Source organism: Podarcis tiliguerta, assembly GCF_965153285.1.
Source record: "Podarcis tiliguerta genome assembly, chromosome: 3".
Taxonomy (NCBI): Eukaryota; Metazoa; Chordata; class Lepidosauria; order Squamata; family Lacertidae; genus Podarcis; species Podarcis tiliguerta.
The window spans coordinates 47,705,779-47,986,147 of NC_139536.1; the positions used below are offsets into that span (position 1 = coordinate 47,705,779).

A 280,369-nucleotide genomic window follows, 5' to 3' on the forward strand; every position below is an offset into this window, starting at 1 on the left:
AAGCTTCTTTGGTCCAGCAGAGGCTTCCATCAGTGAACTGGGAGGAAGGTGGTTTGCTGATGCCCCTTCCTCATGAAGCCCTGTTGCCAAAGGACACTCCCAAAGGGTCCCCTAACCATCTGGAGCAATTTTGGGGGCTTCACAGAGGACTGGGGGGGGGAAGGATCAGTAAAAATACCTTCCAATTTCATTTATTTGGTGCATTAATCACCCACCCATCACCAGCAGGTCCCAGAGCAGGTTACCCAATAATAAAATAATAAAATATAATACCTAAATAACTGAAATAGCCCAAATCACTCCATTGTATGAAGGGCTTTCATTGACTGAAGCCTCTGCTGGACTGCAGAGCCTTCGATCTGTGCAAGGGACACCTCTTCTCAACAGCAATTTCCATGCCGCTTCTCTACATTATTGGCTGTCACTGGTGAGAGCGGGAAAGTGAAGTGTCATGACTCCAGAACACTAAGAAAGTTCACGATGCATTTGGGGTTGGTGGAGCAAATTTGACACAGGGTTGCAATCTTGCTGAAAGCCCCATGCTGATTGCAGTATTGCATTCTGCTCTTTTTGGGATGACAAACTATTTTCTTTAGCTTCCAGCTCTCGAAATGCCCATTGCCAGAAAGCTGTTTTCAATAAAATGGTTGACTCCCAGTGACTAGCATATTAGCATTAATAAGCTGGTATTTATTTCTTTGGCATGCAAATATTTGCTTATTAAAACAAGACTAAGCTCTGTTGGAATATTAGTTCTTCATTGCAAACATGTTTCTTTCAGGTTAGCTTTCCATGAACTAATTGTGACTTGACAGAAGCCAGTGAGATGAAGACTCTATGTGAGAAGAAAAGTCAAAGAATCTGGCCTCAGTGGAGCTGGGATGGCAAAGCTTTGAATTTATGACTTTGTTGCTAACACTCATTGCATGTGTTCTCAATAACCAAGTGGTATTAATTTAACACACAATGGCTTCTTAACACACAATGGCTTCTCAATCAAGTCTTCAAACATTAGAGGTATATTCAGGAATCTTGATTTAAAGCATTTGCAGCTCAGTGTAGATTTAATGTACTATACACATCAAGGCAATAGGAATTTTGTGCAAAAGTTGATGAAATCGGTTCTTGTTGGCATTTTCAAAAAGCATGTTCCTGTCCCTCATGGAAAATCTGAAGACATGATGGCACTGTATGCTGAAGAAAATCAAAGGGACCTGGCTTCAGGTCTGAGGGGGCCCTTGCCAAAAATACCTTAATATTGACCCCCTTTTATATTATTATTTATATTTTTTTATTATTATTTGAATTTATATACTGCCCTATACCCAGAGGTCTCAGGGAGGTTCACAGAACAAAATCAAAATTATAAAACCACAATATCTGTGGGTGGTGTGGGTAAGCCCTGGTAGGTTCACCTGGTGGTCTCCATGACAACAACAGCAGACCACACCAGTGCCTGGGATCCACCATTCCAAAGATCCTATTAGCTTCCTTAGGGATGTCGAGACAATTACCCACAATGCCTTGGAGTGCTGCTATTTTATTTAAATAGCTCATACTTTACAGACATCAGGCTGGAGAGGTCCCTCCCCTAGGGATCTACAATACAAAGCAGACACAGGGAAACGAGAGAAAAACGAGAGGTATGGAGGCAGAGGTAAACAGGGATAGAATGTGCGATAATTTCAATTACAGGTGAGAAAAAGCAGCAAGCTAGAAAGAAGTCAGAGCATGATGTTTGATTTCTGTTTTTAAATCTAAGGCTATGGCCAGAGGCGCCAACTATAGGGGGCTATGGGTGCCTGAGCACCCACAAAAAATTGTTGTGGGTGCTAGCACCCACACTGCAGGGCCCCCAATGCAACTTCCAGTGCCTCGGGAAGCACTGGAAGTCACGTCCGAGGCCTCGCGAGACCATGGAGAGGCTTTCCGAAGTCTTGCAATGTCTCAGAACCTGACTAGAAGTCAGTTTGCAGATAGATAGATAGATAGATATAGATGGATAGATAGATATAAAATGTTTATTAAATTTTCTGATTTAAAATACTCATTTTACATCCTTAAGATATCATGGACTTCCCTTCCCATCTGTCCATGGTTCATTTTAAATATCATAAATCCCTGCACATTTTACAAAAAACTGTACCAATCAGTACTCCATTATTGCATCTATCAAAACTTATTTACACTGTTGAATTTATCCTAATGCTGACAGCATTTTCAGCTGTACACAATTATTTCCCATGGATTCAATAAACGTTTCCCAATCCTCTTTAAACCTATGCTCTTCTTGTTCTCTTATTCTATATGTTAAGTCTGCAGGTTGCCGGAAGTCAGTTTCTGGGACCGGGGGTGCGCGTGTAACGTCATGATGTCACGTCGCAACATGATGTCATTATGTCACATGCATGGGCACCCATAAACTGGGACCCAAGTCGGCTCCCCTGGCTATGGCTATGGGAGAAGCAAGACCCTCTTGGGGTGTTAATGCTGTGAACCCCTCCATTGTAGTCTCAGGTTGTAGATATGTGTAAAAAAAAATCCATATTATCATAAAGACACCACAGTCTCTGCTGTCCCTCATTCCAAAAGAAACACAAGCCCTGGGTTAGTGGCTGTCACCTCTGGAATATCACATCGCTCAGAGATTGGCATGATGTGCAAGAGTATTTATTCCATTGTGTGACAAAAGGAATGGAAAAACCCATACAATAAAGTGGTAAAAAAAATACTTCACAAGAATTTCGGTTTAAAGTAGGAGTCTCTTCTTAACGAGACAGTTGTTTGCTGTTGTGAATTAGGAGATGATCGACACAAGGCAGCTTTTCTTTATAAATGCCTCTCTCGCCATGCCAGGATCTCCTGGGAATAACATGGGCGACAAGAATGTCAGGCAAGAACTATGTAAAAGCAGAATAAAAGGCTGGGCTTTCTTATAAAGTAGAGGCTTTTGTGCAATAGGATTGTAAATAAGCCAGATGCAGAGTAGGTAAAGGTGGTATCAAAAGAAATCTGTTTCTGCCTCATTGTCTCGATTCACAGGCATTTGTAGCTTCAGCCCACCCATCTGAACATGTCAAGGCTGCTGTCCATGGTGACTACTTTATATTCACAACAGCCCATCCGGAAGAACAATGCGAATTTGCAACTAAGGGAATATTTCAATGGCACAATGACCCAGACTAATTGTTCTCTCTCACTCTTTCTTTTTAAATAGGTCATCTTTTAATCAAATCTGTTAGTGGCAAAGAGAAAGCAGGTGTGCAGCTGTTATCATCCTGGATTTCTTTTTTATACCAGCCCCAGAAGACTCAAAAGATTTACATACTTTTACTATCAAAGTACAGGCCTGACCTCGCAAAATACAGAGGGAAAAGAGAAGTGCCAAATGAAATTTCTCTCTTGGGATGACTCACAAAGATGAGGGCATACAGTACTGTGAATGCAGGATACGGCCAACTTTTAAAGAGAAATGGGTCTTTGCTCCTAAAGTGACCCAGGCAACTGTGTGAAACTAAATCCCTATTTGTGTGTGAAGGGGGCTTGCCTCCAATTTTGCTCTATCCCGCCAACCTGAAAAGAGGTACCTGAAAGCATTTTTGCATGCATGCCATGGTGCCCCATACAATTTTTTTTTTTTTAAATAAATTACGATTTTCAGGTTTATACATTTCAATGATTTTATGGTCATTTTAACATTTCAAAACTTGACTTCCTTCCCCCTCCTTCTGGGGTTCCTTAAATTTATTTTTAATATTTTCTGCATATCCAATTTAACTTCATTTGTTCATTTATTCATCTACTTTTAATGTATACTCTTATGAAACTGCAGATTATTACAGTAATCCTGCCAATGTTCTTATCTGTTTACAATTTGTCTGTAAATATTCAATGAACAATTTCCATTCTTTTATAAAAAGTTTGCTATCTTGATTTCTTTCTTTCTTTCTTTCTTTCTTTTTTTTGGTACAATAAGTTTCGCCATTTCTGCATATTCCATAAGTTTTTGTATCCATTCTTCTTTTACTGGGACTTCTACTTCTTTCCATTTGGGGGCAAGTAACATTCTTGCCGCTGTAGTAGCGTACATGAATAAGCTTCTGTACAGTTTGGGTAGTTCTGTTCCTGTAATTTCCAAAAGGAAAGCTTCTGGGTTGTTGTTTTCTACAAATGTTATTTTAAACATATTTTTCAATTCATTGTATATCATTTTCCAATAAGCTTTAACCTTACTACAAAACCTACAAAACCCATACAATTGTGATACCCAATTGCACAGTGGCCACAGCCATATGCCCAGGACCATAGCATAGGGAAAAGAGGGGTTAGTCATCTCAGACCCTATGATCAAGTGAGGCCTTGTTGGTGGTACTACCATTGGGGACTGCCTGGTTGATGCTGAACTGTGACAGGGCCTTTTCAGTGGTGGTTCTAAGGTTGTGGGATGACCTCCCTAGTGAGGAAGAATCTGAAAACATTCCTTTTTGCACAGGCATCTGGTGGCTGAAGAATACAGTTCCTGGTGACCCCATGATCGTTGAATGGAATAACGTTTTTAACGGTAATTGCTCTTATGATGTTTGTAACTGAAACTGCTTTTAGATGTTTTTGATTGCAATTGATTTTAGAAAGTTTTAACTGTTTTGGAATGTTTTCTGCTTTTGTTTTTAAACTGGTTACCTGTTTGCCAGCTGGGTTCCTTGGGGAGAAGAAGGGCAGGGTATAAATTCAAAAAATGGTAATATAGTGGTACCTCGGGTTAAGTCCTTAATTCGTTCCGGAGGTCCGTTCTTAACCTGAAACTGTTCTTAACCTGAAGTGCCACTTTAGCTAATGGGGCCTCCCGCTGTGCCACCAGAGCACAATTTCTGTTCTCATTCTGAAGCAAAGTTCTTAACCCGAGGTACTATTTCTGGGTTAGCAGAGTCTGTAACCTGAAGCATCTGTAACCCGAAGTGTATGTAACCCGAGGTACCACTGTAATAAACTCTTCACTCCAGTTGCAGCCCCCAGTTGGAATCACTCCCTGCCTGCTGTTCACAATGGGAGGTCACATCCAAAGTACGTGACACCAAATTATGTGCCAAAAGTTCGGTCCTGAGTCTACGAGGACATTTTGTGGAACTGGACACATACACACCCCAAAATCCTAATACATCGTATTGTGCCCTTGTTTTCTCCTTGATCCTCACAAATGGATTTAAATGCAATTGATTTGTTACATTGTTGGTTAAAACACAGGTGTGTAATCAATTAAAACGTCTCACTTGGTTGGCAGCCCGTGGCAAACCACCTGAGAATCTTCTGTAGGTGTTCTCCTGCCTTACAGAAATGGGACAAACACGTAGGCTGTTTCAGGGTCAGGACTTACTTTCACAACTCCCTTCTAATGAGTGTACAAAACAACCCTTTACTTATTCTTTCTACAAGGTTCAGGAACTAGAGGGGGTGTGGTTAGTAATCAGGGTCAAACATGGATTTCCTCAGCGATAACATTATGGCATCCTCCTGCGTAAGAACCGCTGTGCCCAGACTCTTGCCAACTCCACCCTTGGCCCACACCCTTGATTAATGAGTCACTCTTCAAAAAGGTATTTGCATTAGCTAACCTGTGCTTCTGATAAACCATAAAGTCACCCCTCTCAGTACTTGCTGCAAAAAGGGCAAATGCAAGGAAATTCTTAGCAGCGTTATTAATATTCTAATGGGCAATGACAAAAAAGTTGGAACTCAGACAAACCCCGGTTGGTGCCAGCTGTACTGTGTAATGGCGAAGAGACACACTGACCTGACCTGCTATTCCTGCAAATTGAATAAGGATGTGTGTTTGGGGAGGGGGCTCTGTGTTGCCAGAATCATTACTATCAGGTTCACTCCTGTTCTGGCAGCTTATAAAAGGGCCACAGGAAGCCTGCAATGCACACCAGCGCTATGCTAAACACTGAAGCAGAGAAGACTGAAAGATTGGGGGGGGGGATCTCCACCTTTTAGAGCCTGATGTAATATTTCCGAATCGGTGGAAAAAATGATGCAAGCAGAGATCGCCAATTGGCAGCACATAGGCTGGACGCAGTCCCATGTCCACCCTCCACTACCGCAGCAACTTTATCTGGTCCTGGTAGTCCTGCCAAATTTTAATCAAGGTGTGGTTTAAAAATACAGCTTCGCTTATAAGGAAAAGGAGCAACGAGTCCTCCTGGGTATTTCATTTGCATTTTATTGTATGGCTATTTCGTCGACATTCTGGAAAGGCAACAGACCGCTGCTGGCCATCTGCCTCCGGAAAGCATCATTCAGGAAGCAGGGTTGCATCTTGCAAATGCACACGCCCCAGATCAATCATCATTACATCTGGGGGCCATTTTTAGGGAGGGCAGACTTTAGCTGGTGGGGGCTGTGGGTAAGTTGTGTTACTAGGGAGCAGCACAGTTACTTTTGGATCTTAATTTCCACATCATGTGGTAGGAGTCCTATGCATTTTTATTCACAAGTGGGTGAATCACAAGGGGGGTGATATGATAGCCATGTTCAAATATATAAAAGGATGTCACATAGAGGAGGGAGAAAGGTTGTTTTCTGCTGCTCCAGAGAAGCGGACATGGAGCAATGGATCCAAACTACAAGAAAGAAGATTCCACCTAAACATTAGGAAGAACTTCCTGACAGTAAGAGCTGTTCGACAGTGGAATTTGCTGCCAAGGAGTATGGTGGAGTCTCCTCCTTTGGAGGTCTTTAAGCAGAGGCTTGACAACCATATGTCAGGAGTGGTCTGATGGTGTTTCCTGCTTGGCAGGGGGTTGGACTCGATGGCCCTTGTGGTCTCTTCCAACTCTATGATTCTATGATTCACAAGGAAATCCGACTGTGCTCAGTGCAGGCGGCGATGATTTGCTCACCACTTTATACACAGCCTCTCAAAGCAACTTACAAAATGATTAGAATATGGGGAAACTTAGCAAACATTTGAAACCCGAGGCACAGAACAAAACATGAGAGTAATAAAAGTGTTCATCCATCAACAAAAATTAAAAGGTTGAATCCTATCCCACTGAAAGGGGAACACCAAAACAGACCAGAATCATACAATTTATCCATAGTACCCGAATGTGTGTGTGAGAGAAAGAGAGGGAGACTTGGGTTGTTTTCTGCCCCTAGACTGCTACCTGCTGAATACAGTGGTCCCAAGCAGTGGAGGTTCAATCATCATCATCATCATCTTGGGACGCGGGTGGCGCTGTGGGTTAAACCACAGAGCCTAGGACTTGCCGATCAGAAGGTCGGTGGTTCGAATCCCCACGACGGGGTGAGCTCCCGTTCCTCGGTCCCTGCTCCTGCCAACTTAGCAGTTCAAAAGCACATCAAAGTGCAAGTAGATAAATAGGTACCGCTCCAGTGGGAAGGTAAACGGCGTTTCCATGTGCTGCTCTGGTTCGCCAGAAGCGGCTTTAGTCATGCTGGCCACATGACCCAGAAGCTGTACGCCGACTCCCTCAGCCAATAAAGCGAGATGAGCGCCGCAACCCCAGAGTCGGTCCTGACTGGACCTAATGGTCAGGGGGCCCTTTACCTTTATAATAATAATAATAATAATAATAATAATAATAATAATAATAATAATTGTACCCTGCCCACCTGACAGGGTTGCCCCAGCCACTGTTCCAGCACATACAAAAACATAATAAAACATTAAACATTAAAAACTTATGGCAACTGACCCACTGCCCCACCAACCTGCCCATAGCCAGGTCCCCATTTGTATGCCTTCTTACTTCAATCATCCAATGGGGCAGCTATGCTTGTATTTGGTTCTGGGTCCACCTATTGTTTGTCTCTCTGCGTTCTGCTCTGCTAGTCCTAAAGGGCACACACCACCACTGCCTCCAAAAATGCATACCCCTGAGGTAAAGTATTGAAACTGCATCCCTTTTCAGCAGCAGTTCCAAGTCTGAGCCCCTCTTAAGTGGAAGCCACCTCCTACACTGATGCTTCCCTAGTAGGCTTACCAAGTTGTTGTGAGCCATCTGCCTTTTCAGTTGCCCACAAGGCTCCCAATGGAGTGTTGCTCTGGGATAATTGTGGGTAATTAAAACAGTGAGCAGCTCACAGACCCAACCAGCCAATGGCGTGCGTGTGCAAGGCCAGCATCAGCAGTGGGCCCTGCCAGGGTGGTGTGACCCCAGCTTCCTGCAGATGCCTGAGGATGCCAGGTGCTGATGTTGGTTTCATCTTCCATCACCAGGAAACCTCAGCGTTCCATGTGCTATTTCTCCCTCGTTTTGTAGGAGCAAATGGCTCCCTGGCAATGGCTAAAGGAGACCACCCGAGCAGAACTGTTTTAATATGGAAGACGGTTTGGAAACTTCAGCTAGTGCAGAATTCAGCGGCCAGGTTGCTCACCGGAGCAAGATGGTTTGAGCATATTACACTGATCCTGGTCCGACTGCACTGGCTTCCAATTAGTTTCCGGGCCCAATTCAAAGTGCTGGGTTTGACCTACAAAGCCTTAAATAGCCCAGGACCACAATACCTCAAGGACCACCTCTTCCCATATGAACCTACCCAGACCCTGAGATCATCTTCTGAGGCCCTCCTTTGTGTGCCTCCTCCTCAAGAGGTCTGGAGGGTGGCAACATGAGAATGGGCCTTCTCTGCAGTGGCTCCCCTTCTGTGGAATGCTCTTCCCAGGGAAGTTTGCCTGGTACCTTCATTATACACCATGGGTAGGCAAACTAAGGCCCGGGGGCTGGATCCGGCCCAATCGCCTTTTAAATCCGGCCTGTGGATGGTCCAGGAATCAGCGTGTTTTTACATGAGTAGAATGTGCCCTTTTATTTAAAATGCATCTCTGGGTTATTTGTGGGGCCTGCCTGGTGTTTTTAGATGAGTAGAATGTGTGCTTTTATTTAAAATGCATCTCTGGGTTATTTGTGGGGCCTGCCTGGTGTTTTTAGATGAGTAGAATGTGTGCTTTTATTTAAAATGCATCTCTGGGTTATTTGTGGGGCATAGGAATTCGTTCTCCCCCCCCCCTTTTCCAAATATAGTCCAACCCCCCACAAGGTCTGAGGGACAGTGGACCGACCCCCTGCTGAAAAAGCTTGCTGACCCCTGTTATACACCTTTAGGTGCCAGGCAAAAATGTTGCTTTTTAACCAGGCCTTTGGTTGATCTGTTGGACAGCCAATACCCTTTTAAAATGCGGCTCTTTTCGGGTGGGGGGGTGTGTGTTATTGGGTTGTTGTTTTTATTCTGATTATATATGTTGCGATTTTTTCTGTGAACTGCCCTAAGACCTCTGGGTATAGGGCGGTACATAAATTCAATAACTAATAATAATAAATAATATGGAAGGCATTTTACACAGTGCCTTGGGTGTTACTAGGGAGAGTGTCATTGCATGTGGCTGCTGGGTTCACCTTCCCTGCAGTATATAGCAGTTCCCATACTGGAATTGGATAATGGTCAACTTGTCCAAATGTTCTGTCTTTTTCAGTGGCTTGGACAGGATGCTCGGAGGAAAGGAAACACCCTCCCCCGCCCCTCTGGTGATGCACATGGCCAGCTGTACAATATTCAGCAATGCTGACTCGGGGATTTCTGCAAAAAAACTTATCTGATGAGCTGTTTATAACATGCAGGACATCCCTGCCCTGGCTGAAATAAGTGAAGATGCTTCTTCTTATTCACACATCTACATATCTGTACTGTTAGGCAGGTAGCATCCAAGAACTGGCTTGGATAGAGGGAACTAACACTACTCAAGTTGCATAGACTGAGGTAGGCCTCTCTAAGGAGGAGGTGAAGAAGAAGAAGAAGAAGAAGAAGAAGAAGAAGAAGAAGAAGAGGAGGAGGAGGAGGAGGAGGAGGAGGAGGAGGAGGAGGAGGAGGAGTTTGGATTTGATATCCTGGTTTATCACTACCCGAAGGAGTCTCAAAGCGGCTAACATTCTCCTTTCCCTTCCTCCCCCACAACAAACACTCTGTGAGGTGAGTGGGGCTGAGTGACTGGCCCAAGGTCACCCAGCAGCTGCACGTGGAGGAGCGGAGAAGCGAACCCGGTTCACCAGATTACGAGTCTGCCGCTCTTAACCACTACCCCACACTGGCTGCAGGAAATTGCTAACAGAACCATGAATTTCACCCATTCCAGGTCTTTTAATGAGAATATTACCTTGACCGGTCAAGGAAGCTGTGCACGTCCTAACAGTGAGGTGTGAATCAACAGCAACTGCTTCTGATAATTGGGAGTGCTGTTAACAAACAGGATTATCTTTCATAAATTTATTGCCATCCCCCCCCCCTTGGGATCTCATTTCCAAGTACCTCTTTGGCCCGGTTCAAACCTTTTGCTTTGTTCTCTACCTTAGCTACAGTTGGGAGTGCCAGTTTTCCACTTGACTTCTAGAGGTATTGCCCACCTCCTGCAGCAGTTTTATCAACTACACTGACTGCCTGTTGACTCCTGAGTCAAATAACCATAGAATTGTAGAGTTGGAAGGGACCACAAGGGTCATCTAGTCCAACCCTCTGCAATGCAGGAATCTTTTGCCCAACATGGGGCTTGAACTCACAACTCTGATATTAAGAGCCTCATGCTGCACTGACTGAGCTTAGTTCAAGGCATCAATTTTTACCTGTATAAGATCCTTTATAGCCTTGACTGAGCCAAGGGATTTCTAAAGTAAGGAGAACCATACAAATGCCTCATTTTACAACAAAGGGTAGTATTGTGGTAAAGCTGGAATAGAAAATAATTGTGTGATGGATCTGGAGCATTGCTCACCCCAGATTGTGTAAAAGAGTTTGGCTGTGGGTTGGTTTTTTATTTTATTTTAAGGCAAGCCTCCATTGAATGTAAAACAAAAAATAAAAATGTGGTTCTTTCCCAACTATAACACCTGCCTTAAGACATCACTGAAGCAGGAAGCAGAAGATGGTTCTCGAAACAAGCAGCTTTTTAACCAAAAAGTTGACAAAACTGTATCTATTTCCAGGCAATCTTCCCGAAGGAGAGGCTGTTGACAGACCAAACTGAAGTGGAAATGACAGCAGTTCATCAACTCAAAGCAGACATATGAAAGCAGGGGGGGGGGGTGATTTTACAACTTTTTTTGAATAACATTATTGTTTTGTACATGGGCTTTGTTTTGTTTCTGAAAAAAACACCACAAAGTATCATGTGACTTATAATTTAGTAGCAGGGCAAACTATACAAGCCTAGACAAAGGCAAATTGATATTTGCTACATTCGTAGCACATATCTGAAAGCTTGACATGAATTTTTGGATATTTTGGCCTCCCAAGGTTAACCTAAAGACTGAGAGTTCTAATCCAAATATTATTGTTTTATTAATATTTATTAGCTATTGATGACGCACAATGAACATTACAATGTGATGTCTTTTGACACAAGATGACATGAAAATCCTGTCTGTGGTATTTAACTGTGGTGGCTCATTTACGGGTTCATGTCACCACATGATGCTGTGCCCATGAAATCACAAGCTTGCAGGTATGCAACCATCCACAGAATAGGTGACATGATGTATTTATATTAGTGGGTTGAATGTCTACAAGGTTTCAAAGACATTCTACCTAAAAACCAGGGTTTTATCTGCTATAAAATCCATGGGCAGCATCCAACTAAACAGATCCACCAATGCAAGGAGTTTTAGCTGCACCACGGAAATTTCCTACCCTGTCCTCTTCCCACACACCACCTTGTTCTTTGTAAACCTGTCCTGAAGAGTTGGGGGAACCCCCATAACAAAGATAGGGGCCATGCCAGGGGCGTGGTGGTGAGAGGAGAGGGTGAGGAAGTTCCATTGTGCAGCTGTAACTCCTTGTGCTAGCTGAATTGTTCGGCTGGATCTTGCCCATGTCTATTCTAGACCAGGCCTGCACAGTTGCTGGAGCTCAAATCCAGAGCCTATGACTAAAGTCAACCTTAGCCACTTTTGTTTTCGTGCACATGTCTCCAATCTCAGAACATTACAAAAGTGACTTGGGTATCTTTCACATGTAGCAGAAGAGACTCCCTTTGGAAACAGTATCCCTAAAGAGGGGGAAAGGGTGACCACCCAACCCTGAAGAAATTGACCAATCAAGGAAGCTCAGTTTAACGGCACTTCCAAGCCATCACACAAATTCAGGTTATGCAATGAAAGTCGATTTGCTGCTTTTGCACAACGAACCCATTCTCCTGGAAATTCAGGGTTTTTTTGTGATAAGGAAAGTTATGAGAAAGTGCCCTGGAAAGTGAGGGGTGGCAATTGCTTGCTGCAGAATCATATAGCTTCCCCCACAAATCAATGAGAATGAATGCTCAATGACTAGCCAATACCATCTAATCTCCCTGAAAACTTTGTGCAAAAATCAGGATGAAGGCAACCAAAGCTGAGTTCCTTCTTTTCTGTGCTAATTCAAATTACATGTATTTTGAGTGTCAAATCATGTGTGAGCCCAGAAAGGATTAAAAGTAATCTTTATCTGTCTGGGGGAATCTCACAGTGTTAAGAATATCTAAATATGACTGAGCAGCAATTAGTAATTTGTTGTAAATACGATGGAACAGGGGAGCTAGGTTATGTTTGCTAAGAAACAAGTTTCAAATATGCCTTAGAAATAGGACTCCTGAAAATAGAATACGGTGCCTTTAAATGGTAGTCCGTCAAGTCTTGTGGGTCTAATATTACTAATCAGGAACATCACACCCTTGTAGGTCTATCTGAGCTTAGCTGAGTCCTTGTAAGGCAGCTACAACAGTTAATTATTTTGATTTTATTAGTAAGCAGGCAATTAATTTGAGAAGACCCTTTAAAGAAACTGATCTTGCACAAAGCAGTTGTTTGCTTTGGACTCCTAGACCAATTTTGCAGATTCCAAAAGATCTGAGACACTTAGTCTTGCGGCTAAATTATCTAAGCTGAATTTCAGAGGTACATCCATCACTGGTTTGTTTGTTCTTTCTCTAATGACAAAAACAAGGCAAAACACTGAAACACATCTGCTGTGGATATGATCTTAGAAAAGAAGACATTCCCAGGCTCTGATCCTGAGCCACTTACTTAAAAATAATTAGGTCTATTGAAGTAAAGTATGCAATTCCTTCCAATTGTTAGGATCAGAACCCCTCGGTGCCAAGCTGCCCTGGCTATACCCTCCGCCCTTTTAACCGGATGAGGCAGCCATAAATGAAACTCCATTGCACTCTGTAGGTCTTCCATGAATACACTGTGCTACAAGGAGAACCCCACTGATTCAGAGCAGGGCAAATGATCAGAAATACCAACGATCAGAAACACAGAGCTGCTTCCAAAAATGGCATCAGCAGGTTTCATGCATAGCTGTCAACTTTTCCCTTTTCTTGCGAGGAATCTTGCAGCCGCCGAGACCATATAACACCGGTTTTGAAAGACCTACATTGGCTCCCAGTACGTTTCCGAGCACAATTCAAAGTGTTGGTGCTGACCTTTAAAGCCCTAAACGGCCTCGGTCCAGTATATCTGAAGGAGCGTCTCCACCTCCATCGTTCTGCCCGGACACTGAGGTCCAGCTCCGAGGGCCTTCTGGCGGTTCCCTCACTGCGAGAGGCCAAGTTACAGGGAACCAGGCAGAGGGCCTTCTCGGTAGTGGCGCCCGCCCTGTGGAACGCCCTCCCATCAGATGTCAAAGCGATAAACAACTACCTGACATTCAGAAGACATCTGTTGTTGTTTTTTCATTTAATATTTATTAAATTTTCATAATATGGTGTAGACAAAACAGAAAAAAGCACAATAGAAAAAAAGAAGAAGATACAATAAAAAAACCAGTAGCATATAAAAAAAAAACAATCACACAAAATAACAATATTTAAAAACAACTTCATCTTTCAAAACAAATCTTACTTTCCGCTTGTTTCCTGGACTTCCCCACACCTCCCTCCTTTGTATTCCATTTCCATTGTTCGTTCAGCAAATCCTTTCCCTCATTTGCTTTCATCTCAATTTTTATCTTAATATTTTAGCTTTAGCTTTCCCTCTATTTAAGACAATTTTTCCATTAACTTCTTAGCTTTGTTACTCTAAGCCACTTAACTTTAATCCAGCATCGTTCTAACATTCATTGATTTTACAATGTTTCTGTAAATAGTCTTTAAATTTCTTCCAATCTTCTTCCACCTGATCTTCTCCCTGGTCTCGGATTCTGCCGGTCATTTCTGCTAGTTCCATATAGTCTATCACCTTCATCTGCCATTCTTCCACGGTGGGTAATTCTTGTGTCTTCCAATACTGCGCAATAAGTATTCTTGCTGCTGTTGTGGCATACATAAAGAAGTTTCTATCCTTTCTTGGCACCAATTGGCCAACCATGTCTAGGAGAAAGGCTTCTGGTTTCTTGAGAAAAGTATATTTAAATACCTTTTTCATTTCATTGTAGATCATTTCCCAGAAGGTCTTAATCCTTGGGCACGTCCACCAAAGGTGAAAGAATGTGCCTTCAGTTTCTTTACATTTCCAACATTTATTATCAGGCAAATTATAAATTTTTGCTAGCTTGACTGGCTGCATGTACCACCTGTATATCATTTTCATAATATTCTCTCTTAAGGCACTACATGCCGTAAATTTCAAACCGGTGGTCCATAACTGTTCCCAGTCAGCCATCATTATATTATGTCCAACATCCTGTGCCCATTTAATCATAGCAGATTTTACTGTTTCATCCTGCGTATTCCATTTCAACAGCAAGTTATACATTCTTGACAAAGTCTTAGTTTTGGGCTCTAACAATTCTGTTTCCAATTTTGATTTTTCCACCTGGAAGCCAACTTTCTTGTCTAGTTTATGTGCCTCCATTATCTGATGATAGTGAAGCCAATCACGCACTTTATTTTTTAGCTTCTCAAAGCTCTGCAATTTCAATCTGTCTCCTTCCTGTTCTAAGATTTCCCAATATTTCGGCCATTTGGCCTCCATATTGAGCTTTTTCAAAGCCTTCACTTCCATTGGTGACAACCACCTTGGGGTTTTACTCTCAAGTAGATCTTTATACCTTATCCAGACATTGAACAAAGCTTTCCTTACAATGTGGATCTTAAACATTCTATGCACTTTGACCTTCTCATACCATAAATATGCATGCCAGCCAAAAACATTATTGAATCCTTCTAAATCCAAGATGTCTGTATTTTCAAGAAGTAGCCATTCTTTCAACCAGCAGAAAGCTGCTGATTCATAATAAATTTTCAGATCTGGCAGGGCAAAGCCTCCTCTTTCCTTTGCATCAGTTAATATTTTAAATTTTATTCTTGGCTTTTTGCCCTGCCAGACAAATCTAGAGATATCTTTCTGCCACTTCTTGAAGCAGTCCATTTTGTCAATAATTTGCAATGTTTGAAACAAAAATAACATTATTGGCAATACATTCATCTTTATCACAGCAATACGACCTAACAATGAAAGCTTCAAGTTAGACCAGATTTCGAGATCTCTTTTCACCTCCGTCCAACATTTTTCATAACTGTCTTTAAACAGGTTTCCATTCTTAGATGTCATATGAATCCCCAAATACTTCACTTTCTTAACCACTGTCAAACCTGTCCCATTCAGAAGACATCTGAAGGCAGCCCTGTTCAGGGAAGTTTTTAATATGTGACATTTTAGTGTATTTTTCATCTTTGTTGGAAGCCGCCCAGAGTGGCTGGGGAAACCCAGCCAGATGGGCAGGGTACAAATAAATTATTATTATTATTATTATTATTATTATTATTATTATTATTATTCGGAATAAGGGAATTTCCCTTAAAAAAAGGGAGCCGTTGACAGCTATGGTTTTATGTCACATGGGAGAAAGGGCAAAACCATGGCTCTCAGCTCCCATGTTTCCCAACAGTTTGCGTTAAGCATAGCACATTTCCTAGTTCTGACCCTAGCAGAAGTTTTTGCAAGTCTTTGCTTGGTTCATTGGGATTCAGCAGGCAGAAGAAAGAAAAACAAATTGTTTTCTTTTCTCTCTTCCCACCCCCTCGTGCTAAGCTCCTGTACTTTTCTTTTCTTTTTTAATGCCTGTGGAGGAACTGATCTCTCTACCAGTACAGCTCCCCTAGCAAGCGAAAGCCATTTCAAAGAAAGCATCGCAACACCCCCATTGATATCTCAGAGGCAATAAATCACACACCCTGCTCTTGTTTCATTGGAAAGCGAAAGGTGCTGGGTTTTATTAGGCCTTTGCTTGTCATCCCGGCTTGTGATTTGCAGTCCACCGGCCAGACTTATTTTCCTCCCTACTCTCCCCCCTGCCCCAAGATCACATTACATTAGACAGCAAGGTCTGCAGGGTCGCAACCCTGGCCACTGTTGCCTATTTCCCATTTCCTGTGGTCTCCGTACATGGGGATGTTTCCTCTCTTCCCCTCCCCTCTTTCATTTTCTACCTTCTGAAAGGTGGTCGGGGGCTTTGCCTAGTCCAAGGAAACCTCGCAAGGATGCTTAATGCATGTGGGCATACAAGGTTATCAGTCAGGAAGGAGAAATCGCCTGCAAAATGCATTTTGGCAATGAGCACCACTTCCAGTGGTCTTTCCGGTGGATGATGGGCCTTATAGCAAGGCTGCTACACATCCAGCTAAGTTCGACCAATGTGGAAGTTTTGTCAACTGGAAACAGCTACGTCATAAACTATAGAAAAGGGCAAGAAAACCAAACTAAACAGAGAAGCAAGGTGGTAACAGAAGGCCTCTGTTGTACTTGATGGGACAAATATAATTGATGGTAACTTTAAATGGCCTGCATACAGGACCTGTTCCCACCACACACACCTGGGTGACTTTGTCAAAGTCAGGTGGGGAATGTCTGTAGCCAGAAACAGAATCTGATTCTGGTGCTTTAAAGCAGATTCTCTTACCACCACACACACCCCGACCCATTTTGGGTGAACAGCTTTAAAAGGGGCAGTGAAGTGAATTTTGTTCCCTCCTGTTTTAACCATAGCCCCTGGGTCTGTATGGAGAGTCGGAGACCTGACATCTATCTCCCTACAGTGTAATTTGCATAAGCAAAAAGTATGTAGAAGGAACTACATTCTTTTGTTGGGGGGGGGGGGGGGAACCACCCAACCAGGAGGGAATGCACAGGAAGCTATTCCAGTCTTTAATCTTAACTGTGAGCAGGGGGTTGAGTGAGCATCAATAAGTCATTAAATCTTCAATTTTCTGCCCTTCCTTGAGGCTTCCCCTCATTTCCCCTGGGATTTCCTTTCAAATGCTCAAATCACTGTAGAGAAAAGAGCAGTGTGGTGGGCCTGATCTTGTCCTTGCACACAAAGCCAGTTCAGCTAGCACAGGCTCTGCAAAACTCAGCTGTTCATTTTTTTCTCACATGGGGTGAAGAATTTAGCAAAGTGTTCCATCTTATAAATAATACCTCTTGACAGTGTTTCTTGCCCACACCATTTTCTGCCTTCTCCCTAACAGCCTACTCTATGAACAAAGGCTACGAAGGCCACAATTCAACCGAGTGTTGTGTGTTCCTAAACTCATAGAAGGCAACAGCCAATAGGTCCACATTTCTCTCATCTGAAGTAAACAGAAGGTCATATTCAGAATCACTGGCAGAGGGAAGATATGGAAGATACCCCATAAGTGTTTTTATTGGGAGTGGGGCTCAAGGCAGTAGAATATTAAAATACAACTTAAATTCACAAGGGATGCCAACTGTACTGGGAACTGTACTGTTCATGCATATTATACAACAGAAGATGTGCTAGAAGCTCACCGTCGGTTGCTGGCTTCTAGAAAACTGGCTGCACCTCTCCCTCTTCTGTATCAGTTACCCTTGACTACAAGAGCAGACATTTATTTTATTTTGCCTCATCTTCCAGGGCAGGGTCAGTTCCCTCCTTTCCCAATCTGAGGTGGGATTCCAGCCTCCTCTGCCCTTGAGGAGCCTCAGCTGTTCAGATGGGCTGTCAGGTGGTCAGGGATTGCACCTCCAGAGCACAGTGGTGCAGTTAGGTAACACAGGATGCCCACAACTTATGTGAATTTAACTTGTGTGTATTCAGCTTGGCAAAGAAAAAAATCTTAATTAAAAAGGAGGTGGGCATTCAGGGGGGGGAAAAGACTTTGGCAGTTCCACCTGCTATTGCAACCAATGTGTTTTGACTATATGAGATTTTGGTTTTAGGCATGATCCCTAGAATGCAACCCCCATGTAAGTTGAAGGCTTACTGTATTCAATTCTGGATCTACTGGACTTAAGCCCCACCCCTTTCTTTAGATGGCTTCTCCACTCCCAGACCACGCCTGAAAAATGACCGGAAGGCAGTGCACCTTCCATACTTTTCTTGCTTTCAATACTGCCTTTGCTAGCCTTGTTGTTGTTGTTTAGTCATTTTGTCATGTCCGACTCTTCGTGACCCCACGGACCAGAGCACGCCAGGCACTCCTGTCTTCCACTGCCTCCCAGAGTTTCATCAAACTCATATCGGTCACTACTATAACACTGTCCAACCATCTCATCCTTTGTCATCCCCTTCTCCTTGTGCCCTCCATCTTTCCCAGCATCAGGGTCTTTTCCAGAGAGTCTTCTCTTCTCATGAGGTGGCCAAAGTATTGGAGCCTCAGCTTCACGATATGTCCTTCCAGTGTTCTCCAGATGTTTTGGGCTACAACTCCCATTAGCCCCTGTCAGCATTTACTACTTTCTAGAATTTTTATAGGGCTTTCTCCAAATGTTCAGAGTGCTTCACGTATATTACCTGAATGATGCTTACAACAGCCCTGTATGGTAGTCCCATATCACCATCATATTGCATATGGGTGGGCTGAGACTGACAGGCAATGGCTTGGCTAAGACCAGCAGGTGGGTTCATAGCTGGGGTAAGATTTGAACTAGGGCCTTCTTGGTTCACCACTCACAGTCAGTTACTTTCATTGTAGGCTTACAATCATGAATGCTGCTTTAAATTGCATCTCCATCCCTAACCACGCCTGCAACTGATCGACCTGCATCCTTTTAAGGAAGCTGACTTTGCAAACAACAGTGTGTTAATGGATTACTGCCTGGGCAAGTGTGAACTCATGCATATTCTTCTGCAGTTAGCCAAGCTGTTAATACTCACACTATTTAAGAAAACATTCATTCAGGCATTTCAAGTAGTTAGGAGAAAGCCAGAAAGTCAGTCGACAATTCTCTCCACCGGTGCTACAATAATCCACCGTGCAAGGCAGGGTTAAGTTTTCTCTTTCATCACATGCCAGTCACTCCAAGTGTTGCTAATGTCTGAAATCAAATCTGAGTGTCTTCTCCCAGCTAACATGATGCTGCCCCCCCTTGTTGGCATCGGTAGCCCATCCCCACAAGAAGCTGTCATCACATTAAGTATGTGTTATTGACCTCAGCCCATAGAAGAACCAGAGGCATGTGTGTTCTGCATTAGTGTGTGTGTGTTCCCAGGTGGATTTTCACTCTGCATGGTTCTCTCTTGTCCTGTGTGACCCACTGTCTGAAAGGCACATAAGCATCTGACTATATTCTTATCACACTCTCTCTGTTTTGTCAATTTCTCCTCTTCATTTTCCTACACAGGAGAGGATTACTTTTAGACCCAATGGAGTTAAATGATTGACTCTAACACAGCACAAAGTGTGAGATGTATGTTTGTGCGCATATGCGCAAAAACATATATATGGAAGAATATGGTGTGTAGTGGCCATTTCTCAGACATGGTTGCCAGAAATTATTGGCATACTGAGTTCCTCTGAAATGGAAAAAAATAAATATAAGTTATACATTTTTAAAAGATTTAAAAACCTAAAGTGTTCTATGTTGATTTTTAACAATTTTTAGAATTTATTCTAATCAAAGGCAAAGCTGGAACTGAAACAGAAAATTAGGTTGTTTCATCTGGAACATGGTTCACACATGGTTTACTAGATCAAGAGCAAAAAGTGTGTCTGAACTCAATCTCCTTTCTTCTCTTGCATGCCTTAATGCAGGATTTCAAGTTTTCTGCATTGGGTAGCTGTGGTTCAGTCCGACATCACAAATCAGGAATGCAAACCATGGGCTGATCCTTGTTTGCAAGCAAGGATTGCATGTAGTGGGAGTTGAAAGTAAAATTTCCCGATGTAGACATACCAGCAAACTGTGCTTTAACAAACTGCATTAAGGTGTGAGACAGTGGGGAGAAATGAGAGAGTATGTGGGCACAACTCTCATTCACAATTTGTTAAACATGTTTAAGGTTCCTGCATTTCAGTGGGTCTACTCTGCATAACACTGAGTAACACCCACAGCCACAGAATATTCATCCATGTCAGATTGGCAGGTGGTGGCTAGCTTATTTTTGCATTGTATTTCTCCTCAACTCTCCACCCTCCTCCTGTTATGGGTAGTTTGGCCCACTTGCTAAGTCTTTTCTAAACATTTTTAATGAAATCTGAGGAGCAACATGTCAAAACCAAGGAAATTTTGAAATCATTTGGGGAATGTACAAATGCCTCAGACCACTATTGTCAAATGGCAAGAGCTGGATAAAGGATAGAATTTCACTCTCTTCTGCTCATTTAGACTAATATCCTTGGTTGAGTGAAGCATTACCATCCTGTGAACTGATCCGTGTGTGGTTCCTTCACTTTTCCCTTGGATATTCAAGTTTACACTTCCTCTTTAATGATTCCCTAAAAAAGCTATTCCCTTCTCACCTCTGAAGGGGAACAGAACCCACTGTGGCAGGAATAAGAGCATCCATTTGACAAATGACCTTAGGTCAATTGAATAAACAAATGGTAAAAATTAGCTGTATTGCAGATTTTCTCACCATCTTCCTTGTACAGTTAATTCGATCTGGAGGTCCATTCTTAACCTGAAAGAAGTTCTTAACCTGAGGTACCACTTTAGCTAATGGGGCCTCCTGCTGCCGCAGCGCCGCCATTGCACGATTTCTGTTCTCATCCTGAAGCAAAATTCTTAACCTGAGGTACTATTTCTGGGTTAGTGGTGTCTGTCACCTGAAGCGTCTGTAACCCGAAGCATCTGTAACCCGAGGTACCACTGTACTCTCCAGGCAGCCCTTTCCTTCCAAGAACTGCCCTTTACTCTGAAAGAATATATTATAGGGCTGGGGTGGAAAACGTCAAGCCCAGGGGCCAGCTGTGGCTTCCCTGTGTGGCCCCTGCGACTCTATCCAGGACACTCTCTCTCCCCTCCAAGATCACATCTCTCACAGGCTTGGCTCACATCCTCCACCAGTGATTTTACCTGGCTGGAATGTGTCCTTGAACTGTGATAATCAAAGGCATACGTAAAGACTGGCGAAAATGGCTCCTGCCAAGGGCACAGCCCCCCCATTCACCTATAAAGCATTAGAGTCCTCCCGCAACACCTGAAGCACTCCACCACCACCTGGGTCAGCACTTCAGCACCTGCTTTGCCTGCAGAAGGAATCCGCCAGGATCCCCTAGCATGAAAAGCTGCTCCTGCTGCCGGAGGGAATAGAAAGGGGTCCTTGGAGCAGCTTCTAGGCAGGCAGTGGCATGGGCATTCCATCCAGCCCCAAGGAGGTATGTTCCTCCTGTCTAGGCCACCTCACCTGTTTCTCAGATTATTATTATTTTTTGGGAGGGGGGCACCAATACAGCTCCTTGCCAAAGGTGCAAGGGACCCTAGGTATGCCTCTGGAGATGATGCCCCTTGTTACTCACCCACCCCTGTTCTAGAGAGTCTAGAACATTTAACATCTAAAGTAAATAGAGGGAGAGAGAGAGAGAGAGAATGGTTATACAGTAAGCCCACAAATTATACTCATTTACCTTGTCTGCATTCAGCTTTATTTTGACCGAATGTGGCAAAAATGGGGGTAAATGCCTGGTGAATATCTCCTTTGCTCTTTCTTCAACTAAAAGTGTTGGGCTTTTTTATTTTTAAAGAAATAAAATTCTCTACATGAAATAAATTCTCTACATGAAATAAATTCTTTACATGGCATTTCAACACAGGTTGCTTCATCAATATGGCTAACCATTCTGTTGTCTTTTGTTTTGTTTTTGCAAGCCTAGCCAGTTCTTCTTCTTCTTCTTCTTTTTTTAAGGTTATTTTCATCAAAGAAATGTAAGCACCTGACCAGGGTAATTTCACTACCCAGATAAACATTGACACACCAGCTGAACTCTGAGCGTGCCTCCAGTTTTAGCAATGTTATAACAGCAATCTAAGTGCATTCAGTATTTGGTAAAGTTATAAGTACCGTCCAAGTTGATTATTAAATGAGGAAATGTTTAACAGGACTATTACAATTTCTATTAAGTGTTAAAGCCTAACACTGTGAGTTCTGATCCTTGAAATTGGATGGCCTTAAAAAGATAGATTTGCTGACACTCCTTTTATTCATGAGCAAGAATTTTAAGTGCGAAATTTTATAGAGAGCTGTATTCATGGTCTAGGGATTGCTCTGCTTATATGCCCATGCCAGGGCCCTGTCTGGCTTATGCTCATTATAACTGTCATTTCCACCAACCATCACATCCTAAGAAAGCCAAGGATAGTTCACATTATAGCCAATGGGCCATGTTAACTTCCTGTTATGAGTAACTACCGATGTAGCTGCACTATACAAACAAAAGTCTACTAGTACTTCTCTCTTGCACATCAAGCTATGGAAGCTGGAAAAGGACTACTGCCACTGCAATAATGAAGGGAAAGTCAATCACATATTGTACATTGCCTAAGTATGTAGACAAAGCAGATGTGTCATTTCTGATGCAACCATCCGTTAAGAATGAATTAAGATCACAATGAAACAAATGCCATTTGTCCTTCCAAACATGCGGCAGCGAACTATCATGTAAGCCACCAGTTCCTGGACTCTTTCCAATATTCTGAAGTCTTGTTATGATTTACTGGACACAACAATGTCAGGCAAATCTATTATCTCTCCAGTGACTGTTTATCTCAAGCATAGTCTCCAGACCTCAGCCTTTTTTCTTTTTTTCAAGCCGTGAAGCTTTATCTTGAATTCACAGTGACTGACCTGTGTGACTCCTGAGAGAATACACTATGGTTACTTTCCAAACTATTTGCAAATAAATATATACATATATGAAAGAATAAAGAAAACACCCTGCAGCAGGGTCTTTAAATACACACATCATTAGTAAATTCTACCCAGCAAAATAAAATCATCATGTAAGAATGTTTTCCAATTATAAAAAATGTGAGGCTTGCTTTTTCTCTTCAGTTGCAATCCTATGGCTACACAAATCCCATTGATTCAGAGGCAATTAGATATACCTAACGAAGGGCTTATCCACACTTACCTTTTGCCCTGTTCCAGGCATAGGTCCGGGACGCAGGTGGCACTGTGGGTTAAACCACTGAGCCTAGGGCTTGCCGATCAGAGGGTCGGCAGTTCAAATCCCTGCGACGGGGTGAGCTCCCGTTGCTCAGTCCCTGCTCCTGCCAACCTAGCAGTTCGAAAGCACGTCAAAATGCAAGTAGATAAATAGGTACCGCTTCGGTGGGAAGGTAAACGGCATTTCTGTGCACTGCTCTGGTTCACCAGAAGCAGCTTAGTCATGCTGGCCACCTGACCCGGAAGCTGTACGCCAGCTCGCTTGGCCAATAAAGCGAGATGAGCACCGCAACCCCAGAGACGGTCATGACTGGACCTAATGGTCAGGGATCCCTTTACCTTTAGGCATAGCTCTACACTTTTAACACCCCAAGGTTTTCTTGTGAAAACCAGCTCTTTAAAGCTCAATCAGAGCAAACATCAGTTTGGGTATTCCGCAGATTGACATTTGCTCTGATTGAGCGTTAAAGAGCAGGGGGTTTTTGAGGGAAGGACTCCAGAGCAAAAAAGAAGGGCACTCGGACATGGACTTTTAAATAATGGTCCATGCCCAGAAAGAGCAGAGAGAAGGTAAGTGTGGATATGACCTAAATGTTGGATCGCATTTAAATGTATCATTATTTAGGCGACAATCCAGCATAATTCAGCATACTTGGGCCTACTAAGTATGGAGCCAGGATAAGTCAGTTGCAATAGTATCCCACTGAAACCAGTGTGAACAGTGTGGTGTGGTGGGTGGCTTATAAAGGAAAACCAATCACTTCAGATACAGCTTAGAGTAGGGACTCAAAGAGGCAAATAGTCCCTCAGTCAGCAGGGTACCAGCTTTTAACTTGAACAGCTAAAATGTACAGGTTAGATGTGTTGCTGCGCAAACCACTACAGTGCATTAGTTCTGAACTTGGACCAGGGCTGGGATGGGTGAATCTGTCGCTTTTGGTTTCTCATTTTTTCCAGTCTTAGTTCTCAAGGAGCCCTTCCTCCAAACCAGGCATGGGGAGGGTACTCCAGAGAGTCTCGCCTTCTACGGGTCTTTTTAGAGCTGCAAAAATAGCAGTGGTGAGCAAGAGGCCGCAGCAGTGGGCCACTGGACTACATTGCCATGTTGGTGGGCATGCTTCCTCATCTGCCTCCTGAACTACAAGACTCAGTGTGACCCATAGTAGGGCCCGCCCTGCGCATATACAATAAAGCGTTTCATTTCTCCGTTGTTTCCTGTAACTTATGCTCACTTCTACCTCAGGGGAGAAAATAGAGAAAGAAATAAGTTTATTCACACAGAAATCCTAGGTGTGTGTCCTACTGCTCTGAGCTCCTTGGAGGAATGACAGGATGTAAATATAAATAATTCCCAAAATGGGTTCTCTCCCTCTCTGTGCGTTAACAGAAAATAACAATTCCTTGTATAAGGGTTCACAAACATACGTCTGTGCAAACCTTTATCAGTACTTCTTGCCTACCCTGCAACTGCTCCTTCCCACATCCCTCCAAAGAGATGTCAGAATGTGTGTGTGTGTGTGTGTGTGTGTGTGTGAACACTGTGTAGCTCAAGAGCCTTTCTTTTCTGAGGCATCCTGTTATGCAAGGACCCAAGACCTTTGGCTGCAATCCAAACCATATTGGGGCCCTCATAAGCATCTCTTTTACAGCTCAGGCTTTACCAACAGACACCGGGCCTCTGTTTCCTAACAACAGCTTTCTATAAATAAACTTTCTTGTGCAGTGATGACTATGGGTAAGTCTGTGGTGTGAGGGGGCTATAATAAATCATTGTCCCACTCAGCCTGTGGGTAGAGAGCTATAAGGGCATTATTCTCTCTCTCCTAGCATGTGGGAGGTATAATATAGGGAATATTCACTTCTTGGTGGTGTTTCATTGCATTTCTCATGTTAAAATGTTCTTAATTGCTTTGTAGACTTTGTAACAGGTACCGCAAGCAACCATATAAAAAGTAGGGCTGGCTAGACTCCGTTGCCCTCAAACACAGATAAGTAGGCTGGGCTCTGTTGTGTGTTTCAGGTTCAGTAAGGCAAAGACTTGCTTAACAAGTTCTTAAGTGAGCAGAAGCAGGTGGAATGGAGGAAGGTACCGTATATGGCAAGTAGAGCAGACCCTCCAAGTGTCTCTGTTTCCCAGGGACAGTCCTGGATTTACAGAAGCCATTCCAGTTTCTCATCTGATCCCAGCATGTCCCACTTTTCTTTAGGATGTCCCTATTTTCATAGGAGAAATCTTGGAGGGCATGGAGTTATGCGACCCCTGAGCCAAGAAGATAAGTAACTGTACAACCTTTAGAAGACATCTCAAAGAATAGGGAATAGAATAGTATAGGGAGATTTAATGTTTTAAAATTATTTTTATATGTTGGAAACCACCCAGAGTGGCTGGGGCAACCCAGTCAGATTGGCAGGGTATAAATAATAAAATTATTATTATAGAATAGGACGTCCCTATTTTCATAAGAGAAATGTTGGAGGGTATGACAGGGTCTGTTGAGAACTGAAGAGCAGCCAAGGCCACATTCACACCATACATTTAAAATACTGTGATATTTTATGTCATGTCTTAACCCAAAGAATTCTAGGAATTGTAGTTTGTTAAGGGTTCAGAGAGTTGTTAGGAAACCCTTACTCCCCTCACAGAGTTACAGTTCCCAGAGTTCCATACGAAGAGCCTTAAACCACGCTGGGAACTGCAGCTTTCTGAGGAAAATCACGGGAACTGTAGTTTGTTGAGGGTGAGAGTCCTGCTGAGAGTTCTAACAACTCTCAGCACCCTTAACAAACTACAGTACCCACGATTCTTTGGGGGAAGTGATGACTCTTTAAAGTGGTATCATAGTGCTTTAAATGTGTGGTGCAAATGTGGCCCAAATGTCATTTCTAGGTGAATTGTTGCATTAGTTGGGCTGGGCTCATAATCTGTCTAGAAAGCAGAGGTAGGGGAGAATTTTGGTTCAGTTTGTGAACCTACTAATTTGCTCTTCCCAAAACAGTATATTTGGGGTGGGTAATCTTAGGGCTGGGAGCCAAATGCAGCCACCGATGCCCCTCTGTCTGGCCCTTGGTCACGCCACTCACTGGTTTTTGCCTGGCTAGAATGTGTCTTTGAACTCTAATCATGCCATTTACTTGTCTGGATGGAAGATAAAGGTTGTGAATGTTTGCAGAAACTAGGATACTGTACAAAAGTTAAGTGCTAAGGGATCTGCACTGCCTGCCTGTTAGCCTCCAAGTCAGTTTTAAAGTACTGCCGCTTACATACAAAACCCTAAACAACTCTTGACCAGGTTACCTGGGGCAGGGGGGGGGGGGGAGAGAATCTTAGCCTCCAGTGCCCAGTAACAGTATTAAAATCAGCAAATAAAAAGTGATTAGTTTAGCCATGGCCTGCTGACTGCCAGCTTGTGATAACACGGAGGTGGGTTTTTTCCACTGGTGGCACCAGCATTGTGAAATACCCTCCCTGATGAAATGTAAGACGCTCCATCTGTATTGGCATTCCGCCGGCTCTTGGAGGCACAATTGTTGGCAAGCTTTCCTTTGAGCTTGAGCTTCTTGATCCAAGTGTGCGGATTGCTCTTTTAACTCTTTTAATAGTTAACACTTTTGAATGGGCTTGTTTTATTGTGTATTTTCACTATGTGTTGATTTTATAACTGGTTTTATGCTGGTATACCACTTAGAAGCCATTAAGTGGTAAGTAAGTAAGTTCCCGTTGTTCGGTCCCAGCTCCTGCCAACCTAGCAGTTCGAAAGCACGTCAAAGTGCAAGTAGATAAATAGGTACTGCTCCGGCAGGAAGGTAAATGGCATTTCCGTGCGCTGCTCTGGTTCACCAGAAGCAGCTTGGTCATGCTGGCCACATGACCCGGAAGCTGTATGCCGGCTCCCTCGGCCAATAAAGCGAGATGAGCGCCATAACCCCAGAGTTGTCCACAACTGGACCTAATGGTCAGAGGTCCCATTACCTTTAAGTAAGTATGGAAAGTAAGTAAGTAACAAAAATTCCCATTGTTGCTCCTGCTGCTTTTGGCTCTGGGTCCACCCACCACTAGGATGTGGCCCCGAAACATTGACCAGAAGGGAATGTGTCCCTCAGCTTACTCACCGCTGTTCTATAGTATTAGGAAGTTGGTGAAGAAAAGAGACTAGAAACATAACTGTCTCTGCATATTTCCATGTGTACATTGAAGGCCAGGTGAGGCTGGGGTGAAGGGGTCTGAATGTTAGTTTTGTGAGCCAGCTGTGGAAGGTATTTATGTAAGGCACAACTGGCAAAATGGACCTGCCTTGGGCTTCAGTATCTCAGAATCTATTGGGAACCTTAGAGTGCACCAAGTCTCCCCTGGAATATTTTCAAGGTCTTCTGTCCTCTTCTGAAACCTTCTTGCAAATGGTCTTAGTCACAATTGCATTACATCAAAGAATGTTTGCTATGGTTAGAAGCCTGTTTGGGTTATAACCAAGAAAAATGTAAAATTGGCATATTATGCTAATAAAAGCTCTCTCCCACTTTAGCACACCACATTATGGGTAGGAATATAAAGTGTACTTATAGTTCAGCTTTCTACCAACCTATTCTGTCCTTAGTCAGCAGTTTGTAAAGAAAGGGGGGAAATGAACAGGATCTTCCATAAGTTTCCTTTTCTACATTACAATAAAATCTCTAAAATTTCCATTAAACAATCCTTTCTCCCATCCGTTTATTTATTTAATGAATTTGTAAGCCGCCTTTCAATAAGTCTTTCTAGGGCAGATCACAATGAAAAGATATAAAGTAATAAATACTGTGTACATCATTAAACAACCGTCTTAAAAAAACAAAACAAAAACAGAATCAATTCCTCAGCAGCATAATGTATATTAAAGGTAAAGGTAAAGGTACCCCTGCCCGTACGGGCCAGTCTTGACAGACTCTGGGGTTGTGCGCCCATCTCACTCAAGAGGCCGGGGGCCAGCGCTGTCCGGAGACACTTCCGGGTCACGTGGCCAGCGTGACATCGCTGCTCTGGCGAGCCAGAGCCGCACACGGAAACGCCGTTTACCTTCCCGCTAGTAAGCGGTCCCTATTTATCTACTTGCACCCGGGAGTGCTTTCGAACTGCTAGGTTGGCAGGCGCTGGGACCGAACAACGGGAGCGCACCCCGCCACGGGGATTCAAACCACCAACCTTTCGATCGGCAAGCCCTAGGCGCTGAGGCTTTTACCCACAGTGCCACCCGCGTCTCTATAATGTATATTACCATGTTTAAAAGCCTGGCGGGATCAAAAGGTATTTAAATGTGTGTGGGGGGGAATTATGCGGGCACCAGACAACAAGCCTGCATGGAAAGAAAATCCTCTAAGCGGGTGTGGCGATCACACAGGGTCCCTGGACGTTTCACCTTCTATTGATCCCTTGTCCACCACTTTATTTCTCGCTGCCACCACCCAGGCCCTACCTGGTACAATACTGAGTCCAGTCAGGGTTAAATTGGAACATAAACTTTTGTTTATTTATTGCAGTTTAACAAGCGTGTGGTTTCATAAACGGTATCAGTCAATTACAATCATGGGGTGCCTATCCAGACCTACAACTTCCGCTACCCTCTCTCACTCACTAAACCACCTCTCAGATATTTACTTGTCTTCCTAGCCCCTAACTATTCCTGACTCAGCTTATTTCGCTACACTAACTCAAGCTAGCCACAGACTCTATCACAATTCACTCCCACTCCAACCAGCCACCCAACTCCCAACCAACGCCTCCCTTTGCCCCTCCCAGAGCTGGTTTTATAGTCCCTCTGACTCCACCCCCTGGGTCCTGATTGGGTAACCTGTTTAACTATTTCACCTCCAGCACTCCCATGTTAACATCACAGCAGGGTCCCTGTCTCAGGACCCCACTAGACTTTCTTTCTAGTGCACATTAATGATGATTTGTCCTCATGCTGCTATCAGAGCAGTCACACATAATTCTGCTTTCAATACTGTTGAGCAGTATTTTTTTCCTGGGGCGACGCAGGTGTATGCCTACTCCTAAACAGTTTGTGAATTTAAGTTTGGCCTCAGTGAGGAGCAGTATTTCAATATGAGTAGGAAAATGAGACTACCCCTAAACATTTATTTATTTATTAAAAAAAGAACAGTTGTTAAGCAACCTGCTTCATGTCCAATCAGCACAGATCCTGTAAGTTGCTGCTGAAATTCTGAAAGTTTTTTTTTTTTTTTTTGCCACAAATGATAGAGTGGGGGAGAGATTCAGAAGAGAAAAACAGGGCGAAAGAACACATATACATATACTTTTTTAAAAAACAAAAAATTTTCCCCATTCTTTCAGATTTGGGTTGAAAGTAGACCCTGAGCCTGAAATAGCTGAAGATTAGTGATCTACGTGGCGTTAAACAACAACAGCAGTTCTAAGTATCCTACAAGTATTCTCAAAATGCTCAGAAACACAAGTGCAATTCTGACACGACAAGCATCTATGTAAGAACTAGCAGACTTAAAAGTTTTGTGCCTATTTCCCTTGTAGGTCAGTAGGCTTCTTTTCTTTTCTTTTTTGGCACCCATCTGGACCTTCTTCAGCGTGAACTCTCCCTCCTCCGTCATCCCCCGTCCCTTACACAACCATGTTTCACTGCACAATTTGTCACGGTGTGTCTGCCAGGCAGGCTAGAGGGGCACAAGAGTTGCCACGTGTGACCCTACAGTGTGACAACCTGACTGGTGGGGAGGGGAGGCGGGGAGGGCTCCAAGCGGAGTTGCTCCTGAAGTCAGTTCGAATCAATGTAATTGTTAAAGTTGAGAGGAGAGAGAGGAAGCAGGTCTCCGGCTAACACCGTGTGGCTAATGGAACCAGAAGTGATAAAGTACAACCTTGCAGCCTGCTGTGTAGCAAGTCCGGGGGAGATTAGAAAGTTATTGAGTGAGAGGACAATTAAACTGATTTGTAATTAACTCTGCAGAGAGTGAAACAGCAGAGTTAATGGAAGCCTAAAATGCCACTTGCTGTGTTTGTCCCGCTGAAATTGTTTCTGTTCCTTACCCTTCTTCCCTCCCTGCCTCATAATAACCCTGAAGGGTTGGCAAGACAGGATTTTGGGGGGTAGCTGGCTTCATTCTGGGTGGCTGCATAATTAACACCTTCTTTGCTGGTGATGTTGCTTATTAAATAGATTGAAATGTGTGCTTACTAGACAACTCCTATGCACCAAATGCTTACATGAAAACAAACAGATATTACTTCTGTCGCTTCCCGTGTACGTGTAAATGACCACAAACATTGCATTCCTGCTAATTGTTGACAAGTGACAACTGCATTTTCTTTAATCTGATAGTTTTTGCATCGAGTAGTTTATGTTCAAATTGGTATTGTGCTGTCTATGCATAACAATTTGCAAAGGCATTCAAGGTCAGAACTATTTTAGCTGCCTGTATCATTTGTCCGAGGACGCGGATGGCGCTGTGGTTTAAACCACAGAGCCTAGGACTTGCCGATCAGAAGGTCGGCGGTTCGAATCCCTGCGACGGGGTGAGCTCCCGTTGCTCGGTCCCTGCTCCTGTGAACTAGCAGTTCGAAAGCACGTCGAAGTGCAAGTAGATAAATAGGTACCGCTCCGACGGGAAGGTAAACAGCGTTTCCATGTATTGCTTTGGTTCACCAGAAGCAGCTTAGTCATGCTGGCCACATGACCCGGAAGCTGTACGACGGCTCCCTCAGCCAATAAAGCGAGATGAGTGCCATAACCCCAGAGTTGTCCGCAACTGGACCTAATGGTCAGGGGTCCCTTTACCTTTATCATTTGTCCAGCATTGTCTGCTCTGACTGGCAGTGGCCTCCAGGATCTCAGGCAGAAGCTCCTTCACGGCCCTTGACTCTTGATCCTTTTAACTACAGTTGGCAAGGACAGAACCTAGAGCTTTCTGCATGTGCAAGGATACTTCTAATTGAGTCTTCACGATCTATTCCTGAGCTCCTAAGAAGGCTGCTGGAGTAGTGGGGGTGCTGATTACAGTCTGAGGTTGGTGGGACAGTGCCCCATTCATGCTAATGGACCAGCCTCCATCAAATAATGATCTGTTTCCTAATACTAAGATGTGTTGTGATAAAAGTGGGAGGATTCCTTCGCATTTATGACGCTGCAACTAGGCATTCATCAGTAAACACCCAGTTTCCAGTTGCATACTTGCCTCCAGCAGACAAAGCATTTGCACAGGGGATGTGGCAGTGAGAGGGGATGCTTAACCCTTCCTGTTCTTCCTTTCCCAGTCCTTTTCTTCACTTGATCAGGAAACACAGTCTGAGAACCAGGATAGTGGGAACGTGGCCAGGAAAGGGGAAAGTTGCATGAAAAGAACGAGGGGTTGGGACAATACGCAGCATCTCCATGTAGGGCTGGGAATGTCCCCTGCCTGAAACCTTGGACAGTCACTGTCAGTCAGTGTAGATGAGCCAGTGGTCGGACTTGGGGCGCATCCACACCTCTGCTTGTCTCATGCCTAGAAAGCATGGGTTGGAGCGGTTTTCCACTTGCCCCATGTTTTCTAGGCATGGGTCTGAGTGGTTTTGCATTTGCCCCGCTACTCTCCCCTGGAAAACATGCTCTTGATCAACGAATTGAACAGATGGGAATCTGCAGAATATCCCATTGACGTTTAGTCCAATTCAGCACTAAACCACAGGTTTTCTGGGGTAAAGCAGAAAGGCAAACAGAGGTGTGGGGGCAAGCCCTTGGTATAAGGCGGCTTACTCAGTTCCTAAGCTCTCCCGTTCAACCCCTGCAAATGCTCTCCCACCCCAAGAATAGTAGAGTCAGCCTTTAAATCCTTGCAGAATTTCATATTTGTGTGTTCAGGGCTAGAGAGGAGAAAGAAGCTTGTGAATAATATAATATAATATAATATAATATAATATAATATATTATAATAATATAAAATAATATAAAATAATATAAAATAAAATAATCACCTAGTGCTATTATTATTATAAATAAGCTTCCAGGTTTTTCTTCTTTTCATCTGCTCCTGATTCACTTTGTTAGAAACGTGACAAGTTTGAGTTTCACAAATGAATGTATGGTTCTCTTTAAAGTGCGATTCTATCACTGGAACAAAAAATTAGTGTGTGACTGTGATCCCTTAGATGGAAGTCAAGTGCTGCTCTTTCTGCGAGGATCTCTCCGTCCTTCCCTCCTCCCTTCCACCATTCAGCATACTCTCCACCCACCCCGTTAGCTAAAAACAAGAACTTCTCTACCTCCTTTTTTTTTTTTTACAAAGATTGCAAAGGAGTTCATATAGTGCCACTGGGGTAAGTGGCTTCAATAATGTGGACACCTGTTCCCTGAAAAGGGAATCAAGTCCAATTTGGCACGGTTCGCAAATAAGCTTCAGCAACAGCTACAAATTGCTTTTCCAAAAGCCCAAGCAGCTTTGTTTTTCAACTGCTATACACAGTCTGAAGGTTTCATGATGAGAGTACACAAGTAACATCATTATACTAGGATAAGGGAGCTTGCTACATATACCTGCCAGGCTGTTGTTAAGGTTGCTGTTGTGTAACTGAATGATAAAGCTACAAACAAATATGATCATAGGGCACATATTTACATTTTCTTCAGAGGACATTCCATCAGAAGCTAGAGGTTTGCTGCATGTTGACAAGATGGTGTCAATATATTAAACCCAGCTCTCTCCTGCTATCTTTTGACAGTTGTTGAGATGGACAAGACACTGGGCTGTGGCCATGGGAAGCTGCACACCATGGATAACTTTCCTTTCTATGCAGTGGTACCTCCAAGGTCTAAATATGGCAGTCCTGTGCCTCTTTGGTTTCCATGAGCCTCCAAAATTCCCTTACCTTCACTTTCTTGGTGCCAATTACAAGTTGACAGTGCAATCCTAGCAAGTTCTATTGAATTCACTGAGGCTTACTCCCAGGTAATTGGGATGAGGATTGCAGCCCTAGCCACTCTGCCCATACTGCCTGCCTGCAACTGTATTCAGCCCTGGGAGCATTCCTGCTTGCCAGCTGAAGTCTTCTTGCAAACTAGTCCCATTTATCTCATGTTTGTTTTCCTCCTTCGGCATCAGGTACTTGAGTTAATTTAGAGACTGGCAACAAACAACTTAGAAGCCCATCAGGTAACATGCCTTGCACATCAGCTGAGATCCACTGGCCTTCCTCTCAATTAAGTGTGACTAGGATTGCTGCTTTATGCATTAACTAACTCCTGCTCATGTTTCCTTGGAGGTGGGATTATACCAACTCAGTGATTTCGACAGCTCAGCGTATGAAAAATAAATGCAGTAAAGTCAAAGAAAACAAAAACAAACCCTTCACAAACACAATACTGTTGAATGACAGAAAATCGTGGACCACGTTTTCAGGCTGCATGGCACCCCATTGAGGGTAATCTCAGATCGCGGAAAACAATTTACTTCCCGGTTCTGGTGGAGGCTCATGAGCTTGCTGGAGGTCGAGGTGAGCTTCTCGACGGCACGGCACCCAGAAACCAACGGGCAGGCCGAAAGAGCGAACGGTATACACCAGCAGTACCTACGCTGCTATGTCAGCGAGAGGCAGAACGATTGGGTAGAGAAATTGGCATTGGCTGAATTTGCGTACAACAATGCTGAACACGTGTCCACGGGAATGAGCCCTTTCATGGCCAATTACGGGTGTCACCCCAGGGCTTTCCCAGGGAGGGGGGAGGAAGGATGGAGTGTACCTGCGGCAGAGCAATTTGCTGAAGAAATGGGGGCCTTACACCAGCAACTCAGGCTGAACTTGGAGAGGGCCAAGGAAGTTTACAAGAGGCAGGCAGACAGGCACCGTCGGGAGGGGGAGGCCGTACGGGTGGGAGACCGGGTGTGGTTGTCGTCCCAAGGGTTGCCCCTAAAGGGAGGGTGCAAGAAGTTGCAGCCTAGGCGACTGGGGCCTTTTGAGGTAATACAGCAGGTCAACCCAGTGGCATTCAAACTCAAGTTGCCTGACAGCATGAAGATACATCTGGTGTTCCATAGGTCCCTACTTTCACAGTACAGGGAGGGACGGGAATTCCCAGGAAGGGAGGGAGGGGTTACCATCCATCCACGGGTAGAGGAGAGAGAACTCTGTAACGAAGCCATGGAAATACTCGATTCGAGGTGGCGGGGTCACCAGGTAGAGTACTTGGTAGCCTGGGAGGGAGAACCCAGGTCGGAAAACACTTGGGTCCCTGCTGAATCAATCACGGACGGGTATCTGGTGGAAGAGTTTCATAGTTTGTTCCCGGATAGAACTAAACCATTAGCTAGATTCTGGGAGGAAGAATTCAGAACCACAGACGACGAAGGGGACTTTGTGGGGTTTCCTGCTTCCGAGGAGGAGGAAGGGGAGGTGTCCAAGGGAGAAGAATCAAACTGGGAGGTTCAACCAGCTGGAAGAGATACGAGGGGATGGGAGGCCGGTTTTGAATCCTCAGAAGATGATGACAGTTCTTTCAGGGGGTTCCCCGCATCGTCGGTCAATGGGAGAGAGGAGGAGGTATCGGAAGATCGTGCCGGGGGTGAGGGGGGTCCTGAGGAGGGGGTGGATGTCAGGGAACTGCCATCAGTACTGGAGGGGGAGCGCGAAAGCCAGAGGGATTCCAGAGAGCGTCCAGGGATCGGGAGGAGCAGCCCATCTTCTGGGGAAGAGAATCAGCGTAGCACCAGTGGAGAAGGGGGGCAGCTGGGGGAAGTGGCGAGGCGGTCCCATGACTCCTTGCCTGGGACCAGCAGGGAGACTAGGGGTCCTCCGTTGCCCACGCCCTCCCTGCGCAGAACCGGACAGAAAAGGTTCACTTTGGCAACCCAGCCAGGTGTTTGCACCCAGCCGGGGAGACAGGCACCTGCTTACGCACGAGCAACCCCTAGAACCATCACAGGTTATATCAAATGAAGTCGTCCAGTTAGTGCAAGGACTTCTGCCTGCACAATAGGACCTTCCTCTCCCTGTTGTCTTCCCTCACTTCCTCCGTCTACTTCAGAGAATTGTGGGGAATGCTCAGAACATATATGAAGGTGCAGGGAAAGGAGACAAGAAGAGAGGAAGTCCTGTTGCGCAAGCAGAAGTCTTTGTGCTAATGGGATGAATTTGTTGGATACAACCACAAACCTTCTAAATGAGAAGGGAGGTATGAAGGGAGCATGGATAACTGTATCGGAACTGGCTGGCCAGAGGATTCCCCTCTCCTCATCCTTTCTAGTTCCTAAGTGGAAGTGACTGGCAGGCCCAGCTGATGTTGCTGCTGCTTGTCAGGCCTCATCCGATGCTCCTGGCAGATGTTTTAATCTACTGTTTGAAGAATGACTTCTGCACAGCTCTGCTGTTCGAACATCTGTTTCTGTTTAGATAGACAGAGGCATTTCAAACTGCACCGGCTATGCCACACACTGGGAATTGTTTAAACGGCAGCCTAAGGTTGCTTACATTACTCCATTACGGCAAGAAATGGATTTACTGCAGCAAAGCTTGACATATCTTTAAGCCCTGTAAGAAAGATAATTCATGAAAAAAGACAGTTTAACTTCCTAAATGCATCCTTTTTTTTGGGGGGGGGGGCTGTTTAGAACTCTAACCTATAAAGACATCTTTAAGAGAGAGGGGTCTCAAATCTACATGTGATCAGATCACATCTAGCAGAACATTAGTTTCATTCCTAACCTTGCCTTTTCTAAATTACTAGGGCTAAAAAGAAAACCCATTTGATTATTAGCAGTGGCTTGGGGTTGACATTTTTTTCTATCTTAATAGGAATTAGCAGTGTAACACCATATGCTGTAGGTCAGGGATACTTGTTTTCTTCACCAGCTTCCTTACTAAAATTTGATATGATTCAGAACGTTGAATTAATCAGTATGTGGTGTCTCCAGACTTTTCTTGTGAGACTCAATATGAGAGCATGTATTTTGCAGAATATTCAACACTAAGCAAAATAAACAAATGGATGAATAATGAGGGTTTTTGGTTTAACTGAAAGATCATTTGGCAGGATCATCTGAACAAAACCTGTTCGGCATTCTTGAATTAATCCAAATTACATTGATGAACACTGAAAACATTTCCACATGGAATGCTCAGAAGTGTATTTGAGCCTCTAGGACACAGGGGAATGATTTGCGGCCCTCAGGTCATTGGTGGTCTCTAACTCCTATCAGTCCCACAGGTGGTCAGGGATGATGGGAGTTGTAGTCCAACAACATGTGAAGCACCACAGATTAGCCACTCCTGCTCTAGGAGGGTCCCTCGAGCTATGTTAATGTGAGAAAGATTGTAGAGGAGAAATCAAGGGAGAAGAGCAGTCATATAGTTCTTCTGTTCCTAGGTCATCACAGCACTCACAGCAATCCAGAAAGGCTCTCAAAGTGACAAATAAAGTCACATGGCCAGTGAAATGTACTATTCCCAAATTATGATCTCCAATTATATAAATTGGGGTTTGGAAATGATAACCAGAAAATAAACCAAATGGAGAGATCTTATATTAAACGGTCATCAGAATAAGAAAATATGTTGGATTTAACACATTTGCTTCTTTTCTTTTTTTCTGTCATAGCAGCAAATCAAGATGTTCTATAGGCACAGTGTAATGGGTTCTATCCAAAACTATGGCACACTCAAAGGAGACCTATTTAAATCAATGGACTTAAGTCAATGACTAACTTAAGTCCATTGATTTTGATGGGTCAGATCTGGGACAGAAAACATGTCTTCCCCAAATCGATCTCATGACAGGTGTGAAAATAAAAGCTGGACAAGACTCTATCTGAGAGCAAAATGTAATAAACAAGTTCCTTGGAGCTTCTCTACTGATGTACAGAAATCGGCCACCAATATAAGTTTTACATTCAGATTATAGTGGACGAAAGGAGAAACCCATTGAAGCATCCTACTTAAAAATGTCCCAAGGTCTTTTGTTAAAGGCTGAGAAACTTTAAAGCTGCTCTTGTCTAAAATGCCTGCAAAAATAACCAGCATTCCCCCATAGAAAAGTTAAGATCTTTAAAAAAGAACTGGACCATATTTTGTTTTTGCATGTCAGCTTCTGCAAAAGCCATTTTGCTTATTGGACTTGTCAACCGCATTGTTTAAGGCAGCTTTCCCCAACTTAAAGGTAAAGGTAAAGGTACCCCTGCCCGTACGGGCCAGTCGTGTCCGACTCTGGGGTTGTGCGCCCATCTCACTTAAGAGGCCGTGAGCCAGCACTGTCCGAAGACACTTCCGGGTCACGTGGCCAGCGTGACAAGCTGCATCTGGCGAGCCAGCGCAGCACACGGAAACGCCGTTTACCTTCCCGCTAGTAAGCGGTCCCTATTTATCTACTTGCACCCGGGGGTGCTTTTGAACTGCTAGGTTGGCAGGCGCTGGGACCGAGCAACGGTCCCCAACTTAATGCTCCCCAAAAATGTTGTTTAGCCCCAACTCCGAAGAGATCCAGTGACTAGCATGGCCACTGGTTAAGGAGTTGGGGTCCAAAATATCTGGAGGACAGCAGATTGGAAAAAGCTGGTTTGGAGAGAGAGAAAATCAAAATCAGCAGCGCCTACTTTTCACATAGCTGCTGCAATCACCATGCATGGAGGTTTTAAGCAATTGCCATAGTTTATAGTCATCCCAGGCAACCCCTCTGAACGCCCAGCAACAGACTGGCTAACTTCCTCCATATCTTCCCAAGCAAATGCAGTTTCATGGATCTAATAATAAATGGTATAGCGCAATATGGTGTTTATTAGATGGCTACATTTGTTGGGGAAACACTTGGCACTGTTTGTCTGGGATATAAATATTTTACATCACTTTTGCTAACCAAGGCTGGTGTGTGTACATTAGACTGTGTACTCAGCTATCCAGCTTAAGAACAGCAGCGGATGCAAATTGTCCAAACAATCCTCCGCTGATTTGATTGTCATCATTCATATCCTGCTTGCCCCTGTGATCTCTTTTTTGTATAAATGGAGCTGGCTGGAGCACACCATGGTTCTAGATGAAGGTGTTAGTGGAGAGTTGTCCATGCTACAGAACAGATCCAGTTTGGGACTGTGCTTCAGAAAATGAAACAAACTTGCACACAACTATAGAAAACTGAGTCAGATCACTGCCCCATCCTGCTCTGTATTTTCTATACCAACCAGGAGCTGCTCACCACGATTTTAGATAGGGGTGTCACTTAAGGTCCGTTCTACAGATATAGCAAAAAGCTAGGTAAATAGTGCTATACTACATCGAATTACAGGTGTGGAATCACATTTCTAAATTGTGCCCTATGCATAAAACAAATAAACCAAAAGAGTGGCTGGGGAAACCCAGCCAGATGGGCGGGGTATAAATAAGAAATTATTATTATTATTATTAGGCAAATAGTAAACTAGCACAGAATGGATGAGTAGGAGTAGAATCTTTTTCTTCATATGCTAGATTTTGTCTGCAACAATGTTCCACACCCCCCCTTTTTACATAGGTTTTTTTAAAAATAAAATAATTGGAACTGCCAGCTGAAAGCTGAAATAGTACAACCTAAGGAGATTGCATCTTTCCCACTCAATTCTGCTGCAAGTATGGAACATGCCTTATGTCTTCAGGGAGAAACCACATCAAGATGGAAGTGTCACACGAGAAAAGGATCTAGTTGTCTTAGCAGACCATAAGCTCTACATGCGTCAACAGTGTGGTGCAGCAGCGAAGAAAAGCTAATGTTATTCTAGGCTGCATCATCAGAAATATAGAGCCTTGGTCATACTCCACCTAGAGTACCAATACACTAAAAGAATTGAATCAGTGCAAATACACTAAAAGAATCTTCCATTCCTTGGCTGTGACGAGAAAATGGAACTCAAATTTGCCTGGCCCCATGGATGGCCTTGGGGACATTGGAAATGGCATGTTGGATGCATGAAGCATATTCACCCCAATACATGGCTCCACCGTCAACCATGATACTACAAGCCCTGAATGTTTGCCACATGGATATTCAGCCATGCATTTCTATTTAAAAGGTTCATGTATGCATATGTGTGTATTTTATATAAAAAGAGAGGTGTGAATAAGGCCATCTATGATAGAAAGTCACTATGTGGTAACTTTCTCCTACCATTCTCTTATTGATAAGGTTTCCCAATTCCTCTCTGCCTCAGTTCCATTGCCTTCATAGTGTGCCAAATTTGCTCTTGCACTAATATTATCCTAGGCCAGCAGCAGGGAACCTCTGGTCTTCCAGATGTTGTTGGGCTCCAACTTACATCAGCCCCAGCCAGCCTGGTCAGTGGTCAAGGATGATGGAGCTAGATTTCAGCACTTCTGTTCCCCTGCTTTGTGCTAGAGATTCCAGAGCTGGCCTATTAGCGAAAATTTACACATGGTGTGTGTGTGTGTGTGTGTGTGTGTGTGTGTGTAAGAGAAATGACCATTACAGCCATGCACCCCAAACATAGCTTTCCTATTGCCCACACCTCAATACTTTTCAATAAAGTTCATAAACTTTATGTCTGAATGACAAAACACCAATTCATGTTGTAACATCAAAGGACGCTTAAGCACATGTAAAGAAGAAGAAGGAAGAGGAGGAGGTGGTGGTGGTGGTGGTGGAGGAGGAAAGTATAGTCCGAACTTATGGGGTTCGGAGCTGACTTGAGGCCTCCATGATCCCCACAATGATTAACCTCTGAACTGACAAAATCTGAGAATGACTGGAGCTGGTACACAACTACACTTAACTATTTAAAGAAGGGCAAATTTCCTCATTTCGGTTTACAGGAACGAATGTAGCCCAAAGCCCAGAAACAAACACAGCGGGGCTCACCTGTGGGCAGAGCTTGCCATTTTCTCTTCTACAAGCCGACCGTCAGGTCCAGGGTCAGCATTTGGCATCATCAGGCAGCTGCTGGAGGGCCAGTGCCCTAACAAGTTCCACATCTGATGGCTGCCTGGCTGACCCCCTTTGGGTATCCTTTAAGCACCCCCCACCCTGTCTATGAACGTCTTTGTTTTCTGGTATTCCAATGTGATGCATACTAGGCAGGGCCATCTTAAGCATATCTGGAGCAGTGGTGCAAAGATCCCTCTGGTGCCCCCCCACTCCAAAAGAAGGGAGGGGGCGGTGGAAAATGTCCTCTGCCTCCCCCACCACCCCGATCCCCAGCGTGGTGGCAGCGATCAAGCAGGAAAACGTGCTGGCGGACATGCTTTCCGTTGTCAGGGTGCCCGAGAAGGCAGCCTGGGAATGCTGCACGCCGCCTTTTGCCAGGAAGCAGGAGGAGGACAACGACAGGGAGCAGTGTCGTCTTTAGCAGATGCAGAGGTTTTGGAGAGAAGCTGCACGCCCGCCAGCCGTATACAGTGGTATCTCTGGTTACGTACTTAATTCGTTCCGGAGGTCCATTCTTAACCTGAAACTGTTCTTAACCTGAAGCACCACTTCAGCTAATGGGGCCTCCCGCTGCCACCACGCGATTTCTGTTCTCATCCTGAAGCAAAGTTCTTAACCTGAGGTACTATTTCTGGGTTAGTGGAGTCTGTAACCTGAAGCGTATGTAACCTGAGGTACCACTGTAGTTGGTGGGGCGCAGCTGGTGGGTGTGCAGGGAAAAGGGAGGCTGCCAGCAAAGCCGCGCAGCTCTCCCACTCGCTAGGGCATCCCTGAGAGGCCGGCGCCCTGGCGCAACGAACCACTAAGACCAATGGGAAAGACGGATCTGATACTAGGTTGGGTCTAGCTGAGGCACCATTTTAATTCCCATATGATGCTACACATTGTAGCTTCCCCAGATTAGCTGGTGCTCATTGCAGCATGGTAATCTGCCATTGATCCACCTTGATCAGTATTGCCTGCACAGATTGGCAGCGGCTCTCCAGAACTGCTGACAGGGTTCTGTCCTGGAGATGCCGGTGAATGAACCTGGGGACTTCTGCGTACAAAGCAGATACCCTGGCACTCAGCTATGGCCCTTCCCTGTTTGAGTGCTTCTGCCACTAGCTACACTGGTGGGCCCACCAAGAGGTACTTTGCCTAGGGCCCTCTCAGCCCTGGAGCAGACCCTGCCTATCGTCATCTTTGGGTGAATGGGCTTTGTCAGCTGCTCTGCTTTCATACATACTGTTCCAAACGATCTCTCTGCAGGCATTCGTCTTAACACCTGTCAGTTCAAAATTTCAGCTGTAAGGAACAGTATAACATCACACAGTGTCTGGGCTGCTGGTGCTGGCAAATTATATTCTGTGATCTGAAATAGGGGGCATTCCTTTTGAAACAGGCAATAATGTGGCAGCTGTCTTTGTTTTCATTTGCACCACGGGAGTTTATTGAACAATTTTTTAAAAAGTATAACCCATATGTAGAATGGGGAAAAAATCAACAAGGCTATTGTGAATGAAGATCTCTTTAAGGCTAGAACAAAATAATCAATAGCATTTATAGTCTCTGACTAAAAGCAGTTTGGGGGACTGATCTTATATTCAGGGCAGTAGGGGGGAAAATTCAGATTTTTCTTTTCAAGATTTAAACTTTTACACACTCACATAATTTCCCACTAACAGCTGAATCCTAACTCTATGCATGTACACTTATCAGGGAGTAAGGCATAGGCTTGAGATGTCAATTGTTTATCCCAGATTAGTTAAAACAGACTAGCAAATTTATTCAGGTTCACATGGAAGCAATTCTCCAGTGCTACTATTAACATTCTGTGTCCTTGCCCAATCATCTCTTATTCCTTAACAGTTTTTATCATTGTGGCCGTGGATGCAAATTGTGTTTGATATTTTATACAAGCCTTTACTTCTTTTGCCAGAAAGCAACTCTGCAAATTTTGCATCCACACAAATGGCACAGGATTGTAGCAGCTGTTGAGCTTTTTATTAACATCTAGATGGAAGGTTCTCAACTGAACTGCGTTTGACAATTCATCAGCTAGAGAATTCAGTTTGAAAAAGAAGTTGGGGGGGGTGTATAGGAGGGAGGATCTCATTCACTTACAGCGCTAGCCTTCCAAGTTAAGGCCTCTCTCGCTTGACAGCAGCAAGTGGCAAACTTAAGGAAGCAATGGGTCATGGGAAAGGTCCCATTAGATCAGTGGGAGCACACACTAAACAAATACAGCCACATGGATGCGCACATTTAAATGCTGCCCAGGGGAATATGTAGACATATGTTCAGTGTGGCTGACAGAGGAAGGCTTGGGGCCTCAAGAATGCTATGTTGGAAAAAAAAATCCATCAATCAGTCTCTAGGTCTGTAGTGCAGGATGGTAAAAACAGCCAAAGAAACATGTGCTCGGTTCTCTTCACCTGCTGCCCTGTGAAAGCATCATTGCCTAAGAGACACTGTGATTTCAATTCCAGGCCATTTAGGCCATGAGGGAAAGGGGAGGGGTGGATAGGGCAGGAGGGCAGAAAAGGAGGCAAATATCACTTAGCTTTATGGAGACACTTCCCCAAGCAGGGCTAAGGCTATTCTGCTGCCTTGACCATCTTTCTTTCCTAGAGCGCTGGCAGGGTTCCTCCCACTTGAATGAAGACGCTGCCTTTTCAATGCTCAGTGGTTGAAACCAGTGTCTGGCGGCCCCAGTGTGCCAACCCAGCAGGATGGCACCAAGGCTTTGTCATGCCATCTGGGCTCGGAGGCATAAGATGCAATCAAATTAAAATAATTATATCTCAGGCCCCAGTGTTACTCACAGCTGTTCATTTGTCAGGATAGAGCTTGTGCATGCAGTTGCCACCAGATTAAAAGAACAAGGAATGGATCAATAAAAATCAACGGCTGCTGGTGAGGCTGTGGCGCTGTGTCGCGCAGGACTGCTGGTTGCCCAGGGGGCTACATCAAGGTGATAGGGCTTGTGACACTGGCTTGCAATGCTGTGAATAAATCCTAAGGTGATATTTGAAAGCCCTCTTAACTGCTGATTCTGTTCTGGTAAAAGTTGCATGTAACTTTTAACTTCTCATTTTCAGGTGAGGTTTGTCTGTGGAAAAACTCCAAAGCCATTAGGTCAGGAAAGAAAGCAACGTGTTAATTTGTGTTTTTTTATTATTACATTAATACAGTTATACCTTGGTTTTCGAACAGAATGCGTTTCAGAAGTCTGTTCAACTTCTGAAACGTTCGGAAACCAAGGTGTGGCTTCATATTGGCTGCAGGACACTACTGCAGCCAATCGGAAGCTGCGGAAGCCGTGCCAGATGTTCAACTTCCGAGGCAAAGTTTGCAAACCAGAACACCTACTTCCAGATTTACGATGCTCGAGTTCCAAGTTGCTCATGAACTAAGCTGTTCGAAAACCAAGGTACAACTGAGTTGTTGTTATTATTATTATTATAACATTTCAAAACTCACTCCATGTTAAATGAGTGATTCAATGTAAGCAAAGGGAGTCATATGGGGACAAACAATCCTAATTCAAAATATACACTGATAGGGTCTGAATTAATCATCATCAACAACAAGAACAACAATAGATAGCTCGGTGGAGATGTTGACCCAACATGCAGCAGCTGTGAAAAGGGTGAATTCCATGTTAGGGATTATGAGGAAAGGGACTAAAAACAAAGCTGCCAATATGATAATGCCATTACTCAAAGCTAAGGTGAGACCACACTTAAAATACTGTGTAACATTCTGGCCACCACACCTCAAGAAGGATATTGCAGAGCTGGAAAAGGTTCAGAAAAGGGCAACAAAAATAATCAAATGGTTGGAGCAAACCCCTGTGAGGAAAGGTTATAACATTTGGGCCTTTTTAGGTTAGAAAAGAGGCAAGTAAGGTGGTGGTGTAGAGATGTGATAAAGGTAAAGGTAAAGGTACCCCTGCCCGTATGGGCCAGTCTTGACAGACTCTAGGGTTGTGCGCCCATCTCACTCAAAGAGGCCAAGGGCCAGCGCTGTCCGGAGACACTTCCGGGTCACATGGCCAGCATGACATCGCTGCTCTGGCAAGGCAGAGCCGCACACAGAAACACCGTTTACCTTCCCGCTAGTAAGCGGTCCATATTTATCTACTTGCACCCGGGAGTGCTTTCGAACTGCTAGGTTGGCAGGCGCTGGGACCGAACAACGGGAGCGCACCCTGCCACGGGGATTCGAACCGCTGACCTTTCGATCGGCAAGCCCTAGGCGCTGAGGCTTTTACCCACAGCGCCACCCGCGTCCCCTAGAGATGTGATAGAGGTGTATAAATCAGTATAAGAAAAGGCATGACATGCTGAATCATTCAGTTCTGTCGGTTTTCTGACCTGCCTCAAATCACATTATATATCTGGGACAGAATCAAACACTCCCATCCCCATGGCTTTAAAAAGTCGCAGATGCTCCCCACCTTGCACTGTTAAGTATAGTTTATACAACACGCAGCTACAAAAGAGAGACAGGGTTCACACCAGGGCAAATTTCATTGGGGCCCCACTCGTACCTAGCTGCTATATCCAGTGCTGGATCTTTTTCTAGCCTCACTTCAAACCATCGCTCGGTACCCACACACAAACACCGGCCTTGCATTATTATTTGTTTTAGAACCTGTGTCTTGGTGCTGGTGCCTTGGTGGCTCCTGGGGGCACTGAGCAACGGTCAAAATTCCCTTACTCACGCTGAACTACAGACCACGGCTGTAATGAAGAAGCCACCCCTGGGCCGAGTAACTATAGAAACGCCCACAATAATTACAGAGGCAGCAAAGAGGTGTACAGAAATAGATGGCAAACCGCATTTAAGAGAGTTTGATAATAAGTACCCAGGGACTGGATCCAAGGGAGGAACACACACCACAAGCACATAGCAAGAGGTGATAATCTCCTCCCTCCTTGGTAAACGTGGTGTTTGCTGCAAAACCACTGGCAGCTGTGGTTTTACGATGTGTCCCACAGAGGAGACAAATCACAGTGGTTAAATGGTCTCGCTCCATGTTTCTTATTCTTGCCCTGCGCTTGCAGAAGGGAGATATGGAAGGAGGTTATTTGAACTTACTATGCAAATTCTCTGCATAGTCCCATTTCAGTGCAGCTCTATGGAAATGTCTCATTTACCCAAACTTCAAACTGGTTGTGGATGTCTCACAAACTTTTCAGATAAGTGGGATTCATCTAGTATTTGTGCAGCTGAGAGGCTCCAACAGCAGATACATTCCTCCTGCCAACTTCTCCCACCATAAGCTTACATTTCCATTAATTTCTTCTTCTGAACTTTCTTCTAAAAAACCAAAACAAAACAGCTGTGTATTTGACACAGCCTTCTGCTTCCTGCTCTCACAATTGTTTATCTTTTCACAAACCTCTTCTCCTCCCCTCTTCTCTCTACAGCTCCAAGGGCTATTTCTTCTCAGTCTTTCACCGTCTTTCTTTTGATGATGAAACTTCATCTGCCCTTCTTTTTGTGTGTCCTTCCTCTCCTCCTCTTCTTCCTCCTCCAAAACCTTTTAATGTTCCCTTCAATTTCTGCTTTTTCACCTTTTAAAATGCTGCTTCTCCTTATCTTCAGTTGCTAAGTCCAGTTCCTATACCTCTCTGTCTAATTTCTGTCTAATTTCTCTCTCTCTCTCTCTATTGCTTATTCTCTTCTTTGTTCTTTGGTTCACATTTTTAATTCGGCAGTAACTTCCAACACTTTTTCTTCAAACTTAAGCAAGATACTGTCCCACACAGTACTACAAACCAAGAACTACTTTGTCACTGGACTAATGGCCGTATTCTTTCTCTTATTTCCTTTCTTTCAAAGCTCGTCAAGTGTTCAATCCACACTCCAAGTAGAACACCACATTGTGAGGGAAAATACCAGTTTCCCTTTCCTTCGACCTGAGGAGAAAAAGGAAAATAGTTGGCTGCAGGGCAGGTAAAGGACCCACTTCCAATTCTCACTGCCAAATGTGTCCACTATCATGTAGTATTTGCATCATGACAGTGAATGTGAGTTTGAAATATGTATTTGCTAAGCTTACACATAGTTCTGCCCTCAGTGTCTCAGTTTTCTTTCTGAAAATTCTCTTTTTGATATATTCCATTGTAGATTTTGCCCTTTCTGTTCAAGCAAGGTTGTTCTGACAAAAGTATATAATGACCTTCTTGCTAAATTCAAAGGCCCTTATTCTGTTCTCCTGCTTCTTGATCTTTCTTCCACCTCTTGACACAGCTCACGACATAATCCTCCATTCTTCTATTCACAGCCAGGGCTTTCATGGATCTGTCTTTGCTTGATTTCATTTCTGTCTTTTTAATCTTTCTCTAAGGCTTTTTGTTAACAGTTCTCTTTCTTATCCTCTTTCACTATCAACCATTTCCACAGAGTGCAAATACACCAGAGTTCACCAATTCATTTCAGTGCCATACTCTTTAGTATGTATTGCTTGTGAACTGAGGTATAAGTTTACTGACTTGCTAAGATCTGTAATTAGTTGCACAGTGTGTTCCCTTCCCTCTTTCATTTGACCTGCTGTGGTGGTGAGTTGGTGTTGCTATAAGCCTGAAGGGGATGGGACATAGAAAGGCCTCCCCACCCCCCAAGAGTAGGGATAGCCAATATGGTGCCCTCCAGGTGCCATTGAACTACATCTCCCACCATCCTTGAGCACTAGCCATGTTGGCTGGCACTGATGGGAGTTGTAGTCCAGCAATATCTGGAGAGCACCACATTGGCTATCCCTTACTAACAAGAATTCACAGGCCTTTCTCCCCTTATCCTGCTTTGTTCATTTAAGGTCAGGGTGGTTCCCCTCAGTCTAGGTGTTAAGGGGGCAAATAGTCCCCCAAATTCTTGATAATCACCATCAGCCTGTGTTGAGGAACACACATTTGGCTTAGCTCAGTGAAGCAGCTCAGTGAAGCAGTATGTAGGACTCAAGGATCGGAAGAGTGTCCCCACTACTCATTCTTTTATTCAAATTAATTAAATGTGCTTTATTCACATTTTGACATCAACATCATGAAAGCAAGTGGTAGGTTCAGGCCTGCCTGGTGCTATCTGCATAACCCTGCCTCTCCGTCTCTATAACCCACCCATCATTTTAGCACACATAAAATGGATAAAGGACATTTCAGTTTTACATAGAGCCAACATAAATATTTGCACAGAAGCCAATTGGCTAGTTTCCCATTCAATTCTTTTAATGAAACTTTACAGTTTGGATGTTTGAGTGTTTTAAAAAACCACCCTCAAAACATGAATGTTTTAGTATGTGTTAGATTCTCTTGATTATTTTGATATGAAATTCTATAAGCTGCTATGTCTTAAAATGGTCAATGCACTGTGAAGTACCATATGTTGTCAAATGATCTTCCTGGGTTCTTTAGAAGAATATCAGGGGTTCCTCCATGAGAAAGCGAAATATAGCTTTCCCAACCACTAGTCACCTTCCTCTTCAAGATGCAGTCAATGTGGAATGCTGGGCACATTCTAGGACAACTTGTGAAGCTCCAGCATTGCCCAAGGTGAACCAACTATGCGCCTTAGAAAATGCCCCAGTGCAGGGTTCTGTGGGAGACAAGTCAGGTTCATTTCCTGTTGAATTGGAAACCTTGCCCTCAAGGTAGAAAGTTTGAAAACCATTGTGATGTGCCACTGAATATAAGCTATTAATAATGTCTTTTGAGAAGACTTCAAAATATAAATGGTTGGATCAAATGTTAAAAGTCAAAATATCATTAAGGGCTTTCAAAACAGCAACCCTCATCTATCAAATATCCAGACAACACATGTGTATGCAGGAAAAATCCTGGAGAATACAGGGACATGAAAGTTCCCAAAGGATAATTTTGAGAAGAATCCATGGAAATGAATTAGCTATAGCACTAAATAGGATGTAGAGTGTTGGGATATAGAAACAACATGAGCCCTGCTGGATTAGGCCAAAGTCCCACTAGGTTCAGCACTCTAGATTCTCACCGTGGCCATCCATGTGCCCATGGAAAGCCCATAGGCAGGAGCTAAGCACTTAGTGCAAAAGCCCTCTCCCCACCACCTACACAGTGCAGAGACAGCAAATGCAAAGTAGTCTTCTCCTACTCAGGGACAGGTGGCAAACCTAACTGCCTCTTCCCATATGAACCTACCTGGACCCTGAGATCATCTTCTGAGGCCCTCCTTCGTGTGCTGCCTCCTCGAGAGGTCTGGAGGTGGCAACATGAGAACAGGCCTTCTCTGCAGTGGCTCCCCGCCTGTGGAATGCTCTCCCCAGGGAAGTTCGCCTGGCACCTTCACTGTACACCTTTAGGCACCAGGCAATAGCATTCCTTTTCAACCAGGCCTTTGCCTGACTTGATCTACATCCTATACCCTGTTTAAAAATGCCGGCTCTTTTTTGGGGGGGGGAGGGTGTTTATTGGGTTGTTGGTTTTATTTCGATTTTATGTATTTGATATTTTATGTGAACCGCCCTGAGACCTTCGGGTATAAGGCGGTATAGAAATCAAATAAATAAATAAATAATAAAAATAAAGAACAATCTCAGAGTATAAGAAGCATCTGCTGGATACGGCCAATGGGACATCTCACCCACCATCCTGGTCTCACAATGGCCAACCAGATTCCTGTGTGACGTCCTTAAGCAGGATCTGGGCGCAACAGTGCTTTCCCCATCTGAGATTTCCAGTAACACAAATTCAAAGGCATCCTGCCTCTGACAATGTAAATCAACGTTATGGCCAAATGAAGTGACAATGAGGTTTTTAGACTACAACAAGGTACCCTGCCCTTAACCCTCTTCTTTCAGCTCCATAGGCACTGGGACCCTGCTGCCTTCCTCTCTGCCTCTGGTTAGCTTAAGGATGAGGAGTGGGCTTCTAGACAAGGAGAATCACCACACTCTCTATACCCTCCAACTGCCCCTATTTTCCAGGACAGTCCCAGAATTACGAAAGCTATTCCGGCTCCTTATGTGATCCTGGAATGTCCCTATTTCCCTCGCCAGTGCTGCTGCCCCAAGCTCAGGGAGGAGGATCAGCTGACACTTGTCCCAAGAAGTGACGGTAGTGAGGGAACATCCCGTGCCTCTCCATGGCCGCTGCTGCTGGCCTTCTCCCTTGGGTAGTTCACAGTAGCTGCTGGAGAGTGGGAGAGGAGGAGTAGAGGCTCCTGCTGCCAAGGCCCGGCCCAGGCAGAGGGCCTCCTTGGTAGTGGCGCCTGCCCTGTGGAACGCCCTCCCATCAGATGTCAAGGAAATAAACAACTATCTGACTTTTAGAAGACATCTGAAGGCCTGTTTAGGGAAGTTTTTTAATGTTTGATGTTTTATTGTATTTTTAATATTTTGTTGGAAGCCGCCCAGAGTGGCTGGGGAAACCCAGCCAGATGGGCAGGGTATAAATAAATAAATTGTTATTGTTGTTATTATTACTGTGTGATGTGTCAGCTGTGAGGGGCAGGCAGAGGGCAGGACTGCCCTGGATGGGAAGCGAGGAGGAGCAGAGTACAAGGAGTCTTGGATTGTTTTAAAAACAAAACAAAAAACAAAACACACAGAAGAAGAAGAAGAAGAAGAAGAAGAAGAAGAAGAAGAAGAAGAAGGAGAAGAAGAAGAACAACAACAACAACAACAACTACTACTACTACTACTACCTTCTGCAACTAATCTTGCCACTTTCTAAAATTTATTTCTTGGTGTGTGTTTTTCTTTCTGTGAATCTACCAAAGAACAAAATAAAATCAGGATTAAGGAGTGGAGGGCATGTGTGCTGTGTTACATTGTTGAAGTGGTGGCGGAACTTGCCTTCTTCTGATAGGAAATGCTCTGGAGGCGGGAGGGACCCAAATTGGGGGGGGGTGTTTGAGGAGCATCAGTTGGGGGGAGTGAGAAATGTCCCTATTTTTATCTGAGGGATGTTGGAGGGTATGCTCTCTTCTCCATTTCCCCACTAGAAGTGACTGCATTTCGGCAACTGGTGTAGAGACAACACACAGACAGGCAGGCAGGCAGACACACACACACACACACACAGAGAGAGAGAGAGAGAGAGAGAGAGAGAGAGAGAGAGAGAGAATGAATCTGATAGGGCTCTGAGAGAGCCACAGGCTCTACTATACAGTACTTAAGGCTCTTCCTTCTTTGCCTTGCACCTTGATCTTACACATCAGCCTGTGCAAAGCAGAAAATGAAAGGAAAACTGCCTTCAATATCCCCAGCGCCAAAGTGTAAGGAGAAATGGAGGGGGTGGGTGGGATGAGGGAGCAGGCACAGACCAAAAAACACAAAACCAGCCCACAACCAAAGATTTGTCTTCAAATAGCAGCACTTAAATGCTAAGCCCCAACCCTGGCAGGTGTTTGCAATCCTTGATGAGCAGGTGCAGCAAGCGGGCCATTGGGGCTGGTGATGCCCTGCAGCCAGATTAGAGCATTCATTCAGTGAAAGAAAAGGAATGCGCAAAGCCATCGGGGAGCTGGCCAAACACCGGGTAACTCTTATGAAGAAGGCCACTGCCTGTAATGAGCCCCAAGGCCATAATAATTGGAGCCTCCACTTTTGCTCCCTGCTTTGCATCTGTCGCACTATCTCTCACAAAGAGTCAGGGCATTCAAGCTGTGCGGGAGAAGAAGAAGAAGAAGAAGAAGAAGAAAGTGGGGAGGAAGCAGGGAGGGGGAGATGCATCTTTGCTAGACATGCCAGCTCTTTCCATGGAGCGGATCGGCATCACCACCACTGATGAAAAAACAAACAGTCCTCTAAACACTCTGCTTAAGTATAGTGCTGCTGGTCACTCAGAAAAAAGAGAGAGTCAGACAGAGGTGTTTCGGGACAGGAACCAATAAATGGCTGCCAACCTTTTCATCTGGGTTCTGTAGTTCTGCCTTGAGGTGTAAGCATCATAGGCATTGATGCTTACCTCTGCGCCTTGTAAAGCTTCACCCTGTGATTTCTGCATATCGATGTGGTATGGGGCACAAGAGCAAACCGGGCTGCTATCACCCTGGTCACTTGGCAACCCTGTTCTCTGACTCTGATGAATGTAGCCCCATCTGCCCCCGAGGCAATGTAAATAAGTACACATTAAGCGCACATTAACTGGAACCATTGATTAATTTGTCATCTTTAAATTGAAACATATAAGCGTAAATTACAGATTTACAGCCCCACTCCCCAGTAATGCTGCTATTTGTATAAAAAAAAAAAACCACTATCTTAAACACCATTCCATGTTAGCTCTGTGTCACAGGCATTTCCCAGGTTTCTAGATTACAGTTTGGGCTCATTTCTGTTCTCCCATTCTAGCCAACATACTACTGGACAAAGTGACCTTCATGCCAACATCTGCACCATACATTTGAAGCACTATTATACAACTTTAACAGTTGTGGCTTCCCCCAAAGAATCCTGAAAACTGCAGGTTTATTAAGAGTATTGAATTGTTAGTATCATCATCATCATCATCATCATCATTTTATTTATATGCTGCCTTTCCATAGTTAAAACAATGCTCAAGGCGGTTTACAACATGACAAGATTTACATAATTACCAACATAACAAATGTCATAAGCAATAAATGAAACACATGAAAAAGTACACAACCAAATGGAAAACAATTTGCACCACTTTGGAAATCCCCCATTCACCCATGCAAGGTAAAAAAGGTAAAGGACCTCTGGACCGTTAAATCCAGTCAAAGGCGACTCTGGAGTTGCGGAACTCATTTCACTTTCAGGTTGAGGGAGTCAGCGTTTGTCCACAGACAGCTTTCCGGGTCATGTAGCCAGCATAACTAAACTGATTCTGGCACAATGGAACACCGTGATGGAAGCCAGAGCACACAGAAACGCTGTTTACCTTCCCGCATTGCCTATTTATCTATTTGCACTGGTATGCTTTCGAACTGCTAGGTTGGCAGGAGCTGGGACAGAGCAATGGGAGCTCACCCCATCATGTGGATTTGAACCGCTGACCTTCAGATCAGCAAGCCCACGTCAAACATACACCCACACAAACTAACAAGAACATCAGCAGACACATTCACCCATCATTTACTCTCCATTCATTCATATTTGTGCCCCAGTTTCAATCCACAAATATCCACCTGCTTCTGTTGACTGGCTTCCGAAGGTGAACTTCAACCAATTTGCATCCACAAACACCAGCCTGCTTCCAGCAGCTTCAGGATGCAAATTCCACTGGCTTCCACCCACCAACATTTGCCAGCTTCTGTTAGGTCCATCACTAGACACCAACCAGCTTCTGACCATGGATTTCAGCAGCCTTCAAGCCACCATCCCACTCAGCAAGTGAACTTGCCTTAGTATTGCCCCATAGCATCCTGCTGCTGGATGATTGCCTCCTTCCGTTTGCCAATGTGCTTCCTCCAAGTGGAGGAAAACTGGGCACTGCTGAATGTCACAGTTGCTGCCAGCTGTATCCTGCTGGGGAACAGAAAAGGGCTTTCTCCTTGGCCTGCCTTTGTATCCACTCACCTGCCAAGTGCTTTTGTGACATCACAAGCAGTGCTCTGCCAATGGCAACAGCTGGGGAGGCATCATCTTCATCTCTTCAGGCCTCACAATTGTGGGTGTACCTTGGCAGTGATTTAATTGTTCGCTTGTTCAATACGTAAAATAATTATGGCCCACTTTTGGATGAGGGGGACATCATAAAACTGGTGTGGGGGATGTTTTCCAACACAACGCCTTCATTCCTTGCAGGGAACCTTCCAGAGTCTGTATGCCAGCGTTGGGCAGGGTCAGAGGCATTGGGAAGTGGAGCAATGAATGTGGCTCTTGTTTTTGTACTGTGGGATCCATTCCAGCTGTGCCAAAGCCAGAGATTTCGACTCCCTCCCTCATCTCTCAATCCAGTTGAGCAAGAAGTATCATCACGATTCAAGGAAACTTTCCAACCAGACAAAAGTATTCCAGAGTGCAAGGCAAGGCTGGCAAGGGGCCAGACAGAAATGCCGGGGGGGCTGCATTTGGCCCACAGGATAGAAGTTCTCTACCTCTGTCAAAAATAAAATAACTGTAGCTTGTTCAGGGGGCTGAGAGTTATTAGGAGACTCTCTTTCCTCTTACAGAGCTACATTTCCCAGAGCTCCCTGTGAAGAGGGATTGTTAAGCCACTCTGAGAATGCAGCTGTGTGACCTAACATTTTATTAGACAAAGTGACATCCGTGCTGATTTTTTATTTGGTTTGAAAGATCAGTTCAGAGCTGTACATATATGCATGGCAAGACTGAGGTGACTTTTGCTTACCAGGTGTGCCATGACAGGTGCTGAAGAGGGGCAAGCGTCAGCTTTGAAATCAGTGTTTTGCCTCCCTCAAGATGACAACAGTTTAAGAGTTTGTCCAGCATTGTATGATGAGAAATATGGATTTTGCTTTATCACATCTCTGTGAAAGTGAGGTGGTAGAAAGGACACATGTAGCCTGCCAGCTGAAAGCCAACTAAAATGATCAAAAGGTGGCAGAAATATGCAGGACCGATACGGATGTGTAATCTTGACAAAGCAATCTGGGTCAATACATGCCCTGCAAACTCCAGTGCGGCAGTCTATTCATAAGAAGTAAGCAATTATTAATATTCTCCCCTAAATCCAGTTTACAAGTCTCCTACCTTCCCACCTCTTTCCTAAAAGCAGCGATTATCATACCTCTCTGACCCTTCTTCAGCTAGTAAGCAAACAGCTTACACCAAGTGCTTGAAGGCAGCAGGTAAAAGTAAAGGTAAAGGACCCCTGGACGGTTAAGTCCAGTCCAAGGCAACTATGGGGTTGAGGTGCTCATCTCGCTTTTCAGGCTGAGGGAGCCAGCATTTGTCCACAGACAGCTTTCGGGGTCATGTGGCTAGCATGACTAAACCGCGTCTGACACAACAGAACACCATGACAGAAACCAGACGGAAACCAAAGGGAAAAGGCCGTTTACCTTCTTGCCACAGCGGTACCTATTTATCTACTTGAACTGGTGTGCTTTTGAACTGCTAGGTTGGCAGAAGCTGGGACAGAGCAACAGGAGCTGATCCCGTCGCAGGGATTCGAACCGCCGACCTTCTGATCAGCAAGCCCAAGAGGCTCAGTGGTTTAGACCACAGCGCCACCCACAACCTTTTGAAGGCAGCAGCAAGCACAAGAGTCACACTGGTGGTTGGCTGGCTTGTTTTTGTCAGTATGTATGTGATTGTACTAATGCCAGGAAAGAATAAATCCCTTGGCAAAGGGACAGGATCCTTGCACGCCAGACCTATCATCTCCACTGTGGTTATTAGAGGAGACATCTCATTAACAGCTTGTAGTGAGCATCAGTAAACCATGTGCTAGTAAATAATAAATATATGGTGGTTATCTGATATGGCAATTACAAGCCCACAGCTGACGGTGGGGGCTGTTCTCTTCTGGAATATTATCTCCAAGTGCAATCTTTAGCCAGATTTCAATAGCAAAGGTTTTCATTTCCTCAGGCTCCTGGCCTTTACAGCTAATCCCATGTGCCATTCCTTTTAGATTCCCTACACTGTGCTCCCTAATATCATCACCCCATGGAATGGGTGACAAACAGTACACTGAATACAGAGTGGGCTATTTTCTGCAATCTCAGTTATGTATCTTGATACAAATATCCAAACCTCATCCCTTACATGGTCAATCCCAAACTGGGGTCTATATCTAAAAGCAATTAATAAAGAATCCTGTGAGTGTTTATTCAATGAGTATGCAAACTAAGGCCTGGGGGCCAGATCCGGCCCAATCACCTTCTAAATCCAGCCCATGGACGGTCCGGGAATCAGCGCGTTTAGACATGAGTAGAATGTGTGCTTTTATTTAAAAGGCACCTCTGGGTTATTTGCGGGACATAGGAATTCGTTCATCCCCCCCCCCCCATATAGTCCAGCTCCCCACAAGGTCTGAGGGACATTGGGCCGGCCCCCTGCTGAAAAAGTTTGCTGACCCCTGGACTTTATTCAATTCAGTTTGCATTTAAAGCCAAATGTATCAAACTTGTACTAAAACAATACGAGAACTGAAGTACTAAAACAATACGAGATCTGAGATCTGATCTAAATTTTGTGATGCAGTTCTCCAACCAGTGTTTCAAAAAATGCATAGATTAGGGGAAGGTGAGCGTTAAAATGGGTATTCTTGCATGCCACCCCAAACTCTGAGCAGTGTGAGATTCCAAGTGTTCCAGATGCTTCGCCCAGGGTCTGTGTTTCCTCTTGGAAAGGAGGCACAGTGGAGACTGTGGTGTCTTTATGATATATAGTTCACATATATACAACCTGAGCCTACGATGGAAGGGCTCACAGCATGACACTTCAAGAGCCTCTTGCTTCTCCCATAGGCACAGCCTAGGATCCAAACAGACATCAGCCATTGTGCCCTGCCTGCTGCCTTTCTGCTTCCCTGTCACATAACTCCTCCCCAAGCTTCTAATTCACACCATTTTAACTGTGGAGTAAAAGGCCCCACTCATTTTGCCATCTGATGCAGAGTTCCATTTGATGCTTTGTGTGCTCCTAATGGCCCATCCCCAGCCTTTAACACATGCTGCTTCCAGAGAATTAGCATTGTCTAGCACACAGCTTACCACACATGGGTCCAGAATGATATAGATGAGTCTAATACATAGGGACTGGCTATTTGCTGGTTTTTAACACTCCAATCATTGATTAAATTATAACACCTATTAGACCCAGGAATTTCAGGTGTCTAGCACTCACCAACTCATAACAGTATGTTGGTGAAATGAACAAGACTCAGAACTGCAGTCCTAACCCACTTGCCAGGGGTTCAGCAACATTTAATTCAATGGGGCTTACTTCTGAGTAGACAAGGTTAGGACTGCAGCCTTAGTTTTGCGTCAACACAATTAGAAGGCAAAAGTGGCAGGCGGCAGGCAGGTAGGAATGCTCCTCTGCAACACAAACACATGCTGCTGGCATCAGACATGTAGGAGAATTCCCAGGAAGACAGGCAAATGATTCAATTGTACACACTGGGGATTCACAGCCCATTGAGTAAACCTGAAGTTTGCAACTTGAGTGAAGCTAGCATGGGGAAAACTGCATCAAAACACAGTATTTCAGAAAAAGTTTTAAGATACCTGTGGGTCGTAGGCATGCTCTCTGTTCAGAATTCCAGCTACTCTATTCCAACCTCTCTCCTTCCAGTTTTCCATGCCACCAAAAGCCCGTCAACGTTCAGTGGCCACTGAGCACACTCGGTGCTCTTTGCACTGTTTTGGGGAGCCTCCCAAGGTGTACCCCCCCAACCCTAAAAGGGATTGTTTGTACATCTGCAAATCTCAGGGTTCCTACTGTAGTGCTGTTTTGGCAATGTAAGAGCCAGTATTCAGAGAAGTGAGGTTGCTGTTAGACTTACGATTGTTACGGAGTGCCAACACAGTGCAGCCAAAAGCAGACATTCAAGCCTGTAGTCCCCCAGATGGTTAGCCCAGCCCTCATTCTGATTTGAAAGTATGCTTAGGTCTTGCATCAACATCAGGGTGCTAAAATTTTGCTGAGCTTGATGCGTCATGACCAGCCCCATTTCACTCCAATCATAAGAAAACAGTAATTTGCATGCAAGCCAAACAATAATGCAACAAAACTCAGGGGGTAGAGCATGAGACTCTCAATTTCAGGGTTGTGGGTTTGAGCCACACATTTGGCAAAATGATTTCTGCATTACAGGGGGTTGGACAAGGGACAAAATGACCCTTGTAGTCTCTTCCATCTCTAAAATTCCATGATTCTGTGAACCTCCTCTGGATTTGGTGAAGGACCATGACACAATGAGAGGGTTTTGAGAAAGAACAGGGGGTCCTTAGGCGGGCTAAAACCTGCATTATATGCAGACAAGAATTGTATCACTGTAACTGTTACGGTCCCGTCCCCCCCAAGAATCATGGGAATTATAGTTTGGTGAGGAGATTTTGCTCCTTCCTCCCACCGGAAACTACAATTACCATTTTGCTTAGAAGAGAGTCTTAGAAAAGAATTATGGTCTGAATACACATGAGCTTAACACCTTGTTGAGATCTGGGCCTCATCAGTGGCTGAATGGGGGATTGCCTGGGAACCACCTTTACGTCACTATTCCATTATGGAAGAAATGCATTACATAAATGTAAGATAATAAATCAAAAGTTTACAGCAGAGCTTTCCAAACTTTTCATGTTGGTGACACACTTTTTAGACGTGCATCATTTCGCGACACAGTAATTCACTTTTACTAGCAACCTGGACGTTAAACTACGGTAATCCCTTTCCAGCCCCGGGAGGAGCACAGGGAGCGTTCGTGTGACACACTTACACACTGCAGCTGACACACTAATGTGTCACGACACACAGATTGGAAAGCTCTGGTCTAAAGGGTAGTTAGTCCTCTCCTGCTTCACCAGGCACTGAAGTATCAGGTTTCAAGGCAGGTTGATAAACCACTCTGTCATCATCATTACATGGGAGTCAGAGAGTTGCTCAATGTTGGTACAATAAAGTGTAAGTCCACACTTACAGGACAAGACTTGGGCACATGGCGAAGGATGTTCACTGGCCTAGTTTGCACATAATGTTAAACCATAGTTTAGCAAACTATGGTTATACTAAACCATGGCTTAGTGTTATATACACATTCTGCTCAACAACTGAAGTATGGTTTGTTTGCTGCCAACAAACCATGATCTGAAGCCATAGCTTGTTGCTTATTATAATAATAATTTATTATTTATACCCCGCCCATCTGGCTGGGCTTCCCCAACCACTCTGGGAGGCTTCCAACAAAACATTAAAATACAGTAATTCATCAGCCATTAAAAGCTTCCCTAATCAGGGCTGCCTTACTTATAAACTTATAAGCTTATAGACTTGATAGCCTTCCTTAACTATGATTTGTTTGGCAGATGCTCACCAGGTCACAAAGGCATGAGATAAGTGCAGCTGGTAAAAAAAAAAAAAAAGAACGGTTGTTTGTGAGACAATTCATCACTAATTGTGGCTTGTTAAGCAAACCCTCAGGTTAAACAAACCACGGCTTAGTGTTATGCACGAACCAGATCACTGTATGCAAAGCCCAGCTTCCATTTGTTTAGTGGACATTCCAGCTGCCCGAAGTCCACATTTCAGGATTGTGAACCAGCGCACATGGGAATCTTTGAAGTCTTTACTCTAAAGTGCTCCCCCTAAGGAAGCAGGAAGTTCCATAAAAGAAACCCAAACACTTAAAACAAAGGTGGTGGCACAAGCTAATCATAAAACTGACATGGTTTGGGTTGTCACCAGCTCTCATTTCCTGTTGCTTCAGCAAGCAAATGGGAAACGTTTCATGTTCCTTTTGAGGAGGTTTATATTATTTATGAACTTTGGGATGAACCTCTGGCCAGGCAAGTCTCCTTTCGTAAGCGTGGACCATCTCTTCTCTGCTTACTTGCCCTTTCAAGTTGCTTATGTGCCCTTTGAAGTGTTGTCTAAGGACAGTTTTGTTGATGAGCTTCCTACAATGTGCTCACTTTTAAATTCCTCGGAATTTTTTCAGCACTTGCTGGGAAGTTGCCGTTTCCTCTACGGACACTCCCCCTACCCTGCCCTCCCTGCCCCCGCTCCATGGTCTCTTGTCTTTGGCTTAACTGGCTGCTAGTTCTGCAGACACAGGCTTTGTCCAAGTTCTCCTCCCAGCTCTCCCAGTAACCTTTACAGGAAAAAGCATCCCATTAAATGGTAGGTGTTCACTGCTCTCCTGACCACATATTCCAAGATGTTTCCTGCCTATATTTCAGGAGCAGCCTTGAATGCCGCAACCCCCATAGGGGCCATTCTGTCAGTCCAGGCATTTAATTAGCTAATTACAACCTGCTGACATGAATACACCAAATATGGAGTTTGGAGAGCAATTTCTTTTTCTTTTCTTTTCTTTTTCTTTTTTTGCAGTTCATTTATTATTAACCCCCCAGTAAACATCTGATATGCTCTTCCCTTAGGGGACAGAGTGGTAATTGGTCCCTTGAACACTAAGTTCTCTTACTAATCTGCCTGAGCTGGAACTGAGTGTCGCCATCTGTCCATATTTACACATACACCCCACCGTGCGTTTCACATTCTGGAAAAGAAAGCGAGAGGGAGAGAGAGAATGGAAAGGAGTCTCAGAGAAGTATTTTTAATTCAGTCAGGACCAGCCGCCTTTGTGTAGCACATTTCAAACATATGTGCCCAGCCCAGGAGATAGATAGAGATAGAGATAGATAGATGATAGACGATATAGATAGATAGATAGATAGATGATAGATGATAGATGATAGATGATAGATGATAGATGATAGATGATAGCTAGATAGATGATAGGTAGATGATAGATAGATAGATAGATAGATAGATGATAGATTAGATAGATAGATAGATAGATAGATAGATGATAGATAGATATAGATAGATGATAGATATAGATAGATAGATAGATGATAGATGATAGATAGATAGATAGATAGATAGATAGATAGATAGATGATTAGATAGATAGATAGATAGATAGATAGATAGATATAGATGATAGATAGATAGATAGATAGATAGATAGATAGATAGATAGATAGATAGATGATAGATAGATAGATGATAGATAGATAGATAGATAGATAGATAGATAGATAGATGATAGATAGAGAGAATCAAATTAAAATGTGGGGGATGGACTAGCCAAATCAATAATTCAGAAGGGTGGATAAATAGCATGCAGTTCACATAATGCTACACCATTAATCATGACATACAATTAAACTATGGCATCATATTGAATTTTTTTAATTATTATTAAATTGGACCACACAGTTTTAGGGGTTGCCCATCAACCAGAAAGGGAAACCCATAGCCTGCTCTTCTTCTCTTTACAGTAGTCTGAGCAACAGAAAGCAGAAGCTTTTCGAGCATAATGGATATACAGTGCTACCTTGGTTCTCAAACTTAATCCATTCTGGAAGTCCGTTCCAAAACCAAAGCGTTCCAAAACCAAAGCGGGCTTTCCCATAGAAAGTAAGGCAAAATGGATTAATCCATTCCAGACTTTTCAAAACAACCCCTAAAACAGCAATTTAACATGACTTTTGCTATCTAACGAGACCATTGATCCATAAAATGAAAGCAATAAACAATGTACTGCAGCCACACAATCAATCAATCAATCAATCAGTAGCTGAACTGGGTTTCACACAGTCACAAAAACAAACCAAAAAAAGCAAAAAAAATGCAAAAGAAATAGCAAAAACAGACAGAACTCAGTGTAACACTCAAAACAGAAGCGTGGCACTCAAAATGGAGCACGTTCGGCTTCCGAAAAAGGTTCACAAACCAGAACATTTACTTCCAGGTTTGCAGTGTTTGAGTTCCAAGTTGTTTGAGTACCAAGGCATTTGAGAACCAAGGTACCACTGTATGCAATACATGCTTCTAAAGTCTACTGAGCACATTATTATTAAAGGCATATAAGCCAGTACAAACGGATAATGCTGGCAGCCTTAAGAAGATCCAAGTCTAATATGTGCTGAAGGAGGCATTCAACTGCTTCATCTGTTGTCCAGCTTAAGACTCAACCCACATGCACCACATTTTGTGGTGGGTGGCAAAATAAAATAAAATAAAATAAAAGCAGTATTTCTGGGGCTGCCCTCTGGCTTCTTGGGCAATAACTAAGTCCAGGTAAGAGCCAGAAGGAAATCTGAGTGTCACCTGATCCAACCTGCTTTTCAATGCAATGCCCCTGACAGATGTTTCCATCCAGCCTCTGCTTAAAGGAGACCTCACCACCTCCTGAGACAGTCTGTTCCACTGCTGGGCAATAGCTCTTACAGTTAGAATGTTAACCATTAGGATGCTGCTGCTGTGGTAAATACACTTTTTTGCACAAGCTCAGAGACACTCTCCTTTCTGCTGTTGACAGACTGAGCCTGACTGACATCAAGCTTTGTCGAAAATCTACATCAGGGGTCAGCAAACCTTTTCAGCAGGGGGCTGATCCACTGTCCCTCAGACCTTGTGGGGTGCCAGACTATATTTTGAAAAAAGTATATGAATGAATTCCTATGCCCCACAAATAACCCAGAGATGCATTTTAAATAAAAGCACGTGTTCTACTCAGGTAAAAACACCAGGCAGGCCCCACAAAGAACCCAGAGATGCATTTTAAATAAAAGGACACATTCTACTCATGTCAAAACACGCTGATTCCCAGACCATCAGTGGGCCAGATTTAGAAGGCGATTGGGCCAGATCCAGCCCCTGGGCCTTAGTTTGCCTACCCATAATCTACATAGTCAGATCTTTATTTAGTCTTCAAATAAGAGTCAGTCTTAAATGCTACAGCAATGGCCCTGCTTCTCCACCCGCCTACCCCTTAATCGAGGGCATGTTGCACAGTGTTGCTAGCGGTATCCTAAAAGTACATAAGCTGGTTCCACCTCTAATGGAAAAACAAATGTGTGCCCCCCCCCGCCGCCCTGCCAAAGCTATTTCCTGTTGTTCCATTATAATGGTTACATTCAAACAGGTCAGTTTCTGAAAGCTGAGCTCAAGATGGCAAGGGCAGGGCTGTTTTTGTTGAGGTTTTTTGAAAACAAAAAAACTATATATATCATGAATTAATTATTTTCTGCCATGCTTGGCTGTATCAATTACCAGATCCTCAATAGGAGAGCTGCCACAGCTCTGTTACCATGTACGCAGTAATAGCTCACTCTCCTGTTGTTCCCTTTGATCAGACACAGGTGGATGACAAGCCTAATACTTGTCTGTTGAAATAGGTGCGCATTGTTGTCAGGGTGATTATATCTAATTACGTCCCCGTTAATTATCAAACATGATTAATTATAGCAGAGCCACTTTACTTTAAAGACGGGTGCATCTTCCAGATGTCACACTGCTGCTTGCATGGTACAGTTTTCAAAGGGTTTGTTGGTTTTGTTTTGTTTTTGCAGTGTACCCATTGGAGAGAAATAGAAGAACGCATGATAAACAGCAAAACAATTCACTGTTATTCCTTTCTACGTCTTTCCCACCAGTATAGGCCACGGGGGAAGGGAATTTTCTAAGATTAAAAAATGCAACAAAAGACCCCTAGGTGAAACTCCTGGGCTGACAGAATGTGCAGAGGTTTGATTTACACGGAACAGTTCGACGTTCTACCTGATCAGGAGTACTACATAATCCAAATGTCAGTACGTTCCTGCAATGATAATTTTAGGCAAGGCAATGCTAATTACCTAATTTATTTTATCACTAAAATGTGTGCCTACTGCAACCATAATTTTCTGCAATGCAAGTTTTACACAATATGTAACCTTTAAGAAGCACCTTTGGCAAGGAAAGGAAGGATAGAGATTTACTAATTAATGAATGGATGAATTAATTAATTAATTCTGTCCACACAACTGAATCATCTGGCCAATTTGCTTGGCTATGAAGCAAATTTCAGTGCTCACTGAATTTGGGAGGGGGATTTAATCCTACTATTGCTACTGCTGGTCAGAGCCAGGCCTCATTTTATTCCATTTTATTCCTCCCTACTGCATCTGAAAAAGCAGAGACATCACCATGCTGACAAAGGTCCATATAGTTAAAGCTATGGTTTTCCTGGTAGTGATGTATGGAAGTGAGAGCTGGACCATAAAGAAGGCTGATCGCCAAAGAAGGGATGCTTTTGAATTATGGTGCTGGAGGAGACTCTTGAAAGTCCGATGGACTGCAAGAAGATCAAACCGATCCATTCTGAAGGAAATCAGCCCTGAGTGCTCACTGGAAGGACAGATCGTGAAGCTGAGGCTCCAATACTTTGGCCACCTCATGAGAAGAGAAGACTCCCTGGAAAAGATCCTGATGTTGAGAAAGATGGAGGGCACAAGGAGAAGGGGACGGCAGAGGACGAGATGGTTGGACAGTGTTCTCGAAGCTACCAGCATGAGTTTGACCAAACTGCGGGAGGCAGTGGAAGACAGGAGGGCCTGGAGTGCTCTGGTCCATGGGGTCACGAAGAGTCGGACACAACTAAAAGGTTAAACAACAACCGCCTCCTTATAGATATTGTGTCAGGTGGCTTTGCCCTACAACTGGGGCCCCAATTGCTTGTTCTTTGATCAACAGTTTACCTAGAAACCCATGAACTGTCAACCTGTGTTTGTAGTTTTTGTGGTTCTGTTTCATGTTAGAACCATCACAGATTGCTCACTTCATGGGTGAAGAAGATGTAGGGCCTGAAAATCTTAGAATTGTAAAGTTGGAAGGGGGCACATGAGTCATCTAGACCAATCCCCTGCAATCCAGGAATGTTTTGCCCAGTGTATGGCTCCAACCCACGACCCTGAGATCAAGAGTCTCATGCTCTACTGATAGAAGAGCTCCTAGAAGGAAGTCTAATAACTCATTGGGGTTTATTTGTATAATCCTTGCCCTTCAGTGTTCAACTTGAAGATGCAATTATGGAGATAGATAGATAGATAGATATAGATATTTTATTTTAAAAAGAAATAAGAGTATACTGTATCTTTCCTCTTTAAAATCAGTCATGCAATCTCACCTGGCAGGGGTGGTGGTAAAGGTAAAGGTACCCCTGCCCGTACGGGCCAGTCGTGACCGACTCTAGGGTTGCGCGCTCATCTCGCTCAAGAGGCCGGGAGCCGGCGCCGTCCAAAGACACTTCCGGGTCACTTGGCCAGCGTGACGAAGCTGCAACTGGTGAGCCAGCACCAGTGCCGCACACGGAAACACCGTTTACCTTCCCGCTATAAAGCGGTACCTATTTATCTACTTGCACTTAGGGGTTCTTTCGAACTGCTAGGTGGGCAGGAGCTGGGACGGAACGGCGGGAGCTCACCCCACCGCAGGGATTCGAACCGCCGACCTTACGACCAGCAAGTCCTGAGGCACTGAGGTTTTACCCACAGCGCCACCCGCGTCCCCAGAGGTGGTGGTACTTACTCTGATTAAAGGAGGAGTTTGTAGCAGGGGACATTGTGTTTTGGCATTAACTGTTTTTTATAAAGCAAGAAATACAGAACTGAGGCTTAAACCAGCAGCAGATCTTCTTTTTCAGTCCAGGAGCCATATTTTCTTGTGGGCAAACTTTGGTGAGGTGTGTGCCACATGTTGGGGAGGGGAGAGGTAAAATTGGACAGAGCAACAGACACAACTCTTACCTTTGAATAGTAGGCTAGTGTCAAGAGATTTCTGCACACAGGCACACACTATTTCTCCCACCAGGCGAGCAAGAGGCATTCCCATAGTTCGAGGACACATTCCAGCTGGGCCAAAACTCTCAAGGAAGTTATGGAGCAGGGCCAACAAGGAGGAAAGTCTTGAGGGCCAGACAGACATTATTGGAAGCCTACAACTGGCTCTGGTCGTGAGCTTGGCCTGAACCCTGACTATCTTTGGAAATGCGACATTATGGTGGTGGCCCAAAGGGCCACAATAAATGTGAAAATGTGTGCCCCTGGAAATCCTTTAGTGCCCTTCTAATAGAGAAGTTATGGTAACCTGTTGCTTTATGAAACTGATGATTTTGAAAGTTGCCCCCCGCCCCCATTGGGGCAGGAATACAGCTAATATGTGAATCACAAAAATACAGCTGAAAGCGAGAACATAAATTGCTACAGGGTGCAAATGGCTACATGTAACACAGGTTCCCAACATGCATACTAACACAATGTAACAGAACGGTGGGAATCAGAACTGAATCAGCATAAATTGCCAGCGCTTATTGAGCATGTGTATTAAACATGAAATGTGGTAATGATTGGTGGAAATTGAAATGCTTTGTTTGAAACTTTATAAATACCACTGCCTGAACCATTGGGCGGCGTTGCGGTTTTGCGGAACAATCCGACTGTAACCTATTGCTTTGCAATAAACAACGCTGGACTCCTAATTCCTCATGTTTCTGAGTTTAATGGCATAGACTCAGGAGATAAGCCATTTTTGGCTTACAACAACATGACAAATAATTTGGCAGACACAACAACAAAGCAGGCTTGGCGGAGGCCTCTTCTTTCTCGTCATCAATGTTGTCATGAGCACCATTTAACAGTCATCTTCTAGCTGAAGATTTGCCGCTAAAGATGGCACACTAAGGCTGTCTGTACCTTTAAAGCACATTTGAAGCGCATTCCCCCCACCCCCGCACCTCAGAGAATTCTGGGCACTGTAGTTTACTCCTCATAGAGTTACATTTCCCAGCAGCCTCTGACAAATCACAGGCCCCAGAATTCTCTGAGGGGAGAGAATGTGCTTCAAATGTGTTTGGAAGCTATAGGATGGGATTCAACTAGAGTCCTGTCTGTGGAAGGCCTGCACAAGGACTTCTGCTTGCACAGTGGGACTATCCCCTTCTCCTCCTCTTATGCCCCCCCCCAGCCCAAAAATCGACTCTGAGGGGGTCAGGAGGACCCCAGGAATGGGGGGGGGGAGAGGAGAGAAGTGGGCATTGTTCCACCTGGCAAGCCTAAATACTTGTCCTGGCACAATATGTGCCTTAGCACAACATTGAATTCTTCTCACAACATGCATGCAGACTGAGTAACACATCAAGCGTTACGGGGGTCTTTTGGTGAGAGTGCTGATTTCCTCCTTCCTTGCACATCCTACCTGAAGAAATCACACTCCAGCCCCCCCCCCCCCATAACAGTTTGGAGTACTGGAAAACTGTGATTTTCCCCACAGTGAATAATGTGCAAGCTGCCAGAAAGAGGTTTGCACCGCCCTCCGCGCACGCTGGAGGGGGTGGGGGACATTTTGCTATTTTGCAACCACCACCAAGCGAGCCTCGTGCGTTGCACTACTTGTGCAAATGGCAGTCGACAGCAAAAGGGCCTTCATTTATTTTCTTCTCGTTTTTGAGAAGAGATGAAAGGCGCCCAGCTTGCCACTGCCCATCAGACGCAAAACATGGCACAATGCAGAAAGATGGGGAAGGCGCCAAGTCTGCATTCAGCCTGCCTTTGGCAGGAACAAAGCTGCCTGATGCAGATGTGTATGGGGACATAAAGAAGCCAGTGATGATTCCACCGAATTAATTTCCCCCGAATGAAAACGGCAACCAAGGAGAAAAGACAAGGCAAATTACCAACGCTAATCACAGTCTCTTGCTTTTGCTTTCTTCCCCTTTCTCTTGTATGATAATTATGATAATTAACAAGCTAACAAGCTCCTAGTAAAAACAGTTCCTGGTTCTCAATGTATAATTAATATTTACGTTCATAACAAGCTTCCATTTATAGTATACTTAAGAGAGAAATCCCCTCAGAGGACGCACATTACAAATGCTACTCACATGCTTGATGCATTTATTATTTTAGAAGGAGAAAAGCTGGCCTGATCTGGCAGTTTTCAGCATTTTCAAGAACACACATCCCTTTCTCTTGATGTCATTGCATTAAAGCATTAGCATAGTTAATACATTAATTATTATTATTTATTAAATTTCCATACCACCCTTTATCTGAGGATCACAGGGCAGTTTACAATATAAAAACACAAAATATAGTAAACATAACAATAACCCCCAAGGCCATCGATTGTTTATTTAGCCAAAGGCCAGTGAGAAGAGGAATGCTTTGTCCTGGCACCTAAAGATATGTAATGAAGGTGCCAGGCGAGCCTCTCTGAGGAGAGCATTCTACGTATGGGGAGCCAGCGAAGCTTCTGCCCGGCTTAGGGAGGGAGGTGCAAGGCTCTGATGGGTTCAAGATCCATCCTGTCATCTTCCCAAAGCCCACCTGGCTTTCGGAAGGAGGCAGGAGGGCTCCAGCATCCTGTCAGAGTCCTGGCACCTCCTTCACAAAGCTTGGGAAGCTTCTGACCAGCTTAGGGAGGCACAATGTCCATGTGCGTGACATCAGGACATCACAATGTCACATGCATGACATCACCCCACTCCCCTCGCAAGCGGGCGCCTCTGGCCCTAACTGTCCCCCTATGGAAAATTTCACTGCACACCACTGCTGACACTTCTCTATCCAATAAAAAGAAGTTATCCTATCTTTCTAAAACTGAAGTGTGGCAATCCAATGAAGCTGAATGTGGGTGGGGGAATCCAGGACAGGCAAAAATAATTCATTCATACAGAACTATGGCATTCACTGCCACAAGGTGTGAGGGTGGTCACCAACTTGGATTGTGCATATGTTACCAGCTGTAAAACACAGGTAGGCCGTTCTTTTTCTCAATTCCACTGAAGCTATTTTTTTGAGGGAAATGCAGTATTTCACACAGGATAGATGTGGATCGTGGCTAACACGGGATGTAGAGTAAATGAGGTGTGTACTCAGCTTTGGAAGGCTTGGAAAGTAGGCTAGACAAGTTCATGGAGGGCAAAGCTGTCAGTGTGTACCAGCCACCCTGGCTGTACTAGTTCCTGGAGATCCACAGTGATAGAGGGTGACTGTGGTCATGCCTTGTTCGCGGGCTTCCCACAGGCATCTATTAGCCCACTGTAGGAAGCAAGGGACGCGGGTGGTGCTGTGGGTTAAACCACAGAGCCTAGGACTTGCCGATCAGAAGATCAGCAGTTCAAATCCCCGCGACGGGGTGAGCTCCCATTGCTCAGTCCCTGCTCCAGCCAACCTAGCAGTTCGAAAGCACGTCAAAGTGCAAGTAGATAAATAGGTACCGCTCTGCTGGTAAGGTAAACAGCATTTCCGTGAGCTGCTCTGGTTCGCCAGAAGCGGCTTAGTCATGCTGGCCACATGACCTGGAAGCTGTACACCGGCTCCCTCGGCCAATAAAGCGAGATGAGCACCGCAACCCCAGAGTAGGCCACGACTGGACCTAATGGTCAGGGGTCCCTTTACCTAGAAAGCAAGACTCTGGATCAGGTTGGGCTTTGTTCAAGTCCAGCAGGGCGATTCTCATGTTCTCAAGTGGTTTAAAGCAATAAGGAGAATAATATCATGGTCAAAATGGGAAGTAAAGTCCTCTTTCTAATGCTGGTTAATAACATTTGGTGAAATATCTTCCTGCATTAAATGCTGGTATATAAATCTCAGTCTTGTCAGGAGATAAAGGACCAGCTGTTCCTTAACTCCTTCAAAAGCATCAAGAAGTCCCCTGCCTATAGTGAGAAAGGTAATCAATAAATCAGCCCATGCAAGGCCAAGATGCTTTTTCAAGTGTGCTTTTGTGTGTGAGAAAAATGGGATTAACTTTCTTCACCAAGTGAAAGCAATACCTTTGTCTAAACGTAAGCATGATTTGGAAAGTAGACCCATGGAAAAATAACTCAGATCAGATGCAAAGCCCACCTAGTTGTGTTATTAAACGATTTGTCCTTGCTTAGAAAACGACTTTTTAATAAGAAGAAGGTAGAGCACTAACGTGCAGATAAATTCTCTGCAATGATTAAAAGGATGTTGAGAAGGGCCAGCAGGTGAACAGATGATAATGCTGCGAGTTATGGTACTGTACACATAGTGGCGCACCGTCCTAGGCAGTTTATCCAGCAGGCTATTGTGTACACAGCAAACCAAAGAGAGAAACATTAACTAAATTGCAAGATTTGGATCATTTGTCTTATCGGCAGATGGGGGAATAGGTTATCTTTGGAGCGGGGCACACCTGCTCTCCTTTGTAAAACTGTAATCATGCCATTACAGGATGCATTGTGGTTTCTTGTTTAAACGTTCTGTGGAGCGTGCGCACACACACGGCATCATGTCAGCACAGGGCAGGGCACACACTTAGTGGTGGTGAGGAGGAAAAGGAATCTCTCTATTTAAGTTTAAGATGGGGTAAGGAAGAAGTAAACATGGTTCATTGTTTGTTTATAGGTTAGCCTTAGGGGTTCCTAAAGTGTGGTCCATCAGTTTCACTCAGTTGGTCCGTGGTGAAAAGTTTTGCTGTTTTGAAAAACACTTCAGCATCTAGCCTGATAAACAGGCAGAAAAATTGTTAAGTGTTCCACTGAGATCCTCAGTAATTTTAAAGTTATGGGGTGGACAGGACTTTAGGAACCACTGTGCTGGTTTTCAGTCCTAACCACATCTTCCTAGGAGTAGGCCCCATTGAACTCAACAGGACTTACAACTGAGTAGACATGGTTAGGCTAGCTCTGTTTGCTATATTTTCATGGGACGAGAAAGTAGGAAGTGAAATGGAGTAGCCAAGAGGGGATTTGAAGGAGTGAAGATCTCAATGAGGTTGGGTTTGTATGGCCATATTCCCCTGTGAGGGTTTTTTTAATTGAATATACATTCTAATTTATTTAATGATATACTGAACTCTGATGATGCCTCTGTCTTGTCTGCATGATTGATAGAGAGGGGTGTGTGTGCATTTAGATAGTATCCTGCTATATGAATGCAAAAATTTACATATATTTCTCTGCCCACTGGCATGTGGTCCCCAGAAGGCTGCCTAGCTGGGAACCTGGCCCTTAGGCAGAAAAAGGTTACCTGGCAGCAGCTGTCCAGGATTTTAGGAGAAATCCTTTCACAGCCCTACATGGGGGTGCTGGGGATTGAACCGGGAAACTCAGGTACCCTACCACAGCCATTCCCTCACATGTGAATTACAGCCATTCCCTCACGTGTAACAGCCATTCCCTCACATGTGAATAGGCCTCAGTCCACCACATGGAAAATATTGCCCCTGAAAAAATGTCAGTCTGCCTTCTGGTATTAGCACAATGACTGATGATTTCGCCGGAGGCCTAGCTCAGGAAGTTATTCCAGAGATGGATACATTTTTATCAATGGTTTTATTTTCTTTTTACAGTTATAACCTGCCTCCTCCCATTTGCCTGAGGCAGCTTGCAATCAATAAAACAATAAAGTGCACAATAAAAGCCAAAGAGTGTCATTAGAGAGTAAGAATTCCAACAATATCTACAGCCTTTCCTCTCCCCTCCCCCTTTTTTTCTTTTGCTGTTCTAACAGCTGCCTTGAGCATATTGAAATGGCAATGTTGTATTTGTTCAGTATTGCAGTCTGACTATGGGTGCTGTTCCATTTGCTATAATGCATCTGATGTGCAATTTTCTCCTGGAAAGGTGGTACATGAATAAATAGGTGACTGGATGGATTGATCTCATTCCCTTTAGAGAAGAGAAGCTTAGAAATGAAGGTCTAATGGTCCAGGCTTTGTTTTTAAAAAATCTTATAAAATAGCAAAGTTCAGAGTTTCAATTCTCCAACCTCCTAGCTAGGGTTTTCCTGATCAAGGGGTCAGTGATTAGTCTGAATTCAAATCAGCCTCCGATGGGAAGAGGACTATACAAGCATCTTACTCAATCCTAAATCTAGGGAGACAAGACAGGGGCTGAGCCACATCTGCACATTGTAATCATTACTTATTCCCCCCACACAAGCCATTATTCATCCCATGAAATATACCCCATCCGTATTTCTTTTACAACATACGACTCAAGAGGCCAGAGACATGCCATCAATTTAATGGCTATCACTTCTGTAATTGTCCCTCAGCTGGCTCCCCAGAGATGTTTATCGTCAGATTCATATATATATATTTAAGACAAATAAATGGTTGAGTCTACAGTGTTGGTTCACCCATTTGCCACATCACAATCACATACATAATACACCCAACATGGAGGCAGAGGCTGACAATCGAAAGGACGTTTATTGTTCCCCCTCATTTGCTTGCCACCCTCTGAAGAACACATTTTCATTTAAAACATGAGGGTGGCATCTTTTAATACACCCCACACTGTGACTGGCCGAAAGTGTTGTTCCAGGTGATGGTAATAATAATAATAATATTATAATAATTTATTATTTATACCCTACCCATCTGGCTGGGTTTCCCCAGCCACTCTGGGTGGCATCCAACTGAATATTAAAAACAATACAGCATTAGACATAAAAAACTTCCCTAAACAGGGCCGCCTTCAGTTGTCTTTTAAAACTAAAATAGTTGTTTATTGCCTTGACATCTGCTGGGAGGGCGTTCCACAGGGCAGGCGCCACTACTGAGAGGCCTCTGCCTGGTGGTGGGAAGACAGAAGCACAGATAAAGCAAAACTGAAGCCTAAAAATTAATGGTGTAAACTGTTCAAAAAGCTTTCACTGGGGTTGGTTGTTGTTTTTTTGGCTCACGACTCTGAGCGGCTCCGAGTCCCACGCTATCCCTGCAAGAAGACTTTCATTCATTCTCACAGCCTGCTTTGTCTTCATTTCATTTTACTTTTTAATAGTTTTGAAACATAAGATTCAAGTGCAGTAAAATAGTTCATCGCCGCCGTGAATTGGTCTATCAATCTGTTATTGCTTTTGGTTTCATCTGATCTTCTGTACAGCAGATTGAGCAGATCTGCCACCCAAGCTCAAGGGTGGGAAGCAATGACCTTTTTCTGCTAGGATAAGAGGAAATAGGCATGCTTTCTGCAAACCATGGATGATGCGAGCCAGGGCAGTCCATCACAAATACTGATGCTAAGAACAGAAACAAAACAAATACTGCTGCTTGAAGCTAGACACATCACTGTGCAACCACCACATTAGCTTGCTGTTAGGATCCGGCCGTGCTGTAAGGATTAAATAACACAATTCTGTGCTGATGAACAGCCAGCGCAAAACCAGGGACTAACTGCACTGAATATACAGCCAGAGTGTTTCCTAAAAATAGTATCCACTTGCAAAAATAGGGACCAATTTTTTGCTGCTTTATCTGTTGTGTTTGGGGTTTGGGAATGGAACGAGAAGTGAAAAAGGGAGACTTCACTAGAATTTTTGAGAGGCTTTGCTGCTTATGTTACTGTGTCTCACCTGGAAGTGCGGCTGGTGGGAAGCTGTGGACTGGGGCAGATTTTGGATTCAAAGTCCGGCACTCTTCCACCTGCTACCTTCTGTTCTCCTCAATTCACTACGTCATAGCAGCAATGCCCTTCAGGACTCCCTAAGCCATGGGTAGGCAAACTAAGGCCTGGGGGCCAGATCCCGCCCAATCGCCTTCTAAATTTAAGGACCTACATTGGCTCCCAGTACGTTTCCGGGCACAATTCAAAGTGTTGGTGCTAATCTTTAAAGCCCTAAATGGCCTCGGTCCAGTATACCTGAAGGAGTATCTCCACCCCCATCGTTCCGCCTGGACACTAAGGTCCAGCGCCGAAGGCCTTCTGGCGGTTCCCTCACTGCGAGAAGCCAAGTTACAGGGAACCAAACAGAGGGCCTTCTTGGTAGTGGCACCCGCCCTGTGGAACGCCCCCCCACCAGATGTCAAAGAGAACAACAACTATCAGACTTTTAGAAGATATCTGAAGGCAGCCCTGTTTAGGGAAGCTTTTAATGTTTGATGCACTATTGTATTTTAATATTTTGGTGGAAGCTGCCCAGAGTGGCTGGGGAAACCCAGCCAGATGGGCGGGGTATAAATAAATAAATAAAATAACAATAAAAAATCTGGCCCACAGATGGTCCAGGAATCAGCATGTTTTTACAATTTTTACATGAGTAGAATGTGTCCTTTTATTTAAAATGCATCTCTGGGTTATTTGTGGGGCATAGGAATTTGTTCATTCCCCCCCCCCCAAAAAAAATATAGTCTGCCCCCCCAATGTCTGAGGGACAGTAGACCGGCCCCCTGCTGAACAAGTTTGATGACCCCTGCCCTAGGCTCAGCACCCTAGTACATCAGAACCAGTCGTGCTGCCCTAAATTTGCTTTTGCTGTGGAGGGAGCCTTGGACCTATGTGAGTATTGCAGGGCTTTTTCAAAAACAAGCAATGGGAAGAGAAAATGCTTGGCTACTTCATACTGTCAACTGGTAACACCGTGAATATTTCAGACACGTTTCTCCCCTGCACACCCCTTTTTTATAGGAGGGTTTTTCCCTCAAACACCTGAGTGGTTGAAAAATGATTTGAATTCTTGGCGCTGCTTTGGCAAAAAGAGCTCATGTGTGGGCTTCCGTCACCTTCACATTTGTTATTTACCACCACACTTTTCCTCAGGAAAACGGTTCCTCAATGAAGGAGAGCAACCAATATCAAAACAGTGAGTTTATTTGCTTATTATCTTCTACTTTGGGCACTAGCATGTTGCTTCTCCACCTGAAAAGGGAGGGCAAAGCCCTAGAGAACACAGGACATAAGCTGAGGAGGAAGATTCAGAATTATGTTTTTTTTATACCTGTGAAGGCTTCAAGAGCCTTAAAAAAAAAAGTGTGGGGTTGCAAAAAACCCTGGTGGGATTGCTGAAAGGAGGCATGTAATACTTTGCCACAGGACCCTGGATGATGAGGGCTGCTGCTGCACCATAGAGACAAAGCAGGAGAGAAGGTTTATGCTGGAGCTAGGTGGAAGAACAACATGGCTGTGGATTTGCATAGGCTGATATTCAACTGAGTTTTCAGAGGAAACCCACTGAGATTAATGGACGCAACTAAGTTAGGTCAATTAAGTTCAATAGGTCTGTGCTGCACAAAACATACTTGAAAAATACCAACCATACGAGTTTTACCACGAGGGGGACAGGAGCTAGACATGTATAACTGGGTTTGTTTGCTGGGAGGTTATATGATGTGACAAAGCATTATCCCACACTTCCCTTCCATGTCACTTTCCTTAACGGAAAAAGGTCTGGTCTTTGGGTGAAAGTAAATTTGTTACACAAGGCCTCCCAGTCTACTGTAATTGCGCAACCTGAATCTGATTGAATTCCACCAAAACACAGCTACCATCTGGAAGCACCCCCCATTAGCTTTGTATATTTGGGAATAGGCATGGGGGAATCTAGTATTTTAAGAAAGTGGGGGGGGGGGGACTGCTTCATAAAGTCTGAGAAACGCTTGATTAGCATTTTGTTAGAAAATGAGATCATCTCGATTAAGTGAATATTAGCAAATCATCTAAGTCAGGTTGACACATTTTATTTATTTCTATTTCAGCTTTCCTCTAAATTGCCCACGGTGGTGAACATAGTTCTTCACCCCCTCCCCATTTTATTCACCAAACGACCTTGTAAGGTAGTTTAATTTGAGAGAATATTGTAGAACATAAATTTCTGGCGGGGGAAAGTAAAAAATGTTTGAGAGAGAAACATGACTTGATTTATTTCAGTACAAGGAAACAAAAGAAATTGAACATAGTGGTATTCCATTTTAAATTTGCAAGGGGGTGGGAAACATCCCTGTGAGGAAGGTCTATAGAATGTGAAGAAGAATTTGTCACCATTTGGGCAGGATCAGATGCAAAGGTGAAAAACTGCGGTGTTATTTAAGTTATGCAACATTGCCACCTTGTGCTTATTCCTGTTAATTGCAGCTGTACCTTAATAGGCAAGATATATGACAAAGCAGGATTTACAAGGCTAGCTGTCAACAGATGCTGTAGAAGAGTGAACCTTTCCTTTGGTCAACAGGAATTAAACTAATATTGAATTTTAAAAACACAAAATCAATTTTTATATACTAATCAAACAGTGGAGAAAGCAAAGAGGGACAGCATATGTCATGTTTGCCTTCTCATGGTACTTTGTTTCTCTCAACTCACCCACTCCAAAGGCAAGATAAAAAACAAAATCAAGCAAGCTTATTAAGAGAATTTTAAAAATGTGTCTTACACTCCTCTGAGTTGGCAGAATACATTCAAGTTATTATGAAATACATTGCAGAGCAAATGAACAGTACCTTGTGAAAAAGGAGGGGTCAGGTTGATTCCCAGGCTCGGTTAACAGGTCCACAAAATGTGATTATTCATCCTAATGGGAAAAAGACACCTCCTGCAGACTGTTGCTGATTGTTAACTTTGGGCAATGTGAACTCGGGACAGGTGTAGAAACTGGTCAGACATGTCCATTAAACTTAAAGGTGTAAAGGTCTAATGAGGCATTACATTCATTAGGAATTAGCCAACTGCACAAGCAACTGCTGCTTCCCTAAGACAGTTCTGATTTTTAGCAAAGCGTTCTGCGTAAGCTCTGTCGCTTCTTCCCATTTATTTTTTTCCGGGCTTGTGTAAGTCACCAGATTCTCAGTGTACTTCAAGATCACCTTTAGAAACCTGTGTGGAAGAGGAAATAAATACAATTGTGGCACCAAAAAAGAAAGCCTTTTTCAAAAACCACCAGACATTAAAATATATTGTCAAACAGATGCTTTCCCTGGAAAAGCCATCATTGCATCGCTTTTGCAGTTGCAGAAAGACATTTCTGGACCACACTGCCCCCTTCCAGTGGCTGCAATTTGTAAAGGCAGGGAGGAAACACCCAGTCATGTTAAATGCAGTCATGCATTTAAAGCAACATCTTTATTCCAGGTCCTTTCGGAAGCCCGAACAACAACTAAGAGGTGTAGTACTGAGACACTGGTGGTACCACCTTCTTCCTGCTCCAGAATGCTGAAAGGTGTAGTGAAGAGTGCTGCCAGCTCATTCTTCATATTGCAGCTGATTAAGGAATGTCAGGGATTACAAATCACTAGGTGGAATCAGTCAGATAGTAATCAGTGGTTGAAAGAAGCTTTGTGTATTACTTGACTAAAGCTAGAATGTACTCACTTTAGGTAATGTTGATATCCAGGAGCGTTCTGTTCACCAGCAGTATGGACATGGATTAGTTCCAGCGTAATCAAGATTAAAATTAGTTGCAAGACTGGAGATAGAAATTTAATACTAGAAGAAGAAAAAATATTTGAAAACAAAAGCTTTAGGAACAATTAAGCCAACGAGAAAACATATTGCTATACTGTTCTTCTTGCTGTTTTTAATTCACTGCCCCATGAGGAGTCTCCAAGCAGCTTACAAATTTTAAGAGCATAAAGTAAAAAAATGCAATAAAAACCATAAAAGACTCTATAAAGCAGTGACAAGCATATAAGTATACTTTTTATGTGGTGCTGGATGTTAATGTCAAATAGGTTAAATGGATTAAGTGAAGGTTATGTTAGTCTGCAACACCTGGATCAAGATACTCAGCCAGGAGAGATATTCTGCTGCTTGCTAACTGACAATCTCTCTTTCTCTCCCCTCAGATCTCTGCCTCCTTGTATCCCTTTAGTTACTTTCACTAAGCTTGTCCTCTTATCCTGAACATTTGTGCCTGCCTATCTGCCCTGGAGATACTTTCAGCATCAGTCAGAAACACAGAGCAATACTTGCAGAACACAAGCTTCATTTATTAGCTTATCTCTGTGTTATATATATTGTGTAAGAATCTAGACTACATCAGTTGCATTTAGGCCCCATCAAAATCAAGTCCCACTTTCATTTTCAGTGGGATTAAGCAAGTCTGGATGTAGCCTTAGTGATATATATATATGCATGCACATGTGTATATGAATACAGATCTAGAATATTATATGCACTCATTCTGTCTATTTCTCTCTCTCTCTTGTAATACTTGAGATCTGTTTAACAAATTGTTTATTTTGAAAATATTTTCAATTACATGTTCACTCCCATTCCTTCAAAAGTAAAGAAAAATCCCCACCTCCTTCTCATGCGCAGATAGTTGTGCCTCTGGCGTGATCTCAGCGATTTGTTTGTCCACTGCTTGTACCTGGTTTCACAAGTGGAAATGACTTGACATGACACTTGGTGGCACTGGTTGCTTATCTGACGAAGCACCACGACAATCTCCAGGACAGATCGTGGGCAGAAGAGGACATGAAGATGCTTGCTGCAGAGATCAGCCAATAACCTAAATCAAAAAATATACCATTTCTTCGGTGCTCTTTTAGCTGCCATAAAATAGAACTAATGTTCAGCCGGATTGCCATAAATGCAAGCTAATTCTAGTGCAAACTACATCCATAAAAAGAGGCAAACCGATTGTTCTTCCAAATTAAAGAAATTTGAAGAAATAATCACATTTACCTCTTTTATAATAAATGGGTACTGTTTGCCATCGATGCCAGCTAATTCCACCTGCATGATCTATTCCATCTATATAATCAGATAGAATGTTGGGACTTGAAGGACATGCTAAACTGTGGCTAATCTAAAAGGGACATGGGAGCTTCCAGTCCCCTCCTTGTGGCTATACTGTGGAGGAGGAGAAGGAAGGGGGAGCATGCAAGCTCAGGGATGCTGGGCTTATTCTTGCAATGCTAAACTGTGGTTTATTGTCATATATGAATGTAGCCAAACCATAGTTTACAATCTTTGTTTGGAGGGATCATTAAAGCCAGTTTGCTGGTCCAGTTGCTATGGCAAACCCTGACACACCAAGAAGAGTTCTTGTAAGCTCTGCATCTGAGGCATGTGCAGGAAAGGACGAAGCATGCGCTTGAAGGACTGGAGAACAGAGCATCTGAACATGGGCATTATGGCTCAAACTTATCTCATGAGGCAGTCCCTATATTTAATAGACATGGAACTCCAGAGCTGACAAAATGCATCACCAAAAAGGTAAGTCATAGGACTACGGTGTACTTTCAGATTTGACAAAAAGCAGTGAAGGTGTTACAGAACTTACTTCTCAGTTATAACCTCCTCCACAGGATCACCTAGAAATCTGATACTGTGAGACAAGTAGGGTTGTAGTTGAGATAAAATATCGGTAGTCGCAAGCATACAAGGAACATCATCAGTATCTTTTCCTGACCTTAAAAACAAAAGAAAACCAAGATATTAATGACCACTCTCAGAATCTTATTTGAGAGCTCTTCAAATATATATTACTTAGAACAAAAAGAGCTATTGAATAAATAGTAATTCTATTTTTGCGTGACCTCAAATCAACCAATATATTCTTGGGTGTGTTATCCTTGGTTATCTCCCAAATTCTAAGATGATGAAATCCTAGACTGTGATGCTGACTGAGGTGGTGGCCTGGTTTTTTGTTTTGTTTTTAAAAAAGGTTACAGAGTCTTGCTGCTTTAACTCACTCAACATTTCCCAGACGGGGCTCTCTTGAGGCATGACAGGTTGGGAGCCCCAAAGCTTCTAAATGTTTGGATGCATTGTCTGTTGATACAATCACTTGCTTTCACAGTGACCTGCCATGAGCCCTCAAGATAAGATGGGACACACAACCTAAACGCATACATATATTCAAACTAACCAAATGCCTTGCTCATCAGTTACCTCCACATTTTAATTCTTGTACAGCAGTCTAAAGGTAAAGGTAAAGGGACCCCTGACCATCAGGTCCAGTCGTGACCGACTCTGGGGTTGCGCCGCTCATCTTGCTTTATTGGCCAAGGGAGCCGGCGTACAGCTTCCGGGTCATGCTGCCAGCATGACTAAGCTGTTTCTGGCGAACCACAGCAGCACACGGAAATGCCATTTACCTTCCCGCCGGAGCGGTACCTATTTATCTACTTGCACTTTGACGTGCTTTCAAACTGCTAGGTTGGCAGGAGCAGGGACCGAGCAATGGGAGCTCACCCCGCTGCGGGGATTCGAACCGCCAACCTTCTGATCGGCAAGTCCTAGGCTCTGTGGTTTAACCCACAGCGCCACCCGCGTCCTGTACAGCAGTCTAGAATTATGTAAATAGGAAGAAGGGTTTGCAAGAAAGCGTAGACTGAGAAATTTCTCATCTGACACCCCAACATACACCTCTAACCACAAAAAGGGACAGGAGAAACAGGCATTACCCTCCAATTTCTTGAACTTGCTCTTCGGGCACTATAGGAAGAACAGACCATGAATGAATGCTTTTTATGCACTTCAGTACCTAGAAAGTCAAAAAGAGATCAATAAACAATTCCCCTTCCTTCCGACAGAAGTAGATGAAATTTGCAGGCCTATTAGCCCAAAGGGAAGGCTACATTTTTCATTGCTCCTGCCCCCCCACCCATATCCCACATGTCCACAAAAGGTCCCCTGATCTTCAGAACTGGCTTTTTAGGTAATGTTGAGGCATACAGTATGAAGAGATCAGAAGGCCTCATTCTGAGAGCTTTGGTTCTTAGGATTCAGCCCAACGCTTTTATTTGTCATTGACTTTTTAGCAGTCCTTACTAACCTGAAGTCACATGTGCTATGAATCCATTCCTGATTAAACTTCTCTGACAGCCTCTAACTTTCAACTGGGCTCTTTTGGTGTTGTCAAACATTGACTTAGCACACAAACCTCTTCTGTATGCACATGTTTGAGTCTCCTACTAACTTTGACAGGACGGTTGAAAGTGCATCTTCATCCCCAAAGTCTGGAACTGTACTTTACCCATCACAGAGCTCTAGTCCCCAGGACTGGGGGAAGCAATGTGCTTTAATTGTATGGCGTGGATGTGACCAATGGCTATTTTTCAGTCTATTTAAAAGCTCAAGAGAGATAAACTCACTACTGAACGACAAAGATGATGATAAAGGCAATATACCTGCTTCTTAAGTTGGGCTATTGGATGAAACTGGGAACAATAGCAATCTGCACAGCTCATAAGTGGCTTTAGGAATGAGTGTTCCTGGTTTGAAAATAAATTAAAATTCATGGTTAAAATGTAAATATATTTTGAATTATTTTCTGTAGATAGTACTGCAATCAATTCCACTGAGGCTAACTGTACTGTACTTAACAATGTTAAGGTATTGGATGAAGTTGGATCCAGACTTGTGCTCACTGGAGTTCTGCTTTTGCTGGAGGAAATGAGGGGTGAGAAGTGACCTTTGTTGATTCCTCCTTTCCCCTGCAGACCCCTGTACCCCTGAAAAGCATGGAAGGCGGTGTCAAGAATCCTCTTCCTCCAGTGGGAAGCCTTTGCTGGACCCCAATTCTCTCCATGGATACAGGAGCCTTTCCTGTCAGAGGGAGCAAGTCTGGATCCAACCTAGGATGCTTTATATACTGATGGGAAGTTTTGCTTCTGCCTAGAATGTTCAGTTCATATTAAGTTCATGAAACATCGTATTGTGACCTGTTCTTAATGCGTGGTTGACCACATCTATGAATGCGATGGTTATGCACTTTTAAGTTTTGCTACATCAATCGCTAGTTTAATAAAGGACTATATCAATCATTTAGTAATAGTTTAATAGGGAGGTTTTCATACCTGTCTAACTCTGTTCCTTTCCCAACCTTTAATCTATTGATGATTAATGCCTATATGCAGCCTATATGCAACCCTTGCTTTGTCTTTGCGTTAACCAATCAGCAACAAGCACATACGTGGCAATGCTGTAATATTCAATAAAAGGGACTCTCTGAGACATGCTCGAGAGATGCCTCCCATATGACACTTGTCACTTTATTTCAACCCAAAATATATAAGAAAATAAAGGTATCAACTACTATGCACTGCCCTGGATTCTGATGAAACCTACACATGCGGATGAGCGGTTTCCAACACGAAACTACTCCTTCCTGTGGATCAACCATGTTTAGAACAAAAATGGGCATAATGCATCTGTGACTAGATCTCCCATGTTTGCTTTTGAAATAACTTTTCAAGTAGGTATGGGTGGGTTCAGTTTTTGGGCAGACCAAGGCTGTTGGGAATAGTTAACCCTTTCCCTCCATTTCCCCCAATCTAAATCATCCTTTGTTTTCGCTGCGGAAGGGCTAATAGCTTGTGGAGGGGCAGCATGAGTGAAAAGGGTTAAAGATCCCATATCCCAGTCCCATTTTGATCGTAGATCTGTTTCAGTATTTACAGATCTAGTAATATAAGCCAGAATGAATGGATGAAGAGCAAGCTGAAAAACCCTGCATGCTAAAGAATAAAAGGAATAAAAACCATTTGACAGAAATGTTAGGACAGCAGAACAGGGATGGCTCCTATCTTTCCAATGTTAAAATAGCTTACATAATGTAAGATATCTACAGTATGGTCTTCCTCAATTTGCGGCCCTCCAGATTTTTTGGACTACAGTTCCCATCAGGCCATTGGCCTCGAATGGTAGCAGCTGTAGACCTGTTAGGATATTTCCGTTCCACCTTAAAAAGGGAGCAGGCTTTGAGTCACAGAGTCTGCGTATTCCCTGTCTCACAGGATGTTGTTGTTGTCTCTTTGCTTTCGATTCTCTCTCACTGCCGGAAACTCTCAACTAGGCAGTCATGTCTTTTCTTTGTTCTGATCAACGCTGAATAAACTACTATATAATGCTCTCCTGGGTGCATCTTTTGCTGTGCATATCTGCTGATAGAGTGTGCAAGAGCTCTAGAATGTGGGAAGCTATTTCTAGAGCTCCTGTCGCTAATTGCTGATACTGCGTGTCTACGGGAGATCAATGGACGTCCGGAGACGATGTGGAGGTCAAGATGGACTTTGTCTCCCTGGCAGTATCCCAACAAGACCAAAATATGTGGATGGCACCAGGTTCGGGAAGGTTGGTCTATACTACAGCTGTAGCTCACTGGCCACAATCCAAAGAGGCCCATGCATGTATCCCAAGGCATTTCTTTAGGAAAGGCTTCCACAAACTCGGCCCTCCAGATGTTTTTGGCCTACAACTCCCATGATCCCTAGCTAGTGGGACCAGTGGTCAGGGATGATGGGAACTGTAGTCTCAAAACATCTGGAGGGCCAAGTTTGAGGAAGCCTGGTTTAGGGACACAGAGGGATTGCCAAGTTTCTCTTCTGGAAGTAGCTCCTTATACAAAATCAGATTCTACTCAGGAGGGTCTCCAGACCTTCTGAGGTAACTTTTTAGGGAACATGACAGACGAGTTGTAAAAAGTGGAACCATGCAGGGGTCTTGCTGCACCAAAACAGGCCCCTACCTTGACTGCAGCTATGTCACCTTTGGAAAATCTGCACAGGAGGGTAATAGAAAATGCAAGAATCGAATTGGCTATTTCTCTCGGGAAGACATTCAAGCTGCTCTCTCCGTGGCTCAGATGATCTCTAACACGTGGGCCTTCTTGGTGGTTCAAGAAATCCCAAAGGAATTCCTACAAAAAAACAAGACAAGTAGTGTGAAATGTAAAAAGAAAAGAAAAAAGCCCTTCTATGTAGGCAAGGTACCTTTGATATGTAGAAAAGCATTTCTAAGTCCAATCCACAAAGGGTGGAAATAAAGCCAGAGCAAACATTTGTTTGCTTCCCTTCTACAAGAGCAAAATCCTACTGGAAGTTAAGTTTCTGATATAGATGATTATGAAAATCTGCTCATTATTTCTCATTGTTCAATTGCTTAGAGCTGCCAGAGCACATGCCAACTTGTTTGCAGATCTGCAAATGGAGAATAGTCTCTTATACAACATTAATCCCTTTTACTATTAGGATGCAACATACAAAATCCCTGTTGAATAGTTTCAAAACTAGCAAAGGTGACATACCTGTCAGTATTGCTGACTTCATTATCACCATTTAATGTATTTTTTCCATACTAAAGCATTCTAATGATCTTTTAATTTTATCCATGCTGCAAATATTCAGCACTGAACTGCTTACTTCATAGAGAATATAAGTTTAGGTACTTGAGTCCTACAGTATTTAAAGAGTTACTTATACCTTAGCTACTGAATTAACATTATAAAAATTAACATTGTGCTCACTCAAGATAGCCCAGCCGTGTTGGAAGTGTGAGTTGCCTTATTACAAAATACCCACAACTGCAGTCCTATGCAATGTCAACTCAGAGGTAAGCTCTACTGGCACTTATTAGTCAATAATTGAGGCTTGGAAAGCTATGGGTTTTTCATTTTAAATTCAATAAGCCAAACTTCATCATCTTACCATTGCTGATTCACCAAGAACTAAAGGAAGCTGATTGGCTTCTTCATTATGCAACTGTTTTGCTAGCATCTAGATATAAAAAATAGAATCAAATGTCAAATGACCCAAAGCACTGAAGACTGCCAGACTATTTTGTTAATATAAAGCTTTATAACTAAGACATCCTGCATTTAAAAAAATAATCTTTTTTTTATAATTAGAACGTCATTTTCTAAAAAACCTTACTACTTCAACCAACCAACTATAGTATCATGTGTAAAGGTAAATGGTAAAGGACCCCTGGACAGTTAAGTTCAGTCAAAGGTTGCAGCGCTCATCTCACTTTCAGGCCGAGGGAGCCGGTGTTTGTCCAGACAGCTTTCTGGGTCATGTGGCCAGCAGGACTAAACCACATCTGGCACACAGAAGACCATGACAAATGTCAGAGCGCACGGAAACGCTGTTTACCTTCCTGCCACAGCAGTACCTATTTATCTACTTGCACTGGTGTGCTTTTGAACTTCTAGGTTGGCAGGAGCTGGGACAGAGCAACAGGAGCTCACCCCATTGCGGGGATTCGAACCACCGACCTTCTGATTGGCAAGCTCAAGAGGCTCAGTGGTTTAGACCACAGTGCCACCCGCATCCCTAGTATCATGTCACGTACTCCAATGAACCACATGGTCAACTTACCTCATCGAAAGTGGTATAAAGAGAAGATGACTAGAAAAGAGAAAATAAAAATGTCACTACTGTTTAATTTCTGGAAGGAAAATACAGGTTGATTTAAATTAAGTCATACTCTGGCCACATTCACACAAGAATTTAAAGTGCTATGATACCACTTTAGCGTCACCCAAAGAATTCTGGGAGCTGTAGTTTGTTAAGGGTGATAAGAGTTGGTGGGAGACCCCTATTCCCCTCCAAGACAATTTCCACAAGACTCTAAATAATGAACAAATCAAAATAAAATTGCTCACTATCCCAGCGCTCAGCTGATTTTTACCTTCTATTAAGGTGAAACTGCGGTTCAAGCTAACCAGAATCTGTGCACTGAGGATCTCATCCTTCATGTGATCTCATCCTTCATTCCTGGCTGCCAAACTATGGTTTATCAAGCTGGGAACTGTACATTCAAACTGGACCATTATGTGGTACCAGTTAATAACAGATTCTAGGTAAATGTGACTAGAGGTGGGTTTTTTTAGAAATGACCAACAAGGGGGGGAAATTACCTCAGCCGTCATTGTAAACAATTAAAATTATTAGTAGGACTGGAATGACACTTGTAGTTTAACGTTGGACTATGGTTGTAATGGAGATTTAATAGAATTGAATTAATAGAGAAGATGCAGGAAGAAAAAGAGTTAACATAAGGATCCACAAAAGTGAGGAGGGAAATCCTTGGGAATTTATGGAATTCTCTTTTTGTTTTGGTTGTGTGACAATTGATTGTAAATTTTAAAATCTGAAAATTAAATGGTTTTTTTAAAAAAAGAAAAAGGAAAAATTACCTCAGCCGTCATTAGTCTGCTAGGACATTTATTAACCTTTGTGAAAAGCAACCTAAGTCCACTCTCCAGCTGAGGTAGTAACAGTATAACACAGTCTGCATACCTGAAAGAAATATTACAGTGAGATTGATTTCCACTACATATTTCTCTTCTTTCATGAAAAACTGAAACATATGAACTTAACAAGCCTCATTCAGGCTGGATATTGTTGTCTCAGATATTTGAAATAAAGGCACAAGGAGTGGAATCAGTATGCAATCACAGGGATGGGGAGTGACTTAGTGAACAGGAGTGTTTACTCATTTCTCCAGCTATTTTATGAGGGTTCCCAGTCTTTGGGGAGCACATTTTCCCATAGCAAACATTTAGTGAGACCACCCTTGAGACTTCCTCTTGAAAAAATTCCAAATGTGCTCATCAGCCCCCAAAGACTGGGAAACCCTGCTATAGCCTTTGGTTTCAGAGAAGCCTAGAAGCCTGGGCAGTGCTGGATTTACGTATAAACTAAACAAGCTATAGCTTAGGGCCCCACTCTCTTGGGGGCCCCCAAAAAAAATTAAAGGAAAAAACCACTGGATATACATTTCCAAAATATAAGATAAAAAACAAATAAAATAAAAACTACATACAGCAAAAGTATTTTGTGTTGTGTAGGCTCCCGCCTACTAGCCTGCTCCCTAAAATATCACTGGTTTGCTCATTTCTATATATAGGATGCTTACATTCTGCATGAACTGATTGCATGGCAACATGTGCAAATAGCTTTAGATACCTATTAGGTCCATAAATTACCATATAGCATACATTCAACACAAAAAACAGTGACAATTTGTTGTTGACAAAGGACAGCTGGACATATAAAGGGCCCCATTACCTTCAGAACCTGGGGCATCCAAGTGGCTGCTTGAGGAAATGGGGAAACTCTTTGCACTTTGTCCATGAGCAATACTGGACTTAAATATCAAGGGAGCATATTTAAATCAAAGTATTTCAAATAAGACCTTGATGGTGCAGAACCCTATGTGACCTTTTTGTGGAAAGCAAGAGCTGCTTTCATGATAGCACTGAAGCTCAATGGTATAGCATTTGCTTCACAGGTAGGCGGTCCAAGACTGTCCTCCGACATCTCTAGGTAGGACTGAGAAGGGCTCTCCATCGGAAATCCGTGAGAGCTGCTTCAGGGCAGTGTAGACATTAGAGAGTTAGATGGCCCAATGCTCCGAACTCAGTAGTAGGCAGATTCCTATGTTCCTATAGCAGGGCAGTCATAGCTCTTACATATCACATTTGGTTGCTTGGGCTACTTGAATGTGGCAACCAATGACAAACAGGCAAACGAAGCCTGCAAATTGAACAGATTATGCCCAGGGTCCTAATATAAGTAAATCCAGTGCTTTTTTCTAAAAAAAAACCAAATGTTTAGGGGTACTCTCATTTTCCTACTCATATTGAAATACTGCCCCTCAATGAGGCCAAACTTAGATTCACAAATGTACCCCTGCATCCCCCCCAGAAAAAGCCCCGGATAAATCTGTGCTTTAACTGGTTTTATTTATATCTAAAAAAAGAAGACTAGGAAAAAATGCAGCACTTCTTACCTGCGTTGTCTAAATGACGATAGTGCAGTAATCCAAAAAGGCAACATGGTTCTTAATACAATATTTGATTTGATTACTAATTCATCAGCCAAGGACAACAATTCATGATTAAGATCTACAAGCAACAGAAAAGAACTTGGGGTATAAAACTTTATCACCTTGGATGGCAGTAACAAGACGTATTAAATTTGACCTTGGATGAAGAGGAAATTTGCTGAAGTGAATTTAAGACTGAAAAAAGAAGAAACGGAGACAAACCATTTCTTCCAAGACTCCAACCACCAGAGGAAGATCTGTAGCCTAACAGCTCTTCAGTTAACTATGTAGAAACTTTTCAAAGTTAAATGGTGAGCTCTAATATTGCTGCTCAGTGAGGCCCATAGCAAAGAAACGAGAAGTGGCACCTTACCGCTGCATTAATGATGCCTATATATTAGTGAAAATAACCAACAAAAAACCTATTAGTGGAGTCTGCCTTTACAAATGTATATACTAGGAGGAAAGTGCACTGAAATGCTGATGATTTATTTTTTAAAAAAATCTTTGCAAACTGAAACAGAAATGGAGAACTGAACTTAAGAATGGAATAATGAAAAACTGAGAGGAACTGAAATAGACAGATTCATCTGTGGGCTTGGATGGTTCCCAAGCTTAAATGGCCACTAGATCTTAAAAATGCATGCTAGAACAGGATGGTTTTTAAATGTCTGAGGTTTTTTAAAAATCTGGACAGGACTGTGTCGGGCATTTTCCTTACAACAGATTTCTTAACACCCAGTCCACAACTTGCGCCCATAAACCTGGTTTTTCACAAAGAGTGAAGTCTCTGGATCTGGGCAAAATTCTTATGAGAAACAGAAAATGTTCAAGCAGCATAATACGTCCGAGTAAACCTTTACAAATGGTGAGCTGCAACAAACATGCTCACCTGGAAAAACGTGCAGCTCTTTCAAGTTGCTGAAAGATACGTAAGGTCGATGAACTAAAGTAGACTGAGTTTGCTGGAGGTAAGTCTTTAGCAGTTGTCCCAATCCTGCCGTTAAACAAAGCAGCATAGAGGAATATCTAGGCAAATTAGGATATACAATAAAATTACAAACATCCAGAACAGGCTTTGCCAACCTGGTGCCCCTCCAGATGTTGTTGGACTACAACTTCCCTTAGCCCCAGCCAGAACACAGGTGGGCGAAGGCTGATCTAGAAACACACTGTTAAAACATCTCCCCAGCAACAGTGTTTGGGAAACTTAAAGAGCAAGGCTGCAATCCTGCTCTCAGTTTAGGCGCTTTGTATATTCAGTGGGATATGAGCAGACTAATCCTCTGCTGGACAGCAGACTCATCCAGCATTCTTCCAGCGGTGCAACTGTGTTCCTGCTATGACCAGTAAGAAAGAGACAATTCACCCTACAAAAAATCCCACCCACAAATAAATAACTTGCAGCCTTACTTCACAGGAATTTCCTGGGGTGATGCAAATCCATGCCACAGAATATTACGAAGATTGAGACCATCCGGAGACCCAACGAACACTCTGAGAACATCCATCTAATTTTAACAAAATATAGGAAACGGATTCAAACTTTGACATAACATCAGTGTCATGGATTGGAGGAGAGGGGCTGCTCCGGACACACAAACAGCTCCAGATTTTTAAGGACCTTTGACAGGCTATTGCTGGTGTGCATGCCGCCCCCATAGAGCTGAATGAGACAAATAGATGCTGTCACTTTGGCCTCCAAGTGGTGGCACTACTGCAACCTCCAACTTGCATTTGTTCCCACCTGAGCACAAAGGCATGGGGCAACCACCAGTCTCCCTCTCACCTTATATGGCAGTAACAGGGCTGCAATGAGCCGGATTCTGGCCCATCATAGCATTGCTGCCGCTGCGTAACCATTGCTACTTGCTCAGTGGTGCTGCGATAAGCTGGGCTTGCAACTCATTGCAGTTGGGCCACTCCACTGTTGAAGTGGAGGCCAGTGGGTGGGGGAAACGGCAAGGCATCAGCCCTGGCAGGCCCTAGCAAATGTCAGGTGCTGATGTTGGGTTTCAGCACACCCACAGCTCCTGCCCTCTAAAACCTCTTCACTGGGCACAAAGTAGTAGAAAAGAAGAGTTTCACAGGCTCCTAGAAACAATACTAGTCAAAAGGTCTGGAGCTCTCTGCATTCCATAGTAATTTAAGCAGCAATGACACTGAGAGTCTTAAAACTCAAAATGGACAAAAATTAAAAGCTTGTGAATAAAAATAAACAGCACATGCAAGACACTCACCACTGATTGCCCAAAGACTGTGGCAAGTTCCTGAGACACAAGCAAGTCTCGTAGGAGAAAAGGACAGTCTTTGCCAATTAATAAGAACACCTGGAAATCAAAACAAGAGAACACATTTCGCCTTCTCAAAACATGCAAAATCAATTTACTTGTTTAAAGCATTGTGCAAAACACTTCTCTCTTTTTTGCTTAAAGGAATAATCTCAGGTTAAGGCAGCTCTGGAAAACAATCAGTCCCTGGCATCTCCAGGCTGGGCTGCAAATATCCTGGGTCTAAAATCCTGGAGAGCCATTGCCAGTCAACACAGACAATACTGAACTAGATGGACCAAGGGCCTGACTTGGTCAGAGAAAGGACAAAGGGAACCAATGTAAACCTTGATTTTATCTTTCAGGAAAGAAGATGTGAATCCTACCCAAGCATCTCTAGCACCAGTCCAAGATTACTGAACATCAGCGGATTAAGAACGTACGACTGATGTTCTTGACAAAGGGACAAGTAATGGAAAAGCGGGGAGGGGATATGTAATGCAATGCTAAGCAGATTTACTAGTCCCACCGAAACTGGTGGAACTTATTCATCAGTAAAAATGCAATTCTGATGCTTGGTGGCTTTGCCCAGTCCACAAGTAGTGTGGAGCAGGACTGGGTAAGGAGCAATAATACATCATCATACGTAAAGAAAAGGGTCCATTAAACAGTACTTGGTTGAGGATTTTCCACAGATGTGCTACTTAGTTACCCAGTAGAATCATTAAAAACAAAATCTACAAACCAGGGGTCCCAGGTTTTAGTTTTCCATGTCTTGCTGTCAGTCAATCAAAACGAAATTCTTGATGAAGTATGCAGGGATTTTCCATAAGCAACCAAGAGTCTATCTTTTCTGAACACTCTTTCACACACATGCCCAGACCTTGACTACCAGTGAATGAGTTTAACAATCTCGCACAAAATAAAAACATCCCATCAATCTGAGAGTATGACATAAAATTAGCAATAGTAACTTTTGCTTATAAGGGCACTATGAAGAAAAAGGACTGAACCGAAACTTAGGAATGTTTCTGAACAAAAAAACCAGCTATTAGCACAGGAAAATAGAAAGAAAAGCAAGATGATTTTAATCTCTTAAAACTTATGAGAAGGGCTCCTTTAAGTGAGTTACTTTTTAATAATCAGAATAGTCCAGCATCCTGTTCTCAAAGTGACCAACCATTCACTGTGCGAAGATGTGGGTTCAGATAGGTAGCCGTGTTGGTCTGACGCAGTTGAAATAAAAAATTAAAAAATAGTCCAGTAGCACCTTAGAGACCAACTAAGTTAGTTTTGGGTATAAGCTTTTGTGTGCATGCATGGTGCCCAGATCTAACTTAGTTGGTTTCTAAGGTGCTACTGGACTATTGTGTGAAGACGTGTTATCTTTTGCCCATTCTGAATATCCCAACATTGGATGCCTACAAGTTCTAATGCTGTAAGTCCCCAAAGCTGAAACCTTTCCCCATAGGGGAGTTGCTCCACCCCCTTGATGATTTTGGAACCATTCATGGAGGCTCTGTACACAGGCAAGCGAAGGGTGTGGGGAGGAAGGGAAATGAGAAGCTAGACATCTCCTCCCTCTGCCTCACCACATCCCCTTTCCTCCGATGCAGCAATCCTAGCCTATTCTTCAGAGTGCCAAGGGAGGGAATGGCAGAAAGGGACTGGCCCAGCATCTTCCCTCCACCCCTTAGGTTCACAGTTGCTCCTCCTCATCGTGACAGCCAATGTCCCAGGCCCCACTAGCTCCTGCTCCTGGAAGACACAGTGCAATTGGCATGCACCTCTGGCAGACACATGGCTGCTTATCCAAGATGGTAGGGTCCCCTGCTCACATAGGCAACAAGTGACATCCTTGGTTCTTTCTACAGACACTTCTACAGGTCTGCTTTGCATGTCCCTTTAAGCCACAGTTACACTAAACTATGGTTTCAAATGTGAATGTGCACAAAACAGCAGCTTCTTACTGCGCTGCTAGCAGCCAAGGTTTGTTCTTGGCTTATCACTCATGGTTTGTCTGGGCAGAAACAAAGCATGAGCCCCAGTTAAGATGTAAAGCTAAGCCATACCATTACTAAGCTGCCAGCAGAATGGCAGGAGCAAGGGAGGAGCAAAGCACCTGCGATTTCAGCAGTGTGTACCAGCAGGTTAGATGTTCACATTTAAACCAGTTTAGTTCAACTATGGTTTAGTGACATGCGAACAAGGTCACAGTAAACATCTGTAAGCAAGCATCTCACAACACTTAAATATGGAAACCAGCTGGAAATTATATTCAACCTGCAACCTTAAAATTATCAGAAAAAGAAGGGAGACAATGTTTCTTTCAGTGCAAAAAGACCTCATTAACCTAAAGCTTGGCAGAGCCGAAGATTTTAGCACTTACATCACCCAAGGCTCGTTCCAAACATGCTGTAAGCTTCATTAAGCTCAGTGCAATGGCTGTAGCATGTGGACTCTTTATAGCGTCAAACGTTTCAAGAAATACCTGCCGTTTGGGAGAAAGGAAAACCAAGGGTAGTCATGTGCCACAACATGTTTAAAGTGAGAGAACAGAACAGCTATGTAAACTTACAAATGCAGTTTAGGTTAATAACAAAAATTCACAAGCATTTCTTTATTACCATTTCAAGTATTACAAAAGGAAAGAGTCTTCCTACTCCATAAAGAATAAATTATTTGTATCCTAGTTTAATCTTTGGCGTTCCCACGCCTTGAAAATTAAACAGGCACCAACACAGTTGAGTTTTTGGCACCTATTGAAGACCTTCCTCTTTTAAAGACCTTTTGAGTCAAGATCTTTCCCAGTCTGCATCTGTATTGGGATGTTTTTAAGATGTTATTTACTGCACTTTGAGAAAGAGGGCAGGATCTAAATTAAATAAATTATCTGTAAATCTCATGTGGAGAGCTACTACGTTCCACTACAGCAGACTTCCTCAACCTTGGCCCTCCAGATGTTTTGAGACTACAATTCCCATCATCCCTGACCACTGGTCCTGCTAGCTAGGGATCATGGGAGTTGTAGGCCAAAAACATCTGGAGGGCCAAGGTTGAGGAAGCCTGCACCGAAGCACCACCACAAAAGAGAGTCCAAAAATGCAGGCAGCTGTGCCGGTCCATGCACATACACACAAGAGGGACAGAAAGAGAGAGGTAAGGGTCTCTATCTAGCTCTCTGGACTCTTATGTCATACCTCTGAGCAGTTTGTCCACTGGAACCAGATCACAAACTGGTCTTCAAATTGCTCCCTGGTAAGGGATTGTAGATGTAAGTGAAGAGATTCACACAAAGGTCCTAAAGATCTCACACTTTTTACATAATCCACAGTTTGATCTGAAAAACAAAAAAGCAGTGCCTAGTCAAGTAGAGCATCAATAAACTTATGCTCTTATGAAGTATAAACATCCAAAAGAAAAGTTATCCCCTGAATAATTAGTCTCTTCCTTTAAATTCCTGGGGGTTTACCTTAGTGAAGACCTCACTTGGAAAAACAATATAACTCAGGTGGTTAGGAAGGCCCAGCAGAGACTCCATTTTCTCAGGGTCTTGCGAAAGAACAATGTTAAACAACAACTGATGACCTCCTGCTACTCGTTCACAACAGAAACTGTCCTCTCATATTGTATCACAGTGTGGTACATTGGCTTGACAGCCACGGACAGGAAGTCGTTACAGAGGGTGGTGAACACAGCACATGATATCATGGGCTGTCCCCTGAGCCTGCTAGATGACATCACAAGGCATCGTTGACTTAGGAGAGTGAGAAAAATTATCAGGGATTATTCACACCCCAGCCAGGACCTCTTTAATCTTCTACCCTCGGGCAGGAGATATAGAAGTATAATCAGTGGTACCAACAGGCTAAAAACCAGTTTCTATCTGTGGGCTGTTAGGCTGCTGAACGGAAAATAATATAGTGCAACTGACTTTTGGGGTTGGTGTGTTGTGCGACAAGCACACAGAGTGCAATGAGACTGAGTGTTGGGGGGGAGGCTTGGTTAATTTCATTGTACACAGGTTATACATTGACAATAAAGGTATTATTATTATTATTATCTTTCTAAAGAAGCGCCTGTGTAAAAGGAGGACATATTTGTTTGCTATGGTTATATTAACCCTTAATTCCATTAAATTAGCTCAAAATGATTGCCTGAAAACATGTAGACAAGCTCTAGGATTTGCAGTGCAATCCTCTGCATATGTTTAATTCAAAAGTAAGTCTCACTGTGTCTAATGAGGCCTACATCACAAAACTGTACTTATTAATTGCAACCTTAGCTAACCAATCCACACACCATTTTAACACATACCTGGTTCTCCATACTGTATGCGTTCTGTGATTGTTCTCCAGTGTATCTCGCCTTTGTCGGACACAATGCTACTAATAGAAAGGTTTGCTTTTATCTCAAATCCAGCTTCACAAACCATATAGTGCACTGTAGGGGAAAGACAAGTGGAGACTGGATCAACTAGCAGCATCTGAAATGAGAAGTGAAAAATAATGAAAATAGTATAAAACAACACAACCACTGTAGTACTCTCTTAAATAGACCCACAACAGGCACAGCTACAACACACTGTATAACATCAGTATTGTAAATATATGTTTTTAAAATGTGGCAGATGGCCAAAATTGCTGCCTTCAGGGGTGGCTAATCTGCGGTCCTCCTGATGTTGTTGCATCCCAACTCCCATCAGCCCCAGCCAGCATGGCAAGTAGTCAAAGATGATGAGAGTTGTAGTCCAGCAATATATGACGGGCCAAAGGTTGGCTATCCTGCTTTATACCACATTTATGTACTGTCAAATCTCAGCTCCTGAACGCCTCCGTTTTGGAATGTTTCGGCTCCTGAACGCCAAAAACCCAGAAGTGTTCCCGTTTTCGAACATTTTTCGGAAGTCAAACATCCAACATGGCTTCCGCTTGAGTGCAGGAAGCTCCTGCAGCCAATCAGAAGCTGCGCCTTGGTTGTCGAACATTTTTCGGAAGCCAAACAGGCTTCCAGAACGGATTACGTTTGACAACTGAGGTTTGACTGTACCAACTGTGTATTCATATGACCACCTTAGAGCATAGTGGAGTTGCCATTCTCCCTGGTTTGTTTTACAGCTCTTCCCACCGGCTGTTCCAATTCATTTCTGTCTGTGTACGCAGCAGCTGTTGTTGATGGAGCCGAGATCTCTTTACCCTATGCCATTGTTCACAACTTGACTAGAGACTGGATTAAGAACTTGTTATGTACTGAGTTGAATAGGATCCAAACTGCAGCAGTCTGATTGGTCCTAGAACAATAGGATTCAAAAGGCAGCAGTCTGATTGGTCCTAGAACAATAGGATTCAGAATGCAGCAGTCTGATTGGTCCTAGAACAATGCAGCAGTATGATTGGTTGGCAGGAACCACCCAATCATGCTCCAGATAGAAGTGAATCCACAACCTGATTGGCTTACAGTAGAATTCCGGAATTAGCCAATCATGTGCAGCCCATTGTGTAAATAATGTATACAAGGCAGATACTTTGAGGGGACTGGCATTCATTCCTCCTCACCACTATGAGCTGAATAAAGAGCATGAAATCACTTTGCGACTCTGAGTATATTTCACTGGCGACGAGGATGGGATCCCGCTGAGCTGACTGCCACACACAGCACCGCAGCACCGCCACCTGCCGCAACGCTGCCTCGTACCGTGTATCCAGGCTTCAGCTCCGGGACACGAGGAACTCAGAATGGCAACCAACAGCAGCTTCTCGCCGTTCAACCCAGCATCTGGAGACTGGGAAGCGTACGCCTCCCGTTTCACCTTCCTGCTAGAAGCCAAAGGGGTCACCGATGAAGAAGACGCCAAGAAGAGGGCAATATTCTTCAGCGTCTGCGGAGAGGAGACGTTTGAAATCGCCCGGGCTCTCCTTGCGCCTGAAGACGTAGCTACGGTTCCATACAAAACAATAATGGAACAGCTGAAGGGGCACTTTTCGCCACAGCCCTCAGTGGTGGCTCGTCGAAATGCCTTCTACGCAAAGCGGCAAGCCCCTGGGGAAACCATAACTGGGTTTGTGACCTCTCTCCGCCAAGCCGCCCGGTTCTGCAACTTCTCAGAGCTGGAGAACATGCTTCGTGACCGCCTCGTCGGTGGCCTGAGGGATGAGAAGCTGCAACGGCGCCTCTACGCTAAGAAGAACCTAACGTTCCAGGTCGCTCTGGAGGAGGCCCTGGCAACGGAAGCTGCAGAGAGGTCGACGCAAGAGGCACGGCCGAGCCAGCCGCCCCAACCGAGGGTCCACCACGAAGACCTCACCGACGACTCAGGATCTGACAGGGAGGAGGTGCACCGAGTACAGCAGCGCACTCAAGCAGCCCACATACCACAGCTGCCTCGACGAGAAGGAGGGAACTGCGCAAGCTGTGGAGAAAGTCACGAGAGGAGGACCTGCCGTTTCCGCAACGCAGAGTGCAGGCAGTGCAGAAAATCGGGACACATCGCCCGGGTGTGTCGGGCTCGGCCCACCCGACGCCAGGCATCAGATGACCAATCCAAGAGCCCCAGGTCCCGGGGCCCAACGCACCAAGGCAACTCAACGGAGCTCACGGACTTCCAGGTATACCAGTTGCCCCACCCCAACGTAGAGAAAATTTATGTAGAGGTACAGATAGAGGGGGCCCCATGCCGCATGGAGCTTGACACGGGTTCAACTCTATCCATAATCTCGGCAAGGACGTTAAGGAAACTGTGTCCTACTGGGGGTCCCAAACTCAGGCCGGCCCCATTCACCCTCCGGGACTTCCAGAAACGTAAGGTCCCCACAATGGGGGTGGGGACCTTCAGGGTGCAATACCGAGGGCGGACGCGGCAACTGGACTTGCTTGTGGTCAAGGGCCCCTACATTAGCTTACTGGGATTGGCATGGTTTGGACCACTGGGGCTAGCCGTCACCGGGGTGAACCACACTAGCTTACAAGTGGACGTGGACGCCATATGCAAGGAATTTCCGGGGGTTTTTGATGGGAAATTGGGACAGTATACGGGGCCCCCCATTGCTCTACAGCTTGACCCCGCAGTACGACCAGTCAGGCTCAAGGCCCGCCGGGTCCCGTTCGCCCTGAAACCCCGTATAGACGAGGAATTAGACCGGCTCGTGGAGCAAGGAGTGCTGGAGCCGGTGCCTAATGCCCCCTGGGAAACCCCAATCGTCACACCCGTCAAGCCTAATGGTTCGGTCCGCATCTGCGCAGACTACAAATGTACCATAAACAAGGCCCTCACGGCCCATGCATACCCAGTGCCAGTGGTCAGCCATGTCCTTGCCACCCTGGCTGGGTCGAAAATTTTTGGCAAGCTGGACTTGGCCCAAGCATATCAACAGCTACCAGTAGATGAGGCCACAGCAGAGGCACAGACGATTGTGACGCACAGAGGAGCGTTCAGGGTAAAGCGGCTGCAATTCGGTGTCAGCGTGGCACCAGGCATATTCCAGAATCTAATGGACTCTCTCCTTAAAGGAATCCCTGGCGTCACCCCCTTCTTCGATGATGTGTTGATTGCCGGGCCCACACCAGAGGAGTTTGAGGACCGCCTCCGCACCGTTCTGCACCGTTTCCAGACGGCGGGTCTCAAGGTGAAGCGGGAAAAATGTCTACTAGGAGTGCCTCAGGTGGACTTTCTGGGATTTATGGTGGATGCAGAAGGGGTCCACCCGACTGGGGACAAGGTACGGGCCATTTGCGATGCCCCAGCGCCCAAGAACAAGACTGAGCTTCAGGCCTTCTTGGGACTATTGAACTTTTACCATTCCTTCCTTCCCCACAAGGCAGCGGTAGCAGAGCCCCTACACAGACTCCTGGACAAGCGGGCCCCTTGGGTGTGGGGCCAGCGCCAGGAGGCCGCATTCCAGGCAGTCAAGGACTTGCTTGTCTCAAACTCGGTCTTGGCACACTTTGACGAGAGGCTGCCGGTGGTGCTAGCATGCGACGCCTCACCCTATGGCATTGGCGCTGTCCTGGGACACCAACTCCCGGATGGAAGAGAGGTACCGGTGGCATACTTTTCCCAGACACTCAATGCAACCGAGCGGAACTACTCGCAAATCGACAAGGAGGGTCTGGCAATCGTGAAGGGAGTAAAAAAATTCCATGATTTCTTGTACGGGCGGCCCTTCACCGTGGTGACTGACCACAAGCCGTTGCTTGGCTTGTTTGCCCCCGAAAAGCAGACCCCCCAAGTGCTGTCTCCTCGCGTCCTCAGGTGGTCAATTTTCCTTGCCAGCTACCAGTATGCACTGATTCACCGCCCTGGGAAGGCGATGGGCCATGCGGACGCCCTCAGCAGGCTACCACTACCGGAAACAGGCCCCGACCCAGCACCTGCACAAGAGGTTATGAGCCTGGAGCTGCTTCCCGACCGCCCCATTCAGGCACAAGAAGTTGCACACCATTCCAAGAAAGACAGGGTCATCTCCCGGGTCCTGGACTGGGTGTGGAGGGGATGGCCCAGCAACAGCCCTGGGCCAGAATTTGCTGGCTACACAACCCGCAAACATGAACTGTCGGCCCACAAGGGGTGCCTGTTATGGGGAAGCAGGGTCGTTGTTCCCCAGCCCCTCCGCAAAAGGGTCCTCACAGCCCTACACGAGACACACCCAGGGGTAGTAAGAATGAAGGCCCTGGCCAGGAGTTATGTGTGGTGGCCGGGGATCGACGGAGAGATAGAGGCCTGGGTCAAACACTGCCAGGCCTGCCAAGAATCCCGCCCAGATCCCCCAAGGGCCCCAGTCCAGTCCTGGGAGTCCGCCCGAGCACCATGGTCACGCCTGCATGTGGACTTCGCTGGCCCCTTTCAGGGGAAAACATTCTTCATAGTGGTGGACTCCTACACCAAATGGCTGGAAGTCGCACTGGTACCGTCCACTTCTACATCCGCAGCCATCCGTGTACTACGCAGGCTGTTTGCAACCCATGGGCTCCCTGACACTCTCGTCTCAGACAACGGGACTGCATTCACGTCAGGAGAATTCCAAACCTTCACAGCGCAGAATGCCATCCGCCACATCCGTTCGGCGCCATTCCACCCTGCCACCAATGGCCAAGCAGAACGCATGGTGCGGACCACCAAGGACACCCTTCGCCGCATGACGCAAGGGGATTGGGAGTACCGCCTTGCCACATTCCTTCTAGCACAGCACAGCACCCCCAGCTCAACGACTGGTCGGAGCCCCGCTGAACTACTAATGGGTCGGCGCCTCGCAATCAGATTGGACCGCCTTCACCCCGATAGAGCTCAGGAGGAGGTAGTGGTGGGGGAAGGCAGGAACCCCCGGACCTTCAAGGCCCAGGACCCAGTGTACGCAAAGAATTTTGGGGCAGGCCCTGCATGGGTACCCGCCACGGTCACCAGGGTCACTGGCCCCGTGTCGTACGAGGTGCTAACAGATGGGGGGCAATGCTGGCGCCGCCACTGCGACCAGATACGGCGACGATTCCCGGGAGATAACCAGGAGGCGGCGGACAGGTCAGAGGAGTCCCAAGGGAACAGTGGGGCAGTGAGGCCCATAGAGCAGCAGGGGCCAGCAGGAGAGGCAGAATCAGTAAATACAGAGAGGACCCGTGAGGCCGAAAGGACACCAGAACCAGAACCACGACTGAGCGAGCCAGTTGCGCCAGACCAAACAGCCCCATCACAGCCAGCATCCTTGGAACACGAGCCAGAACCTGAACCCCGGACCAGGGAACACCAGAGGCCGCAACGCACACGTAGGCCGCCAGCGTACCTTGAGGACTATGAATGCGACCTCCTGGGCAGGACTGGAACTTAGAGGGGAGGGGTGTTATGTACTGAGTTGAATAGGATCCAAACTGCAGCAGTCTGATTGGTCCTAGAACAATAGGATTCAAAAGGCAGCAGTCTGATTGGTCCTAGAACAATAGGATTCAGAATGCAGCAGTCTGATTGGTCCTAGAACAATGCAGCAGTATGATTGGTTGGCAGGAACCACCCAATCATGCTCCAGATAGAAGTGAATCCACAACCTGATTGGCTTACAGTAGAATTCCGGAATTAGCCAATCATGTGCAGCCCATTGTGTAAATAATGTATACAAGGCAGATACTTTGAGGGGACTGGCATTCATTCCTCCTCACCACTATGAGCTGAATAAAGAGCATGAAATCACTTTGCGACTCTGAGTATATTTCAGAACTGCAGTCAGCTTAAGACAGCTTAAGAACTGCAGTCAGTCAGTCAGTGTGAAGCTCCCGTTGCTCGGTCCCTGCTCCTGCCAACCTAGCAGTTCGAAAACACGTCAAAGTACAAGTAGATAAATAGGTACTGCTCTGGCAGGAAGGTAAACAGTGTTTCTATGCTTCTCTGGTTCGCCAGAAGCGGCTTAGTCATGCTGGCCACGTGACCCGGAAAGCTATCTGCGGACAAACGCCAGCTCCCTCGGCCAGTAAAGCGAGATGAGCACCGCAACCTCAGAGTCGTCCGCGACTGGACCTTACAAGATGTAGACGCATTTTGCATAACGTGAGCATGCATTAAAAGTCCAGGCTTGGAAATGCGGTGAGCCGCATTTGTAACCCTGGCTTACATCAGCCCTGCAGTGCAGCCCAGTATTATGGCCCCTACTTTGCAGGAGTCTGTGCTTGGTGTATGTGTGAACAACCACTTTGCTACTATCTCCACACCTGTCAGAAGAAAGCAACTCTGCAGGCAGAGGCAGCCATATACACCCTCGCCCCTCAGGTTGAGCGCTACAGGTTGCAGCAAGGGGAACGCGAGTTAAATATCCGCCCTTGCGCTCTCTTCCCGGACGGAGGGTACGACTCTTCACTTTCTAGCTCTACACACTTACCTCCATTCCTTAGCTCCCGGTCGCTTCTGTCGCGGTTGGTGACGTCACCGAGGAAAGGGAAACCCTTCGAGCAACGCTCGTCCTATCAGGCGGTTTGGTCGGAGAGCTTGTGAGCGGCTGCCGCCCTCCGCCCCGCCCCGTTTTGCCTGAGCGAATACGGACAAAGCCATGGACAAAAACAGGAAAAGGCTGAGTAGTACCCCTTCTCACCACTCGGGGGCGTCGAGGAAGCATAGTGAACTGAGTCGGGTAAGCGGCGGGGAGCGCGGCTTCCCAAAGTACGCATGCGCCTTGATTTGTTGAGCCTTCCCGGGCAGAACGTTCTCCCCTGCTCTGCATAATGAGCTTTCCCTACTGCCATATTTATTGATTGCATTGATTGATCTCACTTTTCGTCCATAGTTCTCCTCTAAGCCCTGAGATCACCCAGTGAGCTTCATGGCTAAGTGGTGATTTGAGTCCTGGTTGACCCACACGCTAACACGTGTTTATTGTGGAGCCAGTGAGATGCTAGCTAGCAGTATTGAGACGCCACAGGTTCTGTCTTCCATGCAACGTTGTGCAGCTTCCCCTATACACGGCTGCCTTTAGATGGCTCGGGGGTTGGATAACTCCATACCCTCCAACATTTCTCTGATGGGTTTGACCAAACTGCGGGAGGCAGTGGAAGACAGGAGTGCCTGGCGTGCTCTGGTCCATGGGGTCACGAAGAGTCAGACACGACTAAACGACTAAAAAACAACAAGGAAAAGCGGGTCATTCTGGGATCAAATCAGAAACTGAAATGGCTTCTGTAAATACACGACTGTCCCTGACAAATTAGGGACACTTGGAGGGTCTGGGTGTGTATGCAGCCTGCGTCTACCTCTGCCTGCTACAAACAAAGCTACCCTTTGATTTCAGTGTTGGAAACTGGATAAACATGAAGATAAACTTTCGCTAAGAAGTTAAGAGTTGTCAGTGAATGCCAAATGGACAATTTTGTTACCTTGCCTTATTATTTGATAGTGCTTATAACTTTATTATTATTATTTTGAAGCCTAAAAGTGTGATAACTGATTCCTAAATTAATTATGGGGGCATTCCAGCCTTCACAGATTGGGAGACACAGAGCTTCAAGCCATGAGATTCCAGGTTTGGACCCAGATGATGAGTCTATTACAGATATGACAAGAAATGAGCTCTTGGCGTTCAAGGCTAGTTTTGCAAGACCAAAATATGCGAACACATACAGAATGGAACCCTATAGAAAATGTGAGGCTCATGTAATAAGGAAGAAAGCTGAAGAGATCTTAAAGGTAGAGTTAAGATTTGTTACGGCACACTAGTTCTGCTTCTAAACTTTATACACGGTATACAAACTCACTACTGGCAGTTGCACAATGCCTCAAAATTTATCTGGCCATGCAAACTGGTTTATAATAGACAATTGTTTACTATAGTAAAGGTATCAGCCTCATTTTTTTAATTATATGTTAATATGATGCATTTTGATTTTAAGGAACAATTCAAATTGTCTTGGTTTATGTACAACCTTTGTACTCAGAATATTTACATGAATTTGAAAGCCAGGGCAGGTTACAAAATGCCCTCTTCTGGGCCACCACCACCAGAACTTCTGAGGGCTGTGGAACTACCAAGAGAGTTCCCTCTGCTGATCTTAATACCTGAAAGGGTACATGAGGTGGTAGTGGACTTTTCCATTTAAAATAAAAGTCTTTGTGCATAAAAATCTGAAGTACACCTTCTAGGAAGAACACTTTGCTTAAGGTAGTTTCACTGACTGAGCTAAACAAAATATTTGAATACTGTGTTTGCAAAAATGTACAAGATTTAGGGTGTGAGTGTTCACTTATGAATATTACAAAAAGAAATTGTAAAATTCATTAGCAGGAGAACTATCGTTATATATATTTGTTAAAGTGAATGTAAAATTTAAACAGAGATGGTTTTTATATGAATACTGGCAACTCTGTGTTTAATTCTCAATAGAGCAAACTTCAAGATTTTCAATATGCTGGTCAGAATGGCTCCACGATATGTATAAGCCTCACAGAAGATTTATTAGCAGCTGTCAAGGATTTGAACTATGACCGCTACAAGTATGTGGTCCAAGTATTTCTTGTGGAAAAGACTGGTCAGTCAATACATGTGAGTAAAGAAATACACTTGTTACAACCCCCTCTCAAAACCTAACTGCTTAAGAAATCCTTCACTGCACCGTAGCTGTGTTGAATAGTGCATCTCAGACGAGAGCGCATCAGGACCACCTGTTTCCTTATGCTCCCCACTTAATTGCACAGGTCTTCTGATGGGGCAGCTTTGGTGGTCCCCCCCCCCATGCCCCACAATGGCTTTTACCAGGCGCTGAGCCTTTAGTGCAGCAGGCTCTGCCTTGTGGGGCTCTTGCCAATAGAGGTTCAGCAGGAGTCATCTTTGCTTGTTTGTAGATGTCTTCTAAAAATTGTATAATCCAGACAGGCCTTTCAAACCCAAGGCTCGTTGCCAACCAGCTCTTGGAAGAGAAGAAGAAGAGTTTGGATTTGATATCCCGCCTTTCACTCCCTTTAAGGAGTCTCAAAGCGGCTAACATTCTCCTTTCCCTTCCTTCCCCACAACAAACACTCTGTGAGGGGAGTGGGGCTGAGAGACTTCAGAAAAGTGTGACTGGCCCAAGGTCACCCAGCAGCTGCATGTGGAGGAGCGGAGATGTGACCCCGGTTCACCAGATTACAAGACTACCACTCTTAACCACTGCACCACACTGGCTCTCTTACTGATGTGCTTGGCAAATACTGTGGTTTTTGGTTTGCATACCGCCTTGTAATATTCTATATGAATGTGTGGTTTGTAAAGAAATAAACAATAAACATAAAATAAGTGTTTTTTATAAAATTCCCACCATTTCACCAAAAGAATCAAAGTGGTTTACATCACATACACCAAAAACCACCTAAAACATTTAAAACAGATCACCTGTTGATATGCTCTAGTTACACAGAAATATTAAGTTACTTTACGAGATTAGTAAAGCCCATCTAGTCCAGCATTTCATTTCCAATAGGAGCTAGCTAGATGTATCTGGGAGTTTGCATTCAGATGATGGCCAGTCTCTGCTGCTTGCTCATTAGTAGCCCCCGTGAATTTGTATTGTACATATTTTTAAGCCATCCCGACATCTTGTAGCGATTTTAGAAATAAATTCCATTCATTACATGCTATATGGAAAAATACTTCCACACTGCAGGAGGAAAACATCTCCATGGCCACATCCATACCATACCATACACATGGTTTCCTGCAGAGATAAACCACAGTTCCCAGGATTCTTTGGGGGAAGCGATGTGGTCTAAATGCATGGTGTGGCTATGACCCACATCCACCCTCTGTACTGTTACCCTTTCCATAAACTTCTACCAAGGTGTCTTTCCCCTGCGTTTTTCTAAATTACCCTAAAGTAACTGTGTGATATGTGCCCTTTCCTTTAGCTAATTTGTTGAAGCAGAAGCTATGAGCCAGAGATGCACATTGGATCAGTTCTTCCAGTTAATGTAAGGCCCATTACGGCGAATGATTGTATATGGAAGCCAAGAGTTTCATTTATTTTGACTGCATGTTGCAAAACAATTCCATGAGTCTGTGATCAGAATTTAAGATTGTTTGGGCTATTAAAACTACTTTAGCTTGATTTTGGAAAAGCAAATTAATGCCCATCTGCAGGTGAAATCATTGAAGATCCCTTCTGAAATGGTAGTGCTTGTAATTCACAGATAATTTTGTTTTTTTAAAAAAGTCAGTAAAGCAGTTGATCCTTTGTGCAAGATCTCCTGCTACAAGAAAGGTATTTGTTTTCAAATTTCTTGTTGAGCTAATTGGTCAATTATTTTCTCTTTCCCCCACTCTAGATTGCCAGCAGATGGGTCTGGGATGTTGCAAGGGACACCTGGGTTCAAGCTCAACATGAAACTGAGGATTTTGTTATAATAGCTCTGATCATTGCTTGCTATTATGAGTGACCTATCGCAAACAACCACTGTAATAAGAGAACACTCCTGTGGCTCTATACAATCGTATGCTGTATTTTGCTCAAATAAATGTCATATTGGTTATTCCCGCCCCCCAGACATGCTGTTTGAGTGACTTTAATTCACAGGAGGATGTTACAACAACCTGGATACTAATAGTATTGTTGCATGTCACCCCAATCTCTTGAGTGGTACGAGGTTCCAGGCACTTACCAGGGTTTGGTTTCCTTGGCATGAGAGACAGCGCGCACTGTGGTGTCTTTATGATATATAGTTTATTTACACATCTATACAACCTGAGCCTAAGATGGAGGGGCTCACAGCATTCACACCCCAAAAGGTCTTGCTTCTCCCAGTCACAGCCTTGGCTTCCAGCAGAAATCAAGCATGGCTGTGTCTCTCTATCTTCTGCCTGCTCTCAGCTCACAAACAACTGCCCTGGTTACTGTCCTTCTAAGTACAAGCCAGGTGAAGAGGGGGAAAGGCCCCCCCATTTGCCCAGAGGGCACAATCACTTCTTTTGTTATACTAATGGTGGCCCTTAAGTGGCAACTATGGCCATTCTCTCAGGAACCTCCTGCCTAGTTCAACCATGGAATCCTCCATTAGATTTTACCCCTTGCTGGGTCTGGGACCCCAAGAATTAGAAGGGACTCAAGCATCATGCAGGGACGCGGGTGGCGCTGTGGGTAAAAGCCTCAGCACCTAGGGCTTGCCGATCGAAAGGTCGGCGGTTCGAATCCCCGTGGCGGGGTGCGCTCCCGTCGCTCGGTCCCAGCACCTGCCAACCTAGCAGTTCAAAAGCACTCTCGGGTGCAAGTAGATAAATAGGGACCACTTACTAGTGGGAAGGTAAACGGCGTTTCCGTGTGCAGCTCTGGCTCGCCAGAGCAGCGATGTCACGCTGGCCACGTGACCCGGAAGTGTCTCCGGACAGCACTTGCCCCCGGCCTCTTAAGTGAGATGGGCGCACAACCCTAGAGTCTGTCAAGACTGGCCCATATGGGCAGGGGTACCTTTACCTTTTACAAGCATCATGCAGACCCCAAACTCACAACAGAATTCTTTGCTGCTTGCCGAGCCCTTTCAGAAAACAGTTAGAAAACTTGATTCTAGTTGTGCACTTTTTATGCTGACTCCTCTTTTGCATAGTTTGTATACATTTTTTGATTAAAAGAAAACCTATTTATGTTCTTCATTTGCTTTATTGTGCACTTTGCCGTGAGAAATGGCTGTACTGTAACTATCCCATGCACCCATACGGTGCAAACCACTATAGTAGACAAGGAGTCTGAACTGGTGCCAAATCAGTCACATCTTTAACTAATATTGCTTTCTAGGCTTATGCTAGAAAACATTTCATAGTTTTTAAGGTGCCACAATACTTTTTGTTGCTTTTGCTGCAACAAAGTAACATGGCAGTATGTCAAGAGTTATGCATAGGAATATGCCATTTTAAGGGACGCGGGTGGCGCTGTGGGCTAAAGCCTCAGTGCCTAGGGCTTGCCGATCGAAAGGTCGGCGGTTCGAATCCCCGCGGCGGGGTGCGCTCCCGCTGTTCGGTCCCAGTGCCTGCCAACCTAGCAGTTCGAAAGCACCCCTGGGGGCAAGTAGATAAATAGGGACCGCTTACTAGCGGGAAGGTAAACGGCGTTTCCGTGTGCGGCTCTGGCTCGCCAGAGCAGCGATGTCACACTGGCCACGTGACCCGGAAGTGTCTTCGGACAGCGCTGGCCCTTGGCCTCTTTGAGTGAGATGGGCACACAACCCTAGAGTCTGTCAAGACTGGCCCGTACGGGCAGGGGTACCTTTACCTTTTATGCCATTTTAAAAATATATTTATACAAATGTTTATATACATCTAGCTTATATACAGCAAATATAAAATCATAAGGACCTGTCTAACCACATCAGAATACCTGGTGACCCTAGAAATAGTCTCTAGAAATATGAGCATAAGATTTTCCATGGGGAGGGCATTCCATGTTGTAGGACCGGCCACACTAAATGCTTAATTTTGTGTCGATACCATGAGTGTTTCATCCACTCTGGTGACAAAAAACAGCATACCTCCTGAAAATCTCTGTCATTGAGCTGGGATATAAGGGCCCATTTTTGCCACCTGTCCAATATAACAACATAAAATAAGTAGGTTCCTGAGAAATGAGGGGCTGTCAAAATAGAATTTCCTGCACCGCCTTCTCTCCCCTGGCCAGTCCTCCAGAAAAAGCTCCCTCAAAAAGTTGGGGGTCATGGCTGGGTGGGAGGTGGAAGAAAGGGAAGGAGGGAACCCCCACACCAGAAATGGGCCATAGCAAGCCAGGCTTGTACACATGTATTTCTGGATCCAAACTAACAACATCAACAACAGTTTGGAGAAAAGGGTTGTAAGTGCTAATGAAGCAATGAAATAAAAATCAATGCAAACATTGGGAGAGGGAGATCCTAACTATGGGGTTGGACTAGATGACCCTCTGGGTCCCTTCCAACTCTACAATTTGCGATTCTAAGATTCAACTCTGGACCCTGGTCCAATAACCAAAGACAGAGGCGGCGAACGGTGCGCATCCGCTTCACAGGCTCCGCCCCCAAGAGCCAAGAGAACGGGGGTGAGGCTGATGTCACGACGGCGGCTGCGCTACCACCTCCAGGCGGGCAGGTGGCGCTGTCCTTCGGAGCGGCAGGACTCCAGGAAAAAAAACAGAGGGGGGGCGGGGACAAAGAGCCTCTCTAGCCGCGCCAGTCCGTCCGTGGCCGGCGGCGGCGGCAGCGGTGTTGGTGATGGCGGCCGTCCTGTCCCCGCGGGTGTGTGACAGCGACCCGGCCACGCCTGGAGCCCAGTCTCTCAAGGTGAGCGGGGCAGCAATAGCAGGAGGAGGAGGCGGCCGTCCTCTCTCAGGCGACTCGGCCTGCCGGGGCGGGAGTATAAATAAATAAATAACGGGCGACCTCCGGCGAGAAACGGCAGGTTGTGAAGGACTCTCGGCAGGAACCGACCGAGCGGCCCTGTTGCCTCGGCCGCCTCCCCGGCCCCGGGCTCATCCCTGAGGAAACGAAAGGAGCCTCCGCCCCTGCCGTTGCCTTGGAGACGAGTCTCCCAAAAGCCTCTGCGCCCCCAACCTCCCCCTCCAAGGCTGATGGGCAGGAGCGCTTTCCTTGAATTTGCCGCTTCGCTGTCTCCTTCGCTTTGTGTTTTTTTCGCCCCCGCGGAGGGGAATCTAGTGGTTCTTGTATCCAGGATCGCATTGGATCTGAAGCTGCTCGGTTTCTGGCGAGGTTCCTTCATCATCCTCATCGTGAGCCTGTAGGCTGTCCTGCTGCTGGGACTAAGAGTTGATGCTGCGCGTATGACTACATCACTAGGGATGGGGAACTTGCGATCCTCCGAATGGCGTTGGGCTCCCATCATTCCTGACCATTGGCCAAGCTGGCTGGGGCTAATGGAAGCCGGAGTCCCAACAACACCTGGAGGGCCACAAGTTCCCTGCCCACCCTTGGTCTATCCACGTTACAACCCCTCCGTGACATTTACATTTCGCTCGCAAATGTTCCCATGGAAGAAGTTGTGTATGTGTGTGTGAAAAAGTGGACATATATTGCAAAGGATCTACGGCAGTGGCATAGAGCGCTCCCTCCACCATAGGATCCTTCTGTGGGATTCCTGTTAGGATTCCCCGGCAGCAGTGTCAAAATAGGTTTTGCCTTCACTGCAACAGTATCACAAATGTAGTGCTTTATTTTCCCCTACAGGAGTGAATGGCCGTGTTCACTTAGGAGAAACTAAAGGGTCTTTGGGGGGACATCATGGGGTGGCAGATAAATTTGCTTCTGGTGGTAACCCCCCTCCCCACTTTAAGCACCCAACCTGCCTGTTCATCTGCATAGCCCTATCCTGAGTTTTGTTTCTTGGTCTCTAGTGTTGGTAATTCACTTACATATACATAGTAGATTCTCTTGTTGCTATCTTTCCCATATGGTCATCTACCTCTGCAAGCCTGTTTACTGGAAGTAAGTCCCACTGATGGGATTCTTTTCCAGCTTGTATATTGAGGATTTTAGTCTTACTGAAATATCATATAGCATTCCCTTTGGGGGCAGCATGATACTTTCAGCATATTTTCAGCTCCTGCAAATAATTATATCTCACACTGTCAGTGATATATGCTGTAGTCTGATCCCATAAAATGCATTTAATCCAAGAAGTCCCTCTTACCCCAGCATACCTTGTTATATTATCACAGATTCTTGAACAGTGGTTTCCAAACTTCTTTCCCTACAGACAACTTGAAAATTGCTGGTGGGCTTGGCAGGCCACATAATGATTTTTCTGTTTCTTGCAGTGATTGTAATTCCATAGAATACAAATTGGAATAGAAATAACATATAAATTGTTGGAGTTGGAGAGCATTTCAAAACTGAATTCTGAACTTTTAAAATTGTGTTTCAGTTGTTTAATTTATTACTATTTTAATAGTTTTGTACTGTACTTTAATCTTTGGTTTCGTCTTTGTGAGCTAGCTAGAGAGCGTCTGTTATGGCTTTACAAATGCAGTAAATAAATAAAACAAATAGTCAGATCCTAAACTATTTAAAGCAGAAGCCAGGAAACTTTTTTCTCTTCTTGCCAAGGGTTTCGTTTCAAGGGCGGGCTGGTGGTAATCTGCTGGAAACCATTTTCTGGTAGTGGGTAGGGCCACCCTGCCTCTCTCCACCATCCCAGCTTCAGGAACTGCTGCTTCAAATTGCTCAGGGCCATGAAGTGGCAGTTCTCAGGTGAGCTTGCTTCCTGAACGTTTCTGTCAGAAAAAGGGAGATGAAGCATCAAGAGACACCCGCTGATTGTGGGCCAGGGAGGAGGGGTTGAGGCTGAGGAGAGGATGCAGACTGGATGGGGATTTATGCCATGGGCAGGTCATTCCTCAGTCTTGATTTAGGGTCTTAAAATCCAGAATAATTATATTCTAGGTCTCTGATGAGTATGTGTTGTAAGTCCTGGGAGCTCTGCTTTTCGACATTTGTCGCTTTGCTCTTTATGTAGGATGATACAGAAGAGAATTCAAACGATGGCAGCCAACCATCAAAAAGACGACGCATGGGCTCAGGGGACAGCTCACGAAGTTGTGAAACTTCAAGTCAAGACCTTAGGTATTATACATTTTGTTTTTTTCTTCTCTAGATACATACGGTATGTAACCTTTCCCAATATATTCCAGATCGTTTAAATAGAGATAGGAAATATATGTCTGACCCTCACTTGCTTACCCTCAAGCTTGTTAGGGTAACTCCCCATGAACTAGAGCTCTGGAATTTTGTACTCATGCAGTCAGAGATGGTCACTATAGGAATTTGAAAATAGATTGTAAGTACTTTTCTTTCTCAAAAAGGTACACTGGAACTGTGCCTCTTATTATTTAGTTGCCTCACTCTACCTAGAAAGTCAAAATTTGGGGTTTTCTTTTTTTATAAAAAGAAGCAGCATATTATAGGACACCATTACTAACCCGCAAATGGGGCATTTTAACATCTAACAGTTGGAACATAGTCCATGAAATAAAGGGCAGTTTTAAAAATTTATATTCTAAAAATAAAAATTCTACCTGAAGCGTGTCCAGGTGGTTAACAATTTAAATAAATAAACAAATAATCCTTCTATGGAGCAAGTGAAATGGCATGTGGAATACAATGATGGACGGTGGACTGCAGGGTTATTAGTTTGCTTGTTTTTTTGTTCTTGTTTTCATAATGTATTTCATTTTTTTCTTGTAGTTTTATGTTGTGAACTGCTCTGAGATCTATGGGTGAAGGACGTATAATTAAATTATTATAAATTTAAGAAGTAATTAATTAATTAAACACTGATTGTTTCAAGCTTGATCTTTATGTGTTTAGCTTTAGCTACTTTCCAGCTGAAAACCTGATAGAGTACAAATGGCCACCTGATGAAACTGGAGAATACTATATGCTTCAAGAGCAAGTCAGTGAATACTTGGGCGTGACCTCCTTTAAGCGAAAATATCCAGGTATTAATGTTAGAAATCCTTATGTGAAGTGTTACAAATCAAATGTGCATCCATGAGGATGTATGAATGTGTTTTCATCTAGGACTATTGAGGCTCCTATTATTTTGCTCTTGACTACAGAATTCCTCAGCTTCCTTTGGGAATGCATTATATGAGAATGGCACATTTGGTTTTTGTCTCTTTTTTCATTGATATCTATGAAAACATGTTTTACATTTTAAAATGTTATTTTTGTGATGTTTGTCTGTTGTCTTGAGTGCCTGACTTGGGATACTTTGAAAAGATGAGGCTTTTAAGCAATTCTGTTCATTTTTTAAACCCTTTAATAAAAAGAATCAAGATAATATTTTCTTTGTTATTCACAGTAATGAACATTTCAGTTGTTTGGTTTCCGCAGATTGTTGCTGGTAGCCTTGAGCCAGTTACTGTCATTCAACCTCAGATTCCCTCTGTGTCAGTAAGGGAACATTGAGGACATTCCTCTCAACATGACTGAGCATGAAGGATAAGCGGCAACAAAGGAAGCAAAAGTGATTGTACTTCCTGTGCAATTGTGGAATTGCACATCTACTTTATGATCAGATGTGGGAGCACCACATATTCTTGGAACTTGTGCATTTTGCTGCATAAATGATGTATGAGTCCATGCTTCATACTTTGCAGAAAAAGCACAACAGATGAATGGGCAAGTCACTTACATCTCTTCTGTTGCAACTTGTTTGAATGCCTGTAGCTACCTTTAATTTGAGCAGGGGGCTTTTTACAGCACATTCTCATTTTTTGTGTATAAGTAAACTTACCCCTGTTTTTGACTTGGTGAAAAGGTGGGCTAGGGAAAGCAGTAGTGACTTCCCTCCCCCCGGCCCAACATGCTTCTCAGGTTTGGTAGAGGCAAAAAGCATAATATTCCTTGCATGGGTTATCTTATTATTGTTTCCTGTGACAGAAGCAGTAACTTTCTATTACAAGTACTTGAGTGAAATTTAACTGTAACACAGCTATATTTATTTTGTGCTTTTGGAGAGGTTGCAAAAATCCTTTACACTTTCTTTTTTACTACTTTTCCTTCCTTTTCCTGGAGATTTAGAAAGACGAGATCTATCTCACAAAGAGAAACTCTACCTCAGAGAGTTAAATGTCATTACAGAAACACAGTGTACCTTAGGTAAGGACAAAAAGGGCATTTTTTTCCTTTTAAAAAAATGAAGTATGTAAACATTTCCAAGAGAGTAAAATGTAGGAGAGATGATTCAGTTTTTACTTTTTTAACAATAAACTTGTGAAGATGTGGAAACTGTTATTCAAAAGATTATCACTTCATTGCTCCTTAAAGTGGATTGGGAATAAACTGTGAAAATATGTAATATGTTTAGCTCAGCCTTATGATTATGTTTATTTATTAATTTATGTAACTGCTTAAGACCAGTAGTTTACAAAGCAGTTTACAAAATATAAAAATCAGTTACGCTAATATAAAATGTAAAAATCCATAATTAAAATAGACAATAAAACAATACAGCAGTTGGAGCAGGAGATGTCAGAACTTGATTCCAAAGTTCTGTGGGGTGAATCATTGTGCAATTGACACACACACTTTGCACTGCACTGATGCTCTAAGTTAGGATGGCTCTTATTTTGTAATGAAATTGCACAAGTGACTTTTTGATGTAACCTAGGTCTCACAGCCTTACGCAGTGATGAAGTAATTGATCTGATGATTAAAGAATACCCGGCGAAACATGCTGAGTACTCTGTCATACTTCAAGAAAAAGAACGCCAGCGAATAACCGATCACTATAAAGAGTATTCCGTAAGTTCTGTCTCCAAATTTATTTGTGAAGATGTTTACAATCTTGGAACGTATTAAATGCCTTTTGGGATAGATCGCTTCTGCAGCTTGTGAACTAATGGAAAAAAAATCTGTTTCAGCAAATGCAACAGCAGAACACACAGAAAGTTGAAGCAAGTAAAGTTCCAGAATACATTAAGAAAGCTGCCAAGAAAGCCGCCGAGTTCAACAGCAACTTAAACCGGGAACGAATGGAAGAAAGAAGGGCCTATTTTGATTTACAGACACATGTAGGATGGCTTAACTTTTTTGCTCAAATGACTATAGGTAGCTTCTTGTTACCTATAGAAAAGGTGCCAGATTGGGGGAGGGGGAGGGGGGAGGTGTTGGAAAATATAGCATTTTATTTAAACCTCAGTAGATATTTCTCAGGAGAGAGAATACAGTTGGAAGTTATTTATCCAGTTTTTTTCTTGGTTGAGCAGGGAACTGCCTTTCTCAGATCTTACCACTGCCCCCTGGAGTAGCCCAGTAGTCACCACTGGTTTACAACAGTGAAACATTATTTTGATTGGGTTTTGAATTACTCCAGACTGAAATCACTGTGAACTCACCCCCTTTTGATGCTTTGAGATGCACAACAAGGTTTTGCCATCCCTATATTGCTTCACTTCCAGTGCAATTGCTCCCTTTTTGTTTATAAAAAGAAATATGAAAATGGAATAATCAGCGTTTCAGATCACGAATGCATTTTTGCAATATTCATTCTTTATGTTTTATTTTGTATTCTGTTCTGATGGAAAAGATAAGGAATTTTATTTTATGGGAGCACATAGGAAAACTGCCACTTCAGGTGTGTTTCTTGAACCTTAATTCTGTACAGAGTGGGGAACTTGGACCATGTTCTTTCCCCTCTCCCTGCCCCTCAGCCACAGTGTAAAGCGATTAGGAGTGTGGATCTGCTTGCCCTAATCCTCTCTTAGGCTGATTGATGCAATTACACAGCAAAATTCTGGGATGCGGAATGGAGGGTCACACTACAGATATTCCGACACAATATGCATATGCCATACCATTGTGATCCAGAAAACACATAAATATATGTAGATACATGCAGCCTAGGTCACATTATTTAACATGTACCTGGGGGTGCACGTAATACTAATGCCTCACCGTCTGTACAGAATTTTTAATCAGTAGCTGCGTGATCCACTCCTTGGGATGTGATCCACTCCTTGGGGTATGGAAGATCTGGTAATTTTATCCAATCTATTGGAATTGAATCTCAGGTTGTGCGATGCATTATGCATGAGGGCGAGTTGGCAACGGAAATTTCATAGTTCCAATGAATCTAGCTAAATGATCATTTGGAAAAGCAAGCCACTTCATGAAATGTAGGAAATGAGCTCCTTATTTTTTCTGTTAACAATCCAGGTTATCCAGGTGCCTCAAGGAAAATATAAAATTTTACCTACAGAAAGGACAAAGGTTAGTCCTTATCCAGTGTCTCTCATACCAGGCCAGTTTCAGGAGTACTATAAAAGGTAATTGTAAAAATAATGAAATAACATTTGTTCTGCTGTAGCTGATTGTTTTATTTCTTGAAAGCATTTTACTGTGCTGTTCAGCCAATGGGGAGGAAAGGCTGTCAGAGCAGCCTGCAAATATCCGTAATGAAACAGTCCCTGCCTTTAGGCTTGTAATCTAAAAGTCACAGCACAAAAGGAAAAGTTCTTGCAAAAGTGGTGGGAAAAGCAAACAAGCACTAATTATTTATTGCTTTAGGAAAATGTAGCTTGTAGAAATAAAAACCCCCAAATATATATAAGGGAATGACATACTTTTAAAGGGCAAGCTTGGCAAACCTGGCTTAGTTACCTCTCTATATAAATATAGAATAACTAAATATAAGAAGTGCCTTGTTCAGCATGTACTTTAGATTGGATTCAGAGGATCAGGATTTTAACAAATGAGAAAACATTCCTGTGTCACTCCAAATTGCATGGCAATGGTGTACAGTACGTAGGGTCTACAGAACATATCCCTTTATATACAGTGCTTTCACACATTTTACTTGCGTGAATTCTGTTATACACGCAGTGGCCATCCTGGGGATGGTTGCAGTGGAGGACGGGGAGAGACTTAGAAGAGACAGAGAGGCTGACAGGCAGAAGACACCTGAAAGATGAACAGGGAAGCAGATGGAGGAAGAAGAAACCCTGGCTCCCTTGGTTGTGGAATGGAGCAGAGGTGGACAGAGAGAGATGTAGGCAGAATAAAAATGCTGGAGTGGATCTGAGACGAAGCTGCAGCTTCTGCCTGCCTCTTGCCCTGTCTACCTTTCCTCTCCCTTCTGCAGCGGAGGAAACCAGGTTTCTTTTTCCTTTTTCTGCCTCTACCGCTTCCCTGCTTATCTTTCCTCCAAGGGAGCCAGATTTCTTCTTCCCCCATATGCCTTCACTGCTTCCTCGCTGTTTCTTCCTCTGGCAGTGGAGACACAGGGAGGTCCTGCATGTGTGGGCTCCCCCACTTCCAGCCAGCAGCTTTTGACCATGTGGCGATTTTGCATATGCATGAAATCGAACTGTATATACAATTGTTTTATTGTTACCTTTCAGATACAAATTTATTCATCATAGTTGAATCACTGAAAAGTAGTTTTTGAAGTCCAAGCTGTTTGTATTATCCCTTATTGCCATACAGTGTATACATAGTGTATCAAAAGATGGTACTGAAAATAATTACTTTTTCACTTCAGATACTCTCCAGATGAGCTTCGATATTTGCCGCTAAATACAGCTCTTTATGAGCCTCCCTTAGATCCAGAGCTGCCTGCCCTGGATAGTGATGGAGATTCTGATGATGCAGAAGAGCGTGGTGATGAAAAGAGGAAAATCAAAGGCAATTCGGTGAGCTAAAGTAGTGTTTGCCTATGTATGTATGCTTTCATATATAGCTAGATAGATAAAGAGAAACTTCGAAAATACAGAGGATAAATACCCTATTATTATCCAAGTGTTTTGTAAGAATAAGGCACTAGAGATATTTTTGAATTGTATTATTGTCTATATACCTATTGTTGTTTCTGATTGAGGTCCAATCAATTAACCTTGTGCCATTCTTAAGTCTTGTTAAATGTGATCCCTAGCACTCTATCGACAGAGCACGGGATTGAAGGGCCAGGCTATTAGTTATTTCATTGGGTACCTCTATGGTGAATAAGTGCCCTATGCTTCAGAGTAAAGAAAGCAAAGTTTGAAGTTTAGAAAGAGATCATTTTTTCCCCTTTGTCCACTCCAAGCAAACCAACAAAATGATGGTGCTTTTGTTATAGGACAACTCATCTGGCAATGTGTCTGAAGGTGAATGCCCCCCTGAAAACCAGGAGGAACCTATTCAGGGAAGACAAAAAACAAGAGAGAAAAACTCTACACCAAGAAAAGAGGGTTCCAAACGATCTGTATCCAAGTCAGTTCCTGGGTACAAGGTAGAAGAAAAAAGCCCCTGACTCAGCTTCTTTACTGACCAGCCTCTCTCCCTGAAACATTTAACTTTGTTTTTTCAAAAATATGGAACTTCTGCTTACTATACTTGGCTAGCTGCTCTCCTGTTATGCGTTCCTGTTCGCTTCTTTACTTCCTGTTGCTTTATTTTACTTGGGGCCTTACTGTTTGTTACCCTGGCTGTGGAGTGGCTTCTATTTTCTATACTTAAATGGGTTCCTAAGCAACTGCAGCATGAAACCCCATTATAGAGGAAGTTCCCCCTCTCGTTTTGCAGGGTGGGGGGGGGTGTTCTGTTCTTTTATTGTCATTATAAGGTAGATGGTTACATATCAAATATCCCGTTGGGATTGAATTAAAATACCTTGCTCGTGTGTGGAATGGACTGTAAAAATGTTGCAAAAACTTTGCACATATATTTTCTTAACTCTTTACAGGTCAAAAGCATTTTAACTGTTTAGAAAGTGATTTGGTAATAGTAATCTTAACATTTCCCTAGAATGTAGGATGCTGGGAACCTAGATTTGATTTGAGCAGCACTGCACTGTTGTTTGCAGGGGGAAATATTCAGCTAACCTTGTAAGAAACCATTTGGACAATACGTTTTCACCCTTACCTCTATGGGCAGTGAGAGTCAGGAGCTGCTCTTGGGACTCACATGCTTCCTCCATGCCCCTTCTCCTAATTGTGTGAATAATGACTAAACTTGAAGGTCTCCACATTTGAATGTGAGCATCTCCCTAACCTTGCCAGTATATAGATATCCAACTCTATAATTTAGAAAATGGTTCCGTATCATAGGGTAGGGGAGATTGTGGACTAAAAAATGGGATCTCCTGCTGCGGTCACATTATGTGTTCAATTATGGGGGGGGGGGGGGTTAGAGAGAAAGTATGTGATCCTGAGATTGCCTGTGATATCATTGCACAGAGAGGTGAGTGGGGAAACAGTAGTATCTGAACAGGTCCAGAATCTCAGAACCTTATCTTAAACTTGTCATGTTTGAACAGTGATGATTACATCCAGTTTTGTAATCAACGGATGGATTTCAGTTTAGGATTAAAAGTATTTTTCATATTTCAGTGGAAATTCATGTTTAGTGTTAAGGAAAATAAGAAGCAAGCTATTTGGTTTCCATTGAAACCAAGGGGATATTTGCTTTATACTATAGTTGGAAGAAGATAAGGCATGTGGATTGGAAAGGGTACAGGAAGAAAGTTAAGGATAGTAATTCTGAGTTGCCAGCATGATTGTTAAACAACGTCTAGCCTGAGAAGTTGTGTAGCACAAGTAACCTAATTTTAAAGTTCTGCAAACTGTTACCAAACTGCATCATTTATTTTAATTGCTTATTTCCCCCCCAAATGAAACAGTTCACTTTCCAGTTTGCATTGTGCAGCATCTGTTGGAAAAGACTTGCAGGAATATTGTTTCAACAGGATAAATGCATACTTTTAGACTATATTACAGAAATGTTATATGTCATCTATATCTCATTTCAGGAATAATTTTACATGATGCAAATAAGAGATTTAAACGTTTGCAGAACATGTCTATTTTTACATATTTGCATTGCAAAATGTTTACTTTATTGCAGACTTAAACTCATGCCAGTAATGTAATTTTATGAAATCCAAAGATGAAGCTTGAAAGGCTTAGTAGCATTTTTGAACTTTAAGTATTATGTGAACAAAGTCCGTAAGATTCAGCAAATGTTTGGCTAGTCTTTCATTGTGAAGGGATAGCATAAAGAAGTGATTGGCGAGGCTTGTGACTGCTAAAGATACAACTATCTTTTTTCAGTACTTGGATTCAAAAATGAATCCTGGTGATTGCTGGTCACCGGTTCAAAAGCATATTCTAGTAAGTCTAGATGAATCACAGGAAAGCTCTATGCAAGATCTCCTGTCGTAAATGCTTATTGTGCTCTCGCTGCTGCCATTCATTTCAATGGTGCTGCTGTTGGAGTCTTTCCTGGTGCATTGGGCCCCAAGCAGACAGCACAAACTACTTTGAAAACACAATGATGCCAACAACCCACCCACCCTCCCCCACAATTTATGGCTATTCTCACTATAACTTACACTTCCCTGAATGTAAGGCCAGGATGATTTTAAACACATGATAGATTTTATGGAGCTTATTAAAACATGACAGATAGATAGAGAACTATCTATAACAGGTATTTCTTTTATACATTATGTGCTGAAAATGGGACTTCAACTAATGTCCCAGGAATATATAATGATTTTATTATGCAACATGCACTATCCATTTATCATCCTTTACCAGTCTTTAAATTACAATATTCACTCTAAAACTAAAATTCAAGCTTAAGAAGACTTACAAAATCCAGGCATAGTGTTGTTATGCCATAGAAAGCAAATGTTGAGAGTTTTTCTCCTTTTAACTTCTGTTTAACTTTTACTATTTTAAAACTATTGAAACGCTTTTTCCTCCTCATGATATACCATTCCTATATAGCCATTAATTTTTACTGCAATTGATGAAGGACTGGCTGTTATAATTGCACATGCAGTATTCTTTTCTCAGAATAAGGGAGATTTGCACATATGTTAAGTTGAGCATGTAGCAAGAGACTGACTTGCCCTTTCCCCCATCCCAGAATTTTTCAATTTACATTCCGTTGCTATGAAAACAGGAAGAACTTATATTCTGGCAAAGTAATTTTCGGAAACATGGTGTGCTTGTAAACTATTTTTGATTTAGCTACAGTTTAGCTGCTTAAAGTCCATTGGTCTTGTTCAAGTGTAACATTTCTGGTCCAAGAAACCATGGTTTTGGAGTGGGAGCAAGCGAAGAGTTTGAGCTCTCCATCTTCCCCATCCGTCATCTGCCAAACCTGGAAACTGTAGTTTAACCCACCAGGAAATCTTCATGGAATCTGCAAAGCATTGAAATAAATGCACTTAATTTACTTCTGGGGATCCATTCCTAGGGTGATAGTCAACTAAGTTTTACTCAGAGCAACCTTTTGAAATTAATGGACCTAATCTTCTCATGTTCATTAATTTCAATGAGTCTACTCTGAGTAAGATTTAGTTGGATTAAACCCTGGACCAGGGATGCTACATATGAACCAGGCCAGTGTTTTCAATGGGATTTAATCAGCTTGTGTCTGGATTGCAGCCTTTGTCATAAAACCAATTTTGGGAGCAGCAAGCCAGGAACTATTTCCCCCCTCACCTCTTTTGTAGAGTTGAATATGATTAGGAGAACAATATGTCAAACAGTGTTTTCCAACGTTCCCGCAAAGCCATTTTTATTTTTCTGTTTTCACTTAAAATTGCTTTGAAATGTGAACAGGCTTTCCTTTCTATTTCATTTTGATAGGGGAACACTCCAATGTCTTTGGAGGGTCTTTAACTAGTACGCTGTGACTATTTCACTCCTAGTTTTGTGGAACTAGGACTAGGGGGAAACGTTATTAATAACTGCACCTTCACCAGTGTTTTCGCATTTAAGTATCATAGTATTAACCGCACATACCACAGCACAGATCTAGTGACTCAAAGGTTGTTTTGCTTTGGGTGACTGAAAGAGAGGTTGCTACTGTGTACCACATCAGTAGAATATACATATGATAAAGAGAATTAGAGAAGTGCACTTGCTGTTTTGTTTTATATTGACATAACTTAAAACACAAACATTACTCATAGAATGTAGCAATACAAGAGGGAGATCACTGCAGGAATGAGGTTTAATATTTTGTTGGTAGGCGCAGGGTATAAAAAGGTATAAAAGTAGGAGTAGAATAGGTAATAGAAAATTTTTATATGTATGTTTTCTCTTTCGTGGTATTTATTATTTTGTAGAGACATTTGTGAATGTTAGTCTCCTTTTATCATTCAATTATATTTATGTATAAAACAGGTGGACTATGCTTTTTTAAAAAATAAATAAGCAAAAAATTATTCATGAATGCTTCTGTCATCTTTTGGAAAACAAGCTGTTTATAAATGCCTTGTGGGTATTTAAACAAACCTCTGGAGGCCAGGCAAGTTAAAGTGCTCTGAAGCCCTAGTTTAATTTAGATATTCAGATATTCTAGGAAATCAGACTAAGGCTTATTAGTATGTACTTCTCTGCGGTTTAGAAATTATTAGGAAATACTGGGTTAAAATTTTAAAAATCAGTGTTAAGGTTTGATTTTTCACTTTTATTTTGCTTATACAGTAAGTTCTAAAGAACCTACAGTGGTACCTTGGGTTAAGTACTTAATTCGTTCCGGAGATCCGTTCTTAACCTGAAACTGTTCTTAACCTGAAGCACCACTTTAGCTAATGGGGCTTCCCGCTGCTGCTGCACCGCCAGAGCACGATTTCTGTTCTCATCCTGAAGCAAAGTTCTTAACCCGAGGTACTATTTCTGGGTTAGCAGAGTCTGTAACCTGAAGCGTATGTAACCTGAAGTGTATGTAACCCGAGGTACCACTGTAGTTTTCTGCATTTGATAAGCAAAGTTTTATAAACCAGTACTTTTCATTACTTAACAGCAATCAGAACATCTCAAATCTATGCTGCTTCTCTCAGCAGAACCAAAACATTACTGACAGGGATGTGTATTTAGCAAGAGTAGCTGTTAACATTTCATTGTCTGAATGTTTAGAAAACTAGCATGAGAGGCCATTCCACATTAATTTGTTTAAAGCTCCTCCTCCTTTCCTTATTGGCTTTGCAAAGTTCTACCTGCTCACACTTCTCACTCTTTCAAAGCTGGGGATATGTTCAGATGTTTTGGTGCTTGTTTTGCTAAGCAAATATGGTTCTTCAAAGCAAAAACTTCTAGTTATACCAAATAAGCAAGTTCACACCTGGAGGTTCCCATTTTGCTAGCGTAACATGACAAGGTGTTTCAGGTACAGATACATACAGTATCTCTTAATGCTAGCAGAAGCTGCCCTTGTATGTAGACAACAATTAATACTGTATACAAACTCAATTGCATAAGGGATAGAATTGGTATCTACCCTGTTCAAGGGTGGTATGAGCTAGAGTTCCATCTCTTTGTCACATAACGACAAAGAATAACAGGGGACAGTGTTTTGCACATTGAAAGTGCAGACAGTTGTCAGGACGAACCAAACCGGCTGCAGTCTGTGGGGCTAAGTTAGCTATATATTTAAAACCTGCTCTCTATTTCTGATCTTATATTTGCTAGCGACGGGGTCAGATTTTGTTTCACATGCCCACAGCTAAGTATCCAATTGCAGCTTGCTTCATTTCGGCATTGGCTTCAACTGATAAACACAAGATAACCTAGCAGGCTTCAATCAGCAAGACTCAGCTGTGCTGGGAAACATTTCTGCCTATGGCTTTGCTGAAGTTCAAGTCTCTAGATTCAAGATCTGCCTTTCAGGAGCAAAAATACTAGGCTGGCTGGGTCATTGGTTTGAGTTGATGTTAAGACACACCTTTATACTACTATGAATTATTCTATACTGCATAGTGAATCATCTCACTGGTCTTAATAACATTGTTGCCAGTGGCTCTTTGCAAGACTTTAGCATTAAGGCAACACACAACACTATGAACTGCTAATTAATTCAGTTTAGAATGTTTTGCCAAATCTCATTGTAGAAGGCAAAAAGCACCATATATGATTTAGCATATATATTTTATATTTATAGTTCAAATAATATGAATTGCATTTCAAGAGACGTTGCCACGTTACTGATTTTCATGCATCATGTGCAGGCTATAGACAAACCGTAATATTATTAGAAATTATCAACATTTTTCTTTGTAAAATTCATATTCATTGTGTAATTTGATCATTTGATTGACATTTTTAAATGAAAGAGTTTTAATTACATACGCTTTCTTTGGCTGGGATACATTTTGTAAACTATACGTGTACATGTTTTGAATAGTTTGTTCATTTCTGTATCCAGTATAATCAATGCTTGCCAATTTTTAATCATTCCCTTTGATCCACACCACTCACAAGGTTCATTAATTTATAAAGGTTAAAATAAGTACATTTTTTTAAAAAAAAACAAAAACCTGTTCTCAATTCTTCTGGAATGAATTTATAGCCCTCTTCTACCCTTCCAGCCAAAGGCCATTCCAAATGCTATATGTGGAATTTGTCTGAAGGGTAAGGAGTCCAACAAGAAAGGGAAGGCTGAAGCACTTATACACTGCTCCCAGTGTGAAAACAGTGGTAAGTAACAGAATCTGCTTTGAATAAATCTCTAAATATTTAAAGTGATGACCCATTTTAAAGAACAACCTGCAATGCAGAATCAAACTAATGCTTTTGCAATTTTTTTTTTAAAAAGTTAATTTAGCATATCTGACATGCTGAAATGAACTCAAAATGTTCTGTGAAATAAACCATTTTAATTATTCTCATTAAAGATGCTTCATTTGACCATTCTAGTAACGATACTGGTTTTGATCTAGGCCACCCATCCTGTCTGGATATGTCTGCAGAGCTTGTTGCAATAATTAAGACCTACCCTTGGCAATGTATGGAGTGTAAAACATGCATTATATGTGGGCAACCTCACCATGAGGAAGAAATGATGTTCTGTGATGTGTGTGACCGTGGCTATCATACGTTTTGTGTGGGGCTTGGTGCTATTCCAACAGGTAATTATATAAGTTACTCTTGTTCAGAGATTGAACCAAGATCCAAGATTAATGAAGCACAATCTTGCTTCACTCCTTTCAGAAAGCTCAGATCTCAACATTTTGTATGTCACTTGTATCTATTTTAGTGAAATCTTGGAGGCAGCAATTTCTTACACACTTCATTTACTCTCTCAATTCTTGTTCATAAGAAGTGTTTGCAATTTAGGATTTAACAGTATAATAAACATTGAAAGAAGTAAAAAGATTGGAGATGGGAAGTTGGATGTCAGAAACTTAACTAGAGAGAAGCTGACATCTGATGAAAATTATTCTCAATGGGTTTGGCAGTGCAGTTGTTTCATTGAACTGACACCTTCTCTCCCCCCCCCCCCCCAATCCCACACCCAGTGTGTAGTTTAAGTTTATGTGACTTTAATCAAGTAGAAATGGTCAGTGTTGTAAGGCACTGGAAGCTTTTCAGAAACACATCGTAAATCAAACCGGTTTTTGAAGCTAGCGAAAAATGTACGTGGTTCTTTATCAAACAGCAGATGTTATACCCATTCAGGCATATAATTATACTTTACAAACTGTTTTCTTCATTGGACAAAGGACATTAAAGCTAATCCAATCCCACTGTGCCTCATTTACCATTTTGCTCTTTTCCTATAGCACATTGAATGAGTACCTATCTAAATTTACCTAGGGAAAATAATTAAGTAGGGTACTGCTGCCCCTACTTTCAAGCTTACTTAAGGAAATGAACAATAGTGTGCTGTTTCAATCTCAGAGGGAATCATTCTCAGTGTTGGAGCATGAATATTAAGTGATGCACTGACATTTAAGTAAACAAACTGAAGAAGCTCAGCACATACTTCTTGAACAATTCACATGACTTGAGTGTCACCAACCTTGAATAGCTTTCAGCATATTATATAAAGAATTGAGAAGCAAGCACAGTTTATTCCCACCATTGCATCTGTTTACCTGCCTGTGGGGAAGGAGGAAAAAATCTTCAAGGTCCCTGAAATTTAAGTTGCATGAAATTGAAAAAATAACAGCCAAATTAAAAGCAAGTTTGCTTTAAAGCAAGTCCCACATCATTCATTGGGACACAGTCCCAAGAAAGTGGGCATATGATTGCAATCTTATTAACATTTGTGTCCTTCCGTACTCTGCTCCCCAAAAGCACTTGAAGTGAGTGACGTTTTTCTAGTAGCAGATGTTTGCTCTACTGTTAACTGACAACTCTAATTTTGTAGGTCGCTGGATTTGTGACTGTTGCGAAAGACAACCTCCAATACCCAGAGGCAGAGGAAGAAGAGGGAAGAACAGCAAAGAAGGCTAAAATCAATATTTACACTCTTTATATATAACTGCACAAAAACAAGTGCTAAGCTTGGTGCTATTTACCTACCACTCTGTATAAGGAAAAATACCACTCAAAATGTTTTTCACCAAATAAAGTTTTTAATTTTAGGAGGACAGGGAAGGATACATTCTATTCCAGTAGCTTTGCTTGAAAATCCCATGCAAAGGGAAAGTGCCCAGTTGAAATTCTGTAAATCTATCAATTGTTTCATGGATACAGTGCTGCTGCATAGCAGTTATTGCACAACAGAGTTTATTTATTGCATAGCAATCACTTGTGTTCTCTGTCCAGCTCAAAGAAAAGGACTGAATCACTAGTTGGCAATTACTGTTTCCTGATGGGAGTTGCCTTTAAGCAGAGTACTAATGCTTGACAAGAAAAAAATCCATCAAGTGGTACAAATCTCATATGATATAATGAATTTAGGTTTACAGCAAGAAATCATGTAGACCTTATATTGGTCATGCCAAATTATGTCTCTTAAATCAATGTGTCTCCCTTCAAACCACAAGAAAATCAGGATAATTCATATTTTCTTTTTTAGGATGTTATATCGTATGAAAGCAGCCTTAGTTAAATGGCTTTCATGTTCCAAAAGCTGCTAGCATTTAAAAATGGTATTTGCTCCTAGTGTATTCATACAGAAGAGGTTAAAGTATTTATAATTGAAATGTGCTGAAATACTGTATGGAAATTAGTCTTTTTACTATTCTTAAAATCTTTGTATAGAAAATCAGTTTTATTGAAAGTCACAGTGAACTGTAATATTCATATTTGACCCTGATCAGTTAAGAGAAAACTTATACAAATACTGTGCCTGTTGCAGTGTACCTGTGGGAAAAGTTTACAATACAAAAATTGTTATGGCTTTATTTCCCCCTCCCTGGCAAAGAAAGTTAGTACTAATGCTCACATAATAGCATTCATTCAATTGTCTATATTGTTCACATGTGAAGACCGGTTGTCTAGCTCTGAATCTAAAACAGAATTTCAAGTATTAATTTTAATATTCCAATTAGTATAGTCCAGAAGACTGATTCTTCATCCTGAGACTCATCTTCTCTTGCATGAAACTGCTTCTGGTTCAAATCTGTATCTTCTGGATTGTAGGAGCCACCACCAAATGGAGATTCCACAACTGTTTGATCATAGTACACTTTCATTTCAAATTCACTTTCTAGATGAGAGGGATGGCCATAAATCCCTATTCCCACTGGACGGCGGAAGTGCGCTGGCACATAAACGACATCTTGACCACAAGTTACTGACTGCAATTCATAATCATCAAAACTGGGGTGAAGGGTCACATCAGATACGTACAAGTCTGCATCCCCTTTTAAACTCTGCATCTGAAGCACTATCTTCCCTTCATGATTTAACCTTAAGTAGCTGTAGTTTCCAGCACCAATCTGACCTTGAACCACATGAAGGAGAATCCATTCTTCAGGTATGTCTTCTTCCTCATTATAAGCAGTCGCTATTAGAAGTCCTTGAAAAGCAAGCAGTATTACTAGGACCCTCTTGCAGTAGACTGCCATAACACCTGTGTTGGATATAGAAAAATCTTGTTCTGTCACTTGAAATTATACTGTCAAATAATAAGATTCCATTTCTCCAAGAGTAGCTATGAATATTTGTAGACAGTCAACATACTGTCTCGTTGTAAGTAGCTGTAATAATTTGTGCTCTCTTAGCAATCACTACTACTCTCACATAACAGTTTGCACAGGTACACCAATGCAAGACAGTCAGTAAAGTTAACAAGGCAATCCAAATGGCACAAAGAGCCAAGCCACACATAATGCAAATATACTAAATACAACACGGTGAGCAATCTTAACTGCAGCCAGCCAGCACAGTGCAATCAACACCTCATCCAAAGCCCTGCCACACATGGAGAGGTGCTGGTAGGAAAAACACTGCTATGCCAGCCAGAAGCACACATAGCAACCAGGTCTGATACTGTAAAGTAATGGCAGTGGGTGTGGTTCAGAATTCATTGGATTCTAGGCTTGCTCAGTCTCTCTCTCTCTCTCTCTCTCACCCCCCCCCCCCCGCTGCCCCAGAGCCCTATTTTGCAGCCTCTGCATTATCTCTGAAGCTACCATGAGTGCAGAGAATACTACACAAGATATTGATCAGGTTTTGCATTGGTGTCATAGGCACCTACATAAAGGCTAAAACCCATTAAATTCTGAATAGCAAAAATACATGCCAGTGTTATGAGAAGCACAAAAAATGGGAAATGACACAGGCCAGAATACTACAAGTATACAACAGCTTCAAGAAGAGACAAAATTGCCTTTCATCACGAGGTCCCAGCAAGGCAGTTTATGAAAACGCCCCAAGTCATACAATAAATCCACAAAACTAACCAATAACACAGTTAACAAAACAGCAGCACAGGACAGCAACATAGTAGGTGGGAAGTCCTCCACTTGGCTAAAAGGCCTGGATAAAGAAGTGCATCTTGACCAAAAATCCCAAAGCATGTAATGATGCCACAAGACACACCTTGGTGAGGAAGTTATTCCACGACCTGGAGGCTACACCTGACCAGGTCGATGTGGGAGCTGGCAGGCACTCCTTCAGATCTTTGGGGCCCCAAGTCAATTATGGCTTTTCAACAGCAGCACATGCATTCTGACACCAATGTTGCTGCCGCTTATCCGGACAGGAGCCCCTCGAGGTCACCTCCCTAACCCTGTCCAGAGAAGCAGCGGCAACACCGGTTGTCACTGGCAGCTCCGCAACTCTGCCCCACCGCACCCATGTTTTGGCACCTTCAACTGGGCACGACAACCTGTGCAAATCTTCCCCGAGACGGGCGATGTCCGGGACACCCACCAGCAGCCTCGCTTTCCCTGAAAAGAGTTGCACCCAGTCTCGAAAGAGAAGCAGAGACAGCGGTGCTCCGACCCCACCTGTGGAACTCTGCACACAAATCTACCCGAACTTTCCGATTCCGCGAAGGAATTCGGGGGGGGGGGGGGACGAAAGAGAGAAGGAAGGCATTGTGGGCGGGAATCTCAAGGGGCGGGGAGAACGTGGAGCTCACTTTGGAGCGAAGACTTTGCCCCCCCCCCCCGCAACTTGCCTCCCTCACATATCTCTCGGGGGGTCGAGAGGAAGAGCCCCCCTTCTTCCCCGGCCTTTAGCTGCCCCAGAAGCAGCGGAGCGGGCCGTGGGGAGAGAAAACGAAAAGCTTCCCCGCCCCCTACATTCAGGCGCCGTTGCAAAAAGTGCCAAGCTGAGGAAGGGGAAGACCACCGACTGCTGAAGCGTCCTCCCCACCGCCGACCTCCCCACCCGAGCCCGCCGCCGAGCCCGTGCTCACCCTAGCGCCGCGCCCCAGCTCACTCCGCTCGCCCACCGCCCACCATCGAAGAGGCCACCGGAGCCTCTGACAGAGAGTCGAGCGCAGCTCCGCCCGCCTGCCCGCGCGCGCGACGCACGCAGCGATGTAACACCGCGAGATTTGAGGCTGGAAACTCCCTGGCCTGTTTCTGGACTTGCTGGTTTTCGTTTCGCCTAGGCTAGCAAGTGAGGCGGGGCAAGTGAGGAGCGAGGGAGGGGGAGCGACGTTGCCTCTTGCTGTCGCCATGGCAACCGGGTCCCGAAGGGTCGCAAAGTGGGTGGATTCAGCTGTGCGGAACTCTTTCAGAAATATGTGAAACCTTGAGAATAGCCCGTGCGCTGTGTGTTTTATTTATTTATAAAAGTATTCATACGCCGCTATTAGTAACAATGAAAATCAGAGCGGTTTACCACAATTATACGTAAAACTACATAATAAATACCTTATACAAATGCAACCCGTTTAGATACATGTGATTTGTTTGCGATGTGCTTGGCACCATGGGCTGCCGCCATTAGCTGGCTACTTTATTTTTTCTCAAACGGAGAAATCGCATTGCTGTTGCAAAGAAAGCAAGAACTAATAGCAGGCCTGGGCCAGGATGAAAAAGACCAGCGAAATACATCACGTCTGGTACAAGAGCATAAAAAGCTTTTAGACGAAAACAAAAGTCTTCCCACATACTACCAGCAATACAAAAAAAAGTTGGGAGTTATCCAAAAGCAGTAACCAAAACGTCAAGGGATGTCATGATTCAGTAGTGGGACTTCAAACTGACAATGTTGCACAGAAAATCTTTTATTAAAAAAACTATCCCTTAATATGAAAAATAACTGCAACCCAGAGACCCATATTCAAGATGTCCCCATGTCAGGTATATTTTTATTTGCACTGCATCTCCATCTATGGAGCACCCTTGATGACAGATGACTGCAAGTCACAAGAGACCCAGCAAGACTTGGTTAGGGATAACTTTTGCTAGAGAGTATGGTGCAATCTGCTTTCTACATAAGAGCATTAAAGCACTTTAGTGATTGTGACTGCTAAGTGGTTATTTGGGAGCAAGCAAGACTGTTAATAGGCCAGCTCCTAGCCATCATGAGATGGCAGAAGAGCCCACAGAGGTTCCAGGGTCCAGCTCTGCTTTCAAAACATTTGTCTCTGGAGTTACTGTAGTCTACCTTCTTGGCAATACCTTTTACCTGCCAGCCATTTTGGGTGCTCCTCATCTGGTTCTCATTTTTTCATTCCTTGGTAAATATGTTAGCAGTTGCAGTGCCCAACTCCACTCCCTTATAGTGGGGGCAAATACATGCAATTGCAAATATGTAAGCACTGCTAGAAGTGAACTGATTTAGAATGGGCTCTTTCCATATATTTTAAATCAGTACATATTATTGGAAGAGGGAAGCCACATGTTGTTCTAATTTCATGGTCACAATATTAGACTTGAATATTCTTTCCTTGGCATATATGGTTTCTGTTAGAAAAGGTTGGTCCTTTGTTTTTGTAGGTAATCAGATTTGGAAGATTAATTTAGACATGAAAAACACAACATTTGGGCTGCTTTGTATTAGATTCCATGACTTAAAAGTGCAGTGCTGCACTCAGTTACTAAAAGTATGCAAGTTAATTGAAATCAATAGGATGTATACTGTAATCCTAAATGTAGCTGTCCTGAGCCAACCAATGGAATCCAATGTGAATAAACAGGTGTTGCACATATGATCCGCTACATCCAGTACATTTAAAGTATCTTATTGGGAGTGGGGGCACCCCACTTCCAGCCATCCCAAACACAATCTCATGAATTATTATAATAGCGTCTGTATTTCTTTGTGGCAATTTATACACAGAGAACCACAGGAGGCAACAGAAACCTATACACCAAGAATTAATTGGCACTGTTTATCCATTCACTTAAAATGTAGTGCATAGCTTTCTGTTGCCTCATGTGGCTCTCTGGATCAGAAATACAGATTTAAATGGAATGATTCATATAATGCCCTCAACCCTGTTAGTCTAGCACTGCTAGGCTGCAGCCCGAAGAACAAATGTTTATCTGATCTCAAGTGAGAAACAAGTCAGCTCCCTCTCGCAGCTGCTTGTATGACTTCCTTATCTGCATGCTGTTCACTCTGATGGCTATGGAGAGTGAAACTGATACAAGTGAAGAAATGGGTAGGCACAGATGCAGCTCTTACCTGGCAGCTGGCAGTGGATCTAAAACAGTGGTTTTCCATGTTGCAACTCTGCAACTGTACATTTCCCCCCTTTGCAGTGGAACCAATGAACGCACTTTCCTTAATTTTAAAAAGTTTGGCGTAAGAGTTGGTAAGAAATTTAGCAGTACGAGGGGTATTTCTAATTTGTTCTCACTGTGTACATAAATTGATACATTGCTGAGTTCATCTGGGCATACTCCAAATAAATGTGAATAGGATTACAGCCATGGTCGAAAGTCGGCCTCTTAATGTCTCTCCCACCCCGGCGCGGGAGATGCAAAATCTGCAGGAGCCTTGCTACAAGGGGCGGGCAGGCGCGCGCGTGTGGTCAACTAATCTCCGTTCATTTGACAACTTCAGAGCGAGGGCGACGCAAAGGCGGCGGCTGGAATTGGCCTCGCGGCCTCGCCGTAGGCGTCACTGTAACCTAGGAAACCGGACTGCTCCTCGCACTCGACCGTTCGCTGGGGAAGGATTAGAGCCACCTCCTCCCTGGCCCCTCACTTCCGAGGGCAGGCGGGTGTCTCCACAGCAGGCGCGGACCAAGGCTGTACCCGGCTGGTGGTTGAGAGGCAGAGGCGGAGGCGGAACTGAGTCTGAGTTTCCCCTTCTCCGCTAATCACCTGTGTCCGCAAGGGCTAGGAAGGGGCAAGCCCCGCCCCTTTGCTCTCCGAGAAGAAAATCACTGAACGTCCCTCTCGCGGCGCCTTGGCTGACGTAAGTATTCCTGCGGGAGGCCACGCCCCCAACGGTTTCGCGGCGGAATCCAGCAACGGCCAAGTGCCGGAGCCTCAGAACGCAGTTTGCGTTCGGACCCCTCGCAGGGGAGTCGACGCTCCTGTTTCCTCCACAGCAGGAGGGCCATGGGCTGCTCCACTTCAGGGAAGGGGGCCGCTGCGACCACCTCCCCGAGGGCTTCCCCCTTCCAGTTCTCACACCACGAGCCACGATGAAGGACTCGGCGGCCAGGTTTAAAAGGACGCCAGAATCCCCAAGTATTTGCTCGAGCCTTTTCGGCTCTGTATTATTTGTTGACACTTAGACAGTGCCTGATTTACGTATAAGCTAAATAAGCTGTAGCTTAGGGCCCCACTCTCTTGGGGGTCCCCAAAAAATTTAAAGAAAAAAACCCCTGGATGTACATTTCCAAAATATAAGATAAAAAAACAAATAAAATAAGTGGTAACTCTGTACTGTTATGTTATCGATGTTTGTATGTGATGCCAATAAAAGGTTTGATGATGATAATATAAAATAAAACCTACATACAGCAACAGTGTTTTGTGTTGTGTAGGATGTAAGTCATGGGCGCTGCCTGCTAGCCTGCTCCCTAAAATATCACTGGTTTGCTCATTTCTATATATAGGGTGCCTACATTCTTCATGGACTGGTTGCATGGCAACATGTGCAAATGGCTTTAGATACCTTATAGGTCCATAAATTACCATATAGCATATATTCAACACAAAAAACAGTGACAATTTGTTGTTGACAAAGGACAGCTGGACATATAAAGGGCCCCATTACTGTCAGTAACTTAGGGCCTCATCAAACCTAAATCCGGCCCTGCACTTAGTCTTAGACCTTTCCTTCAAGGAGCTCTGGGTGGGGTGTACAGTTCTCTCCCCACCAGCCCATTGTGTCCCCACAACAACCCCATGAGGTAAGTTAGGCTGAGAAACTGTGACTGGCGCAAGGTCACCCTGGCCTGTGAACTTCATGGCTGAGTGGAGAATTCGAACTCAAGTCTGCCAGGCCTTTGCCTCTCTCAGCGAAAGTTTCTTTCTGTACAGCAGTGCTGCCCAATGGAAGCAGCTGGCAATTCTTCTTGCTTCCCGCTCCCATATATAAAGGAGAAAAACAAAACAAAGCGAAAACTGATAATAATTTATTTCACCATTATAAAATGCAGAGTTTCTTTCTTATTTAGGACCTTGGGGTGTGAGGAGATTGAAGCCCTTATCAAAAAACTCTGACTTGGGGTGAGTGCACCTGTGATGGTGCCCTCTAACTCCCATCATCCCAGACCATTAGCCATGCTGATTGGAGCTAATGGGAGTTGGAGCCATTGGCACATGCAAACTAGACAGATGCAAAGAGAAGGAAGCCCCTCTCCCGCATTCTGTTTCTGCTGCTGAAATTCCTTACAGCACAGTGATCCGCGACTCCCTTGCCAGCACTTCCAGAGAAAATCCTGGCCCTGCTCATACACTTGTCTGCTTGAGACTCACCAGCCACCCTGGGAAGCAAATACTGTTCTGTCCTCCCATACAAAGCTGATGCCAAAATAATGTAGTACAGCATTGCACTGAACAAGCTTGAATTCTTGTAGGATGCTGGCACTGAAGATAAAATTTAAAAAGTCTGAATTGTTTTACATATAAGAGAATTGTTGCCTGTCTGGCAACACTGATGGAAATCCTTTGTTGTCAGCTTTTGCTATGTTGTTGCCAACAAGGGACTTGAAACTGTCTAATCCTCTTTGCTTTTTAGAAGCTTAATCACCAGCAGTTCTCTTTTCACAGTTACCCATCTTTGGCAACAAAGCTCAGCTTGTCTACGTTTTGTTTCAAAATAAAAAATGGGCAAAAATGGAATGCACAACTGAAGTTCCAGCATTCTGTGTTCATCCAGTTGTGTATGATTGGATGACTATGGTCTTTCAAGAAAGGAAAACAAACCAGAAAACCAAACAGTCATGGTGATGTGGCAGTCCTAAACATTACACTCTTGGAAATGGATAAAGTTTGACAGTCTTGAGACATCGCAGTACTTTAACTGGAACTGGTAAGCAGCAGTGTTTGATGTAAAGATTTGCACTGTAAATTATCAGCTGGTCAGCAGCACCTGCAAACCCTGATCTGAAGACAAACACTTCATTTGCCTACATGGTTTGAAATCAAATTGGGCAAAATTTCATTTCTTTTTTGGGGTTTTGCAGAACAGGTGGAAATAGGTGGGTGCATTGGAGCACTCCTTGCTGCTGGGTCTCCCTTGCTGATGACTGAGCAACTCTGCTGGCAGAACTGGGCACAGGATACCTAAATCCTCCCAAAGCTAACCCCCCCCCTTCCGGCTCATGGCAGATGATGGGTCTGAATTCTTCTCTGCAAAGTCATGCCTATGCGTTCTGTGAGGCTTTGCCCTTGTCTTACTCTTGCATATTTATTATCCTTTAATAAAGGGGTCAATAATTTTGTGATGATTTAGCCAATTTTGTGATGATTTAGCCATGTTGTCCTATTAAATATCATAAAAATAAATTCAACATCATAAATACTTTAAAATATTATAAATGTAGCTGCTATCCAATGAATGAGACATTTCTAATTAAATGCTAATTTGGTGTCTATTTCAGCTGTCCAATGGAAAGCCCTGTGGACCTCTGTTTTGCTGAAGAAGGATGTAGCAGCAGCATTGTTCTTGAAAAACAAGTTTTTAGATCCAAAGTGCCAGAATCACATGTCCAGCTTGCTTGTAGCATGCATTACTGTGCTTTTCCCTTGAATGGGAATGAGCTTTGTATTTTGAATACTACTGATGATCCTGACCACCAGGTTGAAAATTTAGTTCTTTCTGAGGATTTAGTTTATGTTCAAGAATCCATAAGATTAGCATGTAAGATGTATATTCACAAGAACAATAACAATGTTCCAAAGAATGCAACCCACTGTGCAGAAAATGAATGGAAACAGTGCTTAGGAGACAATATAGTATATGAGCCAGAAGGGGTAGTCACTACGATCTGGGGTGAAAAAGCAAGGGCAGCCTTTATTTGATAGCCATATTTGATACTAATAAAATTAGCAGCCACATTGGTCCTCAGTAATGAGTAGCTTTCCCTGAAAAAGCTACACCTTTAAAAACGGGCAGATATTTGCTAGTTGGTTCTTAGACTGGAGGTATTTTAGCTGTATGTTTATATTTTTATATATGTTTGAAATGTTTGTATTTAAATTCTATAAATCACTCTGAGATCAAGAGATAGTTTGTATAACTAAAATGAAAATTTTGGAAGAAACTGATTGATTAGCTGCGTATTTTATATCTATTTCAAATTACCAAATACTCTTTTCTCAGCCATTACACTTACTAGGTCATCACCATTCAATTACTGCATTGGCATTTGGGAGCAAAGACAATCCACTCCTCATTTGCTCCGCTTCACGTGACTACGTAATAGTGTGGAATCTGGATGAATGCATGAAGAAGTTTTTACAAGGTGAACACTTTGTGATAAAAATTCAGTGGCCGGGATTCTCCTAACCAGCCTTGATTTATGCTTGTGAAATGGAGCTTATCAAGAGGGAAGATTCCATGGTTGTGGGAGATGCTGAGTGGAGGTTTTGTTGAGTTTTAAACTTCTAATTTCTGTTAGTTTTGTCTTTTGCTGTATTACAGAAGGAAAAAAACAAACAATGGTACAGAGGGGTTTTTTGTATGTTTTTGGCTGTAATTCTGTCCATTTACTTGAGAGTAGGTAGGGTTTACTTCTGAGTAGAATTGTATAGATTGCAATCCTAATCCCACTTACCTGGAAGTAAACTCTATTGAATTAGGTGGGACTTATTTCTATGCAGACATGGTTAGGACTGCAGCCTACGTTGCTTCAGAAATCAGTATGGTAATTAGCCTGCTTAAAAATATATATGATGTTATATGCTATTAAAAATAACTAGCTTTCACATAACTATTGAAGTTTTAGTTTTGTCAAATCGTCATAATAATTTAGCGTTATGTTTCAAATATTGCAGGGGTAATGCCAGAAGGCATTGTTATAGGAACACTTTTGGGAATGGTGCTTTATGTGCGATTTAGTCCAGATGATGATACCGTGGCAGTATGTGCTGGCAATCGGATATACATGCTAAATGCAAAGGTGAGAGCCTATGTTGTCAAACATACCACAGTGTGATATTGAAATATAGCTATCTGTGCCATCAAAGAAGTAGAAATCATTTGAAAGCAAGTACTCTGGTCCATCAAGTAGCTGTATTTTTCACAAGTGATGAACAAGTACATTACTTGAACTTCTCACATTTATTGGGATCAAACACTACCAATTTTATTTTGAAATTTTATCTGTTTTTCTTCTGGGATCAATTGCAGGATGAGGCTATACTTGCTGAATTGGAGGGTCACCTGGCTCCAGTGACTGCTGCTGAGTTTTGCCCTTGGGAAAAAAATAGACTTATATCAGTTTCTGAAGATAGAAGTTTTAAGGCAAGGAAATTCTCTTTTTGTTTTTTTAAAAAATATTTTTATTTTGGCTCAGGCTATGAGGTTTAGTAAAACGTTAAGACAAAAGGAGAAGCACTCAAATATTAAACCATATAGTGCTAATGTGCTTTGTTTTACTATAAAGAATATTCTAATTAGAAGAAGGAAAATAAAGACTGGGTATACTATATAATCTTCAAATCTGCTTTCCATGATCAGATATTAAAACTGAATGCTACTCTTCAGTCATAATTAAATTTTCTGCATTGCTTGGTCTGTGGGGTTCTGTTCCCATCCCATGGAATCAACAGAAAAATCAAATGGCTTTTATAAAGTATTACGTTGGTTACATTCATTATTATATAAACTGACATTTATACGCTACCATGTTTTTCCCCCAAAAGGTATGGGACTATTGTACTGGACTGTTAATATATCAGTCAGCAGTAATAACAGGTATGCTTTAAAAAATAATAAATCAGTACCAACCAACCTCTTTTTCATATAGAGTAATACTTGACATAAGAGATGAGCATTTTAATCCATTCCAATATTATTATTTGGATGAAAACAACAAAGCATTATTTGGATGAAAACAACAAAATAAATTGTTAGAACAACACAATGCAATATACATTCAGTTCCATATCATTACTCCCATTCTCCATGCTACTCCCAGTGACAGCAGTAATTGTACTTAGTTGCCATGACCCAGAGTCTTCACGTATATTTTCGTGCATATGTAGAATTTCTCCATTCCAAAGTGCCATCCTGTTAATTTCAGTGGAGGCAGCAGATCTCAAAGGAAAACACTCAATTGCATCTGCTACCTACATAGAAATGAATGGGACAGATGTTGTGGCTATGTGTGCTATGGAGTTCCTGTATCCATAAAATATCATTATATTGGGATGCAAAATTATATTGAGTATTAATTATTTTTGGTTTCTGTGTTTTACTGTTGTATTGATTTGATAGTGCAGATTTTCTGTTTAGTCCAACTGGTTCCTTATTTCTTTCCCTTTCCCATATTGTGCTGCTTGTCTGCCTCTTTTTCTCTAGCATTTCCTCTTCTGAGTCTCTTCATTGATGAAGAAAATAAACAGATTATCACTGGATGTGCAGATGGACAGGTAAGAAGCATTCTGGGAATTTCACATGTTGTAATTTATTATTATTATTATTATTATTATTATTATTATTATTATTATTATTACCCCGCCCATCTGACTGGGTTTCCCCAGCCACTCTGGGCGGCTTCCAACTGAATATTAAAAACAGTACAGCATCAGACATTAAAAACTTCCCAAAGAGGGCTGCCTTCAGTTGTCTTTTAAAAGTAAAAAAGTAAAATTTGAGTTTTATACCCCTGGTTTCACCTACATCCTTATATTCATGCCTCCTCTCACCTCCTTTTGTGCAACCTGCTTTGCACACACATTATCCACATGATAGGTTTCTGCCTCTTCCTCCCCACACATTTTAAGTACTAAGTACCATTTCCAACTTCTGCATCCCTGCTTTACTCAAACATTTGCTGTTATTTACAGCTGCCATTTTACTGTGTGCCCCTCTATCCCTGCTTTATTCAAACCTCTGGTGTTTAAAACTGCCATTTTATTCTGTGTCCCTCGATCCCTGCTTTGCTCAAATCTCTGCTGTTTAAAACTGCCATTTTTCTCTCTTCCTCTACACCCCAGCTTTACTTAAACTTCTGCTGTTTGTCCCTCCCTTTTTGCTCCTATGTCGTGGCCATTGCTGTTGTGCAACCTAACTTCTCTTTCGCTCTGTTCTCCTCCCTAGACATTATGCAAATCCTAAATTGTGATGAGGCATTACAAATCCTCCAATGAGATCTACATAATGTATTTAGCAGTTTTCCTCAACCTCAGCCCTCCAGATATTTTGAGACTACAGTTCCCATCATCCCAGACCACATTGGATTTGTAGGCCAAAAACATCTGGAGGGCCAAGGTTGAGGAAGCCTGGTATATATGAAGAAATCTAGCCAAATCAAAGACAGTCAACCTGATTGCCTGAAAAAAAGTTGGTTGCCAAAATACTATTTCCTGAACAAGTTGGAGAATATGGAAATTTATGTTTGAGATGAACTTTATTATATTTATAGGATTTGGTATTTGACCACACCACTGAATTAAGATGATAATACCAGAAACATTTACTTATTAAAAGAGAAGTGCAGAAAGTTATTTTATAGTTTTATTCTCTCTTTCAGCTTTGGATCTTCAGCTTGAGTAGTGGGCATCGGTATCGCTGTGTGGTACATATAAATATAAAGAAAGAGAGAGAAAAGTTTTACAACAAAATAAGGAAATCCGAACAATTGGGTAACATGATGCTTCTGGAAAACATTTTAAAATATTACTAGTTAGCCAATGACATGGTTAAAAATGTATTTTTCATATAGAGTCTTTTTATGAATCTGGATTAACTTTATATCCAGATGTCATAGGAATTGATAATACAGGCACACAAATCAAGAGGACCTCCAAAATAGAGAGCTCAGAAAGACTGATCTTGAAGGAGGCCTTTACTTATAATGTGAATATGTGTGAACTTTGTCAGCTCCAAAGAAGGCACATTCAATTGACAGTATGATACCATATCCTGCTGTGTTCTGTGATAGATACTACACAGAAATTGTCTTATACTAGTTGAGAATTGTATTATCGAAGCTAATTTGGAACTGTATTTTGCTAGCACAAGTTTCCCAGGCTAGATAGATCTGCCTGATGAGTTATATAGCAACAATGCATAGCTATGAACTTAGCTTATTGCTTCTAGCTTTCATTAAATGTCTTAAGCAACTTGTTTCTAGTTTAATAGGCATTGTCTGTTCTCCCTAGATGAGATTCAGAATCCTTCTAAGGCATATGCTTCAAATAATTTAAGGGAAGAAGAAACAGTTGAAACTACCTTCCCAGTTCTCAGAATTGAACTCTGTGACAAGTCGATAAATGTAGGTGATGAAGAACACAGGTAAGTGCACTAAGTTTTCATTCACTGCTTGATAATTGTATGTCATGTAAAAGGGAATAATAAGAAGAATTAGAAAATCATATAAAAGTATTTTGTGTAGGTAATTTTTTATAGTAGGTGATGGTTTTTTAATGCTGTATTACAGCCTTGCTGTAATAACCTGAAGACATTGTATGGAGGACATGCATGCCATTTTAATAACATTTAGTGTCAAACCCTTGAATAAGCAAATTACAAATAAAATTTCACACTTAAAGCATCATAATGCCTAACCTTAAATTTCTATCTTCATGTCAGTGTTCATTTATATCTATGCAGCTGATGAGCCACGTAAAACCACTCTGTTTTCCCCTAACCTCCCTCATCATCTTGACACTTCACCTTTCTTTTTAAACATAAACATACTTTAAAGTGCAGGCTATAGCTTAGTAGTAGTAGAACATCTGCTTTGCACGCAGAAGGTCCTTGGTTCAGTCATCAATATATTGAGATAGGATTGGGAGATACCCTTTCTGAAATCCTAAATGTTCCTAATTGAAAGGAAGAACACATGTTCACGTGTGCTTATTATCCAGCTCACATCATGAGTTATCTGTATAAAAGATATGAAACTTAAAAATACCTCATTGTATCTGTAATGAAGAGAATGCCAGATTTTTTAATTTTTTTAAAAATAGATACTTTATTTTTCTTTTTATTTTGAATTAGTTTGCCTACTGTGAATGCCCCATGCTTGTGGATAGGAAGCTCTACTGGTTTATTCATAATTAACATGGCAAATTTTGAGTTGGAAGCTGTTTTACATTACAGAGGTATGATAATTTATTGTTACAGCTTGGTGTGATTTACATATGGAAAGTCCATTACTGCTTAAGCGGAGTTCCATTTGCACAACAGATATTCTCCTTTCTCTGCTCCCTCTGTGTGCTCCTCAAAGTCTGCCCCATTGGAGCAGATTTTGCTGATGGGCAGAGAGCTGCAGGGGACAGGAAAGGAGGGAGAAGTTCTGTTGCGCAAACATCAACCCAAGGCTCATTGTTCATGTGTGACTGTCTTGTTTCTGTTTCTACTAGCTAGTTAGAATTACAGAGGTGTGCTTGTCTGCTAGCAGGTTTGACTTGTTATTGCACTGGAAGTTTATGCGTTGGCATTAGGTTGATGGAATCAGTGGAATTATATTGACTAACCATACATATGATGAAAGATTTGTAGCCAGTATTTAATTTAATGTGCAACTTTTCTATATTAGCAAAGGAAAAAAATGTTTTATAACATTGGGTTTTTTGTGTGTAAAGATTTCAGTGCCCTCAGCATTCAGTTTGCTGGATCATGTGCTTTAATGAGGAAGGCAATCAATGGCAAGGTGAGTACAGTATTGAAATTATTTTTAAATATTAATTTTTTATTGTTTATAGCACAGTTTATTCTTCCTTGAAACTGAAAATTTAGAGGAACCTTAAATTTGGGGGGAAAGCAAACCTCACATTAGATAAGGTTATGATGTCTCTCCAAAGAATATTTTTTTTGAGAATGTAGTGGGCAGTGATGGAGAATATAGCAGTAGTGATGCAATTCTTCACAGAAGTCATAAAAAAATCCTACACTGAAATACTAATACAAAAAAGAATTATGCTGTTGGTTTATATCACTAGCTCGGTTGTGTTAGTGCTAATCAGCTACAGTTCTCCCAGACCTAAGGCATAAATATTTTCCAATTTTGCTATCCAAAGTATCTGGGATTCTCTGCCTTTGAGCATTATTTAGCTGTCAATCCACATTTTTCCTATTTGAGTTAGTCTACACCACAGGTTTGTATATGCAGAGCAACTTTGATCTTTCTTGTTCATACCAGTAGGCATTCCCTTTTGTGTTTGTCCCTGCCTTCTCATTTGTTGATTTTATTATGCTAATAAAGTACCAACAGGGCATGCATGTATACAGTTGCGCATGGATCTTTATTTTTTATCTTTTAGAAAACACTTCCCCAACCCAGAAATGTGCAAAAGCACAGAGTCAGACAGTTGTGAATTTGCTTGTGTAGTTTTCTAGTTTTGTGCAAATACGAGAGATAAAAAATAATATACCGTATTTTTCGCCCTATAGGACACACTTTCCCCCCTCCAAAAATGAAGGGGAAATGTGTGTGCATCCCATGGGGCGAATGCAGGCTTTCGCTGAAGCCTGGAGAGCTAGAGGTGTCGGTGTGCACTGACCCCTCTCGCTCTCCAGGCTTCAGGAAGCTATCCGCAAGCCTTGGGAGCTCCGCGGGAGTTCCCGCCGGGCTCCCTAGGCTTGCGGATAGCAGCCTGTTCTGGGGGCTGGGGTCGGGGAAAGCTCAGGCATCCCCCGCCCCAGCCCTGCGCCTGGGGGAGAAATAATTCCCCCCCTTTATTCCCCCCCAAAAAGACTAGGTGCGTCTTATGGGCCGGTGCGCCCTATGGTGCGAAAATACGGTATGTATAAGGCTTCCGTTCAGGGGTGCCCTGGAAATAGGGGTACAAATGGAAAAGAAATGAAAGAATTGAGGAAGTAGTAGGCTTGGATAGGCTTGAAAAAGGGAGTAGTAGACAGCAGGGATTGAGCCATCCACCCAGAAACATCGAAAAAAATAGTATGTGACCTCAAATTTGTTGTTCAGTTCCCCCAATTCATCGGATTATCCCCATATCAGGTAAACCTCAGTTTACAGGGGGGAAGCATCAAGACTGGTGCTGTTGGAGAGTAATGTCATGTGGACTATGCAGATTAAATGGGAAGGCAAACAGCTGCAAGCACACAGTGAACTCTGGTGTAGACAAGTCTCAAGTAAAATGAATGCAGAGCTTCAAACACACATGCATGACACTGAAATAGCCCGTGTCTTACTAATTCTAACGGCTTGGATCCAAAGGTCTCCTGTGTGAGGATTCCTGATTTTCACCAATTTCTCCACCCTTCTGCAGCCCTGCCCACTACATCCCACCTTGTCCCAAAGGGTTTCCCACCCCTAAGGAGTGGATTTTAGAGGTGTTGAGGGGGATGCACAGAAAGGGGAGATGGGAAAGTCCTGCTCGATGAGCCAAACTCCGCCCACAGACATTAGGTTACAAACCACTGATTACTGTTTACTATGTTGGCGTTATTTTGGTTTGAAGGGAGAAATGCTTCATGGACATGTCTCTGCAGGTGTTCTGTTTGCTAACTTCAATGTTTGAGAATAGAATTGCCTTACTGGAGATTAATGTTGCTGCCCTCTTGAGATCCCAGCAGAGTGAACTCCATTTAAGTGGAAGTGAGAAAGGCCTTTCTGTAGTTGCCAGGTAATGAATCATTAAGTCACTTGGTTTTATTTGAATCTCTACCAGTTCCACCATACAGCTAGCATCTGTAACAGGTTAGAAGATAAACTGTTAGCTATAGGGTACATTCAGATGTGGGGATTGTAGCATTAGTGCTTCTATTCCAGATGCCAATGTTCCTTTTACATGGCATTACCTGCTGCATAATGAAAATGTGACTTTTTGATTGATACGTACCACCATGTTGTGCTAATTTTAAATGGTGGGAAAGGATGGGATACTCGAATATTGCCCCGGATTTTATCAAGTGAAATTGCAACACAAAGCTCCTGTGATTTTCTGGGTTGATGGGTTGTAATAATCAGTTTCAAGTACAGTACAGTGGTGCCTCGGATTACATACGCTTCAGGTTACATACGCTTCAGGTTACATACTCCGCTAACCCAGAAATAGTGCTTCAGGTTAAGAACTTTGCTTCAGGATGAGAACAGAAATCGTTCTCTGGCGGCAGGGCAGCAGCGGGAGGCCCCAGTAGCTAAAGTGGTGCTTCAGGTTAAGAACAGTTTCAGGTTAAGAATGGACCCCCAGAACGAATTAAGTACTTAACTCGAGGTACCACTGTATTGATCTTCAAGCTCATGAGAGGAGCTGATCTTTTTTGGAAATCAGTGTTTCTAGCAGTGCCACAAAGTCACTAGTACTGCTCTTTCATAAATGGTTTATATATATATTAGTCTTCTGATTTGTTTGATTTGTTGTTGTTGTTGCTGTTGTTGTTAACCCACCCTTACGCTAAGATCCCAGTGTGGGTTACAAGAATTGAAACCCAGTGTTAAAAATGATTTAAAACAGCATACGATTACAAAATCACGGTGGGTCCTAAAAATGCACATCTCCTGCGTCCAAAGCCCAGGTAAGGAAGTGTGTCTCTTCTTAGGTGCTCTCTTCTGCCAACCTCTCCTTTGTGCCTGAAGAAAGAAAAAAGCCAACTTGTAAGTAAAAAAGGTAAGTTTGGTAAACTTTCAACTAGTTTGGCACTTATTTATAAATAGCTATTCTTTGTTTGGGGTGAAGAAGCATCCAAAAGCGATGGGTTAAGACCCAGTACCACCTGGGAACACAGCTGACATCAGACTAGGTATCTGGGGTGGTAACCAGTCATCTTTTGTCTGTCTGTCTGTCTGTTTTTTCTGGGGCTGTGTTATTCTTTCTGTTCTGTTTTTATTGCTGACTTTGTTAGCTGGTTTGAGGTTTTTGGACTGAAGAATTGGTTTAAATATTAATTTATAAATAAATGTTTTGGTAGAAGATACTCCCAGGTAAGTTGATGTAAGATCAGATTATTCCACTATATCCAGCAATAATTTCTGGATGCACATGTGGAGTTCTACCTGATGCAAGATTTTTCCTAGTCGTTGATGGTACCTGGCTCTAAAACCTCCTTCATCTTGAGATCAGGCTGACCCGCCCATTATTTTTGCTCAGTTGACACCTTAAAACCTACTTGTTCCTGTAGGCTTCTGGAACATCGTGGGGAGGGCATCTTATGTATAATGTAATACTGACATTATAGGATATGATATTTAGTTTTGTTTTTGTACTATTTTTATTATTAGTCACTGTGGACATTTCAGGAAGGGTGGTGTATAAGAAATAAAATAATATTAATGCTCTCTGCACTGGAGACAAAATAAATACTTATGGAAACATTCCCCTCAATTGAAGCAGTGAGAGAGGCTACATAAACAGGGACTGTAGATTTGCATTACTACATCCCTGGAACTCAGGCCTGTTGCTCAGAGCATCCTGTTTGTTCAATTTAAAAATAATTATGCTTTTAAAAGACAGAATTATATTGCAGAAGTTCAACATCTTAAAAGCTGAAACAAAATAACCTGAACTTCCTGGGTATCCATATTTGTAACTGTGATTGTTAAAACATATTTATTTATTGTTTCTTAGTTGCAATTATTAACTATTTTATAATTGCAACTATATAGTTGTAATTATAACTATTTATTTATTTATTTTTGTATGTATTTTTAAACTCAGGTACAAAAAGCCCAATAAAAGATCAGCCGCTGGTCTTCCATAATAAAATTAAGTCCTCAGGTTACACATCAGCGCCACAGTGAGTACATATTATGTAATTATTTTTAGTGTTTTAAGATTGATTTTTTAATTTCATTGTAGAAAGAGAAGCTGCATGACTGTCACAGCATATTTGACATATGGAAAATGTAATGTAAAATGGGCTAAAGAGTAAAAAATATTAGTCTGACACTATTAAAACTAAGGTTTAAAGAAATGCTTGTTTGGGAAACTGGCACATTCACAAATAAATTAAAATTGTAAGTCTAAAATTCTGCAATTTTAGCAAAATCTGCATAGCTTGGTCTACAAATAGCACTATTTTTCATAATTTATTTGGATTTCTTAGTGATGGGGTGGGGCCAGGAAATATGTAGTTCACTGAAATCTTTCTGTCAGCTATTGGAAATCTCCGTCTTCTGAGATTCCTGCGCTCTTTCTGCATCCCTTCAGAATCATAGCATGGCTATATATGAGTTAGTGGCTATATGTATATTGCTAGCCTGCTTGTCTGTGTAACTTAGATTTTGATATTCCTATACTGAGGCAGTTATTTCTGATTGCTTATTTAATGGGTTTGAATGCAAGATTCCCTTCCTCTGAAAGAAGAAGCTTCCTCTTGAGGAAGAGAACTTTTGGATTCAGCTCACTGTTGTAACAGTAACACCAAAATGTTACAATCATTTCGTAATCCATAGAAAATGAAGTTACTGGACGTTTGCATTATTTTCACTTGTCTCTAGTGAGTTAGGAAAACATGGTACCCTTCCTGATCTATTTGCACGTTTACAAACCTATACATTAAATGCAAAGAGACATTTCTTGTCAAGTCTTGTTTGGCTCTATGAACTATTGCCCACTGTTTTCGACTGCAGAATGACCATGTTCTCTCCAAAGACCAATGCAAAGCCAAACAATCTGGATCTGAAGTGCAAGAGAAGTTGCAAACGGTAAGCAGTAAAACTGACATGTCTGAACAAATGCATTAATGACACTGAAGCAGAACTAGTATTATCCTGCATTTACACAGTGGGGGGGGGGGGGAGATTCCAAATAAAAGAGGCATTAAAATTATTTTAGCAGTATGTAACTTCTATTACACCAACACTTGTTAATGAGAAAATATTGTAAATTTAATGGTAATACATTTAAGTGTACATCACAGCTTGTCATTTATCTTTTTAAATGTTCTCCTGTTTCTTTACCATTGAAGACGAAATAAGGAAGACTATCCACATGTCAACATTCCTCCAAACAAATCTGAGAGACAGATTATCGTAGCTGATAAGCCAACTTCTATATGCTGTATTCAGTATTCAGGTACAGAAAAATGTTCATGCATTACATTAGATGTCTGCAGCATTCACCTGCTAAACATCATTTTTACGTACATAGGGCTCATAAAGGTTCATTCAGACAGCAAGCCTGCCTTGATTTTCAGCATTGACTACACAATCCTGTACATGTCTACACAGAAATACATCCCATTGACTTCTGAGGAATTCTTTAAATGCAGCGTATATATAACTACAATATTTTTTTAAAAAATGATTTGGTATATTCATGGTTTAGAATTATCAGATTAAGTTCGTATACTCCTTATTCTTACAGGGGATGGAGAGTTGTTGGCTTGTGGCTTGGCTGACAAAACTTTGCTGGCATTCAATTCAAATCTTACAGGAACACCAACAGTTTATTCAGGTAAATTAATTCCAGCCTTTTTCAGTCTTAGGTCTTCTGTTTACTTCCTATTAGTGCAAGATACAGCACTTTAAGCAAATGTCGTTTTTACTATGCTACTTGTTTTTAGCGCTAGTACTGTATATTATTGCTATGATTTCTTTTTCATTTTAGAACCTTGAAGCCCACCATGCTCGGTTTCATTTCCACTAATTTGCCTATTTTGTCTTATATTGCTAAACCTGACTGGAAGGTGAAATTTTCTTCTGTTTGTTTTCAGGGGTTGATTAAATCACTGAAAAGGTTTGAAGGGAGCTTACAGGGGCTGTGGAAGCAGAATTTCCTTGGAGGTGTGGGCTTCTCTGCTGGTGGTAGCAGCAAAGCTGCTCTCTTTTTTTATTTTTGCACAAATTTTCCAACATAACAACTGCAAAGCAACATAACAAATCTTTGGCTATCACAGCCTAAGACCCCTTCTAATGGTTTTCTACATTTCTTTCTGATTTTGCATTTTATTACTATGCTTATTGCTATAAATCCAATCTTACACCAGCTAATCTTAATGCTTTTCCCAATAATTTATAAAGTCCTCCTTACAAAACTTCTTGTAACCCTACAAGCGATGTTAAGTAATTACAATTGTCTTCCAGATACAACATAAATTTCTTCCAGTCCTTTAGGAAAATCTGGTCCTGCTGGTTTTGAATTTTCCCTGTTAGTCTCGCCAGCTCGGCAGCAGCAGAGCTGCTCTCAGTGCCTGCCTACCAGACTATGATACCCTCTGCTGCCGCCTCCTGTCATTCCAAAAGCTCGGGAACAGTGCCTTGTCTAAGGCATCCCATGGGGAAATTGTGGCTGCCCCCCCCCCCCAGGCTGCCAGTGGAGTCCCCACCTAAACCTAGAATGCCTTGGAATGACACCACTTCCAGGGGATCGTGGGAAGAACGATAATGGCTGTTGGTTAGCAATGCCCTAAAGAAGGTCTCCCACTGCTTCCAGTAGGTTTACCCCATCTCAAAAATCCCCCCTTGAAAACTCACTGAAACCCGTCGTTCATCGCTTATGGAGATTGGTTGTGACAAAAATGGAGAATCAGCGTATAAATTTATAAATGAAATGCATACATGTATATTGCAAATTTAAATTCAGTGCACCAGGGGGCAGTCTAGGACTTTAAAATACTATATCTTTAACATTAACAGTTTTCATCTTTGTAAATGATATGTGGTGGATTATGACAATGGGATGTTAGATCGGCTCTTTTAACACTTTGAATTTGTTTACAGTTTGTAGGATAGAAAAATGAAGTGGCCACATTGAACTGAAGTTGCTAAATTAATGTTCTACAATACCAGTCTTCCCTTTGTAAAGAGAGAAGTTTATTTCTTCCATAAGTGTTGATGAAACTTGCAGTTCAGTTACAACTCTGATTTGCATGTGAAGCACAATAAAGGGCATCATTTAACACTGTAGTAACAACAAGTTTAGGCTAACCATGCTTTTACACTGCTACCAACTTGCAGTATATTTATATCAGAATGCCTGGCTAAAACAAACAGTAGTCGGAAGCAATCTTTATACTTGAAATAAAATTTAAGGAATATATTCCTGTTCATCATGATAAAATTCCAACTGCACTGTATATTCTGTTAAACATATTACTGATGTGTATAAAGTAAAACATTCTGAGACTTCTCTGATTCTAAACCTAGACTTCTGAAAAAACAAGAACAAGTGTGTCACAAATTCATACTTTTGCTATGCGTATTTATATCTCTGCCTCAGAATTTTTCATAATAAAAAATTGTTTTTAAATAGAGTCAGAGCAGCTGTGGGCAGGTGGGCAGAATCAGGCTATTCTTGTTTCTTTCCCCAGATCCTAGGCTGTAGAGATGCTTTAAGTGGGGTTGGGAAATTCCATTTTCTTGGTTTCTCAGGTGTCACATTTTCCATAAGAATGTCTGGCAATACTGGGAAATTCTGGGATGTGTAATTGCCTTGAGAAATTTTCATGAAGGGCAACCAAAAAAAAAATTGTTTATGTGTAGTAATACTTGTTTCATTATAAATCAGCTCAGACTGCAATTGCATAAATGGAAAAATACATAGATACTAGCTATTTAACTTCAGTTTCCATGCCTGTTAAACCAGGCATCCTAGTGGATTCAGAAAGAAGCATTATGCCATTGCATATTTTACTGATTGCATTCCAGTACTAGAAATTGATTTCCCTAGATAATAGGAAATTTATATAAATATTTGGTTAACGGCATGTTGTGATCAGTCTCGGATTTGCTAATGGCCTCTCCTCTGGACAAGCATGTTTTGGCCAAATAAAGTTCTACAAGAAAGACAGTATCAGGACATGAGAATTAACAAAATGAAGAATGAGCAAGTCATCTCTTCTCACTAAAATATTTAGCTTACAGGGGGAAATGTAGCCTGTATGTGGCCTGAGGATACCTAAACCTATAAGAAGGAGGAATTCAAGTTGGAGGGTGAAACTGTACACTGCAACAAAAAGAAAAGGGATTTATTGGTAAGGCCGATGAATTCCTACTTTGCCCTTCCTGCTCTGCTGAACAATCTCTGTAATTGGCACTTCTGAAGCAGTTTAGTTGTCCAGGATGGGAATTTTGACAAATAAGGGAGATGGCTAACTCCACACTGATTCCAGGTCTCCCTAAGTCCACCTCAGCAGGAAGAAGAATAGGTATCTTATTAGTTAATAGAAAATCCATTACAGTGGTACCTCGGGTTACATACGCTTCAGGTTACAGACTCCGCTAACCCAGAAATAGTACCTCAGGTTAAGAACTTTGCTTCAGGATGAGAACAGAAATCGTGCTCCGGGGGCGCGGCAGCTGCGGGAGGCCCCATTAGCTAAAGTGGTGCTTCAGGTTAAGAACAGCTTCAGGTTAAGAACGGACCTCTGGAACGAATTAAGTACTTAACCTGAGGTACCACTGTATTTTCCTTTGTGGATTGAAATTTTAATTTAATTATTTAAAACCCCTCTTTGTATCTCCACATACATTCATACATTATTATATATAAGAATTTTCTTAGGTGAACAATGATCTTTCTGGGGGGGAAAGTCTTCTGATTTATTAGGAATGTATGACAGACCTGTTTTCCAAAAACATTTTTTCTTTATTTTTTTAGGGCATGATGGTGCCGTTAACTCAGTTGGTTGGAGCCATGACAACAACTGGCTTGTTTCATCTTCTGAAGACAGAACATTAAGGATCTGGTCAGTCAGCAGTGCAGAACCTGCTTTATGTCTGGTAATAAACATCTCATGCCAGTTAGATAGATTTGGGGTACTGTTCTCTATGACGCCTGTTCTCTATGACCCCAAAATCATTTGGAATGTATTTCCAATTGCCACCTTAGTAATTGTGAAAAAAATTCTAGGATAGTTTAACACTTCTAGTTAGCAATAGTGATGGCACTGAAATTATCAAGCACATAAAACTGTGTGTTCTGTAATTCATGAGCACTTTATGACTTCAGTGCCACTCGCCTCGAAGTTTTCTGGTATTTCAAAATGGTTGCTAAATTGTTACAATGCTCCACTTCCATCATGGGCCATTGCCTGGAATGGAGAAAGAGGTGTGTGTGTGCGTGCGTAGTCTACACACAAAGGTAAATTTTAGATTTGTTAAGATTTGTCCATGTTTGCTGCTGACCCCACCCAATGCTCGCTTGTGGCTCCATAAAAGTTGCCAAGAAGGGAATGTAGCCCTCATGCTGAAAAAGAGTTCTCCTCCTCTAATATAGAGAATGCAAAGAAGAAGAAATTGATTGTGTGTGTCAAAGAGGTTGAGGAGAGATTGGCATTCAGGACATTGTAATTTTTGTGATGTGATGTTATTGTGGGAAAGAGCACTGAAGTCAGACTAGATTCATTGTAAATGACTGGATTTTCAGAGTGACATTGTATTTTCTTAGGGCTTTAGGCCTTGACTAATTTAATAGTAATTATAAAGAAATGGACAACAGTGTAAGATGAAGCAAGATTTGTAATTTAGAGAAATCACCTGTCAGTCAGAAAATTAACAAAAGAAGTAATCTGACAGTGTGCCATAAAGAAACCATCTGTATTTTTCTGACGGAAAATTATACAGTATACATAGTTAATTATATATATTTTACTTTTAGGGAAAGGAAATGTTTCATAAATCCATTCGATCAGCACAGTTTTATTATATAGATACATTTATATTGTTGTCTTGTGGCGCAGAGTTTCACATGTTAAGATGCTACCTTGATACCAGCAAGGATGAGATGAAACGGTAGGTAAAGTCTTACGATTCTTAGAAATACCAAGTATTCTTTAGATCCTGTAAGACACCTAAACAAAGTAATGAAAGAGGAAAAAATAAAACTGCAGTCCTATGGATAGTTACTTTGCAGAATGTGCTATGGAGTAGAGTGGGACTTTTTAATATACATGCCTCAGATTTTGCTATTAATGTTACATCTTGCATCAGAAAATAAAAATAGGAATATTGTTAGCATGAAAATTGCCTCTGGTCACATTCAATTCTATTGCAGTTAATCTCATTGTACCTGAGATTTAATTCTGCCCAACACTACCTTGGAATCATTACTGTCTTTTCGGCATCTTTTGCTAAAGTATTATTCTATGTTATTTCTAGGGCTGTAAATTGTAGTACAGGCCTATGCATGTTTACTCAAAAGTAAACCCCACTGTGTTCAACGGGGCATAATTCTAGATGTATTGGGTTGCAGCCTTGATCAGTTTGATCAACAAAAGTTATAGTTTAGGATGGGGGAACCTTTTTCAACTCTAGGGTCACATTCCCATCTGGGGGCTACCCACCAGTAACGAGTGAGGCCAGAGGCAAAAGTGGGTGGATCATCAATGAATATCAACATTACCTTTGCACAGTGGGCAAGTTTCTACACACAGCCTCACACACCCCTGTGCCTTCCATCTAGGAAAGCAAGGACACATTCCAGCCATGCAGAAACAGTTGATTGAGGCTGTGAAGCTAGGCTGGTAAAAGATGTGCTCTGCAGAAAGAAATAGCTTGGGAGGAGGTGCGGCTTGGAGAGACTCCCAAGGGCCAGAAAAAGAGACCTTGAGGGCTGCATTTGAGTGCTGGGTCTGACGTTCCCCACCCTGCTTTAGTTAATGATTTGATCAATTGCAATCCTGAGAGCAAATTTTAATTATTGTGGTTGAGAGTTCCGGGAACACTTGTCTGTTTTTGAGGCTCATTTGGTGTTGCTGTGTTAATGTAACAAGGAGTGAAAAAGAAGGTATTAAAGATGGCCTTGCCTTTCATCAGTGAACATTACCTTATAATGTAAAAAAACAAAAGCTATCTCACAGTTCCATCCAAATGTGTTGATTTCTTCCAAACAGTTTACAGGCAGATGCTTAATCAGATAAAATTCTTTAATCAGTGGACAGTAATGAAACACTTTTCATCAGGGTATAGATCCATTAGCAGTTGGATGTGAGGAATTTTAAATATACAAACAAGTTAATACACACATACATCAACCAAAGTTACACAAGTTTAAATCTCATTGATTTCACATGTCTAAGATGTTTATTTGGGGGGATTATGCTATTAATAACTACTAGGATCACATTTTTTCTTTCACTTAACAAATCAACTGATTTCATTGCCTGTGCTTAGTTCCTTTACTGGATTTAATTCAGTGCTGAATGCCAAACAAACAATAGCACACAGAAGGAGAGAGGGGGAAAAATTAAAACACCCGCAAATTATCCTGACAGCCAAGTTTGATATAAGTAAAGAAACCCAAAAGAAAAAGTTTAATTTGTCCCGATGTTTTGTTTGTGGCTTTCTTTATTTCGATTTCCCACTAGTTTTGCTTGTTATGTACCATTGTGCTATTACTCCCATTTCACCTAATTCTTCACTCAGTTCTTTGATGAGTCAGATTTGGAAAAATGCTTGTATGGAAAAGATTCAGTTCAACTATAGACAGAAACATCAGGAATTTGTTAGATCTCTTAATTAGAAGAACATGTTAACACAGTCTAAATTATCCACTCACTTCTTCCTTCCCTCCTTAAAAACTGTGGTGTTTGATCTCTGATGCCATAGTCACACATGCAAGTTTGCTGCATTTGGACCAAGAGTTCAAGCATTTCTTCCTTCTTTTCCCAGTAATAGGAATAGACAGAAATACAAAAGAAAATTAACTGATGCAGTGCTTTGAGATGTACACTAGATTTAAATTTCATAACAAAAAAATATGTAAAATATTTTTACATAGCCATCTTTTACTTTATGTTTGTAAGTATAAGAACTGTTTATAAGATACCTGTTAAAAAAATTCATTGTTTATTTCATTGTTTTTATTATTTGATGTTATTTATATATTTCTGTAGATACCGAAATAAGAGCATTTGTAAATCAGTACAGAAATTCCCCATGGCATCTACAGTGGAAATTACCAGCCTTTCAGCAGTCAATGAATTCTATTCTTGTATCCTCTTATCAGTTATTACCTATGTTCAGCATTCAGTCAGAAGCACTTAATTTGGAACAATTGGCATTAGCCTCTTAGCACGATTACTAAGCTGCTACATGTGTTTTAGTCTGTAGCTTATTGTTGATTTTAATTAGTTTTGAATGTTTTTTAAATAAAAATATGTTTTTTATTGATAAATTTTAATGTTTTATGTTTTTGTGTAAACTGCTTTGAGGTTTTATTACAATCAATTGGTATATCAATTTTGTTAAATATAAATAAATAAGATTAGTCCCATTTAGTTATGTGGAACTTTTGCACAAGTAAGCATGCATAGGCTTGCACCCTTAGCTAACTTCAGTTCTTTAATATAATGATATGATAGATTTATCTTTTAATATCATAAAAAGCAAAGCCATTAGCTTTACTATGCTGCTATTATCATGCTGTAAAATCATTAGTGGTATAAATTTGGAAACATGCATTATGATGATGCACCTTTGTCATTGGTGCTATTTCTACCAGTGTGTTGAACAACACTGGCTAGTAAAGTCAGGCAAAACTGCTTAATTTATTTAAATGTAGTGTGCATTTTGCTTGCATATGAAAGAGATGTACATACATATACACAGCTTAACAGAACTTTAACTTACAGAGATAACAGATATTGTACTGGCAGCTGGTAGCAATCGAGCACTAGAAGTCTTTGACCTCAATGTGGGTTGTAGTGCAGCAGTGATAGCGGATGTTCATTCTAGATCAGTTCACCAGATTTGCCAAAACAAGGTAAGCCTAAGATCTCTTAATAATTTTAATTAAAGCTTATATTCTAAATGGCGATGAGCATGAAAGACTCCTGTTCATAATGGCACTCCCTTTCTTGGAAAGATTTAGAATTTTACATGTCTAATAAATTGGATAGGGAAGCATCAAGCTCTACTTCTCAACCCACATCATTCTCTAGCTTGTTGCTACAGTGTTGTTGTTGTTTAGTCGTTTAGTCGTGTCTGACTCTTTGTGACCCTATGGACCAGAGCATGCCAGGCACTCCTGTCTTCCACTGCCTCCTGCAGTTTGGTCAAACTCATGCTGGTAGCTTCGAGAACACTGTCCAACCATCTCGTCCTCTGTCGTCTCCTTCTCCTTGTGCCCTCCATCTTTCCCAACATCAGGGTCTTTTCCAGGGAGTCTTCTCTTCTCATGAGGTGGCCAGAGTATTGGAGCCTCAGCTTCATGATCTGTCCTTCCAGTGAGCACTCAGGGCTGATTTCCTTAAGAATGGATAGGTTTGATTTTCTTGCAGTCCATGGGACTCTCAAGAGTCTCCTCCAGCACCATAATTCAAAAGCATCAATTTTTCGGCGATCAGCTAACTTGCATATTCTATTTGAATATGGGTAGCCAAGCATATAGCGGCATAGTCAGTGTGGTGCTGTATGATTTGGCATCTGCTTTGCCAAATGTTCTGTTGTGCTCTCAGAAACCCAAAAGCCAGAGCCATAAGCAGCATTGCAACATGTTTTACACATATGTTCCAGAACATTAGGAATTAAATAAGGATAGTTTTGAGTGCCTATTGAATGTGGTCCAGATATCCCATTTATGAATGCTCATATTATTGTGTGTGCACGTTGAGGGATACTATGCTGAAAAATTAAGAGTGCAGTTCAAGCTCTGAAAGCCAGCGGTAGGAAGTGAGAGGCCTCAAAACATGGTGTTTCAGGCAGGGCACCATCAGCTTTAGATCTGCTGGATCCAAAGCTCACCAGCTATGCCAGCCTTGGGTTGGCATAGTGAGGCAAATGCCCCCCCCCCCCATTAACTATGCTTGGTGTGAGGTAGCGGGGCTTGGGATACAGTGATATATCTGTTGCTCCACTCTATTTCACTTCACTACTGCACAGCCCTAGTTAGGATTGTTTGGGTAAACCATTTTGGAAATCCCTTTCAGATGTGCCACCACGGGGACTGTTGTGTTCTGCTGTTTACACACATCTGGCACACATATGCTTCACTGGATTTCAGCCACCATCTTCAGTCCCTTGAGATGTAACTCATACCACACCATACTCAGTTGGCATGCTTTACTTCAGTATGCTTCTTACAAGTAACTTGCAAACATTGATTTGTACCCTGATATTTATATTTACTTGGAAGTAAATTTCCGTTAAGCATATTTCTAAATATTTGATGCTTAGATCACAATCTTAGTTAAAAGATTTTTTAAATGCTGGATTGGCATCATTAGAGCTAAAACAACATTGCTATTATAAAAAATGGCCTGTCAGCAGTTCCATTTTAATCCCAATTTTCTTCTTGTATTTATAAAACGAATATAAAAATTCACTCTTGGCTAAAGCTTGGTAGTCAGAAGGGGGAAATGTTCCCAAATTTAATCTAAATAGATTCCACCTTCTAAGTTTCAGTAGCGCAAAACAGTTCCTGTGGTTTCCGATATTTCTTGTTAATCTATAAATCAAGGTTTTAAATGCAGTTTTGAAAGCTAAGTATTCTGTAATCTAGACTTTATTTTTTATTTCAATGACATGAAACTAGATCATTCTCTTAGATGTCTGCTACAAAGATAATTTTAACAGAACAAACTCCATTAAAAAGTTGCATAATCAGTCACATGGAGGAAAGTAAGTCCAAACAGCAGCTTTTTGCTGCTGTTACCACCCATGTCTCCTGCTCCTGTCACATTAGTGGTATGCATGTGAGTATGCAGGTTCAGAACAGTTTGACATGGTGGGTAAAGTTTGGCTTGGCAAGGACATATCGTGGAACCACATCCTGGTTTACATGTGGTATTAGTAGGAAGCGTCTATCCTCATCAATTTGAACTAGTTGTCCTTAGCTTTTCCAGGTTTGGTTGCTTCACTGGTTATGCTTTCTCCACAGTTAAGGAACTGCAAGCTTTTTTAATGTTTGGAGTTCTGTTAATATATGTCCGCTTTCAGGTTATGAACATAGAGGCTGTTCAGCAAGATGACACAGGGAAGGGAGAGGGAGAACTCATTTTTGCAAGGTTTCCAAATATTACATACCATTGAGGAAAGTGTTTGAAGTTGCCCTGAGGGTCACTTCACACTTCACTGTGGCTGTGCCAGATTTCCTGCAGGAAAGTGTGAAAGGAAGATGCACATTTCTTCAACTTGATACTTGTGTACTGATATTTATGTGTCTGCCTTTATGGTTTATGGTTATTTTTTTACAATCTTTCCCAGTCTGCATCTGCATTAGAATTGTTTCTGGAGATTTTAATTGTTGTTGTTGTTTTTCTTTTGTGCTTGCTGCCCTGGGCTCCTTTGGAAGGGTAGGATAGATATTTAATCATAATAAGAGCTAAAAAAAATACTAGGAAATAATGGAATAAATCCAGTACAGCCATAAACATTGTTTACACTCTGAATCAGCACTTCGGGTCCTACTTAATACTAGATATAGGATCGATTGAACTTTTATGCTTGTAGTTCAGTTTGCAATATGCAATGGAATTTGCATGGGGCCATTGGTAATCCTGTGTAAAATGCTCTTGCCATCTCATTAATGATTGCCAGGTTCTGCGATACGTAGAACATAAGTTGTGGTGTTCAATCACTGGAGAGTAAAGTTAATGTCTTACATGACTGCCTAATATATTTGCTTGGGATGTTTTGGACTACAACTCCCATCAGCTCCAGACAGCATGGCCAGTGATAGTATAAGTTGTATTTTAAAACACCTGGACAGCACTAGGTTGGGGAAGGTTGTTCTAGAGAAACAACCCTGTAGGGGAAAGCTTTATAGGAAATAGAATGGTATTGCAAAAGCTATAGCAGCTTGATGAGCTGATTATGTGCAAGATTCTGATATCAGTGTTTAATGAAAGAAATGAAAAGAAAACCTCCCTATTAACACTTATTCAGAAACAATTATGCGCAAAGATGTCTCTGTATAAAAAGTAAACTGACTTTTTATATTGACATGCTATGTCCATAGACCCTGATTTAACCTTGGACTTGAAGTAATTTACAGTCATGGTGGTATTTTTTTTTTCTAAACAAAGGGTTGCTTCTCCACTTCAATCCTGGGCAGATGACACAGAATTCACTGCATTTTCTAATTTGCCAAGTTGTTTCAGCAATATATACAAGAAGTTTCGGGATTACAGACACGTTGTGATATTGTAGTTGTTCCTCATGCCCAGTTTTGTCTTCCTGCTGTGCTTAAGCTCATTGGTTAAGCTACAGACAGCAGTCCGTCCTCAGTTCTGAATGTCTTTTCTTTTGTGGTTTTAAAGCAGTTCCTTAGAATGACTTTAGCATAGGTTTTGTGGTTTTCTGAGAGCCTGGTCTGGTATAACACTTAACTTTACTAAACTTCTGCAGTATTATTTGTAATACATCGATGCTTTGACTTCTTCTGGCTTTTCTTTTTCCTCTGTCAGCAAAGTGACTTCAAGTTATTTAAGTAGAGCACATTTTGAAGCTGTGGACACACATTCATATGGGGAGAGAAATTGGAGCTTGTTTTTATGGAAAATTGAAGATTACAATCCTAAATCAACTTTTGCCGTTTTGTAACATACATTAAAACTTTTAAGTAAAATGCTTAGTGGTAAAACTCTATGGCCACACTCCAGCAAGTCCCTTCAGATGGAAAAGCTTTGGAAAGCTGCTGTTAGAAGAATAAAAAAGATGAAATCCCACCGAAAGCAAAAGTGATATTTCTCTGGATCGTAGCCTATAACAACTACATGTTGATGAGATAGATGAGATGCTGACTTTTACATCATATTAGTATAAGTTAGACAATCTCTTTTATGTAAAATTATCAAATCAGCCTGTAGTTAATAAATCATTCATTTTTAATGTAACATGATGCCCCAATTTTCCTTATATGGTATCATTACGTATAAAATCCATAATTGTTTTGTCGTTGGGCACAAAGGCCATGATCCAGCACAGTTGTAAAGTACACTCTTAAGCTTGTTGTTATTGGTGGGCTTAAACATACTTCAGTCTGTGTTGGACTACGGATACCAACAGAATTTCCTTGTTTCAGTATCTTTCTGGTAGGAAAATATGTGGTGAGGGGACACCTAGCTACTTTAAATGAATTAAAATTTCTAGGGCTTGATGAGCTACACCCAAGGGTACTAAAGGAGCTTGCAGATGTAATCCCAGAGAGTCTGTCTACCATTTTTGAGAACAGGTGATGTCCTTGCAGACTGGAGGTGAGTAAATGTTGTCCCCATCTTAAAAGGGGGGGGGGAGTAGGCCCAAGTAACTACTGACCAGTCAGCTTGATGTCGATACCAGGAATATTCTAGAACAGATAATTAAACAGGCGGTTTGTGAGAACTTAGAAAAGGATGCTTTGATTACTAAGACTCAGCATGGGCTTCTCAAAAACAAGTCATACCAGACAATTCTCTTTCTTTAAAAAAATAGAATTACAAGCTTGGTGGATCAGGGGAATGCTGTGGACGTAGTATACTTTGATTTCAGTTTGGCTTTTGACAAAGTCCTCCATGATTTTCTTATGGAGTAGTTGGTAAAATATGGGCTGGAAGAGGTAACTGTTACATGGATTTGTAGCTGGTTGACTGACCAAACCCAAAGTGCTCACTAATGGTTCCTTATCATCTTGGAAGAAAGTGACAAGTGGGGTGCTGCAGGGATTTGTCCTGGGCCAACAACTTGGAAGAAAGAATTGAGGGGTGCTCATCCACTTTGCAGATGACACCAAACTAGGAGGTCGCAAATGCTGCAGAAGACAGAATGTCTAAAGGGCAGTCACGTGTTAGATGGAGCAAGCTTGTTTTCTCTTGCTCTGGTTGTGGACTCTCCTTCCTTGGAGGTTTTAAAGCAGAACTTGGATGGCCATCGGTTATGGATGCTTTAGCTAAGATTCCTGTGTTATAGGGCGTTCCTTCCAACTCTGCAATTCTATGATTCTATAATCCTCCAATGCTGCTTATGTATATATGGCTCACAGCTAACAGCTTGCACAATACTATTCAATGTCTCTGAGGCTGAACAGGAATATAAATCTAGGTTTCCCAGTTCAAAGCCCAACATTAGCCAAGGAATCACACTGTCTCTTAAATTAAAGTAACTATCATAAATATAATTGCTGGTTCTTCCTTACCAGTCACTTAGAGGTAGTCATTTCTTCATTCTACATCAGACAGAGAGAAGGGAAGAACACCCTCCTCCTGTCTGTGTTGAGACCAGCTGCCTTTGAGTCTACCTTAACTGTCATTTAGTTGCAACCATTCCATCAGGCTACATGAACTGTTAACTTCCCAGTTGCTCATTACAGAAACTATAACATTAAGAATTGGTACCTAAGTTTACTTTTTTCCTCTTCCCTACTCGTCCCCTTCTCTCTTTTGCATTGTGTCTTTTAGATTGGAAATATGAGAGCGGGAAATATGAGAGCGGGAAGTGCCTTGTTTTTAATAGTTACGTAAGCCACTCTAAGAGCCTTTTTGGCTGAACAACAGGATAAGAATGCTCTAAATAAATAAAAAAATGTAACTAAATATTAGCAATTGCCACAAACTATTTGAGGTTGTTTGTCTGAAGTTGTGCTTGCTGATGCATATTTGATTTGTAACTTCATTCTAAAAATGTGCATATACCTTTAGCAGGAAATGGTAGTATAGTTTTAGTTCTCATGTTAAAACTAAGGACTAAACTGTGTCGATTGTAACTATGTTAGAGACATGCCTTTAACTATGTTAAAGGTAAAGGTACCCCTGCCCGTACGGGCCAGTCTTGACAGACTCTAGGGTTGTGCGCCCATCTCACTTAAGAGGCCGGGGGCCAGCGCTGTCCAGAGACACTTCTGGGTCACGTGGCCAGCGTGACAAAGCCGCATCTAGCGAGCCAGCACAGCACACGGAAACGCCGTTTACCTTCCCGCCAGTAAGCGGTCCCTATTTATCTACTTGCACCCGGAGGTGCTTTCGAACTGCTAGGTTGGCAGGCGCTGGGACCGAGCAACGGGAGTGCACCCCGCCGCGGGGATTCGAACCGCCGACCTTTCGATCGGCAAGCCCTAGGCGCTGAGGCTTTTACCCACAGCGCCACCCGCGTCCCCCTTAACTATGTTAGGGACATGCATTTGACTCTTATCCATGTTAAGCATAGAATCTTCTGCAGAAAAATAACAAAGAGCTTTTATTGTCCTAGCTGTGACTTTCATGCTAAGTATTGTCTTATGCACCAAAATGCATATGGCTGGAATATGGATTCAGCAGTAGATTTGAGTGTCAGATAATATCTAATGCACAGGTAGTTAACCTTTTTATACCTACCGCCCACTAATGCATCTTTCTTGATGTTAAAATTTCCTTACTGCCCACCAGTGCTCGATGGAAGGAGGATTCAGCTTGTGCCGTAGAACCCCCTACTGCCTACCTAGAATCCTGTAACGCCCACTAGTGGGCAGTAGGGACCAGGCTGACAACCCATGATCTAATGCATGCCAAAGAATTGAGACACCAGTTTGCCATCTTGGAATAATTATGCACAGAGTAAGATATGCTATCTTATCTATCCTTCCACTGATGTATGATAAAAGTGCAGGATATTATTTATGCAGAGATAACTTTGTCTGCTGCTGAAACCAAACATCATCCAGTAAAGAGCCTTACAATTACTTCGAAATAACATTGATTCCAAAGCTGTTGAAGATGCAGCTGCCATTGTGATGAATATACCTTTCAGATGGTTAATAGAGCAACAATGCCTGGTGAAAGAGGACAGCTTCTTTCACTACAGGGATCTGAAACACATATACCCATCTCGGTTTTATGAAGAGAATCTTGGAGGTTGCTTTTCATGATTGTTTTTGACACAGAAAAGGTTCATGGAGAGGTGTAGCCTTGCAAATCTGTGTTTTAGTTGTGATCCCGGCATTGCAGGGAGTTGCATTAGATGACCCTTGGAGTTCCTTCAAACTCTGCAGTTCTATGATTCTTTGAAATCTGGAGCTAATTTGGGGCAGTAACATTTAATAACAGCACTTTGAGAGCCAGTGTGGTGTAATGGTTAAGAGCGGTAGACTCGTAATCTGGGGAACTGGGTTTGCGTCTCCGCTCCTCCACCTGCAGCTGCTGGGTGACCTTGAGCCAGTCACACTTCTGTGAAGTCTCTCAGCCCCACTCACCTCACAGAGTGTTTGTTGTGGGGGAGGAAGGGAAAGGAAAATGTTAGCTGCTTTGAGACTCCTTCGGGTAGTGATAAAGCAGGATATCAAATCCAAACTCTTCTTCTTCTTCTAGACCTTTCCATGACATTTACTATATGGTTTATATGGTTTTATGTTTTGTTGTTGTAAGCTGCTTTGTTTTTTGTGAGGAGCAGTATACATTTTTTTGTTAATAAATAACTGGCCAATTTCACTTAAGGAACATCTTTGTTTTTCTGGTATTGGAGAGGGGAAATTTGGGGACCATTTTCTTTCACAATCCCACAGCAGAACTCCGTCTGGAAGAGCCACTGGAATTCTGATACTTTAATGTTTAAGCGATGACTAGGACTTAACCTCATTGTACACAATGAGACTTAATTCTGAGTAGACACAAATAGAATTGCACTGTAAATGAGATCAATAGGAATTCAGAGAATATTTGTATGAAATGGCTATAAACTATTAATGGCTAGGGCTTACAGTTACTTCTTTGTAAGAAAATACAACATTGGTAATACCGGATCTTATTTCTTCTAATATTTATATGACCTTTACCAGGAAGGAAAATATCCCTTTGTCAATGCCAACTATTGGAAGACATCTCAATTCTCATTGCCAATACTTTCCACATTTGGTATACTGGGAATAACCTCTTAGTTTCTTCCTAATAATTTTCCTACCTACACTTTACTTCAGCATTGTCTGTGTTTTAACTCCTGTTAATGTGAATGAATTTGTTTATTTTGCTTGTGACATAATACCTCTGATTTGGTGATTCAAGCAACTAGCCTTCTCAGAAGTTGTTGCTGCAGTAATTGAAAGCTGTTTCAAACAAGTGAAATTGTTCAGCCTTTGCTAAGATGCCTATACAATTTTTAGTGCAATTTCCTTGATGGTTATTCTCTCTTGCGTAGGATTCAGCAATTTTAAACTAATGTTTTGCAGGGATCAGCTTTTAGCAGTCAGCCATATGAAGCTTACAATCTTTTCTTAACAACAGCCATTGGTGATGGCATCAAGCTCTGGGATTTGAGAACACTGAGGTAACAACAGTTTATTTGAGCCTGTGCGCAAATGCTAACTGTGACAAAGGTGGTTGGATTGTCACTAGGCACTATGAATCTAGGATGATCTCTGTTTTTGTGAACAGCAAAGCCCATTTCCCCCCTCATGTTCAATTTATATGTTTCTTTTTCTATCATGTTTATGTGAATTCTTTTTAACATTTATGTGTTTGCATGTGCCTAGATATGTACTGATGATTCTGCAAATTTATGTTTTGTATAGAATAACAGTTACAGTCCAAAGCACCAGTAGACGCTGTAATATATAGAATCAGATTCTATTTTTACTCTAAACCATCCTATTCTGACCTGAAGCCTTCCAGATGTTTGGGACTACAGCTTCCATCTGTCCTGACCATTGACCATGCTGGCTGGAGCTAATGGAGTCCAAAACATCTAGAAGATGCCAGATTGAGGAAGGCTGCTGGGCAGAGCAATCCCAACCAGTCAATTATGCCAGAAGGCAGATGTGCTAGTATATGATCTTTGTAAATTTAAACTGCATCCTAATGGCTCCTCACCATCTGGGAGAGATTAGCTTGTGGCATATCCTGCTACCCCACACGCCTGGTTGAATTGACCTTCAGCTGGTGTAAGTGGCTTACCCTGGTATATCTACTTACACTGGCTGAGAGAAAACCTTCTTGCCATAAGGTAAGAAGGCAAAAGTTACGCCAGTGTAAAGGGCAAACACAGTGCTTGTTAAGAGTGGGAAATGAGAGTGTCACAGCCAGGGAGAGTTACGCTGCATCCTAACTCCATTCATTGGTCCCAACCACAGAGTTTGGTGTACACCATCAAAACTGCAAGTATAGCTAACATTTAAGCCACGAGAGTCAGTGGAAGGGCAGAAAATGCAGATTTACACTCCTCCTCCCCCAGCCCCTTCCCCAGCCAGGAGCAGTTAAGATACAGCTTATTTTTCGCTCTATAAGACGGACCCGACCATAAGACGCACCTAGCTTTAGAGGAGGAGAACAAGAAAAAAAATGTTCTCTCCCTCTCTGCGCAGCGCCTCTCCAGCAAAGCGGGAGGAGAAACGGAAGGGGCTCCGTTTCTCCTCCCGCTTCGCTGAAGGGGCGTTGCACAGCTCTCCCTCTCTGCACAGCGCCCCTTCAGCGAAGCGGCAGGAGAAACGGAGCCCCGTCCATTTCTCCTCCCGCTTTGCTGAAGGGGCGCTGCGCAGCTCTCCCTCTCTGCACAGTGCCTCTCCAGCAAAGCAGGAGGAGAAATGGAAGGGGCTCCGTTTCTCCTGCCGCTTCACTGAAGGGACGCTGCACAGCTTTCCCTCTCTGCACAGCGCCTCTCCAGCGAAGTGAAGTCAGAACAGCAAGAGGGATCGCTGCACAGCGAAAGCAGCGATCCCTCTTTCTGTTCTGGCTTCTGGGATAGCCGTGCCAAGCTTCTTCAGGGTAGGAGGAGCGTTCCTCCCGTTGCCCTGAAGAGGCTACACATGGCTATCCCTGAAGCCAGGAGAGCAAGAGAGATTGGTGCGCACCGATCCCTCTTGCTCTCCTGGCTTCAGCGATAGCTGCGCAGCCTGCATTCGCTCCATAAGACGCACACACATTTCCCCTTTTTAGGAGGGCAAAAGTGCGTCTTATAGAGCGAAAAATACGGTAATTTATACAAGAGGTGTTGGTGTGTATATTACATTTCTTCAACATTTTAGAATATCAATCTTCCAGTTGTAAATAGCCCTGTGGTTTATGCAGTGGGTGATATATAAATAACTTAAATAAGTAAATAAACCTGCCTCTTGGTAGATTAGGACTGCTCTGTCCAAATGCAGGAACATTTTTAATACAGATGCACTTAACCAGGGAGATGGCTTAAGTCACATTTTAAAATCTATGTACATTTAAGAGCGCACATGGCGGTGAATCCTATTCTAAAGCAACGGAACTTTGGAATTAAGTAATGAAACACACCCTTTTAATCTTGAAAACCTTTTTCATCTTATCTGACTTGAAAAGCATTTCATATACAGATTAGAGCAGAAGAACAGAAAAAAACATATATGGGGAAAACGGTGTTTATTATTGAATTGTAGAGGATGTAGAAGTGAAGTGTGTTTGAAAAACTGCTTTGGAAGAATGTGGCGGCCAGCTTAATATCAGTTGATTTTTGGGTTATTGTTTTATAATTTAATCTTATCTTTTTTTAGAGAGTTTGTAAGAATGTGCCAAAATATAAAGGTTTATTACCCCTACCAAATGTCAAAAAGTAATAAAATGAGATACTTTGGGGGTTGGACTCTGTTACATCCTTATGTTTTTGTAATCAACTGGTCTAACTACAATTCATGAAAAATGAAAAATTGGAAAGTTTTTCACAGGTCACTTATCTGCTGCCTCCTTTTCAAACATTAATTTAAGTAAAGCAGTTGAATGGTAAAATAGTTAAAAGTAAAATCTGGGTAAGCAGTTTAACTGTATTGTAGCTAATGGCCTTGCTGTATGATGTGTTATTAATGTTGTCAGGTCTTTTTTATAAGAGTCTTTCTTTCCACTCCTGTTTTTTGTTTTCTCCTCCCTTATTTCTGTTTCCACACTGTTTCTTTCAGCGGCATTAGTTGATTTGATGTGATGTCATGATGAGATTGTGTTAGTTGGTGGGTTATATCCCCAGCTGTCATTGACTTAGTGGGCTTAATATCCACTGTATGCTTAGAGGGCTTGTAGAGACTTTAGACCCTGAATTATAATTCTATAAATTCTGTGGGCCTTCAGTGTGAAAATACTAATTTCCACTAGCCCATCTTTTAGTGTACACCATGGACTGTTGAATGAAATATTCAGAGGTTGTGAACCTTCTTCTAATGCATGATTAAACATGGAAGCAATTTGTTTATTTTTTAAAAAAGAAGTAGTGCTTTATTTATTTAATTAAACCCTTTCTGAAGGTGTGAACGTCATTACCAAGGTCATAGTAGCCGCTGTCGCCCTTGTGGAATCGCTGTTTCTCCTTGTGGACAATTCATTGCCTGTGGATCTGAAGATAAATGTGTATGTATTAGTAGTTTATTTCTAGTGTATATATGCTATTGTAAATACAGAAAGTTTTGTGATCTCTTATAGCTTTTTGAACTTACAGGAATTTGGAATTGTTGACCTTTTAATTGATTCTTTTTTTTTTTTACCTGAACTAAATTCAAGAATTCCATCACATCTGTGTGTTTATTTGGATTTTGGAACTTGTTGCATATTTCATAAGTTAGCTATGCTATTTTATTATTTCATGGAGAGGATGCATCTGTTTATATGAAACTACACCTATGTCTGGTAAATCCAGGTGTGAGTCTGGGGAGTAGGTAGAAAGGTGAAGACCAGGACTAAGGAAAATTGAAATTTGAACACTGTGAAAACATAGGCTGCCACTTCAGCTTTCCATCCAGGGAATGGGAAAGGAATTTTAAAGCAAGTTTTGAAAGCTTTTTCCTAATATATGCAAGACTATAGTGTAAAAAATAAAATGGAAAATGGCACATTAAAAGATAAGATGCTGTGGCTTAGGCTGTGCATGTTCTTGAAGAGTAATTACATGAGCTCTGAAGTATGGGAAGGGGTTGGGATACCGTTATGAGGAAACTGAGCCAGGCCCAAATTGGCAAGATACCTATTTTAGTATTTACCGTATTTTTTGCTCCATAAGACGCACTTTTTTCCTCCTAAAAAGTAAGGGGAAATGTCTGTGCGTCTTATGGAGCGAATGTGTAGTCGATCACTGGCTCCCTTTCTGGCCCCGCCTCCTTGCCCAGGCCTCCATTGTTGGATGTTCTGCGGACGGAGGCTGTTTGTTTCCCCAGTGACATGTGACTGGCTGATTAGATTATCTGTCTGGAAACTGTAGAAATGGCTCCTTTTCCTTTCCTAAAGAAGCTGCAGAACTGTGAGTTGAACCCCATAAAAACAGGATTTTTTCCCTTTGCAAAGTAAGCTCAACAGCTTTGAGCTGATCCTCAAAAGAAGGGGCTTTTCCCCTTTAAGGAAGAAGCTGCACAACTTTGAGCTGATCCTCAAAAGAAGGGGTTTTTCTCCTTTGCAAAAGAAGCTGCAAAACTGTGAGCTGATCCCCCCAAAACAGGGCTTTTCCCCTTTCCTCCTCTAAAAATTAGGTGCGTCTTATGGTCTGGTGCGTCTTATGGAGCGAAAAATACGGTATGTAATTAGGAGGAATGTTCTGTGGTTTTCCTCGGTATATTTGGGGAACAATAATGCAATTGAGGATGCTCCTCAAGGTGGTGATGGCTGATAATTCACTTCTACCTCTTTTAGGCTGGAGCATGCCCTACATCCTGAGCTTTGCCTCTTGTAATTACGGTTTGCCAACCCAGATTAAGTGGGAATAGCCTCCACCCAATATGGATTTTATTAAGTGATTCTGTGCAGAAGGGTCTCGCTCCCATCTCCCCATCAGTTCTGTTGGCCAACAGTGATATTATTCTTGACTCTAAATAGTGGAATCCAGAAACAAATCTGTTATATAAGCTTCCTCTTTCCTGTTAAGCTTGCAACGATTGTTTTTGTGACATACGCAGTTCCATTTAGAGAGTTTAGTGCTTCACCTCTTCTTTTAAAGAAACGTGTAATGAATAAGAAGCCAAAAGAAGCAATAAAAGTAGGATTATTAATCATAAACTGCCTTCCACAAGTGTTGGATGGGGAAGAATATGTGTTTGCTGCGCTGCTTAAAAACAAAATGGAAACCATATTCCCTCTTGATTCTGGGACAGGTTACTGTAAACAAGAGTTTCTGGTGCTTTGCCTCCTGTTTCCTCCTTGTAAAAATAGGTTGGGGAGCTATGAACTAAGAGTTCTTCATTCTCCAAACCATTCCTGAGGAAGCCTCACCGCTCTACCACCCATTCACTTTGGGAGGCTACAGGGGGCTGCAGCCAAGAAGAGGGGTGTAAAAGTGCTGTTCTATTTGCAGTTTGTTGAATCCAGGATAGTATTTTAATTTTAGTGTTGTAGCCTTAGCTCTATGAATGTTGTGAATTATAAAAGTACCTTTGAAGAATTCAGGAAAATAAGTGTTTCATGGGGAGAAGGGTTGGAGAATAAAATTACAGCAGAATCCTAACCATGCCTACACAGAAGTAAGCCCTACTGAATTCAATGGGGCTGACTCCCAAGATAAGTGTAGTTAGAACTGCCACCTCAGTTACTAGTTGGTTAATTAGATGCCACCTTTCTCTAAGGTGAAAGTATACATAGGATTCCCAGGTGGTCTCCCATCTGGGCACTGACCAAACTCAGACCTATTTAACTTCACCATGGTAGTTATTATTATTATTATTATTTATTTCATTTATAAATTGCTTCCTGAAGTGATTTACTGTTGTCTCATGTGCCTTCAGACCATACTCTAGGAGTTAAGTTGACGGAGTGCTTGTGTCTGGTTCCAAAATTTACACACACTTAAATAATCGATAGGAGCATTCTGGATGACCTTCACCTTGCCCTGGGACCTGAGAGGTCATCCATGACAAGCATAGTGATGTTAAATTCTCGAGAATATTCTCACCTCACGCAGACTGTTAATATCCTATTTTTTTGGCCAGAGGAATGAGAATTATTAATATTACAGAGAATAAAAGTAATGCTTAGAAGAAGCCAAAAAGAATAAATATGTCCAGCATGAAGTGCAAATGTTTATCATGAACACTGAAAACTGGGATATGAACGTATACTCCTAAAAGTATGCCTTGTTTCTTGATTATTTCATTGGAGGTTTAGGCCAGAATAGTATGTGATAACTATGGCTTCAAATACTGGTTGTCACCAAACACCTGTAAAAAGGGGACTTAGGGGTGATTTCAAGTGGGAAAATGGCAAGCCAAGGAGTGCTGAACCTTTTCTTTGCTTGCTGCTTTTCCTCTGGCAGTGTCATGGTGGCCCCTGAATTCCGTGAGGACCCTGCCCTTCCAGTGACCCAAGATTTGGGTGAGCAAGCCTTTGGGAATGACCCCCCCCCAGGTTGGCTTCTAGGAGATGCCCTGGGAGAACCTTCAGGGTAGGTTCTTGACCCACCCCTGGCAGATGAGTCCCCAGTCAAGTCAAGGGAAGGTTGAGTCACCCCCTTCCAATCCTCAATAGAAATGGTGCTAGGAGGTCGAAGCCCAGGCAGCTGTTGGTCAACAGAGTGCAAACCTGAGAGTCTAGTGTCACTGCTTGACTTGAGAAAAGGATTTCTTGAGAGTAATGGCATTCCTCAGTAGAAAGGGCTTTTAGAACAGAATTGAGTATGTGCATCTGGTGTTGGTTATGTAATATTCCTTCAGCTCTTGCTCCTGGAATCTTCTGACTGTCTTCTGCTGCCACCCTCTAAATCTTGTGCTTGACCTCTGCTTTATACTGCTTGGTGCTATCATGTTTTGGACCTGAGTCTGCAACGGACTCTGTTGTGTAGTCTTGCCCTACTCCAGCTACACCGGCAGAATTCAGAAAGGCAGCCTGTTTCCCCTGCTACTTTGACAACCTTCTGTTTTCCAATTGAAATCACACATATACACATGATTTACATTAGTTTGGCAGGAACCACTGTTTGAAGAACTGCCACTGTAATGCAGTTAGGATTGGAGATGGCATAATCCTTAACCATTGTTAAGGCCAGGGTTGAGAATTGATTCCATGAAGATAGGTGGCATGTGATTCCATAACCTGCTTCTGATCCCTTAACCATGATGTAAGCATTGGGGTGCTGCATTCTGTTGGTAGGCCAATAGAATTATTAAACAAAATTCCATGTTTGTTGTCTGAGATTCATCTGACTGGGTTGAAGTTGCCATTTAGTTCCTTCTAAAGTGACATGTTTTTGTATTGCACAAGTAAAACATTTAAGAAAGTGCTTCAATAACATTGAAGCAGTGCTTCAGTAACATTTCCTGACTGTGTGTATGTTTTTCAAAAATTCATAGTTAAAATGCCCATCAATCATCCTCTAAGGCAGTGATGGCCAAACCTGGCCCTCCAGCTGTTTTGGGACTACAATTCCCATCATCCCTGATGATGGGAGTTGTAGTCCCAAAACAGCTGGAATGCCAAGTTTGGCCATCACTGCTCTAAGGTTTCTGGCTGCACATGCAAAAAGGAGCTTCAAGTCTGTATTCAGCGATACACAGTGTCATTCTATGTGTTTACCCCATCTTCAGCCTCTTGTTACAATGTTATAGAAAATTAAACTAGAAAATGGATGGTAACTGGGCACATCTTCAACATATGTGGTATTATAGTGTCCCTGCTCAGCTCACAGAGATAGTGTGTTTCATTATCTACTTAAAAATATATATATATCTAGAAAGAATTTATACCTTGGTGCTTCTTTTTTGTAGCCCTAATATAACGACACCAGCAAATTCTCCTTTGAACCTAATTGATTTTGAAAATGTGCTGAGAACAATCTGTACATTTCCAATAAAAGGAAACAGAAGTAGGTGTGAGGTTACATACTCAGGAAGGCCATATGGATGTGAATAGTAGAAGTAAACTATTTTTACTTCTAGCTGAACTGGGGCAAAGATGAAAAGGAAATATCAGTAGTTTCTGAATCAGTCATTTTTATTATTAGGAATAGGGTTAAATATGAAAAAGTGAATTTACTTTGGCTTTAGTAAACCAGATTTATATGCACATGTGAATTTTCACTATTTGTCCATTTCCTTCATGGCTCTTTTCCTCTCTTTATAACTTGAAGTTTTAAGGAAATGTGTAACTTCTACCACTAAATCACATACCTGATGGATTTTCAGAGTAACTGCTATTCATTTAGTATTTTTCCAGAAAATTTAGTAATTCAGAATTTCTTACTGGTTAGTAATGATTGTAGAACAACATGTGATTTTATCATTGGTTGTAAATCACTTTGAGTGGTCTTTTTTTAGCAGGAAGTGATACATAAATTTCATAAACCTAAACCTAACTTAAAGTAGTATGAATGCAATTGAAATCTAATAAAACTAATCAAGAGGTGGGGGCAGAAAGCAGTAAATGACTGCTACTACTGAGCCTCATGATCTTACTGGTGGTTATCTGTTGTGTATGGCCCAAACAACCCCACGTAGGTGGAATTGTCTTCAATGCACTGGGTCTCACAAGGCCTTTGAAAAGGCTTTGCACTTCTCAGCACTGACACAAGTTGATGATAAGCTGTCTTCTGCATTTGGATGGATAAAAAGATAGAGTATAAAAATACTTGATGAATGTCTTCCTCTAATACTGTGTGTGTGTGTGGCAGCAGCGTGTGAAGCCAGTAACTTGTTCTTTCTGAAAAGAAGCTAGCACCATATTTCTAGCCTCAAGGAATTACATGTGTAATGTGTTTTAGACCGAGCTGCCCAAAGCATCAATTGAAAGTCCACCTTTATAGTATGGATATATCAGCGAGACTATGCAACTGCACTGACCATCAGGTTACCTGTAGATGGAATTCTATATGATAGTTTTTTACCTATATAATTCCCTGAAGGACTGGATCCTTCTTTGTGTTACCTACTGAAGTGTATGTGGGTTCCCATGAAGCGAGACACAGTGATAACAGCAAGAAAGTTTACTGAAGTAACAGAACTGAACAACGGGGGCAAAGCAACTGCTTATATACTCTGAAGGCCTGGGCCACTCCTACTCTCAACATGATTGGCTGTCTAAATTCCCAAGCTGCGAATCACAACTCAAAGTTTAAGGGCCAATGGCAGTAGCCCAAATCCTGAAATGTTCTGTGATTGGATATCATGTATCAAATCAGAACACAAGGGCTCAGAATCCTTAGTCCAGACTCAAGCTCAGGCAAACACAGACCACTGAATACATAACACCTACACTGAAGGTACAACTCCTTGTTAACTAGTTGAACTTCTTATCCACGTGAGGCTACTAATAATGCTCTCTCAGCTTATCTCGGTGAAAATCATCTCATTGTAAAAAAAAAGAGAAAAAAGGTGGAAAAGCAGTTTAATATTTTTGGAGTTGCTTGAGATATTACTAACATTAGAGTTATATTTATATATTGTAAATATATTGTAACTTAAAGTGTGATGAAAAAGAGTCTGTAAATACTTTTCATTCTGACCAAACTTAAATTTGATTCAGTGATTGAAATTTGTATAATGGTATTTTTTTTTTTACACTACTGAACCCTGCTTGTTGTTGTTTTTTCAAAAATGCAAATTACATTAGGTGCTTCTGACAGCTTTAATTGTGTGTTATTTCTTTCAGGCATATATATATGAGATGCATTCAAGCACTTATTCCCATAAATTGACTGGACACACAGAATCTGTCATCAATGTGGCTTTTAACCCTTCATCTCCTCAGGTATTTTTCTTTGTTTCTCATTTATGAATTTTAATTTCTAATTGCTTTTAGCATTAATCAGATACTGATTTCCCCCCACTGCTTTTTCCTATGCCGTCATATTATCTGTCATTAATATCATTAAGGGTCAATTATATTTGCCTTATTTATTAATGTTTGTGGAATGACTTCCCCACTGAAGTGCATCTTTCTCCAATTTTATATTCACTTAGCTGTCAGGTAAAAACCACACCTTTTGTCAGGTTTTAAGAGGCTAAGTTATGTCATTTTCATGGTGCAGCTAATTACATTATTTATATATTTAATTGGATTTATTTTGAATGCTTTGCACCACCTTGTCCCTATTCATCCCAGTAAGCAACAATGACTACTTGCCAGGAAGCTAACATACCAGCTCCATTCCACCCAGCACGCCACTTCTGGTGACGTATAACATTTCTGAAAATACAATCATTTCACAATTTAATATAACTGATTATTTGTAAGAAATGTAACTGTATTTCAGATAAAGTTATACTCATACCTTGGAAGTTGAACAGAATCTGTTCTGGAAGTCCGTTCGACTTCCAAAACATTTGAAAACCAAATCGCGACTTCTGATTGGCTGCAGCCAATCAGAAGCCATGGAACCCCGTCGGAGGTTTGGGTTCCAAAAGAACGTTCACAAACTGGAACAATCACTTCCGGGTTTGCAACGTTCAAGAGCCAAAACGTCCGAGTTCCAGGGTATTCGGGATCCAAGGTACGACTGTACTTTAATTGAATATATCCTGACTGATTACCAAGTAGGCATTGTAGTATGAATGTTTCAAAGGGACTTTTTCATTGTGTATTTTAATTAATTAAATTAATTTATTAAGAATCTTTATATTGTATAAACTTGTGTAATTTTTTTATGCTTGTAAACTGCTTAGAAGCCTATTTTAGAATTAACTGGTAAATAAATGTGATAATATTTGTCATTAGGGAAAGAATATTTGAATCTTGCTGTCATTTAAGTGGGTCATTTTAGCTAGTGTAACTTTGGAAATCCCCCTTTCAGTTACAGTTGCACTTCAGTTACAGATAGAGGATGTTTTCTATTGAATTTTGGTGTGGAGGTACCTACCCACTGGCCAGTAGGGAAAGTTACATCCAATACAGCAGAATTTTTAGGGCTGAAATCATCAGAATTTATTTATAATTGGATATAAGTAGTATTGGATGGGTCTAAAAATACGAGTTACTGAATTTTTACTGGCTACTAGGAAAAGCTTGTTTTCCCTGGTGACAACATCTGGAGAACTCAAGTTTAGAAGAAAGACATATATGAAAACATTGTTCTTCTTTGGTTCGTTGCCACCTGGTCACTTAATCATCAGTAGCATGTAATTTTCCACAAGCAAGCTATGTTTTGTAGTGATAGGGGAAAATCATTTTTCTTTTCATCATTCACCAAATTTTGGCTTTGACTTGGCATTAAATTAGGTTATTCCTCTGTGGCTTGCCGTGTGCTTTCCATCATGTGAAAGATTGCAAGATTCTTTATTAAAAGACAAGCATCCTGATTCTCAAAGCTGTATTGTGATTGCAATAATGCATTAGTTATGAGGCAGAAAGCTCTTAAAGACAGAGATTTACATGTGGTTTCTTCACAGCTGACCTAAACTGGGTAGATTGGAGATATGGAATCTCTAAGTCACCTTTATGATATAATGGTTTCCGAGAAGTAGCATTTATCAAGTAGAAATGGAGTACCGTTTTGCACGTGGCAAGTAGTGAGATGGAAGTAAAAGGAAGCATTGCTGTTTATAATAGAAAACACAGGGAAGAACAGGGGTGAAAACAGCATTAATTGAAATGTCCTCTTAATATAAGAGAAGTGGTCAAGACACATTTTGGGACATACAGATTCACCCATTTTTTAAAAGATAAATTAGGGGTGTGCATTGCATTTAGACAAATTCCGAATCTTGAGCTGAATTGGATTGATAAGACAGTATTTAGGAGCTGCAATTCAGGATCCCTCTGAATTGCCACAAATAGAATCAGGGACATCTGAAGCAATTCAGGCCAGTTTGGAGATTTCAATGTTTAAATAACTGCATGCCGTGTTGAAATGTTTCTTCCCAAGCTTGTCATATAAGAAAAGACATGCGGGGTGAGAGGAAGGAGGGAGAGCTGGGGTGTTCAGCTTTGTAACTGACATATCTAGCTTTTAATCAGGTGGAATGATTTTACCAGGACTCTCAAATAAGAATGCTTTGCGGAATGATTTTTGTTATCTTTAATATTTGTGTACGCTTGACATTTTGTCTCAGAGGCTTTAAGCATGCTAAGACATCAGAAGCAATAACTAAAGTGTAATAAACATTTCTATTTTGACTAGACAGCATAGAATAATTTAAATCATCTTATTTATTAAAGGAAATATGATCAGAAGACTATTGAATACTGCTTCTTTCAGAAATTACTACTTACTTCTTTCAGAAATAACTGCTTACTAATAATGGCATCATTTATGTCACCACAAAATCTTCCCCTTTGTCATTGTGATTTCAACCTTTCTGGATGAGACTTATTTAAGCTGCGACAAAACCAAGGGCAATATGACATCAATAGTGTGTGCCATTTGGAGTCTTTCAACCATATTTGTACTGAGTAAATCTTTGTACATGGTGGATTTATTAGTTTCTGCAGTACTAAGTCACGTAACACTGCGATTTAGAACACTGAGTTTGTTCCTTTTCACTTTTATTAGCAAACAATTTGTGAACGTTCTCCAAAGCCAATTACTGTCTGTATTTTTCAAATGAAGGAGATTGCAGATAATTAACTTCTGCTTCATTCTTTTTCACTGCTATTTTTCCTACTTTAAAAAATACAGTGGTGCCTCGCAAGACGAAAAGAATCCGTTCCGCGAGTCTTTTCGTCTTGCGAAGCAAGCCCATTGGCGGATTAGCGCTATTAGCGCTATTGACAGTTTAAGGGCTAAAAACGGCTTTTTAAGGCTTAAGGGATTAGCGCTTCAGATCTTCAGAAAGCGGTTTTAAGGCTTAAGGGATTAGCGCTTCAGAAAAAGGGGTTTTGGAGCGAAAAAAAATTCAAAATTTTTCGTCAATTTTCGTCTTGCGAAGCAAGCCCATAGGGAAATTCGTCTTGCGAAGCGCCTCTGCAAACGGAAAACCCTTTCGTCTTGCGGGTTTTCCGTCTTGCGAGGCATTCGTCTTGCGGGGCACCACTGTATTTTTATGACACATTGTATGATCTTCAGAAAGATGTACCTTTTGTAAGGGGAAATTGGATGGGCGCTAATAATTTGCCCAAGCCAATCTGAGGTTTCAGAAAAATGCCCCTAACAGCTCTTGTTATTACTGAAAACCCTTTTTGCTCCCCACCCCCAATCCCAATCCTTTTCTTCACTTCTCCTTATTTCCCCGTGTCAGTACATGGGAGAAATGAGAGAAGGGAGATTTCTTTTCTCTCCTTTCTCTCTTCTTCCTCTGTTACCGGGTTCCACTAGGTGGTAGTGCACTATGGCACAAAGCCTTGGGTATTATGGGAGATTTAGTTATCGTGAGATCTCCTGCAACTTGCTGTAGCTCTCAGGAGAACTATTGCTCCCATGTTCCCTTGGTATTTGTTCTGTGGCAAAGAGCTACCCAGAGCATCACAAACAGAGAGGGGAGGGGGAACCCCCCGCCTTATCTACCCTCCCACAATCACCACTTGACAGGAAGCAAAGAGAAGGAGGACAGATGTTTGAAGGGCTAACAGGGAAGGCTTTTGTTGCTGGTGAAGGATGATGTGGGGGAGAACTGGACATGAATCTCCAGCTTGGAATTTCATCTGAGCTGGAGAAGAATTCAAGGGTTTTTTAAATAATAATAATAATAATAATAATTAATAAATTTATTATTTGTACACCGCCCATCTGGCTGGGTTTCCCCAGCCACTCTGGGCGGCTTCCAACAAAGATGAAAAATACACTAAAATGTCACATATTAAAAACTTCCCTGAACAGGGCTGCCTTCAGATGTCTTCTGAATGTCAGGTAGTTGTTTATTGCTTTGACATCTGATGGGAGGGCATTCCACAGGGCGGGCGTCACTACCGAAAAGGCCCTCTGCCTGGTTCCCTGTAACTTGGCTTCTCGCAGTGAGGGAGCCACCAGAAGGCCCTCGGAGCTGGACCTCAGTGTCTGGGCAGAACGATGGGGGTGGAGACGCTTCTTCAGATATACTGGACCGAGGCCTTGTCTGAAGCAGGCTTCTGTGAATCCCAAAGTTCATACTGGAGCTTGACTTGGAAGAACTTTACTAGCATCTCTAGACGTCATATAATGTAAACTTAATTCAAGATCTAACAACTGGGCAAAGTTACAATGTAGTGGATAGGAAAATAGAGGGGTCTTGAAACAAATTCTCATCTCTAGACTATATTATTTATGTGCAGCTTGTGAGGTAGCACACATACAATTTTTGCATGCAATATTCTACCTTGAAAATAAACATCAGGAAGCAGTTTTCCTCGCAAATCTTATAAAAATGAAACCGTTCAACATAAAAGCATTGATGCCAAACCTTGCTGCATCTTTCCAAAAACAATTGGGTTGGCTGTTTTTCTCTCAAGCCGGATTGTACTTTTATTGGAGAGAATCAGCTCTTAACAGTGTTGAAATGTTGTGTTTTCTTTTCTGCCAGATGTTCTAACTTTATATGCCAGTTATAACATAATAGCAAATAAGAGGGGGAAAGCTCAATGTAATCCCATGTATGTGTATTTGGAAATATGTTCCTCTATATGCAATCAAATTTATTCCCAGAAAGGCGTACAGATTTACAGATTTTAAATTGAAGTCTTTTAAAACCAACTATGATGATATTGGTGACAATGGACAAAATTCTACATATTCATAAACATTTTGAGATAAATTTAGGGTACATCATGTACCTTGTATCCAAGATCAGCTCATGCAGACAGAATGCCACTTTAAGCCACAATTAATAAATACATTCTTTCAGCAGAAATTCATTACAACCTTTTTAGGTTGCATTTCTTCATCTAGCATCTCTGAGTGTTCCCACGGTTGATGTATCTGTTCTTTTAGCCACACAGAGCTAGTAGCAGGTAGGTAGTTGTGTGTGTGGTTTAGATTAGGAAATAGGAAATAGCACAGGAGGAAAAGACTAAACACACCCCACATCTGGTGCTACTTCCCCCAATTAAATTAGCAGACCCAGGAGTGATATGGATCACTGATCTCCCATATCCCATCTAGTGGTCCTTATGGGGACCTCAAATCAGGTATTTCAATATATGCAAAGATTCTGCCAGGAGTTTGAAAGATGGCAGAAATTCTTTGAAAGAACCTTACGTTAAAGTGTTTCAGGAAACAAAATAATGACACCTGCTGAATTTTGCCCTTCTTGGTGATTCTTAAAGGGATAGAAGCCTTAGGTTATGTTACATCATATCAACTGTCCTAGTTCCATGTCTACAAATGTTATTTATATCCCTCCAAAGGGAAAACAACATTTTTTCTGTGACATAACACTGTGAAGTAGATCAGGTAGCGAGATTTCTAAAACTATGAAGTAAGCTTCATAAGCAATGCAGATTTAAGTTTTGTGCACCACCAGAGATGTATTTATGGGAGGGCAAATGGGACAATTGCCCAGGGCGATAAATTTGAGGGGGTGGCATTTGCAACACCAGCAGGGTACCTGGACTCTTTATCTTTCATTTAAGAAGAAGAAATAAATAAATGTGTAAGCCTAATTCCACCCCCCTTCTATGAAATTAATAGCTTGACTCTGTTTGTAAACACTGTTACAAAATCTTTTGAATAAATACATTTTTGTGGTTATATAAAAATAAAAGAAACTTAATTGAAACTATGATGAATTTGTTAGAATATTTGGTACTATTCCAGGCACCAAAAATCTTTTTGAAAATAATGTCAACAGATCATAAAATGTTCAATAAAAACATGTGTTCTTATAGTCAGAAACATTTCTGCTAAGCATTTCCCCAGCCATCCTTGCAAGATTATGCTCTCACCTTTTGGTACTCATACAAAATGACAGGTAGTCAATGGAATATTCCTTCACTGAAGAGCTGAATCAAATTTTATAGAAAAATCTGTATAAAAAAGCTAGCCAGCTGTCTGGAAGACAGATATAAAGACTACATGGCCATTTGGATAAGGAAAAGGTTAGTGGAAATCGGAAAGTTTCAAACCTGCTGATCTAATGGATGAAAATCTGAGGCTGTAATTCTATGCACACTTATTTGGGAATAAGTCTTATTAAGCTCATTGGGCTTCTGAGTAGACTTGCATAGAACTGTAGTATTAATTTGAATTGAGTTTTTAGATTGCATGTCTTTATGAAAAAACTCCATTGTGAGATTACTGTCCAGGCTTTTTGCCAGGCTACTTTTAAAATGCAATTTCAGCATCACACCTCCCAGTAGGGACTGGCACAGCACTTGCCCAGATTTTAGGACTATTATTCTTTTTATTAGTATCTCTTTCCCGGTCACTTTCTTTTAAAGCAGTTCATTAGTTACTTCCTGTTCCCTCACTGTGGCTGGCGGTCAAATTCGGTGTGGCTGAAATATGAAAGTAGGTATGGTGAGAACTGCAGTTTTCAAGCCTGTGTTTCAAATGACTCACCAGCTATTCGTACTCGTTTAAATCATTTTCTACTACTCATTATGATATTAAATTCAGTAAAATAAACTTAGCTTCATGTTTAAAGAATGTGAGTGGTGGTGTGTTGGTGGCAGTCTCTGGGCTGCACTGTGTTGCACTTCCAGGTTGACCAGATGTAAACATGGCTGGGCCAGATGTAGAGCACTGGAGTGGTAGCAGCTCAGGGAACGCAATCCCATGTGCAGTGTGGCAGTATAAGAAATGGCCATCAGTTGTGGGTGAGCAGAGTGGCTTAGCTCATTACAGGGGATGGAGAGACAGTTTTGTTGAGAGCTGAGGGGCTTAAGGTGCTACAAAGGAAGGGAGAGATCAGTAAAGAAGAAGAAGAAGAGTTTGGATTTGATATCCCGCCTTTCACTCCCTTTAAGGAGTCTCAAAGCGGCTAGCATTCTCCTTTCCCTTCCTCCCCACAACAAACACTCTGTAAGGTGAGTGGGGCTGAGAGACTTCAAGGAAGTGTGACTAGCCCAAGGTCACCCAGCAGCTGCATGTGGAGGAGCGGAGACGCGAACCCGGTTCTCCAGATTACGAGACTACCGCTCTTAACTACTACACCACACTGGCTCTCTAAAGAAAGTCAGAAGCAGCAAGTGACCTGCTGAGCAGGGGAAGTACAGTCTGGGCACCAAAAATCCATGTTAAAGAAGATCTGGAGGAGAATTTGAATGAAAGCTGTAACTTCTGACTCCCTGGGGAACCAAGGACCCACCAGAAGGATCCTGAAGAAAGTGTTCATTATAATACCACTGGCCTTGATTAGATATTATTTGGAAGTGGGCTGAGTTTGAAATTTTGGATGTCACCTATCTTAGTGGCTATTGACCCAGGAATATACTTGTGGCAAGTATATGACAGTTATATTTTCCTTTTGCAAAATCAGTATATTGATTTTGTACCTGTTCCTGCCTGTACAAAAAAACCCCGACTTCTTTGCAATTTTGCATTTTTTGTTTGAGACAACATACTGAATTTTTGTTGTGAATGTTCATTGTGCTACAGTGTGGCCCAGTGAACACTGTTATGATACTTGAAGTAGAGATGTAGTGTGAAAAAAGCCTTTAAAAATTGCACCCAATCTTGGGCCAATCCTCAAAAAGTGTTGTAGATATAGCCTTGCGTGCCATTCCTTCCACCTTCCCTTCAAACAAAAGAAAGAAAGAGAAAGGGAGAAAGAAAAGCATAAACTTGCAGAATTGAGGTTTATCTAGCATTTGAGTGATCCTCAAGTCCTGGACATATAAGACAAGTTGCTGGCTTTGATATGACATTCTGTGCTGAAAACCTTCATTTTCTGTTGGGATCATTTTCACTGCTGCATAATTCCATGAAAATGGCCACCTACAGACTCATTTTTCATATTCATATATAATTCCCCAGAGTTTCATGATATGGCAACCATTGTTCAAAATGGCATTTTACACATGAATAAAATAACAAGAAACACCAGACATACATGTGTTTCAAAAGTTATTTAGCCCCCCCCCCCCCGTGTTTAGTTTAAGACCTCTTCAAGAAAATAGACAATAGATTAATGATCTTTTATTGAGTTGACAGTTTTGCTTTTTCCTTTGGCACATAGAGAATTTTTTTTAATGTTAGGAACAAAATCAGACATGCTTAAGACAACAAAACCTACTTTGGTTCAGCATGTTACGTAGGTCACAAAAAACACATGCTCCCTGCCCCTTCAACAAATGAAAATAAAAATCTGAACATTTTAACTTTTTCTTTTTTGAATTTGTTATCATTAAAAAAAACTTGAGATGTTGACTAACATTTTTTTTTACATGTAACAGTTCTTTTGACAAACATAGCACCAAAATGTGCAACTTATTTTTTTTACAAACAAACAAACCTTAGTGAAGTGTCATTTGCTTCACACCAAACCTTTTGTAAAGTCATAAAACGTGTTTAGCTCATCCCCCCCAGGCCACAAAAAACAACTTGTAGTAAGAGAACTAATTAGAAGAGAAAATGCTTCTGAAAAGAAGAGTGATATTGGAGCTTCTAGCAGAAAGATGGGGGCTGTGGAAACTACTGACACTGTACAGTGTTTCTGTAGAAGGGATAATGTATCTTGCCAGCTGTCAGGAAAAAGAAAGAAACCACAGCTATGAAAAACAGAAAAACGGGGGAAAGGAGAAAGTACATAAACAACTCCCAGTATACAGGTTAAAAGAAGAACATGACATATATAGTAATGAGCATCCCAAAACCCCTTTGGGATTTGAAAAATTTGTGAACTACATCCAGAGGTGGTTGAGTTAATCTCTAGTAAGGATCATCAAGTTTTCTACTGTGTTTATTGTGAGGACTTAAGTCTTCTTTTGGCAGCACGCAAATTTGAAGACAGAACAAAGAAAATTAAAGAAGCGATTGAATTGATTGTGTGTGATAAAAACTCAACAGACTATAGGATGCAGAGATTCCAAAGTTGCAACTTGGATAAACTACGCAATATTGAATAGAAGATTCTGGTAAATCAGTGGAATGTAGATAAATTGGAGCTGCAGTCTGTTACCTGGAGTGAAATAGAACAAATGCTTTTTAGTCAAACGAGAAAAATATTGAAGCATGCATACAATATATGTAGACAAGCAAAAGAGCTTCAGAGCCAAAAGGAAAAATTTGTGGCAAAGTGAACTGATTCTGCAAACTGACTTTGCAGAGAATTATTGCATAAAGTATCAGAACGAAGCAATGCAGGCTCATTGGACTGCAGAACAAGGAACTTCTGTAATAATTTACACTGCTGTGATTTATTATAGGCAAGTCACTGATGAAGAAGTGCAGGTACAGATGTATGCTGTCCTTGATGCAACTGAGCATTTCTCTTTCACTGAAATTCTTCCAATGCAAATCATGGCATTGAAATTAGACCCATTATTCTATGGACTGACACCACTTTAAGAACAGGTATTCCACAGTGACTTCATCATTTACAAATCCTGGAACTTAAGTAAATCTTCCCATGGCAGAGGACCACATGATGGAGTTACCAAAAGAATTGTATGGGACAGAGTTTTGAGAGGACAGGCAGTGATGCACAATGGATTTGATCCTCCCCCTTAAACTTGGAAAAACTTCAAGCATGTTTGCTCGTCATTGAGGAAAACAGAGGAACATAAAAAGACCTCAGTGAGGTGTTTGAAATGTAAATCCCATGAAAGGCATACAATCAGCAGAATGTGTTGTCAACATGGAGTGATTTAGAGTATGCCATTATCAAAACACAGTAGATCAGGCATAGGCAAACTCAGCCCTCCAGATGTTTTGGGACTACAACTCCCATCATCCCTGACCACTGGTCCTGTTAGCTAGGGATGGTAGGGGTTATAGTCCCAAAACATCTGGAGGGCCGAGTTTGCCTATGCCTGCAGTAGATTATGCCCCAATGGGAAATGTAAGTATCCTGAAAGAAAGCACAGAATCAGAAACAGCCGCTAAAGTACTGGCTTCAGTTGGCAACTTTGTTATTGTTGCATTTGAGACAAGGAAATTGAAGGGAAAATGATAAATGTTGTGTTGAAAAGAAAACAAATCGTTAGGGTGTTGCCACAGGCAAGTATGAATTCAAGTAGATATTACAACTTCCTACAAAGACCTGGTGCTGACTTGCAATTTATGAATGTCTAGTTGTGCCTAGTTATGTGTCGTATGCACAGATTCTTGCCTTGGAGTCATTTTATTTGTATTTATCTGTCAGTGAACAATTATGTTGGTCACATTGTGTTGTGGTTCGAGGACCCGACCCCCGCGCGGTGGAAATGAACACACAGGGACACGTGATTATGGTTTATGGGCATGGAAAAGGCCACAACTTTATTGGTTACAGCAGTGAAAAGGTATTGGCTTAGGCATTGGATGTCCACCACAGGGGTTGAATCACCAGTGGGCGGAGCCTGTTGATGATAATACAACTATAGGCTCCCCACTGACGTCACCGGGGGTCGTGCCATGGCCTCCCGCCAAGCAGGCATCGGACGGAATACACGACCGCCGGATTCCTTTAACGGAATACCCAAATTGAAGGCTTAGGCGATGGCCATACCTAGCCTTCCAACACACCATACCGCAATAATCCAATGCCTAACCTACCCACCAATACCACGAAAGTTGTGACGATTGCTACGAGGTAGGCGAAAAAACCCCATGGCCTAATGCCATGTGGAAAAACTCCTACCAGGCCCCCCGCCTAACCAGGGCGACCAACCTAAAGTCCATAGCAAGGCCAAGAACCTAAGCTAAAGGGAGTGGCGGGTGGGTGATCGCGGTGAATCGAGGAGGCAGGACGAAGCAGGAAAGAGGCCGGGAGAGGGCTGGCGCCCGAATTTAAAGTCCGCTGGTTACGCCCCAGCGGCACCTGATTGGGTGCCGGCTGGTGGGCGGGCGCCAGCCAGGTGAGCCAGGTGAGCAGGGGGCGGAGGCCCCCTGCTGGGGGCGGAGCTCGGGCTCCCGCCCACAACCACTCCCCTCTCTTTCAGGAGGAGAGTCTTTGTGGTTCGAGGACCCGACCCCCGCGCGGTGGAAATGAACACACAGGGACACGTGATTATGGTTTATGGGCATGGAAAAGGCCACAACTTTATTGGTTACAGCAGTGAAAAGGTATTGGCTTAGGCATTGGATGTCCACCACAGGGGTTGAATCACCAGTGGGCGGAGCCTGTTGATGATAATACAACTATAGGCTCCCCACTGACGTCACCGGGGGTCGTGCCATGGCCTCCCGCCAAGCAGGCATCGGACGGAATACACGACCGCCGGATTCCTTTAACGGAATACCCAAATTGAAGGCTTAGGCGATGGCCATACCTAGCCTTCCAACACACCATACCGCAATAATCCAATGCCTAACCGCCACCCGAGCCAAAGGCTCGCCGCCAATACCCTCACAGCTGCAACCAATCCCTAACACTACTGATAACACCGTCGAGCCACAAATCATTTCCCTGGTCAGATAAATGGACCCCATCATTCCGGTACAAGGCCTCGTTGCCAATCCGGATACGATCATGCGAGATAACCTGGCCATTCAAGTATCGCACCCGACGGGACGCGGCCCGATTCAATATCTTCCTGGTTCTCTCAACAGCCATACAACTCTGTGCCCCACGCCAAACAATTCTTTTAAGGAGGGAAGACCAAAACACAGTGGTTCCGGGGCACAAACGCGCAATCTCGCCCAAGTCAGTCCTTATGTTCCATGATAAGTCCGCTGTTCCTCTGGTAACGAGGTCATTTTCCCCGAGCTGGATAACAAGGACGTCTGGGGGGCCAAATAAGGCCACTTTGTCGCGTAACAAAGGCATAAGTTCCTGCCAGCGCATGCCTCTTCTGGAGAACCAGAAACAACGGACTCCCGGGTGCAAGCCAAGGTTGGAGGTGAGGCCGGAACTGCACGCCCTTGCACGGGCCCAATGGACAATGCTATGTCCGCAAATCCACACGATCTTTCTGGTAGCGGCTGAGGATGAAAAGAGGAAAGACCAGGGTAAGTCGGGGTCATGAGGGCAACGCCGTCTAACGGATATAAGCTTTATATGCATCTGATTTCCAACGACCCATTTCCTTAATCCTATCAACCGGCAGGCCCAAATGAGCAGCTGTTGTGGCGGCGCCAATCCGGAAGGAGTGCGCGGCATAATCCTGGGAGGGCAACCCACACGCGTCAATGGCCTTCCGGAGCACCCTGGTAAATTGATGTCTTAGCAAGGGAGACCCGTCTTTATGAACCAGAAGTGGGCCCGGGCCGGTAGGCCGGAGGTAAAGGAACCGTCCAGTGTCCTTTACAGGGCACGGCCCAGCCTCCTTTGAGGCTAATAATTTGATGAAAGTCCCCCTACCCGCCTGATCAGTTTTTGACTGGCGTATCCGGATTGTTACGGACGCCTCGGCTAGGTGCACGTCCTCCAGTAAGAGGCCGCGTGTTGAACCGTTAGCACAAACTTCGGCCACCACCTCACCCACGCGCAGGGCGCCAAAAAATGCAATTGCATAGGCGGCGGAGAACATGCGGGCCTCGTACTTGGACCAACAGATGGACCTCAACTTTGTGCGTATCCTAGCCAGTAACCCATACGAGATCGGCTTACGACCCTCGACCCTTGGGGGTTGCATCCTACGCCAACCCTCAATAGCCCTGCGTACTAAGAAGTCACTGCATGGGTCGGATGAGAAAGTGGCCTTACAGAAGAAACTAATGGCGGCCACGTGTATCTTCAAGGTTTTGGTAGCCCGACCCAAGTCATCAAGGTGTGATAGGTAACTTAAAACGTCATCAGTGGACGGTGGCACACTAGGGGCAAGACCCGAACACCCTGACCTGAAACCCAAAAAATCACACCAGGCCTTCTTATACGATCTAAGTGTGGATGGCGCGACGGAGGCCAATACTCCCTGTATCACTTTGCGTCTCCAACGCTCCACAGGTGTTCCGGAAAGGGTTCGGGCAATGGCTGCGCTCCAGGTGCCAGCGACCGGAAGCGTGACGTCTGAAAACGAGACAAGGCATCCGCGATGTTATTATCGATTCCAGGTACAAATTTGGCGGAAAAGATTATATTATATTCGAGGCACCGGAGGACGAATGCCCGCAGGAGGGCCGCAACCCTTGATGATCGGGAAGACTGCCTTTCCAGGATTTTCACCACTGCCTGGTTATCAGTTTTGAAGCACACCCGACGGTTTTGAAATTCCTTCGTCCAAATATGCACAGCTACTACAATTGGGAAGAACTCGAGAAAGGTCAGATCCCGCGTGATGCCCTCCTCCTTCCAACCCCTTGGCCAGTGTTGGGCGCACCAGCGCCCTCTGAAGTACACCCCGAAGCCCAGCGACCCAGAAGCGTCCGATTGGACCTGGAAGTCCGAAGTTAGGTTCAGTACATCCTGCCATAGCGAGACACCGTTATAGTTGGTTAAAAAACTTGCCCAAACTTCCAAATCAGCCTTGACAGATTTAGGAATTCTAACCCTATGATGCGGATGTTTGAGGCCTGCGGAAAGTCTGGCCAGGCGGGCGCAGAAGGGGCGTCCTGGGGAGACCACCCTGCAAGCAAAGTTAAAATGTCCTAACAAGGCCTGAATCTGTCTGAGGGTGATCTTTCTGAGCATAAGGGTGGCCTGAATTAAACCCTTAAGGATGTCTATCTTTTCTTCGGGCAAGCGGGAGGACTGGGCAACTGTGTCCAGTTCAATCCCCAGGTATGTGAGGCAAGTGGCGGGGCCCTCAGTTTTCTCTGCCGCTAGGGGAACGCCCAAGTCCTTCGCCAAGGCCGAAAAGGCCTCCAGTAACGAGACGCACTCCGCGGAGCCGGACCTCCCCACGAAAAGAAAGTCATCTAAATAGTGCGTGACCCCATTGTTATTTGTTTTAAATCTTATGGCCCAATCCAGAAATGTGCTAAATGTTTCAAACGCCGAGCAGGCTACTGAACAGCCCATTGGCATAGCCCTATCCACATAATATTTGCCCTGAAATTTGAAACCCAAGAGCCAAAAATCCTCGGGATGGACCGGCAAGAGGCGGAAAGCAGATTCGATATCACACTTTGCCAAAAGCGCCCCTGGACCAAAACCCCTGATTAACTTAACCGCTTGGTCAAAAGTGGCATACTTGACTGAGCATAATTCCAGAGGAATGGCGTCATTTACTGAGCCCCCCCTCGGATAAGACAGGTTATGAATGAGCCTAAATTCCCCTGGAGTCTTCTTTGGTACTATACCCAATGGGGAGATATGAAGGTTCGGGAGGGGGGGTTTTGCAAAGGGGCCCGCGACCCGGCCTGCGCGTACTTCTTTGGCGATTTTCTTCTCTGCGACCTCTGGTCTCTCCCTAACGGATTTTTGGTTGGGGGACTCCTTAGCTATTAAAGGACCAGCTACCGGGATGCGAAAACCATTAGAGAAACCCTCCCTAAGATATGATGCTGCCTTCTTATCGGGATAAAGGGACAATAACTCGCAGAGAGGGATTAATCTAATTGGCGTAGTAGCCATCGGCAAATGTAGTTCACCTCCTGTTGGCGGCTCCGGGGGCTCCCCTGGAACTAGTGTGATGGAACCCCCGGCCTCCTCGAAAGGGCTGTTTACTTCCTTTGAAGCATGTTGCTACCGGATGGGCCCCAGCACACCTCTCACACTCGTGAGAGTACTTACACACTGCCCTGAGGCAAGTGCCCTTATTGTACTCCCAACATACCCTGCGCTTGAAATCCCTCCTCGGATCAACCCTGGCTACGCGGTAGGGATCCCCTTGCTTTTTTTCTACATAGGGGCCCACAGCTACCGACCAGATGCCATTCTCAATCTGGTCCCAGCGTGCCGACGGTATCCTAGAGGCCTTTCTCCGGAACTTTTTATCATAATCTATGGCGGCAAGTTCTCCCGCGAGGGCATGAGCTGTCCTAATGTGCGAGAGGTAGGCGACTAGGTGGACCGCCCTCTTAGGATAAGCAGCCACTATCGTCCCCATAAAGGCCTGGAAGCCGTCCAGCCACTTCTCAAATGTCCTAGGAACCTGTGGATATTTGCTCTTTCGTTTTCCGCGGGATGACCTCCTCTCCCCCCGGCCTAGCTCCTCCGCTGGAGGAACTAGCTTGAACATGTCAACGAATTCCCCATTCAAGATTTTGGAGCGTAACTTGGGCGAGAGGTGATCCCCTGGAATCACATCTGAGGTTGAGTAGGAGGATGATGTGGGCTCCTTAACCAGAGCCCCATCCCTCCACTCCTGGGTCCCTCCAAACTTTCTACGGTGTCCATAAGCCCTCCTATTTAAAGCCCAGTCTGGGAGCCCAGAAATCTCCTCCCCCTTACCCCAGTAGGACCCCAGAGACGCGTCGCTATCATATTCAGAGGAGGAGCTACCTGTGTCGTCTGAATCGCTCTTTCTTGATTTGCTCCTCCTGCAAGTATGTTTCCTCTTTTCGCGCCTCTTCCCTGTAGGTTTTTCCTGTGGCGCTACGGTGGGGGATTCCTCTGAATCAAGCTCCTCTGCCTCATCCGCCGACGACGGAGTCGACTCCGGAAGCTGCACCCGCTTGTCCTGCGTGTGTTTGGAAGAACTGGGTGCAACAGTATTATTAGACCGGGCTGACTTAGAAGTTGCCTTACCCCCCTTTCCACGAGATGTGGACGCGGCGGATCGCGACCTAGTGCGCACTGGCTCCGACCTTCCGCTAGATCCGGACTGGGAACTTTCAAAGAAAGCGGCAGATGTACTGGGAATTTCATCAAGTTGTGAGGGCCGCGGGCTCTCCGCGACCACCTGTGTATCCGGAATGGCGTCAGGTGATGAGGGAGGGCTAAGGCTATCATCAGGAAAGCGCTGTTCGTACTCATCAATAAAAGACCTAAAAGCATTTAAGAAATGAGAGACTGGCTTACGTGCGGTACTTTTCGCCTGGGGCCCCCGGGATGACTGACCGGCCGCATTGCGAACTTCAGATGCGCGCTTCCTCTTGGGGGCCATGATATAACTCAGGACGGTTTGCTGTTTTGTTTATTTATTTATTATATTTATTCAACTTTATTTTATTTATTTCTCCTTTTTTTTTTTTTTAATTAAGATATATTTATTTATTTATTTATTATTTATTTATTTTCTATTATTAAATTTATTTATTTATTTGTATTTATGTATTTGTATTTATCCTTCCAAGTGTATGTATGTATGTGACTGTGTGTCTGTATCTGTTTGCGTGTATTATTGTATTGTATTGTATTGTACTGTAATGTGAAGGAGAGAGAAAGAGGGAAAGGGAGGAAGAAAAAAAAAAAAAAAAAAAAAACCTGTAAAATTAGTTTTATAGAATCAATAAATTATCAATTATTAATTACTAATATTGTTAAATTATTGTAAGGTTTTATTACAATATTACCACTAATGGCGATAATCTATATCAATAAAGTTAATTGTTTTAAAACACTAACTGCTATCTGTGTGTATCACTATGCCTGACTCAACACGCGTATATTGTCCTCTAGTGAAGCAATCACTTATTTATTACCCTCTTAATATAAACCTTCCCGAGCTGGGGCAATAAACTGACTGCAATTAGATTTTGTAAAATTATTCGTAAATTGTTACTATTAAAAGACTGCCAGTAGGAGGCAGCAAGGAGGCAGCAACTGATCAATCCGCACTAAAAGATTCACAGCAGTCTGGCATTCACCGAAGACTGGGAGGCACAGATAATAGCTGCCTGGAGGCTTCGGGGCGATTGAAAACCCAAACAATAGGAGACTGGGAGCTGCTGATCACCCGGCTGTTGTGATGGTCACCTCAATAAATCAGGTGAGGCAGGAACAATGACCGAGATTAGGACTCGTTAGCAACTCAATATTCGCAATTACTGAGAGAGGGATAGGGTAAAAGGGGAATACAGAAGGACTACTAATGAAAGCCAAGGGAACAATAGGGGAGGAAAGGTAGTGGCCAGCCTGTTGATGATAATACAACTGTAGGCTGATGTGTGAGGGGGGGGGGAGACAGACTAAAGGTAGTTGTAAGCCTGTTGATGATAATACAACTATAGGCTGATGTATGAAGGGGGGGGGGGCAGACAAAGGGCAGTTGCAAAAACACAGGAGAAAATGAAGCAGAGCGGACCCGAGTGCTGGGTAGCAAAATTACTATTGCAACTAAGCTAGATTTAGCGAAAAATGGTAAGCCGCTCTCCCCGAACTTTGGCAATATAAGAAACGCGATCCCAAATCCAATGCCAGATATAAGAACCGTGGTCTAAATAGAAGATGGAGACTGCTGAAGTAAGGGACCCTTAAATCTAAAAGACGCGACTTTTAGCTATCAGCGCTGCACCAAGCAAACGACTCTGAGAATTTAAAGCGGCAGCCGAGTCCCAAGTGCGCCCTGCTCGTGCTGCCTGTGAGGTTCAGGAGACCTTCTAGGAACACACGTGGTTCTCTCTAAAATTAAGGCGCGCACGGAGCCGGCAATCAGGAGATCGTGGCTTAAGCCCGTAAGCGGCCCCGACGCTCAAATCAAAGTCAGGGTAAAAACCAACAGAAAAGATGGGGGGGGGGGGCTTGAGGAATAAACCCAGGAACCGCCACGTGCAACAGAAACACAAACTATTGTTCTACGAAGGCAGAAATCGCTCAAACACAGGACAGATGGCGAAAAAAAAACGCGAGGAAACAGCTCCCAATAGGCAATCTGGATCTTGTGAATTAAACCCACGAGCTGCTCAGATGCGGAAAGCAAGCTGCCGCCAGCGTGGGGGAAAGCAAGACTTCCCCAGCTTGTGAATGCCCCAAAAGTAGATGGTGGGTGGATATAAGGTATCGCCCGCAGAAATAAGCGAAGCGCAGAGGATAGGGGGAAAGCGAAGCGAGGGGGAAAATCAGCTGGCTGGCGGCGAGTTAAACGGAAGGGGGGGGGAGGCTCCCCGCTCCTGAGCGCTGCAGAGAACGCGAAAACAAACGGCAGCGAGCGGGGAAAATCAGCTGGCTGGCGGCGAGTTAAACGGGGGGGGGGAGGCTCCCTGCTTCTGAGCGCTGCAGAGAACGCAAATAAGCGCCGAAGAGGGAGGGATGGGGGCGCTTATGTGCAAATCCGGGACCACGTGGTTCCCCCAACAGGAGCTTCCTGCTACAAAATACGGAAATGATTGAAGCCCACGCTACTACGTAATTAACCTTGACAAACTAGCCAGGAATACTCAGAAAATATCAGGACAAAACACGGATTACTAGATATGATTCCCCTGCTCCGGGGACGAGCTGAAGCTCCCTAGTCTGCAATCGCTCCCTGAGCGCTGCAGAGAATGTGAGAGCGCCGAAGAACGGGCGGAATCAGCTGGCTGGCGGCAGACTAAAGCAGGGAGTGGGGGGGGGGGAGGCTGAGCTCTACAGAGAGCGCGAAAAGCGCAGAAGAGCGGTGGAATCAGCTGGCTGGCGGCAGACTCAAGCAGGGGTCGGGGGAGGCCGAGCGCTGCAGGCAACGCGGAAACACACACACGGACGTTCAGCACAGACCCCAGCAAAATGGATCCCTGCTAAGCGGAGGAGAACGCACACACGCAGACGGAAAAAACACGACAAGCACGCAAACGAGCAAGCAAATACTTCCCTGTCTTCGCGCAGCAAGCGACGGAGACGACCAGCTGATCGCGGTGAATCGAGTGATCGCGGTGAATCGAGGAGGCAGGACGAAGCAGGAAAGAGGCCGGGAGAGGGCTGGCGCCCGAATTTAAAGTCCGCTGGTTACGCCCCAGCGGCACCTGATTGGGTGCCGGCTGGTGGGCGGGCGCCAGCCAGGTGAGCCAGGTGAGCAGGGGGCGGAGGCCCCCTGCTGGGGGCGGAGCTCGGGCTCCCGCCCACAACCACTCCCCTCTCTTTCAGGAGGAGAGTCTTTGCTAAAGGGTCATTCACTCATGCCAGTGTACTGCAGCAATTCAGGCAATTTGCAGCACAATTGTATGCAATTACTTCTACTTAGAAGTAAATCCTACTGTGTTAAATGGGACATACCTCTGAGTAAGTGTATATAGGATTGCAGCCTTTCTTGGTTTTTCTCCTATTTAATTGTGAACTTTCAGAAACTCTTAGATCTAGGCTCGTTTTATATATGAATATTTGGCCTAACGTTTGTGAATAATGACTCAACATCAAAACTTTTTGTTTATACTGCAGAATATGATACTCTCTTCAGTGAAGAAAACTGCTGGTCTGGCAGACGTGCTTGGCTTTTCCTCACTGACTTACCAGGACTTACATAAACTTCAATAGGCTTGTTTAGCATGCATCCTTTTGTAATTAAAGTGCAATGGATTATAATTGGTAGACTTATACATATATCATATGTCTAGAATTAGAATGTTAGCTTTATTCTTTTAGTCTAGTTCAGGGTTTCCCAAACTTGGGACTTACACTGTTTTTGGACTACAACCCCCATCATTCCTAGCTAGCAGAACCAGTGGTCAGGGATGATGGGAATTGCTGTCCAAAAACGGCTGGAGACCCAAGTTTGGAAAGCCCTGTTCCAGTTTATAATTCCCAGCTACTTAGTTAATCAGACTTTCTAGCTGTACTTCTGTTTGGTATTTTGGTTTCATTTTATGCTGCCTTCTTTTCTAATAAGTCGACCACCTCAATTAAAATTAATGTCTGACTGAAACCTTGATACTAAATCCAGTATTAGTCACTTGCTGTTGAGTAATTTGGTGACTCTGATGCTCAGGGAGCAGAGAGCTGTGTTTTCTCTCTCTTGCTCCTTTAGAATCAGAGGGTGTCCAGTAAAGGTCTGGGAGCCTCCTGACCCAAGATGGTTGGGCAGAAAGAGTGCTGGCAGTGTCCCTTGCAGGGCTGGTGACAGACCCTGAATATCTGGACCCTGGGTTTTGGATACCAGTCCTTGACAGTCACAGCCAAGAGTGCCCTTTGCACCTATATCTAGGCATCAACTGTGTAGTTTCCTAAAAGATAAGCTTCTTGGGGTTGCAAAACCTTTATGTTATGACATTTTCTCCAAATTACCTGTTGGCTAAGATGGTTCATTAGTAGGACCAAAGGAGTTTCAGTTGCCAAATTAATCCTGAAACCCTACGGGAAATGGTCTCCTCATTAACAGAACTGGGGCCACACACAGAGATGTTGACTGTTCTAATAGGTTCATTCTGCGTCTCCCAGCAAGTTTGTCACTTAGGAAAGAGAAGGATCGAGGATTTCATTGGCTGGCTGAAAAGTTTTAAGTCTTCTTCACAACCTGAAGCTGTACTAATTGAGACTTTTTCACACAACTGCAGTGGATAGATGCTAAGAGTCGTATATACAGTTCCAAGGCATCTATTATACAAAAGGCAGTTTGGAATAATTATAGCTCAGCACTGCTAAACATAGTTTGTTTTTTCTTCCTGGAACAGTACCCTTTCCTCATAAATTCAATATTTTTGTGGGCTGTATATGATGATAGTTTGGCTGCTGACTCTGCCATGATTTGCAAAATATTTTCCTTTAAGGAAGGTGGATGGCTCAGTAATAACATGATTTTTTATGATGTGGGCACAATGAGGCAGACAGAAACATCTAAGAATATATGTCCAGCAGCAGTAACATCTATGTGAACTCACACATTAGAAATATAAACTGCAGAAACATATGTAGCATAGTTATTTGTTCATTCACTTAATCTCTAAGCCATTTTTTCCAGTAAGAACCCCAGGTGAGTGTAGCAGATCCAGTGAAACAAAAATAAATTATTTTAAGACAACTTGGTGACTCCATCCAAAAGAGTGGAACCACCATGCCCTAGAGAAATTGTACCACCTACCATCAGCTTCTCATCTTGTCCAGATTAATCTTCTTGGGTACAACAGCATTAGAGCCTGCCTCCTGTCTCTGACAGTGGAGCACAGCCCTCCTGGCCAGTAGCCACCTATAGCCCTCTCCTCCTCCATGAATTTCTCTAATCCTCTTTTAAAGCCATCTAGGTTGGTTTGGGATGGGAAAAGCAGTTACTAACACGCTTCTCTTTCCACCTCCACTAGTTCGGTTGTTTTCAAGGGCAAAAACACTTTCCTTGAATTTCTCTTTCTCCCTCCCCCCCATCCCTTCACACCTCAGCATTAGGTAATCATAAAAGCATACCAACGCAAGTAGATAAATAGTTACCACTGAGAGAAAGGCAAATGGTGTTTCCTTGTGCTCTGGCTTCCATCAGGTTGTCCCGCTGAGCCAGAAGCAATTTAGTCCTGCTAGCCACATGACCCAGAAAGCTGTCTGTGGACAAACACCGGCTCCCTCGGCCTGAAAGCGAAGTTGAGTGCCACACTCCATAGTCAAATTTGACTGGACTTAACCATCTAGGAGTCCTTTACCTTACTTTACCATACTAGGTAATCACCACAGAAATATTTTTATGGGAAGGCAAATTTCAGGATAGATCAACCCTACTGTAAGGGAAGGGGAGAGTCCAAGGCAGAGGAATCACCATATCCAAACTCTGCCAGGTTTACATGGGCCAAAGCAAAATCATGGGTGGGGGCAGATCTTACCTGGCTATTTACAGTAATCTCTCTTTTGATTTCCAAATTTTCCTGCCATTGAGTCCTATGGGAGGGAAATTCACTACTCCATATCCATGACTGGTAGATAGATTTTTGCTGTTTTGCGGGTGTGCCAGTGGCACAAGGGAGCTTTGGATTTTGAAGATCTAAGTTCTCCCTCAATCCCATGGCATGCCTCTTTTTCCTTCCTTATACATCTGACATTAGAAGAGGGATGGCTGTAGATGTTTCTGTGGTCACATCAAGGAGGCCTCCAGTGGTGGACCTCCCCCTCTATGAACAGAGGGGAAGATCCACTGTGTCCTATGGCTCATTGAATGCCTGTTAAGCAACTATGTATTTAGGATATCCACCTATTTTTATATAAGTGACAAAGTTTACCCATATAAAACCATATATATTTGTCCCCATCTGCTGCTGGGTGTACCGTATTTTTCGCTCTATAAGATGCACCAGACCACAAGACGCACCTAGTTTTGGGGGGAGGAAAACAAGAAAAAAAATATTCTGAATCTCAGAAGCCAGAACAGCAAGAGGGATGGCTGCGCAGTGAAAGCAGCAATCCCTCTTGCTGTTCTGGCTTCTGGGATAGCTGCACAGCCTGCATTCGCTCCATAAGACGCACACATATTTTCCCTTACTTTTTAGGAGGGAAAAAGTGAGTCTTATAGAGCAAAAAATACGGTAAGTTATTTGAGACCTTAAAATCTGAAAACGTACAGCAAGCTATATTAAGGAGATTATGCATTTTTTTAGTTGTTTGCTTAGCATGGAACTGAATCATTTTGATTACTTTGGAAGCATAGCAAAATTCCGTTTTTGTTGCTTGACTGGTAGAGATGACACTGCTTTCATTGACAGTGTTCATTTATTTTTGTAAGGCAGCAAAAATGCTAGTGCTGCTTATAACAGGCTCTGTGTCTTCCTTGGCTAATATATGAAGTCATTCTTAATGGTTTACAGGAGCACATTTTGCTTGACAATTTAGGGGTGCTGTTCTAACATTATCCATCCTCAAGCTGTCAAGTGCTCTGTAATATTTTAGTCATATGTGAATCTTAGCTTGTTGTCAAATGGCTCAAAGGATTTTAGTTGATTAATACTTTGAAATGAGTAATCACTCAAAATATATTTGCGTTTTACTCAAATTACAATATTTGCTGTATTTTTCATGCTGAAAGAAATATAGTTTACCATATACTAACAATGGCTATCACTCATTCTTAGATGGAAATGCCATCTTTAATATAGATGAGCTGGCTTTTTTGAGAAGCAAGCAGTTATAATTTCAGTCTTTATGCTGGCCCAGCACATTTATTTCCAACAGTGTGCACACATAGAGTACATCCATTTGGTGCCTATTTCTCCATCCTTTCAAGATTCTATCCCCATTTTACAGATATGCAGATAAGGGCATAAATTAGCAAATTCATTTGAAAATCCGGGTCAGATCAAGCTTCAGGAGCAAGAGGCCCGGTATTTTGGTCTAACCACCATTTCACCCTGCTTTTCAGCAGAATTATGCTTTCCTAGAATGACAGCATTTTCTCGAGCTTATGTAAGTCTTGAGCAAAAGCAATAGAAACTTATTTTCTTCACATTAGTGCAGATTATTGTGGTTTGCTGTACCAATCTTACTCTATCTCAATATGCACTTTTCAATCTATATTTTCACCAAGTGGCAGTTTCAAAATCCAAATGTCTGTCATCATACATTGAAGAAAGTTTCAGCTTTAATAGATGCCGCTAAAAGGCAACCGCTAAGTATCACTAGGATTTGCAAAAAGTGTCCAGAGAAGTAGCCTGATGTCTGATCATAAAAATGCTTCTATTCAGCAAGAATACCTCTGTCTCATGGAACTGTCTCAAAGTTTTGCTAAGGTCTGATCCTGATTTGCCACATTCTTTCTAAATGAAAACTGCCTCAGAATGTGATTTGTGTAGTAGCCCTAAGTAATATAACCATACTTCTGGAATTACATATAATCACAAAAGTCCTTACTGTTTAAGCAATTAAGTCATAACAATTTTAGAATGACACAAACGTTGGATCTCAAGGAGTTCACCATTTATCTAGGTTTCATCTGGTATCCAGGCAAAGGCTATCAAGGGACAGTATTTGTGAAAGTTTGAAATTATATATCATCTCTGTAGCCTCCCCTTCTTAGAAATGTTTTCCCCCAGTTTTTCTCATTACTTGGGAGATAATATCAGGTTGAGAATGATGTCATATTAACAGCGTGAGACAGCAGTGCTCTCTTACCAAAAGAGGAGAAGACATATTAGAGTTCTTTTAAGCTCATCTTTTTTTAAAAAAACAAAACTTAATTTGAGTCCACACTCTTTCAGCCATGTGAATTCTGAATACATGTTATAGACTCACAAATGGCTATTACAAATGTGAGTGGCAAACCATTATACATTTTCATTGTTTCCATTACATATTTTTAAACTCTTTGCACCACAAGTCAGAACGGGAGAATCACAATTATTGCGTAGTACAGAGGAAGGCAAATTTCTGTGGTGAGAAAAAAATAGAGTGGGCAAAATACCTGAAGTAATTTACATACCTCAAGATGTCTGTTAGGCTACACTTATATGAATGCATATACCACACAAGAAGCTTACTGATCGTAACAGAAGATAGCATAGCAAGCAAATTATGATGACTGCACAATGTCCTCTGGAGCCTAATTTATACTAGCTGGGAGATGGCGATTGGTTATGGCGATGAGAACAATATTGTGATAGGAAATGGCTTAGGCTGCAATCAGCCCACTTATCAGGAACCAAGCCCATCAAATTCATTAGGACTTACTTAAGGGTAGGCATGGTTAGACTTGCAGTGTTAGGTGCTAATGTAAGTTATCTTAAGAAAGTTCATGGAGAGTTTCCTGCCCCCTGCTTGCAGTCATCTGTGCCCCCCTGCAAATCTCTCTAGAGAATTGGAGGCCCTCCTGAACAGTGAGGGATGTCCAGTTAGCCCCTTACCACAGGAGTCTCCATCCCACATTTCCCCTCCCAAACCTTGTTATGTTGGAAGCTTTTTATGGGAGGCACAGATGTCTGCAGGGGTAAAAAGCAGGTGAGAAACATTAACTTTCTTAAGTAAATTTATCTTGAGACTCGAGTCACTGCTTATTCTGAATGGGGAGCTTTATTAAACTACTGTAGCAAAAGTTGCCAAGAAGTCCCAAGGCACCTTTAAAACCTAACAGATTTATTATAGCTGGGGACACCTTTGTCAGATACATACTCTCAGTTTGCAGATATGCTTGTGCATGTATATGTCAGGGTAAAGTGAGCTGAATAACAAATGAGCATAACAACCAGCCATTGGGTGCATTCGCCATGCATCATGGCGAACGTATACATAATCTGTCTCCAAAGAGGGAATTACGCACATTTCCCAGCCAATGCTTTCCAACAGGCCTGGGGGAGCTGTACACTCCCCAGGCAATATGTATAATCTCCACCGATTCTGGAGAATACTAGGGTGGCATTCAGTGTCGCACCAAGGCAGTGGTTTTCACCCTGGGGCTCTTTAAATGATAGTCAGGGGTGTTGCAGGCAATACTGGCCTCTGTCCCTCTTTCCTTCCCTCCCTGCTCTGATGCCCTCTTGTGTCTCTGCCTCCTTAGCTGTTTGTTGCAGCAGCCCCAGCTACAAGCCCCCAGGCAAATGGTGCCTCTGGGGCTGGCCAGGGGGTGTTGGTTGCCAAGAGCTAAGGCGGCTTCAGAGTAAGCAAGTAAGCAGGCATGGAAATCCAGCCAGCCAGTCCGCCAACCCTTGCTGTTGGGAATGGACAGACCTCCCAGGCCTCTGTGGGGCAGTGTGAGGAGGCATCTCTCTTTGAGGCGGGGGGGGGGGGGCAGCTCAGAGACCAGGGGTGCCCAGAGGACTCCCAAGGAGAGGAGAGGAGGCTGAGGGAGCACTCCACAAGGGAGGGTGTTCGAAAAAGGGAGAGAGCCTGTCAACTCTGCAGGCAAAGAGTGATATAGCTGGGCTCCTGAGCCCCACAGGGAGCTGTGCACTAAGGTGATCATTCTGTCAGCACAAGCATTTCTGCTTGCCAGAAATAGCAGTCCCCCCCATGCTATTTTGTGGGTTCTCTCACCACCACCCCCAAGTCAATTTGGGGATGCAAGGGGAGAGAAAGGAAAGCCCTGTTGTGTTGATGGAACTTGTGTTTCTCCTTCTAGCACAACTATTTAGTTGAATCTGGCCCACAATATCTTGACTGCATTTTATGCATTCTCCAGGCAATATTCATAATCTCCAAGAGACATCAGGTACCATACATATCTGAACAGAGTTTTCTACATTCTCTAGGCATAATGCAGAATCTTTGGATCAGGTTTCCTGTAGAGTGTCTGAGAGTTGAATTTTTTTTTAAAAAAAAAAAGTTAAAAGGAGATACTTTTTCCTTTCAAGAAAATCAACCATCTCTCACGCACTATACAGTGGTACCTCGGGTTACATACACTTCACGTTACACACGCTTCAGGTTACAGACTTCACTAACCCAGAAATAGTACCTCGGGTTAAGAACTTTGCTTCAGGATGAGAACAGAAATAGTGCTCTGGCAGCCTGGCAGCAGCAGGAGGCCCCATTAGCTAAAGTGGTGCTTCAGGTTAAAAACTGTTTCAGGTTAAGAACAGACCTCTGGAACGAATTAAGTTCTTAACCCGAGGTACCACTGTACAGGCAATACCTTCCGGGGTCTCTGACTTCCTAGAATACTGGACAATTTGCAGCAAGAACACTCGCACACCCTCAGCCACCTTATAACTTGAAACACACACAATTTCCATAGCCCAAATTACTTCAAAAATTACTTTTTACTACCACCATATTTTATTGGATTTGCCTTAAATGCAACTGAATATAATCTGCAATGCATGAAAGTGATTCTTTAAACAAAAAGAAATAAATGAACCAAAGGAAATAATATATAGCATAAAGAAAGCAGGAACCTTGAGAAACATCAAAAGGAAATGAAGCATTAACCAAAACTCTTAACAGAGCAATTACTCACAGAACACCATTCCATAATGGAGCTGAAATGGTTATTAGATAGTTGTGGGGATGATGCAGCCAGCTATCAGATATTTTCAGTCGTCTCCTTCACAAGCAATGTTCCACATATCACCTACCATTGCTAATCCTCCACTCCCCACTGTAAATAATAATAATAATAATAATAATAATAATAATAATAATTTATTTATACCCCGCCCTCCCTGGCCAGGCCCGAGCTCAGGGCGGCTAACATCAAAGTATGATACATTAAAAACATAAATCAATCAATTCAAATACATCTTAAAATCAAATTTGGAGCAGAATAAAATCAGATGGCAACCATCTTGCTCCTCCCTCTGCTTGTTTATGCCTTGTTCCCTCTTTCCTCTACCATCTCCAGTAGGGCAAGCTGCTGTTCAGCCCTCAGCCCTTCAAGGAATGCAGAGAACAGTATTGTTTACATCTGGATCTGTGCAGGTGCACATTGAAACGAAGCATCCCTGCTCCAAAACAAATATGAGCATCGTTAATATTCCCATTCAGTGGATAGAAAGTTGAGTGTAACCTCCCTTCCCACAGATCCACTGTAACATCTTAAGATGGAGCAGGGCCTAAGTAGTTCTGCAGGAGGAAGTCACTTCCACCCAAACAGCAATTCTGCAGTGTGCTGCTGCTTCATGTGATGTAAACAGCAGTAGTAAAATGCAGTTGTCAAAGAAGTTGACATGAAGCTAGCATGAGAATTTCTGGACTGGTGAGTTGGAAGTAGTGTTATCAACACTAGCAGGGGTGAGCATTGTGATGCAAGAAGCAATAATACAGATATATATTAAAAGTCCATTCATCTCTCAGGCTACTTGTTTGGGCAGAGAGTAGCTGAACAAAACTATAGTATTCTTCAATAGTTGTAGGGTAGAAAGGAGAGAGAAAGGAAAGTGAGTTAAATAAAAACCTTTATGCACCACTCTGCCACTCCCTTTTTGCAACTCTGTTTGTATGCATTTCCTTTATGTTTGGATTTTCAGCAGAGGGCACTATACCATAATGAATATCATGGAGCTATAATGGCCGTTACTGTAACTGATGGGTGAGATACAAGCCTTCATAAGTTTTTTTTTTAAAAAACAACAACAACACAAACACATCCAGAAATATGAGAAACAATGCACTTTCTCCTGAAGTAAATTTCAAAACTTTGTCATTATGTGCCCTGTGCAAAGATGGAGTTTAAAATGAAAGTATTATACCGTATTTTTCGCCCTATAGGACGCACTTTTTCCCCGCCAAAAATGAAGGGGAAATGTGTGTGTGTCCTATGGGGCAAATGCAGGCTTCGCGCACCTCTCCGCAAGCAGCGGAAGCCCAGTGCTTGCGGAGAGTTGCCTGCATGCTGAAGCCTGCCCGCGCTGAGCTCAGCGCGTCTAGGCTTCGCGGACCTCTCAGCAAGCAGCGGGAGCCAGCGCTGGGCTCCCACGGCTTGCAGAGAGCTGCCTTTTTGGGGGCTGGGGTCGGGGGAAGCTCGGGCTTCCCCAGCCCCGCGCCTGGGGGGAAAATAATTCCCCCCCTTTATTTCCCCCCCAAAAAACTAGGTGCGCCTTATGGGACGGTGTGTCCTATAGGGCGAAAAATAATGTAAGTGATACTGCACATTCTGTAATTTAAGATGCCTCATTCAGACCATGAGACTTTGTAAAAGGTTCACCACTGTCTAACAGCCGTAAATAGGACTCATGCTTTCTTTGTCGGGTCTCAGATGCTGCAATAGAAGCAGGCGTTTTCAGTTGTGGTCCACAAGCCCCATGCCGTTAATATGGACCCGGTGACTTTTTGCTGCAGCTATTTTATTGTTTTATGAAAAGCGTTAATAAGAAGAACTCATTGCAAAATACGCACCCATTGACTGTGAACAGATAAAATCAGAAACAACTGAGAACTCAACATCTGTGCAACAACTGGTGAGATGGTTGGAGCAGCTTCAGCAGCTCCTGAGCCTGTGCTGATTTGAAAAAGAACAGGATGCCACTGGCATAGGATTCCAACTTCTGGCCAGGCTTATGTTCAGCTGTGAGACAGAATAAGTTGCATTTCCGGGCTAGGAGCTTGCACAACTGCTCTGCTCAACAGCATTAGCCTTTACAAATATTGTGTAATACAGTGCCATGTGGAATGCCAGATAACCCTGGGGCTTGCCCAAGCTTGGCTGCTTAAAATGACCTGCAGGTGTGTTGGGGGTGGGGAGGGCTACATCAGCACAGGCAGATTGCATCACAACTGTTTATTTACCCATCACTCCATGGGGTCGATACTCCCATTGCTCTTTGTGTTCTGCTTTTCATTAGCCTCATGGGACAATGAAAAATGCTTAATTCCCGCCCCCCCCACTTGATGTTGCTACTGCCATTAATTCTAGAAAACAGTCACAGACATGTAGAAGTAAATGTTATCCTTTTCCTTCTTTTTTTTTACCAGAATATTTGAACTGAAATGTGAATTAATTCAAAATGTACTCAGACTCATTTTCTCAACCCTTTGTATAACAGCTGCCAGTGTATGGAGTGAAAAATACCAAAGAATTAGAATTGGCTTTTTAGTAACTTTCATGATCCATGCAAGTGCAAGCCAATTAATTGTTCCAAAGACATATTTGGAATTTGCGTGGACAGGTGGAGTCCCCAGATCCCGAGCGGTCCCCCCCATCATGTGGAATAATGACTCAAGACAACGTGCTATGGGATTAAATTGGCCACAACTTTATTAAATTTCAAATGTGGGTAGACCTTGGTTCAGGCATTGGGCGTTCTCCCTCCCCAGTCCCCGGCCGGGGACCTAGGGAGCTTCAGGGTTATCCAGTGTGTGTGTGGGGGGGATGGGCTGGCTCTGGAGAACATATGTTCAAGCAGAGATAGCCGCCCCTGTTATGCCGCTGCCGCAGGGGAGAGCAATGACGACCTTTTGGTGTACGGTCAAAGCCTCCCTTCAGAAACCCCTTTTTAACGGGGAACCCTGGTATCGTCGCCGCAAAGAGGAAGATGGACTAAAGGATTCCGCCCAAGGCCTGATACCGCCAAAGTTGTGACGTTTTGCTACGGGAAAGGCGAAACCTGCCAATGCAGGGAAATTCCTTTCCGGCCCTTTAACAGCAACCTTGACGTAGCAGCGCCCGCATACCTGTGAAGATAAGTTAACCTGCAAAACCTATGAAGAAAAGTTAACCTGCAAAAGAAGACATTAACTGAGGGTGGTTAGGGTGGGAGAAGCTCTGGAGCCAAGTGAGGATTCCCAGGTAAGATCCTCCCTCTATTGTGTAGGCAGGTAATCCCTCCCCTACCTGGCCTGGTCTCCTTGGCAACGCTCCCCCCAGGTGGGATTGGACAACTGACTGAGGTAGGCGGAGACCTCCAGGTATTCCACCTGAGGGAAGGCAAAGCCAAGCCTATGCTGATGGGGCCGCTCCAGATCTAGGGCTGCGCGCGTCCACGCAAAGGGCGTCCCCCGTTTTAAGCGGGGAGCGGTCATTGCTTCACTGTACTGTTTTTCTTATTCTTTTATAATTGCTAGCAATAAAAAACTTTTTTCAGGCTTTTAAAATTGATTTTCTGTTATTTCCATTTTGAAGGTTCTCAGCTTATAAGTACTTATATGGCAAACAGCAGCAGCATCAACAACCCCCAACCAATCTCCACATATAGCATAACATTTGGTTTATTTATATGTCAGAAACCACCTAAATACCATGGGGAGATGGAGTGGAGGGCTGCAGGGGAAGCAGAAATAGGAGAAAATAACCTCCTGTTCTCTTACAGTAGTGTTCACTTTGTTGGATCAAAAGCTGTTCTGCAAGCAGAAGGGCATTGCAGGATTTCTAATTCATCACAGTTCTTTATCTTGGTAGTAATAATTGGCATTTACACCACAGGAACCAACCAAATGAATTCTAAATAAAAGTAGACTTCCCAAGCAAACATGGACATAATACATGAAAAGTAAATTCCAGACACCTTTTAAATTTTTATAATGAGATTTAATAAGGTAGCTAGGCCTTTGGTCAACCATTATTCAACACAAAGCATTCTATGCCAATCATGTGTTTTCTGTTTTGAATTACAGCTCACCACAGCCACCCTGGATGGCAAACTGCAATTGTTCCTACCGGATTGTCAGCCTTGACTTCCTTGGCTCTGCTACTTTAAGAATAAGGCTCCCCGACAGAAAGGAGATATTTGGTTACTGGGCAAGTTACAGCATTTTTCTGTTTCAAATATAGGCTTCCAGATTATGCCTGCCCTGGGATTTGCTCCAAGGTCTACTCTGCTGGAAAAACATTTTGTATAAGGGTACAGAGTCCTTTCTGCCACTTTCCTTGCAGAGCATTATCACATTCAGGTTACCTTGGACTGCAGCTTTGGAAGTGCTACAGAATAGGTAGATGTATAATATTATGTTGGGTTGTTTCCCATTATTAATAGCTCTAGCCATCCTAGTGCAATTTGTCTGGAAATATCAAGTAAGATTTAAGAAAGCTGGTGTCCAACAGCATATACACACTTTTTGTTGTAGTTTGTTGGGATTTCAATAGTTATCTCCACAACCAGACATTTAGCAAATAAACCTTTGTACCATTATTGGCTAAACCCTTATGCCCAATAATAAAGTGATATTCTAGTCATTTGTGTCCTTGCCTGTTGATTCAACGTGAGGGGAAATATGAGGTTCTGAGCATTACTGAGACATACAAGCGAAGGTTTACTATAGTTCAGACACCAGTGGATATGATACCAAACATCTTTCAAGACTAAATGTTATGTGGTCCTTTTCTCCTTGTCATGTATAAAGACTCTGGAAGACAAATCACACTGGATTTCTGGCTCCTTAAGAACCAGTACGGAAAATGTGGTTTGCACTATTTCGCAACAGGTTGCTAAATATGTCACTGTGGTATATTCAACTTTTACATGAATTCTTTAATCTAATTTTGAAGAGCATTTTGAGGATAATCTTTAAAAAGCTGTGCACACTGAGTTGGGTCTGACTAAGTCATACTCAGAGTAGATTCAATGAAATAAATGTCATTCTTAGAACTAAGGGTCACAGGTGGCGCTGTGGGTAAAACCTCAGCACCTAGGGCTTGCCGATCGCATGGTCGGCGGTTCGAATCCCCGCAGCGGGGTGAGCTCCCGTCTTTCAGTCCCAGCTCCTGCCCACCTAGCAGTTCGAAAGCACCCCTAAGTGCAAGTAGATAAATAGGTACCGCTTTATAGCGGGAAGGTAAACGGCGTTTCCGTGTGCTGCGCTGGTGCTGGCTTGCCAGAGCAGCTTCGTCACGCTGGCCACATGACCCGGAAGTGTCTCCGGACAGCGCTGGCCCCCGGCCTCTTAAGTGAGATGGGCGCACAACCCTAGAGTCGGACACGACTGGCCCGTATGGGCAGGGGTACCTTTACCTTTACCTTTACTTAGAACTATTTCCCAAAAGAAAACCCAATTCTAATAAGAAAGTCAGTACCGGTAAGAAGTCCAACCCATCCAAAAGTCATCTTGTTCAATCCATCTTTAATTCACTGGGGCAATACTATGACTGTGCTTAACTATCCCACTGAAATAAACGTAACTTTGAAAAGTATTTCTTTTTGGTAGAATTGAATCCATGGTTTCTGCATTCTTTGCAAGTTACTTTGACCCCACTTCAGGCCCCATTTACCCAGAGCAGTTTACTATGAGTGTATGTGTTATATACACACTAGGGATGCTGCAGTAATCCAACAGGATAGATTTTTATCTAGATGTTATAATTCCATTGGTGCAAACCATTTTAAAATTATGCTTAATTCTATATTATTTGCCTTCTTGTGGGGCAAATGGGTAGGTGTGTGCACAAATTCTTCAGAAGGGTTGTCAGAGGATGAAAATGGTGGTTAAATGCTGAAAGTTGTGCGGCTAGTTTGGGGAAGGTTCAAGAGCCCAAATGTGTAGCAAAACTGAAGATCCCAGTGACAACAGTGGGGATCTAGATGGCATTATTATACCCCGCCCATTTGACTGGGTAGTCCCAGCCGCTCTGGGTGGCTGGTATTTCGGCAGTACCAATCATGCTGATTGTTCTGGAAAGCAAGGGTAGTAAACTTGGTTCCTAAAGTTTCTATTGATATCAGCGACTATGGGGCAGATAAACACATCCTGACAAAATAACAAGACAGTTATTGCATACCAGTGTTTGAACCATTGCATAATAACCAAAGGAACATTTGGTTGCTACATTTTTTACATCCAGGAAACTGTCAGAATGATTTGTAATGAAGTTCTTATCATCAGATGTTCACTCTAGGATTGGTATCCGTCAGCTGTTGCTCTTACAGCTGGGAACACTTGTCAGGTGACAGGCTTCACTGTTTTGAGACAAATCAATAGTCTATAGTAGCTCAGCAGAGCAATGCAGATACAGGGTAGACAGAGCTGGTTTTTCTCAAGAGAGTTATAAAAGCATATTACTGATAATGTAAAACAAGTAGCTGAAGCTCCGAGGAGCTGTGTAATAGTGACTCATTCTGAATCACACAATCTAATGATTCTGACCCTTTATGTACACCGATCAAAGTCAAACATCTGGTTCTGTGCTTCAGATAATTTGTGGCATTTCATAAGCCTATCTTTGTTGAAAGAGCAGTTTCCAGTCATATTATTGGTCTGCTATACTAGGCTTATTCAGTGTTACATTAGAAATGCCCACATGTCTTTGAATTCTGCTGAGAAGGGAAGTTTTAGTTCACTTAAAGGTGAATTTTTGGCTTTGGAACTTCCTCTGTGGACAATATGAACCTTTCTTATGCTTGCTGATCACATAAGGGCAATCTGGTGTGAATTGACATTCAGCCAAATGCACGATTGTGGCCCTTTTCCCTTTAAAGTGGAATAGCAATTGTGGATATAGACTACACAGGTTGGATCCAGAGTTTGTTTCCGCAGGTGGTAGTATCCTCTGAGAAGAGTTCCACTCAAGATGCTTCTGTCAGTGGAAAGGAGAGGAGAGGTGATTTTTGCTAATTTCTTCTTTCCTCTGCCAACTGCTACTTCCTGTGCTGTTCTGGAGAAAGCAAACCTTGGATCCAACCCATATTGATTGCACGAACCATCGACTCATCCCAGAGAGTCTTCTCTCCACATTTCCTACAGCTTCACAATAGCTATGAGTAGAGCCAGGGTGTCTGAAAAAAATTATCGTCTCTTATAGGGAGGGTTGTTGACAGGTTTTGGTCTACCCATAATTCATCTGTTGCTTTTGTTCCTTTTCAGTTGTTACATTTTTGATATTTAATCGCAGACCACCCTGGAGATCTCAGTGTGGGATTCAAATAAAAATGTGAACCCACTCATTTTGGTGCTCTTCATGAGAGACCCTGCTCCAGATTCCCCTGCCATCAGAGATTTAGACAGGTGGTGACCAAAGACAGGACCTTTTTTGGTTGTGGCACTCTAATTGTGGAAAAGAGGTGTTGTGCCTATGCTACTTTCCACCAGATGCCAAATAATAAATTTCCTGCCTGCCTTTTCTTTAGTTGAGTTTTACACCCATTGATTGTATTCCAAATTTTTTGCTGTATGGTGGTTGTTTTTATAAAGAAATGTTTTATGACTTGATGATTTATCGATTTACGTTTTTAATGCTTTCTTGGATAATTAATAGGAATGTTGGGATATAAATGTATGAACATATAAAATATAATAAGAAGGAGAATTTAGCTTGTGTGCCACTACACTCTATATGTGATTGCTGCTGACAGTGAACCAGCTGTAAATTGTTACTTTTAATGCCACCTTGAAGTTCATCAGTGAATCTTTTTTGTGCAATATGGCTGCTCTGGTCCCTGTAAGATGGGAGAGAGATTGGTGCATTGTCTAAAGCGGGGAAGTGTTCCCTAGCTTCAGGAAATGGCAAGGAATTCCTATACCCGGTTTCTGGCTAAAATGGGGGAAGCAAAGAGACAATCCTGCTCCGCTGGTGGCTTTCCTTTTTTGAGAGTGTGTGGAAATGTTGCTGATGTTGGGAAAGATGGAGGGCACAAGGAGAAGGGGGCGACAGAGGACGAGATGGTTGGACAGTGTTCTGGAAGCTACCAGCATGAGTTTGACCAAACTGTGGGAGGCTGTGGAAGACAGGAGTGCCTGGCATGCTCTGATCCATGGGGTCACGAAGAGTCGGACACGACTAAATAACAACAACAACACGGAAATGTTGCTAAGCTCCGGTAAAATCAAGCCATCCAGCCATTTGCTGCTGTATCTAGACAGATCAGGTCCTGGAAAAAGAAAGGGAGCTTTTCCTGCTAGTATTGCTGAAGATGAATGACTTTCTCTGTTTCCCAATGCTGAACATTGGCATGTCCTAGAACACAGAAAATTGAAATTTACGTTAAGTACACATTTAACTTTTTTCATTATAACTACAACCAAAAGCACAAACTACATGGTTTTAGAACAGTTCAGGTCATGTTTCAAAGTAAATTAATACAGCAAAAGGTAGATGGAGCAGATAATAGTTAATATGGGTGAGGGAGGGGAGGGAGATTACCAATGGGGAAGAAATTTGGTTCAGCCAATTTACACTTTCCAAACTGAAACACAAATCAAAACACAGCTATCTTTCAGAACTCATTTCTTCAAATTTTATGATGCAGTCCTCCAGCAAAAAGAAAATGTAGAAAAAAGTGCATATTAGGGATAGCATGTACAGAAACAAATATATAAATGAAAGCAACATACAAAATACATTGGGGCAATCGCTTGTAAAATGTGTATATTAGACTATTTTGTCTATAAAAATTATATATTAGGAGTCATATGCACTAAAATGCTGACAATTTTTTGTGATGACATTTTAATACAAAAAAATCGCAAACTGTTGCAGAAATTTGGTAAACTGGATTTAAGATTGGAAAAGTGAAAGCTGAAGACAAAATAATTGATGGGTTCACCTATCCTGAGTGCATCTTAAGCCCTGTTTCTTCCTTTGAATATAAGGGTGTTAAGTGCCTATGTCTGCCTGTGAAATATTCAGTAGTATCCAATGTGGTGGGCAGAGCTGCCGAGCTGCACTTCTGACACCAGTGTTGCTATACTTGCCTGGTTGGGGCTGAGATGGGTCAGAGCATCAGCAAGGAGACAACCCATTCCAGCACTCCTACCAACTGCAGCTCTTCTCCTCCACCATACTGGACACTACTAGAAATACTGTATGATGCACAATTGCCTTTTCCACAGATATTGCCCATTGCCTAACCTTGTGTATCTATTTGATAATAAGGACAAATAAAACTCAATGGAAAGTACTATGTCGATCATGAATCAACAATTTATTGAATAACTGGCAATTAACTGTCAGCAACTTATTTTTCTGGCTCCTGGGAAGGCTTGTTTCTTAAATATGGTAGCTTCGCAGTTGTCACTGTGGTTCTGTAATGAAATGTTTTCCGAGGAAAGCTTGAGTTGATTTGCATGTTGCACTAATAATTTGTTTCATGTCTCCTTCCTTTCCTATACTTATTCAGGGCCACTGGTGGTATGGCTCTAGCTGCAGTGTTCAAACATTTGACTTCCACCACTAGAATTTTCCTTTGCTAAGGTCTGATCCTGATTGAAAATCATCATTTCAAATTATGACCGAGATATATGTGACAGTGGCAGACCTGTCTCTTTCAAAGAGACCCTTCCCAAGTCAGACATCAAATAAGTAGTAGAGGTCCAGTTCTAAGGACAAAAAGCAGTGCAAAGTTCTTTTTAAAAATAAAATAAAATACATCATGTTGAAAGTTGCTTAAGGACAATAGTAGCTTTTCACCTATGGGTTGGCATTTTTCTCATCATTCAGTGGAAGTTGCTGCTCATTGGGACCATTAGCATGGAAAGCAAAGATGCCAACTGTAGGTGGAGCCAGAACAAATGACTGGCAGAGCCAGTCAATGACAGGCAGAGCTAACTAATTCTGGTTTTGTTCCCACATAGAATTCTATAAAGGCAAATACTCAGACTGAATTGGAATAGCTCAGAAATCAAACTTTTTCACTTCAGAAAATGTACCCCCAATACAAGGGTAACCCAGACTTGTATTAATACAGGGATAATCCAGCCCTCCTATAAATTATCCACTCTATTTCCAAGCAAACTTAACTTTGCAAATGGGGCTGGCGTTTCCCTGCTCTCCCATCCCCTCTGACTTCCCTCTTCTCCCACCCCCCTTAAAATAAAAGATTGGTTAAGCACTTAAAAGCTGAATTTGCACAAGATACATGCATATGAGTTGTAAGTCAACTGTATTATTTTTTATGTGAAGCAACCAGAACTGTGCACAGTATTCCAAATGTAACCACACCATAGATTTGTATAATAATATTATGGTACTGGCAGTTTTCTTTTCAATTCCTTTCCTGATTATTCCTAGTATGGGATTCACTTTTTTCACTGCTGCTGCACAGTGAAAGACCCATTGAATCCCAAGAGGAAAAGATGCTCTTGAGCATGCATCCTTGCCTCAAAAGTGAAGCCTATATGGCGTATCTGTTGCTAGGCATCCCTCCCCTCTGCCAGTCCTACCCCTTGCATGAGATAGGCTGCGGTTGGCAGAGAGGGTGGAGGCAAACTCACTGTGACTTGGGTTCTCCAAGATGTCTCAGAGAAAACTCCGAAAGACCTGAATTTCCCCCAATTATTTTCAAAGATAAACCAAATTAATTACCAGTCGAGTTATTCTTGCACAATGATTCTCAGAACAATTAAATTAGCAGAGGAAAGACTGTAGCCTTTTAGAGAAAGGAATGCTTAATTCCTGTGTGCTTCTACTAATGAAGGATAAATTGTTTCAAGTTGTTTCTAAGACACTTAATAAAAATAGTGGAGAAGTGTGGGAGAATTAGCCTTGTTTCAATTTTGAAATGGCACAGAACCTCCATGTTCTGAACATTGCTTGAATTCCAGTTCTGGTTAATTCTTTTTCTTTGCCAGTCAGCCTTTTACAAGGCAAGCGAACACTGGTAGCCTGATCTCATAAATGTATAGTGGGAAACAAAACAAAAACAATTTTACAGCTAGCTGGGAAGACCACAGAGTCCCCACAGTTCCAGTTGCTGAGTTGATCTTTAAAGTTTGTGTGAGGTCAAGTGTGATGCTAGAGCCAAGTAAGCCTTGGATGCTTCAGGGCCCAGAAAAAGGCCCATCCATGGAATAGTTTCACCTCGTGACAGATGGAAGTACAGTAAGTGGTAGGCTGAATTCTCACAGTATTTCATAGTTCATGTTAACTGTCCCCTTGATAGAAAAAAAGTGCCACTCTTGAAATGGTAATGGTGGTTGCTTTCAAGCAGGCTGAGCCCTACCATTTGGTAGAGTGAGACAACCACCTCATACACAGCAGATGAAGGGAGCGGGAACAGTGATGGACAGCTTCCGTTCTTCTATGAGGGTATAGAACTTTCTGGGCCACATGCCGTTTCCTCTGCCCACCTAGCTAGATTTCTGCTTTTAGATACTATCCTGTTGCCAGTACAGTGGTACCTCAGGTTAAGAACTTAATTCATTCTGGAGGTCCATTCTTAACCTGAAACTGCTCTTAACCTGAGGTACCACTTTAGCTAATGGGGCCTCCCGCTGCCAACGCACGATTTCTGTTCTCATCCTGAAGCAAAGTTCTTAATCCAAGGTACTATTTCTGGGTGGAGTCTGTAACCTGAAGCGTTTGTATCCCGAAGTACCACTGTATTGAAATAAGGACCAAGGACCAGCTGTTGGTGCAATCAGCTGCTGCATTTGGAATGGTGAAGGCACCAGCTTATCCTTTCCTTTGGGTTGCAAAATGCCTTGGACCATTTTCAGCTCCTCAAAGGAGATAGAGGTGGCTCTTAGAAAGAGATACAAGGGAGAAAAATACATCCTAGCAAAGCATCCTTGACACCAGTGGGGTGAAATGCAAGTTGGAGAATTAACACTAAACACATTGTTCCTTTTCAAAGATAAAAATGGAATCCTTGGAAAGAGGAACTAGAAGAGAGAGGAGCCAACTTTACCAGACACAATGCTTGTTTTGCAAGCGTACAACGAGAAGCATCTCTAGGATGCAATAAATGTGCATTAAGCTCTTTATGGTGGATTTTCTACCCACTGGTGAGTTCTTCTGTCAGTCCTAGGCTCTGTGGTTTAACCCACAGCGCCACCCGTGTCCCTCCGAGAACCCAATTAGGACCTGCCTAAAGGGACTCCAACAGGTGTGAAGCTGGTTGGAGGAGCAATGCAATAGCATTTTATAACAAAGCACAGAATACATATGCATTTGGAATAACATTGTATGAACAGGGATGGAAAAACCCAGCACTGGAAATGCAGTGAGTGCAAAGTAAAAGGGAATGTGAACATAGCCTTACATTCCCAAGCAGGAAGAAAAACAGGAGAGCTCTTGTAACTGAATGACATTGACTTGGGTAACCAGTAGGGGTGTTGCTAAGTACATTAGGAATAGGTCCCTGAGGCAGCTTAGATACATTTATGGAGTGCCTCTGGGCAAATTCAGATGGTAGGTGGCTAGAATTGCACTTTGCAGAATGCCCAAAGTGTAAGCAAATTTATATATAAAAACAGAAATAAAAAATGTTTGGGGCTCCTTGGGCCATCCCTTGAGAATGCCCTGATGACCAGCTGAACAGGCCTGATTCATGTTAAACTTGCTGCTTGTTTCTTTTGTAGCAAACAGAATTATTTCCCAATCATTTCTGTGCAACTTGGGGAGAAAATCTCCTCTAACCACCTTCCACTCTCTTAAAAATTATTGACTGTCTCCAGCCCTTTGCAGAGCTCTGAGCACTGTAATTAGGAACAGGACAGAAGATTATATGCATTCCAATGATGTGTCATGAGAACATGTATTTTGGGTGGAGGCAGCTATGTGGAGTGAAAAATCTGTGTAATGAGAAGAAACCAAAAGGGAATAAACCAGATGAAAACCTGCAAGCTCTATACATTTTTGGACATTTACACACAGGCCACTGTTATGCATTACACCCACCTAGCTTCAACCTGGACAATATTTAAAAGGCAATAAATTACACGAAAAGCAAGTGGACTGGCAGTCAAACTTTAAAGGGAGTGTGATTAATAAATACATCAGACACAATTCTCAGAAAGTCAGGCACTGCACTGAAACCCATTATCTCACACTCAAGTCCCCACTTACTCGCTTCAGTGGTGCTGGAGCATCTTAAGACATCACCACAATGGAGGCTGCTTGTCAGTAGCATTGGTCCACCCTGATGTGTTAACTTTGCAAGCAAGTGAGTGGGACCCTGCAGGCCAAGTGGGTGGCAGCCATGTAGAAGAGACCCATTTAATTGGTTGCCTCATATGTGTGGTCCAGTTGCCATTGGTTAGTGGAGTGGCACGCTGCAGCAAATGAGGCTTCTCTACCACAGGAGTAGCATATATATAGATTTTCATCCATCTCATTTTACTGAATGTATACAAGCATTTGCAGGATGGAAACGGGGCTGGGAGATGCACTGTGTCAAATCTTTTCTGTCCTCACCCCAACCTTACAATGCCTAAGATAATAAGTTACACCAAATGTAACTGACCTGTAGATAGGGCTCATGAACAGCAAACAAATGCATCATATGTACCTTTGTTACCCATGAAAATCTTTCAATAAAAACTATTTTTTAAAAATCCTTTCCAGTTTTCCCCAGTATGGAAGAAGTAATGCATTGTTCCCAGGTCCCATTTGGCCTCATCCTTCCCATTCCTTTTATGAGAACAAAAAAGGGGGAGGGACTCAAATGCTATTATTTATTAAATTTACACCCCATCCTACCTTCCAAAGGAGCCCAGGGTGGCAAATTTCTCTGCATGAGAATTATGTCTAGTTACTGTTCAGTAAATGAAAAATGGTGCAACAGTTGTCAAGGACCATGCTTGGTACTTGGTGATCAAGTAATCTTTGTATTAAAAAAGCTATGACAATGGTTGAGCAGTATTGTGTGCTACAACACACCTACCAGACAGGAAGAGGCTGAGAAGCGGACACGGAGCAATGGATCCAAACTACAAGAAAGAAGATTCCACCTAAACATTAGGAAGAACTTCCTGACAGTAAGAGCTGTTCGACAGTGGAATTTGCTGCCAAGGAGTGTGGTGGAGTCTCCTTCTTTGGAGGTCTTTAAGCAGAGGCTTGACAACCATATGTCAGGAGTGCTCTGATGGTGTTTTCTGCTTGGCAGGGGGTTGGACTCGATGGCCCTTGTGATCTCTTCCAACTCTATGATTCTATGATTCTATGAGAACAATGGGAGGGGGGCAGAGAGAGATCCAAAAAGAAGCTGCAATGTGATGGGTTGGCTCTATCATCCAAAAACAGACCAAGGTTGCAATCCTAATCCCACTTACCTGGGAGTAAGCCCCATTGAATTCAGTAGGATTTACTTCTGAGTAGATGTAGTTAATATTGTGCAGCAAAATCCGTAGCACTATCGAGAAAGTGGAAGGGGCATGTAATACTGCTACTGTATTTGATTTCCATTGTTGTGGTGGCAAGCATAGCTGCAAAATTAAGACTTGCCTTTTCATTTTCGGCTCAGCTTTATCTCTGGAATTGAAAAAGCAGTGAAAAGGAGCCTTTGCTGTGTTTCCCAGCTTCATTACTGGCTCCCTCCAGCTATTGGAAAACAAACGAAGTAGAAAGCAAGCCAAAGGACAGCCCTGGAGGCAGTTCCATGGACAGACAGAAACAGCCCAGAAGCTACAAATAATCCCAGATGTACCTGGCGTTAAATATTTTATGGAACTAAAAATAAACTTGTGAGCATATTAATTCATCTTTACTAGGCTTGGTGTTTTCTTTCCTTGATAAATAAACAAAATATGCAGAAGTAATTAAGTAAAGGTGCATCCACCATAAACTGGAGGTTTATCAAAGCATAACAGCACCCCATAATTCTTTCATGCCTTAATGAAGGAACCAGAGCAGCTTTTCCAGTGGACACAGCTTAGTGGGTGGCTGAAAACAATAGCTTGGAATCCCAGAAAAAGAGAATTAAGATGGGTTTGATTATCAATGTTTTGCTTTGGAGTCAAACATTTCTTCTTTTTTTTCTTTTGCTTCTGGGACACAAAGCCAAATGTATTAGTCATTAGAGCAATCAGACATAAAAGTAGCATATCCTTGGCCACACTGTGAAATGGATCCAATTTGTCATTTGTTTCCTTCCACTCCACTCTTCCATGTTACGTTTCTTGCATGGGCAACTGAAGAAAATCAATCTGAAGAGATTTAATAAAATCTATCGTGAGAGGGAGTGCTGAGCTCCTCTTCTGCTCTCATTGGCAATCATTCATAACCAAGTAAGATTCTTCCATGAATATGATCTTAATGGTATGTCCATAAGTTACTGTGGAGGCCAATTCTGGATCCACACGTCCTTCCACAGTGGGGACATAGGTTTTCAGGCGGGAGTTGATGCTCAGAATTTACCAAATGTATCTTCCTCTTAGCTTGTTTCTCCCTTTCATCTTGAGTTTGTGCTTCAAAGTCCATGATACCTTTGGTAGAGACAATTCTCCAACTTGAATGCTCTCAGGCCAGTATTTCCCAATTATCCGTGCTTCTACTGCATTTTTAAAGATTTGCCTTGAGAGCATCTTTAAACCTCTTTTGTTGTCCACCGGCATTTAACTTTCCATTCTTAAGTTGGGAATAGAGTTGTTGCTTTGGAAGACGATAAAGGTAGATGACCCCTGAACAGTTTAGTCCAGTCATAGGCAACTATGAGGTGCGGTGCTCATTTCCCTTTAGGCCTAGGGAGCCAGTGTTTGTCCACAGACAGCTTTCCAGGTCACGTGACCAGCATGACTAAACCGCTTCTGGCGCAGTGACCAGTTTAACGATGTTGATGTTGACGATTCATTGCTTTGACTCATTGCTGAGCTCCTATACTAATGGTGTCCTGATAAAGTGAAATGTTCTCCTCTTTGTGGATCTGGGAGAGGAATGGTGTCTGAAATAGTTTGTGAATTCAGCATTGTGGGCCTGATTCTGTGGAATTCCTCCAAATAAGATTAGATGGGACCTCCGTGCACAGCACCAGCCCTTTCTAACCCAGCAGGCATTTTAAGGAAGTTTTCTTTTTTTATGATCAATTTAAATTGATCTTATCCAGTGCATGCTTTCTGTAATTTTTATGTACTTCACTTAGAAATGGGTCTTACTCCAAGGTAAGTGAACACAGGGTTTTACCCTTAAATGCTTTGAAACAGCTAAGTATTATTAAGATTGCTGTAACATTTATGTGAGAAATACTTGCTGTAAATCTGGGGAGCAGAGTTAATACTTCCGCCAATATAAACAGGAATCTGAAAGTGAATTTGTCAAGGATGCGCTCATGAAAAAGGCAAAGTATTCACCATAAGAAAACCATTTGCTGACAAGCACCTCTCATAGGAACCCTTATTTAAACAGATGGGTTTTTAAAGAGCTGGGCTCAACAAAAGCTCTTGGCCATAAAACATGCAAAGAAATGATTCCCACCCATTTTAAAATTATATTAAGCACAATAGTGTCTGATAGATGGAAATGCTTGTTAGCCACACTCACTCTGGAATGGAAATTGAAAATATAAATTCAGAAATGTACCATATGCAAACAACACCCACTTTATTCATCAAAATAAAACTGTAAACACACATCTCAGGAATGAGGGGTGAATATCCTACATCTCATAACATGCAGGAAGGTTTCCTCAAGCATTTGGTTTGCCTTCCTCCACATCCTGCTTTATCCCCCCCCCCCACAAATGCATCAGCTAGTCATGAGTCCCTCCTCATGTCCCTCTGGCAATGACTCCACAACTGCATCTGCAGCAAGAGGCACTGTAAGACAGAGATGAGGAACTGGTGGCCCTCCAGATGTTGTGGGACTCTGACTCCCATCAGGCCCACCCATAATAGCTAAGGGAGGGGTGGAGGAGCAACATCTGGAGAGCCCCTCAATCCTGTCCCCCAGTTCTGCTTTAAGAGTTAACTGTGATTTGTTCACACCCCTCCCTGAAGGTGAGCAGCTTTTTGAAATCAACAGCTTTTGTCTGTTGGAATCTTTACAGTATTAACAAGAGAGAGAAGAGGAACTCCTTAGGCCTTATAAGTAGACTAAGCTGAAACAAATGAGCTTTCTCGCTGCAGTCCTTGCTTTAATGGTAGTTTCGTGGGTGAGTCATCCGTTTGGTTGCTCCTTGAGACCCATCTGTACCTTGTGGGTTTTTTGTTTTGTTTTGCAGGGTACAGCTTGTGCACTAGAAAGTCTGTTCAGGAACCTGGAGGTACACATGGATGTCAGGACTGGGACCAGTGTTCATGATTCAGACCTTTTACCACCTCACATTTGTCTTTCCTCACTCTGAAAGGCAGCACGTTGGAGCCTCCTCTGCTAACTGCTTGGCACCAAGGACAGCAATTGTTCCGTTTTGGGTGTGCGCACTTTACGTTCTCAACCTTACGCTATAATTGTGTGCTTAGCAGAGGTTTTCATTATTGGATTACATTTATTTATCTGAAATATGTATAGCTTGCTTTCTGAATTTAGTGTGGTTTCCACAGGGGAAATAAATGATAATGACTACTTTAACCTCCACCAGAAGGTTTGCTCCCCTCTGCATTCTGCATAATGTTCCAGGCTTCAGACAATCAACCCTTCCTTCTCATGAACTCATTTCTTTTCAAAATCTTATTGTTAGCAAGTTCTTCTTTTGAAAATACATTCTTTCTTTCTCTCAAAAATATTGCTCTACACTTGCTTATTGTAATGTTCTTTTTCCTAGTCTTCCTTTACTTCTAAAACTGCTGGCATCTTTTGGTTTATTATATCTGCATCCAAACATGGCAGGCAGTGCAGGGGCACATACCTAACCTCCCATCGCCAGCATCACTACTGCTTACTGAGAGGAGGAAGGGGCGAGGTGGTGGTGAGGTTGGTGCATCAGGAGAGCCAATCCAGCATGCCCCTCCCTGTCTCCATCCCAGTAACTTACAGAGGTCAGGTAAGTACTACAGCCCCTTGGACTGCTACTGTCCATAGCGCATCTCCTCTTCTTTGCCCATTAATCAAATAAAAAACAATAAGGCCATGTTTCTCCCCTTCTTTTCTCATTGTGTTGGCTTCGGCTCCGTCATATCAATTTAATTTTACTTCTTTATTTTCAGTGCAACATTTAACATGAGAGCAGAGGGTTCGTCTTCTGGAAACATGCAGAAGTGTATTGTGATAATGAGATAGGTAACATCCAATAATGATCTCCTTGATGCCTTATTTGGGGCCTGTGTAGGGACTTGAATCTGCTTACATTATACCTTTTAGGCTGCATCCTTTAAGGCAGTCAATGGCCAAACTTGACCTTCCAGCTGTTTTGAGACTACAACTCCCATCATCCCTAGCTAACAGGACCAGTGGTCAGGGATGATGGGAATTGCAGTCCCAAAACAGCTGGAGGGCCATGTTTGGCCATCACTTCTTTAAGGGGTTAGCTTTATTGTACAGTGGTACCTCGGGTTAAGTACTTTATTCATTCCGGAGGTCCGTACTTAACCTGAAACTGTTCTTAACCTGAAGCCTCACTTTAGCTACTGGGGCCTCCTGCTGTCGTCGTGCCGCCGGAGGACGATTTCTCATCCTGAAGCAAAGTTCTTAACCTGAAGCACTATTTCTGGGTTAATGGAGTCTGTAACATGAAGCGTATGTAACCTGAAGCGTATATAACCCGAGATACCTCTGTATTAAATGAATACAGTACAGTATTTATTATGACTTATACTGGACTGTGTGAGCTTACATGTCAAAGATAAGACTTGCATTGTATGTGAGCAATATCAGTCTTGACTGATTGCCAAGCTAGATGGTGAACTCGTGGAACAGCAGCTTCAAAGCCACAGGAGTGACAGTGGCTAGTGCTGATAGCGAGGAAGGCAGCTTGCCAACCCTTTGACCATTGGTACATGGCTGTCTGCCATGTTCCCAGGCACCAAAGTATAAATATGAGAGCCTGGAGCACTGTTGTAGGCAGACTGAGATCCCAACATGGATGGAGGTCCCAGCCTTGAGTTGGAAAGAGTTATGGAGGCCCCAACCCCAAGAGCAATCATTTGTGGTATAATCTCTGAATGAACGAAGTGGTCTGGGAAGGTTTATGCTATGTTAGTGCTTGGATATTAAGTAGTGCGCCGTACTGACTATATATGTGAATGCTTAAATACTACTCGTTTAGCAAATAAAACCTGTAAACCTCACCCCAAAGCATGCTAATTGCCTCTGGATCCAAAAGAACAACTGGTCTGAGTAGAACAGCTCCTTGGGATACAAGCTATTATCTTCTTGTGCCTTCTATCACGTTTCCCCTCATTTACTGTTTTGCTAGACTAAAATGTTCTAAATGTGGCTTGGTAAAGGTAAAGGTAAAGGTAAAGGGACCCCTGACCATTAGGTCCAGGCATGACCAACTCTGGGGTTGTGGCGCTCATCTCGCTTTATTGGCAGACGTACAGCTTCTGGGTCATGTGGCCAGCATGACTAAGCTGCTTCTGGCGAACCAGAGCCGCGCATGGAAACACCGTTCACCTTCCCGCTAGAGTGGTACCTATTTATCTACTTGCATTTTGATGTGCTTTCGAACTGCTAGGTTGGCAGGAGCAGGGACTGAACAAAGGGAACTCACCCCATCACAGGGATTCGAACTGCCGACCTTCTGATTGGCAAGTCCTAGGCTCTGTGGTTTAACCCACAGCGCCACCCGTGTCAAATGTGGCTTGGAGCCAAGCATTTATGAATGCAGATGGGTTGTCAGAAACAGAATCATTGTCAGAGCAGCATGTCTTGCCTCGGTGAAACAGCAGTATTCAAATCCTGTGACTTGCATGTTCTCTCCCTTGCTCTACTCTCTGTAGGCACAAAATTTTCCAATGGATATCTTCAAATGGAGAATAATCAGGTGATGGGTATGCATGCATAATTCAGCCCTGCATCTTCTCCATCTGTTAAGTATGACCCAACTGGAAAATTGGAGCAAATCCTAGGGATTGCTTTCTTTTTTTAAAAAAAGAATGCTTTCCCTTGCTGTGCATAGTTTCATTTGTTATAGATTGTGGCAGGAGAACATTACACTGAGGAATCTGTCTCTCCCTTATGTATAATATGCAGATAAAATATAAGTTTGTTTTAGTTTCGTTGGTTACTTGGAAAGTGGTTCCCAGTCATGTCATTGATTCGACACAAGCTTCCATCTGATCATATCCCTCCCCATCCTTGATTCAGTTAGTGATTCTGATAGCAGTATACAGTTGGGAGCACTTAGTGGGTTTCTCAATCATGCACACATAAAACCCTGCCTTTCGTAACTCTGGAATTCCCCTTTTCATTCTGCATTGCCTTTCACTGAAATCTTCTTTCTTGACACATTGCTGCTTGGTTGCACATCCATGTTTGCCTTAAAGGAAACATATTTTTTATTGTTCTGCTATCATGATTTAAGCCACATGCTGATTCTCTGGGCTATGGATGGCATCTGCAGCTTTGTGTGACGTTGCCTGAACCATAGAAGTTCAGTCTAACTGAATTAAACTCTGTTTAATATAATCTCCCAGGAAAACAAGAGAGAAGTAGCTATTTCTCTACATAGCCTTACATCTGTATTTGTATATGTTTTTAACTTGCATGGCATGGCCAACAGAATGGCCAGAATAGCAATCTTTTCAGCAGTTTGTATTTTTTTTATTGGGGTAATATGTAAACTCTGCTACAGATGACATTTTTTATACAGCATTTATCCTGATTGCTTGCACATATTTTATGCAGACTATGTTCAGTTTTTTATTTTGCATTCGTTCTGATTTGTTTGTGGGTTATATATTTGTTTCCCCGTTATTCAGCCACCTCACACTTTTCAGTAAAATTTCCCATCACTTTCTAAACTGCAGAAATGGAGAGACTTTGGGACAGCTCCTCCTGCACCTTCACTGTGTGTCCTGAGGAGATAAAGAAGCCAAGAAGTCCAGGCCAGGGAGCATATTTACCATCGGCTCCCATTTGGCCTGAGAGAACTAGATCAAGGGAAGTTATAGTGCCACTGTATTCTGCTCTGGTCAGACCTCACCTGGAGTACTGTGTCCAGTTCTGGGCACCACAGTTCAAGAAGGACACTGACAAACTGGAACGTGTCCAGAGGAGGGCAACCAAAATGGTCAAAGGCCTGGAAACGATGCCTTATGAGGAACGGCTAAGGGAGCTGGGCATGTTTAGCCTGGAGAAGAGGAGGTTAAGGGGTGATATGATAGCCATGTTCAAATATATAAAAGGATGTCACCTAGAGGAGGGAGAAAGGTTGTTTTCTGCTGCTCCAGAGAAGCGGACACGGAGCAATGGATCCAAACTACAAGAAAGAAGATTCCACCTAAACACTAGGAATAACTTCCTGACAGTAAGAGCTGTTCGACAGTGGAATTTGCTGCCAAGGAGTGTGGTGGAGTCTCCTTCTTTGGAGGTCTTTAAGCAGAGGCTTGACAACCATATGTCAGGATTGGTCTGATGGTGTTTCCTGCTTGGCAGGGGGTTGGACTCGATGGCCCTTGTGGTCTCTTCCAACTCTATGATTCTATGATTCTATGATTCTAACTCTGTCACTCTACATTTTATATAATATATTTGTTTTAAAACAGTACATTTCCATGGGTGTCTAGGCAAAAAGGCAGTATATAAATCCAGTAAATAAAACCAAGTACCACAAAGACACTAGTGTCTTCCATGACCTTCATTCCATGGAAACCTAAACTGAGTTGTGTGCTGGTACCCCTGAAATCTCTCACCACTTGGAAATTGGTGTGGGTGTAACAATGCTGTCTTGGCTACATAAGGACTGGCACTCAGATAATGAGTTATCTGTAAGTATATTGTTGCACGTCACCCCTGTCTCTGAGCGGTGTGAGATTCCAGGGGATCCTGACGCTTGTCCAGGGTTTGGTTTCCTTGGGATGAGGGACAGCAGAAACTGTGGTGTCTTTAGGATATATGGTTGATTTATACATACTGTATATACAACCCAAGCCTATGATGGAGTGGCTCACAGCACTAACACCCCCAAAAGGTCTTGCTTCTCCCATAGCCATAGTCTTGTGTCAAGAGTCCAGGTTCCCAGCTGGGTAACACAGTAAGCGTGGATAATTAAAAAGGAGGATTTATTGCAAAAACAAACAGATAACTCTGCTTGGCTCTAACAAAGCCTCCAGCATCATTACTCAAGATGACCCTTCTGAAGACTGCTTCCGGTGTCTACAGAAGATATTGAACTTTCACACCTCACGTCTCTTGTTTTGCTTCCTGTCCAACAGCTCACCCATTCGCCAACACTGAGGACTCATTGGATCATCTCCAGTCTCTTTCTTTACCAAGAGACTCTCTGTGTCCAGTCGCTCCTGTTTGAGCTCCCTGAGAGCTTTGGCTGTGTTCCAGCCTGCTCTCAGCTACTGTCTTATCAGCCGGCCCATCAAGGTCAGTCTGCAGCTGCCGGCTCTCCTTTGTCTGGCTAACTTCAAAGCCTCTCTGTTCCTGGCTGCTTTCTGCCATTGACTGCAAACCTTCACTTGGAGCTGGCTCATTCCTGACACCTTGGATCCCAACAGGGCATGGCTTTGTCTCTCAGCGTCTGAATTATGCTTCGATTGGGTATTACATACCTATTGATGTTTAGGCATGGAGCACTTTGTGAGTAAAGTGCAGAGTCCTATCTCTCTTTACCCTTTTGCCAAAAAGCTGTATCCCCACTTGCTTATTCTATGTACGTGTTGTCCATGAATTACACATTGAAGTGATCTTCCTCAAAGAGATTTCTGTACGTGGCTGGATGTTTTCAAACAGCTCCAGAAATATATTTCCTAGTATTTTCACACGATTCTTTCTTTCTTTCTTTCTTTCTTTCTTTCTTTCTTTCTTTCTGTACAAAGGTCTGAGTAATCAAATTAGGATTCAAGATTTTTGCAAATGTCAGACATAGTTGGAACTGAATGACCTTTTTCAAAAGTTCTCTATCAATGTGTCATTCCCAGGCGGCTGCTGCTGCTGATTAGATATCATGTGATGGCATGTAGCATATGGAACACAGTGCAACACGATAAATCAACAAAGAGGAATGAGTGTCTTTTGGGTGGAAATGCTTGGCTCCAAGAATGAGATGCCAATCTGTTTTTTCTATGATTAGTTCATTTGATTCAAAACTAGTACCAACCAACAGTTAATTACTTGGGACCAAGGACAACATCAAATTGTCAGCTGTCAAATGTATATATGATGAGAAGAACAATCAGATTAAATCCAATTTCTAAGAGAGACATGTTCACATCTCTGCCCTAGCATGCTAAAACATTCAGATTATGAAGGGAGATAATGAACCACCCTCAGATTACAATAAGGTGAACCTATGCAATCTCTGCAAGCAAAACAATTTACTAAGTACACATAAAGCAACATAACTGACCTCTGTCATTCACATACCCTGCCACATAGAATATCTTCATTTTTGCCCCGTTTAAAAAATAAAATCCAATCATCTCATTTGGTTGTAGCTCGGTGGTAGAGCATGTGCTTTGACTGTGAAGACCGCAGGTTCAATTCCAAACATTCCCAAATCAACCTGGGAATGTCTCTGTTCTGCAACTTTGGAGATCCACTGCCAATCAGTGTGGACAATATGGAGCAAGATGGCTCAGTGGTCTAATTCAGTTTAAGGCAGGGTCATGTATTTCTGTGTCTACACTCTTCCCATCTCTCTTGCTTATGGCACATTCAAGTAATATGATTTGTTACTTCTTATCTTCCTTATTCACGCTTCATATTCAGTATTAGGGTAGGTAGTGGGTGAAAGAAACCACCTGGCATTACTAATCAATGGCTGCGTTTCTAAGCACATGTACTTTAAGAGTAAGTCCCACTGGACTAGTGGGACTTATTCCTGAGTAAATAAGAATATGGATTAGGGGCAGCGCATCCTGTTTCACGGACGCGGGTGGCGCTGTGGGTTAAAGCCTCAGTGCCTAGGGCTTGCCGATCGAAAGGTCAGCGGTTCGAATCCCCGCAGCGGGGTGCGCTCCTGCTGTTCGGTCCCAGCGCCTGCCAACCTAGCAGTTCGAAAGCACCCCTGGGTGCAAGTAGATAAATAGGGACCGCTTACTAGCGGGAAGGTAAACGGCGTTTCCGTGTGCGGCTCTGGCTCGCCAGAGCAGCGATGTCACGCTGGCCACGTGACCTGGAAGTGTCTGCGGACAGCGCTGGCCCCCGGCCTCTTGAGTGAGATGGGCGCACAACCCTAGAGTCTGTCAAGACTGGCCCGTACGGGCAGGGGGGGTATCCTGTTTCACCACCTGAGAGCCTGGACAAATGGGGGTCCACATGAAAAAGTGTTAAAACTAAATGGCACTATAATAGCATTTGTATAAAAGGTAAAGGGACCCCTGGCCATTAGGTCCAGTCACGGCCGACTCTGGGGTTGCGGCGCTCATCTCACTTTATTGGCCGAGGGAGCCGGCGTACAGCTTCCGGGTCATGTGGCCAGCATGACTAAGCTGCTTCTGGCGAACCAGAGCAGCACACGGAAACGCTGTTTACCTTCCCGCCGGAGTGGTACCTATTTATCTACTTGCACTTTGACATGCTTTCAAACTGCTAGGTTGGCAGGAGCAGGGACTGAGCAACAGGAGCTCACCCCGTCATGGGGATTCGAACCTCTGACCTTCTGATCGGCAAGTCCCAGGCTCTGTGGTTTAACCCACAGCGCCACCCGCGTCCCAATAGCATTTGTATAGAATGGCACTATAATGGCACTATAATAGCAAAATATTTTTAGAACTAGGCTGCAGGTCGATCACGAAGAACAGCAGCATCTTTTGCACAGTCTAGGAAAGCAACAACCAAGCCAGCAAAATACTTTCCAGGTTATGAACGTTTTTAAAACTGTCAAGGGGAATGTCCTAGCCTTCTCAGCAATGAAGATGCAATGAATTCCAGCAAATCTCTCTTTAAAAAAAGCAAAGGGGGAAAGATTTTCCAGGCATTAATTCAGAACAAGAGGGGTCTCATTTCCAAGATCCCAGGGTGTTGAGGAGCTCTTCCATGTCTATCTGGATCCCATTGAAAGGAAAGGCAGAGAGCGCTTTCCAAATTCTCTTGGCTCCAAGGCCTTGAGTAAGGCTTCTCTTGATAACAGCAGTAAGGTGACACTAGGTGGATGGAGAAAGGTGCCAACATTTGGTTTCTCCTCGTAGCATAAACATCTAAGGCTAGTTGCTGGAGATTTTTTCTCCATAAAGCCTCTATGGAAAAATACTACAGAGATTTAGTGAGCCATGCAGAAGCCTATAAATTGTTGTTTGGCTTCATTGGTTTAATTCTTAATCTTCTTGATTTCCCAAGGATAGCAGAGAAGGAGAACACTTTGTCTCAAGAAGCTTGTGGGACTAGTTGATTAATGAAATAATAAATGTAATTTCTGCGTGAGTAAAATAATTATTCTGAACTAAAAAGCATACCTCCTTCACTTTTAGGTGTCTGTGTATGTATAAGAACATAAGACATATAGGATCAGACCAGAGACCTGCCTAGTTCAACATTTCCCTCCTGCAATGGCCAACTGGATCCTACAGGGCATGAGCAAAACAGCAGTCCCTCACACATGATCTCCATCTACTGGTATTCAGATGGAGGTAATACATAGCCATCATGACAAGTAGCCATTGACAGCCTTCTCCTCCATGAATTTATCAAATTGACTTTTAAAGGTGGTCAAACTGGTGATATTCATAACATCTTTCTCTCCCTCTCTCTCTCTCCCTCTCTCTCTCTTTTTGTGTGTGTTTGTGTTTGTGTAGATCAGTGGTACCACACACATCCTTTGCATGTAGAAGGTTCCAGTTTAACTCTCCATGTGGGGCTGGGAAAGATCCCTTTCTGAAAACCTGCTAGTCTTTCAGTTTTGTTCAGTTCTGAACTAGGTAGGCAAATGGTCTGACTTAGGGCCTGCCTGTCCACACTTCCGCTTGTCTGAGAGGTTTTGCATTTGCCCAAGAAAACCTGCTGTTTACCACTGAATCGGAACAAACATCGATCCACAGAAAACCTGACTGATGTTTGTTCTGATTCAGCGCTAAACAGTGGGTTTTCCCAGGGGAAAGCGGCCAGACAAGCAGAAGTGTGATTGAGCCCTTAGTATAAAACAGCTTCCCATGAACCTCTGTGTGTATGTTGTAGCAAGCACCATCTTAGAAGAAGTTCCTCTTAGGTTTATGAGGGGGGGAACGAATATGTCTTTTAAGATGGTGCTTAATTACTTCTTTTTAAAAATTTGTAAATTATTAAATCTTGAGAGAAGGCTTAAGGAAGGTAAATTATTCTAAAAAGAAAATGTTAAATAGAAGTATATTTACAAGCATCAGTAATGCTTTACACACTCAGCAGCTCACATAGTTTATCATTGACAGACATCATACATGACTTCTTAATGATTACTCTTCTTTCTAAACTTGTAAGGCGGCTAACTGAATTATTTTCATTCCCTTTGTTACCTTTAGCACCCCCACTTCCATTTTGTTTTGTTTCTACACTGGCTAAACACGTCATGCTCCAGAAACATTGAATGAGTACAGGCTTCCAGCTGCTGAATTCCAAGCCAAGACCCAGCTGTATGTCATAACTCGAGGAGAACATGTTTATCTTTTCTCCCACTAACAATCTGCAATGAAATCAGATGCTTAGCAGGAGGGGGAGGGCAGGAGGGCTTCGACGCCTCTCCCACCCAGTTGAATGACAGCTTCAAGTTCTTTAATTCTTAAATCATTCTTTAATAAGATAGATAATAATGCAGTACAAAAACGATGCTTTGGCACTGCATTTTGGGGCCTGCATCCCACCAATTGACAACCAGACCCACTAGCTGGTGTCCAGTAATAACAGTGTAAGGGAGGTGGGGTCTTTGGCATGAAAAAAAAACACCTATTCCTTTCTGTCAGAGGTTGTTTGGGGCATATTTTTTCTTGATCTTTCTTATTACCAGAAAGCAGTCCCCATGCTGGCATACCACAATCACTTCATTAGGCAGCATAGCTGGCAGCATGTTGCATACCCTCTAACATTTCTCTGATGAAAATACGGACGTCCTATTCCATGATGATGACAATAATAATAATTTTATTTATATCCTGCCCATCTGACTGGGTTGCCCTAGCCATTCTGGGTGACTTCCAACATATATAGAAACATAATAAAAAATAAACATTAAAAAACCCTATACAGGGCTGCCTTCAGATGTCTTCTAAAGGTTGTAATTTACTTATCTCCTTGGCTCAGGGAATCACATAATTACACACCTTCCAACATTCCTCTGATGAAAATAGGGATGTGACATCCTAAGGAAAAGTGGGACATTTCAGGATCAAATCAGAAATCAAGATGGCTTCTGTAAATCCAGGACAGTCCTTGGAAAATAGGGACACTTGGAGGGTCTGCATGTTCAAGGCTGAGGTAATGCTGGACCGAGCATAGCATGCAGATTCAGGAGTTTGCTAGGGTATCTCATTTTGAGTACTTTAGTCCTTGCACTCAGAAAGTTTAAGAACACAATACTGCTTACACTGAGTGGCAACAGCTCTCGGATTTCAGCCAGGGGTTTCTCCTTATCACATTTATATTCCACCTTTCTTTCTTGGAGCTCCAGGTGGCATGCATCGTTATCTTCCTCCAAATTTTATCCTCACAAGAACCTTGTGAGGTAGGCTGAGAGATTGTGGCTGGCCCAAGATCAGCCAGCAAGCTTAATGGCTGAGCAGAAATTTGAAATCTAGCCACCCTAGTCCAGTCCTGTAACTACTGTACTCCATAGCATCAACACTCCTCCTCAGCCACTATATTACACAGTGATGATAAAGGGCAGAACTAGCCAAATGCCATGTTGGTTCCCCAAACATAAAGCTCCATTTCTCCTCATGATCTAAAAGGCTGCTGCTTTTCAACTGCAATTTGTGGCTGTGCTCCTTATATTGTTGGTGAACATTTTCCTTAATGTTTGGGACTCAAAATCTGGCCACAAACAAGGCGCTGAAAACACATGTTAGCGTCAGGTATGGAGCAGTTTATCGAGACTCCTAAAATGAATAAATGTTCACAGAGTGTGCTAAAGGAAACAAAAACATCTTATTCTGTGATTTATGTGGCCCATCATAAAACCACAGTTTGCGAGATGTTCAGCGAGAGGACATTTCAATCGTTTTCTTTCATCCTGGCATAAACAAGGGTGTTATATTCCAAATGGATATAAACCACCAAACTCCCTGACATTCCAGCTATGACGAGTAATTGTTGTTAGACTGGCTGGGGCTCCAACACTGACTTCCCTGTAGTTGGAAACCTATTTCTTCAACAAGGCAAGCGGGAGGGCTGGGAGGGACTCCACTACCATTTTGGGCTTCCCACAGGCATCTGGTTGGCCATGGTGAGAACAGGATATGAGACAAGATGGGCCACCAGCCTGATCCAGCAGGATCTTCTTACGTTCCCTCACTCATGGGCGGCCCTTTGATCTCCATGACATCATTTAATGCCATGTTATTAAAAGACCTACTGGGTATTGGTTCGCTCAGGGCTGGACTTTGCAGAGGTCCAGGGTCCACCTCAACTTAAAAACACATCCCTATACAGGGCTGCCTTCAGATGCCTCCTAAAGGCTATATAGTTACTTTTCTCCTTGGCTCAGGGGTCGCATAACTCCATACTCAACCAACATTTCTCTGCTGAAAATAAGGACTTTCTAAGGAAAAGCGGGACATTCCAGGATCAAATCAGAAACTGGGATGGCTTCTGTAAATCTGGAACTGTCCCTAGGAAACAGGGACACTTGAAGGGTCTGGAATCATAGACAACATATTTTAGGATAGCATTAACTGTTAGTGATGTCTCTAGTGCTTTTACTATTATTAATTACTAATTTTTTAGAAAAAGAGATGTCAGAACATCACATGAACTTGTTCTCTTATAATGGCAATGGCACTCACCTGAGAGGCGCAAGAACCGAGATCCGGTGAGTTCCAGCTGAAAAAAAGACCTGTTATTATGTAATTAGATTTTGATTCATCTTTTATCATAATATTTAATGCCTCTATAAACGTTTCTTATTTGTATTTATCTTCCTCTGATGCAACAGTTCTTCCAGTATTTATACAGAAGGCAATAAATTCTTCTTGTTTTAATAGCGGGATCTTTGGTTTTCTACTATGGCCCAATCCTTATCTTTGGCTTTGTAGTGACTTTTAAAACCCAATGTTTCTTATACATGAATTTTCCCTCCTCAACCAAAGCACTCTGGGGTTGACGATGTGGCAGCCTTGTTCTTCCCTTGGTGCCTACAAAGTGACTGAGCCCCCCTTCACTGCCCCCTTGGTTATGAAGATTTCAGGATGGCTACCTTTAAAAAAAAAAAGTCATAGAGCTGAAGGAGGAAGTTGGAAGAGTGACATAATTTTCAACTTCCTCTTTCAGCTCCTACAGGTATGTGCTCTTCAAGTCTCAGATTAATTCTACTGAGGCCAACTTCTGCACAAAGCCTTTGGGAAAGTTCTTAATTAATAAATTAATAAAAGCAATGTATGTGCATAAGCACTTTTTGCCTGCCTCTCAGTGGTGGTGAACAGTAACATTGTCTTCTCTGAAAACATGAAGAGATAGCATGCTTGATGTTTTGAAATAACCTTCATATTATTCATAATCATAGCTGTCAACGTTTCCCCCCTTTTTAAGGGGAATTCCCTTATTCAGAACATAATTCCTTGCAAGAAAAGGGAAAAGTTGACAGCTATGTTCATAATTATTCCCAACTTCAGACTGTTCAGCTAAGTAAATATTTCATTTATTAGTTACCCTCCCAAAGAGATTGAGAATATACAAATCAGGACATAATAGGGCTTTTCATTCATTTCTAACCCCATGTATTATTTAGAATGCAAGGAGAGGAAAGTGGAAAAGGCACCACATTTGCAAGGGAACCATCACTAAGTCTCATACTGTGTGAAGCCTAGGAGGAATTTCCTTGGCTATTGAAGACATGTGCATATAATGAATCCCATTAACTCTGTATCCAGTTTGGTAACATCAAATATAAACCACTTTTAAGCTAATTTTCAAAACAGTTTGCCATGACGTCCCCCCACAAAGAATGCTGGGAAAGTTAGTATAGTGAAGGCGTTGAAAATTATTGTTAGGAATATCCTTAGTCATTCCTAATGCCTTTGCAGAACTACAAATTCCAGATTTGCTTGGTAGGGAGATATGGCAGTTTGATACTGCGGGAGCTTCCAGATATGTATTTGTTGTGGGATCAGTGCTGCTCATTCCTGTAGCATCTCCAGAATACCATCCCCATCAGAATGCCAGCCTATATTCTACCGCCCCTATTTAATCAAAATCTACCTTTTCTGCAGGGACACTGGTGGCGCTGTGGTCTAAACCACAGAGCCTAGGGCTTGCTGATCAGAAGGTTGGTGGTTTGAATCCCTGCGACGGGGTGAACTCCTGTTACTCGGTCCCTGCTCCTGCCAACCTAGCAGTTCAAAAGCACGTCAAAGTGCAAGTAGATAGATAGGTACCGCTCTGGCGGGAAGGTAAGCGGCGTTTCCGTGCGCTGCTCTGGTTCACCAGAAGTGGCTTAGTCATGCTGGCCACATGACCCGGAAGCTGTACGCCAGCTCCCTCAGCCAATAAAGCGAGATTAGTACCACAACCCCAGAGTCGTCCGCGACTGGACCTAATGCTCAGGGGTCCCTTTAGCTTTACCTTTTCTGCAAAAAATCTGATAAGTTTAAAAAAGTTTGTTGCCGAAAACCCATTTGTGATATTTGAATGGTCCATTTCAGTATTAGACCCCCCAAATGGAAGCAAAGAGGGTTATATTTGTAAGGGTATGTATACACTATACCTTTGGAGTTCATTCAAAGCACATTCTTTCCCTCAAATAATTCTGGACACTGTAGTTTGCCCCTCAGAGCTACAATTCCCAGCAACAAACTACAGTACCCAGAATTATTTGAGGGAAAGAATGTGCTTGAAATTGTTTTTAAAGGTATAGTATATACACAGCCTAAGACACTGTTATAATAACTGTGTTGTAATCCTGACACACTGCATGCATGCCCTGATATAACAACAACATATTACACCACATCAGTGGAGGAATTGGTTTTTAAGCTCCAACTTTAAGGACTCATAATTTTAATCGGAGAGGGCATTGGTTCAATGCAGTTGGTTTGGTGCTTTAATTGCCTTAGCTGTCATCCCACATTGCTAAAATGTTGATCTGGAGGGGTAAGCAGAACTTACAAAAATTGGATAACCGGAATGTAAAGTCTTCTGAAACTAAATGAAAAGATAGGTTTGTACACTCAAGGATGAAATTGATAAGGCTAACTTAAACAAACGCATAACGGAATTTGCAGCTGCAGTAAAGACTGCTGAACTCACATGTTTGTGGCAAACATTTTCTTGCAACTAAAGATTTAATAAAGATGTGTCAGTAGGATAATAATAGGAGGGCTATTACTGTGGGCCAGTACATGTGGCCTGACATGTGCATCCCATATGAGCTGCACAGGGAGGAAGCAGCTCTGACAGCCTCCTGTATGATAGCCATCCTTCAAACTGCAGTCAGATGAGAAGGGGTTCCTTAGAACAGGCACCATCATGTTTGTGTCACCTAAAGAGAGCCACTCTCTAAAAACCTCATAAGACAATAGCTAGGACAAGACTGTATCCACAATTTCCTGTCATACCTGAATCCTTATTCATGGCAGAGTGTAATAAAGAACATGGGGTCTTAATACATATTTGCACCCCTTTAAAGATTATTTGGCATCCTATTACCATCACAAAATGCAGATGATGTCTGTACCCACAACAGCCCTGCAAAGTAGCATATTACTATTGTTGTTTTTTCAAATGGACACCTGAGGTTGAGAGAAGGCCACAGATGATTCGATGTCACATCCCATCAGCCCCAGCAAGCATGGCCAATGGCCTGGGCTGATGGGAATTGTAGTCTACCAACAACTGCTGGGCAGTAGGTTAGTCATTACTGCTTTAAAGCTATATGTTCTGACCATATCATATCATATCATATCATAATAATGGCATATAATAGCCTCTTTGTACAGGAAGCACAATCAGCCCCCCTAGAACCTCTCAGATAGCTACATTTTAATGAGCGTTCCAATTTGGTGGGGGCCTCATGCTATAGCTTACTTAGCATAACGGCAAATTGTACCGGACTTGAGTACTTCAGCTATTTTGGACCAATGATGTGCCTTCCCCAGATGTTGGCTCAGAACAACCATTTCCTTCAAGCAATTTATCATTTCAGATGTCACCATCACCCTCAAACCAAAATTATCCTATTACCTTAGCACACAAGCTGGCTTAACCATACCCATCAAAGGGGAATCCAGCAAAACACTCACTGCAACTCTGATGGGACGCACGTGCCCTTGGTTGGTAGACTTCTGTGTTATTATTTCAAATGACTGGGCCAGCATCCACTTCAGACCACTTGAAGTTGGTCTTCAGTAAAACACGGTAATTCTAGTAACCATATATTATGGAGGATGAATATTGAACAGACAGCCGTGCAGGATGGAAAATACCCCATGAGTGTATTGTGGTTTTTCTTCATCTGCGTTATTTTCCTTTAGTGCTTGTATGCGTACGCAATTCCTATCCGTAGAGGGAATGTGCTGTTCTTTCTTTTGCTGGCAAAAATAGTTTAAACTTCTATGATGCAGGCAGGCTTGCCTGATTTGACTCTGTGTCCAATCTCTGTTTCACATTGCAGTCCCAAGGACAACCTAGAATGTTGTGGTGTAGCTGTGGCTGCCACCTACATCATTGCTGCTTGCTGCTACTGTTGTTCAAGGTCAATTGGGTGCAACTGCACTTACTATGTCTTCAATTTTCACTCTATAACCATTCATGGAAGCTTATTAGAGCTTATCGTCCCCCCAGAGCACTGGAATACACCAAGAAGTAATCTGAATTTGAGAGAACCAACCTACTGGCTCTCCCAAAAGAAAATCTTTAAATGGGTTGGCTGTCAACAGTGGTGGAGCAAGCCGATTGGGCGCCTGGGGCGGCATGCATGCCCTGTGCTCAGGGGCAGGGCCAGCCGCCTGTGGGGCAGGGCCAGCCGGGGCAGGATGCTCTGTGGGGCCTCTGAGGAGTCTGCCTGCCTCCTCTCACTCAGGTGCCCTACAGCTGAGGTGGAGGGTGTGGGCAAACCGTTTCGGGCAGCACGGAGCCTGTGCGTGCCCAAGCCACCGTGTCACTCCCAGAAGAGACGTGTGGCTTGGGCGCGTAGCAGGCCTCATGGTGAGTGCCGCCTGGCATTTTGTCACCCCCCTCAGTGGTGACACCCAGGGCGGACCGCCCCCACCGCACCCCCTTCCCCCGTCCCTGGCTCTCAACTCTCCCTCACCCATTATACCATCAATAGTTAAGGCAGATCTTAATACCCCAGAGCCATAGGGAAATGGAACAGGAAGGGACATACCCCAGCAGTAGACATGATTTGACGATATTTGAAATAATTCTAAGATAAAACACTACGCATTGTAACAATACCTTTTTTAAAAAAAACCTTTTTTAAAAAACCAAACACAAAAATAGTTCATTAACTATAAACTGAGGGTGGGGGAGTATATACTTTCAATAGTTGACCTTAAGTGACTGTAGATCAACTCGTATGAAGTAAGAAAATAAAATGTCTCCTCAGACTATGGTAAATAATTTATTTAGGAAAATTCCTAAGCATTTCCTTTTTCTCTTTGATTTATGCAACATTCATTTCTTTAAATAGTTTCTTTTCTTTATTTGTGCTTATGTTGGCTTACGTCCTTCTCAGTAGATTTTATCATTTTTAAGAGCAGTGTTAACAGAGATGAGCAAGTTGGAAAGTGCGCCGAAACTATTTTTGGAGAGTTCACAGTAGATAATCTTTTAAGTCCTCTCCAGTCAATTCAGCTGGTAACAGCTCAGGCCAGGAGGAGGGAAGGAATCATCTGGATCTGCAAAGGGCTTCAGTGTTCATGAAACTCAAGGGGGCTGATAAACGAAAGCGAGGGTTCAATTTCTGGCTCAACAGCATCATCAAGCAAAGCAACAGTGTGAATCCGGAGAAAGTTGGTCATGATTAGGTTTCACTGAAGTAAACGGGACAAATTAACTGCAATTTTTATTTCTACATTCCTTCTCAAGAATTATACCAGCAGCATGTGATGTTACAGCAATGGGCAATGAAGGCCAGAAGAGATGGAAGGCAACTAAAAGGTATTCTTGTCCAATTCCTGCTGATGCAGGAAATCCACTACTACAGCATCCCTGATAGGTGGCCATTCAACCTTTGCTTAAAAATGTCTAAAGAGACCATCTGCTCCACTGCCGAACAGCTTGTATCACCCTTTAAAACAAGTCTCTAAGGATGTATCTTCTATAATTAGAATAATTTTACTTTTATCCAACGCAGTTTCTTTTCTTGCTGATCTTATGTTACTGGGATGATCTGTTGAAATATGCACCCCAGTTTGCACTAGATGGCGCTGCATCATATTTTGACATGGATCACATTGCTAAAACAGCATTTGGTTATTCTCTGAGATAACCATTTCGCATGGTTTTACATGCAACGTAGTTCAAATTTAACTTAAAATTGAGCAGAGGAGCACCAACAAGCATATTCTGAAGAGAAAATGGAGGTGGGGGGAGCACTTGGCTTGAGAACAGAGCACACAATCACATAAAGTCAAATCTGCGAGATTTGCGACCATTGTAGTTTAGATGTCCTCTGCTTTACCACTTGATAGATGCTCTCTTACTTACTCTGAGTGACCTCAAGTCATTTCATAGACCAGGGATAGGGAACCTGAAACCCTCCAGAAGTTGTTGGACTCCAAATCCCATCATCTCCAGCTGACACAGAATCATAGAATTATAGAGTTGGAAGGGACTACGAGGGCCATCTAGTCCAATCGCCATGGCTCATAGTCAGGGATGAGAGGAATTGTAGTTTAGAAACATCTGTAGGGTCATAGTTTCTCTGCTCATGCTGTGGACTTAGTTGGCCCGCAGGAACTTATTGGCAAATACAACTGTTTCAGTGCGGTACTCAGCAAAGGAGTACAACATAAAAGAAACTGAACAAGAGATGTTGGAACTACAATGTGAGACAGCTGGCGACTGTGACAGAGTGCCTCCTTGTCACTTCTCTTCCCTGGCTAACTAACCATAGCTATATACGTAAGCACAGCACACCAAATAACATACTGTTGTTTGACTGCTAAGGGGACAAGAAAAGGAGAGTCTCCCCTGTCCACACATTTACAGCCTTACATTGAAGGAAGCAAGTTATGATCAAAGAGTAGCTTTCTGGAGAAAGTGTTTTGTTCTTGCTTAAAGAAATGTTGTGGCCTTCTGATTCTTAATTACTGGATCATTCTGAAGAGTTATCGACCATGGACAACACAGTGATTCTGTCAATCACTGTCAGTGCTGGCTTCAGATTTGGGCGCAAGGCTCTCAGTGGGTTCCCATTGTGCTATTCCACTCCCTTTCAGAGAGAGCTAATTGAATAGGTGAGCAAGACAAGAGATTGTGGTAGTTGTGCAAATGTCACCACTTGCCCTGGGAAAGAGAGGAGAGGGGAGTGAGTGAGTGATGACAGCCATTGGATGTACTACCAACCTTACTGTATGCTTGTGAAACATGGACCACTTTATAAATGCTATCTCCAACTCCTCAAAAGATTCCTTCAATGGTTTCTCTGAAAAAAAATACATATCACTTGGGAAGACAGGCAAACTAATGCCAGTGTACTGGAAGAAGCAAAGATCACCAGTGTCAAAGCAATGATTCAACATCAACTTCATTGGACTGGTGATGTTGTTCAGATACCTTATTATTGCCTCCAAAAGCAACTACTCTATTCCGAACTTAAAAATGGAAAGCGCAATGCTGGTGGTCAACAAAATAGGTTTAAAGACTCTCTAATTTAGGCAAATCTTTAAAAATGTAGTGTAAACACCGACAATTGGGAAACACTGGCCTGCGAGTGCTCCAATTAGATACCATCCTTTACCAAAGGTGCCATGGACTTTGAAGACGCTTGAACTCAGGACGAAACTTGCTAAGAGGAAGGCACATTTGGCAAAACCTCACCATGATCAACTCTTGCCCAGAAACCCGCGTCCCCCACTGAAGGACATGTGGATCCAGAACTGGCCCCCACAGTCACTTACGGACTCACTGTTAAGACCGTGTTCATTTTCATGGAAGACAATCTAACTCAGCTACGAGTGATCACCAAAGAGAGATAGTAGTTGTACAAAAGTCGCCACCTGCCTTGGGAAACAGAGGAGAGGGGAGCGAGTGATGGCAGCCATTGGATGGGCGAGCAGGCAAACAATCTGCATTGATGATAGCAAGTGGCTGCAAGGGACTGTGGGTGATGGTGGGCCCTTTCATAGCACTTGGACCTTGGCATCTGCCCAAAGAGACCAACCCCTTATGCCACCCCTTTCGTGAAGCTCTGCATGTGCCAAGGACTTCATAATTTCTACTATGAGCAGGGAAGAGTGGAAATGTTCCCAGCACTCAAGGGAAATTCATTTCCTTTATGTAGGGGACTTTGCATCATGTGGCCCATCATAAAACCACAGTTTGCGAGATGTTCAGCGAGAGGACATTTCAATCGTTTTCTTTCATCCTGGCATAAACAAGAGTTATGTACTCTTCAATAAGGGATATCTGGTGAGCCTAGCAGAGCCATTTAGGAGCCCAGCTGTCTGAAATTCAGTTTGTTGTCCCCTTTCAGTGGGGCACAGTCAATATAGCTGGTGGAGATATAACTTTATACCCACTTCTTTCGGTGGTTTCCTTGCCCTTGGAGTCTGCCAGACTGCAAAATCTCTCTCTATACAAATGTATACATTGTATACATTTAGCAATACATAATCGGTTGCATACTGTGCTATATACAGTAACATATATTTTACTAGGGATTTATTTTCTTGTTTTATTATTTTATGGTCTGACAGCATGAAGCAATCAGAGTAAACGTGCTCTTAGAGCCAGACTCTAAATGAATCAAATGATTTCCCCTCCTAGAGGAAGTGGTTTCTCTGTACAATACTACTTCAAGAAAATCTCCTCTAAGCTATCACCACTCATTTCTATTTTTCAGGATGCCTTATCGTTCCTTCTCAGGCTCAGCTGCTCTTTAGAGGACAGTGTCTCGATGTTGCTTCAGACTCCTGTTTCCCTACATAGGAAGCACATTGTATGGGTAAGAATATACACACAAATGTGTGTGCAGATTAACATGTGCCAACGCTCAAGGAGTAACTTATCTGTTGAAGTTTGCAATGCAAGAGTCAGTATGCTGGGTAAAAGTATTGACTTGAATGGAAACAGGATAAACACCTGGTTTTGTGAGGGACCATTTTAAGGCACTAACCTGAACATCAACCAACAGTACAAACATCCTCCTAAGGCCCTGTGCCAGTTACTTCTTATATCTTTGCACCTCTTTCCCAGTCCCTTGCCCAACTTCATGCCATAACCCTCTGTATCCTCACTTTTCTCGCACTTGGAACTTTCTTCAATTAGGCCCCGCATGAGGTATTTCAGTCAGCCAAACCAGCTTCTCTCACAGCAGCTGCACCATGTTTTTCAAAATTATACTGCAACTGACCTTTTTGGCGATGAGCACAGAATCCCAAGGAGCTCTGCTTCCCCTTTACGTTTACAAACCTTCCAACATTTCTCTGATGAAAATAGGGACGTCCCATTCACAATGATAATTTTACTATTTATACCCCACATATCTTACTGGGTTGCCCCAGCCACTCTGGGCAGCTTCCAACACGTATAAAAACACAATTATACATTAAAAAAAAACCCTTCCCTACACAGGATTGCCTTCAGACGACTCGGGGGTCAGAAAACTCCATACCCTCCAACATTTCTCTAATGAAAATAGAGAATATCCTAAGGAAAAGAGGGATCAAATCAGAAACCAAGATGGCTTCTCTAAATCAGGGTTGTCACTGGAAAATAAGGATACTTGGAGGGTCTGCATTTAAAGCACATGGCTCCCCCCAGTGAATCCTGGAAACTGTAATTTACTCTCCACAGAGCTGCAATTCTTGGCACCCTTGACAAACTACATTTCCCAGAATCCTTTGGAGAAAGCCATGTGCTTTATATGTATGGTACAGATGCAGCCTCCGTAAAGGTTCAGACTTGTTCCACCTGAGGTTTGTATTAAGTAAGAGAGAAGTCTTCTTCCTTTGCCTTTCACACCATGGCACCCATTTGCTCCCCATTGCCAGATATGAACCTTCCTTTCTAATTCCCCTTCTTCCAGTTCTGCCCACCCCAATTCCCACAACAAATAAGCTCTTTCCTCTCGAATAAAGCAGCAGAGTTACCCTTTGTGAATATTTTATTCAGAGTACAAAGTTATGGGCTTTCAGGAGACAGTGTATAAGCGTCATCCAACCTTCTTTGGGACTCCACTCTGGATTTGTGTAGGGTTTCCCCCTTAGCCCTTTCTTCTCATGCAAGGCAGCAGGAGTTTGGGATCAGAGGTTTCCTTCACAGGTTGATGAGCCCCATCTGCCCCTCACTTCCCTCGAGAGCCAGTGTGGTGTAGTGGTTAAGAGCGGTACTCGTAATCTGGTGAACCGGGTTTGTGTCTCCGCACCTCCACATGCAGCTGCTGAGTGACCGTGGGCCAGTCACACTTCTTTGAAGTCTCTCAGCCTCACTCACCTCACAGAGTGTTTGTTGTGGGGGAGGAAGGGAAAGGAGAATGTTAGCCGCTTTGAGACTCCTTCGGGTAGTGATAAAGCAGGATATCAAATCCAAACTCTTCTTCTTCTTCTACAGCACGTGCAGAAACTGCCTTCTTGACTTTTGGACCCACGGTTGGTCTAACAGTAGAAGCTGTTTTTACGGTGGAGTAGACAGCTTCAGGAAGGGTGGGAAGTGTTTAAGCAGTGGTTGGATGGGGCCATCTTGTGAGGGATTTAGGGACGCAGATGGCACTGTGGTCTAAACCACTGAGTCTCTTGGGCTTGCCGATCAGAAGGTCGGCAGTTCGAATCCCCACAACGGAGTGAGCTCCCATTGCTCTCTCCCAGCTCCTGCCAACTTAGCAGTTCAAAAGCACGCCAGTGCAAGTAGATAAATAGGTACCGCTGTGGCGGGAAGGTAAACGGCATTTCCGTGCACTCTGGCTTCTATCACGATGTTCCATTGTGCCAGAAGTGGTTTAGTCATGCTGGCCACGTGACCTGGAAAGTTATTTGTGGATGCCAGCTCCCTGGGCCTGAAAGCGAGATGAGCACCACACCCCGTAGTTGCCTTTGACTGGACTTAATGGTACAGAGGTCTTTTACCTTTACCTTACATTTACCTGTGAGGGATGTGCAGTGGCATCCTGCATTGAAGATCTGGCATTGAAGTTGGAAAAGATAATTTCTGAGGTCCCTTTCAACCTTACGATTCTATAGAGTATTTCTGAGGACGAAGATGAACACACACACACACACACACACACTACAGTGGTACCTCGGGTTACAGCCACTTCAGGTTACAGCCGCTTCAGGTTACAGACTCCGGTAACCCAGAAATAGTACCTCGGGTTAAGAACTTTGCTTCAGGATGAGAACAGAAATCGCGTCGTGGCGGCGCGGCAGCAACGGGAGGCCCCATTAGCTAAAGTGGTACCTCAGGTTAAGAACAGTTTCAGGTTAAGAACAGACCTCCAGAACGAATTAAGTTCTCAACCCGATGTACCACTGTATTTACCATGCAGGAAATCGACCAGTCTCCTTATGTGTTGAGTAGCTCCCCTGTTTCTTTCTCTTGGAGTGGAGGGTGGGTGGGGGTGAGCTGAAGACTGCTTTATACTGTCCCTGTGAGACTGCTGTGTTAGCAGGGCAGAGAGGCAAGTAAAGGCCAGTAAAAATCTTTACCATGGGAATCTTATCCTGTAGCTCACAGACAGAACGGAGTCCCTGCTACAACTTCCTCACTCCAGGGACTCTAGCTGTCTTAGCAGAACAAGCGCCTGTGTTCTCTCAGACACTATCTTCGCTTTCAAATGCAAAAGCTGCAGCAGGAAAAGGGAATCTGATGCAATTGTGCTGCAGCTCCCGGCTTCTGAGCCCCCGCCCCCACCAAAGGAGGAGGGGATCTGCATGCAGCATCTGCCGTTGAGCTGTAAGACTCACGAAGAAGAGTGCTAGCAGAAAATCACCCTTTGTACCCAGGGACCCCAAGCCAGGGCTCCTCCTCCACAGCTATTCTAAATCAGGAACTGAAAACTTGCTCGCTGGCCTGCCTGGTTTGAAGACGCAGCCGTGAGGAAGCTCTCCAGAAAGGGTGAGAGCGACTTAAAGCTCTGTGGCTTCATGCTCTTGAAATGACAAGCCCCAAAGAGTTGTTTCCCCACTGCTGCCAAAATAAAAAAAATGGTGCAAGCCAAAGCAGGGACTTGCAAAAAAAGACGCTCATCTCTTTCCAAACTGACAAGTGCATTTCGAGATGTAACCATGGACTGAAACAGAGGGGATGCACTTCTGTCCCATGCACTTCCTGCGATGTTTCAATGCGCTCACCCCACATGCCTACACTGAGTCAGACCCCTGGTGTGGAGAAAGCGACTTCCCCCCGCTTCTCTAAAACCCCAATATCATCCAATGCAGCAGAATGGTCATTGGGAGATTCGGGACTGACAAAAGGAAGGACTTTTTTACACTACGGGGATTTGCTGCCACAAGAGGTAGTGACTGGTGAAAGCCATCAAATTGAACAGCTTTGAAATGGGCTTAGACAAATTCATAGAGGAAAAGGCTATTCCCCATGGCTCCTAGAAACGATGGCTGTATATTACCTCTAATATCAGAGAAAGCATGTGAATACCAGCAGTTGGGGAACACGGTAAGTAGAGGTCTCTTGCTTTCGTGTCCTGTTTGTGGAGTTTCCCAAATGCACCAGTGGAAACAGGATGCCAGACAAGATGGTCTGATCCAGTACAGAATTTCATCTGCATTTATGGTTGTTGTTTTTCAAAAAAAACATTTCTTAAGTTTTCCATTTTAACAATCCAATAAAATCCATATTAAAAATATCCCTAATTATAATACAAAGACCTGATTTTATGCCAATTATTGTATCTTTGGTTGACTTCCCATGCTCTGAAGTTCTGGAAGTGATGATCACACATTGTACTGCATTCCTTAAACAGTATAGATATGTTTAGTTCACTATTGTCTTCATTGGCAATGGGTCCCTGGCAGGGATGGAGAAGTGGGTTCAGTCAGAAGGCTGGATCCAGAATTGGCCTGCCTCCACAGGCCATGCTGACTGGTGGGTACAGATGCCCACCTGTCAGTCAACTGTTATGTGATTCAGTCTTAAACCCATGGCTGCAAAGGTTCTTTCTCTGCAACCATTAGTTGAATACAAAAATAATTCAAGCCCCAGCTTCTTTGTTTGCAGCTGAGGCTTGAATTGCAGCTGCAAATGAAAAAGCAGGATCTTTCCTTCCAGCTTTAGTTTGTTTTTGTTTTATTTTATAACAACAACAACAACAACAATTTATTTTTTATACCCCATCCATCTGGCTGGGTTTCCCCAGCCACTCTGGGTGGCTTCCAACAAAATATTAAAACACAATAGTCTATTAAACATTAAAAGCTTCCCTAAACAGGGCTGCCTTCAGATGTCTTCTAAGAGTCTGGTAGTTGTTTTTCTCCTTGACATCTGGTGGGAGGGCGTTCCACAGGGCGGGTGCCACTACCGAGAAGGCCCTATGCCTGGTTTTCCTGTAATTTGGCTTCTTGCAGCAAGGGAACTGCCAGAAGGCCCTCGGCACTGGACCTCAGTGTCTGGGCAGAATGATGGTGGTGGAGACGCTCCTTCAGGTATACTGGACCAAGGCCGTTTAGGGCTTTAAAGGCACCGACACTTTTAATTGTGCTCGGAAACGTACTGGGAGCCAATGTAGGTCTTTCAAGACTGGTGTTATGTGGTCTTGGTGGCTGCTCCCAGTCACCAGTCTAGCTGCCGCATTCTGGATTACTTGTAGTTTCCTGGTCACCTTCAAAGGTAGCCCCACATAGAGCGCATTGCAGAAGTCCAAGCGAGAGATAACTAGAGAATGCACCACTCTGGCGAGACAGTCTGCGGGCAGGTAGGGTCTCAGCCTGCGTACCAGATGGAGCTGATAAACAGCTGCCCTGGACACAGAATTAACCTGCGCCTCCATGGACAGCTGTGAGTCCAAAATGACTCCCAGGCTGCGCACCTGGTCCTACAGGGGCACAGTTACCCCATTCAGGACCAGAGAGTCCTCTACAGCTACCCGCCTTCTGTCTTGTCAGGATTCAATCTCAATCTGTTAGCTGCCATCCATCCTCCAACTGCCTCCAGACACTCAGTATGGTGAGAGCCAGTGTGGTGTAGTGGTTAAGAGCGGTAGTCTCGTAATCTGGGGAACCGGGTTCGCGTCTCCGCTCCTCCACATGCAGCTGCTGGGTGACCTTGGGCCAGTCACACTTCTCTGAAGTCTCTCAGCCCCACTCACCTCACAGGGTGTTTGTTGTGGGGGAGGAAGGGAAAGGAGAATGTTAGCCGCTTTGAGACTCCTTAAAGGGAGTGAAAGGCGGCATATCAAATGCAAACTCTTCTTCTTCTTCTTCTTCTTCTTCTTCTTCTTCTTCTTCTTCTTCTTCTTCACACAGGACCTTCACTGGTTCTGATTTGAAAGAGAGGTAGAGCTGGGTATCATCCGCATACTGATGAACACCCAGCCCATACCCCCTGATGATCTCTCCCAGCGGCTGCATGTAGATGTTGAAAAGCATGGGGGAGAGTACACAACCCTGAGGCACCCCACAAGTGAGAGCCCAGGGGTCTGAACACTCATCCCCCCCCTTTCTGAACACGGCCCAGGAGGAAGGAGCGGAACCACTGTATAACAGTGCCCCCAGCTCCCAGCCCCTCTAGACGGTCCAGAAGGATATTATGGTCGATGGTGTCAAAAGCCGCTGAGAGATCCAGCAGAACTAGGAAACAGCTCTCACCTTTGTCCCTAGCCTGCCAGAGATCATTGACCAGTGCGGCCAAGTCAGTTTCAGTCCCATGATGAGGCCTGAATCCCGACTAGAAGGGATCCAAATAATCCGCTTCTTTCATGCGTGCCTGGAGTTGTTCAGCAACCACTCACTCAATCACCTTGCCTGAGAATGGAAGATTTGAGACTGGGTGATAGTTGGCCATATTGGCAGCATCTAAAGATGGTTTTTGAAGAAGTGGTTTGATAACTGTCTCTTTCAGCGGGTCTGGGAAGGCTCCCTCATGGTATCTGAAGAAGTGTGCATGCACACGAAAGCTTATACCCAGAACAAACTTAGTTGGTCTCTAAGGTGCCACTGGACATTTATTTATTTATTTATTTATTTAAAGCTGCAGGTGTCAGAGACTGAGCATTTTGCATGCAAACATAAACTCTGCCCCTGAACTCTGCCCTCTGAGTACACCACCCCAGACCATTGATTGCTATCATTCTGACACTACATATGAATCGACCCGATGCATGTGATTAGGACACGTTTAAACATAACTGAAAGTGTTTGGAATGTTTACATACCCCTAGCCTATGCTGCATCTGTCTGAGCTCTATGCGGAGGAAGAGCCAAGTGGCAAACTGTTTGTTTAAGCACTCCCAAATGCAACCCAGCCATTTTTAATCACAGGAGCACAAACCAACTCTTTTGTTGTTGTTGGCAATATCATGGTTCAAATTACACAAATGGCTTGCTATATATAGCAGCCACTCCGCACGGCTGGCAGTGTGGATGCATCAGGCATTACGTCTTTTGCAGATAAACATAAGAACATGAGAAGAGCTTGCTAGATCAAGTCACTAGCCCATCTAGTCCAGCATCCTATTCCCTGATATCTGTGTGAAGCCTGCATTGGATGTACATTGCCGACCTGGGAACCTGGGAAGCCCCCATGTCAGGTGATTACTACCTTTCCCAAAGCACACTTCTGAGACAGTTAATTACAGATTGTGATAGGGGGAAATAATTGGACGTTTCTTTACATCAGTGGTGCAATGCAATGCAGCCAACATGAGTCTTGCCTCCCTTGTACTGAAGAGACATGGAACAGAAGCCAACCATGAGGAAACTGGGTTTATTTATTTATTTATTTTAAGCATCAACTGTCCCATAAAGGGAGCATGTAAATTTTGACCCACTTACCAGGGGAATAAGGAGATGGGGGTGGTAGAAAATCCAGTATAGGTAGTTTAAAACTACCTAGCTGGCCACTCCACCAGAAGAGGTGAATCATTCCTGAGGCTCTGGTTTAATTCAAAATTCTGAGAATTGTGCATTACTTGATAAGTTGACTCATCAACATCCCTTGGAGAATCTGTTAGGATTCAAAGTGTGTCACTTTTGCTGCAATGGGCAAATATGTCCATGCCCCCAGAATCCAATAGTATAACTCTCAGCCATATAAAATGCTCCACTGAAAATGAGTGCATTTGAGGTGACATTGGGCAATGTGAAAGTGGTGATTTAAGCTTTGTGATGTCTTCATACGTGATGCCAGACATCTCTTGATGCTGCATTCAACACAGAGAAGATGCATCCCCCTTAAATGTAGAGCAGCTGTTCAGTTAATGAAAATGAGGATGTTATTAAGTGCAGGGAATGGGTGTGTGGGTGTGAATGGGACTTTTCTGGCAAAAGGTGTTGTCAAATTAGGATCATTGGTTAACCTGAGAAACAGTGTTACTCAGATATAATGAACAAGGAACAAGGAATTGTAAAGTCTTTTTACAAATGAGCACAACTCAAGTTATTTCGGCCAACTGGCAACAAACTGCAAAGTTTGCAAGGGAGCTCTTGCTGAATTGTTACTGCTTTGACCAAGGAAGCACAGCTAGGTGCTGCTATTTTTCCTTATATTTAAAATATTGCTTACCAATAAAACTGAAACTGACAGAAATAATTGTGAAGCCTGGAGAACATTTCAAAAATTGGACAGGAGGAGACACATGCAGCATTTTACTACAGAGGAAAGCAGCAGCTTTAATTAGCCCCATCCCAACAGTCCCCTCACTTCAAAAAAAAAATCTCCTTAATTTTGTCTTGTCAGTAAATGAAACATCAAAAAGTACAACTGAACAAAAAACAAAGTGAACAATTTCCACATAAATCATTACAAAGATTTTTTTTTTAAAAACTGATAAACAATAATACCAATAACAGCAACATCTCCCTGCAAACAATGCCCCCCCCAAGCAATATGTAGTCCAAGAGTCTGTTCAGCAGCTTCAGCTTTTGTAGCTGGAGTCAGTCAGGACCCCAGCCTCCCAGGCCAGGTGGAAAAAGGATGGAGCAAGTCTTACAGGACTCACTATCAAGATGGTCTCTGGCCTATTCAGCAGCCTCAGGTTTTGTAGTTGGAGTCAGTCATGGCCCTACCCTCCCAGGCCAGGTGGAAAAAGGACTCACAACCAAGATGGCCAGAGACCAGGCAACAATTCAAAGTGCTGGTTTTGACCTATAAAGCCTTAAACAGCTCAGAACTGCAATATCTCAAAGTCTGTGGTATATAGGGTGGTATATAAATTCAATGAATGAATGAATGAATGAAATGAAATGACCCCTTAACCTCAGTGCTATTGCTTGGGCTTTTAATAGCAAATAGCTAAGCAAAGAATGGGAGTCCTCTTGGAAGACAGCCCCCCCCCCCCCCGCCACCAACCACTTCCCTTCTCCTGTTCAGGCTGCTAATGTTGCAGCAGCAGCAGCCCCAATACTGTTGTAAGCCTCTGGTGTTGAGAAGCCAATCCCAGGTCTGTGGGTCTGGTTATATTTAGACCACTGTTTCACTATCTTGAGGGAACAGCACTTCCTCTCTTCTGGAAAAGGTAATGTCTGAGGATCAGGAAAAGTAATTTCAGATGTCGCATTAAACCATGGCTTCCAACCGCTCCCCCCCCCCACTTCTGCTTAAAAAAAAAAATCTGAAAAAACGAAACATTTTTTATATTATTTGTTCTGAATTTTTATGCAAGTGGAGGGTGTTGGTGTGTGTGTGTGTGTGTGTGTGTGTGCGTGTGGTGCTTTAAGACTATAAAACGGACCCCTGTCAAACGATTTACCATGAGTTTACCTTAGTTGAAAAGAGCGCAAATTGGCAGGCATTCTTTCAACGCACAGCCACACCAACTTTTGGGCAGTCATGCAGTTGCTGAAGGCATGCCAACCTTTCCATTATAACAACCACCCTGTCTTCTCGTTTTCAAGGGGTCGCAAGCTTGGCTGCATCTTTCTTTCTTTCTTTCTTTCTTTCTTTCTTTCTTTCTTTCTTTCTTTCCTCCAGACTCAAAACTTGGCATTGGAGTGTCCCATCCCAGGTGAGAGAGAGAGAAAGAGAGAATATGAATGAGCCAATTTTATTTTTATATACCAAAACCTGCATTCCTGTACCCGTGAAAATCTACGAAAGCAAATATATATATATATATATATATATGTTTTAATGCATGAGCCAACTAGTTGGGGTATACGATAGCTTTTTGTGGCTGGGATGGGGTGGAGTTGTGACATCAAATTGTAAACATAAGTAGGTTATTAAGTGCCCCCCTTTTTTGCAGGGCTGCATGCTTTTGCTAGCTACACAAAAAGCATATATTTAGAAGATCCTCCCTGCCCGACATAGAGCCATACCTATTGAAATTCTACCTGTTGTGTTGCTGTTAAAGGCCCAGAAACCCTGCCATTGAAAAATGGCAAACCTATTCACAGTTGAAAGGATTACTTTGCTGTATCTTTGTGTTCATTATAAGAACCGGGGAGTGGGGACTGTATAAAACTTTAATCTGTTCATAGAAAATAATTTGGAAATCTCTGTTTTCTTGCTCTCAGTTCTCTTGGTAATCAGGAACTCCTAGGAATGTTCCTTTTTTGAGAGTCTTGTTTTCCTATGGGAGTGTCCCCAAATCTCATCTCCAACTATCTGGTCTACTGGGTTGTTTTAGGGAGCTTTCAGGGGGGAGTTTATTGTGGAATTGGTGCTGAGATGTTTCACAGTGTCCACATAACACTGTTATCAAATGCCAGACCATTTTTATTTTGTTTTACATTTAATCTGGTAAGGTAAAGGTACCCCTGCCCATACGGGCCAGTCTTGACAGACTCTAGGGTTGTGCGCCCATCTCACTCAAAGAGGCCGGGGGCCAGCGCTGTCCGGAGACACTTCCAGGTCACGTGGCCAGCGTGACATCGCTGCTCTGGCGAGCCAGAGCCGCACACGGAAACGCCGTTTACCTTCCCGCTAGTAAGCGGTCCCTATTTATCTACTTGCACCCGAGAGTGCTTTCGAACTGCTAGGTTGGCAGGCGCTGGGACCGAACAACGGAAGCGCACCCCGCCGCGGGGATTCGAACCACTGACCTTTCGATCGGCAAGCCCTAGGCACTGAGGCTTTAACCCACAGCGCCACCCGCGTCCCACATTCCCCCTCAATTCAGATTCCCCCTTTCGGTTGAAAACATAAGTAGAAAAACAACCCATTATATACCAGCACATTTCAGGAGTGAGCAATTCATTGTGTGTGACATTTTAGTGGCTAATTTCTATGGCCACATGATTACTTTGGTTTGCTCCTCCCCTCCATTGCCCGGCCATTTTGGTTATGGTAACCCCAACACCATAATAAAATACAGGACTCTTTATTGCCCTTGTGCAAGATCACAGTATTATTTTTATTTTGTAAAGCAACAAATGGAAATGGATATCACCACCCATGCAGACACACCCAAGTACAAACCTCCATTTCCCCTATTGTGAAACATGATAAATAAGGGTTGGTAATATTTGCTCTTGTGCACTGCCAGGGATTATTATTATTTTTAAAGAAAGGTGTCATTGCCCTGGTACAGATATATTTGCATGCATGCCTGGAATGGGGGTGGGTGGCTCAGGGGGAGGAGAGGGGGAAAGCCCATTGTACAATGTTAGTGAAATCCCGGCCACAATTTCTATAAGCCAGTGTCAAACACTGTGGACAAGCTGAACTTGTTGTTCTACAACTTTGTTACTATCAAACTGTCACATTATAATGTGAAGAATTTAACTTCGTATCATGACAAATCTCTCTCTCTCTCTGGATTTAGCACTCTTGAGAAGCGGAGGGAAACCATGGCTATAGATTTCTTTATACAGTACAGTGATACCTCAGGTTACATACGCTTCGGGTTACATACACTTCAGGTTACAGACTCCGCTAACGCAGAAATATTACCTCGGGTTAAGAACTTTGCTTCAGGATGAGAACAGAAATCATGCTCCGGCGGCGCGGCAGCAGCGGGAGGCCCCATTTGCTAAAGTGGTGCTTCAGGTTAAGAACAGTTTCAGGTTAAGAACGGACCTCTGGAACAAATTTAGTACATAATCAGAGGCACCACTGTACTTGCTTCTTCTTTTCCAGTCCTTTACATTTTTTATTCATCATCACAGATATTTTCAAGCTTACACTTAAAACCACAAGGGCATATATATATATATATATATATATGCTTTCGTAGATTTTCACGGGTACAGGAATGCAGGTTTTGGTGTCCTCGGGTGTCTTCCCGTGTAAAAGTTGGGGTGTCTAGGCGACGTTTCGACGAGGTCTCACTCGTCATCTTCAGGCTGGTGCTTTCGGCTTCTTGTTACTGGAACAGAGCAGGATCTCAGTGTTTGAGTTCATATAAATACTGTTGAGGAGGTGTGGTGTATAGCCTCCAATGTTCTGGGCAGAGAGGAGGTTCCCAGGCTAGTGTGCCTTTTCTTCTTTTGTTCCTTAATTACTTGAGGGAGACATCTGGAAATTAGCCCTCCCCACAAAATCTGACACCAGATCCAGAGGCACACAGAACGCCATCACCAATCAACCACACCAGACCCAAACCCAGACCCTCTCCACAGATAAATTACAGACACCATCCAGTAGCCAAACCAGGGTGGCACCTCCGGATGCTGCACCCCCCTGCAATCCCTACACAGATCTGGCTGGCACAGGCCACAAAACCACAGCTCGCCCCTATACACGAAGCCAAGCCAGAGCACAACCAAGTGCAGTACAGCCATCTTCTCAGAAAAACTCTTCACAAAGTTCAAGAGTTCAAGACACGAAGGCTTTAGCAACTAATCCACACCTAATGACCCACCTAAGTGGGATTCAGGAAATCACTCAAGAAATCACTCAAGATATCCCTCAAGTAATTAAGGAACAAAAGAAGAAAAGGCACACTAGCCTGGGAACCTCCTCTCTGCCCAGAACATTGGAGGCTATACACCACACCTCCTCAACAGTATTTATATGAACTCAAACACTGAGATCCTGCTCTGTTCCAGTAACAAGAAGCCGAAAGCACCAGCCTGAAGATGACGAGTGAGACCTCGTCGAAACGTCGCCTAGACACCCCAACTTTTACACGGGAAGACACCCGAGGACACCAAAACCTGCATATATATATATATATATATATATATATATGCATCCACAGTCACTTATGGACTCACTGTTAAGACTGTGTTCATGGAAGACAATCTTTCTCGGCTACGAGTGATTGCAAAATAATAGATGAGTGTGCAACCCCAGAGTTGTCCACTACTGGACCTAACAGTCAGGGATACCATATATATGTGTGTGTGTGTAATGATGAAAGTTGAGATTTTTCAGGATGAGATCCAGAATTTGCAGGCTGCATAAAAGGCTCCCAGAGGCCATAAGTTTTTCAGTTGAGAACAGAACTGACTAGACATTTGAATAGACTGTTTAATACATTATTTGCAGAGTTAGAGAAAGTGTGTATGAAGTCATAGAATCTGATAATAGTAGATGATCCTCAGTCATCTAGTCCAACCCCCTTAATACAGGAATCTCAACACATACACATACACTGTACCCAAATCATACACATTTTTATTCTCTTTGGGCTTTTAGCTTCTCTCCCCTCCACCCGCTCTCTCTGTGTATGTGTGCAAGTGCACTCTGCTATGTATGTTCATGTGGATACAAATGTCTGCATGTTTTAATGTGTGTGACTGTATCTACCGCTTCATGGCATCCTGCATATGTGAGTGAATGTACAGGTGTGTGTGAATGTGCCGACATATGAGCACACATATTAATGTGAACATGTGCATATATGTGCATATGACTGCTATGTATGAACATGAATATGTCCATGCCTTATGTGGTTATGTTTATGTTGGTGAGTGTGCTTCTGCATTTGCTGATGGTAATTTCAACTGGAGAAGACATCTGCTGATCTGATTTGGTCTGCAGCTAGCCAGCTCTCAGCCAATGCACTAGAATCTCTCTTTTTTCCCCTTCTGCCAAGTTTCTTCCTTGAATTATGAAGGCTCAGTTGTCCTTTATCCCAGAACCTGGTCACCTAATTCTGGCTCTGTGTAGTTTTACAAGAAAGCCTGAATGTGCCTTTTGGGTGTTATATCGGCACTAAACAAAGCAAGGATGTCACTTTACGACAAGTAAGGATAAAAATGAAGAAGTAAGACATCCTAATTACAAAAGGGTGGGGAGAAGGATATAGGAATGGACCTACTGACTTTGTGCTGCTGTTCCAAAGGTCAGAGTCACAAGTGTTGAAATCTATTAAGTGTTTGCCAGAAATATTCCCGTAGGAAGAGCAGTGAATACCAGCTCTTTATATCATTAATTGCTATTGTGGTTCTCAAACCTTTGTAGTTTAAAAATGCTATAACTGGAACTGAACAGAATGACTTTGGAGCTGCACCACAAAGAACCAAGTAAATCAAATAAATGTTTTATGTCACCTGCTAATGCTTTCCCGTAGCCTCACAGTTTCCATAATTGTCTGGTTCGTGTGAGGAAAAAGAGCCCCCTTCTTCCATTCACACGGCTTGCAGACTTGCCAGCTGGCATTAGACGACAGCTGTTTCATATTTTGCTTAAGAATATCATAAAAAGCAAAAGGTCTAATGTAGTATGCACCAAAACGTGTTGTTCCACATTACTAAAAGTCATGAATTGAATTGGAGGAAAACCTCCTTTTCCAAATGTTATTCCACAAGACATTCAAGCCTGATCACTTTCGAGAGGCAGTACTTATTAGCAGATTCATAAAGGAAGTGGCTATGATAGTGGGAAGTGGAAAGGTCAGCCTTTGTTATTCACTGGTTATATGGCACCCAGAATAGTTGTAAGCACCTTGTAAAGTTATAATGGAATCTGCACAGAATGCATTTGAGAGGTGGAATGGACTGGGAGATTTAAGATTTCTGAAGCATAACACCCACGTGCATATGTATGAAAAGATATACATTTCTTTTCAAAAGTAATCCTCCATTGTATGGATTGGAAGGGGGGGCACTTGCAAATTTCTGAGACCAAAACTTCAAAGCATAACCCAAGAATGCCCGTTATTGATAGCCAGAGCTCCCAAAGTGCTTCCTCCCATCTTCCTATACCTATTGCTTCTTAAACAAGCCTTTCTACTATTTTCCATGAAACCATTGGGTAGCCCTCAATGGGGAAGTTGTCTTAGCTTCCCCCAATCTGTCCCAGCTACAGTATCACTTCAATTTGAGGGCTTGCTTGGAAGGAGGCAGAAATCTGAAAAGTTTCCTAGTGAATTGACACTGAATCCTCCGCTGATTTTGCTCACTGATTATTTTTCTCATAGCCAGCACTTGTTTTGCTCAGTATTCACTCTTCAGCACCAAGCAAGAGAGTGTGTCCTATTAGAAACTATAAGTTAAAGAGCACCATCAATGTAGAACATAGAATATGACATATGAACATAAGAAGGGCCCACAGAGTTTAGACAAAGACTCAAATGTGTTCAGCATCCTCTACTCACATTGACTAACCATGAGAATGTCCTGCAAGCAAGATGTGAGCACACTGTATTGTAAAAAAGGAATGTTTTATGTATCATTAGTACAGAAATTTAAAAGGGACGGAGCTTCAGGAAAATGATTGTCCCCATCAGCCAGAATATCTAAGAAATGAAACCCAGAGAATGTTGGGTGGGGTGGCAGTGTTTTAGGCTAGCCCTGCAACTCCAAGTAAGCAAAGTCCAGCTCCTCCCTGCAAGCACTGTGATTGGAGAGTGCTGGTTGGGGTGTGATCATTCTAGACCTCTTGCCTGTCCTCACTCTGCTGTTCTCCTTATATGCTGCTGTGGTTACTAATTGCAACAGTTTGGAGACCGGCTTTCTGGGAGACTGCTTGAGCTACAGATCAGCACCAATCATTACCAGTGAACTCAGGACAACCCAATCTACTCTGTAGTGATTTGTAGCTGCTTCAACCCAACCAGGACAGGGCACACATCAGCACAAATTGGATCAATTTGGTTTGGGATTTGGCTAAATCCAATACACAGCCCAGCCTAATATATGTCTTAAACTGATAGGCAATCTGGGTATTAAAACAGAAAATGTCTCCAAAGGCTGTCTCCTTTCCCTAATACTTTGCAGTAAAGGTTTTGATAACAGCATTTTTGTATATGCAGCCTGCCGTTTCTCCATGTAATTTTGACTTTATATCTACAAATATATTTTGCACAGGGAATGAAAATTAGGTTGCTAAAGAAGAAAGCTAAGACGTTCCTGTTTGATAGGAAGTTTGATTCACAATTTTAAAGCAGGGGGAAATGATTGGAGCTTACAAACAACCTCAGGCAGAAACCTATAAAAATGCTCCTTGTTTTGCTTCATCTGGTCTGGTCTACAGTAGTGTCATGAACTGGCAGGACAATGAGGATAAGGAGGAGGAGCCTGGGGAGCTGTGTAGCCAGGACTGGGACACATTGGGGCAAGCTGGGAATGGGGAAGGAGAGGTGGGTGTGGTCAGCACTCACAGGGTGACCCATCACCATAGCCAGAGGGGCCCCATCTCCATGAACACAATGTCTGTACTTCGGACATGTGGAGTGACCCTGGCCTACCTTACAGGAAGTCAGTATGTTGAGTCCCCGGTCCAGGGTCAATCCACATGTCCGAAGTACAGTCCCACAGAGATCCTGGAGCATCCAAGCTAAGGTCTATCAACGGGGGCAGTTGAACAGACACAGCCCTTCAGCTCTGCTTCTCTTTTATACTTTGCATGCTGAATGCAGCATCTGGGCTTGATGAGGCATGTGACCTTCACCTGTCCCAAGCCTAGTTCAGCTGAGGAATCACACACCTCCTCCCAGAGCTAGAAAGCCCCACCTGGCCAGCTAGGGTGCTTGCCTGCCTCAAGCTCATGGAGCGCCCCGTCCACTGCTCCCTATGTCTCAGAGCCCATTGTGTTCATGGAGATGAGCAATAAACAGGTTGTCTGGAAATGACCTACAAAGAGAGCCAACTTCATCATTGGTATTTCAAAGGTTCTATTTATCCACCACAATGGCATTATTCTTATTCAGGATCACTAGTTTATACCATGATTTATCAATAATGAAACAGTGCATCCATTAAAAAGCAACTTTTTGATAACTCTTCACTAATTTATTGAGAATAATCAAGTTTTTAAAAAATAATAATAATGGTTTTCTTCTGTGGTTTTCTACAACCAAGTTGGCTCAGTTGTTTTAAGAAAAGGGAAGAAGCTAACAATCACATTACCAGGAATGTTGTACAAATCAGGAGCAAATAGTTTTGACTGATTCACATGCTTGGGAAGATTAAGGGAGGCATTTCATCTGAGTTCTATTATATGTAAAAGAGAGCTGCTCAAGGATTTTGCAGAATGAATTTGTCAGTATTTTTTTACTAGCCATTGTGGTGGATAAATAGAACCTTTGAAATACCAAGGATGAAGTTGGCTCTCTTTGTAGGTCATTTCCAGACAACCTGTTTATTGCTCATTCATCCTGATTTGTTTGCAAAAAGTTTGTGGGGAGACTATATGACCTCTGTTGTTTATTGAGCATTCACGAAGAGCATTGCTTTACGGGGTGGCAATATGACATCATGTCAAACAGTTGTTATCCCAGACTTTCCAGTGCATTTACCCAATTTGCAAAAAGTCAATGGCTTTGATGGTGTGGTGGTGAGGAATGAAAGGTTTGTTGTGCAAGAGTTCCAAATCCACTTTAACTACACAACCTGAATTTGTCAGTGTGCAGTTGAATTCCACTCACACAGTCCCTCTTTTTCCCCTTTTATGCTGCTGCATTCTACATGACCATTTTGAGGATGGCATTCTCCAGCTCTTTCATCCAGTTCTTCAGAAGAAAATGTCGCACAGGAAAATGGTGGAAGAAACAGATGAGAAAATTAGGCAAGGGTATGTGTAGATGAGGGCTGGGGGAAAACTGACCTGCCTGGGGGAGCAGATAACAATCTCCCCTATGCTTCACAGTTCAAGGTTGGTGGGGCTGTCCATGTGTCAATCACCTGACGTCACATTGCCATGGTTCTGTCACTGCACCATGCTTCAGAATAAAACCTTACCTTACTCCAGAATATGTATTCTTGGCATTGAAATTGTTCCCCATTATATTGCAAGTGGGGGGTGGGAATTGTCTTACACAGCACTGTTACTGCGGTGTTGGTTTCTGAGTCTCTAGCTGGGGTTTGTGCCAAATCTATTGGTGAAAGTGCAATGTATCCAGAGGACAAAATACACATCTTTTCAAGAGGAGGAAAAAACATAAGTGGACAAGGTTTATTGGTCTATGGAAGTGTGAAGCAGAAACCCAGTTCATGTAGGGCTCTTCTAGACCAACTGAACATTCATCCTGATTTGTTTTCACGATGTCCACCGGTTATTGAACACTCCTCCTGATTCAATTGTGCAAGAATTACTTGTCAAGTTATGGTTCTCCCACAATTTCTAGTGCATTTTCCTGATGGCAAAAGGCTGGTTTTTTATTTTTATTTTTTTGGCAGGGAGAGCAGGTGTGTTGCGCAAGATTGCAAGAGTGCCAAACTCACTTTCATCACGCAACCCTAATTGGCCAGCGCATGATTGACTCTCACCTGCAAAATGGCAACAGCCTGGAAGGGACTGTAATTTTCCTCTTTCAAGGGCAACAACTGTAATGTTACAGGAGTCATTCTAAAGTGCTTAATTCCTTAACCAGCTCTGCCACCCACACAAATGGCATTTCATGCACAGCTTATGACCTAACACCAGACTTGCCCTATTAATTTAAAAATATAGAATTCAGTTTCTTTGCCATGTGTTCCATCACTTCACTTCTGAGCACTAGGATACAGCTGAGGCAATTTAGAATCCCAGAATCTTATTTCATACTGAACATCCCAAATTTCAACCTTAGAAGGCAGCATGGGTCAAGAGGGATGGCAAACTCAAGGTGGTGCAATCCTAAAGGTAAAGGGACCTCTGACCATTAGGTCCAGTCATGGATGACTCTGGGGTTGCGGTGCTCATCTCGCTTTACTGGCCGAGGGAGCTGGTGTACAGCTTCCGGGTCATGTGGCCAGCATGACTAAGCTGCTTCTGGCAAACCAGAGCAGCGCTCAGAAATGTCGTTTACCTTCCCGCCGGAGCGGTACCTATTTATCTACTTGCACTGCTGTGCTTTCCAACTGCTAGGTTGGCAGGAGCAGGGACCGAGCAATGGGAGATCACCCTGTCGCAGGGATTCGAACCGCCAACCTTCTGATCAGCAAGCCCTAGGCTCTGTGGTTTAGACCACAGCGCTATCTGCAATCCTAAGTGCATGCAGTTAAAAGTAAACCTCATTGCCTGCAATGGGACTTACTCCCGGGTGATGGTGGCAAAGGTTACAATCCTTTTCTCAGTTCCAGCAAAGTGGTGTAAATCACCCAGTGTTGCCTTCATTGGGAACAGAGGTTGCCAGTGACGTAGGGAGGGGGGTGCCGTGGGGGGCGGGGTGACAAAATGGCAAAAATATGTGTTTTTAAAATGTGGCAGACTCCTTCATCAGAGCTTGGCTCTGCACCAGAAGGTACTGTGCCTTGGCTGTAGCGCTTGTGCCTGGCGCAGCTGTGCCCTGAACCAGGGGAGAAGAGCAGGCGTGTGGATGGCAGTGCTGCTGCCCACCTTCCTTGGCCGCAGCACGCCCGGCAGCAGCAGTTCTTCTGACCTGGCGGTGGAGAGCAGCCCTCCTCAGCCGTGGCAAGGTGCATCCGGCCGCAGCAGCTCCATTGCCGGGTCAGGTTTGACCTGGTGGCAGAAAGCTTGAGTATCAGCAGCAATACTGCCGCTCCCCTTCCTTGGCGTTGGTGCCTCGTGCCCAGCTGTAGTAGCTCCATTGCTGGGTCATGTCTGACCCGGTAGTGGAGAGCAGGGGGAGAGTGAACAAGAGCTTCCCCGCCCCTCCCCTCCCCTGAACTGTGGCGCATGGGAGGGCACCCTTTGTGCCCCACCCTCCTTGGGGGCACGCCCCATGCTCCCGCCCCGGGCATATGCCCCGCCTCTGGAGGTCGCATCACAATTATTTGCATTTCTCAGAACCAAATTTCTCATCAGTAACATCACATGATGGTACAAAGCAATGATTCTTCGACATCAACTTCGTTGGACTGGTCATGTTGTGCGGATGCCTGATGATCGTCTTCCAAAGCAACTGCTCTATTCCAAACTTAAAAATGGAAAGCGTAATGCTGGTGGTCAACAAAAGATGTTTAAAGACTGTCTCAAGGCAAATCTTAAAAAATGTAGTATAAAAACTGACAACTGGGAAACACTGGCCTGTGAGCGCTCCAGTTGGAGAACAGCTTTTACCAAAGGTATCATGGGCTTTGAAGACACTCGAATTCAGAACGCAAGGGAGAAACGTGCTAGGATAAAGGCACGCTTGGCAAATCCACACCGTGATCAACTCCAGCCCAGAAGCCCATGTCCCCACTGTGGAAGGATGTGTAGATCCAGCATTGGCCTCCACTGTCACTTACAGACTCATTGTTAAAACTGTGTTTATGGAAGACAATCTTACTCTGCTACGAATGATCGCCAAAGAAGAAGAAGACAAGCTTCTTAGCATGTCAGAATGCAGATGGGGATTGCATGACTGACTTTGAATAGCTGGATTATTAGGCAGAAATAGTCAAGGCTTACTTTCTGCCTGATGTACTAGCTTTCTGTGTGTGGTTCAAGTGTTCAAGTCAAGCATTCAACCCCACAATTCCATTCTGAAGTGACACAATCCAATGAAGGATGTATCATGTGATACTTCTGAATGTGGAATTTATATTTTTAAGGCTATTAAGCTTTATCGTGTGCATGCCCACATGTGACAACCAGACAAGACGACTTCCAAGAAAACCTGTTTAGTAGCTGGAGTGCCAGTAGAAACCATTTCTTTCTGCCAAGAAACAGTGGGAATGACAGAATTTCATGATAGGAAGAACTATTTTTGAAATGTAATAGCAACATAATGGTATCATCTTCAGGAACAGAGAAAAGATTATATACAGAAACAGAGTGAAGTTCAGCAGTTTGCTGGAGTATGTAACAAATTAGATATGCCTTGGTGTTCATTTCTAGGCAGATTATTTTTTTTACAATGAAATCAGTATATTAATTGGAATATATTCAACAGAATATGTCTTTTTAAAAGAACTACTTACTTCTAATATAGAAAAAATAAAATGGTTCTGAGTTGAGTAAGTTTACTTTCTAGCTGGCTCCAGGTTTCTGGGGGCCCTTGGGCGCAGTATCCCACCCTCTTGATCCCTCAGACCACGTTACTTCTTTACACTTTGCCCCACTCCTTAGCTTTTCCTCTTTGCTTCTTTACATTCTCACATATTCCTTTTCTTTCTTTTCTTCCCCTCACCTTCCTTTGCTTCCTTTCCCCTATTGGTGTTGTCTTTTTTTGTCTCCTGCTCACCTTCCTTCTCCTTTTGCTCACTTTCTTCTGCCTTGGGTCACCTTCCCTGCCATTTTATTTCATCCCTTGGTAGCTCTTGCCCCCTTCTTTTGTCAGCTTGCCAGAAATAAAAATGAACAAGAAGTTTGGGGGAAATTCAGCAGCCTCAGAACCTAATGTAGCTGGCAGTTCCCTGTTGACCCTCTGTGGGGTGTAGTTTGAGTCAATTTCCCAGATTCTCCCACACTGAAGTAATGTGTAGTTGTGGTTCCATTAAAAAAGCATTTCTTTTTTTAAAAAAATTAAATTTGTGAGGTCCTAGCATTTTACTTATTTCTTTTTAAAGCTATTAAGCCATTTCCACTCCAAATAAACATTGAAATATTGAAGTTGCAGTCCTGTGCACACTTACATGAGAGTAAGTTTTATTCAAACAAATAGACCTTATTTCTGAGTAGACATACATATGAGTTGCTTATTACTTTAATTACCATTAGCTAAGGTTCTCCTTTCCTGGCAAACTGAGTCTCCTCTCCCTTTCTGACTGTTTCCCCCCCTTTTCTGTCACCTTCTGTGGATGCATTTCCCCCCTCCCTCTCAAAACCATCTATTTCCTTGCACTCTCCTTGCCTGAGATGCAATGCACAGAAAAGAAATCTGCAAAAGCTCCAGTATATATTTTGTGTAATATATACATTGTTCAAAGCCATTTCTCTTAATATAGGACATTTTTTGTGTTATTTTTCACAGACATTCACATGCACACATCACATTGGCATATACATTTTGGTACACATTCAGTGTTTGCAGAACTGCATTGCAAATTTCAGAGAAGTGCAAATTTCAAAGGATGCCTGTGTTTTGGTTCCCATATTGTTTTAGAAGGTGTGAATTAGGGAAGTTCATCATTCAATGGCAGCTGAGTCAAATTTCTCCCCCATTGCTACCTGGAGGATCTCTCTCTCTCTCTCTCTCTCTGTGTGTGTGTGTGTGTGAGAGAGAGAGAGAGAGAGAGAGAGAGAGACAGACAGACAGACAGACAGACAGATAGACAGAGACAGATTGAGGGAAAATAAGCCACTTTTCCTCAGCCAACACCACCCTCTCCCCTGGCCTACAACACTCTGCTCTGTGGAATCCCCAGCAGCTGGAGGAGAAGCACACGCATACCGCAAATCCACCCTCTGTGTGCATGTGTATCAGGGGAAGCGAATAAGGCAGTGGCGTAGCGTGGGTTGTCAGCACCCGGGGCAAGGCAAGTAATTTGTGCTCCCTAACCCGTGGATTTGCGCCCCCTAACCTGTGGATTTGCGACCCCTAACCCTAACCCCCAGATGTTGCGCCCGGTGCGGCCGGCCCCCCCTGCACCCCCCACGCTACGCCACTGGAATAAGGCATCTGTACCATCAGTAGATGACAGTTTGTGTCAGACTCCAACGGAGGAACATAGCACCCTCCTTGTCCCTGATTCCTTTCCTTGCACTTTCCTTCTCATGTTTTCCTGGATTCACTTGCCAAGTTACTAAGCCAAGGTCTCAGTACAACAGTCTGGTCTGCGGCCCCTGCAGCAGCTGCTGCTGCTGGTGTTCAATCCCTTCTCTTAACAGAATACAGGAGGAAAGGCCAAACTCTCTCTCAGACTTTGGCAAACTTCCCTTGATTTGTTTTGTTTTTTTGGTATTCTTCTTTCAGAAAGATGTTGCTGCTGACTCCTGTAGCTTCTGTTAATGAGCAACCCACTCTTCAACCTCTAGAAAAATATGTCCTTTTTCGGGGGGGGGGGGGACACTCTACTACCTCATTTAGAAAACTTCCCTCTTATCTGAGTAGAAACATTCTGTTATTACTTAGCAGGGAATGGAATGGGCTCTTTTCAGGGATATTTCCGTGTACTCTCACCCCATAGATTTTGTGGTTGAGTTCTGGCAATGAAAATAGACGTGGAGACCATGTCTTGGGGCAGATTTGCATCTCCCAGAGGTAATCAAAGACCTATTCCACTCCCCCCAGTGCCACATTTTATGTAAATGCACCCACAGAAGAATGGGACAAAAAAATCTTCACCACTTAACTGAATTCTGCTGCTTTCATTGACACAATTACAAGCTGTCTTTGCTGCACTTTGCACTTTCTTGTGATAATATTGTGTCTTTATCACACTAGCTTCAGTTTTCTAGCTACTGCAACAGCAACTGTGGGATAAATATCAGCCTCATATGACCAGCATGCTTAGCTCTAGTTAATGCATGAAGGAGTTAAGACCACAGATTAAGAAGTCCTGCCAGACCTAACTAGGTCATGCCCCTTCACCTTGGGAGGACAGGATATCTTTGTTCATTCTCTTCCACCATGTGAATCTGACCAGAAAGTATGTCTGTGCTAGATGCTTCATTCTTAGACCACATGCTTTAGCTAGCAATCTTTGTGTTTCTATACAAATAATATAGAAACATTTTTGGAACCAAGTGCCTGTTTTGCTGCTGTATTGAAAAGCACATTAATTTGACTTTTAAAGAACTTGTAAGTAAACCATTTTTATCATACCAGACATGTGGTTTCTTTCAATGCTATAGGAAGAAATGTGAACTTTGGGAAGAAACTTAGAAGGGGATATTTTAAATGTTTAACAGCCTATATTTCCATGCTTTACTTAGCTGCCTGTTTTGTGATTTTAAGGCTCTGCTGGGGCTCTCTCACCAGGAGTGCACTTGCCACAAACCTGAATCTTGGCATCCAGTGGTTTCTTCTTTTAACCCTTTAAACCAATTACTAACAAACATCAAAATACAAACTGTAACAACACATAGAAAATGAATACAAAGATACAATAAAAGTAAAATCAGTCAAAACAATTTAAAACAACAGAATCACAAAATGCACAGCAAACATTTAGATCTTCCTGCTTCTTGAAATAGATGTGACTTTGTATTAGGCTGCTCTATTTCTTCACCCCAACATTAGCACCCTGGAAGCTCAAAGCAGTTCCTCATCATCTATGTTCTGAACTGCTTAGTGACTCTGATGAGCATCTCCAAACTCAATTGGTCCTTTTTCACTCCTCCTGCCTCAGACCGAGCCAATCAGGTTCAGAGTCTGCTTCCAGGTGTATGCGGTGCCACTGAGCATCCAGACGGCTAAGGTAATCTGAGGCCTCTTAGGCCACAGCAAACTAAAAGATGGCTCAGAGATGTGGTAGCACTACTTGGGTTATCTGCCACTTACATAATTTGTATTCTCATTGGTAAATGAGGAAACTCAGTTAAATGGAAGCAGAATTTAGTAGTATGAATTAATGAATGCTAGCATACCTGCTAATGCTTCTCACAACAGATCAGACACTGTACCTGTGGGCTTCTAGTTGTTGTTGGAACTCCAAGGCCCATCAGTTTCAATGAGGATGGCCTGTGGTCTAGAGTGCTGGTAACTTTAGTCCAACAACAGCTGGAGGGTCACAGAAATGCTAGTGAAGTCATAGTAGTAGTAGTAATAATAATAATAATAATAATAATAATAATAATAATTATTATTAATGCATTTGGACGTCTATATATCTCAAAAAGCCTGGAGTACAAGACAAATGATAGTGGAAAGGTGAGTAGTGTGACTCTTTAAAGAAGAATGTCTTGACATGGTTATATTTTTGGAAGAACTGCATCATACATTGCAAGATACCATCTCACCGCAGAGGATTAGGTGTTCTAACTTAGGTTGTATGATGCAATGCAGCTTTTCGTATGAAGGAAAGTATGCTAGTTTTGTAATAAGTGGCAAAATCAAGCAGTATGTCTATCCTGGGATATTTTATAGCCACTTTTAAGACAATACCATATAAAGGCATTCCTGTAATGCTGGTGTCAATACACTTCCTTATGGTGCTTTCATATGTGTGTCTACTTGGGTTCAATGGGCCTTGCTTACTTATAGTGCAATCCTATAAAGACTATACAAAGCTACCTTTTGCAGACAAGAGTAAAATGTCCAAGTAGGTGTGTATAGGATTATGGTACAATCCTATACATTGTACACAAAGCTATGTTTTGCAAACAAGAGCAGCAAAATAGAGAAGTTCTGTTTCTTCACACTCAGCCTTGTTTCTGCTCTCCCTTTCAAGGGCAGGGTTGGAGGAAGTGAGCAGTGCTTCAAAACTCTGAATGTGGGGCTGCCAATGTCCTGTGCAGTGTGGTTCCCAAGTGATAACTCCATGATTTTGTGAGGGGCCCCTCCCACCTGCCAATCATGTGACATCATAATGACAGAATGTGATTGACAGGTACATGGCCCCACCCACCTTTCAAATTTATCCCATGCGGCTGATCCTGATAAGGTTCTGGCCTGTAGAGCCAAAATGGTCCCTCACCCCTGACATACATGAATACTTAGAAGTAAGCCCCACTGAGTTCAGTAGGACTTACTCCCACATAACCGTGTGCAAGTTTGCAGTCTTGCTATGTTTTGTTTTCATCTGCAGCTATCCTTGTGTCTAGCTAGGTAAGCATATATTTGTTTCACACGGCTGTTACCAGATAAATTCCTGCCCATCTAACCTGAGTAGTCTTGTCTACTAGTCTTGACTAGCAATGGCTGTCTGACCTTTCACTCCCATTCACTGCTGGATGTGTTTATTATGTGTTTACTTTCCTTTGTACATGTGGATGAGATTTCTTTCCCCGCACCCCACTGAGTTGGCTATGACTTTCCTCTGCTAGTCAGAGGCAGTGTCACCCTGAACACCAGTTGCTGGCATTGACAAGTCAGGGAAGTGCTGTTGCACTCAGACCTTGCTTGTGATCTTCTCATGGGTTGGCCACTGTGAAACAAGGATGCTGAGCTAAATGGGCCTTTGGCCTTAACCAGCAACCACTGCTTAGAGGCATGAAGAAGCCATTGGGGGTGGTAGGATTTCCATATGTGCAGCACAGCTTATGTATCATCTGCTTGAATTGCTCAGTTGGCAAAGTGTGAGACTCATAATCTCAGGGCCATGGGTTGGAGTCCCACGTTGGGCAAAATATTTCTGCATTGCTGGGAATTGGACTACATGACCCTCAAGGTGCCTTCCAACTCTACAATTCTATGATCTATGACCCTTGAGCAGTTTCTATATTGGGGTGAATGGGTCTTATTTTATTTGGATATGCAGGTCCTATTTAATAGGCAAAAGTCTCTGAAAAGGAATGCTGAGCTTTAAACATGTGTTTTAATAATTAGTCACCATTTCAAGATGAAGAAAAAGGCTCTAAATCAAGACATTTTATCTTGGAATGCTCCCTAACTACCTATGTCCATTTCCTTTAAGTCCTGCCACTGTGTTTCAGAGATAAAATCCATTCTGAATTCCTAGAAGCCAAATTAGAGAGTGATACATCATAGGCCGTTTCATCTTGCAGCTGTTTAAGAACTTTTTTCTTCTTCAATATGCTTTACAGCCCTAGACTGTCTGGGTTGGGAAACTTCCAGCTATATTTTTCCAGCTGTAGAGATCCCTCGCTCCTCATCTTTAGATTTATGTCGCTTGCGATAATGCTATCTACCCTTAAATCAGCTGCCGTCTAACCTCCTCTTTTCAGTTTTTACTGAATCAAAACCTCTGAGGGGAACCAAATCTCTGGTGCTAAGTATATGGATTTCCTCATTCCTACATTTGACAAGGTCTGTCACATTAAGGAACAACAGCACAGCAATGCTGAAATGAGTCGGGCTCTTTCGATTGTTTTACAAGACCCACTGAAGAGCTTCATATGTACCCTCATCAATGCACAGAACTCCTGTTTCAGGGGACTTTCCTATTCCCTTGAAAAGAGAGGTGTGTCTAGGCATGGGAACTCCCATGCTCACGAGGAACAACTGGTCTATACTGCTGAGTGCGCTTTTGATAGCCTGTATATACATTCCTCTATCATTGACGGCCATTCCTGCCATTCCAACAGAGAGCTCAGAGGGTTCTAAAATTCATAGTGGGTTGTCAATGGCTACTAGCCATGGTGGCTATGCTCTGCCTCCCGAGCTGGAGGCAGCAATGCTTTTGAGTACCATTTTCTGGAAACCAGGGGAGGGGAGAGTGCTGTTGTGCTCAGATCCTGCTTGCAGAGTTCCCACCAGCATCTGGGTTGGCCACTGTGAGAACAGGATGCTGGTCTAGATGGGCCATTAGCCTGAACCAGCAAGGCCCATCTTACATTCTTATCCTCGCAACAAATCCATTTGTATGTTATTTTTATCACAGAAATGTTTGCTGCCCTGAACTCCCTTGGGGAGGAAGGGTGGGGTAGAAACTGAGTGACTAAATAGTGACTGGGCAAGACCTTCACGACCCATCTGCAGTGCACATTTTTATTCTATTTTTACTGATGTCACTGGTTCATATTCGGAAAACTGAGCAGGAATATGAACTCAGAATACAAACTTCTTCAGTTCATAATGCTCAGCTGCGTTATGAATCAAGCATTATTCACCACCACCAACCAAATCTTCTCTGGCTCGAATTTACTAAGTTTCTGAGTGGTGGCAGGGGTGTTGAGGAAATGTGGCTGGAGGTGCTTCTGTTTCATTCCTCCCTCCCTCCCTCTCCTCGAATGCTGTTGGCAGCATCCCAGGAGCCAGAGATCTGAAAGCAGCTTTAACCGGCACTACATGGTAACAAAAGATTTTAAACTGCTCAGAAGCTGTGGAGAAAAGCTTAACACTGGGAGCTGCTGTCTTGGCCAAGTGTCTACATGAGAGCAACATAGCAGAAAATAGCAGATATTTTCACAATCACAGGCACAGACACACCCAAGTAACAACCTATTTATCTTTCATCCAGTGTTGAGGAAAATAAAACCACAAAAAAATAATTGGGGAGTATTTCTATTTCAATCAGATTTCCTATGTATGGGGTGGGCAGGTGGCTTATAATGCAAGCCCCAGGTAACATTTACGTCTGTGATGCCAGATAAACTATACAATACTCAAATGCCCAGAGCTAGAAGACACTTACTCAGAGGAGGCAGAATATTTCTGTGCAATAATTTGTCCCTGCATATTGAATAAACAACGTTTTTGTTGTTTGTAATTTAAAATAAAAATCAATCTTTTAAAGGAAAGATATTGTAAAATATCTTTCCTTTAAAAGATTGGAAAAATAACAGGGAGTGTTCTGACCATGACAAGGGTACTGATGTCAATATTCTCCACTTTCGGTTCACCTTCTTCCTGCCCAGTTGAGGAGAAAATGTCCAGAGTGTGTCCTGCCACATGCAATGGGTCAGTGACATGTTGGGACAGCCCTATGGTTTTCAGGGCAGCTATGAAGTCCTCGGCCACCTAAGAGATGCTCGCCTTGGCATGGATGTTGAAGTCCCTCAAAACAATTACAACAATTTAATAAGGATTCACAAGCTGGAACATGTGCAGAGAAGGGAAACCAAGATGATCAAGCGTGTGGAAATCAAGCCTTATGAGGAGGGACTTGAGTATGCTTAGCCTGGAAAAGAGGAGACTGAGGGGAGATATGATAACCATCTTCAAATAGCTAAAGGACCGTCACATGGAAGATGAGCAAGCTTGTTTTCTCCTGCTCTGGAGGGTAGGTTCTGAACCAATGGCTTCATGTTACAAGAAAGGAGATTCTGACTAAACATCAGGAAGGGCTTTGTGGTGGTGAGAACTGTTCAACGAGGATGGTGTTCTTTCCTTCATTGGAGGATTTTAAGCAGAGGTTGGATTGCCCTCTGTCATGGATGCTTTAGTCGAGATTCCTGCATTGCAGAGGGTTGGACTAGATGAATGGTCTCTTCCAACTCCACAATTCTCTGAACACATAATTGATGTATTTGAACTGTGAAGGGTAGATTAGATAATATTCCCAAGTTACCATGTTTTTTCTCCAGTGGGAAAGCAGCTTCCATTCCATGATACGCTCTGCACTTAAATACATTTCGCAATAACCTCAAGTGACTCTTGAAAAATATATTATTCAAAAATACTTTGTTACAAGCATGTCCTTATCTTTGCCTAACTAGAGAAATCTGATGCTTCTTTCTAAAGAGATTGGTTGGCTTTAGAATTCAGTACAACAGTCCAAAGTCATCATGAGATAGTGTCCAAAGAAAATCTATTGGACTGTTTCTTTTCAGCATTTTTGGCACATTTCGTTTTCTTACAGTCTTCACTGTGATCAAAGTTGCTTGTGAAAGAAAAAATGAAATGAGACTTGAAAACAATCTTGTGTTAAAAAATACAAGCTAGCATCAAATATCCGTACTGCACTGCTCACTCCTATTCTCTGAGCGGTGATAATTCCAGGGGCAGAGTGCATACCCAAGTTCTGTTTGTTTTCCCTTTTTTGTGGAAAATGGTTAACCACATAGGCAGGTGAGCATAGGTGGAGACAAAGCTTAACTTCAACAGGTTTCTTAAAGTTGACACCTTCCCATCAGATTCCTTGGGGGGGGGGGACACAACCACACCTCCAAATGCTGTTAGCTTTCAGTGACTAAAACTCAGCCCTCTTCTCTGATCCTGTGTGACTGCAAAATTGCCAGTCAATTATTCTCTTTCACATGAACAGACACCTCAATGCCACAACTTCCAACTGAGGCAGGGGGAGAAAAAGAAAGAGATGCCCTCTTTTGCCATACTGGTGTTGCCTTCCTGAAGCATCTCCAGCTACTTAGTTCTATGGCAACATACTGCCCCTGGCTTACATAACAAAGGGAACCCTTAACATATCCTGCAAAGCTATTTACCTAAGAAAAGAAACTAGTCTGACCATTTTAGAAGTTGTCTTCTTATCCAGATCCCAGTCTTGCAAGCATAGAATCACAGGCTTGGTGGGGTATGCTGAAGAGGCATTTAGTCCAACCCCAATCCCATAGTACTATTGGCACTAGAATGCATAACCGATTGAGTATGAAGGTGATGGTAGTGATCAGGTCTCTGGCAGTGATTGGCTGGATTTCCCTGAGGTCACAGCAGAGGCACTGACTTGGGCCCCAGGTTATGAGCACCCAATGGTGCCCGTGATGTAGTGGGACATCACATTGTGTTGGCAGAGTAGCAGCGCTTCCAAGGCCTCGAGGGGTCTCAGAGGTTATGTCCAAGGCCTCGCGAGACCTCCAACGCAACTTCTAGTTTCGATCAGGTCACATTTGGAGGCCTGGCAGGGCAGGGCCTTGGACGTCGCTTCTGAGACCTCACGGGGTTTTGAAGGTCACGTCTGAAGCCTCCTAAGACCTCCGACATAAGTTCTGGTTTCTACTGCAAGTCACGTTTGGAGGCCTGGCAGGGTCTCTGGCTTCATCTGGGAGGTCGCGTTGGGGCTCCGCCATGACTTCTGGTTTCTACGTTGGAGCCCTGCATTGTGGGTGCCCTGGCCCCCTAGAGTCAGCACCTATGGGTCACAGTTGATCTGGCCACGTAGCAGGTTTTTGGCTGCCATTTCCTAAACTGGTTTGATCCTATGGAAAGGCAAGGCAGATAGATGGGCCTAAAAAAGTGGTGAAGTAGTCACATGACCAGGAGTGTCGGGGGATTAGGAAGTTTGAACCAACCAAATCTTTGGTTGCAGAACTCTAGTCTTGAGAGAAGGACCATATCTTAATGGTATAACCTCTGTTTTTCAGGCAGAAGATTCCAGCTTCAACCACTAGCATCTCCAGGTATGGCTAGAGATTCCTCGGAGCCACAACCAATCAGTGTAGACCTTACTGAGCTAGACGGACCAGTAGTCTGACCACTTGTAAGGCAGCTTTGTATGTTCCTGTGAATGTAACCAAGAATAAAACCCCTTCATACTTAATTTGCTACTCCCTGGATTATACACAACCGTGATTTATGGCAGAGAAAGGAAACTACAATACATCCTAACCTTGAGAAGAGTAAATCGCTTTAATTGCTTATAGAGAGGGTCACACGCCTCTGTGTTTGAGGGATCAGTGTGATCCGCATCCAAACTCTGGTCAGTCAAATTTAAGGGCGTTGAGTGCTAACATTTTATCTGGGTCTCCTCTGTCTCTCAACCCAAGTGCTAAAAGCATCAACCTGTCAACAGATAACAATAAAAACTTACATCTATTCCACTGAAAACCTAAGGAGGACTTAAGGGATTTTGGTTAATAGACATCTGTGAGAACATTGAGATCAGACTGCATGCCATCTGATGATTAGAACTAATAAAATACCATAAAATGATTGCTCTAGGAATAATGGAAGAACATTAAATTACTCACAGCATTGAGGAGCATATCTATAAACTGGAACACAGTTTAAGAAGGTTGCCAACCAACAGGGACATATCCAGAGGAGAATGAAAGGGTGGTGAGGGGCCTGCAGACCAAATTGTGGGAGGAAAGGTTGCAGGAGTTGGATATGTTTAGCCTGGAGTTAAGAAGAGAGATGATAGCCAACTTTAGGTACTTGAAGGACTGCCATGTCTATAGAAGACATTGTTTTCTGTTTCACCCTGTGTTCATTGCATGAAGCAGTGGTTTTTTTTTCTGCTGCAGTTCATCTTCTGACAACAAAATACATTATGCCTCTCACTGTCCAACGTGATGAAATTTTGTAGCTTACATAAGTTATGCTTCCATTATGTTTTTATTATTTATTAAAGTTGTATACCTCTCTGCATCCTGCAGGTATAGGGCAGTGGTGGGGGGGGGGAACCTCCATCCCTGGGTGGCAGCTTTCAAATTCCCTTGCCTTCTCCTTTTTGACCTCAGGCTGCCAAACCATGCCCGATAGAGATGGAACCAAGGGGCTCGTGTTAGCATGTGCCCACCCTGTCTGAAATAGAAATATTGTGAATTGATTTATTATTATTTTTACCCTCCCTTCACCCTGAAGTCCCATGCCAGGTCACAGCATTCAGACACAATATTACCTGCCCTATACCTGGTGTCACATGTGTGTGGCAAGTGGGTGTGGTTGGCAGAAAACAGCCCCGAGGGTCAAACCGGGACCTGCACAGGGCTGGATTTGACCCACAGTTTGCAGGCTTCCTACCCCCTTGATGTAGATGCTGTATGTTATCACACTGTATGCTTTTAATTTTCAATCTGCCCCAAGCCTTTGGGAAAGGGTAGAATATAAATCTAAACAAATGATGAATGTGGTTTGTGAAAAGCTCCCTTTCTGATCATACTACTCTGTTTAGAATCTCTGCAATCCCTGAGAGAACTAAGTATTTCCCTTCTTAAAGAGAACTGACTTGTCACGCAGGTCAAAGCTCTCACTATGACCTCTCACTCCCCAGCTCAATAGATCTACCCTATAGCTCTGTAACCACCCCCCCCCGTAAGATACAAAGCTTTCTTGGATCTGTTTCACTCCAGGCAACAGACTCCCAACTTACATTTTTCACTGCCCCCCCCCCCTGCTTGACTCTCCCATATTTTTTATACGGTGGCCACTGAGACTTGCACACTGTTCACCCCTGGCTTCTTAACAGCATCTATTTCCAGGATGCTGAGACCATATTCCCATGAAACAACATCAGGACCGATTCCTGCAGAGTCTATCTCCAGCGTTGCACAATCCCTAGCAGTAGTTCTTAGTCATGTGCTTTACTGCACATTTGCGTATTGGTGCCTGCCTCTTCCAGTGTTCCTGTATTGGAATTGTTTGCAGGTATACAAAGTGTGGCATAGCATGAAACAGCTCCTTCAAAGGGCACTTGTAACACAACGGTTCCCCTTACAAAGAGAGCGAGGCAGAATGGAGCTCTGCCACAACATGACATAATCTTACCATGCAGTGCCAGAGATGTAAGGCAAATGGATGATATGCTGTCTGATACTCTTGGGCTAAGCTATAGCCAGGAAAATTGACTCCAGGTCAGCAACGCATTGCAAAATGTATTAATCATTTGCAAAAGTCCAATCAAATATTTTCTCTCTGTGTCATCACTTAGGTTAACTGCAGACCTGTGTGGGATCATCTTCATTCTAGCTTCCATTGACAGGCTGGTCTATTGCATAAATTTTAGGGGTTTTTTTTGGCTGCCTTCTGGAAAAGATTGTATCAGCTTACGGCGCTGGACTCAGTTTTGGCTCCATGACATTGAGAAGGCGCTATATGGCTTTTAAATTAACACATGGAAGCATTTGATCTGGAGCATTGGAATATTAATCTGTGGAAGGCTCATATGTAAGAAACAGTTTTGGGTGTTTGTAATCAGTGTATTTTGTCACTCAGTTCTCGGTAAATCAGTAGCATTCCAAAACTATGAAGCAGCAGCAATTATGTCTGGCATCACTGATGTTTGGCAATCTTAAACCATCATTCAATATACTCCTTACATTGTAAGATCAGCCTTGTTGGGGGTTTCAAAGGCTGGAAAAGCTAAATGGAAATGCATGGTTTTTCCAGATATCACCCCAATTTTATTTTAGCACCTTTCTAATGTAGGCCATATCAGGTGCTGCTGGCATGATATTGCTCACCCTCATATAATGCAAATAACGAATCCATTGATTCTGGGACTGAAGAAAAAGGAGGAGACAATGAGTGACTATTCACAGCTCTCCTGTCTGACACATCTGAGACCATCATAACTGGTACCAAAAGTGTATTGAAAATGTAAAATGTTCATTACAGTGGTACCTCGGGTTACAGACGCTTCAGGTTACAGACACTTCAGGAAATACTACCTCGGGTTAAGAACTTTGCTTCAGGGTGAGAACAGAAATCGCACGGCGGCGGCATGGCGGCAGCAGGAGGCCCCATTAGCTAAAGCGGTGCTTCAGGTTCAGAACAGTTTCAGGTTAAGAACAGACCTCTTTTTTAGGGTCAGTGTGATCCCAATTGGAGTGCAGGAGGGATGAAACACTATAGATCCACAATGCATTTTGGATCTAAGTGGCCCAGTCACGGTGAAAACCCATATTTAACAACACCATTATGTTGCTACAGTAGTTAAAGTAGGGAGGTGTTAACCATATAGTATTATTTTTATATTCGTACCCTCAGGAGGTTTTGAGCTGAAGGCATGAGTTCATGATTATCAGAACTGTGCAAGAAATTAATATGAGGGTCCTTAGAGACCTCAGTGCATATGTGCTACTGTATTATATAGGACAATTTTGTTTCATATAGTTTTTCATTAATTTGGAGCGATTACCAAAACCATCTTTGTTTCTTCAAAATTATTACTTTATTGGGGCGTACGTGATACAGTGAAGTGCTTTCTACCAACACAGATAGGAGAGGGTTGTGTGTGTTTATAACATGGAAGATGTGCCTTTTGGTGTTGGAGGGGCGCACGGAGCCTTGCAAAAGCTAAATTAAAAGCTGCATTATACTGAGTCAGGTCATTGATGCCTCTGCCTCTGTATTGTCAATGATTGGCAGCAGCTTTCCAGGGTTTCAGACAGGAGTCCCTCCCACCTTCACTGGAGATGTTGGGGGCTGAATCTGATGGCCCACCACTGAGACGTAGGAGGAGGAAAGAGATGACGGAATGAAAGGTGATTCCAAAGGCCCTGTGGCTGATTTTCCTGCAACACAATTAAACTTATTATAACGAGAATAAAAAGCATCTGTCTAATCATCTTGTTGAGCCATCCTTGACACAATGATGCAATGCAATGTTTCACAATTATGAACTAGACTTTGCAGGCAGTCAACATTTCCTTCTTTCTAAGTCTGGGCAAGACAATGTGTCCCTGATCAGAAATATTGCATTACCTCAACCAATTTCTTTTTGTCTCTTTGCATTCCTGAGAAGATTTTCTAGGACCTTTCAAGCTGTGTTGCAGGCTGTGCTTTGTCTGATGGTCTGCGCCAGGAGTGTGTCTGTCCAGTCTTGGTGACCCCTTTGTGCCATTTGATACCGCTGGCCGCCAAATCCTTCTTGAGCTACTGCAAAGACTTTGGAGTCCTGGAGCTTGTGCTTCGGTGGTTGTTCTGGTCTTAGTAACTGGGCATTCTCAGAAAGTGGTGTTAGGTGAATCTATTCTATCCCCTGAGAATTATCATATGGGACACCTCTGCATTTTATTCCAGCACTGCATAGGAATATCGGGAAGCTGCTTTACACTAGGTCAGGCTGTTTGTCCATCAAGCCTGGTGCTGTCTTCTCTGATTGGCAGAAGCTTTCCAAGTCTCCGGCAGGAATCTCTCTCATTACCTGACCCGTTTAACAGGAAATGCTACAAACTGAACCCAGGAACTTCAGTACTCCAAGCACATGCTCAGTCCCTGAGCTGTGGTCCTTCCTCTAACACAGAGTTTCCCAAACTTGGGTCTCCAGCTAGTTTTGGACTACAACTTCCATCATCCCTAGCTAGCAGGATCAGTGGTCAAGAATGATGGGAACTGTAGTCCAAAAACAACCGAAAACCCACGTTTGGGAAACCCTTCTTTAACATAAATTCTGCTCAACATGTATATGAAGCAGCTGAGAAATATTGTCCTTAGGTTTGCTGTGCATGCCTATGACACCCAGATCTATTTCTCCCAACCCACCCAACAAATACAGTCACAGTAATTCTAACCATGAGCTTATACACCAATAGTGGGCTAACTGGAAATGGAATCCAAAGGAACATGATGGCCCATTTCATAGACTCATAGAATCGTAGAGTTGGAAGAGTCCCCAAGGCATCTAGTCCAATCTCTGGCAATGCAGGAATCTCAGCTAAAACATCCATGACAGATAACCATCCAACACTTGTTCTTGGGGAATGCAGTTTACCTGTCCTTGATATAGTCACACTTTCTTGGGAGAGCACATTCATAATCTGGGTTACTCTTGGATCCAGCTTTGTTTCTTGAAGTACGGGTAGCAATGGTAGCCAAGAATATATTTTTATCAGTTTACTGCCTGCACCCCTTCCTGGAGGATAGGAATAAGGACACCGTGATCCATGCCCTGTTAACCCAGCAAACTGACTATGGCAGGAGGGGTGAACCTTTGGCCCTCCGGATATTGCTGAACTACAACTCCCATCAGTCTTAGCAAGCATGGCCAATGGTCAGGGGTGATAGAACTCAGCAGCACATGGGGGATAACAAAGGTTTCCCACACCTGGATTATAGTAATATTTTGAAGATGGTTTCGAAGCTGCCACAACCATACCAAATTGCATAAAAATTGTGAACTAAACGGTCAGTTCAGTAATCTCACGAGGATGATTTACAGCTTTTCTGCAGTGAGCTATCAGTTAATGCAGTTAAGTGATAAGTCCAGATTAGGATCTACCACTAGCCAGTCCAACAGCATTTCAATTTATTGCTGGCTCTTTATGTCACTTCTGAGAACTGGTGGGATCCGCCAATGTTCGGAAGTACCTGGCATATGAAACAGAGCAGGTGTGTTTTGCTTGGATGTTTCTGGAAGCTTCCATAGCAATCAAACAGCCATACATTAAAAATAAAGAACATCGTGTGATTTCTGTAAAGTGCTCCTGCCTCAAGAGGCAATTGATAAAAGAGATCCCAATACCTTAGACCAGCTGTGGTTGGATGAACTCCCCTGGAATATTTGTACTGTTTTCAGTCAGCCTACTTCCTACCCCACAATGAAAGGTCAACCATGCCTTGGAAATGCCTGGCATTTTGCAGACAACTATCCTGGAAGACTATGGACATTTGGTGCACAATCACTTAAACCAAATGCTTACATAATGACATAAAATATCTGTAAAAGTTAAATAATGTATTGACCAAGTGGCTATAAAGCACACTGGCTGCAGTTGAAATGTTGAAATTGTATCTTTGGGGGAAAGATCAGATGTGGGCTTCTCTGCTTCTAAGGCTCAAAAGAACTCAGAATTTAAGCTCAGCTATTCAGCCTATATCATAAGTCTTTGGAGTAAGACAATAATGTCAACTTACGAAACAGATCAAATTAGCAACACTCACAGGTTTTTTTGTAGCTGGTTTGCAATGTGGCAGTAAAGAATGGGCGTAATGATGACTTCATTGTTACTTTCTCATGGAAATTCAGATCCTGTTACGAGGACTGTTTGTGTCCCGGATGGCATGTAAAAGTAAAATAGCATGTTTAATAAATAAAACATTTTTTTATGAGGGATGATAAGGCGCTGACAAGAGTAGTGAGAATACAGGCAGTGATTTACTGCTGAGCCTTGAAAATTCCATTTGTTTATCTTTAGCAATGTCAGCATTGGCTAAATATATTACTTCTCTAGTGTAGAATCCCCGACAGCCTTTTCTTCCTTTAAAATTATAGTTTTGACTACGTGACAGCTCATAAATAATTTTGAACTATTTCCCCCCTGTTTTGCCCAAGTCGAAAACATTTCCCCTATAAAACTCAAATGGCAACTAAATACCGACTTTTCTCTCGCCTCGTTCACTCTTTTGGGACACTCTGGGGATACAACTCATTTGAGACCTATTTTGGTAAAAAAGGTAAAGGACCCCTGACAATTAAGTCCAGTCGCAAATGACTCTGGGGTTGCGACGCTCATCGCGCTTTACAGGCTGAAGGAGCCGGCATTTGTCCGCAGACAGTTTTTCCGGGTCTTGTGGCCAGCATGACTAAGCCGCTTCTGGTGAAACCAGAGCAGCGCACGGAAATACTGTTTACCTTCCTGCCGGAGCGGTACCTATTTATCTACTTGCACTTTGAAGTGCTTTTGAACTGCTAGGTTGGCAGGAGCTGGGACCAGACAATGGGAGCTCACCCCATCACGGGGATTCGAACTGCTGACCTTCCAATTGGCAAGCCCTAGGCTCAGTGGTTTAGACCACAGCACCACTCATTTTGGAGTTGCCACCAAACCCTTGACACGCATCATGTTGAAAGCTCTTGTTATTTTTCAACAAAATGTTCTTGTGGAAGGATAAACCAGACAAAATGGTCCTTTTGGGGAAGCATGTAGGAAGCATGTGATCATCTGATGTACATGTACAGAATTGTACCCTAACCTGAGCCAAATTGTTGGTTCATCTAGACCAGCGAGGGGCAATTTGTTGTCATAGAATCATAGAACTGGAAGATCTTGTTAGACTCCAGCTTCCATTGGCCTCAGCCAGCATGTCCTTTGGTCAGGGATGATGGGAGTTGTAGTGCAAGAACATCTGGAGTGCTGCGGGTCACCAGTCTCTGCCTGAAAGGATCCTGAAGGGAAGTCACCTTGGAAATGATCACAAAGCAGAAGTGGAAGTTATTTCTTCTCGCCTGAATGAGGAGTTTCTTTGGGCTGTATCAGATTCCACTTACAGTGGTACCTTGGGTTACATACGCTTCAGGTTACAGACTCCGCTAACCCTCGGGTTAAGAACTTTGCTTCAGGTTGTGAACAGAAATCTTGCTCTGGTAGCGTGGCAGCAGCGGGAGGCTGCATTAGCTAAAGTGGTGCTTCAGGTTAAGAACAGTTTCAGGTTAAAAACAGACCTCCGGAACGAATTAAGTACTTAACCCGAGGTACCACTGTACAGTGGTGCCTCGCAAGACGAAAAGAATCCATTCCGTGAGTCTCTTCGTCTAGCGGTTTTTTCGTCTTGCGAAGCAACCCTATTAGCGGATTAGCGGATTAGCGCTATTAGCGGCTATTAAAGGCTTAGCGGCTATTAGCGGCTATTAAAGGCTTAAGGGATTAGCGGATTAGCTGCTAAAAGGCTATTAGCAGCTTAGTGCCTTAGAAAAAGGGGGTGGGGAGCGAAAAAAAAATCGCAGGAAATCGCAAGACATTTTCGTCTTGCAAAGCAAGCCCATAGCAAATTCGTTTTGCGAAGCACCTCCAAAACGGAAAACCCTTTCGTCTAGCGGGTTTTCCGTCTTGCGAGGCATTCGTCTTGCGGGGCACCACTGTATTCCTGATTTGGCTTGCCTTCCATATTAAATATGTTTTGGAAGACAGGTCAAATGATACTACACTGGCTGTGGAAAAGTTTCTTTCAGAGGTTCTAATAAACAAAGATCATTATGCCCTAGATAAAACAAAATGACTGCCTTGGTTTCTTCCATCTGTCAGTCTGGTCGTTATACCTGTATCTAGTTTTGAAATTATTTTGTGGGTCTTTGGACCGCAATAAAGTTTGATTTGGCTCATATATGTGGAGAGGAAACAATAATATATCTGCCCACCAGTGTGACTGCCCTGCTGATGACACACCGCAATATCCACACAAGGGCATAACATTCAAACATGGCCGATGTGGGTAAAATCTAACCAGCACAAGCTAATTTCATTCAGTAGAGTTCCCAGATAAAATCACAATACATGTGATTGAGTATACATGTATTGGATTTTATGCACGTAAGCTGCATTGAACATGATGTGATCCTGTATGGGATGCAGATGGCAAGGATGGTTCTGAATTGGTAGGGAGGACAAATGCTCTCTCATTCTGATTTGCGTATATGCGCCACATCAAAGATAGCTATCATTTTACAATCTGACACTCCTCTGACACTCCTGACAATCCTTTTTGTGCTAGATCTTTCTGAAAAATTTGAACTCATTATTCTGAAGGCAATAAGTGATGATTGCCTCTGATGAGAAAAGGCATGCTATACCCAGAGTGCACTATGCAAGCTCTTGGGATTCTTCTGAAAATAAATAAACCCTTAGCACATTTTGAGGGTTGACTCATTTTTTTTTATAAGTCTTTGTTCTGTTGATTGGTGCCCTTTTCTTCCTCCACTCTCATGCTACTGCCAGATCTGGTCAGTTCCTTACACTGAGAAATTCCTGAAATTGCAAAGCATAACATATGATGCTACATGCATCAATGTTTTGTGGAGTAGTTATTTTTTAGAAGTGAATGTTTTGGAAACCCGGTGCTGCAATCTTAAACTTTACAGTTGAGGCTTTTCACATAGGAGTAGGCTCTGACTTTTTGTATTCATCGTTTTGTCAAACCTGAAGAATTAAAACTCCCCTCTGTCAGATAAAAGTCTGATTCATGCAGTGATTCCGCCCCCATTTCCACTGCAGGTGTACATAAACTGGGACTTAAATGGCACTGTTGGGAGGCATCTGTCCATCCAAGACTGGAGTAATGAATGCAGGGAAATGTCAGATCCCTCCAAGGGCTGAAATAAGGGAACTAAGGAAGAAAAACCTACTCATTAAAATGCCTCTCATTAAAGGTTCATTTCTTGCTAGTGGGTAGATAGATTACACACACACACACACACACACACACACTTACCAAATATAGTTCTCCCTTTGGAGAAGTGAAAAAATGTATGTTTAAAATTAATAAGGGCTGTAATGCATTAATAGGAAGTACTGTAAATATGCCTTGCAGTCCCATCTCATAAGTTGCAGGGCAAATAAGCATGGATTGATGACTGTGCTGTCAGTGCACCCCTGATTTCTACTGGTGAGGATTTTGTAGCAGTGTTTTATCAGGTCTTGGCAATTCAAGGAAAGGAAAGCTTTTGCTGGGTGCAACAAATGACCTGCAGTGGAGCAACCATTAAAACATATACCATGGGGCTGTGGGAGAGTAACCAGTCCAGAAGAAGAAGAAAAAAAAGATTATTTTTTTTATACCCCACCCATCTGGGTGGGTTTCCTCAGCCACTCTGTGTGGCTCCCAACAGAAGATTAAAAACACAGTAAAACATCAAACATTAAAAACTCCCCTAAACAGGGCTGCCTTCAGATGTCTTCTAAAAGTCAGATTGTTGTTTGTTTCCTTGACATCTGACGGGAGAGCATTCCACAGGGCGGGTGCCACTGCTGAGAAGGCCCTCTGCCTGGTTCCCTGTAACCTCACTTCTTGCAGTGAGAGAACCGCCAGAAGGCCCTCACATCTTCTCAGTCATAGGAGCTGACATTACCTATTCCTACTCATTTTAAAATGCAAGAGGACTCTGAAGATTGAGCACAAACTGTCTCCAGTAGCTTACTTGGCTAGCCTCAGACTTTGAGGTTTCCATTTCAAGCCTGGGAAGAGCTGGACTGTTTCTCACCAAGTTTGTAATATATATATATATATAATCTCCTCCATAAAGGGGAGGGGGCATTCCATCAAGGATACCCCCCGTTTGCAGTCTGAAATGGCAAATGGTATTGCTGAGAGACAGGTCCCCCACTTCAGTGACACAACTTGGCCTTCGGCACCTGGTTTCCTTGGCTCTACTTACCACATAAGCTGCGATGGGTGGGGACTTCACAAATGGGAGGAGAGGAGGCTTAAATCTCCCTTGTGGATATTCAGAAGTCATCAGGAATGGAGGAAAGTCAAAGCAGCCAAACACATCCATGCCTTGCAGCTATTAAAGGTACAGAAGCTCAGACCAAATGAGAAGTTGGCAGCTCTCCTCACAGCTGCTGCGAGTGTTGGAAGGAGCTATGTTGTGTGCTGTTCTTCAGTGGAGCAGCCATTCGTATTACTTTCTAGCAATTTGAGAGTGGGGTGGATTCCCCCCATAACATTTCACATTTAAGATATCAATGGGTCTCTGCCCCCACCCCCATCCCTTCTGCAGCTCTTATAGACATATTTTTACCTCCTTGGGGAGTCTCAAGAGTTACTTTCCAACTGACGGCAAAACAGAACTACTTTTTTTTTCACTTTGGGGGAAAATCTATAGTGGAGTCTGCACTGGCCAAAGCAAGATCAGGTGCTGTGAATTAGAAGAGCGGAGAAAAGGAATGGAAATGATGATTTACGCTCAGAAAAGCTGCACACTTTTTTCCAGACTTAGGAATGCTAAGCAATAAACGCCTGAGTGGGAAAGTGTGGTTTTGAGAACATTTTCTCCAGAATCCGCCGAATAAAAAAAAAATGCCTATTTTGGCTCTTGAAAATTTTCATACTGAGCCAAAAATATTTGTTTCAGGATCACGCTTTTCCATATTTTCTTTTTATTGCTCACCTTAAATGCTACTTGTACTTGCTGGTTAAGCAGTTTTCATTGTACAATCTGACTTTCTGCCCACTGCAAGGGAGCAGTTAAAATCGAACAGGCAAGGGCCGGGCAAATGTGACACATCACTCCATCCTAAGAAAACATCTTCTGCTCCGTTCGCCTGCATTTTTAGCATTTCTTATCTGCCTGCTGCAGAGAGCTGTTTATGTATTTCCTGAAAGCCCATGAAGTCTGTCTGTATAATAATAATAATAATAATAATAATAATAATAATAATAATAAAATAACTAAACTAAATCAGTAAAAAAAAATATTCCTTAAATAATGTTCACTTTTCCCCAGCTCAGGTTGTGGCTCTACTTCACGGACATGAAAGGAAATAAATGAAATAGATAAAGCACTTCTCTTGTGGCTTTTACTTATTTATTCCACATACTTATATACCACTTCGTGCTAAAATAGTCTCTGGGTGGTTTACGAAAGAAACAAATACTATGGGAGGAATTCAGTGTCTCACTAAGGAGTTCAGTCTGTAAGTACAAGCAGTTCTGCTTGTCTGATGGAATGATCTCCCATCTCCTCCCTGCTGCCATTGGAGGGTTCTCCCATCCTCACAGAGAAATGGGGGGGGGGGGTCATGGGGAGCACATGGAGGGAGGAGGGAATGCTCTGTTGCACTAGTGAAAGTCCTTGCAAGTGGGACCTGATAGTTGCTGACAGCTCTATATATGGAACAATAAAACAGAAAAAACAACAGTAGAATGCAATACAAAACCGTAAAATTTCCCCAAGGAAAAAAAAGAATAGCAGCACATTTTGAAAACCATCAAGAGTCAGGGATCCCTTCTGTCTTCACCCTCCCTCTGACCTCCTCCTCCTTCTTTCTTCTTTGGTGATCACACGTAGCCGAGAAAGATTGTCTTCGATAAACACGGTTTTAACAATGAGTCCGTAAGTGACTGTGGAGGCCAATTCTGGATCATCTTGACTCAGTTGCTCAGATCAGCACATTTAAGAGATATTAGGTAGCTTGCACAGTTGTGCTCTTCTAGTTGTTTGCACAAGCATTACAACTTGCCAGATGGAAAGATCTCCCTCCATACATTCTGTTCTAGGGGTTCTCCATGAGATTCCTGTGAATAGGGCATGATGGAAACGGACAGATAATCTAGAACGGTTCTTCCCAGTAGGCCTCCTAATGTGAAGAAAACCTTCTGAGAGGGAACCTGGTACTATTCCCTCCTGCCATCTTCCCCCTGCCCTCTTCCTGGCTCTGTTGTCTTGTTCACATAGCCAGTCTAGGGAAGGTTTTTTCCTTATAATGACCCATTGGGTCTGGCAGGCCAGAGCTGAACTCAGATGTCAAAAAGTGGACTTTGGAGGAACATTTTTCTTGCTCCCTCAGCTCTACCTACCTGTGAACCATAATAACAAATGGCTGTTGTGAAAGCATTTTCCAATATCTGAAAGTTGAGGTCCTAAGTCTGGCCTCCTAGAAGCTTGACTCAGAGTTTCAGGAAAATTTCTACCAGCATCCCAGAAAGATATTTATTAAGCCAGTCTGTCAACTGTGGACCTAAAACTTTCTTCATTACATTATGCACAAGCAGGGGAAAGACTTCTGGAATCTTTTTCTTTTTTTAGGCAGGGAGAATAGCAGTAAAAATCCCGCCTGTTGCCTTGGCAAGTCACTGTTAGCTAGAACAAGCAGCACTGGGATTGGCTGGGCTCATGGTGAAGCATTACTGTTTTGCTGTATCTCTCAGTGGTTTCCCCCCATCCTGACTGCAGTATGTGATGTGCGCTTCAACAGGGTTGTGGAATGAGATAACCAAGTCTTTTTAAACAAACTAGGCAGGGGAAGGTAGAGTGTCTGCTGAGGAAGAGGTCCGGACAACGAGAAAATCTCAGTGATGCAGTTTATATACACTAACACGGAAAAGATGCTTTTTGCCGCAGTCAGTATTGGTATGAATGTCAATGGAAAGAACAGAATGGAGGGTTTCCAAGTCTGCACAAGTGAAATAGACAGCCCTGATATATTGCACAATATTGCTCCAAAACTTTGAGAGGTATTTGTTGGGATTATACTACATACCGATTGGGCTGAGGTAGAATAGCAGATCCATCCAAAAATGATGTTGCTTTTTCCATGAGCCAGAGAATTATCTTCCATGAATAGTGCATCACAAAAGAAAACCTGGCAAAAGGCATTTCTGTTCTTAGAATGAGCTATTTATTCTTTCTGCTTTCCATGCTTCTCTTTCTTGTAACAGATTCAGTTTATAATCTGTCCACTGCCTTGGTCTCCATTAAGAATTGCTGGTTTGGACTTCGGCTCTCAGAATTAATTTTTAAGCTACTTAAAGGCTAGAACTTCCAGACGGTTTTGTAACATGGATGGCATGTCAGATGGAGAGTCTTCTGAATCAGAAAAGAAAAGCAATACCATGAACATAGAGAATTAATTTAAATTAGTATAAATATCAAGAAACAGAATTCTGTACTCTCTAAAATAGGGCTTTGCCCCCAAAGTGGTGTGGGTGTATGTATACATACATACAGTTATGTAGGAAAGTAGGGAAAATATTATCTCTATAATATATCTAAATGACTTCTGTTGGAAAGTTTGTTTAAAAATTAAGAACTAGACTGGTGGGCTAGTGCTGGCAGAGGAGCCCAAAGCTTCTGCTCCACTAGAGCATACACAAAACTAAAATGTTTTGTTTCTCCTTGAAGAAAAACGCATAGCAGTCCAATCCTAACCATACCTTATCAGAAGCAAGTCCTTTTGAATTCAGTGAAGTTTACTCCCAGGTAAATGGGAGGATGATTTCAGTCGAAACTAGGAAAATAAACAATGTGCAATGCAAGCCTTACAATGTAGATATTATTGAAATGTATATACTTTTCTGCATAAATGCCTGCTTAACATTATAAACATTAGTGCAGATCTAGCGAAATATAGTATGTATTGAACTTGAGCGTGTTGTAAACCACATTGTGATCCTTGGATGACGAGCAGTATGGAAATTTAATAAACAAACAAGCTTGTAACCTTGCCACTGGTCGTGTCCCAATTCCTAATATTTTTAGTCAGGAAGTGGTCAAGTTGTAATATAAATGAATGAATAAATGTTAGCTACACATTTATATCCCAAATAAAGGTTGCCTACTGTTATATCCCAGAATAAAGTTCCTGAGATGTAAATTCTTGCACCTCCACTGTGTGCTGTGCAGTCAGTGCTCAGAGAGTGCCTGCTCCTAGGTAGCAATAGCTGCAAGGAGCCAACTGTGGCTGTTACCAACATGGAGTGTCCTAAAGCCCAAGGCCAAGGTTGTTGCACTGATTCTCCCACCCCCCGAGGCCTGGGGCTGGGGCCAGGGCCAGTGAAGGACCTTTCTGAGCTCTTGGCTAGCCCACTGCAAGAGCTGGCCCTACAGACAGATGAAAACGCAATAGAAACCTCTGGCAGGCCTTTGTGTTGTGGAAATTCTGGAAAGCATTTTTGGCTGTCACTGCACACTTACACAAACTTCCGTAATGCAGAAGCTGGATGAGACACCGAAATCAAATTCCTCAGCAAACTGGTCTTCCAAGCAGACCAGAGGGTTGACCTTCTCCCATTAATGCCACAAATCATCAGCTGAGATATATTCCCGGCCTTGTGACTCACACATCATTCCATGACAGGGATTTCTACACACCAAACACTTTTTCATGAAAACAATGGCTTCAGATGGCATTTGAGTTGCTACATTCATTGGCAGGATTTGTCTGCCACATTTGATAGATTGTGGACGGGGGCGGGCGGGCGGGCAGGAGGTGCTAATCCATAACAGATTGGGTAGCACCATTACTGAGGAACGAATGCTCCTGGGTTCTGTCTATGTCTTTTGATTTGCTGTGCATCTGTTTATTTCACTCCCAGATTTGACTTTATTTGTGCCCAAATGGAAATATAAGCTTCGTTATACAAACAGCCTACCCAGCTCCAGTCCCAACAACTGGGGATGCCAGGATAAAGATCCCCACACATATAAGCAAGGAAAGGGAAACACACTTTCTGTAAAGAATAACTGCTGTCTTGCTCCCCTTTGTTATATGTGATTACTGGATCTAGCCAGAATTTATTGTGGCATGCCACTCTAATCTCATAGCAATGTGGTTCCAGGGTTTCGATGTACTTATCAAGGGTTTGTGTTGCCTTTGGAATGAAGTACAGTAGAGACTGTGGTGTTGGCCTTTTGGCTAAGATCAAGTGTAGTATCTGTTCTTATTAGTTTATAAGATATGGTTTATTTACACATATATACAACCTGAGCCTACAATGGAGGGGTTCACAGCATTAACACCCCAAGAGGGACTTGCTTCTGCCATAACAGCGGAATCCATGCTATGGATACCATATTTTTCCGTCTATAAGATGCCCCATGTATAAGACGCCCCCTATTTTGGGGGACTCAGATTTAGGAAAATGGGGGAAGACACTACCCGTGTATAAGACGCCCCCTAATTGTTGACATTATTTTTTTGGAAAAAACCCTATACACGGAAAAATATGGTAATTATTGATTTATGGTTCTAACTGGCTGGACTTCATATCTATCTGTCTGTCTGTCTATCTATCTATCTATCTATCTATCATCTCTCTCTCTCTCTCTTTTGTGTTCATGCACAACTTTATTACTGTAATTTCACAGCCTGTTTAAAACACATTTGCATGTTATCAGTCGCTTTCTTGGGACAGTGAATGAATCCAATATAGGAAAGTTTATTGGAGTTTCTGGTTCCCTAAGGGAAGGTCACAATGTGAATATTTGCAGAAATTGAACAGAGGTGAACTTCTTGCCTGCCGGAGTCTCCAACCCTTATTCCATGGCATCATCAAACCTCTGTGTTACTTTCTTTTCATTTTTTTGTAACTTTCTTATCATTTATTGGACTGAATTTACAGATTACAACCTGGCACATGTCACTACTGATCTGGTTGTTTCATATATTTTGCCCTGCCAGCTAGTAAAGTACGTGTGTGCGTGCACACACACATTTTAGCATATCAGTGTTGGCTCTTGTCTTAAAAAGAAAGAGGCTGGGGCAGAGGGAATGTCATCAAGGGAGTGTATCATTGGTTTCTCTCAAATGTATAGTCACAGTAGAATATTGAATAAATGGACAAGCATTGTAGTATCACCAAAATGGGTGGGTGGAATGTCACACATCATAAGCTTAATTTCCTTGGCATATAGTATGTGGGTAGTAACAGAAGCAATAAATTTGCTAAAAGATTTATTTTTATTTTTTGGAAGAAAGAAACTTTTGATAGTCTCTTGATTGATCTGATGCCAGTAAGAGAGTGAGTGGGGATACCATGTGAAGTCAATTTTAAGAAACCAAGAATAGACAGCAATTTGCTAGAGCTGCCATGTATGTCCTGCTCAAAGCATAGTAAAGACCCTACAAAACAGAGATCTCATACCTGAAGTTACTAAAATTTAGCAGGAAAAGGCTGCTGTTTGATCATGGCAGCCCTGAGTGGCAGCACGGAAGCTGGACCTGTGATGTGTGAGTGAAACTTTTTGATTTTTTGTAAGGTCCTTGGTGAGTGAGGAAAAGCAGCAAGCAGGGGAGCTTTTTGGCAACCCAGTTCCATCCATATGTTTTGGGTTACAATTCTCATTGGCTGAAGGCTGAAGTGGGCACCTATGGCAATTTTATCATGATAAGAGTTCCAGCACTTCATGAAGGCCTTGTATATACTGCTCAAAGCACACAAGCTCAGAGCATTACATCGATAGATCAACAGCAGTGAAGGAAAGCACTGGAGATTTGGATTTACAAAATAAAGCCAGAGGCAGAACATCCCCAAATCCACAGCTTGGGCCCTTATTTTTATATACATGATGGATAGGACAAAATTTGAACCCCCCTCAGGTTTGAAAATGATGATGCTTTAAAAAATCTGAAGCAGCTTTCCACAAAATGGGAGCAGTTATCAATTATTCTAATTGAACACAGCCTGTTGTCTTCTTAGCAGGGGGACGGATCGTGCGGCAAAGGAACCATAAGTGTACGGCCTTGGATGATGGAAGGGCCTCCAGATGAAACTTAAAATACAGCTTGGAACCTACAGCAAGAAAACTATATAGGTTCCATCCAGGATTCTCCATGCTCAAATGCAAAGTGAGTTCTCTTAGCAGGAGACCATTCTTCACGATTTTCTAAATGTTTTGGAATTGTTGACCTCTTCAGCAGAGCATATATGGGGATAAAATATGACAAATCCCCAAATACGCTGAGCAGGTGCTGAAGAAAATGTTCTAGGATTTATAATGCAAAGCGTCTTTCGTTTTTACTCCTGAGGCAAATCCAGTTCTCTCACAGAATTCTATTTAGGATTCAAAATGAGGCTTTCTACCGGAGGGGTGAGCTCACACATGCAGTAATGGCCACCAACTGGTATGCTTTTAAACAAGTTTTATCAGATGCACAGAGGATAAGACTAGCAATGGCTACTGTTCCCTGAATACCAGTTGCTGGAAAATGCAAGTGGAGACTGCTGGTGCACTCAGGATGCTGCTGGCGCCGTGGTCTAAACCACTGAGCCTCT

At 42.9% G+C, this 280,369-nt stretch overlaps 5 protein-coding genes and 3 long non-coding RNA genes across 15 annotated transcripts; 5 read left to right on the forward strand and 3 right to left on the reverse strand.

The window, feature by feature from the left end:
• Positions 1-74,242: 74,242 nt before the first annotated feature.
• On the reverse strand, positions 74,243-99,055 carry ERMARD (ER membrane associated RNA degradation). 2 transcript variants are annotated; one of them, XM_083434113.1, is made up of 18 exons: positions 99,030-99,055; positions 92,494-92,662; positions 91,377-91,516; positions 90,566-90,667; positions 88,147-88,236; positions 87,320-87,417; positions 86,799-86,935; positions 85,871-85,985; positions 84,273-84,375; positions 83,452-83,481; positions 82,780-82,848; positions 81,822-81,992; positions 79,483-79,566; positions 78,757-78,836; positions 77,631-77,759; positions 76,644-76,853; positions 75,713-75,826; positions 74,243-75,217 (listed from the first exon to the last, which is right to left on the reverse strand). In XM_083434113.1, the coding sequence occupies exons 1-18, from the start codon at positions 99,033-99,035 to the stop codon at positions 75,055-75,057; spliced, it is 2,010 nt and encodes a 669-aa protein (XP_083290239.1). In that variant the 5' UTR covers positions 99,036-99,055; the 3' UTR covers positions 74,243-75,054. The 2 variants fall into 2 exon arrangements, with proteins under 2 accessions (XP_083290239.1, XP_083290240.1); XM_083434114.1 differs by lacking the exons at positions 91,377-91,516; positions 99,030-99,055 and having other exon boundaries at positions 92,494-92,640.
• LOC310674699 lies at positions 79,573-81,792 on the reverse strand. The gene is made up of 3 exons (XR_014509708.1): positions 81,396-81,792; positions 80,357-81,012; positions 79,573-79,946 (listed from the first exon to the last, which is right to left on the reverse strand). It is a non-coding gene; the product is annotated as an uncharacterized lncRNA (long non-coding RNA).
• A 15-nt stretch (positions 99,056-99,070) lies between the features above and the next one.
• On the forward strand, positions 99,071-103,153 carry DYNLT2 (dynein light chain Tctex-type 2). Its single transcript, XM_083434315.1, has 4 exons — positions 99,071-99,278; positions 100,118-100,327; positions 101,022-101,180; positions 102,935-103,153. The coding sequence occupies exons 1-4, from the start codon at positions 99,198-99,200 to the stop codon at positions 103,043-103,045; spliced, it is 561 nt and encodes a 186-aa protein (XP_083290441.1). The 5' UTR covers positions 99,071-99,197; the 3' UTR covers positions 103,046-103,153.
• Positions 103,154-105,744: 2,591 nt separating this feature from the next.
• Positions 105,745-122,447, forward strand: PHF10 (PHD finger protein 10). 2 transcript variants are annotated; one of them, XM_083434179.1, is made up of 12 exons: positions 105,745-105,904; positions 108,093-108,199; positions 108,944-109,074; positions 110,156-110,239; positions 110,751-110,884; positions 111,004-111,153; positions 112,298-112,407; positions 113,622-113,772; positions 114,198-114,350; positions 120,444-120,552; positions 120,795-120,983; positions 122,228-122,447. In XM_083434179.1, exons 1-12 carry the CDS (start codon positions 105,836-105,838, stop codon positions 122,311-122,313), a joined length of 1,473 nt encoding a protein of 490 aa, XP_083290305.1. In that variant the 5' UTR covers positions 105,745-105,835; the 3' UTR covers positions 122,314-122,447. The 2 variants fall into 2 exon arrangements, with proteins under 2 accessions (XP_083290305.1, XP_083290306.1); XM_083434180.1 differs by having other exon boundaries at positions 110,162-110,239.
• On the reverse strand, positions 122,416-125,813 carry LOC310674687 (UPF0669 protein C6orf120 homolog). Of its 4 annotated transcripts, none has more exons than XM_083434316.1 (2): positions 125,675-125,813; positions 122,416-123,880 (listed from the first exon to the last, which is right to left on the reverse strand). In XM_083434316.1, the coding sequence occupies exon 2, from the start codon at positions 123,873-123,875 to the stop codon at positions 123,315-123,317; it is 561 nt and encodes a 186-aa protein (XP_083290442.1). In that variant the 5' UTR covers positions 123,876-123,880; positions 125,675-125,813; the 3' UTR covers positions 122,416-123,314. The 4 variants fall into 4 exon arrangements, with proteins under 4 accessions (XP_083290442.1, XP_083290443.1, XP_083290444.1 ...); XM_083434317.1 differs by having other exon boundaries at positions 125,647-125,754; XM_083434318.1 differs by lacking the exon at positions 125,675-125,813 and adding an exon at positions 125,185-125,291.
• A 2,006-nt stretch (positions 125,814-127,819) lies between these two features.
• WDR27 (WD repeat domain 27) lies at positions 127,820-199,653 on the forward strand. Of its 3 annotated transcripts, none has more exons than XM_083434081.1 (26): positions 127,821-128,637; positions 130,446-130,707; positions 131,279-131,477; positions 132,001-132,142; positions 132,675-132,799; positions 133,030-133,143; positions 133,545-133,596; positions 134,203-134,273; positions 135,377-135,488; positions 136,008-136,140; positions 136,849-136,952; positions 137,436-137,503; positions 139,306-139,439; positions 140,356-140,423; positions 141,471-141,549; positions 142,385-142,459; positions 142,723-142,829; positions 143,121-143,210; positions 146,355-146,476; positions 147,354-147,487; positions 149,590-149,687; positions 150,337-150,458; positions 158,805-158,902; positions 161,829-161,931; positions 168,139-168,237; positions 199,095-199,653. In XM_083434081.1, the coding sequence occupies exons 3-26, from the start codon at positions 131,286-131,288 to the stop codon at positions 199,152-199,154; spliced, it is 2,502 nt and encodes an 833-aa protein (XP_083290207.1). In that variant the 5' UTR covers positions 127,821-128,637; positions 130,446-130,707; positions 131,279-131,285; the 3' UTR covers positions 199,155-199,653. The 3 variants fall into 3 exon arrangements, with proteins under 3 accessions (XP_083290209.1, XP_083290207.1, XP_083290208.1); XM_083434082.1 differs by lacking the exon at positions 127,821-128,637 and adding an exon at positions 128,692-128,915; XM_083434083.1 differs by lacking the exons at positions 158,805-158,902; positions 161,829-161,931 and having other exon boundaries at positions 127,820-128,637.
• On the forward strand, positions 175,511-192,287 carry LOC310674709. Its single transcript, XR_014509723.1, has 3 exons — positions 175,511-178,663; positions 187,310-190,392; positions 190,654-192,287. It is a non-coding gene; the product is annotated as an uncharacterized lncRNA (long non-coding RNA).
• LOC310674705 lies at positions 195,245-199,088 on the forward strand. The gene is made up of 3 exons (XR_014509719.1): positions 195,245-196,235; positions 196,625-196,942; positions 198,641-199,088. It is a non-coding gene; the product is annotated as an uncharacterized lncRNA (long non-coding RNA).
• Positions 199,654-280,369: the final 80,716 nt, after the last annotated feature.

Coding starts and splice junctions, on each gene's coding strand:
- ERMARD (XM_083434113.1), bottom strand. Junction 90,668..91,376: donor AGTGGACAAACTGCTCAGAG/GTATGACATAAG, acceptor CCCAAACGGCAG/GTATTTCTTGAAACGTTTGA. Junction 81,993..82,779: donor TTCTTGGTGAATCAGCAATG/GTAAGATGATGA, acceptor GTTTTTTTGTAG/GAATTCCTTTGGGATTTCTT.
- DYNLT2 (XM_083434315.1), top strand. CDS start 99,198: ATGGACAAAAACAGGAAAAGGCTGAGTAGTACCCCTTCTCACCACTCG. Junction 100,328..101,021: donor AAGCTGAAGAGATCTTAAAG/GTAGAGTTAAGA, acceptor AATTCTCAATAG/AGCAAACTTCAAGATTTTCA. Junction 101,181..102,934: donor AGACTGGTCAGTCAATACAT/GTGAGTAAAGAA, acceptor CCCCCACTCTAG/ATTGCCAGCAGATGGGTCTG.
- PHF10 (XM_083434179.1), top strand. CDS start 105,836: ATGGCGGCCGTCCTGTCCCCGCGGGTGTGTGACAGCGACCCGGCCACG. Junction 111,154..112,297: donor ATTTTGATTTACAGACACAT/GTAGGATGGCTT, acceptor TTAACAATCCAG/GTTATCCAGGTGCCTCAAGG. Junction 114,351..120,443: donor AGTCAGTTCCTGGGTACAAG/GTAGAAGAAAAA, acceptor CTACCCTTCCAG/CCAAAGGCCATTCCAAATGC.
- LOC310674687 (XM_083434316.1), bottom strand. CDS start 123,875: ATGGCAGTCTACTGCAAGAGGGTCCTAGTAATACTGCTTGCTTTTCAA.
- WDR27 (XM_083434081.1), top strand. CDS start 131,286: ATGGAAAGCCCTGTGGACCTCTGTTTTGCTGAAGAAGGATGTAGCAGC. Junction 131,478..132,000: donor CTGATGATCCTGACCACCAG/GTTGAAAATTTA, acceptor CTCTTTTCTCAG/CCATTACACTTACTAGGTCA. Junction 132,143..132,674: donor CATGAAGAAGTTTTTACAAG/GTGAACACTTTG, acceptor CAAATATTGCAG/GGGTAATGCCAGAAGGCATT.